This window comes from Podarcis cretensis (genome assembly GCF_951804945.1).
Source record: "Podarcis cretensis genome assembly, chromosome: 1".
Taxonomy (NCBI): domain Eukaryota; kingdom Metazoa; phylum Chordata; class Lepidosauria; order Squamata; family Lacertidae; genus Podarcis; species Podarcis cretensis.
This window is the reverse complement of record NC_137170.1, coordinates 57,950,585-58,221,852: the sequence shown is the minus strand read 5'-3', so window position 1 is coordinate 58,221,852 and position 271,268 is coordinate 57,950,585. Positions and strand designations below refer to the sequence as shown.

The 271,268-nt window shown below is 42.2% G+C and overlaps 2 protein-coding genes and 1 long non-coding RNA gene across 5 annotated transcripts in view; 2 read left to right on the top strand and 1 right to left on the bottom strand.

The window, feature by feature from the left end:
* Positions 1-76,049: 76,049 nt before the first annotated feature.
* LDLRAD3 (low density lipoprotein receptor class A domain containing 3) lies at positions 76,050-197,107 on the top strand. 3 transcript variants are annotated; one of them, XR_013832882.1, is made up of 7 exons: positions 76,050-76,179; positions 111,243-111,389; positions 135,924-136,049; positions 137,947-138,081; positions 192,621-192,966; positions 195,147-196,080; positions 196,114-197,107. XR_013832882.1 is itself a non-coding variant. In XM_079952391.1 (6 exons), exons 1-6 carry the CDS (start codon positions 76,146-76,148, stop codon positions 195,406-195,408), a joined length of 1,050 nt encoding a protein of 349 aa, XP_079808517.1. In that variant the 5' UTR covers positions 76,050-76,145; the 3' UTR covers positions 195,409-197,107. The 3 variants fall into 3 exon arrangements, 2 of the variants coding, with proteins under 2 accessions (XP_079808517.1, XP_079808518.1); XM_079952391.1 differs by having other exon boundaries at positions 195,147-197,107; XM_079952392.1 differs by lacking the exon at positions 111,243-111,389 and having other exon boundaries at positions 76,131-76,179; positions 195,147-197,107.
* Positions 197,108-248,108: 51,001 nt separating this feature from the next.
* On the bottom strand, positions 248,109-259,054 carry COMMD9 (COMM domain containing 9). The gene is made up of 6 exons (XM_079952799.1): positions 258,950-259,054; positions 257,015-257,140; positions 256,380-256,519; positions 255,614-255,648; positions 250,061-250,164; positions 248,109-249,043 (listed from the first exon to the last, which is right to left on the bottom strand). The coding sequence occupies exons 1-6, from the start codon at positions 259,013-259,015 to the stop codon at positions 248,903-248,905; spliced, it is 612 nt and encodes a 203-aa protein (XP_079808925.1). The 5' UTR covers positions 259,016-259,054; the 3' UTR covers positions 248,109-248,902.
* Positions 259,055-267,306: 8,252 nt separating this feature from the next.
* LOC307202834 overlaps positions 267,307-271,268 on the top strand; it is a 4,983-nt gene continuing 1,021 nt past the window's right edge. The window contains exon 1 of the long non-coding RNA XR_013833026.1: positions 267,307-267,573. This is a non-coding gene — a long non-coding RNA (uncharacterized lncRNA). The remainder of the gene's footprint in view (positions 267,574-271,268) is intronic.

The following is a 271,268-nucleotide window of genomic DNA, read 5'->3' as shown; positions in this document are numbered from 1 at the left end:
AGCCATGGGTGTAGTAGCCAAGGGGGGCAGGGAGGGGCAGCTGCCCCCCTAAATCAATAAAAATGAATAAAATTACATAGCTAAATGAGGTCCCCCCCCTAACAAAAGGCTTGCCCCCCCCCACAAAAATCCTGCCTACACCCATGCCCTCAGCCCCAGCTAGTGGACACCCAGTAAATATTATTTGTGTACAAAACATTTGTGTAATGATATTGGGAGGAGAGGGAGTGATCTAGCATCACATTCCTGGTCCTGTCTACTCAGAAGTAAGTCCTATTGAATTTACTGGGGCAGAACGTACTGCCAGATAAGCATGATTTGGATTGCAGTCCATACCTTCCAACATTTCCCCGATGAAAATAGGTACGTCCCATTCCATAACAATAATTTTACTATTTATATGCCACACATCTTACTGGGTTGCCCCAGCCACTCTGGGCAGCTTCCAACATATATAAAAATGTAATGAAACATTAAACGTTAAAAAAAACCTTCAGACAGCTCGGGGGCTGGATAACTCCATACCATCCAATGAAAATAGGGACATCCTAAGGAAAAGTGAGACATTCCAGGATCAAATCAGAACCCAGGATGGCTTCCCTAAATCAGGGATGTCCCTGGAAAATAGGAACACTTGGAGGGTCTGGCAGCCTATGAGAGACTGTGAAATAAAGAAATAAGATGTTTAAACATGCCGGGTGGCATTCAACTACTCCTCAAGGCAAAGCTATTAAACTTAATGGATTTAATAAGTCCTGTTTGTTCATTAACTTCAATAGGTCTACTCTGAGTAAAAGCTAGTTGACAAGCACCCACATTTTTTGTAACATTTAAAAAGCATTTTAAATGAAATTGCAAGGCTTACTTCAAGCGCTGTTAGTAGTTGTATAGCAACTATTAAGTATATAAGCAGCACCAAAAACATGTTAAAACTCTGGGCATGGAGTGGATTCAGATGAATCCCAAATCTTGAATCAAAGTGAGATTCTGGGTTTGCCTGAGGTGAAGCAGGATTTGCCTGAGGCACCCTGAACTGATGTGAAGGCCTCCCAAGCTCTTTCCAGCTGCATTGTGGGTGGACAGTGGGTACCCAATTTTTACTTTTAAATGGCCTGTCCATTGTCAATAGACACAGTGCTCTGAGTGTATGGCCTGAAAATGTTTCAGCTGACCTCCATGAATTGGAAAGTGAGACCAAGAGGCACCAAACTCAAACTGGGTACCAGGATGATATATTAGTGCATTTTACCGATACTTATACCTAATAAGCATGGGATTCCATTTTGTTTTTTACTGGATACCATGTATTACTTTGCAAATGAGCAAGAATCATTTTATTCGCCTTCAGACTTAATTTAACCTCAACTGGCTAAGGGACTTTATACATTTATCCTATACTGCAGCCAGATAATCATCTGGAAATTTTGCCTGTCCCTTTAGAAACGCCATGGTGCTAAGAAAGAACAGGGCTCTGCTGGGCCCACCATCCTCTACTACCTGCCTGGAGAATCAATCAGGTCTCTCCTTTCTCCTACAGCAGATAGGAGAATGGGAGAGCAGCAGTCTGATACACCCATTTTCATCCTCTCAAAGCTATTTAGGGAACAGGCACACCAGAACTTTACATAAGAAATATGCTGAGACAAAGGCTAGCAATCCTATTTCCACACATCAGGAGGGTGCATCCCTGTTCCTTTTTTAAATGCTACATGGAGCCAGTAATTTAGCAGAGAAATTCAACTGGCAAGACTTTTCCAAGTTTTGAAAATGATGCCTGCTGTGTAGCTTGAGAAGTCCAGTGGACCTGCTAGGAAAAACAACAACAACTTGGTACCCTTTTATGTAGTACAGTTGTACCTCGGGTTACAGACGCTTCAGGTTACAGACTTCGCTAACCCAGAAATATTACCTTGGGTTAAGAACTTTGCTTCAGGATGAGAACAGAAATTGTGCTTCGGCAGTATGGCGGAAGCGGGAGGCCCCATTAGCTAAAGTGGTACCTCAGGTTAAGAACAGTTTCAGGTTAAGAACGGAACTCCGGAACAAATTAAGTACTTAACCCGAGGTACCACTGTACTTGTATGTGACAAACCTAAGAAGTAAATCAATTATTGATTTAAACTGACAGTGGCAGAGCAGAATGCTGAACTAGGATCTGGAGAACTAGAGTCTGAGTCCCTGTTCAGCCCTGAAGCTCACTGGGTGATCTCAGTCTGGTCACTATTTCTCAGCCTAACCTACCACACAGGATTGCTGTGAAGATGAAAGTGGGAAGGGAGCTTCTGAGACAAAAAGTAGCACATGAACTGCAATTACACGTTGCTTTTGTGCCATTTCATTTTTTAAAAAATCACAGGATCACACCTGCCCACTGCAGAGGGTGAAATGGGGTAGGGGGTGGGTGGAGGATCATTGTTTTATTGCTCCTTAAAGACATGTTAGTTAATAATAGCTGAATTCTACATAAGGAGAGATTAGGCTCCCATCCCTTCTTAGTGCTTATTCCATTTTGTAGAAGAGCCACCCACAGAGCACTTATGGAAGAGAAACAAATCTGGGGAAAGCAAATGCAAAAGAGGCAGGGATATGCCGCCTGCCTCTCAAAGGAGGTTTAGATTCTCAGCTTCAGAAAACAACGGGCTTTTGTGTTTTTTGTTGTTTCTTGTTTTTCTTCCCTTACACTGCTAAATTGCCAGTGAATGTTATTTCATGCACGTATACACGTGTGTCCAAGCCTGCCCAGCTTATTTGTAGAGGAACTAAAAGATTTACAGTAGGAGGATGTGGTGTTGGTTACGTTGGTGAAAACTTGTAGCATAGAACTGGAAGAACTCTGAGGATGAGGTTTTGGGGGGATGGTTACAGCAAAGGGTGTGGCAAATGGCACTAACCAAGAAGGCACATTCAGGACAGCCCCCCCCCCCAGTACTCATGGGAAATCTGGGTGGGATGAGACAATAAGACAGACAGTATTTGGTCAAGAAGGAGAATGGTAGGGTGTGTGTGTGTTGATAGATAGACGATATAGATAGATAGATGATGATGATAGATAGATGATAGATAGATAGATAGATAGACAGACAGACAGACAGACAGACAGACAGACAGACAGATAGATAGATAGATAGATAGATAGATGATAGATAGATATAGATAGATGATAGATAGATAGATAGATGATAGATAGTTGGTTGGAGGTGGTGGCTGAACAGGGACTGGGAATGGGTTGACATTTAACTCATATTCATGTTTGTGCCACAATTTTCCAACACAAAAGGCAGCCCTGCTTCTGCATTTTGAACAATAACTGGGGATGTGCAGCAATAAAGCAAGTGGAACTTTTCCTAGCAGAGTGGTGGACAGGGAAGAAGTTACTAATGGAAAAAGCTTTATTTGCTTCATTTCTACAGGTTGAGCAGTTGTAAAATATGCAGGCACAAGGCAGCAATTAAGTGGGAGGACTAATTCCGCCCAATTCATATTTTGGGAACCAGTCTTTTGTCTAAACAGAAAGCCCAGAACTTGAATGTGATCCTTTGTTAGCGCTAGGATTAAAGGGGCTCTGCTGTAGATCACAGAAGGATCTTTCTTTTATATGAACATACAGAAATAGCTCAAAAGAGAATGATATAAAAAATACAACTGCCTCATAATTTGAACTTGATGAGAACCCGCACGTTAAATGAACCTGTTTCTAATCAATATTGTTTTGAACGCTGCTCATGTTAAATTCTTCAGAAAGCCTTAAATTGCCCGGTGAACTCTATGACCCACTTTTATGAATTTCATTTCTGTCCTTTCTTGGAACCTGTTTCATTTAACCGAAGAACCGCCGTTGTGAGGGCATGACCTTCTTCTAGCGCTCCCCAACATGCTCAGAAGAATGTTCTGTCACAGTCAGCTGCTCCTTCTTAAAGCAACAGTATCTAAGGACCGGGACACAAAGCCACCCCTTTCCTTTTTATGCAAGAACGGACATTAGCATTCAGCAGAAGCAATCCCATTTATGACTGTGTGCCCTGCAACAACCAATGATTGTCTAGCCCACTGGCACCATCTGTGCCATGTCACCTCTTCCAAGTTCTGGGTTCAGTAAATGGAACACATGCCTAACAATGGGATATGGCCTTGCTTATTAGCGTCACAAAGCTTGGCCTCCCCACCCCACACTCTGCCTTTGTTTTCCTCACCTTGGAGAGGCCCCAGTTTAACACGATCCTAAAATGCCTTGCTGGCAGGTGGCACTGTGGTCTAAAGCACAGAGCCTAGGGCTTGCTGATCAGAAGGTTGGCGGTTCGAATCCCCGCGACAGGGTGAGCTCCTGTTGCTCAGTCCCAGCTCCTGCCAACCTAGCAGTTTGAAAGCACGTCAAAGTGCAAGTAGATAAATAGGTACCGCTCCGGCAGGAAGCTAAACAGTGTTTCCGTGCGCTGCTCTGGTTCGCCAGAAGCGGCTTAGTCATGCTGGCCACATGACCCGGAAGCTGTCTGTGAACAAATGCCAGCTCCCTCAGCCTATAGAGCGAGATGAGCGCTGCAACCCCAGAGTCATCCACGACTGGACCTAATGGTCAGGGGGTACCTTTACCTTTACCTAAAATGCCTTGCTAAAGTATTGGATCAGCTATAGCTTTGTGGCCGACTGTGTAGTTTGCATCTACAAGAGCATAGGTATGACCCACCTCCTGCAACTCCAGTTAGAGGGTCTCAATTGGTAGGCCCAGGACAGTCATTCCCCTGAAACCATGAGGAGATGGATACAGGATCTACTACTGCATATCAGGACGGACATTGCAAAACCTGATAGGTGAAATGGGAGACAGAGCTCCTGAAGATGTAATAGTTGCATACAAGATTTCTCTCTTCTACACAACTCTTAAAGGTGAAGGAAGCCTTAATACCAGGTGTGGGGAAGTTTTGACTGCATGTTGCTAAACTACAGCTCCTATCAAAACCAGGAAGGTTGGCCAGTGCCTAGGGGAGTTGTAGTATATGAGGGGTAAATTATAGGTGGGGTCCCACGAGGCAAGACACAATGAGAACAGCAAGAACCTTTAATGAACTAACAGAACTGAACAATAGAGGCAAAGCAACTGCTTATATATACTTCTGAAGGCCTGGGCCACACCCACTCCCAATGTGATTGGCTCTCTAAACTTCCAAGCTTCAAATCATAATTCACAGTTTAAGGGCCAATGACAGAGGCCCAAATCCTGAAATGTTCTGTGATTGGATATCATGTATCAAATCAGAATACAGGGGCTCAGAATTCTTAGTCCAGACTCAAACTCAGGCAAACACAGGCCACTGAATACATAACAAGGGGGTTATTGTTTTGGTTTGTTACTATGTTACATCTTTTTGTGTTTTATATTCAGATGAAGGGTGGTATGGAAATTTAATAAATAGTAGTAGTAGTAGTAGTAGTAGTAGTAGTAATAGTTTAACAACATCTGGAGAGCCAAAAATTCTCCTTTATGCTGCTTTATGTCACCACTTTTTTAACTTCCCCAGTTCCAGCTGCTGGATTTACAGCACTCAAAAGTAAACCTTATTTATTCTGTAAACTGCATAGTTTATACAACCCTTGATGGGTTGCCATATAATTTAAAAAAAATGATAATGATGAGTCCAATTATATTCTATCTATGGGGTTTAACACCAGGTAAATGTGCAGCCTTACAGCCTTAATCAGTTCCTAGGCTTTCATTCCTTCTTCTCAGTCCATTCACTGGTCTGTTTTGCTCTAATTAAATGGGAGGGTGCCGGCCCTGATGCAGGTGGCTGAACTAAACTATCATCAGCTGTCTTCCAAACTTCTTGTTCTGCCACTAGAAATGAGACAGCGCTATGTCCCACAAGACTGTAAGAGTGAGGCCAAGAGGCTAAGATTTCCCTGAGAGCAAATCCCACTGAATTCAGTGGTACTTATCCAAACTTTGTCAAAAACTGGTGTATGCGTGTGGGACTTTGATTTCTTGCTGCTACAAGGATGCATTTTAATTGTTGCATTATAAGTGTTGCATTCTCAAATCCCTGCAGAGGCTAAAAAACATAAGATGCATTTTTTGTGTGCATGAGAGGCAGAGCATGCATGCAAATGTTTTCTCGACATAAAGGTAAAGGAACCCCTGACTGTTAGGTCCAGTCGTGGATGACTCTGGGGTCGCGCGCTCATCTCGCTCTATAGGCCGAGGGAGTCGGCATTTATCCGAAGACAGCTTCCGCGTCATGTGGCCAGCATGACTAAGCCACTTCTGGCAAACCAGAGCAGCACACGGAAACACCGTTTACCTTCCCTGCCAGAGTGGTACATATTAATCTACTTGCACTTTGAAGTGCTTTTGAACTGCTAGGTTGGCAGGAGCAGGGACTGAGCAATGGGAGCTCACCCTGTTGCGGGGATTTGAACCGCCAACCTTCTGATCAGCAAGCCCTAGGCTCTGTGGTTTAGACCACAGCACCACCCGCATCCCGACATAGTTGTTTTGAATTCTTCAAACCACCTGCTTCCTGAATAACTCAGCTGAAATTGGTGAGACTACTCTTGAGTTAGTGGTTTGCAAAAGAGAACTTAATTAGGGGGGCAGCATGGGTGGAAACCCACTGTGATGGAAGACATTTTTGGTCAGTTGAAGAAAGTTAACTGTTGTGGTGCAAAATGAGCAGGAGGGAGGGTCAAGCCACTGGAGAGGTCAGGAGGACAGTTTATCTCTGACAGCTAGCACTGCCTTTGGTGGAACTGGCCTTCTTTTTCCACCAGAGTTATAGAGCACTTTCAGATGAGCTCTTTATTGAGCATTTATCCTGATTTGTTTGCAGGGAGATGAGGCACAACTGGCTATTTAATGAACACTCATTCTGATTTACTTGCTGGAAGGTTAGATGGCGTTGCACCAAAGCAAGAGTTATCCCACACTTTTCAGGGTATTTTACTGTCTCTTTATCGCAAAAAGTTCTGTATTTTGGGGGGAGCAAGTTCATTGTTCAAGACCTCCCAATCCATTATAATTGTGCAACCTAGATTTGCCAGCATGTGGTTGAATCCCACCTGGCTATAGCAACCATTTGGGAGTGCCTGTTGTCATTAGTCATCAAACTTTGGGCTAAGAAGAGACTGCCCCGCACCCCATGGAGATTTAGTGTTCTTGCTACTGTCTCAGGTCACAATTACTTCAATTTTCCCAGGGCTGGCAGAGAAGCGGAATAAAGAGGGAGCGGCTCAGGGGTCAACCAAAGAGAAGAGAAGGATCCCCTGGGGAATAAACATTCAGCAGCTAATGAAGTGTGAATCCAAATGGAGGAAGGGGGGAGTGAATGGCAAGACATTCATGAACTGTAAGAGCTACACTTTAGAACATGATGGCCGCAGTCCATCTAGCTGAATGACTAACAAGGAGTGTGGCTTGATAAAGTGAGATAATCGATTGTGTGGGCTGAGGATTTTTGTGCTGTCTTCTGAATTCAATAGAGTGGGAGGGGGGTTGCAAATGCTTTGCTTTAGGGCTTCGCTCATGTATATCTGTCCTGTTTGTAGCATGGATGCTTGCGGATGTAAACGAGGATTGGACCTGAGAAGGAGGGGAAATGGAATCTCTCTTGAAATATTTTGTCTCTTAAGGGTAATAAGTCAAATGCTTTAAAATAACAAAATCGCACAGCTGAATCACACCGCTGCAAATGTCTTTGATCCAAGATTCAGGGATGGTAGTGGTAGTGATGATAGCTAGTTAGTAGTTGTTGTGCAACATTCTTTCTTTAAAAATAGAAATAATGATGATAATGTCGGGCTGAGCAATCTTAATCCCTAGTTGTGCTGGCTAGAGGGTGTTAGGATTTGGGTGAAGGTGCCTCCCCACTAGGGGATAAGAGTTCAGGTAGCAATGAGGGGACATGTCACTGCAGAGGCCCCTGTTGTCCATGAAAGGTTTTTCAGGTGTAGGTCTACAGAAGCTGGCATTAAGCCCTGAAACACGGCATACCAGGGGGTGAGGAGTAGGGGGGGAGTCAGGTAGAAGAGGCATTGGATTTACTGAACCCCAAAACCCTGCTTCTCTGAGAGGCTCAAAGACTAGGACCATTTCCTGGAGCTGACATAACTAATTGGGGGGGGTTAAAAATGTGGAGGGAAAGAATATGCATTATCCTCTTACCCTGGTAGGGATTGTATACCACTTCACTGCCTGTACCATTTCGGATTGTCCCGCAAATCAGACTGCAATGAAATGTGTTTTTTTGCAATGTCAAATGTCAAATGTGTTTTTTTATCTGGTTGCTTGAAGAACCAGTCTGGTCCCTTTCAATACTATTGTACTTTAAATGCCAGGCTATTTTATTGAAATCTGATCTAAGTATTGCATGTCACGATTAGCATTTGCAGACATTTTTCCTAATCAGTATTGATTAGGAAGCTTCATCTCGCAGTGTGAGCTTATGGATGTCTCCTTAGTATTACAGCCTTAGATTTGTATAATTGTAGATTTCCTTAGATCAATCAATATACATAATGTTAAATTATGATGGCGAGAAGGAAAGGCAGGTTTAGTTTCAATTCTTTCACCACAGCTGCAGATTTACTGGACAAGAATGCAAACTGACTAACAAGCTGCAATCCTGACCCCACCGACCTGGGAGTAAGCCCCAATGAATTTAGTGGGACTCAGTTCTGAGCAGACTTGGCTAGGACCTGCTTTTATTATTTTGTCAAAACAAGTTTTATTCTGCTTTTCAATAAAGTGTCTTCAAAGTGCCTTACAAGAAAATACTGCATTCATTTCAAATCCAAGTATAGCTGGAACCCCTTTCAGACATTCTGAAATAGTGTCAGATTAACAGTGGTGAACAGAGGAAGGAATTTGGGATTGCACATCCCAGATCTTCATGCATTGATCATTCCTTGAGGACAGAGCTTTTGTCATAGAGAAGCACATTACTTCAAGCTTTGGGTGGCAAAGTGGTCAATGAAACTGTCCTTGACTGCTGATATCTGAGAAAAATGAACTTGGCTTCTTGATATGAACCCCCCACCCCCAGCATATTATTTTACTGGGGGAAATGTGCTTTGACCTACTTATTTGTATACAGAATTCACCTGTTGGTTTTCTGTCTGCTAGGCAGCTGTTGAAGGCAGAGAAGCCTTTGCAAAAGGACGTGCTGGAAGCACATTGCAGCAAGATGAATTCTCCACACACTATTTTGATTTGTCACTACAATTCCTAACCATTCCAGCAGGGGCTGGTAGCTTCATTCTTTTGTGGGGGGAAAATACCCACCTTCATCCACACAGCAAAATATAGACACAGCTCTCTCACGGATTACAGTAGCTATTGATCAGATTCTCTCAGTGTAAATCCTGCATCTTATTTGACAACTTAGGTGTGCAACAATAACCAGACTGACTTTTGTCTGGAGAAAGAAGTAAATCAAGAGATTGATTTCCCCACCTCCTCTGGAAGGTTGCTCTGTAAGCAAAGCTCTCCTGCTATCCAGAAAGATATATTCCTTAGGCTAGACTAGTCATTGTAGACAAGTGACTCTCAACTGCATCTTAGAAAGCATTCATTTGCGCATATAGGGTGGTTCACAGACATTGAATCTAATAGAGCCATGAGGAAAAGGAGAAAATCTAACATAACAGGAAGGACATTTACCTGAAACCTCCATCCCTAATTTGCTCTCCATCCACATACTGTCAGTTTTAACATGAAGTCTCTCACCTGTACTCATAAAGGGTATATTCCTGAAAAGACTGTCTCACATGAGCATTTAGCCTGACTTGTTTGTGGAGAGATAAGATGGGTATTGGTTATTTAATGAGCATTCAGTCAGATTTATTTGTGGGATGATGTGTCAAGCGTTACCCTACACGTTCCAATGCATTTTCTTGTCACTTTCCTTATTGCAGAAAGTTTGATCTTTGCTGGTTTGTTTGTGAGAGCTCCAAATTGGCCTTAATTGCACAGCCTGGATTTGCTAGGATGTAACAGCCTGGAAACATCCTTAGTCTCAATCTTTCAATGGGTCAAGGCTGGCCCTACCACCAGGCAGGGTGAAGTAGCTGCCTGATGTCAGGTGTCATGAAATGGCAGTAGGTCATTAGCTGTTTAATACTGCCTCCCCCCTTTTTTTTACTGCGAGGGAGAGGTGCTTGTGAGATTGTCTATCTGGGGGAGTCTATGCCTCAGATGCCAAAATATTTTGGCCAACCTTGGATATTCTTCACCTTTGCTGTTCTGCCTCTGGCGGCAAGGTGTCACCAAAGATGCCAAAATATTTTGGCCAACCTTGGATATTCTTCACCTTTGCTGTTCTGCCTCTGGTGGCAAAGTGTCTTGAGCCAACCCTGGGCTTGATTTCAGTGACATGTTGCTGGGCCTCTCTCTAAAAATGCAGCCAAGTCCTGCTTAGTAATAAAAACTCAGTCCCTTCTCTCAAGGTCTTTTTGCCTCCATGGGAATAGTTTGAATGCTCCCGCACATAAAATATATCTATAATGCATTTAGATGCTAGAAAGGTTAAAACAGAGAAAAGCCTGAAATAGGACCCTTTCCTTCAATACAGTATCTTTCCACAGGGAGAAAATATTTTTATGTAGTGAAGCATTCAAAAATATATGACCTGCATTCTGAACTGGTACAGTCCTTCGTACATACAGATTGGCTCTCAAACACAGTGTTGAGAGTCAGTGGCGTAGCGTGGGTTGTCAGCACCCAGGGCAAGGCAAGTAATTTGCGCCCCCTAACCCTGGATTCGCGCCCCCTAACCCTATCCCTAACCCTAACCCCCAGATGTTGCACCCGGTGTGGCCGGCCCCCCCTGCACCCCCCACGCTACGCCACTGTTGAGAGTTCCTGCTGAATTGACTTTCAGTGATGCTTTGAGTACTGTGCTACCTCGGGTTAAGAACTTAATTCGTTCTGGAAGTCCGTTCTTAACCTGAAACTGTTCTTAACCTGAGGTACCACTTTAGCTAATGGGACCTCCCACTGCTGCCACGCGATTTCTGTTCTCATCCTGAAGCAAAGTTCTTAACCCGAGGTACTATTTCCAGGTTAGCGGAGTCTATAACCTGAAGCATCTGTAACCTGAAGTGTCTGTAACCCGAGGTATCACTGTACACATAACTTATAGTGGATCATGCCCTATGCTTGAGAGTCTTAATCTGTTTCTAGCAATTAATTTTATTTACTCTTTGTAAATTTACACCTGTGCTTCCGGTGAACCATTCATAGAGGTCATGATATAAATTGCATCCGCAGTATATAGATACGTGATAGACCTTACATCAAAATAATTAGGATACATAAAATTACAGAAAGCTAATTAGAAATGTCTGCCAGTGGCATCTAAATATCTGCAGGCCTGAGGATAATCAGACATCTTCTGACAAATTGTTACAAAGCCTCAAGGCCACTGTTTTTGGGAAACATTTATGCTGGAGTGTTATAAACCCATTGCAATGGGCCTATTTGGCTCATAAGCATTGGATTGTATATTAAAATATTTTACCTCACCTTCCTATCATTCCAGGCCCCTATAGAAGCAATCATTATTTTTTAGTTACCAATTATTTTATGGTTTTCTTGCTGGTTTCTAAAGGCATTGCTCTTTCAACAAGCTTTCTAATGTCTTTAACCAGTTGGTATCGGTTTCATTTGCACCAATTGTATGCATAGGCTGCTGTTTTAAACTAACCTTATAATAGTTTTTTTAAAACTGTTTTTATATATGTAACTGTTTTGATATATGTTGTTATATTGCAAATCACTTTCTTCTTCTTTGGTGATCACTCGTAGCCAAGTAAGATTGTCTTCCATGAATACAGTTTTAACAGTTGAGTCCGTAAATGACTGTGGAAGCCAATTCTGGATCCACACATCCTTCCACAGTGGGGACATAGGTTTCCGGGCAGGAGTTGATCATGGTGTGGATTTGCCAAACATGCCTTCCTCTTAGGACATTTCTCCCTTTCATCCTGAGTTTGAGCATCTTCAAAACCCATGACACCTTTGGTAAAAACTGTTCTCCAATTGGAGCACTCGCAGGCCAGTGTTTCCCAGTTGTCGATGTTTATACTACATTTTTAAAGATTTGCCTTGAGAGAGTCTTTGATCCTCTTTTGTTGACCACCAGCATTACGCTTACCATTTTAAAGTTCAGAATAGAGTAGTTGCTTTGGAAGACGATAATCAGGCATCCGAACAACATGACCAGTCCAATGAAGTTGATGTTGGAGAATCATTGCTTTGACACTGGTGATCTTTGCTTCTTCCAGTACATTGGCATTAGGATGCCTCATGCTAAGCGATTCAGAAATGAAATGAATAATAATAATAATGAATCATCCAGGAACAGAATATGTTTATAGATTAGTGAATATTTTGAATTTTGTAAGTGCTGAACATTCCTCTATTGATGGACCCTTCCGGAGTCCAGATAACATATTTTATAATGCATTCAGTGTGAATTGCTTGCACAAATCTTACACAGAGGCTAGGCTATGTTCTGTCTTTATTGAGCATTCATTCTGATTTGTTTATATTACGGTAACATAACAGTGACCATTCTTCCTGATTTGCTTGCAGGGCACTTACATGTCTTCCCATTAATCATTGTTCATCCCACATCTTTCCATGTTTTTCTGCACTTTCCTAACAACAAAAAGTTAATTTTCTTAAGAACAAAAACTGAAGGTGGGATTCTCCTAATGAGTCCTGTCAAAGGAAACCCAGCACAAGTGTGTTTTATTGCGCAATGGGGCTGTCATCCTGCGTGCCCCTAACATTGGCACAGTGTGTAGGGTTGTGGTTCCCAACATGGGGCACACACCCCACAGGGAGGCAATTTGAGTATTAAGGGGGGCTATTTGAGAATGACAGGGACGCGGGTGGCGCTGTGGGTAAAAGCCTCAGCGCCTAGGGCTTGCCGATCGAAAGGTCGGCGGTTCGAATCCCCGCGGCGGGGTGCGCTCCCGCTGCTCAGTCCCAGCGCCTGCCAACCTAGCAGTTCGAAAGCACCCCCGGGTGCAAGTAGATAAATAGGGACCACTTACTGGTGGGAAGGTAAACGGCGTTTCCGTGTGCTGCGCTGGCTCGCCAGATGCAGCTTTGTCACGCTGGCCACGTGACCCAGAAGTGTCTCCGGACAGCGCTGGCCCCCGGCCTCTTGAGTGAGATGGGCACACAACCCCAGAGTCTGTCAAGACTGGCCCGTACAGGCAGGGGTACCTTTACCTTTACCTTTTATTTGAGAATGAGTTATTAATCGTGAATGGCCTTTCAGGCTTCCTCCACGTGAATAGGAGTTCACTTTTTGAATAATAAGAATTATATGTCACGGGGGAGGGTGGCATCAGGATTTTAGAGATGCTTAGGTGGGGCATGGCCAAAAAAAGGTTGGGAACCACTGGTGTAGGGGGAGGAAAGTAGAGATTGTTCCATTTGGCAAGGTGAAATGCTGGCCCTGGCAGAACAATTACCTTAAGTGCACTTAATTCCTTAATTCCTTTCAGAGCATTTGCTTTCATTGTACAAACCCAAATTTGTGCTTGAACCCTCCCACAAGATTGTAACAGTCTGAAGGCACCCTTGTGTTAGTTTTAGTGCCACCATATCGAGACCAGAACACTTTTTTCTTTCCAAGCCAGATACTCTTCCGACTCTGCATTTATTTTGTCTTCTCAGTTTGGTTAATTAATGAGCTTTACAGCAGTCTAATTCCCAAAATCTTTTGTTGCTGAGATTTGTGACATCACAAGTCTGCAAGCTTTATCCTGCTGCCTAGGGAGGGGGAAGATAATCTATTTCTAGCATTCACCTTGCTCAAGTCCCAACTCTCGTTAAGCTCTGGCGCTGCCACAGCTCCCCATCGGTGGCTAGTGAGTTTTCTGCCAGGATTATGTTCTACGCAGTTGTATTCGCTTCGTTTCACTTCGCTTCACTACTACTGATAAAGCCAATGACCACAGGGAGATGAGAAATCAAGTGAGAATGGCTTTCCGCTTGTGAGCGTGACCTGAAGCTTTTGCCAAAACGTTGCTTGTCTCTGATAAGTTTCTGTATACCTTTGCATTTGAAGAGTTCGTTTCGCTTCCTGTCTGTGCCACTCTGTTTCCTTTCTGGAGAACCCTGCCTTAGGCAAAGCCTGATCAGATGCAATAAAAGTCAAGGTTCTATTAAGGTTACATACCTGTAGAAGAGGGAATTTCAGCAGGCGCAAGTTGTCATCCCATAGTATTGCAGGAGTGTTAAGAGCGGTGGACTTGTAATCTGGTGAACTGGGTTCGCGTCTCCGCTCCTCCACATGCAGCTGCTGGGTGACCTTGGGCTAGTCACACTTCTCTGAAGTCTCTCAGCCCCACTCACCTCACAGAGTGTTTGTTGTGGGGGAGGGAAAGGAGGTTGTTAGCCACTTTGAGACTCCTTAGGGTAGTGATAAAGCGGGATATCAAATCCAAACTCTTCTTCAGGTCTTCATGGCTGCCATGATGACCATGGGGCTGTCCCAACATGTCAGTGGCCCAACGCATGTGGCAGGCCACATTCTGGACCTTGTTTCTTCAACTGGGCAAAAAGAGGGTGATCCGGATGTGAGGAATATTGACACCAGTCCCTTGTCATCATGGGGAAGCAGCATCCTGCAGGGCTCTCCTGCCACTCACCTCCTCCTCCTTCTCACTGGTAGTGGTGGTAGTGGTGCAGCCATCGCTCTTCATCATTTGCTGTCTTGCTCACTGGCTCGCTCTCCCCTGCATGCAGCTGGCACGACAACAATCTAGTGCAAATACACAGAGAAAACAATAAATAATAAAAAGAACATCTGTAACCATGTACATGTCTGCTTATCTGTCCTTCTCTGAGTATATTTTTTTGTGAGGGGGTTTATGAGGCCCTGGAGTTTGCCCCCAAAGATCTAGACTTAGCTGCATTACTGCTTATCTCACTTCTTTGTTTTTTGTAAATTAGTCCGCTCTCACTACCAAACTATGGATTACATTCTGGCCTAATAAAAAGTATCCCCCCCACCCCCCGCTGCCAAGCTTCTACTCTGTTCTCTTTCCAAAGTATATCATGCTTCCATAGCATGCAGGCCTTGAATTTTCCTTTATTGGCTTGGGAGCATTGCTCGCAAGGAATTTCTCTCATCAGTTTGTAGGCATAGAGACCTGCTATTGATAGCAAGGAAGTGGAAACTACCATGTCTCTTCACTATTATGTGAACACCAATGACTAGGTTCATGTATTTGATCTTCAGTCTCATTGACCATGCTTTCTGCCTGCCATCATTGATATCCCCATCCAGCCTGACATGCAGTCTAGCAACAAAGCCTTTCCCTGTGCATATATTAGCTCCAGTTGATGATAATGCCAAAGGGTTGTCTTCCATCATTGCCTGCATGCAGCTTTCTGTGGCTGTCATATCTTATTCCTGCTGCAGGGCTGTTCCTTGCTCTTGTGCGAGGGCACTGGGGTTAGCTGAAGCCACAGTAGCTTAATGAAATGTAATCTTTTCTGACATCTGTAACATCTGCATCATGGCAAAGGAAAACGCACACCTCCATCGCTCAGATATGAAGGAGCCCAGATTGTGAAGGAGTCTGCTCCAGCCGGTTTAGAGACCAACAGGCTACAAAGTGAAAAAGTGTTTGTTATGCTGCTGAATTACCATGTATACAAATAATTAAATGCATAGGCTGCCCTTCCACCGGAGGACTCTCAAAGCAGCTGACAACCATCTAAAAATTATGAAGTTCAATCAGATAACAGAAATGAGCTAAATAAACAATTAAAACCCTTCACAATACAAATCACACACAAAGAGAACACCAGGAGTCACATTAAAAGAAAATAAAGAAAAGCAACAAAAATCCACTATCATAGCAGCAGAGCAATCAGGAACTGGATAGTTGTCCTAGATCAAAGTGTCCTTAGAATAATATATCCTTTGGCAAATTATTAAGTAGGCAGCCAAGCGACAGAGCATAAAGTGTAGGTGCCACAGCTGAGGGTGCTTCCAGACTGTCTTTCTTTTCAGCTGAGATTTGAGGACTCAGCTAGATTGGTAAAGAAAAAGCGTTGTATATGTGATACAACACTGTGACACCAGATGGCGCTGTGGAGTCCCACCTTTCCCTACCGAATTTCCCTGTATGGATCTACAATGCGTTTAATTGAATCGCTTCTTTAACGTGTCTAGATCCAGCCACAATCACATACCAGCAAATCCAACTGAACTGCTGCTTCTCTATGAACTCCATATCAACCACTCTATGCAGGGGGTTGGACTAGATCAGGGGTTGTCAACCTGGTCCCTACCGCCCACTAGTTGGCGTTTCAGGATTCTGGACTAGATGGTCCCTTCCAACTCTACAATTCTATGATACCTTCAGGCCCTGGACTGATTCTATCCACCTTGACTGGTCACTGGATCCTACTGGGCAGGAAGCAGTATATTAGGGCTTCCTGTTTCAGCAGAGTCTTGCTCTAGCAATGAGGTCCTCCTGAGCTTTGACGTCTTCTTGCATCCTTGCACATTCTTGCAGCTTACTCCTCTATTCTGCCTGCCAGTTCATTCTTCGATCCTGACTTACTCTTTGATATTGACCACTGGCTGGCCCTATGGTTCCTGCTGCCTGCCTGTGACCCAGTCCTCCACCTGCACTATGCTGATAATAATACTGATTTCACCTTCTGTGATTGCTGTTACAAGAATGGCCAAGATACTCCCTGAGCTCCTTGGTGGAAGGAAGATATAGAAATGTTAATGGATTGACAATGAAACACTCTGAATGCTCCAAAGCAGTATTGTTATAGGTTTTTTTGGGGGGGTAGCGCAGGTGGCACTGTGGTCTAAACCACAGAGCCTAGGGCTTGCCAATCAGAAGGTGGGCAGTTTGAATCCCCACGACGGGGTGAGCTCCCATTGTTCAGTCCCAGCTCCTGTCCACCTAGCAGTTCGAAAGCACGTCAAAGTGCAAGTAGATAAATAGGTACCACTCTGGTGGGAAGGTAAACGGCATTTCCGTGCACTGCTCTGGTTCACCAGAAGCGGCTTTGTCATGCTGGCCACATGACCCGAAAGCTGTCTGCAAACAAACGCCGGCTCCCTCGGCCTACAGTGCGAGATTAGCGCTGCAACCCCAGAGTCGTCCACGACTGGACCTAATGGTCAGCGGTACCTTTACATTTACCTAAAAGGTAAAGGTACCCCTGCCCGTACGGGCCAGTCTTGACAGACTCTAGGGTTGTGCGCTCATCTCACTCTATAGGCCAGGAGCCAGCGCTGTCCGCAGACACTTCCGGGTCACGTGGCCAGCGTGACGAAGCTGCTCTGGTGTGCCAGAGCCGCACACAGAAACGCCGTTTACCTTCCTGCTAGTAAGCGGTCCCTATTTATCTACTTGCACCCGAGGGTGCTTTCGAACTGCTAGGTTGGCAGGGGCTGGGACCGAGCAACGGGAGCGCACCCCGCCGCGGGGATTCGAACCGCCGACCATGCGATCGGCAAGTCCTAGGCGCTGAAGTTTTACCCACAGCGCCACCCGCGTCCCTTACATTTACCTAGACTCCCCCAAATTCCTGGGAAGCAGGAAATGGTTAGAATTCAACCAAGTCCCATGAGTGTTTGGATGTGTCAGGGATTCAGTTGCTGAGTATGGCTGAGTTGTGAAGCAAACAAAGTCAGGTGCCATTTGCAGAGACTCTGTACCAGGCAGCAGAGGGCTGGGTCCCCTTCTTCAGCTCTGTGTTAGTTAGCAGAGTTGCATTTAGGGTTGCCATTTGCCTGATGTGAACTGGGGGGGGGGAGGAGTCAGTTTGCAAGTGGCAGCAGGCTGCAGAAAGGGGGGTCAGAGCACCACGTTGGCTGACAGTTTGAATCCAGGACTGTGGCCATGGAAGAAACAGGACCCACCTGGAGTGTGTTATTGGAAGCGCCTCCATCATAGGCTCAGGTTGTATATATGTGTAAATAAACCATATATCACAAAGACACCACTGTCTCCTCTGTGCCTCATTTTTCCAAAAGGAAGCACAGACCCTGGTAAGTGCACCTGGAGCTCCCTGAAATCTCGCACTGCTATGGAGATCGGGGGTGGCATGTAACAATATAAATCCTAGGACTATGATGAGGGTGATTAATCGAGGCACTCAGGAAGCATAGTGGAAATTGGTTGCATTCTATTTTTTCCCCAAGAGTGGAAATATACGAGCCACGAGTTCTGAAAAGGAAGCAATCAAGGATGAGGAAGGAAACTGGCGAGCAAAGACGAGCTGTCGAATGTTTCACAAAGTGCTTATTCCATCACTTTTTACAGCCAGTACTGATAGGATATACAGCCTACAAGCAGATTTAACGCACAGAAAGCCATGCTTCTTGTAGGCATGCATGAAATAGATCAACCGGCCAGAGTAGTTTCCCTTCCCCACCCCAGTTCTCCTTGCCGAATCATCCTCATGTCTGTTCATTTGGAAATTGCCATGATCATCCACACTCATTCACTGTCTCCCATGACATGTGCGTAATCAGTTCCATAGCCTGTTCCCTTCCCTCATTCCATATTTATATTAATGTCACCTCACGTTCTTCCAGGCAAAAATTCAGCTTCTAAGCATTTTGGATGCCATATATTCTCCTCCAAGCTACCTGTATAGCATACAGGCTTTTTTCTGTCACCATGAAAAACAGCTTCGCAAAGGCCCATCAGCAGTCATAGTGCAATTCCTCTACTCCTTCCAATTTCTGTGTCCTATTTGCTCAGCCCGACATATTTATTACTAGTTTCAGTCTTGCATGATCAACCTATCTAATGTGCTGTGCAGTGCAAAGCAGTAGGGAGAACTCAATAAAGGCAAGTCAGGAGTGCCAAGCTATTCCTTGGGGCTTTAGAAGAGGGAAACACTGCAACCATGAGTTTGTTCCCCTGCACTATGCTAACAATATGCCTGCCGATATTTCTTGCTAAGGAGCAAGCCCAAGATTACTTGGCAGTGGATACTGAGAGATTTTCATTATTTACAATGGGAGATGGTTCCCTTAATACCTGCAGCCAAGTGTGTAAGCTCAAAGGGATGTGGGTTTTTTTCCTGAAGAAGGTGCCAATTTAAACAGAAGGAAAAGGATGTGAGACAGGGGACTTAACATCTCCTGGGACCAAGAAGAAAAGCATAAATTTTCACTTGTAGAATTTTGTACTAGCCCCAAATGCCAAGTGAGTCAAAACAGATATAGCATTGGGTGTTAGAACTTAAGTCTGCAATTCTAAACTTGAAACTAAGTTTCGCTGAAATCAGGCTAATGTGCGTAGAAACTGTGCTTTTTGTTCCATAAACACTACCTGAAGATTGGTACAATTGGAAGCTACTCTATGATGTGCTTTTGTTTATATTTTTAAATCTGTTTTCAGAACTGGTGAAAATGTAGAGCAGAGAGAACCCCCAGTGAGATGGAGTCAACTTTTGCCTGGGTTACCTTGATTTTGTCACATGTAGAATGTGGTTTGGCTTAGTTGCTCGAGTCCTTTGGCACTACAGCATATCTACATTGCCTCTTTTCTACGTTTGTTGAAAATTGCAGATTCTACATTGCACTGATCATGCAGGTTAATCTTTCAAGAGACTAATATATGAAGCATCCAGTCTTTATGCAAGGGACTGATCTAGGTGACTTTTAGATACACCAAACAATGGTTATGTATTTTCTTTTAACAAGGCACAAGACAAGACTATGACACAATTCATGCAGGAACAATTCAATTGGTGTGATCATGTTGATCATCCACAGATCCAGAAACAGGATGCTCTCTTTTGTTTACAGTGTGGGGATACAGAATCACAGATAAATGTTGACCATGTAAGAATTCCTTAACAACGAATCCATTGGCTGAAGGCATGAAACAATTTGTGTCCATTTCAAAGCATGGTCAAAACCAAGAATTTTTGGAAGTGATTTTCCTTGTAAGGATCATGGTTTGATCTCCTCTCCTTCTGCATTATTATATTTTATAATTATCCTTTAAATTAAAACCTGTACAGTGGGAAAAGAAGCAGGATAATCATGAGAACATATGAAAGGGTGTGAATGTTCCTTTTCAGTGCTCCAAAACTGATATGTAGTAACCACTGCTGCTGTCTCAGGCACAACAGAAAGAGATAGGGCAAAAGTAAGCCACTACGGTCTTCGCTCTCCTAACTAGTACAAACCAAAAACTTAGAGATAAGAGAAATCACAGGTGTCAACACATAATGGAATTGTTTTTGTTTTTTCCCCTTGGAAGGGTATGTGAACTCCATTGGGCAAATTCCAAGAACCACCAACGTTGTCCCTAGGCAGAAGCTGGGAGTGCTCCTAAAGAAATAGGAAAAGCAACCCCCTTAACCAAAGTGCTGTTGATACATGTTATCTCCCTGGATTTGTTATTGAGTGTTGCTGAGAAGCCCAGTGTCTCAGGGTAGCTGAACACTGGATCAGCTCTGCTTAAAGTCCTACCTTCAATTATCTCTAGACACTGACATATCATCTGGTCTCAACACTTGGTTAAAGTGGATTCCTCCTGTGGAAAAGAGGCCCTAAAATGTCCAGGAGATTAATAATACTGCTTAGCATTTATAGTGTGTGTTCTGAGTGTTCAAAGCATCTGACATGCATTATGCCATTTACCCTGACAATACCCAATTAGGGCAGGTCAGTATAGTTATCTCCATATTGCAGATGGGGAGCTGAAGCTGAACAAAAGTGTCATGCTCAAAACTACCTGAGGAGCTCAGTCCGATGGGCCCACTAATACCAGGCAGGTGCTTTGTGTAATGTTGCAATCCTATGCATCCTCATCCCCAACAGCAAAGCAGAAGGCACACACAACTCCCCCTACTTGATGGGCCTCAACCATACAGTTCCTGACTGGAAAAAATATCAAGAGCCACAACTTTTCCTTCCACAGTAGAGAGGCAGGAGTGGGAGATGCAATTCAGCAATGCAGGTAAGAACAGATGTGTAGATTGTTTGGATTTTGGCAAAGGCATTTTAAGAAACTGCCTAGGCAAACTTGCTTCCACCGCCAAGCGACAGCTGAGTCTTTGAAAGGCAGAAAAGATTTAATCAGTGAGTGATTGTCTATGGTCTTTACACAGTTGTGATTACTTTCCTTGAGAGCAGCACCTCTGAAATCCCTCTGGGTGATTATAATAATGCAGCCTTTAGTATTTGTGCTTCTTTTTGACTCTGATCCCATCAAAGGACCTCAGGCTGTGCCTTCCCCCCCAGCATCTGTTTACTTAGTACCTATGAAAACCATGACACTGTTTCCAATATCTTTTCTTGAGATCATTATTAGCTTTAGTAAGTCTTGTTCAAAATACACTCGTGCACTGTTATTTTACCAGTAAATGTCTTCAGGTCTGCTTGGATGAACTGATTAAAAAAAAAAATAAGCTGGTTTCCAACCCAGCTGCAAGGCTGAGACTACCTTGGTGTCCCTCACCACTTGGATGGGCTACACCAGGAGATGTTTCTTTTTGACCTTTCAGTGGGTTTCAGTACCAGCAGTATTATATCCCTTTGGGTCAATTAGCAGGACTGAGGCAGGGACATACTGTTTTGTGTTGGCTGAAGGACTGAGGCAGGGACATACTGTTTTGTGTTGGCTGAAGAGAAGGTCCCAGATGGTGGTGTTAGGAAGGTGCCCTGAGGATCATCTGGTCCAACCCCCTGCAAGGCTGGAATATGCAGCTGTCTCATACAGGGATCAAACCTGCAACCTTGGCATTATCAGCACTACACTCCAATCAACTGAGCTATCCATTGGATTAACTCGTTATTGCTTTCTGCTAGCTAACAGGTGAGTGCTGTAACCTTAGATCAGGTGACAAAGGTATTGGGTTGCAAATCTTCATTTTAAAGGGAGTTGCTTTTGAGTCTTTCATCTCAAACCCTGTGGAAGGAAGGAGGTCTAAATGACCCTCTCTGAGTGAGAGAGAAAACATCTCCAGGGAAAATGGATGCTGTGGGAAAGATAGACCTTTGCTTATCGGTCTAGTTAGATCATTTCATATTTTCTAAGGTGCTGAGCCTGTGCTGGACAGAACAAGATATTGTATGGATATTTTTGGATGTATCATTTGATGTGTCTGTTTTGTTTTGAAGAATTCTGCAAGTAAAAGTTTGAATAATATTTTTATGGATCTGGACAATGATTTCTTCCAAAAGGAGTCAGTTATTATGCTTCTAGTTGCTTCAAGCTGTGGAGTATTAGTATCTGCAATATTCTGCATGTAAAGGATGAGCTTCACCACTGAGCTGTGGTCCATCCTCTCAGGTATGAGCCTGCCTGAGAATGTCATTACATTAGTGAAGCTGTGCTTTATGGCCTGCTGAATTGTGGTGATGAGCACAAAAGACAGGCCTTTTCAGCTTTGGCACCCAGATTGTAGTTTCTCACTGAACCCAGCTACTGTATTTTACCTGACAGTTTTCAATGACTGCAAAGCTGAATATTTCATAAACAACAGATCTTGTATTCAAGTCAGTTGCTGGATTGGTAGTACAAAACAGTGAGCTAAAGCCTTTTAAGTTGAGATCTTTCCCAGTCTGCATCAGTATTGGAAATGTTTTAAATATGTTTTTATTGCTTGGACTTTGCCAATGTGGACTCATTTGGGTAGAAGGGTACTTCATATGAGAGGGGGGAGGGAGGTGTGGCTTGAGAAGACAACTCAATGGTAACCAGGCCTTCTCAAGCTTTGTTTCCGTTTTTGAAATGATCTCACTCACGATAACATCATAACGATTTCATTTACCTTCTTGAATGGACATTTGATTGTTTTTTGCCATCACTAAGATTTCAGCCATCTCCCTTTAATTCAAAGGCCTTTACTATTGCAGCATGTGGAGGTTATAAATCTTTCCATACTCCTCCTCAGGGAGGGGGCATAATGGGCACTCTAAAGACTCTGAGATGGCGGAAGCTAAGAAGAGTGAAGGGATGGCTCATCAAAGAGGCCCCTGGAGAAGTATTTGCCTTTGTCAGCTCTTGAAAGATGACCGGCTGTTAGATTAATCGTCCATAAAATATCATTTAGGCCATAGCGGTTTAGCTAAATATGTGGTCTTAAGAATTTCCTATGTTCCCCTTTTGGTTTTACCACAGATAAGAATAAAGAAGCCCAAGTTGGATATATCAGCTTTTTTATTCTGTATACTTTGAAGAGGAATATTCTGTCAAATATCCTGTCATACAATTTTACTGCATTTTATTATGAAAATCATAACCACAAACTGGCCCAATATTCACCATCTCACTTGACACACATTTACCCTAACAAGCAAGTGTGACTCTAGTTCATTTGAGTTAAGCTGCTATTGGAAAGTGACAGAAAAAGAGCAGTCCATGGTTGATGTCAAAACCAATGCTGCTTTGCTCGCTCCTTTACAGAAAGTCACTGCTGATCATTTCATAGCACTTGTGTGGATGGAAGATATGAGGAAAACATCACACCTGGATCAGTATGATGCAGATATACAGAGGAGGCCAAGACTCACTCCAAATAACATCTAGTGATCAGGAAAGCCACTAATTCTCACCAGCTGTTGCAAATGAACAGGGCGAGGTCTAGGCACTTTGTAGACTTGTTATGGTAACTGTTAATGAGGTAAATCTTTGCTGTCACTTCAGATTTACGCATGGGAAACTGAGCCTGATAAATAGAGCATAGAGCGCTTTCAGGTCTAACACTCTGTCTGAACAGATTGCGTATTCTATTTAGTGGATTTTATTTAAGAGATTGCATGGTATCTTCACAAGGTGGCACACAACATGGCCAATGACAAAAAACAAAAACACAATCTAGTAATGTCCGCAACATTAAGCAGCAATAACAATAGGACCACGTTAAAATTAGCAGTAGAAGATACAACAGTTAATAAAACACAAATGCAGACCGGAACCAGAAAGCCAACAAATAAGGGGCTATATGTATTTCCATGTGTACCAGCTGAAGTTTCCAAATGGCCTTCTATGGCAGTCCTGTGTAGAGCACATTAGAGTAATCTAACCAGGCCATAACTAAAGCATCCGTCACTAAGCAAAATGGGAGGCATGGGAACTGCAATTCAGCAACATCTGTACTCATAATGTACTTGTTAAAACCATAGGCTCATATACTAAGAGGAAAAAAGAAGCCAAATTCTCCAGTTCTTTGGACTTGATCTTATTGCTACCCAAGATACAGAAGTAGAAGCTGTTCCCACTTGCAATTGTAACAAAGATCCATATCCCCGCCTCCACAAAAAAATCTAAATGTGAAAAGCTTTATTGTCCTGAACTGCTACTAAATTGAGCTGACCTGCCTTGCCTATAATCAGACTGTAATATTGTGGTGGTTATGCAGTTAAACATTTGTCCAAGCCACAGCCCTGCCATCTGCTCCGTATAGAAGGTCACCCTGCGGCTCGCTCCCATTTCTCATCTCCTTTATTCCCGAAAACAGGGAAAGGCCTATTTGAACTATTGTTAATTAAACATTTATGATGAATGAGGAAAAGAACTTAAGGCCGTGGCGGCAGCATTTCTAATCTGCCCTTTTTCAAGGCAGAGACTCAGTGGTGAAAAGAGTAGGCTGTTCCTCCCTGAACACATAGTAGCCACAAGCAATATAGTACACATCTATGGGAAAGTTTGTAGCATTTCTCTGCTGGGGAGGGAATGGAAGTTTTATGGAGCTAAGCTAATGGACGGTTAGGAAGTAATGGATGGAAACTAGGTTTGCAGAACTACAAATACGTAAATGCTTTTGTGCTTTGTTTGTTTTAGTTCCTCATATTATCACATTCCTCATAGTTCCTCACCCACAGCAATCCTACTCAAGCATAAGGTTAATAATTGTTTGTTCTTTGTTTGTGTTGTGAAACAAAAAGTGTTGCTAAAAGGATGAAGAAAAATCTGTGCTACGAAGGAAATTTAACACAGCCCCTGAGCACACTAGGAGCTTGCTTTGGGTTAGCGTGCTGCTAAATTGCACTTGACTTGCTCCTCTTGCACTAAACCTCTGGGAATTGTGATCCTTATGGTGTGAAGAGGACTGGAAATTAGACCAATTTGTATGTGTACGTATAAGAGGAGCAAATTATTCTCTCTTTTTTGGCACTTTTTAGAAAGCATGCTCAAAGTAGCAGTTTTCATTTGGAAGACAAGTCGTTTTCCTCTTACTGCAAATAGCTGGTGCAAAGGGTTTTAACTTTGATCAGGGCTGTGTCAGCCACCTTCCCCTTATGCCATGGTCCTCATCTATCTTCATCTCCTCTTTCATACCAGCTCTGCCCCCCTCCCCCCACTCTTAAAGCACTTACTCCAGAGCTAAAGACATGAATGCCATCACACATAGTTTGACCATTCTTCCCACTGCAGATGCTTAACCAGACTTCACCTGTGTGTACTACAGTAAGGGAGCAGCAGGCATCCTTGGAGGAAACTGATAATCTAGGCCCATTCCAATCTTGGTTCACACCCAGATCCAGGACTGAATCTGCTTTGATTGCCCTGATGGATGGCCTCTATAAAGAGAGGGGTGGGGAGAATGTGGTCCTGTTGCTCTTACAAGATCTCTCATCAGCTTCTGATACCATTAACCATGGTGTCCTGGATCATCTAAAGGAGATGGATATCAGGGGCACTGTTCTGCAGTAGTTCTGGTCTGCAGTCCTCTGGGGGTGGTTTCAGAAGGCCACACTGGATGAGTGCTTCTCTGCCGCACAGGACACTATATTGCCTTTGTTGATATTTAACATCTACACGATGCTCAGAGCAATCATTAGGCCAGGCTTCCTCAACCTCGACCCTCCAGATGTTTTGAGACTACAATTCCCACCATCCCTGACCACTGGTCCTGCTAGCTAGGGATCATGGGAGTTGTAGGCCGAAAACATCTGGAGGGCCGAGGTTGACGAAGCCTGCATTAGGTGTTGGGAAGCAAAGTTTCATCAGTATGCTGGTGATACTCAACTCTAATTTCTCTTTAACATCTCAACTGGGAATGCCTGAGAAGGTGCACTGGTGGGATAGATGAGGGCTAATAAACTGAGTCTGAATCATCACAAGATAGAAGCTCTGTGGGTCACTGGTTTCTGTGTTCAGGAAGCTGCTAAGTTACCTGTCCTGGTAAGGAACTAGTGTATAGTTTGTTGGTACTCTGAATGCAGCTGTCACTGGAGATGCAGGTGTCCTCGGTGACTAGGAGTGCCTTTTCCAACTTTGGTTGGTAAGATGGCAACAGCCTTGCCTAGATCAACCACAGCTGTCCATGCACTGGTAACCTCATGGTTGGATTACTGCAATGCACTCTGTATGAGGCTACTCTTGGGGGTTGGTCTGGAGGCTGTAGTTGGTGCAGAATGTGGCTGCTAGGTTGCTTGTGGAGCAAACTGCCGCCAGCATATAACACTTTGCATACTCAGAAATGTGTGAAGAAGTAGGATCATGTCTGTTGGCCACAGACCCTGAAGCCAGCATAGCTATCTGTTCAGCTCCTCCACATGAGCAGGTACCTTGAGCAGCTCTAAAGTCTGAACTTAGTCATCTAAGGTCTTCTTCCTTGATGTATGCCAAAATCAAAGTCAAATCTATGTCTTTATCACATATTTGCATCCTGTCCTTGCTCCACCATGAACATAGGCTGGTTAGTAGGTTAAACTGAGATACTTCTATCCCAAGATAACCCAGAAAACTTCATGGTTGAGCAAGGACCTGAACCGGGATCTCTCAACTCCAACATGTTATCCATAACACCACAGTGGTCTCCTGACCAAGTGCTTTCAGCAGTGCCAAGCCTCCAGGAGGGTTCTGCATATTCCCTGTGGACATCATTCAGTATAACTTAGGAGGACCTTCTCTTTCAGCTCATCTCCAAAGCAATGTGAAAGCTTTGCCTGCCAGAGATGCCTGTCATCACAAATGAAACTCATCTCTTGGAAGTCCTCGGAGGGACGGCACTATTGAAAGTCTGACTGCTGTTCATATATTTAAAGTACATTCTCTAGCATGCTGTCCAAGGAAAAGAATCCGGTTACCAAGCAATGCGAACTGATGCCAAAAACCTGCCTTATAAAATTACCTGTGGAAAACTTTCTGTTCATGCTAAATACACGTACCAACTTGCCAATTCTCTACACAGCTGTGTCTCGTTTCCTGTTTGATGATGGCCAAAAAGAAAAGGAATTTGCCCAGTGTTTGTGTTTATAGTTAGAACTGCTCTGTATTCATTCCAGTGCATGTTCCGCTTCCCTTTACAGGTGTCCTGCAATTGGACAACCAGCAGAACACACAGGCTCCTTTTGACTTTAATTATGTTTACTAGCAGTTTGGTTATAGGAAGGCACACCTGCATCCTAGGCCTTGAACAATCCCTCTTCCTCGCATTGTTTAAAGGCAGTTCAAAGAGGCTTATCTATGGATGCTTTTGTCTCAAAGGAAATAGCATGAAGGCTTCACACATTTAAAGTTCAACTTCCTTGAGTTGCTTCCTGACCACTTATAAGTGAAGTGGAGAAGCGCAGAGTTTTAAAAGATGTCATCCCAGAGAGGCAGGAAGTTTCAGATGTGCTTTGTGCAGCAGAATGCAGATGCATCTCATTTGCTCAGGACTGAGAAAAAGCTGGACTTGACAAGTTGCATCCTATCCAGGGAACATTCACATGTCTTTAAGTCCCTAATGTGGTATGGGACTAAGCAGCCACAGCTTCTCCCACCCAGTAGTCTCATCCACCCTCTTTTCCAGGACTCCAGGTGTACTTGCCAGAGGTGGTAGGTGACAAAACTAGGAATGAAGGGAGTTAGAGAAGCCATGGTCTCCTAGACTGAGGCATCATTAGGAAATTTGAAGAAATATGAATGTCCTCTGTGTTGCTGCATGACTCGCACCCCTAGCTTCTCCTGCTGAAATTATTTGCATCTAGTGGTCATCCTAGCTGGGATTCTTGTTGTGAAAGTATCAGGAACTGATTACACTGGGCAGTCCAGTTGACTTAAGATGACATAGATGGCATGCCCTCTCAATGCTTTTCAAAATGAAAGAGAAATGAGATTTAGGACTCCAATCACAGCACCAAGGTCTTCCAGTGTTTTGCTGAATCCTGGGTAACAATATGAATAGCTGCCCCCCCACTGTTCTGTTCTGCAGACTATTTAGCCTTGAGTGCTAAGATTCATAATGTTGTATTGAGTTCCTGTTTACAATAGCATCCAGTACAATTGCCTTATCTCATCTGTGCTGTCTAAAGGACCTTACACATAACGCCCCCCATGCTCTCCACCTGTGAGCTATTAACCTGTTCAATAGTTTAAATATGCAGCCTATTTAGTCTTGAGTGCTAAGATTCATAATGTTGTATTCAGTTCCTATTTACAATAGCATCCAGTACAATTGCCCTATCTCATCTGTGCTTCCTAAAGGACCTAACGCCCCCATGTTCTCCACCTGTGAGCTATTAACCTGTTCGATAGTTTAAATATGCGCTGCATGAAGAAGTCCTGAATCTTCTAACATTCAGCTTCATTGGCTGTCAATGAGTTCTAGTGTTACGAGAGATGGAAAAAACCTGTTCTCTATCTACTTTCTCTATGCCATGCATCATTTTATAAACTTCTATCATGTCACCTCTACAGGTGCAGAAACTCTTTTATTCAAACTTTGGTTCCACTGCCCACATAGGCTGCCTTTTACGTCCTTTTGCAGAGGTTCATCAGCAAAGGTCCATCATCCTTTGCAATTGAGGATTTGGCCCATGTGTGCAAAAACTGCATGTGCACATCAAGTTTCATGCCAGGCTCTGAACTGGGTGGTGGTGTGGGGAAGTCTTTTGGTCTTGCAATGTAGCTTTGGGTGTGCTAAATAATGATACCTGTTAATAGAATGTCTACTTATTGTGTAGGTGGTTATTCAGTGTCCAGTTGAACAATCTCTGCTTCAACAAAAATATGCACTTGAGATGGATGTGTTCACAGACAGAAAGTACAGTGGTACCTTGGGTTACATACGCTTTGGGTTACAGATTCCGCTAACCCATAAATAGTACCTCGGGACTTTGCTTCAGGATGAGAACAGAAATTGTGCAGTTGCAGCACAGTGGCAGCAGGAGGCCCCATTAGCTAAAGTGGTGCTTCAGGTTAAGAACAGTTTCAGGTTAAGAACGGACCTCTGGAACGAATTAAGTACTTAACCTGAGGTACCACTGTAATGTCTGACATGGGAAATTGCCACTCAAAGTATCATTGGAAAGCATGTAGGGGACTTTTAATGAAATCCACAAAACCCACGCCCTTACTCCACCCAGTTTTAGGCAAATCATGCTACCCAATAAAGATTTTTAAAAACAGTCACTAAGATGGGCATCAAAAAAGGTACGGGAGCCAAGCCCCATCTAGGCCACTCTCTCCCCAAATCTGAAGTAATGAAGCAAATGATTCTTGGGGGCCTCTTATATTGATTTCTCCATGGACAGAATTCCTCTGCTAAGCCATCGCCACACTTGGGTGGCCTTAGGCAAACCACTTTCTCAACCGCAGTTTCGCTTTCTCTAATATGGGTCTTATAATAATCTATTTCATAATATTTTTGTAAGAAAGAACAGAATAAAGATTACAAATGAAGTAATAACATTCTGGTTCAAAGGCATCAACAGAGTTTGCTGCATGTCAGAGAGCTGCAAGGGACGCAGGTGGCGCTGTGGGTTAAAGCCTCAGCGCCTAGGGCTTGCCGATCGAAAGGTCGGCGGTTCGAATCCCTGCGGCGGGGTGCGCTCCCGCTGCTCAGTCCCAGCGCCTGCCAACCTAGCAGTTCGAAAGCACCTCTGGGTGCAAGTAGATAAATAGGGACCGCTTACCGGCGGGAAGGTAAACGGCGTTTCCGTGTGCGGCTCTGGCTCGCCAGAGCAGCGATGTCACGCTGGCCACGTGACCCGGAAGTGTCTCCGGACAGCGCTGGCCCCTGGCCTCTTAAGTGAGATGGGCGCACAACCCCAGAGTCTGTCAAGACTGGCCCGTACGGGCAGGGGTACCTTTACCTTTACCTTAGAGAGCTGCAAATGAGCACTAAGTGGTAGATGCCCTAACCCAAGTCTTGGATAGGGATTGGCAAATTCACTTCCCAGCAAAGATATTGGCATCTCCTTATTTATACAACCAGCAAAGACCAAAGACCAGCGCTGTGTTTTCTGGCTCAGTGATCAAATTGAAAGATAAGAAGGGTTCTTTGATCTCTGCTGAAAAGATTAATGTCAATGCAGGAGGATTAGTTCACTGCAGAGCTGGAGATTAAGTTTGCAAACTTTCCCATTACTGGCTCCCTACCAGGCGATCCCAACAGGCCACCAGAACCGTCCTTTGCCAAGACCCAATCTCCCATTCACCCATGGTTTCCTCTTTCACACTCGCCATATTAAAAGAATCCTCACACAACTGGATTTTCCAAAATTTTATTTTTATTTCAGACCCTCCAAGTGTCCATATTTTCCAATTTTCCAATTTCTGATTTAGAGAAGCTGTCTGGTTTCTGATTTGATCCCAGAATGTCCCGCTTTTCCTTAGGATGTCCCTATTTTCATTGGATAAATGTTGGAGGGCATGGAATTATCCAACCCCCCAAGCTGTCAGAAGGCAATTCTGTATAGGGAAGGGTTTTTTTTTAACGTTTAATGTTTTATTATGTTTTTATATATGTTGCAAGCTGCCCAGAGTGCTGGGAAAAACCAGTAAGATGTGTGGTGTATAAATAGTAAAATTATCATTATGGAATGGGACGTCCCTATCAGAAAAATGTTAGAGGATATGTTATTTTTTAAAGCAATTCCAGTGCATAGCATTTCAGTTTAACCATATGCTGCAAAGACCTATAAACATACCGAGGTAGATGTTTTTGATCATTATTGGTCTCCCTTTCTCCTTCTCCCCCTTTATCATGTCATCTCTGCTTTCTCACAGCCTAGCTCACAGATAGGCATATCTGCTCAGCCAAAACATTTCCCAAGGATAGTGGGGTGTTGCTGCTGCTGTTGTTTTTGCTTCAGAATAACTGCCCATTAGGTGTACTAAAGTGGGGCTACTCAGACCTCAAAAGAGTATTTGGCAAGCGAAATATGATTTGTGGTGATCACATGGGCTATTGCACAGTCTCCTATTTGAAGGGCGATCAGAAAGGTCAGTTCTCTGATGATTTAAAGATAAAGAACTGTAAAATAATAATAATAATAATAATAATAATAATAATAATAATAAGTTATTATTTATACCCCGCCCATCTGGCTGGGCCTCCCCAGCCACTCTGGGCGGCTTCCATAGAAACCAAAAATACACTAAAATATCACACGTTAAAAACTTCCCTGAACAGGGCTGCCTTAAGATGTCTTCTGAATGTCAGGTAGTTGTTTATCGCTTTGACATCTGCTGGAAGGGCGTTCCACAGGAGATAAGTTCTTTAAATAAGTGGACCATGACTTATTGCCTTCTTTCTCACACTTCTAGCTGCAATCCAGAGCCCACTTACCTGGGAGTAAGCTGTATTGAATTCAGTGACACTTACCTTTGAGTAGGCATGTTTAGGATTGCAGCCTCGTTAGGGAAATGTTTGCATTAATGGGTCAATTTATTGCCTTAGTAGCAACTCCTTTTCAGGGCTTCCTGTGGACCCACAGATCTTTCCACAAACCATATCAAAGGGAGCAAAAGAATACAAACAAAGAGGAAATCTTGGAAACAACCAGCTCTGAACCTTGGAAAGGTACCCCCAAAGCGGCCAACATTTGCAGTATAAGCAACTAGCAAGTGAGCCAGATGGAAAGCAAGAGAGATGTGACATTGACGAGGGTGCTGACAGGCTCTGAGTTCATGCAGTGTTCATTCATACCGTGGAGCACTCAAGCAGCTGCTATTCATACAGATAAGATATAGGCCTACCCATTTCATTTAGAAGCAGAGGTCTATATGGGCTTGCCTGCATTACCAATTTTCTATGCATCACTGCCACTCAGAAACATCTGTAATCCGTGTCCAATGTGCACCATCTGCATTAACAGAGCTTGCTCTATCAAGCAGAGTCACAGCCTAAAAGAGTAAATTCGCAAGATATAGCCCACAGGGCAGCAAGGACTTTGGAAAAGGGTAGTGAACAGCCTTGTCTCAGAATGAGCCCAGCCATGCTAGGAAAACCCATGTGGATATCAAAGATGTTTTTCCAATGCATGGAGCACTAATCATATGCTGAGAGCAATACAAACAAATGGCACATCAAACAGAAGCAAGTGAGCCCGCTGTGTAGCTAAGCTTTCTCTTGGGCCTTGTTCTCACAAACAACAGATGAGACAGTAAACCTCATTTAGGCTACCATGGACTCAGTGCAGTGCTACTCATATCATTGCATGATCCTCCATATGCATATATTAATAATAGGATCAAAGAACTGGAATGTACTTCACCTAGTGACCACCCTGATAGGTGGCCATCCGGCCTCTAACAGAGCAGAGTCTACCACTTTCTAAGGCAGCCCAATTTTATACCCTCAGAAAATTTTTCCCAGGCTGGATCTAGAGACATCAAAAAAACATTTCAGGAAAATGTGTTGTGGACCTCATAATGGGAAATCACATTGCTGAAAGACAGAACTCCATGGTGCCATCTGGTGTCACAGTGTTAAAGTGCAGTTAAATTGCTTTTTCTTTACTAATGTAGCTGAGTCCCTGATGTTTAGTCTTAGGTTGCATACACACTGTAAAGAAAGGACTGAGATGCTCACCATTTCCCTAAGCCAAGTCATCACATATCTGCTGTTAGGCATCTTCATGTGCAAGACAGCCTACCTGAGGAAGTGGAGAAAGAACCAAGGCATACACCATGAGCAGGAAAAGAGCTTTTAAAAAGCTGAGCTGCTTCTTGCAGCTCTTTCCCCTCCGAGCATCAGGGGATCCAGTTCCCTTTCCAGCATCAGGATTCCATGATAGGATTTCCCATGAAGTTGCCCAGTCTTGCTGATTCTTTGTGAATAAACGTGAATGACGAGAGTAATGAATAGACTAGGATTGGTTCAGTTTTAGAGCCACAGTGCTTGGGTTTATTTTGTACTCTGTTTGGACCTTCTCCCTGTTTTCCCCTTACCTACTAGTTTCTAATAGTTAGGCCTAATAGTTTCCTAATTTGACTGTTGAAGTGTGTATGTTGCCAACATCAGGGGTTTAGAATTCCCATGTGCCTGGACGCTTGGTATTCCATCTACTGGGAGTTTAGGACTGGAATTGTAAGTGACCATCACACTCTTCTGAGGTTTGGAAGAGACTCAGAGATAGTTTGGACTGCTGATACACTCTGAGTAAACCACAAAGGCACAGGCTGGACTGAGGAATGCTGGAGCACTGGCTCAGAACCTTTAAAAAAGTCATTGCTTTAGTTCATCACCAGTTCTTCCCATCTGTGTTAAAGGAGTACTGTAAGTGGGAGGGTGGCAGCAGCAACTACTGGAGAGGAAGATCCACTGGCAGTATTGCAGGGCTGTTGTGTTGCAGTTGGGCAGCAAAGGGGGTATGAGAGGCTTTCTTGGGAGTACCCCTCCCCTTTGTCACACACACTAAGAAGTTTGTTGCACAAAAGTGCCATTTTTCTCAATCTGGAAGCACCCAGGACTGCAATATGTCAAGGACCACCTCCTTCCATATGAAGGAAGTAGTGATCTTTGTATCTGCTCCCACAACATTGTTGGGCAGGTGTGGATTCCACGTTGACTGCCCGGACACAAACAGACAAACTGCAGGATAATACAGACTCAATCTGCAATGAGGTTTTGTTTTTGAAATGAAATCAGTTTCTCAAGTTTCTTTTCAGGGGCAAAAAAGATGTAGTAGATCTAGATTGTGTGTGGACCATGTAGGGGGAAAAACAAGTACTTTGTCGGCATTGATTCTAGAATAAACTGCTGTGTGTATGCAGCCTTAAGGCTGTTTCTTGTAATTTTAAGCTGTTGGTTCAGGTCCTATCTGAAGAGAACAAATGTTTCCTCCACGTAGGACACAAGCAATCTAGGTGAAAAGGTAATGCTATATCCCTTTATTCATAATTTTGTAAAGTGTCATTTAGATGGATGGTGATATATAAATAAAGGGCTAGGCAATCATGAGAGAAATGGTAACCCTATTGATTCCAGTGAAAGGATACTGGACCTTGCTTTGGCTAATCAAGGAGACTGACATGTGCTTGCTTTGAACCTGCATATAGTAATTGAACTTGTGTGCTGTTTCTCAGACTCAGTTCCTTGTTTAGCTAGTTTTATTAGCCTGTTTCGAAGCATGATTAATACTGACGTTCTGAGAAAGAAAATGCTCCATAGCGTATTTCCAGTTGTGTCGTACTGTACTTGAGCTAAAGGTAGAATTTTCCATTGATCAGAAATGAGGACCAGCTGGCAAAGAATTGACACTGAATGTAATTATCTCTCTCTTGTTGAGGTTACGGTATTAGTGATCGTCACATTGTCAGGCTTCACAAACAGAACAGTGGGTCTTGTAGATATGAGAAAGTACCATATTTTAGTTATTCTTCTTATCACCATGTAATTTTCTTCTTTCCTTACCCCCAAGTATTATACCAGCATAACGACTTTTTTTTAAAAAAAGAAGCTTGCTGACAAGCATTAAACACTACTTTTTAGTTTAAAAGTATAAAGAAATATGTTTGTGAGTATTTCTAAGCCATTTATTTCATAGCTACTGGCCATGGTTTCTGAAAAGGTTAATCATGTCAAGCCAACATAATGTCTTTCTTTGGTTAGGCTGCAATCCTAGAACTGTTGACCTGCGAGTAAACTCCATTGAACTAGGCATCAGACAGCATTTGCCTTTGATGTTCACCAAAGGCAAATGCAGAAATCGATGAGAATCATATCAAATGCACACACACAAAATTAGGGCTATGTAGCTAATGGGACTCACAGGTCGAGGCAAGGCCAATGCTACCATGAACAGATGGAGATGGTTGGCTCAGTTTTGGATGCTGGGAGATCAGCAATGGGAGCCTACCTTGGCTGTTGCTGCTGAGCTCAGTCATTTCCCTCTTCCCACCAGGCCTGTTTTACATCCCCTAAGCTGTCCTAACTGCTCTCAGTGCAGTGAAGGATGCTGTCTCATCACCAATGTTAAAGTACTAGTCAACTGTCAGTCTGGTAAGCTTTTGTAAGTGGGGTCATCCCACCAAGCATCAAAATGACTTGGGGATGGTGGCCCTAAGGACCTAGGCATACGAAGGATGGCAAATTCAATATGGGTGAAAATCAGTGTAGTGCTAAGCAGGGTATGCATGCAGGGAATGAGGTCCATTTGTGCAATGGGACTCCCTACCCCGTTCCTCAATGTACTCCTTATGAGCCCACTAAACCTGTTCTCAGGGTTTACACAATCCTCCAGGGCTCCATGTAGGGCAAGGGAAGGAGGAGAGGGAAAGATCCCTTGTATAAGCAGACCTTGTTCTGCACATGTAAAAAATTAGTTGAATCCTGTCCTGTTTTTCCTTTTATTTTGCTGCTGCATTGAAAAGGCTTAATTATTAGAAATTTGGGGTCCAAGGTGATGTAAATAGATGAAGATTTCCCCCCTACAGAAGTTCTTAACCCTAAGAGAAGATGGGCCAATGGAACAAGCTGCCTTTGGAAGCTTTCTGGTAGGTTCTTAACAATAATTTATCTGATGTTTGGAGAATCCTAGCTTGGAGAAAAATCTGAGCTCGATGGTCTTCTGTCTTCTTCCAACTTAAAAGTCTATGCTCAGCATGATGCAGCCAATCATCCCTCAAGGCAGGTGGCTCAATGACACAGAACTTTACGCTCCTTGCTCCTTCTTATTGTTATCTCTGCTTGTCCAGTTTTAAGTGCAGCTTCCCTTGTGTTTGTGTAGGCTGCATGATCCCTTGATTTTCACAAGCTCTTGGTTAGTATCTCAAGAGACATTCCCTGCAGTGTGAGATGAAGTGTGAGAGCCAGGAAAAAAATGTATGAGAATTTATTAATCAAGGAAGCATTGAGGCAAAGATTCTTTTTATTATTGCGCTCATAAAATGGATTACTTGCACTTTAATGAAACTTTACCATGATGGGGCCATGAGTTGGAGAAATGTGTTTAAAAATGACCTTATTAGCCATTTCTAAAATCCAGGCACAGTTTGGTAACCCTGACAATCCTGTATACACTGACCTGGATGCTTTTTATTCTGGGCTTTTGGCAGCCCCCTTCAACCAGAAAATCTGCTTTAGGTACTCTTCCTATACAATAAAATGGCAAGAGGGGGCTGCATATATGGATTTAAATTCTGAGCACTGAGTATTTGATCATAAGCTAAAAGTGAAGTAATACCTGGATTCTCCAGAGTTTATCTTTATTATGGTCAGAGTTTGGTAACTGGCTTTGACTGGTACTGGTACTAGCTTCCCCTCTTTCCTATATGTACTTTTAGAACAGTGTTGCAATAACTATAATGGGATGATGCCCACACATTCTTAATTTTCCCCCTATTGTAATGTCAATATGTTGGCTGGAGTTTCCCACTGTTTGCATGCAGAACAGAAGCATAGATGTGATTTAGGTCTTCAATATAGGGCTGCAACATTAAGCCTAGGAAAGGAGTCCTAACTAGTCTGCAATAAATAGTTGATTCTATGCTATTCTATGGATAGTGTGGAGATGTGTGTGTGTGTGTGTGTGTGTGAGAGAGAGAGAGAGAGAGAGAGAGAGAGAGAGACTGGGTTGCCTCAGCTCTTTGTTTTCTAAAGGGCAATTTACCTGCAGGAGAAGCAGGGTCTGAGACAACAGTTTGGAAGATTGTGTGCAATACACAGCAGGTAGAGAGAGAAAAAGAAGGCAGAGAGTTAGCTGAAGGTGAAGCAGCTGTGGCTGTGGGGGTTCCTCTCTGTGGGAATGAGATGCAAGATAGTGGATCTGCTGCCTTGCTGTTGTGCTCTGCTTGCATATTTATTTATTTCAAAGCACCAACTATTAAAAAAGAACTGTAACTCTCCCATCCAAAGAAATGAGACAATGTGGAGCTCCCCTGGAACATCTCACCAGTCAGGAGAATATGTAAACCAGGGGTGAGGAACCTGTGGTCCTCCAGACGTTGTTGGACTACAGTTTCCATCATCCCTGACCACTGGCCATGCTGGGTGGGACTGAGGGGAGTTGGAATCCAATGACATCTGGAGGGTCACAGGTTGTCGCTTCCCTGATATAAATTGTGTGTGTTTTTGTGCCTGCCCATTGCATCATCGTCATCATGTTGTGACCTTTGTTCCCTTATTTTCTTTTATATGGACTGGGGTGGTGGTGTACACATGCATTCAAGAAAGAAATGGTGTGAGGGTTATATCCTGCTCCAATAATGCTATACTGTATATCTGCATGAGTGGTAGCCAGGTGTTCCACTATTTCCCCTGACCACCACCATCCCGTTATAATCCACCAGAATCAGATTGATCCTCCTTTCTTTGGAGGCCAGAACCTGGCAGTAGCTCCCATCTTCTTGCCAGATCATCTTCTGCAACCGATTAGCAGTTTCCCTCCTCCGAGACTGGCCTGTTGTCAGCAGCCCATGCCTCTGTGCTTGGAGCAGGAGAATGAACTGCCACCTGGCAAGTTTGGCTCCTGCCGTTTCCTCCTCACAGTACTGTTCTATAAATCAACATATAATGAGTTAGCTAAAACAGACAAAGGATTTTGCTAGATTGAAAGGAGCACAGTAGGCCTGGAGAGGCTGGAGTAAGTGGAAACTCTTCTATAAATATCCTTATTATTCTGAATTTCTGCCTTGCCCTGTGATTTGTTTAACCTTTTCAAACAAAGGAATATGCAAATAATAAGCACACAGAGTGATCAGCTACTATGCGGTGTCTCCAGCTGTTCCCTAATACACAGAATCAGAATGGCTTGGATGCTCTGAATTAGAGGTACTTGTGTCTATTAGCCAGCTCAACAGGTCACACCATACTGGCTAAGCACCATCTCCCAGCTTGTTGGGCCTCTGCTCATTGCCCTTACCATTCTAGGCCAAGGTGATTGTGGCGGTGGTGGATGACCAGCTGGAGGTATGCCTGGAGGAAATTATCTAGACCCATTTCAGTTGGGTTTCAGGCCCAGTTTTAGCACTGAAGCAGGCTTGGTTGCCCTGATTGACTTCCTCTAATTGTAGAGGGACAGGGGGAGTGTGACCCTGTTGCTTCTTCTCCATCTCTCAGATAACTAGATAGAGATAATTAGAGCATGCACCACTCTGGTGAGACAGTCTGCAGGCAGGTAGGGTCTCAGCCTATGTACTAGATGGAGATGGTAAACAGCTGCCCTGGACACAGAATAAACCTGTGCCTCCATGGACAGCTGTGAGTCCAAAATGACTCCCAGGCTGCGCACCTGGTCCTTCAGGGGCACAGTCACCCAATTCAGGACCCCCCACACCTGCCCGCCCCCTGTCCCCCCAAAAGAGTACTTCTGTCTTGTCAGGATTCAACCTCAATCTGTTAGCCGTCATCCATCCTCCAACTGTCTCCAGGCACTCACACAACAACCCCTATAGAAAATTACAATTCAAATGCTGTGCAAAGGCAATATTCTAGCTGGCAATGGATTTACTATAGCAGAAACCAATTAAAATTGCTTCCAGATGCAAGGAGGCCAAGCTAAAAAATGACACTCTGCCCTCAGCAAGTAAATGGGCTGGGTAGCCACAGCACAGCCAGAAGCATCGCTTCAAGCCTTCTGGGCTTCCCTCTCTGCTAGGAAGAAAGGGCTGCAATAGATACAAAGGAGTTCTGAAAGGCAAATAATTACATTGGTTTTAGGACCTCATCAAATCAAAACAAACACCTCCACTCTCCCGTGGAGGAGTTGCTAGCAAAGACCTAGGATAAGGATCATTGTACTCCCAGTATAGTTTTAATAATACGAGGTTCTGGCAGTGAAGAGGACTGATCCTGTTGCCTAATGGAAGAGCAAATCTTGATCAATATCATACAATGTCATTGTAGTTTTGCTTCTTGTAGGTTGCACATTTCAAGAAACTTGAATGGCCAGCTCAAGGCCATAGCTTGTCTGAGAAATGCAGCACCTGTGAATTAAATCCAAAATGTCTGATCCATATACCATAGTTCTTCTGCCAGCACTCATACATATGCAGAGATGTGCACAAAGGTACATAAATAACACCACCTCAACCTTCTCCCTTACTCTTGCAGTCTCAGTCCTTGTGAAGTATTCCACAGGACAAGCATTTTTGATTCTCATGCTGAAGTGGAAAAAGAAAAGACTACATTCTACAGAAGGAGAAGGAGAAAGCAAGCAAACCATGGGTGCATGATATCAATGTATTAAAAGTGTATGTGCATTATGGATTGTATGTTGCTGTAGAAAGTGCTTGTCGCTGCCCAGGAATTCGTAGCATAGATAGTGCAACTTGAAAGTTTGGACCTATTACACCAAAAATTGGTCAAAGTCATGCCTAGGTCATGTTTCAGTCTTGAATCAAAATGGCATCTGGAATTCAAACATCAATGAAGATCCCCACACACCTCGTGAACCTTGATGCTGTGCTTGGCAACAATATACTTAGCGGCAGCCAAACCTATGCCAAAAAAGTCTCACCAAAGTCACATACTGGTCCACCATCTTGATTCAAAAAAAGGCATCAACCTCCAAGCAGTGATGACATCCACCAGTCCTACTTTGGGAACCTTCGTGCTGAGTTTGGTGCCGATATCTTGAGAGGCGGCTGACACTATATCAAAAAATGGGTGAAACCATGCCTAAGTGAGATTTTGGTCCACCAAGTGGATTCAAAATTGCAGCAGGTGTCCAAATGTTTATGACGAACACTGGCCCAAGCTCAGGAACCCACTGCCAAGTTTGGTGAAGAGATATATATATATATTAAGTATATTTATTGAATTTTCCAAAAATTAGTTTAAAAAACAAAAAGAAAGAAAAAACAGCAAAAATACAAAAAACACAAAATTAAAACAGATACAATTTCCAATACTTATTTCCATTAACTTGTTTCTCAGACGTCCTCTCACCTCCCCTTCTTGTATTCCAATTTAAATTTTTAATTCAACAAATCCTTATATTCAAAATTAGACATCAAATACTTAAACAACATTGCTCATTACACTTTTCCTAAAGTCGACCAAAATATCCCTTCCATGGCTTTCCCCAATTTCAAACAAATAACAGAACATAGTAAAAATAAAGCAAGTTATAGTTATATACCCTTTGGATTCCCAGACCCCACCCACCCCTTTCCCGGTTTCAGTCCCCAAAAAATGTTCATCAGTTCGATATCTTGTCTAGCCTGGAGATCTCACGTCCGAGGCTTTTAAATCTCTTTCAGCCCCTCTCTGCCGGCCTTTTTGATAGTCCTTAATGTTAAACCCCAGATTTCGAAAAGGCTTTGGCCCAACAGGGTTCATATTCTTCCCAGCCAGCCCTCCATACTTAAAACCTCTAGGGTACCCCAACATACTCCTGTCAAGTCCAAATGTCCCCAAGATCAAGTTTGTAATCCTTCGGTCTTCAGATCTCCACAAAAGGGGATCTCTTAATTTCAGGCTCACCAATTCAGGCCAGGCTTTCCACATCAGATTGTCATTCTCCTTTGTTGCCTTCATGTCAGGCCACCAGTTGCAGCTCTCATAACAGCTTTCATTTAACATCTGGGAAGTTACAACTCCTACTTCCTTGGCTTCAAAAACATCACATATCTCCTCTTCCATATTCTCATAACATTCAAGTTTGCCTAAATGTTCAAATATGTGAGCTTCCTGCTTCAAATCCTTATCAGCTCCAACAGCATTGTTTACTGTTGAGGCCAGAGTTGTGACACTTGTAGCCAAAACACGAATTTCCCCTTGTAATTTTCCCAAGAGAACAAATGTTCTTTCCAGTTCAGTCTGGATTTTCCCTTCTCCAGCCATTGTTGTAATGTCCAAAACCCCCTCTAGGGGGATTTTAGTTTGTTAGTATTTTTCAGCTCCAGTCCAAAAGCCAATTTATTTGTATCAGTTCTTCCTTATTCGCAACAAATTATAACAAATATAACCAGCAGGAACAACAGAAACAAAGTTCTCTTTTCCCCTCTGACAGCCAATTTGACAGCTGTCAAAGTCCTCAGTGCTTCATCAGCAGGCTCTCTCGCGGGACACTCCCGGGTCCAGGGGGGTGAAACTTGAGCTCCCACACTTTAATCTTATATCCTCCGGTAAAATTTCTTATAGTGTCAAACCATGAGGGTTGAAATCATTTAATAAAAAAAGAAGATCCTCTCGACCTTAGGTAATAAGTTCTTTGCTTTAAAATTATCTACATAGAGGGGGGGCGGACTTCCTTTTTAACCCTTCCCCGCTCGTTCCTGATTCAAAATAAATTTTTTCTTTAAATTCCAAATTCCATGTTACTCACGGGTTTTTAGTTTAAAGTCCAATTGTTCCAAGGAAAAAGTCAGTGCTCTCCGTCAATGGCGTGCGGCTTCGCTCTGCAGAAGGAGCAGTGGACTCACAGCACCGCGCCGCACCCCGTCTCCATTCAGAAGCCTTTAAAAAGGCTCCTTCGCGGTTTGGGGGGTGCAAATGGTGCCCGCCGAGTCACCAGGTTCACAGGCATCCACGCCTGTGATTTTTGAGGGTCCCCGCGTCGCCACCGCGGGCAAGACCCGATCCTGCGGAGCCGATTCCCTCCGGAGCTCGGAGGGAATCCGCCATTAAACGATGGCGCTAACCCGGAAGTCCTCTGGTGAAGATATTTCAAGAGGTGGATGAACCTATGGAGAACAGTCAAAAAGACAGACTGACAAACCACTTTTCCAAAATATATCGTAGACTTGTTTAGCATACTGATGAATCTCACCTCAGACAGATACACAAATTGTGTACGTATCATATATTTTACCTCTTTGCGATAAGGTATAGTGAAAGAACCTTTTCTTTTGCTTTCCTTAGCAGCATCACTTGTGAACACCTGCATAACAGCTACATAAAAAGAGAGTACAGTGTTCCCAAAACTTTTGTTGACTGGACTCCCCAAAAAGGCAACTTTTGTTTATAACCAAGGTATAAAGGCAGCTGTCAGAGAGGATATAGAGAAGACAGACCACGTGGGGCCTTCGGATCATCTGTTTTGTGTCCCATATCTTGAATCCTTTCAGTTCAGCTTGTCATGTGTTACAATATCACTTCTTGATACATTAAAAACTGAAGGTTCCTGGAAAGAAAAAAGAAAAGAAGTGAAGGCTCCAAATGAAATAATGAAACAGAAAAACAACAACGTAGACCTGGCCAGGGCTCCATTTCAACTATGCTCTGCAAAATACCCCCATCCCAAGGTAAGATACAACATACAAATGGAACTCAGCAGACATGCCCATGTGGAAAGGTTTCCTTAAAGACACAAAATCAGAAAACTGCCATGCTACAGTTCAGAGGTATCAGAAGTGGGTAACTGCTTTTCCAGAAAAAAACACACCATTGAAATATAGTGTTGAGAGTCTTCACAACCTAGCCTCCTGTCACTGGGAGTCATATATTCTACACCTGGATGAGCTGGATAAGATCTTTCTACTGGATGAGCTGGATAAGATCTTTCTACTGAAACCGGAGATCTCTCCAAGCACCTTAGTGAAGGGTTTACTGCTAAGTGTCTACTCCTCCCTTTTCGAAGAATGTGACTGGGTTGGGAGGAAGGAAAGCTTCTGTATTCAAACAATCAACACCTCTGGCAAGGCACCTTATCTGCTTAATCTCTTACAGCAGAGGGTAACTTGTTCTCAGGATTCACTCCTACGGGGTAAAAGCAGCTCCACCCATAAGCTGGCAGAAATTCATTGGTCGCATTCTCTGGCATGCTGAAGAAAACAGCTGCAAAACTCCAGCTGACATACTAAGCAGAAATAGTTTGTTTCTTGAGTGACATGTTATTACAGGACTCAGGGTGTTCTGAAGGGCCAGGAATATGAAGCCACGGGACTTGGAAGCAGTTGCAGTAAGTTATGGCATTTTGAATGGATATGTAATGTACTATTCAGTGCTTATGGTTTCTAGGGAGGACACTCAGGATATTAGCAACAGAGAAGGGGGACTTTTTGCATCTGTAACTGCAATTCTCTGCTTAAGGTCAAATGAAATAACAATAATTTCAGTGGAGTTTACCTTTGAGCAAGTATGATAAAGATCATATTCAGAATGAGGATGGAAGGATCTTCCAATTTTGGTTTTCTCCATTTCTCTTTTTTCCAGTCTTAAACCCAGTTCTCCACTTTTCTGTAGCAATTTCTGAGTTTTTGTTTTTTTAAAATGCCTCAGGATTCCGCCCCCCTTCTTCCTGCCTCCTCCACTTACAGTCTGTACTCCCTTTCTCCAAGCATCCTGTTTGTTACTCAGTTACAAGCCTCAACTCTCTTGATCCACCCCCACATGTACCATGTTCCCATTCCCAGTTCCTTCTCTATTTTTATAATCTTCATATTTACACTCCCTCTCTCTCTGTTTTGCCTTGCCTTCTAACCACCCCTTACTATATGGCTCAGGTGAGTCTGTGCACGAGGGAGAGCTCATATCCGGTAATTAAATATCCTGCCAGCAGGTGGAAAGAAGAAATAACTATGCTCACCACTTCCGTCAAACAGAAATTGAAAATACCCGAGTCCTCTAATTTGGAAGGTACACAGAGAGACAGATACACACTGAAAAGCTTCATTCAAGATCCATCTTGGATTTAGAGGGCTTTGATAACAGGTACGGGTGGCATTCGTACCTGTGGTACGAAAAGGTGAAAGTTCATAAAGGCTTTCTAAATCATATAATTAGAGGACCATTAATTCAAGTATGGGAAAGAAATAAGAACCTGCTGGAAGAGAAAACCCCATGGTGGATCTCACCAATAGATGTCTTAACTGTCAAAAAAACTAACATGGAGGGGGAAAAAGCTACCTATGAAGATCTTATCAATAAAATTGATCAGGGCATAAAACTCAAGCCCTATGAGGAGGTAAAGAATGTACTCACGGGGTGGCTGCAATACCATCAAGTGAATGATCTGTTAAAAGATGATAAAAAGAAACTGGGATTTGAAGATACAAAATCTAAATTTAATGTGGAAGTCATAGAAGGTAAAAACAAAACATTATCTAGGATGTATGACCTCTTACTGGATTGGTATACAAAAGACGAAGAGGTGAAGGAGGCCATGATAAAATGGGCCATAGATATTGGTTACAACATTGACTTTGTAAAGTGGCAAGAATTGTGGAATGTAAATATGAAATTCACGGCGTGTACGGCACTAAGGGAGAACCTCTGGAAGATGATTTATAGGTGGTATCTCACACCAGTGAAATTGGCTAAGATTTATAAACTGAAGATTAAGAAATGCTGGAAATGTGGAGAGGGGGATGGTGAGTTCTATCATATGTGGTGGACATGCAGTAAAGTAAAAGGCTTTTGGGAACTGATTTACAACGAACTTAAATAATTTTTTAAGTATACTTTTCCCAAAAAGCCTGAAGCTTTCCTGCTAGGAATAGTTGGCAAGGAAATCAAAAAAGAGGACAAAAATCTGTTTCTATATGCCACAATGGCTGCTAGAACTATGTTAGCCCAAAGTTGGAAAATGGAATTAATACCTACTATAAATGACTGGCAGATCAAGATGATAAATTATGCTGAACTAGCTAGAATAACAGGAAGACTAAGAGACCAGAAGTTTCATGAAAATTGGAACAAATATCTGACGTATATAAGAGATAAGTATGGGAACTTCGATGACTCTGGCAGGGTTGGAACAACTCTAACAGTGTTTGGCAAATATGTAAAGGAGATAAAACAAGTAACTTTAGAAATTATCTGATACTTACCAATGAAGTGAAGGGAAGTCCGAGGCTCGGCAGAGCCCAAAATAACTGTGTACTATATATATGATTCTTGTAACAGCTATGTTATATGCAACTTATGTAATCTAGACTGTATATATGTATAATCAATGGAAAACCAATAAAAATTTATATGGGGGAAAAAAGAAAAAAAAAGGAAAAAGAAAAGCTTCATTCAAGATCCTCAGATCTGCTCAGACGTTGCACACCTGACAACTTTGAAGATCCTGCATCTTAGCTTTGAAGATCCTGAAATTAGCAACTTAAGAATCCCCCCCTGTTAGGATGTGTGAGGGCAATGGGTTAAGGAGGGGGAAAGCAGGTGCAGTGAAAAGCTGGTGGAACACAGGGTTGTCTGGCAATTGTAGAAACCAGTAGCGCAAGGGGCTTGAGGCAAAAAGCAAGCACTTATTAGGCACCATAAGTCTATATCTAAGTTCAGCAAGGCTTTTGCGCTGATATTTGTACTAAGAACAAATTCACCAAGGCTCTCCCCATCCCTCCAGTTCTCTCCCTCCTGCTGCAAAGCACATTGCATTGCATCCACAGTCTCAGTCACTGATCAGAATCAAGTAACCCTGAATGCTAATGCCTGTATACTGATAATATATTCTGCATTTGGTGTTGCTGAGAAATGCTTGGCCGATGCAGGTATAAAAATAGACTCGCGAGCCTGGGGAAGAAATAATGAAGGCATCCATCAGGCCCGGCTTAAAGTCATAGGGAAAATATCAAAGTAGCACCACTATTGAAACAAGATTTCTTATTGTTTTGACTGGTGTGAAATACCACTGCAAAGCCCTCCTGGAAATCCAGATCCTTTGAGGGAAGCCCAGTCCTCAAAGTTTCGTGCTGTCTTCAAGCCAATGGAAATGAACAGGGCATGCCTGAAACCATCTGAGGATTGTAGCCTGCCTGTAGGAAGCTATGCTTTTTTAAAAAAAAGAAACTTCCATGGCAGCCTGATACTTTGAGAAGGCTTTGCCAATGCTCGCAGAAATCCCTCCGTTTTGCTTCTCCTGGGTGCGTGCTAAAGTCAAGGGCGTGTTCTGTGTTATTAATATCCTTCTTGTTATTTTCCAGGTGCCTTCCCTTGCAGCCTTCTGCTATTTGCCTTAGGGAAATACTTCAGCTTTAGCCCTGGAATCAGATCCATGTGGAAGTAGCTGCCAAATGCAAATCTCATCTGCTTTGGAAAGTTTCACCGACAGAGCTACCAATCGGTGAAGGTTTTCAAATCATATAAACTGCAGCAATTAAATGCGTTAATGAAGTGTGGCAGCCTCATTAGAGCGTCCCCTCTTCTTTGCGGAGTTCCTGGATGTAATGCACCCTCGGAAATATTTTGTTCATAGATTAGATTGATCCGATTTGCATCATATTGCCTGTGGCTCCTGGATGACTGTGAACTCTTAACCTGCACATAGGACTGTCATCTGGCTCAGGATAGGAAAAGCCAAAAATAGTGGCCTTCAAATTCATTAGCATCAGTGCCTTGTACAGCGGTACCTCTGGTTACAGATGCTTCAGGTTACAGACGCTTCAGGTTACAGACTCCACTAACCCAGTAATAGTACCTTGGGTCAAGAACTTTGCTTCAGGATGAGAACAGAAATCGGACTCCAGTGGCGTGGCAGCAGCAGGAGGACCCATTAGCTAAAGTGGTACCTCAGGTTAAGAACAGTTTCAGGTTAAGAACGGACCTCCAGAATGAATTAAGTTCTTAACCCGAGGTACCACTCCAATGTAGCATGATGTGACTCATCCCAACAATGCAAGGTTTTCTCCTTGCTTAATGGAACTTTCATCCCTCTCCTCTCCCCTGTGTGCCCCTAAATCAGTTCTGGAACACAGATTTGGGGAGTGTATGTGGGCGTGAGAAAAGGAGTTCATTGTGCGGATGGACACAATGATTGGATACTGCCCAGTATATCCAAAGCAAAACCCAGAATAGTTTGATGTGCAAGGATTGGATGAAACCCCTTTGGGACATTACAAGGACTTATCTGGATCTCAGAATGGATTGTTATGAATGAAATATATTATAAGGATCATTTCATGCACTAATCTTGACTCCTTACCTGAAATATCATACCCAACATGACGATTTCATAAGTGACTACAGTGACATACATTTGGTCAAGGTCATGAAACCCTGTTTAAATTCCCATGTGATGAGTCCACCCTCTCTCTACCAACTGAATAACATTCTGTGGAACTTAGATGTAGAAATAGTCAAGGAAATTGGCTATGAATAAATATACGTTAACAGTGCAATCCTATACATGTCTACTCAGAAGGAAGTCCCACTAAGTTCCCAGATTGCAGCTTAAATGGGGCATCGGCCCTGGCATCTGGATTCAGTGCCAAAGTCCAACAATGAAACATTATTTAACTGCTTGTTTTAAATAATTTACATCACTTTTTGTAGAATCTCTGACTGCACCTAAGGAGATCACACAGTACATTTTTTATATATTCACACAGAATGAAAGTTTATTTTACCAGTTCACAGCCATCAAAGCTGTCTCCAAGAGAAAAATTAGATAAAAACACAAAAAATACAAGCTCTAAGAAACATGCAAACCTATTTCTACAAACCCTAAAAGCATTTACAGATATGCAAATAATAGTCCATAAATGAGTAGTTCAAGTCAGGGCTTGTTGTTATAGTTCTACTTGCCCAAACATGTTTATTCTGCACATGATGGTTCTATGAACAAGGCTCAGCTGAATAGTGAGTGCAGAATGTTAGCATCATTAGAATCCTTTTTCTTAAAGTGAATCTCTCTCCGTTTTCAGCTGATCGCTTGCAAAGCCCATCCTTTTCTGTTTGCTTGCCAAGCTCTGCCAGTTAACTTGCCAGTGCCATTAAGAAATTTCAGAAAAATAAACACAGGCTTTGGAGCATGCAAGCTTAGGAGTGGGAACCTTTTTCAGCCCATAGGCCACATTACTTTGTGGACAACCTTCCAGGGGCCGCATGCTGGTGGTGCACAGAGCTGGAGGCAAAAGTGGGTGGGGCAGGAGATGGACTCCCAGTCATTCAAAAATCAGAGGTTTTTACAAACAAACAAACAAACAAACAAACACGCACACCTTTGCATCCAGGCAAAGAAAAATACATTACCATATTTTAAGGATGCTTTCTAGCCAGACCAAATCACTGAAGCAAGGAGCAGGGCTGGAAAGGGGTGTGGTCTGCAAAAGGGGTGTGGCCTAGGGAGAATCTCAAGGTTCAACTAGTGAGGCATTTGGCCCATGGGCCTGAGGTTCCCCATCCCTGTTCAAAAAACAACCCATCATCCTTAAACCTAAGGAATCTTATTGTCCAAAGGGATACAGTTAGCATATCTACAGGGCTACCTCAGTTGTACATTTCATTTTCATTTCTCCCTCATTTGGCACCATGAAGACTGAACTTTTATACAGCTATCACAGTCCAAGAAAGCACATCAAGCTGCAACTGCTATGTTTCCCACTTTTATCTCTGACTTTCCCGTTTATCTGTGCTGGCAATTATTTTTTATTCACAAATAGCACTTCATATAATATATGTCTAAGAAAGGTTCAAGATGCTCTGATACTGTCATCTGATGCTTGTTTCTTATTAAGTATATAGTAGTAAGATATTTCCTGACAGTAAATAGAGTGCTCTATTTATTTATTTTCCATAAAAGTAAGTGGCTTACATTGACTTCTCTCCTCTCCATCATTTATTTCTTAAACGGTGCCTATTGCTGTACCAGATGCCACACAAAATTAAGTGTTATGAGCCCACCTACAGGCTTACAATTTCATAAAGCACAATTCACAAAGAATGAAAACCAGGGAGGGGAGAGGGGAAGGCAAGAGAAGGGTTCCTCCAGACAGCCTGCTTATTGAACATACATCCTGATTTGTTTGCACAAAGCTTATGCAGAGGTTGGATTATGCTTGTTCTTTACCGACCATTTGTTCTGCTTTGTTTGTGGGGAGGCAACAACACTCACTCAGTCACTCAGTCATATATTCCACACTTTTAAGCACATTTCATCATCACTTGCTTAACCACAAAAGCTCCACTTTTTAAAAAGTGGGTTTGCTGCACCAGTGCAACAGATTCAGTTTAATCCAGTTTAATTGTGCAAAACTCTATTTCCAGTATGCAACTGAATCCCTTTCATGTATGAGGGATAGTCTGGAGGCAGCCTCTAGCATACTTTCTCATTGCTATTTCCAGCTTAACAATGACCATTCATCTTGCATTCATCCTGATTTCTTTGAACAGAATTTCTACATCTTCCGGTTGATCATTCATTCATCCCACACTTTTCAGTGCACTTCCGCAGCAATTTCCTAAGGAAAAGTCCATTTTAAAAAAAAATGGATTTGCTGCACCAGTGTGCTTTAAATATGCAAACTGAAATTTCTTATAGGTGCTTGAATCCCTCCCACAAAATTCTGGTGGTTTGTGGGTGGCCCAAGACTGATCACAATGAAAAAAGCAAAGTGGAGAGACATATTTTTGAAAGTGTCTTACATAAAGGAAGATGAGAAGCCAGCTGGATCAATGGTGCAGTGCTCTAGGAATATGGTGTGGTGGGAGGAAAATAAAGCTGAGACATCACACCAGAGACAGAAACTTGAGAAAGATGACGAGTATTTGAAGGATGACCTAGCCAAGAAGGATGGCGAAGAGAAAGCAGAATGAGTGCTAACAAAGCTTGGGGCATGATCTGCTCCAGATCGGAGTGGGCTCTGGGCAATGTGTCCTTCAGTGGGTACCTACCTCCATGCATGGTGAGCTTATCTGGCAATGCCAGCAGAGGTAGTCACCGTTTAAATTCCCCCAATGCCCTGGAGTGATGCTATCTCTGGGCAGCAATGGAAATTCTAATGATGCACTGCTTAGAGACTGGGCTAGGAAAGAATTAAGGTGGGTCCAGCAGGTGTCCAACAATGACATCTGCTGCTGCATGAGGTAACACAGATGAAATGTTTCAAAATCCAGCCCCAAGACCAGGAAGGCATTTAAAAATGGATAGTTGAGTTTGGTCCCAAGACCAGGAAGACATAATGAATCAAATATGTTTACAGTTAATTGAGTTGATTTATGGAAAAAAGAACTATCAGCATGGAGAGAACAGGAGGAAGACAAAATTTATTGTAATCTCAACTGCCTTCCAACTGCGGCTGTAAATCTCCTCCCACAGAAGACAATGGGAACCACTGAATTCCAGGAGAGAGAGGAGAAGAGAGTCTGGGGGAGAAGTGCTTAGCAGGTCCTGTTACAGGACACAATGGATCCTAAGATATCTGCCATACTTGATGTTTGGAGGACATGTGTGCCCTGTAACAATGACTTAATAAACTTCTAATCTGAAAAATCACTTCTGGGGTGTCCTGTCTCACAACAACAACAAACTGTGATTTTGCAAAAAGGCACACATATTTTATTGCCTTGCAGGAAGGCTACCTCCCTTTCAATTGTGTGCAAATGGGGCCATTTAGGCAACACCACTGAATTGCAGACTTAGGGGAAATCTAATGCAGCTACCCTCTATCAGATTGCCTTGCTGCAACAGAATCTGTATTCTATCTTCCAAACATTTTCTAGAACATATGCATAGTTTTGGAAAATAGCTGCATGGGTGACATTGACTGTGTTTTCTCCGTTATTATATGTGTTTCCAAATAAGGCAGGAAAACACACTCAGCAAAAAATGCCCTGAGAGAGGAGCTAAGATTTCCAGTGCTTTTTAGACCACTCCCATCCTAGTGTTCTGCGTCAAAAGTGTGGCCATGAAGTGGAACTGACACATTTCCCTGCAGCCACGGTATGCTGTGCCACATCCAACAGAGCCACTCGTGTCAGATTGATTCCTTGGTCACAGTTTTATCAAAAGTGAGATTTCAGAAGAGGGTGATGGCAAGTGGGAAACGCCACATTTTCCACGCTGTTGGCAAATTTGCACAGCTTTCAGAAGAGGCTGCATTAGCAGGAGGCCGGTAAGAGACAGAGAAAGGGACTGCTGTTCTCAGGGGTGTTTTCAGAAAGAGCAGGAAAGGGAATGTGCCTTGACGGGTGCACGGCTGTAATCTAATCCAAGCGGGAATTGTTTCCCATTGGCTCTGCACCAGCCAACATCATTAGGTCAGCCTTGAAATCAGATCCTGCCTACTGGTGACATTTTCCTTCAAGCCCTGAATGTGCATTGCCTCTAAAACTTCCTGTCTGGAGTCCAGCTCTTATGGGATTCTGTGTCCCATTTATCTTGACCCAGACACAGAGCAAAGGCTTTTATTGGCTACTTGCTGCAAAGCAGATCAGTAGTCATTTGGGGATGGAGCAAGTGAGTGTGAACCACAGCTCTTCTCCCTGCAGACACAAAATACCGTATTTTTTGCCCCATAGGATGCACCGCCCCATAGGACACACCTAGTTTTTTTTTTGGGGGGGGAAATAAAGAAAAAAATTATTCCCCCCCCCAGGCGCGGGGCTGGCGTGGGGGAAGCCCGAGCTTCCCCCGACCCCAGCCCCGAGAACAGCCTGCTATCCGCAAGCCTAGGGAGCCCGGTGGGAAGTCGCCCCAGTCTCCCCAGGCGTGCGGAGAGCTGCGCGCCCCAGGCTTCGGAATGCAGGCAGGTCTGTGCAACCCTTGGGAGACCGGTGCAACTTCGCACCGGGCTCCCGAGGGTTGTGCAGAGCTTCCTGAAGCCTGCATTCGCCCCATAGGACACACACACATTTCCCCTTCATTTTTGGAGGGGAAAAGTGTGTCCTATAGGGCGAAAAATACCGTATATAGCTAATATATTATCATGTTAATATTTGTGGGGGTTTTGTTTTGTTTTTATGCACCAGAAGAATGTCAGAAACTATAAGCAGAATCCTCAGATCCCCTTAATCCAGTCTAGGTATCCTGTATGTGCATAATCTCTAATGATGAGCAGCAGTAAGCCAAAGATCTTCCCTGGTGCAACTCCCATCCCTCCGACCCATACATGATGCCAGGGATGAACTGCAGCCATGATATCTGGCCCGTGGCCATGCAAGCTCATGCTGTGATCTTGTAAGCTTATTAACATGGCTACACCGGTTCACTACTTAGGTCGCAGGCAAGTCTCCCCAGAGTAAAACTGAATAACTGCCTAAGTCTGTCCCCCAAGACTTCATTAGTGTTTATTAATGTCTGTTCAATTGTGATGTGTCTAGTAACACCCACACTCTTTTATGTTAGGTAGGGAAACGTGGAAGTGCCTGCTTATTAGCAACGGATGCTTGATGTTAGACAAGAAATGTTTCCGCTGTTTCCGACATCTAGGGGGAAATGTCTCTGCAGTCTGGGAACACCACTTTCTATAGTAAATATGCAACATATGGGGGGGGGGGACAGGTAAGAGAATCTATGCATCACGCTGCTAGCTTCTTTCTATAATCAGTTTACACTGACTACGCTCAAAGTGAAGCCATGCAGTCTGAGGGTGGACGACAGGTAAGAGAATTCTCTCAACTTCTTTTGGTAACATGACGGGGATAGCTCAGTTGGTAGAGCATAGGACTCTTAATCTCAGGGTCGAGGGTTCAAGGCCCACATTGGGCAAAAAGATTCCTGCATTGAAGGGGGTTTTGACTAGAGGGCCTTTGTGGTCTCTTCCAACTCTACAATTCTATAATTCTAAGCAGCCTTTTGAGTTCCACAAGCTTTGTTAGGCCAAATGGAAACACCACTAGCTCTTCGTCAACATAATCGCCACCACTCCTTCTAATAATGAACTCGGGTAGAAAATGCAAACAGGACTGTAGCTTGACAAAGCTATTGAGAAACAAGAAGGGGGCATTTGTATAGCCAGGAGAAATCTGAGGTTTGCAAAAGTGCCTTTTAATTATGAAATGTGAGGAGACAACACTGCCCCTGCCCTGCCCTGCTCCAAAAATCCCAGTTTGATCTGATCATGTTCAGTACTCCTAGAATGTATACAGTCAGCTGGAAAAGAAAAAGAGAGCACAGGGAAATTGAGAGGGGAATGCTATGCTCGGAGGAAATGGCTGACAGAAACCCTGAACAGGAACACTCCTTTTAGGGGAGGGAAGCACTGCAACCCCCACCTCAACTACTCTAATTTAGCTTTGTAATGCTCTAGAGTGTGCACAGTGCTTAACATAGATAGCCTCACAACAGCCTTGTACAGACAGGATCAGGTCTGAGAGGCTTCTGTACTGGAGCGGTTGCTGCAGAAATCTTCCCAATCTTTCAGTGCAGAAGGCTCCTCTGTTTCTTTCTCCCTTCTCTTGGTCACCCAGCAACAATTAGGCCTCCCTGTCCAGCTCCCCTGTCCCTTCCTTTGCTCTCCAAGGGCCTCCTAAGGCCCATCTTGCTGCCTCCTTCGCTTCCCCCTCCCTTCTGCCAGTTTGGTCATTCTTGTGAACCATCCAGCAACATCTGAATAATGTGATATTGGGTCATCAGTCATGGTCACACCATTGCCTCCTCTTCAGGTGCACCTATCATGATCACGGGTGACCTGTCTGTGTGACACAGTGGGGCAAATACATAGCCATCTTCTCTTGGTATAATATCCAAGGGACTTTGGGGAAAATGGGAAATTAATGATCCATTAATTCTGAAATCCATATGTCAGAGCCAGTTCACGGTATAAGGACAGCTCTGCTGTCATTGTTTTCTGTTCTTGCACAAGTGCACACCTAAGTACAGAGAATATCCCAAGATAGTCATTGCTGATTCATTAATTTTTCATGCTCTTTTGCTAGGAAGGGCAGTCAGATATTAGACAGCATTAAAAAGCAGGACTTGAAGTGAGACTATAATAGCTAATCCTCAGCCAGAAACATTTGCTTCAGTTACAGTGACTTCAATAAATCTGCATCTGCTGAGGATCTGAAATTGGTTATGTGTGACAGTAAGCAACACAACCTCCAGTCCTTCAGACCTGCATAAGGTTTTCTCATCATAGAGATGTATTGATCTTCCATATGTAATTTATATGTCAAAAGTGCCAGTAATGGATCTTTTTGAAGCAATCTTCTATATTCACTAAAGGGACTATTTATTGATCTGGTCATTCATTTTATTGATTTTTCACCGAACCGCCAGATGATCCCCGGTGATCACTTGTCTTCATTACATTTGGGGTTTGGAGAAAAGTTTTTTCTAGTTTACTTGCTGTCCATTACGCTAATGGAAATTATTGATATGGTCCTATTGTCTAGGAAGTGAGTTTAGGCATTTACAGATGATATAATCATGTTGCATTTCTTTGTGTTTTCTGTTATGACTGTTCTGGGATAATTAGCAGTAAATATTAGTGTTTTGAGCAGAGATGGGAAATTAATGTAATTCATTCCAAAAGGAACTGAAAGTGCCTTTCAAACAAAACAATGCATGCCAAATGCTCTGTATTCCTGATTAGTTCCTATGAATAAGAAAAATAGTTAGGTAGTTTAATTTTAAAAAATCACCCCAGGAAGAATTATGCAAATCATTTGTCTTCTTCTCTAAATAGAGCTGCCAGGCCTACCCTGCAGACAGAACTGTGGCTCAGTTTGAGACATTTACTGAGCTGTGATGGAATCTTAGCACAACAGAGAAGCTGACGCATCCCCTCCTTCCACTGTGTACATAATTTCAAGTGTGGATGCTCAGCTACTGCAATTCTTCACCCACAAGAAGGAGGGGAACATCATGCAGTCTGAGTATAAGTGCAATTCTGGACTGCCATATGAAAGCAGGTGGCGCTGTGGATTAAAGCCTCAGCGCCTAGGGCTTGCCGATCGAAAGGTCGGTGGTTCAAATCCCTGCGGCGGGGTGCGCTCCCGCTGCTCGGTCCCAGCGCCTGCCAACCTAGCAGTTCGAAAGCACCTCAAAGTGCAAGTAGATAAATAGGGACCGCTTACCAGCAGGAAGGTAAACGGCGTTTCCGTGTGCGGCTCTGGCTCTGGCTCTGGCTCTGGCCAGAGCAGCGATGTCACGCTGGCCCCATGACCCGGAAGTGTCTCCGGACAGCGCTGGCCCCTGGCCTCTTAAGTGAGATGGGCGCACAACCCCAGAGTCTGTCAAGACTGGCCCGTACGGGCAGGGGTACCTTTACCTTTACCTTTTATATGAAAGCATATTCTGAGAATTTCACCAAATCATTCTAACATATGGGCAAAAACTTCTGAAAGGCCACTGAAGAAGATATGCTAGAAGCCACCTCTTTTGTGAAAGGGATTCAATTGCATACTCAAAATCATCTTGCAGGACTGATAATACCTTTGGGGAGAGGAGGGCAATTTTGATTGGGAGAATGGCATGGGAGGAAAGGGTTAAATGACCATTCAGAGCCACTGCTCACCCCTCAATGAAATTTAGCAGCAGAAAAAGCAAACCAAAATATGGTCTACCCCATATTATATTTAGCTTGGCCATAAGGAGTTATATGTTAGGATATGTATAAACAAAGAGCTCGTTCATTTCTGCAGCTTACTCTTGAGCAAACAACCCTCAGCCAGCAGATAAATGGATTGGCTACAGGAAGCCCATTCTTGAATTTAATGTGGTTTAACACTTCCACATCTATTTCACTTGATTCTTTGGAAATCTGAATTTGTCCACATTTAGCAGAATGTTCTGTTTCCAAAGAGAGATGTTATCACCCAGTGACAAACTCATTATGAATCAGCATTCAAACTTAAGGGGCTACAGCACTGGGGAGCTTTCTGCCACAGACAAGATACATTTACAGCACCAAATGAGCTTGACAAATTTATTTAACTGGATTCACAAAGCTCAAGTTAATTAAAAACCAGGTTGTTTTGCTCGGCAAGAGACATGCAACTAAGGGCATTTGAGCTTTAAGAAATGTAACAAGAGGAGCAGACCTACTGATCCCATCATGCACAGGTCTAGAACAAACACAGATTACAGCCAATTATTTTGTAAAACACAAGAGAGCAAAAATTTCTGTTCTGTTCCCTGAAATATTGACTCCATAGAAACTATCGCATCTCATTTAATTTTTTTCAGAAGGCAAAGATGACATTGCGTTTTCGATTATTTGTTGCATAGTGAACGTTCCAATTCTCCATGTCGAATGTTCCCATGACACACCCGCATACAAATAGGAAGATGTCAATAATAGGAAGCATTTATGACTCCTAAATAATACTTGCAAGCTTTTTTTTGTAAAATAAATAAATCCCAAAGTAATCTCTCAGAAATGTTAAATAAAGTATACAAAAGACAAATCAACGTTTAATAGGAAGTATGCTTTTAGCACAAGGAACATTAATTACAGCTAAATGGATTTTTTTAAAAGGTTGTGCAACAGAATATGTTGCTGTATTGGAGAAGGGCTGCATTGCAGCTCAGTGGCAGAACATCTCTTTGCATGCAAAAGTCCCAGGTCCAATCCCTAGCATCTCTAGGTAGCGCTGGCAACATCCCTTGCGCGAAACGCTGCAGAATCATTGCCATTCAATGGAGGCAATACTGAGCCAGAGGAACCAACCATCTGACTCAGTATGGCCCCATCTGCACTATATATTTAAAGTAGTATCATACCACCTTAACAGTCAAGGCTTCCCCCAAAGAACCCTGGGGAAGTTTAGTGTGTTAAGGTAGCTGAGAGTTGTTAGGAGAGATGCAGGTGTGTCGTGGGAAGACGAATTATTTGTTAAACCACTTTGGGCATTGTAGATATCTGTTGGGAATAGGGGTTTTCAGCACCCTAAAAAGCTACACTTCCCATAATTTTTTAAAAATTTTTTTTGAGGGGGGGAGTCATGACTCTAAAGTGTTCCACTACTGCTTTAAATGTGCCATGCAGGTGTGGCCTCCAAGGCAGCTTCCTGTGTTCCCTATGTTATGCTGTATAGCCTATGAAATTGAAAGGCTCTGCAAAACAGAGATGATTTGTCAAGTAGTGTGCTGTCCAATATTAGTCACCCAGTACACCCATTGAAATCAATATACTTCAGTATACTTCAGTGGGTCTGTGAGTATGACAGGTGGATATCACCCACTGGTAACTATAATGCAACTGGAATTATAAGCCTGTCAACTGATAAGTTACAACCCTGGTAGATGAAGGGAACGCAGTGGATGTAGCCTACCTTGATTTCAGCAAGGCATTTGACAAGGTGCCCCATGATATTCTTGTAAAGAAGCTGGTAAAATGCGGACTTGACTATGCTACCACTCAGTGGATTTGTAACTGGCTGACTGACCGAACCCAAAGGGTGCTCATCAATGGTTCCTCTTCATCCTGGAGAAGAGTGACTAGTGGGGTGCCACAGGGTTCTGTCTTGGGCCCGGTCTTATTCAACATCTTTATCAACAACTTGGATGATGGACTCAAGGGCATCCTGATCAAATTTGCAGATAACACCAAACTGGGAGGGGTGGCTAACACCCCAGAGGACAGGATCACATTTCAAAACGACCTTGACAGATTAGAGAACTGGGCCAAAACAAACAAGATGAATTTTAACAGGGAGAAATGTAAAGTACTGCACTTGGGCAAAAAAAATGAGAGGCACAAATACAAGATGGGTGACACCTGGCTTGAGAGCAGTACATGTGAAAAGGATCTAGGAGTCTTGGTTGACCACAAACTTGACATGAGCCAACAGTGTGACGCGGCAGCTAAAAAAGCCAATGCAATTCTGGGCTGCATCAATAGGAGTATTGCTTCTAGATCAAGGGAAGTAATAGTGCCACTGTATTCTGCTCTGGTCAGACCTCACCTGGAGTACTGTGTCCAGTTCTGGGCACCACAGTTCAAGAGGGACACTGACAAACTGGAACGTGTCCAGAGGAGGGCAACCAAAATGGTCAAAGGCCTGGAAACGATGCCTTATGAGGAACGGCTAAGGGAGCTGGGCATGTTTAGCCTGGAGAAGAGGAGGTTAAGGGGTGATATGATAGCCATGTTCAAATATATAAAAGGATGTCACATAGAGGAGGGAGAAAGGTTGTTTTCTGCTGCTCCAGAGAAGCGGACACGGAGCAATGGATCCAAACTACAGGAAAGAAGATTCCACCTAAACATTAGGAAGAACTTCCTGACAGTAAGAGCTGTTCGACAGTGGAATTTGCTGCCAAGGAGTGTGGTCGAGTCTCCTTCTTTGGAGGTCTTTAAGCAGAGGCTAGACAACCATATGTCAGGAGTGCTCTGATGGTGTTTCCTGCTTGGCAGGGGGGCTCGATGGCCCTTGTGGTCTCTTCCAACTCTATGATTCTAAGTATTTATTCAATATATTTTATTTATATACAGTGGTACCTCTCGATACGCACACCTCTGGTTGCGTATCCTTCAAGATGTGAATTTGGCAAACCCGAAAGTATTTTTCTGGGTCTTGCCCCGCGCGCATGCGTAGAAGCGGTTGTGAATTCCTTGGGATCCGACCAGAGCTCCGGAACAGATTCCGTGTGCAACCGCAGATACCACTGTATTCAGTTTCTATACCGCCCGTCATCCAAGGATCACTGGGTGGTAAATACATAACTTAGTTAACAAACAAAAACAATACTCCAGTTTAAAATGTCATAGATTGTTTGATTAACCAAAGGCCTGGAAGAAGGGATATGTAAGGAAAGCACTTGTCAAGCTCCTTGGGGAGACCATTCCACAAGCAGGGAGCCACCACAGAAAAGGCCCATTCTTGTGTTGCCACCTTCTCATGGAAGAGGAACACCAACAAGGGCCTCAGAGGATGATTGTAGAGTCCTGGTCAATTCATATGCTGAGAGACAGCACTATTTAAGTAGTATTAAATTCAAATATACTTGTAAACAGGGCAACAATAAGTTTACTTAGCATTATTCTATATTTTGGAAATGGTGTTGGCCTAGTAACCTTAATAGGAAAATTGAATCAATACTGGTATTACTGTATTATTCTAATATAATAAAAATGCCCCTTAATTTTTAAAAGAAAGTTCTCAAGGCTGTTTTCAGAGTAACCAGGCTCCCACCGTTAAATTATAAGGACATTTGGGATTGGAGATCATGTAGTCACTTATTATGAATATGAAGCTATACAGCAGTGATTTGACACTGAAGGACCTGAAGTGTCTCTGGAAAAAATCTTCCTTCTCTTAACCTCCCCAGATACCTCCACAGTGAAAGAAGGGCATCAGTCATGCAGACTGCATAACTCGCTTGGTCAAGTTTCTCCACTCATATGTCACAGGACAGGGGATCAACATGACCTCAAGCCCCTATAGTATGGACTCCAAGAGAAAGATGTTTTGCCTGAGTAGACTGTACATTTGCCACAACTGGAGGGGAGAACAGAAAAAAGTACGGCATGTGGTCTCAGCTTCTTGATAACTTTTTGTTTTGTTTTTCCTGATAATTCCGTTTCTAGACCCCCAAAGCCTTGAAGAGAGTCAGTTCAGATTTCAATACTAGGCAAGGTGCTAGAACAGGTTTCATAGCAGTTAGTTAAGCATATTGATAACAATGCAGTTATTGGAAGAAGCAGCATGTATTTGTCAACAATAAATCCTGCCAGGCTAACCTTTTTGAATTGGGTTACTAACTTAGTTGATTATGGGAATGCTGTGGACATAATTAATTTTTTTAAAGCATTTGACAAGTCGGATAGATTCACAGCTGATTGGAAACTCATTAAACTGCAGGGAGGTTACAAATGGGGCATGGGCATGGGCGGGAGGGGGCAGCTGCCCCTCCCAAAATCAAGTAAAGAAATAATAATAACTAACTGACCAATTGTGTTGCAGATTACTCAGTTCTGGCCCCCACCCAACATAAAGCCTGCCCCCCTTAAAATAAATCCTGGCTACACCCATGAAATGGGATGCCACAGGATGTTGTTCTGGGTCTGGTACCCTTCAACATTTTTTGCAATAACAGATGAAGGGGTGGAGTAAATCCTTATCAAATCTGTGGATGACTCAAAACTGAGAGATAAAGCTAGCACTGCGGAAGACAAAATAATCTTGACAGAATGAAAAATCAGACTGAACATACCACAACGAAATTAAGCAGAGACAAGTACAAAATTCTGCATTTGGAGGAAGGGGGAATCAAATGTAAAGATATAGGATGGGGGATACTGGCTTGGCAGCACTACATTTGAACATTATATTGGAGTCAAGCAGAACATGAGCTAGTGGTGTGAGATAACTACCAGAGAGGTTAATATGATGGTTGGTTACATTAATAACACTATAGTTTCCAAGACATAAGAAGTAGTAGTTGCATTTTATGCTAGTGTGATCTCAACTGGAGGAATATGTCCTGTTCTGGGAGACATATTCTAAGAAAGATGTAGGCAAATTGGAATAGGTTTAGGGAAGGCAGTGAAGATGGCTGGCAGGCTGAAAAAGAAGTCCTAATAAGGAATTGGCCCTATTTAACTGGAGAAGACTGAGAGGAGACATGACAGCACTCTTCAGTGACTTAAAAAGCAACTTAAGTTGCTCGTCATTTTTTGGGGGGTGGGGGAACTGTGTGTAGTAAAGGTATGGAGTACAATGGAAGGAAATTTTGGTCAAGAAATTCTGGCTGCAGCTCAGTGGCAGAACACACGACTTGCACATGGACGCTCCTAGGTTCAATCCTCCATATATCCAGGTTGGGCTGGGAATGACTTGTACCTGAAACCCTAGACAGTGACTGCCAATCAGTGAAGGCGACACTGGGCTATATGGACCAATAGCCTGACTCAGTATAAGGTAGTTTCTTATGTTCCTAATGTGTATCTTAACATGAGAAATGTCTCTCCCTGCCTGGGATTTGGGATGTAGGAAGCAGAAATGCTGGCTTCGCCTTTCAATCCTCTCATGAGTCCGCAGAAACCCATACCTTTGGACCCCTGCTTGGAAAGGTAGCTGAGCTCTTTTTCCTTTTCTCTTTTTTCAGCTTTTAGGATAAATTGCTATATAGCTGGGAACACAGAAAAGCTTTCAGCTTGTTTGGATTCATGAGGAAAACTAGATGGTAAATCAAAGTAGAGCTGAACAGTAGTTAAAACTGATGTTGCTAGTGTTGCATGTCACAATTACTGCTTGTAATAGGCAAAAATATTGAGGTAAAATGACAATTTAAGTAGAGTGAAGTTAAAAGTTAATCCCAATATAACATATCGTGATCTTTGCACTGAACAACTAATAGATATTCCATTGTGAGGTTTAATAGTGCATGTCCATATTCTGTTTTGTTTTTCATGTAAGCTGTAGCATTTGCTTGCATATAATGTTTGTTGTATTCTCATTCACCCAATATTCGTTTATGTATAATGTGATTTTCTTATAATAGTCTCTGTGGATTATGCTTATACCTTTCATACACTGAAATGCATTCACTGGTCTTTTGCTGATGCATTTTAAATATAGTTCCCAGAATCTCTTTCTCCAGCCTCTGGTCCTGTTTTGCCACTACCCTCTCACCCATTGGGAAGGGGTGGGGTAAGTTCAGGACCTTAATTTCAACACAGAACAGAGCAAAGGTTCACTGCTGACTCGGAGCATGGAAAGAGGTCTAAGGAGTTTGTGGGGGAGGGGGTTATTTGTTTGTGGGGGGTTGTTCTTGTTTTTTTATTATGTATTTTGTGTTTTTATATTGCATTTTTATGTTGTGAAACACCCTGAGATCTACTGTAGACAAATTTAATAAATAATAATATTAATAATGAACCTAAATTACAGGAGAGCAGGCTTGATTGAACATTAGGAGACATTTCTAGTAAGAACAGTTTAACAATTAAATTGGGTAGGGAGAGCACTTTTCCTTCACAAGAGGCCTTCAAGCAGATATTGGATACTGTAGTTGTCTATTGGGGATGTTGAAGCTCTGGTTTTCCTGCAGGAAATCAAGCAGGAAGCTGGATTACGTGACCTACGTACAAGGCCCCTCCAGCTAACTGGGCCTCTTAATCTCAAACCCTCTTAATCTCTAACCCCAACCCAGCAGTTTTTCCGAAGAAAATCACCTACAGGCCATAACATAAAGGCCTCACAACTGTACTTGTATCATAGTCACCTTTGCAAACATCTATTTGGGCCAAACTAGACATGACATTTTAAGGTTATGCTTAAAATTCTACAAGGCAGGCTTAAGCAGTATGTGGACCGAGAACTCCCAGAAGTGCAAGCTGGATTTCGAAGGGGCAGAGGAACCAGAGAACAAATTGCAAACATGTGCTGGATTATGGAGAAAGCTAGAGAGTTCCAGAAAGACATCTACTTCTGCTTCATTGACTATGCAAAAGCCTTTGACTGTGTTGACCACAGCAAACTATGACAAGTTCTTAAAGAAATGGGAGTGCCCGATCACCTCATCTGTCTCCTGAGAAATCTCTGTGTGGGACAAGAAGCTACAGTTAGAACTGGATATGGAACAACTGATTGGTTCAAAATTGGGAAAGGAGTACGGCAAGGCTGTATATTGTCTCCCTGGTTATTTAACTTATATGCAGAATTCATCATGCGAAAGGCTGGACTGGATGAATCCCAAGCCGGAATTAAGATCGCCGGAAGAAATATCAACAACCTCAGATATGCAGATGACACAACCTTGATGGCAGAAAGTGAGGAGGAATTAAAGAACCTTTTAATGAGGGTGAAAGAGGAGAGTGCAAAATATGGTCTGAAGCTCAACATCAAAAAAACAAAGATCATGGCCACTGGTCCCATCAGCTCCTGGCAAATAGAAGGGGAAGAAATGGAGGCAGTGAGAGATTTTACTTTTTTGGGCTCCATGATCACTGCAGATGGTGACAGCAGTCACAAAATTAAAAGATGCCTGCTTCTTGGGAGAAAGGCGATGGCAAACCTAGACAGCATCTTAAAAAGCAGAGACATCACCTTGCCAACAAAGGTCCATATAGTTAAAGCCATGGTTTTCCCAGTAGTGATGTATGGAAGTGAGAGCTGGACTATCAAGAAGGCTGATCGCCGAAGAATTGATGCTTTTGAATTATGGTGCTGGAGGAGACTCTTGAGAGTCCCATGGACTGCAAGAAGATCAAACGTATCCATTCTGAAGGAAATCAGCCCTGAGTGCTCACTGGAAGGACAGATCGTGAAGCTGAGGCTCCAATACTTTGGCCACCTCATGAGAAGAGAAGACTCCCTGGAAAAGACCCTGATCTTGGGAAAGATGGAGGGCACAAGGAGAAGGGGATGACAGAGGATGAGATGGTTGGACAGTGTTCTCGAAGCTACAAACATGAGTTTGACCAAACTGCAGGAGGCAGTGGAAGACAGAAGTGCCTGGCGTGCTCTGGTCCATGGGGTCACGAAGAGTCGGACACGACTAAACGACTAAACAACAACAACAAGACATGACATTAATTAGCTTCAACTGAAAGCTTTCCTCAAAATGCATATATAGTCGTACCTTGGAAGTCAAATGGAATCCGTTCTGGAAGTCCGTTCAACTTCCAAAACGTTCGAAAACCAAATCATGGCTTCTGATTGGCTGCAGGAAGCTCCTGCAGGCATCTGGAAGCTGCGGAAGCCCCGCCGGACGTTCAGCTTCCAAAAATAGTTTGCAAACTGGAACAGTCACTTCCGCGTTTGCGGTGATCGGGAGCCAAAACGTTCGAGAACTAAGCTGTTTGAAAACCGAGGTACGACTGTAGTAGTTTGGGGGTGGATATTTCTTCTTCAGGAATGTGATAGGGAGAGGAAAAAGTCAATCTTCCTGCTTCTCATGGCACAGACTTTCCCACAGGTACTATTTACATAACAAAAAAGTGCATGTTAATTGCATTAACACAATTCACCCATGTCTAGCTTGGCCTCTTTGTCACAATATATTACATCTAGGTGTAGATGTAAAATTTTCTAGTACACTTTTGAAATGCAATGTACAAAATGGCACTTAATGGCATGTAAATGGTGGGAATTAATACTTCCTTAGCCCACATAATTTCCACTGGCTCGCCTTCATGCGGAATATTGGATGACTAATGAAGACCTTTGTCTAGGTCACTGCACTGCGCAATTGCCATTTGGGGCTAAATTTTTCCAGAGTCTTTGGAACAGCTCCTAGCTGGAAGCAGAGTTAAAAGATCAAAACATTAGAAAGCCATAATGAAGATGAATTTTAACTGGTAAATGGATATGTGCTCATATGGTAAGAGGCATGGCTGGTATGATAAATGCTAATGAAGAAGTCCATTTTATAAATTTTTCTAGAAGCCACATTTATCATCTCGGTGTGATATAATTAAAAGAAAAGGATTGTTTGTGATTTTGAATCTATCAAAATCCTGCAACTAAGCATGGTGACTAATTCAAAGACTTACCAAAGCGGCAGCCAGTCATTTATGAAATGCTGCAGTATATTATTATAAGGTTTTGTCCATAATTAACACGACCTCAAATTTTTATACTCATCAATCTGATGCAAGAGGTATGACAACCAAACACATTCCCACTCTCATTTTTTCAGCCTATGCACACTGCCCCACAGGGGCCTAGGACTTGTCTGTCCATTCCTAACAGCAAGGGCTGGCACTGACTGGCTGGGCTCCCTTGCCCGCTTGCTTGCTTACTCTGAGGCCACATCAGCTCCTGGCAACCAGCACCCCCTGGCCAGCCCCAGAGGCAGCATTTGCCTGTGGAGCTTGTAGCCAGAGCTGTTGCAACAAACAGCTGTGTAAGCCTTTGGGAGGCAGAGATGCAAGGGGACACCAGAGGAGGGAGGGAAGGATAGAGGGACGGAGGACAGTGTCACCTGTGGCATCCCTGACCATCATTCAAGACACCTCAGGGTGCCACGACACAGTGGTTGAAAACCACTGGCTTAGGTTACACAGTTGTGATTTCTAAATCTATGAGCTTGATAACAATACATACATTGTTATGGGTTTGCAAGGAGTGAAGATCCCCTAAAATTCCAGAGTATTGGGATTTCTGCATAATTTCTGAAATTAGAAAATGTGGGATTTGATCAATGGATTTAGCAAGGCCTTAAAAAAAAAGTCAAGCCAGTTTCCTCAGTTGCTTCGCTTAGAGAGGTGCTTTCAAATAAAGTGATAGCAGAATCAGTACCCTGAAAAAGGGTAAGACATTCAGGGTCAGACAAGAGGTGGATGAAATTCCTCCCCCAGCTGTGCATTAGTTACCCAAAGACAATTGCAGATTTGGGAGGGAGAGGTTGCCAGGGTAACAGGGAGTATAATGTCACCACAGGGGAAAAAGTGGCCTTTTGAGAAACAGGTTTGGAGAAAGGCAAAGTCCATGCACACTGGCTCTGTATTCCCTCCATGACAAGCCCATGTTGTAAATATGTGTAAAATAAACCATATTTTTAAAGACAATACTTTCCACTGTGCCTCATTTTAAAGGAACACAAACGCTGGTTAAGCACCAAGACCCCTGGAATTTTGCTACCGCTCGGCAGAGACTGTAGTGACCAGTAACACTATTAATAACACAATCAATGAAGGTGGCAGATCAGCAAAGCTCTTTCCACTGGAGTGCTGGAACAACATGATGCCAGCTTAATACGGTCAAAGGTTGCTGACTGGTATGGAATAATCCATCATTTAGTGAAGACATACTCTGGTTCTCATTCAGCAACAATTAAAGACCAGGCTGTTAGATTCACACACAATGCAAACCTAATACCACGTACTTGGAAATATAGGAAGCCCTTTGCATTAGACACGCTAGCAAGCAAGCTCTTGAAGCTGAACAGCTGGCTGGATTGCATTATATAACAATGTATCTTACTGATTTGGGTTTTTTAATCATTTAAATATCATTTCTAATGAAGGGTGGGATATCAATCTTAGACTTTATTTGCACAATCCACCTGTAAGTTCTTTTAAGCAAGACTCCACCCTACTGAGGCTTTTGCCTTAATATTGTATTTCAGCAAACCTTGGGGTTCCCCCAACCCTGATAATACTTCCCAGTTGTGCACAGATGGTGTTGCTTTGACTTCATAAGGATCCACACTTGCTATTAGTAATGGTTTGCTATTAGTAATATCACATAGGACAATAATGTCCTATGTGTTTCTTTGTGGCTGATTAGCTGCTCTCCCTGTGCAAAGGTCAGAGGGGACAGGGTTTCTGTTGAGGCAGGTGATTAGCTGTGGGAGGAGTTTATCAGAGCTTGCAGGGCAGTGGCGCGCGCCTAGCGGCGTGTGCAGTTTGATCCATCTTTTAGATTTAGGGGAGCTAGTCTGAAACGTTTGTTGGGGGAGACCTAGGTTTTTTTGGGGGGGAGTTATTTGTCCTGTCTTCACGCTTTTTATGATGACCGCCGTAGCCACCCCCAACGACACGTTCTCAAGATGGAGAGTGAGGGAACAGCTGCAGTCACCTGCGGTTCCTGCGCAATGTTTGTCATCTTGCCAAAGGTTGTAGGCAGCTTTACCTGCAGCAATTGCATGTTGATTGCCCTCTTAGAAGACAAAGTCCAGCAACTGGAGGAACGTGTAGCTATGCTCCAAAGAATTAGAGAGCTGGAGCTCTTCTTGGAAGCAACAGAGCACACCGTCTCCACCAAGGAGGAGACAGGGGACTCCCCTGAGAAGGAGGCTAGTTCACCAACACAGGAGCCAGATATATGGAGAAACGTGACTCAAAGAAGTAGGAGGCCCAGGGTTCGCTCTGATTGTTTAGAAATACACAATCGCTTTGAGGTCCTCTCCCCTAGCATGGAAGACGAAGAGCAGACTCCATTTGAGGATCTCTCCCTCATTACAGTCGATCAGGTATATGAAGACGAGCAGCAAAGTCAGTCCTCAGGGAATGTGCAGGCGACCTTGGAACGGACAGCTCACGGAAGAACCCCGACCAAACCTAAGAGGAGGCGTGTAGTGGTGATAGGGGATTCCCTACTAAGGGGAACAGAAGCAGTGATCTGTGGGCCTGACAAGATGTCTCGGGAAGTGTGCTGTCTCCCCGGGGCTAAGATCCAAGATGTAACTGAACGACTGCAAGGAATCATAAAACCCACTGACAAATACCCCTTCCTCTTGGTTCATGTGGGAACCAATGACACTGCAAGCAATAGCCTCCAGAAGATCAAAAGAGACTACGAGGCTCTGGGCAGGAAATTGAAGCAATTAAATGCACAAATTGTCATCTCATCTGTCCTCCCAGTTGAACGACGTGGCCCAGGGAGAGAGGGAAAAATAGTGGAAGTGAACAGCTGGCTTCGCAAATGGTGTAAACAGGAACGGTTTGGATTCTTAGATCACGGACTGCAGTTTCTTGAAGATGGACTTCTGGCAAGTGATGGGCTGCATCTCACAACGGTTGGGAGGAATGTTTTTGCCAAAAATCTCAGAAACCTCATCAGGAGGGCTTTAAACTGACTAATGTGGGGGAGGGAGACAGTGCTCCTGAAGGTAAGAGTCTATCAATTGATGAAGATGATCATCCAAATGTCATAGACCAAATGGAGCAAACAGCACACAGACCTAGTGGTGGGAGGAAAAAATCCTTAAATAAGAGACACGGGAGAATGATTAATGGACTTCAATGTCTGTACACTAATGCACAAAGCATGGGAAATAAACAAGATGAGCTTGAGCTCTTGGTACAGCAAACTAAATATGACATAATAGGCATCACTGAAACCTGGTGGGATAAGTCCCACGACTGGAATGTAATAATGGAGGGATACAATCTATTTCAGAGAAACAGACCAGACAAGAAAGGAGGAGGAGTGGCGTTATATGTCAGGGATGTGTATACCTGTGAAGAGATCCAAGATTTAGAACCTCAAAGCCAATGTGAGAGCATTTGGGTCAAAATTAAGGGAGAGAAGAATAACAGTGACCTCATTGTGGGAGTTTACTATAGATCCCCAAGCCAAACGGAGGACATAGATGATGCCTTCCTGGAACAGATGGCCAAGCATGCAAAAGGAAGGGAGATAGTAGTAATGGGGGACTTCAATTACCCGGATATTTGTTGGATGTCAAACTCAGCCAAGAGCATAAGGACAAACAGATTCCTCACTGGCCTTGCAGACAACTTCATTGTCCAGAAAGTGGGAGAAGCAACAAGAGGAACAGCCATTTTAGATCTGGTCCTAACCAATGTTGATGACCTGGTTAGTGGGGTAGAAGTGGAAGGATCATTAGGCGCGAGTGATCATGCTCTTCTGAAGTTTACTATACAGCGGAAAGGAGCAGCCAAGCATACTAGGACTAAAAGGAAAGGGAGTTCATGATGGCTGGGAGTTTGTTAAGAGGGAGATAGTAAAAGCACAACTTCAGGCAATACCAATGAGATGGAAACGTGGAAGGTGCCTAAAGAAGCCAGGGTGGCTATCTAAAGAACTTTTAACTGAGTTAAGATTAAAAAAGGATGTGTACAAAAAATGGAAAAGGGGGGAAACCACCAAAGAGGAATTCAAACAAATCGCCAGCACGTGTAGACACAAAGTCAGAAAAGCTAAAGCACAGAATGAACTCAGGCTTGCTAGAGAGGTTAAAAGCAACAAAAAAGGCTTTTATGGGTATGTTCGTAGCAAAAGGAAGAAGAAAGAAACAGTGGGGTCACTCAGAGGAGAAGATGGTGAAATGCAAACAGGGGACACAGAAAGGGCTGAACTCCTCAATGCCTTCTTTGCCTCAGTCTTCTCCGATAAAGAAAACAATGCCCGACCTGAAGAATTTGGAGCAAATGATTCAGCAGAGGAAACACAGCCCAGAATAACTAAGGAGATAGTACAAGAATACTTGGCTAGTTTAGATGTATTCAAGTCTCCAGGGCCAGATGAACTGCATCCAAGAGTATTAAAAGAACTGGCAGATGTGATCTCAGAACCACTGGCAGTCATCTTCTAGAATTCCTGGAGAACAGGCGAAGTCCTGGCAGACTGGAGGAGGGCAAATGTTGTCCCTATTTTCAAAAAGGGGAAAAGAGAGGACCCAAATAATTACCGCCCAGTCAGTCTGACATCAATACCAGGGAAGATTCTGGAGCAGATCATTAAGCAAACAGTCTGTGAGCACCTAGAAAGGAATGCTGTGATCACCAATAGTCAGCATGGATTTCTGAAAAATAAGTCATGTCAGACTAACCTGATCTCATTTTTTGACAGAATTACAAGCCTGGTAGATGAAGGGAATGCAGCGGATGTAGCCTACCTTGATCTCAGCAAGGCATTTGACAAGGTGCCCCATGATATTCTTGTAAAGAAGCTGGTAAAATGCGGACTTGACTATGTTACCACTCAGTGGATTTGTAACTGGCTGACTGACCGAACCCAAAGGGTGCTCATCAATGGTTCCTCTTCATCCTGGAGAAGAGTGACTAGTGGAGTGCCACAGGGTTCTGTCTTGGGCCCGGTCTTATTCAACATCTTTATCAACAACTTGGATGATGGACTCAAGGGCATCCTGATCAAATTTGCAGATAACACCAAACTGGGAGGGGTGGCTACCACCCCAGAGGACAGGATCACACTTCAAAACGACCTTGACAGATTAGAGAACTGGGCCAAAACAAACAAGATGAATTTTAACAGGGAGAAATGTAAAGTATTGCACTTGGGCAAAAAAATGAGAGGCACAAATACAAGATGGGTGACACCTGGCTTGAGAGCAGTACATGTGAAAAGGATCTAGGAGTCTTGGTTGACCACAAACTTGACATGAGCCAACAGTGTGACGCGGCAGCTAAAAAAGCCAATGCAATTCTGGGCTGCATCAATAGGAGTATAGCATCTAGATCAAGGGAAGTAATAGTGCCACTGTATTCTGCTCTGGTCAGACCTCACCTGGAGTACTGTGTCCAGTTCTGGGCACCACAGTTCAAGAAGGACACTGACAAACTGGAACGTGTCCAGAGGAGGGTAACCAAAATGGTCAAAGGCCTGGAAACGATGCCTTATGAGGAACGGCTAAGGGAGCTGAGCATGCTTAGCTTGGAGAAGAGGAGGTTATGGGGTGATATGATAGCCATGTTCAAATATATAAAAGGATGTCACATAGAGGAGGGAGAAAGGTTGTTTTCTGCTGCTCCAGAGAAGCGGACACGGAGCAATGGATCCAAACTACAGGAAAGAAGATTCCACCTAAACATTAGGAAGAACTTCCTGACAGTAAGAGCTGTTCGACAGTGGAATTTGCTGCCAAGGAGTGTGGTGGAGTCTCCTTCTTTGGAGGTCTTTAAGCAGAGGCTTGACAACCATATGTCAGGAGTGCTCTGATGGTGTTTCCTGCTTGGCAGGGGGTTGGACTCGATGGCCCTTGTGGTCTCTTCCAACTCTATGATTCTATGATTCTATTCTAGGTCCACCATAATTAACTTGAATGCATTGGATGGTAACCAAATCTCTTGCTTGTGGCAGGCTACCCTCTCAGCAATCATCTGCATCTTCTCTCCATCTCTTACTAACGGAGGTAAAAATTGACATCCTTCTTTCATACCCCATATACACTCAGTTTTGATAGTGTTCATCCTCTCTCCACCAAACATCCCTTCCAGCCCTTAAGATCAGGGGTCAGCAACCTTTTTCAGCCGTGGGCCGGTCCACCGTCACTCAGACCATGTGGTGGGCCGGACTATACAGTGGTACCTCGGGTTACAGACGCTTCAGGTTACAGATTCCGCTAACCCAAAAATAGTACCTCAGGTTAAGAACTTTGCTTCAGGATGAGAACAGAAATCATGCAGCGGCAGCAGGAGGCCCCATTAGCTAAAGTGGTACCTCCAGTTAAGAACAGTTTCAGATTAAGAACTGACCTCCGGAATGAATTAAGTTCTTAACCCGAGGTACCACTGTATTTTGAAGGGGGGGGGATGAACAAATTCCTATGCCCCACAAATAACCCACAAATTTTAAATAAAAGCACACATTCCAGTCATGTAAAAACATGCTGATTCTCAGGCTCTCTGTGGGCCGGAATGAGAAGGCAATTGGGCCGCATCTGGCCTCTGGGCCTTAGGTTGCCTATCACTGCTTAAGATATTTGAAGATGGCTATCCTATTTCCTCTCAGTTTCCTTTTTTCTAGGCTAAGCAAACCCAACTCCTTCAAGCGCTCCTTGTAAGGTTTAGTTTCTAGGCCCTTGATCATCATGGTTGCCCTCTGCACATGTTCCAGCTTGTCAACATCCTTCATTGTTCTCATATTAATGCATGGGGCGGGGGCACATTGGAGTCTGTGTGATTACATGAGTGCATTTATGTATTTTAGAACTGGAATGAAATCCATATATTTTATCTTAATTCTTTTTTTAAAAAAAATCAAGTTTAACCCAGGAATAAGTGTCCACAAACATTTAAAGCTAGGATTCTCATGTGAAAAAACTCAGAAAGAGGATGTCACTAGTCCATTACAGCAGTGGGTTTATGCAAACACTTAAGCTTGAGTTCTACAAGGGGACCTAGCCTCAGAAAAGCCTCTCTGGTGAATCAGGGGACCCTTCTAAAGGGCATGAGATGAGCCAGAGTGGGCTTCTGGAGAAAGTAGGAGTTGCTTCAAACAAAATGGAGTCAGCCACATTCTCTGCACGAAGCAGAATTTCGTCAGTTCCCTCCCCTTCTCCCCTGAATCCCATCCCTGACTCATCAGAAGGGCTTTTTATGAGGAAAGAGGCTGGAAGAAGGAGGGAATGGGAAAGTGTCCTTGTGTGACCTTCCTTTCCCCCCACAGTTGTTATAATCAATTATTGATGTCTTTGAGCCTTAGAGATGCTCATTTCAACTCTTGTACATTATAGCATGTTTGACAAAGAGGAAAATGGCATATGGTTACCATGTTTTGAACTGCTATGCATTGTCTTTAAAATCTATCAGAAAATTGAATGGAAGGGGCCCTTTCAGGTATCTTGTACTACAGCCCTACCTCTCTCAAAAACGCACTCTCAGCCCATGGCAGATAAACTTCAAACCTGGCAAGAGATGCCCCTCTTTGGTGCAAAAGTGCTAGCACGTGCACAACACAGCTATTGTGTTTTAATCACATCTAATAGTATCAAATGTAGCTTCAAAATAAGCAACTTATAAATTCAGGGTTAGTATTACTTCATCGGATGATGGGAAAGGAGCTATGTTTTGAGATGGGAGGTTCAATGGAAAATATATTTCATTATAGTAAAGGGAACCCAATGGGAGTATGAAATACACAGGCATACAATTTAAAAACAACCCCATAGCTAGGTTTTATTTTTCTTTCACTAAAGCTTACACAGCATTCTGTATTTATGTTGTGTCTAAGCTTTAAAAATTAAGATAAGAATTAAGAACAATTCCAAAAGTGTTCTTTTTGCTCTCTCCCAATGACAGTCTTATCAAGATGTTCAAACTACAGTGTTATTCTGCCTGAAGAGAAGATTTGAAACAAACTTATTGTCCCACAGAGCTCATAGTCCTAGTGGCTAGAATATCTTCTTTATTTTTGGCACTAATTCCTGCAGCGAATAGCCATTTTCAGCTCCAGAAATTAACTGCAAGCACTTGGAATTTAATGACTGATGGGCAAAGCTTCACTCAATCTGTAACAACAACAACAAAATGCTAGGTATTAAAATAATAATGAAAAACATTCATCCCTCCAAATTATATGAAATCCTCATCAATAAATCTCTAGAACCCAGGCTTCTCAGTTGGCTATATTAAAAATGAATTACACGAACTCAGCTTGTACCCAGCAGTATTTTTCTGCAGATTAGTTGGTGACAGTTTTAAAAACCAGTTGGCAGCTTTAGGCTATTACATAAAGAATTGAGTTCTTGGCTGAAATAAAGTTACTCAGTAGTTTCATGATCCTGTTAAATGTATTCTGAGGTCTTTTCTGGGAATAATGCTGTGTACATATGACAGCTTTGCAAAGGCTTGAGGGCGGTATGATAGAGCTACTGCGGGTCATGGTTAAAAGCCTCAAGGTGGGACAGAAAAGCAGATACCTGTTAAACCTATTTAACTGTGACAGAAAAATAAACATCTGTAACGCAATCATAGTTATGCCTTTTTAATTTTTTTATTTCTTCATGTGTATGTTTTTTTTCTTTATCTGTGTGCAAATAAAGTTTCTCAAATACATTACATACCCTAAAAGACTATCAATTCACTCCTATACTCAGAAGTCCAAATTAGTGTCTTCAATCCATATGTATGGGAAGCAGCCTATTTTACATATTTATTATTTATTTAGTTAAAACACTTTTATTCCATTTTTAAAGCTGAAGGCAACCTACCTAAAGCTATCAGATTATCTCCCATCCATCCCCAGACCTGCTTAGCTTCGGCAAGGTTGTTAAACTTGTATCACATGTCTTTGGGCTATACCATGTTAAAAGATATTTGGTTTGTGCATTATAGAGATCAGTGGAAAATTACATAAGTGAGTGAGTGAGTTTGGTCCACCAGATGTTATCAATTTCATTTGCACTTCTGCAGAAAGACAAGAGAAATGGTTTAACTATAAATATTAGTACAGTGGTACCTCTGGTTACGAACTTAATTCGGTCCGGAGGTCTGTTCTGAACCTGAAACTGTTCTTAACCTGAGGTACCACTTTAGCTAATGGGGCCTCCCGCTGCTGCGCAATTTCTGTTCTCATCCTGAGGTAAAGTTCTTAACCTGAGGTACTACTTCCGGGTTAGCAGAGTCTGTAACCCGAAGTGTTTGTAACCCGAGGTGTTTGTAACCTGAGGTACCACTGTACAGGTTTGATGTAAGACTGGTTTGAGACTGCTATCAAACAGGTTTGATGTGAGACTGCTGATTAGAATGTTACAAATGCAGTATCTGAACAAACACTAATTGCCTCTTAATAATAAATGCTAGCTGGCATTTTGAATTTCTTATATTCCAAAATTATCTGTATTTCCCCTGAATTACAAAAAAAGGGAAAATTTTATGAAAGAAGCGTTGACACTGCTGGGCACATGTACCAGTCTTTCGGAGCCAAAGCCCTGCTCAGTGAGCCTTAAATCTTTAATTATTACTGATTAAAGAAAAAATATATACATGAAACCTAATGAAACTTGGGATGTATCGGGTGTATCAGGATTTGGTTCCTAAACATTTGGTCCATATGCCCACACATAAGCTGTGAAAATGCACTGCACATATTTCCTTAACCATGAACCTTGGGGAATCTGACTACTTTAGACAGACTGTAAATTCACCAAGAGAATTCTGATTGATTAGTTATGATGAAAAACTCCATTACTGGCAGTCAACAAGAGATTCCAGGAAGATAAATGTGAGATCAACAGATGAAGAATGAGAGCAGATATGCTTTTTGACACAGAAGAAAACAAGAGAGATTGGCTGAACTGTGAAAAGGAACAGGAGTGTAGGTTTCATAGGCTCCCATCTCATTCCTGCTTTCAAATGTGCAAAGATACAAAAGCTGGAAAACAAGCATATGATGTGTTTACTCAGAAGTAAGTATGCTGGGGCCTACTAAATATGTGTGCATTATGGGATGGAAACCTCAGTAGCTTGGCTGACTGTTTACATAATTGCAAACCGGATTATGTACTGCTCCAGGGCTTCCTTAAATTGTAATAATAACAAACCACAGAAAGTAGCAATTGACCAACCTACATTGGTGTACAGGAGTTCTATGGAGTTACAGTCACTCATGAATGGAAACTTGAAGTAACAAAATAAATAAGAAAAGAGTTCAGCACTGTGCTTGTATGCTCCTTCTCTCCCTGACTCCTTCTCAATAATTCAGCACTTTTTCCTGTCCTGACAAAATCAGGTCACCGGGTATCCTTATGAATGAATAATGCATATTTACACAACTAGCCCTGTGTCGGATATCCTGAACAGTCAGGAAACAACAAAAGTAATTCAGTCACAAGAAGCCATACTTTCCATGCTCTCCTGCAAGCATGTTTGTGTGCAGAAGGTATAGCAGGATCATTCTTTTGGCCCACTGTGCGAGAAGCGAGTCAACACCACAATAAATATAGACTATGCTTCAGGAATAACTTCCTGATGGTGCAAGCTGCTTGACAGTGGAACTGACTACCTCAGAAGGTGGTGGATTCTTCTTCCTTAGAAGTTTGTAAGCAGAGGTTGGATGGCCACGTATCAAGAGCAAAGCAGAAGGTTTGAACCACCTGCTGATGAAGAAAACCAGGGGTTGCCCATTCCCCTTCCCCAGCATCTTGAGACACAATTCTCTTTTATTTTGCAGTTCATTTTGAATGCTCTCAGCTTTTTTTTGGCATGCTACCCTCTTTTGCACTGGCCCATTTGGAATTTTGGGAAAGTGTGGGGTGTCCCAGTCCCAAAATAGTTGCAGCAGGGGTGCATGGCTTAACACAACATGACTGCCACCTTTAAAAGAGCAGAAAAGGAGATGGAGCCACATCGGTGAGAAAAAGGGTACTTATATCTGCCACCACTGCACTCACTCACCCACAGGAAGCAGCTCTTTGCATCTTTTCTCTGCTGGGCACAAAATGGAGGGTGAATGTCCATTCCTGGCATCTAATAATATGTGTGCATGTTTAAGGATGTGTGCAATGTAGGAGAGGTCAGTCCAATCCAATGGAAACTGAGAAGGAAGAGCAAGCAGCCTATTGTGCACTCTGGATTTTTCAGGGGCTATTTTGTGAGTTGCATAGGAAGTACTGCATAGGAGACGCCCAGACAAAATGACCTTTGAGATCCCTTTGGTGGCTAGGTAGGTGAACCAGAAGGCAACAGCATTTTGCCTTCCCTAGAGTTCATTTAGTCTTAGGGTTAGCTGGACTTATTCTTAAGTTCCACTGACTTGAGTGACAAGCTACGCCTGAACACATTTACCTCCAAGCAAGCTAAGCCTCCACACGTTTTGCTCAGAGGACAAGCCCCTGAGTCCGGCGGGTGTTACTCCAAAGTAAGCCTGTCCACGGAGACGCGAGGAGGGGAAGCGGAGCGAGCTCGGGGCCCCTTCTCAAACTGGAGTCCTGCTCGGAGCCGGGCAGACGGCGCTCGGGAAACAGGGGCGCCGCGGGGCAGGGCAGGGCGCGGCGGCGGCGGCGGCCGCCTGGGCTCAGGGACGCCGCGAGGGCGGTGCAATGGCACCAAGTAGCCTCGCCACCCTGCGCTCCAGAGGCTGCGCGCGAACGGGAGAGCGAGAGAGCGAGCGCGTAGACGGCAGGCAGGCTGGCTGGCTGGTTGGGCGTGAGGGTCCGGCTGCTGGGGAAGGAGGGAGCCTCCCCCTGGCCCTCCTCCCGCTTCCCTCTCCCCGCCCGCACAGCCGCCTGGGCCTGGGCCGGGCTTGGGCCGAGAGGCGGAGGCGCTCGGCAGAGCCTTAAAACTTTCCGGAGCGGCCGTGGCGCTTGGGGGCAATGTGGCTGCTGTGGCTGCTCCTGGGCTCGGCGGGTGAGTCGGCGCCGGGCGCGCACCCACAGGAAGCGGGGAATGGGGGGCGGGAAAGAGCTGGCTGGGGGAAGGGGAGGCGAGCGCGCCGTGGGGACGGACCTGCAGGAACCCCGGAGGGCAGCGGCGCCTCACGCCCCCCTCGCGTTCCTATGTCCCCCTCAGGCTGAGGGTGGCGGAGGAGGCGCGGGCTTTGCGAGGGTCCAGGACCCCTCGGTGTGGACTTGGACAGGGGGGAGAACCGCCTCACACAAAGCACAACACGCGCAGCCATTCAGGATTACCTGAGTATTCTCGGACAACGCTGCTTGCTTGCGATAGCCCCAGATGGGGATAAGTACTACGATACCAGCTTTTTGGTCTTGTTTGGGGTGCGTGAGTGGCAGAGTTGCTTATTCCTCTCTTCCTCCCCCCAAACTCTTCACCTCAGCTGGAGAGGCAGGCTGGTGACTGGCAGCTCCAGCTCTCCGCTCTGTTCCTTTTAAGTACTGTAGTTTGTTGATAATTTCTGTAGTGTTTTACAAAGTGCCTTACCACGCCTGTCTCTTCTCACAGTTCAGTTTGTATGTTATGATTATTTTTTAAAAAACCTATCAGTCCTGTGTTAGGGAAAGGAGAGCTTCTTGAAGGAATATACAACAACATTGTAAAATATTCCACACCCCCACCCCCACCCAGAGCATTCATAGTACGGTGGTACCACTACTTACGGACATGATCCGTTCTGGGGTGCCATCTGCACCCCGAAACGTCCGTAAGTAGAGCGCCACTTCTGCATGTGCGCATGATGCAATAGCGTGCTCCTGCGCATGCGCAAAGCACACAGAATGCTTCTGCGCGTGCGTGACAAAACCCGGACGTATACACTTACAGGTTTGTCGTGTTCGCAGCCCGAAAATCCTCAACCTGAACCTAACACAACTAGAGGTATGACTGTGTTCAGAAAGTTCCTTCCCCTGCCCCATTTGCTTCATTTGCTTAGAACAGCCACATAAGGGGTTAAATGTGACCTTAGTGACTTCTGGTGTTGGGGTTCTTCACATCTAGGTGTGGTGCAAAGTGTCATGGAGGTCCTGGGGTAAACCTTCATTGTATTTCATAAAAATACACATGGAACCACAGGGCCCTTCTGTCCCAAAGGAGCGTCAGGTTTTGGTTGGTGTTTGTGTTGACATTCTCCTTCTTCTTGGAGTTTTGGCTGCAACCTTCTTTTCTGTAGAGATACACTACTGTGTCTTGAAAGGCCCAAGTAGTATCATCAGTCTGACTTTTGATGAGTTTTGTTTGGGGTACATCCATCCAGATCCTCTTCCTTTCTAAGGGAGTTTGGCAGGAGTTAGAAAGGTGATACGCAGCAGCATAACTCTAGAAAAAGAAGTATAGTTGAGGAGAGAGGAACCAGACATCTCTGTGATACCACATGTTTGGAAGGGTCCAGAGGTCTTCTGCTCCAGCCCCCTGCTGCAAGGCAGGAACTCTTCCTATCCTCTAATTCACCCAAGAAATCCACACCAAAGAGTGATGAGAATAAGTGCTAAACAGAGGCCCTTGATACCTGAAAATATGAACTATGTACTGTATTAAGTCTTCAAAACCTGGATCAATGCATCTTTGCATCTCCACTTCTAGCACTTCTAACACAGACATTTTGCTACCATTTTCACTAAATCTAGTAAACAGAAATGGCATTTGAACTGGTGTTCAATTCAACCTGAAAGACATTTTGAATTGCTTCTTTGAAAGTATTTATGCTGTCAGAAAGTTCATTTTGTTTTGAGTTGGGCTCCATAAACTCTGCAACTACACATAAAATGTGCCCACAGTGGGAACTGGGAGAATTCTATCAAAACTAAGCAAAGTTGGTGGTGCTAGACATAAAACTCTCCTCTTTTTTTTTTCCTTTCTTTTCCCCTGACTGCACAACACATCATTCCATCTTGGATTTTCCATTCTCATCTAAGCTGAGTGATTTATCTGCTGTCTATTTGTATTTAATAATAACCATGTGTAAATAGTTATACTTTGCTGCAGTAGATGTTGGCAGAAGATGCTGTGGGTGTACAAAGGATTTTGCTGTAGCAACTTTGCGATTTTAAAAAGTGTTTGCAAAGCTCATATACAGTTCTTTATGAGCTTCCCCATATAATATTAGGAGTGCTTTATCTCCAGATGCATTGATGTCACATTAAGTTGCATTCTTTGCTTTCAGTGTCATACAGTAGTTTTACCATTGCAAGCAGCATCACCACCTGTTGCTGTACAAGCAAAAATGACACACATTTATTAACCCATTTTTTTACCATTTAAATATTTCATATTTGAAAATTGTTGTTCTTTGACTCGTGTAATTACAGTGTTCTGCTGGATAAGTTCAGCAAACAGAAAAGTAGCACTGGGAGGACTGTGCCATTTGCTACATCATGTTTGTAGGAGTACTGAGAATTTCACAGCTGTCTTGTATTTTCCCAGGGGCATCACCTGGGCTTTATTCACTGGAAGCATTTGTACACATCAATAGAATTTGGCTTTGGTCAGTCTTGTGGTCTTCTAATCTCCAAGTTGTCTCACTCTTACAGCCTTGTGTTAACTTGAGCCTTGGGGTCAGTTTACATATTATGGCTGCCACTGTTGTCATATTGGAAATACATTTCTGTGCAGCAGCTTGCTATGCTGTTGGGTGATTTTTAAAATGTCATTTGAGAGCTCTCCCCCCCCCCCCCGCAAAAAGTTTAGTGCTTGGGAGGGGGATAATACATTCTGTGTGGAGAGTTGTTGTGTACATAACTCTCATGACATGGTCAGGCCAATGGAAGTTATACAGTGGGTGGCCACAATGTGCAAAGAGTCAGGTCCTGCATAACTCTCCAGGGACCCTTTAACTCAGGGTTGCCTTACTTTTACACACTTGTTTATTGTGGCCTTGTATGCAGTGGCGTAGCATGGGGGGTGCAGGGGGGCCAGCCGCACCGGGCGCAACATTTGGGGGGGCGCGCTCGCACCTCTCTGCCCCTACCTGGCTCACTCACTCTCTCTCACTGCAGTGCTGGCTGTGCGAATCCGATCCGAGCTGCCAGGTCGCCGCCCACTGTGGAGGGGGAGGGTGCCAGGCGTGCGTTGCATTGCGGAGCAGAGAGAGAGCGAGGGAGGGAGGGACTATCTGGGGGAGGGACAGTGCAGCGGCCGCCCAGCGCAGCGCTGAGCGCGGGAGAGAACCACACCCGACCAGCCCAGGCAGCAGCAAGAAGAAGCTGGCAGCGGCGGCAGGTTAGGGGTTAGGGGCGCAAATTACTTGCCTTGCCCCGGGTTAGGGGGTGCAAATTACTTGCCTTGCCCCGGGTGCTGACAACCCACGCTACGCCGCTGCTTATATGTAAGTCCACAGAACTTGCTAGTCTGCTGGCAGAGGAGTGTTGGAGAGCTCTGACCCTTGTGCAGCAGACCACTGCCTTTTTGTCCTGGGAGCAAAGGAGGAATGGAGTGTTTTGCTCACCTGCATGTAGTTCCTTGCACTCACTTGGTATGCAATTCATCAGTTGCTAGGAATTGCAAGTGAAGATCGAGCGCTGTTGCACTTATGTTCTGCTTGCAGACTTCTCGTAGGTTGGCTGTTGTAAGAACGGGATTCTAGACTAGATGGACCCTTTGGTCTGACCAGCTGAGCTCTTCTTATATACCAAGTTAGTGCTTCAACACAGGACTTGTAGTGTTGAAGATATTCTGGAGAAGGCTAGTGTATTTCTGGTTTGCTGTTGTTATGAATAGAAAACCTGCAACATAATAACAAATGATATCCCTACCATTTCAGGAACAAGTGTTTATTGAAATGGTGGTTGTTATTTAAGAGCCTGTTATTAACAGATGTATGTGGACACTAGCAAGTGTTACTTATTATCTTTGAGATAGCAAGATTTTCAAAGTTTAGTTGCACACCTCTAGATTGTTATGGTTTTGCATCCTTTCAGTATATAGTCTAAACATCACACAGGAAAGCTCTGACAGGTAAGAGAACTGAGATCTCCCATGTTGGTAAAATTATTTTTCCAAAAGATTAGCAGGAATATATAATTGGCTAGATAATGATAATGATAATGCTTTGATGTTCATTAATGTAATTGATTAATACTTAATTGACCCTCACTGGAAAACAAAAACATTATTGGGTAATAAATCAGAATGTCAGGATAAAAAATAATAATGAAATGTACAAATACAAGTTGCCATATTGCTAATGAAGGACAGAACACTTTTTACAATAGTGGGCACTTGTTTGTCAAAATCTGAATACAGGCTGAGGGTTCTTTTTGCATCTTTGATGTAGGTATGAATTTATTGTGTGTATGATACCTGTAGGCATTGTGACAAAGTGTCTGTGTAAAATATTTTTAAGAACCTAAAACCTTGCTTTGTGTAGCTGTGCCTGTTGCTCCATGGCTCCTTGATGGTTAAGTGGTGGAAAAGAGAGAGAAGGACCACCACCACCCCTTGATCAAATTTAGTTTTCCCCAAAAACTGTCAGCAACAGAAGTTTCTTTGAGGGGGAAAAACACATAGTTGGGATCTTTAGGAACTTATATCAGACATTTGGTCCCATGGTTCTCTTTAACTCCTAAAAATGAAGCAAACAACCATGAAACGTATGCTGTTATAAACATTTGGATTTCACACACTACAGATAGCTTTCTTTGGCTGCATTGAGATGAATACCCACTGTGATCACAAGTTCCTTCCTCTTCAGTTCCCTCTGATAAACAGGACTTTATTCATTGCTTTCTTTCTTTTTGCCATTATGTCTGTACTATGGTTTGAACAACCCCTCCTAACCAGGATTGCTAACTGTGGCTATTAAGTTCTGCAAAACAAAATCTCAAATACTAGTTTCCAAGATCCAGATCTTATTCACTTCAGTATTCTGAAAAGTATAAAGTAATCAGGATTGTAAATGCAGAACACAAAGATGAATGAGAGAAATTAACATTGGGGTGGGGGGTGGGGACAAGGCTTTCCAGTTTCCCTGCATACATATCAGTACAATCACTGTAAGAGAATAAAATATACAAATTTACCTTGGAGTTAAAATCTATTTAATATGGGTAACTTCCAAAACTAATTCTTGAATTATTATGATACATGTAGTTTAACTTGAAATGTAATATCAGCTTCTGCTTTATTTTTCTAGCTCTACTTTATTACTAAAGGGTGATTTTGTTTTCAATACTAGTCTTCGTTTAACAAATGAAAACAGCTTTCTTTGTTTTTATACATTATGTAGTACAGTAGGAAGTTTTTGACCCAAACTGATTACAGATAAGCAAGGAAACACCCAATTAATTCTACCCACTCCCCAAATCTCCTTCAAGAAGAAGCCTGTGCTTGGTGAATGGGAACCATACCACTGAATGTTGAGAAGTGTACGTTCATTTGTGAAGGCCTTTTATTTGTGTTTGATCATTGCATAAGGTAGTTGCATATAGTTCTCAAATGGAGGATACATAAACATAAGAATAAAATATGATGTTTGAACTCATTTGTGTCATGTAATAAAATACTGAGTACTTTATTTGAATATCATAATAAAATCAGGAGATAAGTTAAAACAAGGGAATAAACACCTAATTCAAAATAGCTTCCAATTTCTCATCTACAGGTGAAACTTGAAAAATTAGAATATCGTGGAAAAGTTCATTTATTTCAGTAATTCAATTTAAAAGGTGAAACTAATATATGAGATAAACTCATGACATGCAAAGTGAGATATGTCAAGCCCTTATTTGTTATAATTGTGATGATAATGGTGTACAGCTGATGAAAACCCTAAATTAACAATCTCAGAAAATTAGAATACCAAATGAAATCAGCAAAACAAGGATTGCAAATAGAGCAATATTGGACCTCTGAGAAGTAGAAGCATGAATATGTACTCAGTACTTGGTTTGGGCCCCTTTTGCATCAATTACTGCCTCAATTCAGAAGAGCTGAAGGCTGCTATTGAAGCATCCTGGTCTTCCATAACACCTCAGCAGTGCCACATTATTAATTTGGGGTTTTCATCAGCTGTATGCCATGATCATCACAGTTATAACAAAAGCTTGACATATCTCGCTTTGCATGTCATGAGTCTATCTCATATATTAGTTTCACCTTTTAAGTTGAATTACTGAACTTTTCCACGATATTCTAATTTTTTTAGTTTCACCTGTAATCAGGCAAATCTTAGGACTATGGAAACATATTTAGGCCACAGCTTAGTAGTTTAAGTGTCTTTCCTAATGAAGAAACCAGGCATATATTATGATTAATAATATGTCATCAACATAGCGTATCCTTAGTAGGTTTATACCTTCCTGGTACTACAACTATTGTTGCTGAGTTTGTCAGAATACAGCCAGAGACTTAATTCAAAAACACATGCAAACAAATCAGCAGTGTTGCAAAGCATTGCCTATTCAAGGGCTCTTCAAAAGACAAGTGGAGATTTGCCTGGAGAAAAAATGCAATGTTATTGCACTGTTAAAAGTTTTGCAGGCATTCCACCTGGCTTCCTGCTGTTTTCCACATAGGAACGCTTATGTTGAAATTGTGCTGTTTTTTTCTTGTTTCCCTTTACTAATGAAGCAAAACTAGCCAATGTTTGTGCTTCTCACTACATTCAGGGCAACAAGAGTTGTATCCTGCTCAGAAACAATGCAGGATTCTAAACTTGTTTGTCGCTAGACTAGATTATAACTTCACTGTGTTATGGAACAGCGTTGTATCAACAATATGTGATGGAAGGGGAAGTAATGTGATATTGCTGCTGTTGCTTATGAATGAGCTAGTGAAAAATGAGTAGCACCTCTACTTCGTTTTCATAATGTAAGAACACAGGAGTTGTTGTTGTTGTTTAGTCGTTTAGTCGTGTCCGACTCTTCGTGACCCCATGGACCAGAGAACGCCAGGCACTCCTGTCCTCCACTGCCCCCCGCAGCTTGGTCAGACTCATGCTGGTAACCTCGAAAACACTATCCAACCATCTCGTCCTCTGTCGCCCCCTTCTCCTTGTGCCCTCCATCTTTCCCAACATCAGGGTCTTCTCCAGGGAGTCTTCTCTTCTCATGAGGTGGCCAAAGTACTGGAGCCTCAGCTTCACAATCTGTCCTTCCAGTGAGCACTCAGGGCTGATTTCCTTCAGAATGGAGAGGTTTGATCTTCTTGCAGTCCATGGGACTCTCAAGAGTCTCCTCCAGCACCATAATTCAAAAGCATCAATTCTTCGGCGATCAGCCTTCTTTATGGTCCAGCTCTCACTTCCATACATCACTACTGGGAAAACCATAGCTTTAACTATACGGACCTTTGTTGGCAAGGTGATGTCTCTACTTCTCAAGATGCTGTCTAGGCCTGTCATTGCCCTTCATCTACTACTCCTGTGATCTTTTTTTTTTCCAAAGACAACAGGCATATAAAAGAACACAGGAGTAGTAGATGAATAAACGTGCTGCTAAGCAAGTTGGCAGTGACTGTTTCTTTGAATAACATGACAATGTAGGTGTGCACTATGTCAAATGTAAACCAGTATTTTTTGGAAACGTGCTTTGATTTATATGCACAGATAGGAAAGATTAGTACTTTCCATTGTAGGTACTGCATTGGACACCTAAACAGCCACTGGTGAAGTTTCTCTATACATCAACATTTGCAATAGGTATAAAAGATTTGGGAAGGTTGGACTTTTTCAAGTTACTAATATGTACTGGGCACCAAATGGATCCTTACGTAGGGCAGACAGCTGCATGTGTTGGACTCAAATAGCCAGTAGTCACGTTTTCCTGATTCTCATGGGAATTGCTGGTTACCTACATAGACTGGCTAAGAAGTTTTGATGCATAAGACAAAAACTCTTAATGGTGGTTAGAAATATAATTACAGGCACCTCCCACCCCCTTATGCACATTCTACTTGCGCATGGCCACTTTTACACAGGCCGCCACGAAATAAATAAATAGATAAATCACTTTACAATATTTCAATTTTGCATGCAGGTGCCTGGAATGTAACCCCTGTGTAAGTCAGGGGGTATCTGTATAATATATTAAATAACTTTCAGCTTGCTGCCGTTATGATAGCATAGAATTTGATCCCAAATTTGGTCTACCTGCCTACCAGTAGAAACTGCTCTGACCTAACCTCTTAGGTGCTTGTTGCAAGAGAAGTTAGGTGCAGGAGAAGTTCAGTGACAAAGCTGTGTAAAGCAAGCTTTCTAATTCTGCCTATGCAAACATTTTAGTTCTGAGACTTCCCCGGCCAGCCTGCAGCTCTCAGACAGTGACTGAAGTGTAGCAACTTACAAACACAGGGCTGCCATGAACTTTTATGTACACTGACATGTAGGATAGATAGTCACATATTTTGTAGGGTTATTATGTCTTTTGTAGTACTTAAGCATAGCAAAATCTGTGCCTAGGTAAAATGTAGAATGTATGTTTCAATGTTAAAAATGGCATTTTAACAGTTGCAGGAAAGGCTTTGCTTCATGCCAAGTGAAATGAATTTTGCAGGCCCCTGGTTTGTCATCATTCAGGTCTCCTGTTTCAGTGGTATTCTCTTTTCAGTGAGTGAGTGGTTTGTTAATAGGCACTTTGAGCAGTGTGTTAAAAGTTAGATTTGACAGCAATTTCAGTTCAGGCAGAGAGACCGTCAGCTTCTGTGTATCAAAAGTTTAGAGTTACTTAAAAAAGAAGAAAATTAAAAAGAGGATGTTTGTCTTGGCAACAGGGTATGATGAAATATATTTCTACCGAAATATATTTTAATGTATTGAAACAGGAGACATGATTTTAAAATAGTTCACCAGTGCTGTACCTCCAGACCGCCTACTGACATTTAACTTAAATAGACCATGGGAAACTTTACAGGCTAGCATCATTTGTCATTAATAGCAGTTGGATGGGCTATCTCTTTTACTGCTGAGAAAAGTCTTGTGCTTTTCTCCTTCCTCTAGCTAACAAGCCCTTGACTGTGAAGTACTGTTTTTAATTGACTCTGAAGGGAACATGCTATATTGAGGGAGATTTTGAGGCATATGTTTCTGGTCAGTGAACACCCAGCAAAGTAATGTCGTGGAGTTCTTCTGAGATTGTATCACTTCATATAACTACTGCGCATGACAGTTTTTCCAGTGCAGTTTTCCCATAAGAAAATTCCTGTTTAGTTGTCAATTGGAAAGAAACATTTGTTACAGACAACTCTTTCATAACACTAGCTTTTGATGTCCGGGGCATTCAAAAAGCACAAACCTCTTCCTCCATTATTCTTGTGGTCTGAAAAGGTTCTGTCCCAGAAGAAATCTTCACAATGAGATTTGTTTCGAATGTATAGATTCTTAGTCTTTTTAAATCTGGAAAATTGAGTTTAGGGAGTGCATTACCTATTCATCAGTTTTGCATGATTTGCAGATGCTGAAGTCTTCAGGCAATTGCAAGCAATAGGAATTGTAGGTGAAATCTAATATTGTATGAATGCTTCGCCCCAGCCCCCCAGCTTCTGTGGGCGCACAGAGGCTGTAGTGAGGAAGAGTAGAAGGGGAAGTCCTATTCTGTGGGTAGAAGTTTGTTCTGCAAGCAGGTGGACACAACTGGATATTGCCCTTTGCAAGTACTTATGAAAAGCAATTCTTTGGCTACTAAACCTAGAGTGTTAGCTTCCATATATGCTGTCATTTCTGGAGGTTTTGCTGAAGTCAGTGGTAGTCAAGAAAAAGTGATTAGCATTTCAAATGTTCTTCCCTTGGCACAGGTGGAAATGGTGATAACTGGCCTTTTAAAAAAGAGCTTTTGCTACCATAGACTTATAGCTGGCACATCTAGTCATTCCTTCTTGTTAATTTGCTTCTTTATGAATACACTTTATTTGAGCTTTTTTTATTAGCGAAAGGCATCTATACAAATTATGGTGAAACACATAATCTAATCAGAATGAGTTTCTAGAAGATTCCTAATAGGACTTTTGAATACTTGCCAAGAGAGTTTTTAGGCTTTCTAGTAAATTTCTTAAATGGACTCGCTGGCCTGTTGGTTGTTTGAGAGCCCTCAGGTTAATATCAGGGCACTTGCTTTCCAATTTCTAAAAATCATCAGTGTAGAGATGTCTGGTTCAGTGGATATTATTATGTAATTAGCAGAGTCAAACTATATGTGAAAACTGAAGCAGCAGCTTTGATCAGTCTGACAGTATGGTGAGTGCAAACTGAGGTTGAGCGGAGGTGTTGCTTGCCCATATAATTTATTAATTGTTTCCTTGGCTGCCGTCCTTCGTGTATTCTCTGGAGGAATGTTGCTTTTAGTCAGCACACTGATTTGTATAACTTCTAAACCAACTTAATTTTATTGTGTGTAGCACTTAAGCTGCATCTCTTAGTTGCTTTTTGAGGCAGGGAAAATTAGGGATTTATTTATTTCAGGATTTGTATGATGCTTTTCAGGGCAAATTCTCCCAACAGTGTTGAGCAGTATACATAACACACGTATACGTGGCCTTACCTATTTAAACATGATATTCCATGCCATGGTGCTTATCAAGGCTGACTGCATGATTTAGGGGCCCTGGGGCACATGTAATAGCAACAGGTGAGTTGGCATCCAATGCCATCTAAAACCATCAGTACCTCTAACACTCAATACCTGAAGTCAAGTCTGCCAATTCTTTACCATTTGAGTGAACAACTGCTCTGGTTCTTACTTGACTTACTTTATACTGGCCATTTGGAACTTTTCACTTCTGCCCAGATCATTTTGAGTCAGGACCCTTCCCAGGGCCGGGATACGTAGCAGCAGCAACAGGAGTGTAGGGTTGATACACATTAAAGGTAAAGGTAAAGGGACCCCTGACAGTTAAGTCTAGTCGTGAACGACTCTGGGGTTGCGGTGCTCATCTCGCTTTACAGGCCGAGGGAGCTGGAGTTTGTCCACTCTGCAGACAGTTTTTCCAGGTCATGTGGCCAGCATGACTAAGCCGCTTCTGGCAAAACCAGAGCAGCGCATGGAAACGCCGTTTACCTTCCCGCCGGAGCAGTACCTATTAATCTACTTGCGCTTTTTGGGGTGCTTTTGAACTGCTGGGTTGGCAGGAGCTGGGACTGAGCAACGGGAGCTCACCCCGTCCACCACCGACCTTTTGATTGGCAAGCCCAAGGCTCAGTGGTTTAGACCACAGCGCCACCTGTGTCCCTTGATACACATTGAGATCATGTTACTGTTGTTATTTAATTAACGCTATTACCAACCCTCCCCTTCATGGATCACTGCCTTGCCGTGGCGAAGGGGCTTGAAGAACTCAGAGAAGCTATGAACTATGCCGAGCAGGGCACCCAAGATGAACAGGTCATAGTGGAGAGTTTTGACCAAACGTGATCCACCTGGAGGAGGAACCAGCAAGCCACTCCAGTATCCCTGCCAAGAAAACTCCATGGACAAAGACAACAGGCATATAAAAGTTATGACGCTGGAAGATGAGCCCCTCAGGTCGGAAGGCGTCCAACATGCTACTGGGGAAGAGCGGAGGGCAAGTACAAGTAGATCCAGAGCTGATGAAGCGGCTGGGCCAAAGCCGAAAGGACGCTCAGTTGCGGATATGCCTGGAAGCGAAAGGAAAGTCCAATGCTGTAAAGAAAAATATTGCATAGGAACCTGGAATGTAAGAACCATGAACATGGGTAAGTTGGAGGTGGTCAAAAATGAGATGGCAAGAATAAATATTGACATCCTGGGCATCAGTGAACTAAAATGGACGGGAATGGGTGAATTCAGTTCGGATGACCATCATATCTACTACTGTGGGCAAGAAACCCATAAAAGAAATGGAGTGGCCCTCATAGTCAACAAAAGAGTGGCAAAAGCTGTACTGGGATGCAATCTCAAAAATGATAGAATGATCTCGATACGAATCCAAGGCAGACCTTTTAACATCACAGTAATCCAAGTTTATGCACCAACTACTGGTGCTGAAGAAACTGAAATTGACCAATTCTATGAAGACTTACAACACCTTATAGAAGTGACACCAAAGAAGGATGTTCTTCTCATTATAGGGGATTGGAATGCTAAAGTAGGGAGTCAAGAGATAAAAGGAACAACTGGCAAGTTTGGCCTTGGAGATCAAAACGAAGCAGGGCAAAGGCTAATAGAGTTCTGTCAAGAGAACAAGCTGGTCATCACAAACACGCTTTTCCAACAACACAAGAGACGACTCTACACATGGACATCACCAGATGGGCAGCATCGAAATCAGATTGATTATATTCTCTGCAGCCAAAGATGGAGAAGCTCTATACAGTCAGCAAAAACAAGACCTGGAGCTGACTGTGGCTCAGATCATCAGCTTCTTATAGCAAAATTCAAGCTTAAACTGAAGAAAGTAGGAAAAACCAATGGGCCGGTAAGATACAATCTAAGCCAAATCCCTTATGAATACACAGTGGAAGTGAGCAACAGGTTTAAGGATTTAGATTTGGTGGACAGAGTGCCTGAAGAACTATGGATGGAGGCTCGTAACATTATACAGGAGGCAGCAACGAAAACCATCCCAATGAAAAGGAAATGCAAGAAAGCAAAGTGGCTGTCCAATGAGGCCTTACAAATAGCGGGGGAGAGAAGGCAAGCAAAATGCAAGGGAGATCGTGAAACGTACAGGAAATTGAATGCAGATTTCCAAAGAATAGCAAGGAGAGACAAGAAGACCTTCTTAAACAAGCAATGCAAAGAAATAGAGGAAAGCAATAGAATGGGAAGAACCAGAGATCTGTTCAAGAAAATTGGAGATATGAAAGGAACATTTCGTACAAAGATTTCCATAATAAAGGACAAAAGTGGAAAGGACCTAACAGAAGCAGAAGACATCAAGAAGAGGTGGCAAGAATACACAGAGGAATTATACCAGAAAGAAACGGATGTCTCATATACCCCAGGTAGTGTGGTTGCTGACCTTGAGCCAGACATCCTGGAGAGTGAAGTCAAATGGGCCTTAGAAAGCACTGCAAATAACAAGGCCAGTGGAAGTGATGGTATTCCAGCTGAAGTATTTAAAATTTTAAAAGATGATGCTGTTAAGGTGCTACACTCAATATGCCAGCAAGTTTGGAAAACTCAGCAGTGGCCAGAAGATTGGAGAAGATCAGTCTACATCCCAATCCCAAAGAAGGGCAGTGCCAAAGAATGCTCCAACTATCGCACAATTGCACTAATTTCTCACGCTAGCAAGGTTATGCTTAAAATTCTACAAGGAAGGCTCAAGCAGTATGTGGACCGAGAACTCCCAGAAGTGCAAGCTGGATTTAGAAGAGGCAGAGGAACCAGAGACCAAATTGCAAACATGCGCTGGATTATGGAGAAAGCTAGAGAGTTCCAGAAAGACATTTACTTCTGCTTCATTGACTATGCAAAAGCCTTTGACTGTGTCGACCACGGCAAACTATGGCAAGTTCTTAAAGAAATGGGAGTGCCCGATCACCTCATCTATCTCCTGAGAAATCTCTATGTGGGACAAGAAGCTACAGTTAGAACTGGATATGGAACAACTGACTGGTTCAAAATTGGGAAAGGAGTACGACAAGGCTGCATTTTGTCTCCCTGCTTATTTAACTTATATGCAGAATTCATCATGCGAAAGGCTGGGCTGGATGAATCCCTAGCCGGAATTAAGATTGCCGGAAGAAATATCAACAACCTCAGATATGCAGATGACACAACCTTGATGGCAGAAAGTGAGGAGGAATTAAAGAACCTTTTATTGAGGGTGAAAGAGGAGAGTGCAAAATATGGTCTGAAGCTCAACATCAAAAAAACGAAGATCATGGCTACTGGTCCCATCACCTCCTGGCAAATAGAAGGGGAAGAAATGGAGGCAGTGAGAGATTTTACTCTCTTGGGCTCCATGATCACTGCAGATGGTGACAGCAGCCACGAAATTAAAAGACGCCTGCTTCTTGGGAGAAGGGCAATGACAGGCCTAGACAGCATCTTGAGAAGTAGAGACATCACCTTGCCAACAAAGGTCCGTATAGTTAAAGCTGTGGTTTTCCCAGTAGTGATGTATGGAAGTGAGAGCTGGACTATCAAGAAGGCTGATCGCCGAAGAATTGATGCTTTTGAATTATGGTGCTGGAGGAGACTCTTGAGAGTCCCATGGACTGCAAGAAGATCAAACCTCTCCATTCTGAAGGAAATCAGCCCTGAGTGCTCACTCGAAGGACAGATTGTGAAGCTGAGGCTCCAGTACTTTGGCCACCTCATGAGAAGAGAAGACTCCCTGGAGAAGACCCTGATGTTGGGAAAGATGGGGGGCACAAGGAGAAGGGGGCGACAGAGGACGAGATGGTTGGATAGTGTTTTCGAGGTTACCAGCATGAGTCTGACCAAGCTGCGGGGGGCAGTGGAGGACAGGAGTGCCTGGCGTTCTCTGGTCCATGGGGTCACGAAGAGTCGGACACGACTAAACGACTAAACAACAACAACAACAACATTACCAACCCTTCACCAAGGTGGTCCCAGGGCAGTTGAAGAAATTTAAAACTCAGAGTTTAAAACAGCTAAAACAAATTACAGCCACAGGAATAGGGTTGGTCATGAACCCACCCCCTCCTCTGCTGTAACTGTATCAGTTTTAAAGAATAAAATATAGGAGCATAAATGAATATAGAATACAGTAGGGGTGGGAGTGACACATGTTTTTATGGATTCTTTTGTTGATTTCATTCTCATATGTTTTATACTGCCTTGATATGTTTTTATGAAAGTGTGAATTTTAAATGCATAAATAAAAAAATACTTCCCACCCACATTGCATTTTGTATTAGCATAGCCAGAATGTGGTAATTTTTGTCTACCACAATTTTCTTATGACTGCAGAAAGAGCCCTTTAATGCCAGATTTGCACAGTTACATATGTCATAACTGCAACTTGATTTGTGAAATTGTTATAATGGAAACAGTCTTGTCCTGCAGGCACAATGCCTGATAAATTTTGTCTCTGCTGCCAAGTGAAGTGTAAGGCTTATCATTGGATTACTTCCACTTTTAATAGGCCATATGACTTAGAATTATAGAGTTGTCGAGTTGGAAGTGACCACGTGGCTCATCCAGTACAATCCACTGCAATCCCATGACCCTGGGATTAAGAGTCTCATGCTCTACCAAGTGAGCAAGGCTAATAATAATAATAATAATAATAATAATAATAAGAAGAGTATTATTATTGCCACTCTGGGCAGCTTCCAGCAAAATACAAAAACATAATAAAACCTCAAACATTAAAAACTTCCCAATACAGGGCAGCCTTCAGGTGTCTTCTAAAAGTTGTGTAGTTATTTATCTCCTTGCCATCTGATGAGAGGGCGTTCCACAGGGAGGGTGCCGCTGCCAAGAATGCCCTCTGCCTGGTTCCCTGTAACTTCACTTCTTGCAGTGAGGGAGCTGTCAGAAGACCCTTGGAGGTGGACCTCGGTGTCTGGGCTGAATGATGGGGATGGAGACTCTCCTTCAGGTATACTGGGCTGAGGCTGTCTAGGGCTTTAAATGTCAGTACAGTGGTACCTCGGGTTACAGACGCTTCAGGTTACATACGCTTCAGGTTACAGACTCCGCTAACCCAGAAATAGTACCTCGGGTTAAGAACTTTGCTTCAGGATAAGAACAAAAATCGTGCTCCAGTGGCGCGGCAGCAGCAGGAGGCCCCATTAGCTAAAGTGGTGCTTCAGGTTAAGAACGAACCTCCGGAACAAATTAAGTACTTAACCTGGGGTACCACTGTACCAACACTTTGAACTGTGCTCGGAAACATACCGGGAGCCAAAGAAGATTCTTTAGCACTGGTGTTAAATGGTCCTGGCCGCCATTCCCAGTCACCAGTCTAGCTGCCGCATTCTGGATTATTGTCACTCCTTTGGTGAACAAGTGGTACCAGGGATTACTCCTAAAACAGCTAAGGGGGAACCAGCTAAGAAACTGAGGTTAAAAGCATGGCTTTGTACATTGAAAGCAGATGACAACTTTCTGAAATCCAGTCAAGGTTCTTCAGACAGCTTGAAAAAAGTGCCACAAACTGTGATTATTTCTAAATCTCTGACCATGTACACCCATTTTCTTCAATGAAAAAGTGCACTGAATGTACCAGACTTTCTCTTTTTAAAAGAAAATAAGGACGTTATCTGGTCCACAGCTCTGGGTTAACAGATCATTCTTAAGAGAGTGATCAAATTAAAACAGTAACCTACAGCATCTTTGCAAATTCAGATTTTGGAAGCAGTCACACCCACTTAACAATAATGTGATGGGTGACTCAAGAGCATTAGGTGTGCAACCAGAAGCTATTGTGACTTCCAGAATATGATTGCTTGGAGAAGTAAGCAAAGTGAACTCATTCCAGACCTGGGCGTTTACCTGTAAAACATATGTTTCCCAGGATTAAGGCAAGAATATGTGACTGACTTGTGCTTGCAAAACTCCATAGATCTAATTGAATGCACAAAGAAAACTTGGGGGCAAAATAATTAAAATGCTTCCAATGTTACATTAGTCTTTAGTGTAGTTGCTGCAAAATGATTGACAAAATAGATTTTGGCAAGGAAATTGGTGCTGGCTTCTCTCTTGGCACATGCTGGGTCTCTACATCTACTAGGGTAATGTATGGGTGGAGTACTGTGAAATGACACACAGCAATATCCTACAGTCAAAGAAATTAGAGATGGAACATGTCTGGTTTATCTTGTTAATTTCCTTCCACAAAGAAAAATTCTTTGTGCATTGTGCAATGCAGATTATTAGGGCTGGCAGCTTTCAATGTCTACCATAGTATCTTTTAATCTTTCTTTATTTAAATGAAGGTGCAGCTTTGTTTGTGGAAAGTAAAATAATAAAAAAAGGTGACTTAACATGAATAGCTCCCAGCCACTACTGAATGCACATGTCATATATTTTTATTGTTTGCTGTGCATTTGAACCTGGAGTCTAGCCCCAGCTCTCACCCTAACCTTTAGGGAAAAGGAGTGGGTGGGATGTTTGTAGCAGACATTTCTTAAGCTGAAATGACTTAAACTAAATATATTAATAAATCCATTTGAAATAAAACGTGCGCTTGAAAACAGTTACATTTTATTTTCAAACATCCCTTATAGCCTTATAAATGGGTTTATACAGTGGACTCTGGTTTGTATGGTCACTAAGTGCTTATATTCATGGACAGGAAGGAGCCTGATCAAATCCTCAGCCTTGCATGCTGCCCTCGCCCCCAAAGTGTTTTGAAACAAACTTGGATTAGTTTAACAAGCCAGTTTTATAACCCATGGCTTGAAGCTGACTTGCTTAAAAATTTAGTAGCTTGTTTTAAACCACAGTCTTTTACTCCTACCTGGCAACTAGGATTCTGTGAAGGCAAAAGAAAACACTAGTGTAGTCCTTCTCCCAGCCACAAGGGAGGAGAGAGAGGCTTTGCTTAGGTTCCATTTATCCTGTGCACTAAGTTCTAAACTGTAGTTTAATATTATCCGTGAAACAACATATTTCCATCAGTTTTACCGGAGTATTAACATTGCCCATTTGTGTCTCTTATCCATTAGCACTGTGTCCCTTTTCGCATATAAGGAGCTCAGTTGGCATCTTGTTTTTTAAGAATGAAATGGAGAAAGAGAAAAGCCCAGTAACCAAAGGATGCCATTGCTGTGTTGCATGTTAAAAGCTGTGTCTCTTGGAATGACATGCCCAAGTATTGGACATAGGCTATCGCAGAATCATTCCCCTCTGCTGACTGTTTCTTCTGGAGAACTTTGAAGCTTGTGTTTGGGAGAAGGATATATCAGGAAGGAAGGGGAAATTACCATTAGCTACTGTTTTTAAGCCCCTTCTGAATGTGAAGGCATTCTTCTTCAAAAGATTTGCTCGTTGAAATGCTTGTTTATGTACTTGGTCACACCAGCACAACTTCATTATCAACAAAGAAGTCATACCAACTTGAAAGTGGTGTAACTAACAGGGATTCTGGTCTGAAAAAGACCTCAAATAATTGCTTGCTTAATTTCTATTCCACTCATTGGAATGGCAGAGCTTTCATGTTGCTCTCTGTTTTCACTCTTTTGTTGTGCAATGTTTATTTAGATAGGGTGTTGCTTGATTTTTATCTCCCCAGTGCAGAACTATTTACACCAAGTTTTTAAAAAGTGCTTGAACATGATTCATAGCTGTTAGCAAAGGGTTTTTGCTGGCAGGGTGTCGCTCATAAAGATGTGTCTTAGAGGTTGGCAGTGTAACCTGGATCATGTTGTCAGTGTGAAACCTCTTCATTTGCTTAGTCTGGACTTACTTATTTGTTCAGCTTTAACACTGCTCTGTTACACAGTGTTTTCTTGAGCAGTTCCCAAAAGATTTTTAAAAACAACAATACAGTCAACAACGTGAAATTTACAATAACAATCAACAAATAAATATGACAAGGATTAAAACAACTCTCCAGTTGAAAAGCCAATTCTCTCATTGAAAAGCCAACTCAGTTAACAGTTTAAAAGTTAAAGTGATGGTGCATTTCATAAATGCTGCATTGCTATGGAGAAGGCTCTTAAAAGTCACATGCTGTATTTTAGTCATCAAGCCAATTTATGATAGCATATCTTGGGACAAATCTGGGAGGAAAGGGGACATTACTTCAGATAATTGTGACCTGGGTTTTGTAGAACTTTTAAGGACCAAAACCAGGATTTTGAATCTAACCTACAAATAGGCGGGTAGATTATTTAGGGCTTGTGTTAATGTAAGCTCTGTGAATGACTAGTTAAAATCCTGGCACTCAGTTCTGGACCAGTTGTAGTTTCCAGATCGTCTTGAAAATCAGCCCCATGTATAGTTGATGACAGTAATCCAATGCTGAGCTTGCCAAGGAATGGATTAAGGAGACCTGATCTTGATGAAGGAGAAGACAGCTATAAGACTGTCAAAGCTGGAAGAGGGTGTGCTTGCCTATACAGCTGCCAGCTAGGAATATAGAGGCATGGCTGTGTAAAGGAGAACACTCAAGGTTGTAAATCACCTTCAGGAAACCAGATTGAAATGGATGCAGAAGTGGGTATGAAACCAGATTGACATGAAGCCTGAAACCGGATTGAAACTGATAAGTATTCAAAAGAATCCACCACCTCTAAGTTGCTTGCTCAAAGGGTATATAAAGACCTGTCATCAACTCTGTAGATCTAAACAGTCCAGGAAAGAGTGCTTTAGGAATGGGCATGTTACAACTTCCTTAAGAGGTGCAGGAAGTCCTCACCTCACTGTGGTGGTAATAACACTAATGGCATTGGCCCACCTCGTTGATAAGGAAGAACATAAGTAAGAGCTGTTCTACAGTGGAATTTGCTGCCAAGGAGTGTGGTGGAGTCTCCTTCTTTGGAGGTCTTTAAGCAGAGGCTTGACAACCATATGTCAGGAGTGCTCTGATGGTGTTTCCTGCTTGGCAGGGGGTTGGACTCGATGGCCCTTGTGGTCTCTTCCAACGCTATGATTCTATGATTCTATGATTCTATGAACATATATTCTGAGCACAAGTGGCTAGTTGAACCATTCCAAGAAGACCACCTGTATCCTTAAGTTTACAGTACTGTATCTCCAAGCCATCCAAACAAAAGCAATGAGATAGAACCAGGGATGGCTCCTGTACAGAGGCATCACCTGAGATCTAGCTAACAGGTGAGAATCCTGTGGACAACAGGGAGCCCAGCCTGGATCAAATGTGAAGGATTGTATCAGTATGGTATTTGGCAAGTATCTCATTGGAATACAAATCATCAGCCTAATCATAAGAGAGTCCAGTATTACTTAAGCAATGTATGGATGGCATGGGACTCCAGTACCAATAAGGTACTCTTTGCTGCTATATAAGCTTTGGAGGCCTTCAACTCCCTTCTCATAACTCTTAAGGAAAAGGTTTTTTCAGCAGTGGGTTGTTTGTATAATGTTCTACTATTCTTGAGCTCCCTTCAGGAACAAGCAAAGACTTTTTTTTAAAAAAAAGTTATCACAGGCCATTTAGCATCTTTAAATATATTTAGCACCCTAAAAGAAACATCTTTATGCAGTTCTGCATAGTCAGATTATCAAGGATTGTTTTTCATTATGTCCAGCAAGTGGCTAAAATGTGAAGCTAGTAGCAGTATGCTGTGTAAGCCTCTTTATTGCTACTAATGTTTTAAACTGAAAATTTAATTATTTTTAATATATCTTGCTCTTCTATATGTATCTAGAGTGGTGATTTGAACTCTTCTCATTATTCTCAGGATTTCTCTGTAATAGGCTTCATAAAGAAACCATTTTGTTTATTCACAGCCATGCAGAATCCAGAACCCATAATCGTTGGTGATAATGGGACATTGGTGTGTTCCTCAACTGTAAGGCTCCTCTATGCTTCTTTAAAGGAGGTACTATTCAGCTGAATATTCTAGCAATAACATTCTTCAATATTCAAGAGCCTTTGGGATGCTTTTCTGCCTAAGAACAATGCACAGCATTTTATTCTGGTGTTGCTTTTCTGTCATCTATATGCTGTACCTACATTTTATGAGGTGTTAATCAGGAAGATGGCAACATGAATGGTTAATGCAGTGAGACGTTCTTTTGCTGCATGTTTAACTTCCTGAGTCAGGAATACCTATGTAGATTATTCAAGTGATGAGCATATAACTCTGCCTCCACTGTATGTTATAGAGTATATTGCATTTGAACAGAGGGAAATTAATTGCTTATAAGAGGTTAGGAAGATGGTGGGAAAACCTATAACCATTTATCAAGTTCTGCAGCGTTAGTGAGCTTTATAAATCTAAGTTACACAAATTATATTTATTCTTTAAGCTTCACCCATTCATCATGTTCCTTTTTAAAAACAAGTCTCTCATCCATACAAATGCTCTGTAGTTTCAAGCAGTGTTATTCACTGTAGGGCCCTCCCGGTATTTGCTTCTGCTTTATTTAAATGGAAGCCTATGCTGCCAACATAATGGACAACAGCAACGTTCAGTCCTTAGGAAAAATACTCCAGTTACATGACCATTAATAGCTAAATGATTAATGCAGTGTGTCTTGCAGAGGAAGCTTCTTGACTGCTGGGTATCCTCTTACATTTGGCACGTTAATAGCTGGGAGCAGAGGAACTAGGTGAGAAGCCTTCTAATATGAGCAGGTCTCTGATTCTGAGCTGAGCACAAAGATTGCTGTTTCTGTATAGACATATTTCTATAAAATTATGCTTTCTGATGACAGAACTTGTATTTTGGAACAAGTGGGATAGATGTGGATATAGAAATGGAACATTATGTTCCTCAGTATCTGTCATTGGTCCTGTGCAGAAGTTAATGAAACTTGGATTAGGTAAGAGACACTTTGGAAAATGGGAACTGCTGCCATTTCAGATAATGTGACACTGTGATGAGGACCAACAACTTCTTCCTTGTGAATCCTAAACAATGCTGCATATTTCCCCTTGCTTTAACAATTAGTGAAACCATCCTGTTTAGCTGATGTGACAGTGTGTCACAGAGCATTAGCATTTACAGAGATGAGATCCTCACCCTTTAGGAAGTTACCCTAGAGGCATAGGAAAGAGAAAAATTATCTGCCTTGATAGATGGTTTTCATTCAGACATAAAGGCCCAGTTTGGATGTAATGAATAAGCAATGTTTTTTCATTTTGTTCACGAGCCTCAGGCTTGTGCATTCTCCTTAGATGTGGTGACAAAGGGTGGGATTCCCCTATTGAGTCCTGTTAGCAGAAGCCCAGTGCAAAGACTTCCCACTTGTGCAGTGGGGCTCCCCCCCCCCCTTGCAACTTGTGTTTCCCAGGATTGGCGTGTGTGTGTGTGTGTGTGTCTGTGGAACAGCATGCTTGGGAGGAGAGGCAGGATTGTTCTGTCTGGCAATTTGAAATGCTTGCCCCAGTGAACAATTGCCATAGCGTGTCAATGAATTCCCTCCAATGCATTTGAAAGCAGTTGTTTCCTATTTTATTTAACCACAGTTTCATGTTAAGTCTGAAGCCTAAACTGTAATTGATATTTAGTGTGGTTTACAGAAGCATGCCAGCTTCATATATAACTGGTTGAAGTTTGCTTGTTTCTGTAATTGAGGGTTGCGTTAACCCTTTTCTGGCTGAGGGCCACATTGACCTATGGTTAACCCTTCAGAGGTTGCACATCAATGTGAGTGTGGGCAGTTTCTTTTTTTAAAAAAGATGAAGGTGAGGGGGGAGCTTAGGTGTCACAAAAACGTTTTGGCATCTGCAGGAGTGGTTAGTAAACTAAAAAAACCACACCTTTTAAAAAAACTTTAAAAAATGGCAACAAGATTGCCATAAAAAACCTTTCAGTAAGGTACCTATTGTTCATTTAGCTATAGATATAGCTATTTTAAAACTGAAAAATTGGCTGACGCTCAAGGATTACTGAAATGTATGTGCTTTGAAGCCTCAAAGTATATGTTAAGGATAAGCAATATGTTAAGGGGTTTAACAATAAGGAGCAGAGTGTTTTGGAAACTGAAGTACGGTACCAATTTTTTTTATTGTAAACACGAACTTAAACATGTATTAACAATTTCTGCTAAAAATGTGATATTAACAATATGTTACCCATGTGAATTGCATATTAGTTCATGCTTAACAAAATAATAAATAAAAAGTCTTGTCGACCCCCCTACCCAGTGGCAACTAGACATTCTGTTTTGGTGCCCACAACCCAGGTCCCAGAAGCCATTTGGCTCCAAGTTTTTCTATTCCAGTCTCTAACACTGGGGGGGGGGGGAGCCTCTGGCGGAGGAAGGGGGTGCAGTGGTTGCGGTGGGTGCGGTTCGCCCCAGATATCATCCCTGGGGGGGGGTTTGACATCGCCGCCCCCCCCCAGGGACACTAGCCCCATTCCAGGTGCATGTGTGCCGCTCTGGGTGCCAGAGCAGCTAGCTCCACCTCTGGGGGGAGCTGCCCCTCTGGCTACGCCCATGTCCTGTGCCGGGTCTACACTTACACAGTCTTGGAGTATTGCATGCTGTATATATGCCATGGAGAGCTTTTCCTGAGTCTTTGTAAAGAAGCTGCAATTCATCATTGCTCTGCTTTGCAGCTTCAATCTTTCCCTTCTGCACTTCATTCCATTATTTCCTGCCTGTTCATTGCATTGCAAGATACAGCTATCAGTTAAAATGATGTAATTTGAAGCTTGCTTTGTTTATTGCAAGCCATTATATTACTTTCCTACCAATCGCAAGGTTGTCTTAATATATTATATACTTTACTTGCATTTTGTTGTGGCTATTTTTGTCGGCAGGAATTTGTCACTTGTGCCATACAATAAGATTAGCCCTTACTCTTCCCTTACTTGGCCATTGGAAAATACAGCACATGACAGTGCACATTTATTTCCTATCTGCATTTGCTGAATATACGTCCTGTTGTAATAGAGATATATATTTTCTTTCAGCAAGGGTTTCTGTTGTGATGAATAAGTAGAGTAGATAAGGTGAAATTAAACTCCCGTGAGAAGAATGGGGCTGACTTCAATATAATGCCTGCTGTGCATCTTCATAACAGTTTGTATCCCATTGACAAAATGCAATGCCATTCATTTGTGTTATTGATTTGCTTACAGAAAGCAGCTGAAATGTAATACATGCAGGAAATAACTGGAATCGCATTATATTTTGTACATATTCTTAAAATTTATTGCTGAATAGAGCATATTAAGAAGCTGAGACGGTGTCCTGTTTTTCAGAGGGTAACTATGAAAGCTATTATTTCTAGGTATCTGGTAATGATTTCAACTATTATGCTATTTAAGAGTAAATAAAATAACTATTCTTATTCATTTTAAACTGCTTTCGTTTCACTTAAAAGTTGAATATATTGACAGACCAGTAGCCACAATTGGGAGAGCTTAGTTAGACACTAATTAGTTTCTGCACACTCAATAGGACTTTGTGATGTACTTGGGCATGAGGGATATATGCAGAGTTCATTACATAGTTCTCAGAATATGCCAAATGTCTTCATGCCTGTCTCAAGAATTAGAGACAAAATTGCCTCCTTCTGAAGATGTGTCTGTCATGAATCTCTCATTACCCTAGAGCGGAGATGCATCTTCCCCCTCCCTTCTTAAAATAGTTCATGAATCTGAGAGTAATGGATATTCTCTTGTTCAGAAGGACTGCCTTCAGTTGAGGCACCTTGTCTAGATTTCTAATTTATTCATACCAGGCTGCAGCATTCCTTTCTTACTATATAATAAAATTATATGGCTGTTGTCATGTTGCAGTTTGTGTGGCTGCTGATAGATCATGTGAACTGCAGTGTGATGACAGAACAGTTGGCAGGTGAATGAGCTGGCAGCCCAGGCAAGCAGCAGAGGAATGGTCAAGACAGGCCAGGGCAGCTCCCCAGCACCTGTCCTGCTCTGCTGCCACTGTGCACCTCACACTGACACTGCCATTTTGGCCTCTGTGGTACAGGAGGCCAAGGAGTAGGGAAATGGCAGTGGAGCAGGACAGTTGCTGAGGAGCTGCTTTGCCTTGCCTGTTCCTCTGTGGCTTGCCTGGGCCAGAGTTTGGCCGAGCTGTAAGAGGAGGGGAATGCAATTCAGGAGAGTAAGTGGCTGTGTTTGGTGAGGGAGCAAGGAGGAGTTAAACAGAGGTGGACAGAGGCTGGTAGGTGCTGGGCAGACCTTGCAAGACTTCCTATGCTCCCACTATTGCTGCCTGCTGGAAAGTGGGGAGCGGAACCAATTCTTCATCCCACTCTGCTGCTGTTGCTACTATGGGACACTGGAGAAAAAGGCCTGCATTCTCTGCCTCCCCCCAAGCAGCAGGAGCCGAAGGAGATAAAGAAACTTTGACAAAACTAAGGGGAGGACCACAGGTGGAGTGTGTAGGCAGCGTTGGCGATCAGTGTGATCAATGTGCTTTATTTTATACAAAAATAGTTTATAAAATATATCAACAAAAAGAGAAAGTGGACTTTACAAATGGAAAAAACAGAACCAAGACATTTTTATAGTTCCCTAACTGTATTCACTCTCATTCAAATCCCCACATGCAAACAGTTGTATCCATTCCTCAATTCCTATCTCTCCCGAGCGTCACGATGCATGGACTTTTCTTTTTCTGCGTGAGATGAAATGACAGGTGTGTGAACAGGCTTCTTTCTCCAACTTCCTCTTGAGTCCATACAAATACAGTGGTACCTCGGGTTAAGAACTTAATTCGTTCCGGCGGTCCGTTCTTAACCTGAAGCACCACTTTAGCTAATGGGGCCTCCTGCTGTCGTTGCGCCGCTGCTGCACAATTTCTGTTCTCATCCTGAAGCAAAGTTCTTAACCTGAGGTAATATCTCTGGGCTGGTGGAGTCTGTAACCTGAAGCGTATATAACCCGAGGTACCACTGTAACAGAAGCTGTTAACAAAAATCAAGGAAGCACAGAACAGTCTCTGACCTATGGGCTATGTTGGCGAGTTTGGTTATTTGATTACTAGCAAGTCCAAATTATTTATCAGAGTAGAATTTGCAGGATTTAACTGCTATAATAATAATAATAATAATAATAATAATAATAATATTTATACCCCGCCCATCTGACTGGGTTTCTCGTCACTCTGGGCAGCTTACAGCACATCTAAAAACATAATAAAAACATCAAGCATTAAAAACCTCCCTATACATGTGGAACTTTTTAAGAACCTCTTTGATAACTGCTGCTGCTGAACCTTTTGTCTGTATAGGAAATTGACAGATTAGTTTGTTTCTTGTTTTAATTACTGATAAACTTCGCTAAGTACATTTTATCCAGTCCAGAGAAGAGGAAGACTGTTACAAGTGTAAGATACTCCAAAATCTCTGCACACCACCTTGGACAGACTTAGTTTATGTGCACCCCGAAAAGGGTGGATAAAAGTAAAAAGATTGTTTTTAAAAAGGGTTTGTTGTTTGTTTTTTAAAAAGGATGATTTGGGTTTTTTTCTTCCAAACTCCACTACAGTATAGTGTAAAGCAACAGTTCTGAAGCAAAAAAGCATATTGGCTTTATTTTTAGGTAATCAATGTGTGTCTTGAAGGAAGATCTTTAAGATTGCCTAGGAGGACTGACTCTTCTGAGATGGCACCTGCCAGCACCAGTTTTTAGTACACACAGTATATCAAAAGTAAATAAAACATCTGCTTCCCAGTTATTCAGGATCTCTTATTATATAAAATATGCTAAACTATTTTGATAGCAGAACTGATTTATTAATTTATTTTCTTTGTAAAATTAAGGTGTTTTACACATAACATGAAACCATGGTTTGTTAAACCATGACGGCAGTGAACTTTTGAAGCTGAGTCCTGAGCATGTGGGAATCAAAAGCCAATTACCACCTCTAAACCATGATTTGTCTACCATATTTCTGGAAGCTCAAAGTATGGTGTGGGCTCTCAGCTGTGGTTAGCACAAACCATGGTTTGCATTATGTCGACCCCAGCTGGAATCATGGAGGGGAGATAACTACTGAAGTAAAGTTTTATAAATGGAACACTGGGATTCAACCCTGATGACAATCCATGTTTCAGATTTCTCCTTTTACTCCATAATTCCATTGCACAGGGAGACTTCACCCTTCCTCTCCTGTGTTTAGGAAAATTATTGCTTGGCATTTCAGCTGAACATGCAAATTATTGTCTGCACTTACTCTGCAAATCAGGATTAAACTCTAGTTTCTAATTGGGGTTTGCAGGAGAGTGTAAACCATAATTTGTTAATTCAGATGAAACATAAATTAGTGGTGTACCTTAAACCAGGCTATTTACATCTGACACTAAATCATTTCAGTGGCCTTGTTTGACATAACACTAAACTATTATTACAGAAGCAGCTCAGCAAGTCTTGGGCTCACGACCTCCCCTGCCTCCCAAAATGATTGCAGTTTAGAATTATGTCTCAACTAGACAAACTGGTTAACTTTAGCCATGGTTTACTAAACAGGTCTGCTTTAGTTTTTTTAATCAAAAATTTAATACCTCACTAATTAGGTACCGTAAATAAATACAAACTAGAAATAACAATTTTGTGTCATTCCAAAAACAAACTGACAGTAATTTTGTGGCATTATAAAAATAGCAGCAGCAGCAGCAGCAGCAGCAGCAGCAACAACAACAACAACAACAACAACAACAACAACAACAACAACAACAGCAGCAGCAGCAGCAGCAGCAGCAGCAGCAGCAGCAAACTAACAGCCTTATTACTTGAGCCTTGGTGGGCAAAAGTTCACATTCTAACAGTTTTTCTTGAACAAGCGAGCCTATAGATTTGATCACTTGAAGTACAATCCATTTTATTTGTGTAGTCTTCTAGTTAACGCTTAACACCTGTCACATTATAGCTATGGGGTTTGGTTTCCACCCAGTTCGATTTTAAGTAATTCTTCTATCTCCCAGTAAAATTGATGATTTTACTCTGGCTTCTTGAGGGTATCAGTATGCAAGAAGACACAATGCTTTCACAAAATCACAGCTGCAGCTTTTGGATTGTGTACATAACATCATAAATAAGTTGCATTATTTTATCTGTTCAGCTTTGTTTTCTTATTGTTCTTTCAGCTAATTAGTGCCAATAAAAACTGCATTTACACAGCAAAATGTGAATGCTTTAAAACAGGAATTAAAAGCAGGGGTAGAATATTAATAAGGATCTGAGTTGGTAAAAGCTTTTCTGAGTGTTTCTGGGAGTAGCTGAATGTCTTTCAGGATTCAATTTGCAATTTTGGACTCTTAATGGTTCATTCTCTAGTTAAGAATCTTATAATGCATCTTACATTTATCATGGGGATACGTATTTTTAAAAGAAAATGTACCTCTTTTCTTATTGGAATCATTTATCAGTTATGGGACAAATGTGCTTTGAGCACTGTGCTTCACAACTTCTATGCACTTACTTTTTATGGGTTTATGGCTTCAGATTGCAGCCCTGCAACAATTTCAGCTCAGCAGTGCTTAACCAGTTTTAAACTTCCATTTCAATTTGAAGAAGCATTTGCTTAACACAAAATGGAGAGTGGGATGTGTATGTGCATGCATAGATGAAAATATACCTAGCTAATAGGACTTACCTGATATAATAATAATAATAATAATAATAATAATAATAATAATAATAATAATAATTTATTATTTGTACCCCGCCCATCTGGCTGGGTTTCCATCATCATCTGTATATGAATATTGATTTGAGTCTTCTCATATTTGTGGTTATGAAGCCAAAACTGGGGGACGCCGGTGGCGCTGTGGATTAAACCACAGAGACAGGGCTTGGCGATCAGAAGGTCAGTGGTTCGAATCCCTGTGATGGGGTGAGCTCCTGTTGCTTGGTCTCTGCTCCTGCCAACCTAGCAGTTTGAAAGCACATCAGAGTGCAAGTAGATAAATAGGTACTGCTCTGGCAGGAAGGTAAACGTGCACCACTCTGGTTCACCAGAAGTGGCTTAGTCATGCTGGCCACATGACCCGGAAGCTGTACGCCAGCTCCCTCAACCAATAAATGAGATGAGCGCTGCAACCCCAGAGTCGGTCACAACTGGACCTACTGGTCAGAGGTCCCTTTACCTTTATCTTCCTTACAGATAGCTCAGAGTAGCATCTCATAGGACATCCAGTTGCCTCTGTAACTTGCTCTAACCACCAGCAGTGGTTATAGTGTCATATAGGACCTGAGAGATCTAGTCCCCACTTGACCTCATGGGGTGACCTTGGGCCAGTCACAGTCTGTCAACCTAACTTACCATACAGGGTTGTTCCAAGGATAAAATGGGGTGGGGAGAAAACTATGTACACCACATTGAGCTCCTTAGAGGATTGGTGGGATATAAAAAGAAATTAATTAAATAAAAAGAAATAAGATCCACATTTGGTACCTCCACTGCTGGAGCTATGCTTCTGAATTCTAGTTGCTGGAAACCACGGGAGGGGGAAATACTTGTGGGCTGTCCATAGGCACCTGGTTGACAGGCTATATGGGCCACTGGCCTGATCTGGTGGGTGTTTCATGTGTTAGTTAAGTGCACTTCATTGTGAAAGTGTAGGTATTCAAAACCTTTTGGTTTTGAAACTCCTAAGAGATTGAGAAGCTTTTAGGATTTACTATTCCCCCTCCCCTCCCCTTTGCACTCTCTTGTGGTGTCTGAGCTGTGTGTTCCTTCCTGTTTGTGTAAATGCTGCTCACAGGCTCTCTCACAGGTTGCCAATAAAAATGTTAGCAGTTGTGTTTGCTAACAGAACAATTAGCCACAGATAGACTTAACAGGAAAAGTAAACTGCTGCATAGACTGAGAACATGTTTTCTTAGCCATGCTAGACGTTTTCATATGAAAAGTTAGACAATTGAATGTCTTTATGTTGGTTCTTGCCACCTGCATGCTTGCATGTAAAGGTAAAGGTAAAGGTACCCCTGCCCGTACGGGCCAGTCTTGACAGACTCTGGGGTTGTGCGCCCATCTCACTTAAGAGGCCAGGGGCCAGCGCTGTCCGGAGACACTTCCGGGTCACGTGGCCAGCGTGACATCGCTGCTCTGGCGAGCCAGAGCCGCACACGGAAACGCCGTTTACCTTCCCACTGGTAAGCGGTCCCTATTTATCTACTTGCACCCGGAGGTGCTTTCGAACTGCTAGGTTGGCAGGCGCTGGGACCGAGCAGCGGGAGCGCACCCCGCCGCAGGGATTCGAACCGCGACCTTTCGATCGGCAAGTCCTAGGAGCTGAGGCTTTAACCCACAGCGCCACCTGCGTCCCTGGGCATGCTTGCATACATATGCTGAAATATTTAGTGATGGCCATTAGCTTAAATGGCTTTAAAACAGGGTTCATGGAGTATACGTCTACTAAAAGCTGTTAATCAAAAGCTATATGGAAATTTCAGAGAGAACTAGTGGGTGAGGGATGAAACCTTCAAGCTGTGCCTCTGAGCTTCCCAGTGCAATTTAATTATCCTCTGTGGGAAATAAGATTTTGGACTAGATACCTGATTCAGCAGGTCTGATCTTGTGTAAGAGCACTTATAAAGAAAAGGTTAAATTTGAATCTAGGACCAAACCAAGTTAGTGAATAATGGGGTATCGATTTTAGTAGTTTCCATCTCTTACCATCTCATTCATAGCAAGGGACATGGAACAGTGTTTCTTCTGAGGCACGGTGCCAGATATAATGCGAGTAGCCTCCTAACTGCTGTGCAGTCCTGCACTCCCACCCTATGCAATTTTAAACCTCTATCTTTCCTTTGGTGTCTCTGCACCAATGGCTTTTAAAGTTGTTGAGGTTTCAGGTTTTTTTGTTTCTCATTTTCTTAGATAAAGCTGATGTGAAGTCCATTGCATGAATACAATTAATGTATATGTTTTTGTGATGTGAATAGCAGCCCCACAGAATCTTTAGCCTCTAGGTTATGGGGGGCTGGGCAAAGAAGTTTAAACTCTTTCTTACTTTACTGTGGCATAACAAAAATAGGTTTCTCTGAATCTGCTGTTTGCAATCAAGAGAAGCTTCTCTGCAAAATGCCTGCCCTTTGCACTATAGCACGCATAGCAAGGATTTATGTAGAAGTGTCTTCCAGATCGTTAGGCCCCAGCATTACTTAGCAATTAAGTCCTCCAAAGGGCACAAGTGAAGTTGCCAGTTTGCATGCTAGAGAATAAGTTTTACTTTTAATTCTCTTGTTGCCAGTGAAGTGGGATAGAGTGTAATATGTTCAGCTGTATAGGTTGTCTAATGCTGTTCACTTGTGTTAATATGAATGCAGGCTAAAAATATGGCCACTGCCCAAGCACTGAAGTGATGTAGCCCAAACATCCTCACCCTCATTCTTATTGTATTATTAATGCTATGGTGTCAGCTACCCATAATGCTTGCTATGCAGATATTTTATTTCTCTGGTGTTTAGTCAGAAATGTTCTTTTAGAGAGGAGGAGAGAGAGGCAGGGCAGACAAGTGACTTCCCTACCTATGGGTGTCCTCTCTGAAGCCTTACTAATGCGTCTCCTGGGGCATATCTGTGTTGACGGCAGAGTTGGGCTGTCTATTTAGCCCCTCCTCTGCCATCGGACCTTTTCCTCGAATGCTGTGTGTTACGTACAGTTGTCTGCAGATAAATTCAAATGTGCAGAGAATACGTGCTCACATAAATATTTTCTCTGCAGGTAATCACACACAACTCATGAGTGTGGTGGAAATACCTGAGGTGGGGCTAAAAGAGTGGCCCTGCTTCACTGCCAATACAATGCCTGACACAAGTAAATCATGAATAAAAAGTTGAGGGAGCAGTCATGAATATGTAGTATATTTCTCCCCTAGAGTTACTTGCTTGGCTTTGTCATAAATTTTTATCTGGATAACATGAAGCCCTTCTATTCTATAAAATGTTTTCTTTAATGCTCATTAGTGTTGGAAACACTCTTTTTAGGCAACCACATGGAGCTAGTTTCTTACATAAGCAAGAAACCATGACTTGTCTATCTGTTTTGGCTTGGGTTGGACTTTATATTGATTTGATGCCACCCACAGCTTCCATACTAACTTTATTTCCCAACTGGCACATGTTCCTTGTTTTCTCTCAGCCATTAAAGAGAGCTTGTGAGCTTCGTATTTATTTTTGTCTCTGCCCAAGCAGAAGCAACAGCTGCTGTGGAGACACTTAAAACCCGAGGCTGGGGATTTCACCAACAATCTCCAACTGCGAAGCCTAGCCATGTCATGTTTGGTGGGATTAAACCAGGCACAGTCAGTTTTGGGATGAATTATTCTTATTTCTTTATTGGAATTTTTTATAAAGGAGATGCTATTGAAGCATGATGGTAGAGCACATTCAGAATGCATCTACGTAATTTGGTACAAAGAATCTCTGGGGCATGCAACCATCCCTGAGGTAAAATACGACAAGCATTTAGCACTTTCATAGAATCATAAAGTGATAGAATTGTAGAATTGGGAGGGACCTCAAGAGTCATCTAGTCCAACCTCCTACAATACAGGAATCTCAGCTAAAGCATCCATGACAGATGGCCATCCAACCTCTGTTTAATAACCTCCATGGAAGGAGAGTCTACAACCTCCTGAGGGAGAATGTTCCACTGTTGAACAGCTCTAGCTGTCAGAAAGTTTTTCCTGATGTTTAGTTGGAACCTCTATAGGGACGCAGGTGGCGCTGTGGGTTAAAGCCTCAGCGCCTAGGGCTTGCCGATCGAAAGGTCGGCGGTTCGAATCCCTGCGGCGGGGTGCGCTCCCGCTGCTCGGTCCCAGCGCCTGCCAACCTAGCAGTTCGAAAGCACCTCCGGGTGCAAGTAGATAAATAGGGACCGCTTACCAGCGGGAAGGTAAACGGCGTTTCCGTGTGCGGCTCTGGCTCGCCAGAGCAGCAATGTCACGCTGGCCACGTGACCCGGAAGTGTCTCCGGACAGCGCTGGCCCCTGGCCTCTTAAGTGAGATGGGCGCACAACCCCAGAGTCTGTCAAGACTGGCCCGTACGGGCAGGGGTACCTTTACCTTTACCTTTAGTTGGAACCTCTTTCTTGTGACTTCTCCTACTCTCCAGATCAGGAGAAAACAAGCTTATTAACTCTTCCATGTGACAGCCCTTAAGATATTTGAAGATGGCTATCTCCTCTCAAGTGTCCTCTTTTCTAGGCTAAACATACCCAGCTCCTTCAACTGTTCCTCATAAGGCTTCATTTCCAGACCCTTGATCATCTTGGTTGCCCTCCTCTGCACATGTTCCAGCTTGTCAACATCATTCTTAAATGCTGGTGCCCAGAATTGGACACAGTATTCCAGGTGTAGTCTGACTAAAGCAGAATAGAGTGGTACTATTACTATAGTACTAACACTATACTTCTGATGATGCAGCCTAAACTATTGTTAGCTTTTTTGCTGCTCCATCACACTGTTGACTCATGTTAAGCTTGTGTTCCACCAAGTCCCCAGATCCTTTTCACATGTACTGCTAGTAAGCCAAGGGTCCCCCATCCTATATTTGTGCATCTGGTTCATCGTGCCTAAGTGCAGAACCTTACATTTGTCCCTATTGAAATTCATTTTATTAGCTTGTGCTAATAAATTCTGTGGCATTGCCTACCCCTACATTTTGTTGTCATCTGCAAATTTGATAAGCATCCTCTCATTTTCTTCATCCAAGTTGTTTATAAAGACATTTTAAGATGCAATGTTTGAACTTTTAATGATCAAAATGACAAAGGCAAAAGTAACATTGATTACAGTTTCTGGTCAGCACTGTGTTGCCTTTCATCTGATATGGAATGAAATCAGTACTGAAACAGTTAAGATTTATATCAGAATTTGGAAAGTCTCAACTTTTTTCTTAAGGAAAGACACGTTATTAAAAATATCTTTGTTTCCCACTATTATGATTCTGAACTCTCTGAAGTTCTGCATTAAAAAAAATTACATGAGATTTTCCAGCTAACTACTTCATAAAAATTAAGGTTTAAGAAAAGCATTATACAATTTATTCAGCATTGAAAACCATGGGGGAACGGGACCCCAGAGCTCAATATGTCTACTTAGATACAGTCAGCTATCATAGTGTGCATACTGTTTACTGCAGCATTGTGGGGACCAAACACTTGCAGTTGTGCCAAAATAATTTTGTACTTTTCAGCCATAATGATAAGATGGAAAATGGTGTTATTACTATGTAAAGCAAATGGTACATGAAAGCAGCTTGAAGTATTGGGAGGAGATGTTAAAATGTGTAGACATTAAAGATGTTGCTGAATTTCTTAAATGACGTTGCCCAATCCTTGATTTACCCTTTCATCTTAAGAGATCTTTTTGTATTATTTGTGTATTCCATGGTATGTGAACTGCTTAAGAAATCAAAGGGTCAGCTATTGTTGCCTGAGTAAACATGCTATTTCTGTACTACTCTGCATGTTTTATGCTGGTATTCAAAGTATTAAAACATATATGTCGCCATGAAATCAACAACTATAAACTAGAAATCTTTTTTTCAGAACTTGCTTCAAAGTTAACACTGAGTCCCATCTGAAACTGATGACAATGGTTCACTTTGAGATAGGAAACGGCATACCTTAGTGAGAAAGACTTACTTTCTTTCCAATATAACAATCCTCTATGCTCATTAGCATGCATTTTGACTGACAGCAGTCTTGAGGGTTTCATTTAGTAATATCTTTAGGCCAAGTCACTTGAGAGTTGCTTAACTAGAGATATTGGGGATTGGGCCTGGGAAATCACATATAAATAAAGATCCAAGTTTATTTATGCAACTATTCCTCCAATAATTCTTAGTTAACCAGGGTTAAAATAAAATGTCTTTGTCAAATACGGTACACACAGGTTACAAAATTTGGCAAATTCCATCAGCGTGGATTAATCAATTTTTACTATTATCAGAATTTCAAACTGGAATTTAGAACTTTAGAAATAAACTAATTGTATGAATTGGAAAAAAATGGTCCCTCTTTTGTACCACCCACTTCTTCTGCATGAATAGTGGGGAGTGGAATAAGATATTGGGCAGGTGTGGTGGAAAAGCTCTAGTCTGCAGTTCCAGTCATAAAATGGATCGGAGAGGGTACTTTGTAGACTGTGTAATCCTATACATATCTACTCAGTAGTAAATCCCATTGACTTCAGTTGGTATGTATGTATGTATGTATGTATGTATGTATAGAACTGCATCCTTAATAACTGTAGCTTCTCCCAATGCAAATAAATCTTAGCCTATGAGATCTTTTCATATTAATGTGAATGAATAGTGATTCCCTTTCCTTTGAATATATATAAAAACTCAGTTATTCAGCTATTCTATCTCTAGCCCTAATCATGGATGGCTCCCTTGTAAGGCAGAGACCAAAACTAAGGCCAAACATGGTATTCTTTAAGGCAGGCACTGCTGTGCCATTCATGGAAGGGCCTTTGATTCAGTGGGTGCCTCTACTAATGGAAAAGGGGAGCCAGCAGTATTGCTTTAGATGTGAAAGCAGTTTCTGCATATGTAAACACTGTGCATTTTATCTTCTTGTTGCAGAAGGCCAACAGTTGCCTTGGAATAACTTCACAAATGAATGTAATATTCCTGGAAACTTCATGTGCAGTAATGGACGTTGCATCCCAGGAGCCTGGCAATGTGATGGGCTGCCAGACTGCTTTGACAAAAGTGATGAGAAGGAATGCCGTGAGTGTCCTCTACTTGATTGCTACCTTTCATATTTTGAATAGCAAGACTCAGCCATGTAAAAATCAAATGCATTTCAGGGATTAGTATTCAACCTGTGTTACCATATTTCTTATTGGTTTGTCTAACTGAAGTGACTGTTCACTTCTTGCATGGTGGCAGTACAATTTATTGTAGGTTCACCAAGACAATATCTTTCTGAAGGGCACTGCAAATTTCATTGCTGGGCTGGCAATTAAATCTGCGTTTGCTCTATCCAAATTTGTCATGAGCAGATGCAGTCTGTTTGAATATTTTCTTGTGGCTTGAATTTGCCCCATGTTTCAGTTTAACCCGCATAAGTTCTAAAATTCTGGAACAGGTTTACCATATTTTTCAGTTTGCATCTCCCCCTCCTGCTCACTTTCCTGGTTAGTGATGCGCAAAAGCAGATGAGCTTGCTGAGTGCAGTACCTGCAAAAAGTGAACTGGATGAAATAGTGTAATCACATGATTTCACAACAAAAACAGAAGAAATGTGGATCAGTACTTCCCTGTAAACAACATATAGTAATTCAAAATCTCCAAATGCAGAGAGCAATTCATTTATACAGAATTTCACAATCATACATAAATAGTCTGGTAAGTATTAGCAAAGTTGTGCATGCGACTTTCAGTCGTAATGCTTGCGTATGTGAACATCATTGTTCCTATAAATTCTGTGTATTGTTCTCCACAAGACTGCAATCCTCAGAATGTTCTCAACCCCCTCTTACGCCAAAGGACGGGGCTTAGAGCCACTCCTAGTCTCTGCTCTGAGGACCTAAGTTTATGACTCTTATCATTGGGTCCAAGTGAGAACAGCCTTCATTTCCACACTGCCTTCTTAGAAACACAGTAACAATTTTCACAATTTTTCTGTGTTCTTTCTTTCTTTCTGTTCTGTCTTTGGTTTGTCTTCCACAGAGACTATAAAAAGCATAGGAAAGAAATCTATTTGGTGAATATTCAAAACTTGATTGACTTCTTTCTACTTTGATTGGGTCATTTCTGTTTGTTTCAATTGAAAACATTTTAGTTGCAACCTCACTTCACCTCAGAACAGGAAGAGAGGTTAAAATAATCATAATACTTCAGGGAGGAATTCAATGTTGCACTAAAATGATCGTTCTGTCAGGGCAGCTGACAGAACTTCAGCTTGAACTTAGAATGCCTTTTCTGCTTTTTATTTGTCAAATAAATGCATGTGGTCTTTGGTTAAATTTTTGCAAAATGAAACTAAGACCCAGCAAGCACCATGTGTCTTGCAAACACATTTTCTAAGTTCTATATTGGCTGTTTAGGCAAAAACATTCCATGGCACCAAAACCACTACTGTGAGGTAATGTTTGTTGCCTAAAGTTGTGTGGCCCTGATCGCCTGACAACAAAGAATTAACATTAGCAACAAAGAGTGGATTGGATTTCCTTTTTGGCTTACAATTGTATCTTAAATTAGGTGTTCTGGGATTGTCATTATGGGACCTGGGATAATAATCTCTGGCCAAGTTTAGGTGTAATTCAACATTCTTTCCATCCACTGTATTCAAGACCAAATCTTATCCTTAAACCCAGTGGAATACATCTCTCTGTGTGTGTGTGTGTGTGTACTCAAAAAGAGTACTCAAATAAAAAAAAAGAGTTTAAAAAAAGAGTACTCAAATATATTTTTATTTTCCTTTTCATATAATTTTGTTTATCTCTTCTTTGCATGTTACCTACTGCCTTGAAAATAAGCAATTAATGAAGTGTTTCTGAACAGACTTCTTTTTTGCTTATGAATAAGTCAGTAATAGTCTGCCAGTGACCATAGACTCAATTCACAATATTCTTTTGTCACTGAGAATAAACTGGATCCACAAGGTTTTGGTAGTAATTAATATAGTATCTGCCAGTAAAATTTAAATAGCTGCAAAACCTCAGTTCATAAAATTCCTTTCGTCAGTTGGATTGGGTTAATGTCTTGGGATTTGTCAATTGATGTTTTTGCAGAACTATGACCCCCCCCCCCTTTTCTAGTTGTGTTAGATTATTAAAATATATTAGCTTGGCCATTTTTCTTTCACCCAAGCACAGATAATCATCCTTTTTTTGTTTTGTTTTTCCTTACCTTTGTCTGCTAACTTAACTGATCTCATGAATAAATTTAAAAATAATCCAAAGGAAAAGGAATCTGGGAAGCAGGTGATTCATTTCCTGTTATGCCCTATAGTTGACAGGTGAGGTGCATGTAAACAGAAGAGACTGTGGTGATAGATTTTCAGTTTTAAATAACTCTGGAGGGCTGCAGACTTTCATTTTAATTTATTTTATATCCTGACTTTCTCATTACAAAATGATGGCGTAACTTGCCTTACAAAATGGAGAAAAATGGCAAGAGCTCTAGCACTGAGTAAATAAAATCAATGGGAAGAAATCAATCCACTGTTAACATGCCAGAAAGCACAGAAAATTCAAGATGTAAAACTAGTGTTGTGAAATTAAAAGAACGTTTAAGGTGTGTGCTCCAAGTGGGAAGAGCATAGCATACTTAGGGTGCTGCACGATAGCCCTGCTTTGTAACTCACAGGATTTTATTTATCGAGTAGGGTGACTGGATCAGACTTTCGTGTGTAGATTGGCTGGAGGAAGATTTAGATAGCAAAAGGCACTGCTTCCATTATGTTGGGTCCCACTGTGTATGGATTTAAAGGTAATAATAACCAGCATCTTAAATTGTGCCTCAAAGCTAATTGGCAGCCAGTGTGATCAACTGCACTTGAGTCTTTTGCGCTTGACAACTTGCTCCCCACTCAGGAAGACTGGGGAGCATCATCTGTAGTTCTGAGCAGTCTCTAAGGCTAGCCCCTCGCAGAGTTTTAGAGAAACTAACCCTCACACTTACAAATTATACATGATGGTTGCAAGGTCTCCATTTAACAATAAGGGTAGAATTGGCATATAAAATACAGAGAACATAAAATGGCCATGCTTCCATATTCTGTTTGCACTACCAGAGGCAGTATGCCTTGGAGCAACAGTTGCTAAGAATCACAAGTGGGGAAGAGTGGTGTTGCACTCAGGTCCTGCTTGTGGGCTTCCCAATGGTCACCTGTTTGGTCACTGTGAGACCAGGTGGGCTTTTGGCTTGATCCAGCAGGCCCTACTTAAGCCCTGCAAGACATCTCCTATGATGTAGAACAGCATGACTTTCTAGGACTATAAAGAGAAGGGAAATTTAGAGCAAGCTTAAGGCAGACTTCCCCTTCTCACATCAAATAAGACGGGTGGTCCAGTAGCATTTGATTGTAGCTTGTACAGATTCTGAGAGTGCAGTCGTGTTTATGATAGGAGTCGCTACAATGTCCTACTCATTTGTTGCTAAAATCGTGCCCTTTAGGAAAGAATTTTTCCAAAATGCATTGGGCCTGGAATACAGTTCATTTTCAGCACCTGAACTATTTGCTGTCTCACTGACCACCCCCCCCCCCACCAAATCCCACAGTTTATCCTAAACCCAGATGATCAGATAGGATCTTGGCCTTTGTCTGCAATCTGAGTACAGAGGATTAAGAAAATCCTCTTGAACAATTGAGGCTTAATGCCTAATGCATAATGTACTGTCATCTTGCTCAAAAGCTGAACTTTTGAGACTGACATATATATAGAGAGGGGGGGGTAGTAGTGGCACCCTCAGTTCCTGAAGACTGACATTAACACCAAGAAACTGGGCACATCTATCTCAGCATGATTTAACTAGGCAGTATTGGCAAGGGTCAGGTGCACACACAGAGGTTGAATTGATCTAAGTAATAGGACCAACTGATCTTCACTGCTGGTCTACACTCTGCAATGAAACTGAGTACAGTCGTACCTTGGATCCCGAACGCCTTGCTACTCAAATGTTTTGGCTCTCAAACTGTTCCAGTTTGTGAACGTTTTCTGGAACTCGAACGTCAGATGTGCCTTCCACACCTTCCGATTGAGTTCAGGAAGCTCCTGCAGCCAATTGGAAGCTGTGACTTGGTTGTCCAATGTTTTTGGATGTTGACTTGCGGAAGAGATTCTGTTCGACAACCAAGGTACGACTGTATTCAGTTCATAAGTTTATTGTTTTAGCCAAAGGCCATGACAAACTTGTAGCAACAGTATAAATAAAATAATACATATATCCATAATATGAGCCACCATCCATGATACAAAGAGAGAGAAGTTACCAGAGAAACCAACAAACACAAATCCAACTTGTTTATGAAACTGAGTAGGTTTTGCAACATTATATTTGAAACACTGTGGGATTCCCCTCCCCCCAAAAGAAACATTAAGTTCTGTAATTAAAAATGTAACTAAGTGTATGACAGATCAATGTTACCTTTTACAGAGAGCTACTAAAATGTATCTTTTCCAATTGCAATAATTGGGGCACTTCTTTCTGTACTTGTTCAACTTTTTCCCCAGCACTCCAGGGTGTATTCACATGTATCTCTTTAAGGCACTGCTAAATCCAATCTGGTATTAGCTCTTTATTAACCGGCTTAATTAAGTTAAGCTGATTCCCCACAATCTTTTGTCCCTTATGTCATTGACTGCTGGGAAGCTGCCCCTGGAAAAGCAGTGTGTAGTCCCCATTCCAAAAGGGGTAACTTAACCATGGATTTCTGTCTTGTATGTCTGGACGAAGTGGTCCTTATAGTACAGCTACAGTGATTATAAATTTGCCTCTAGACAATTTGTTGTGTTGGTTATTATAGACTTAAACACCTCTTCTGATGAAAACTGCTGTGAATGTAACCAATAGAATTTTAGCATTTGAATAAAACGGGTGAGGAGCCTGTGACCCTCCAGATGAAATGCTACAGTTCTATTGAAGAATATCTGGGCCTGACCTGCAGAGCGGTGGGAAATCAGCTTGAGGCCTCAGCAACCTGGAAGAGCAGTGGTATACAGGTCTAACAAAATAACTATATTTAGAATTATGTATACAGTTCTGTAGAGTTGGAAGAAGTTCAGAAATGATCCAGGGATTGGAGCTTCTCCCCTATGAGGAAAGGTTGTAACGTCTGGGACTTATTAGTTTAGAGAAAAGGCAGGTAAAAGGTGATTAGATGTTAGAAGTGTAATAAATTGTCCATCACATGGAGAAAGGGGATAGAGAATCCTCCCCCCCTTCCTCATAACTCTAGAACTTGTAGACATCCAATGAAACTGAATGTTGGAAGATTCAGGAAAGACAATAGAAAGTACTTGTTTCTATTGCACTATGTTACACGTTGCACTATGTTACACCGTAGTTTACACTATGGAACTCACTCCTGCAGGAGGCAGTGATGCCCACCAACTTGGATGGCTTCAAAAGAGGATGAGATATGTTCATGGCAGGAGGGATAATGCTACCAGTGCCTACTAGCTGCAAGGGTTATCCTCTGCCTCCATGATTTGAGGCAGTATGTTTCTGAATATCAGTTGCGGGAAACTATAGGCGGTAAGAGTGCTGTTGTACTGAGGTTCTGCTTTTGTACCACTAATTGCATCTGTTTGGTTACTGTGAGACCATAGGGCTAATCCAGGAGGCCCTTCTTGTGTATAAGTTACATTAACTGTACTCTTCTAAGGCATGACACTTCTGAAGTCTTTGGGAGTATCAGGTTTATGGCAGAAAATGTTTGTCTGGGTCACAGAATCCTTACAACACCTATCCCCAAATCACATTATTTTACACTAGAAATACGAGTCCAGAAGCTATCATTCCTTGGTTCACAATTTGCAATTAGCAGAATTGGAATAGTAGAATGGAAGGAGTGGGCCAACATTACAAAACTAAATTACTAAGTCCAAAAAGCTGAGTAAAATGGACAGTTAGTCAGTGGCCTGATTTATACATCACACTAAGCCAAATCATAGCTTGGTACAAGCAGGTGGGTTAGGGAGACGGGATTGCAGCTGCTTTGCTTAGGTAAGTCATGGCTTGACTTAGCTTATTGTCCAAACTCAGACTTGTGATTTCACTTTTTCCAAACTCACCACAAGCTGTAAACATAGTTTGCCCTGCATTTATGGCTGGTGGTTTGTACAGGACAGCTAAACTGTGAGCCTGAGTTTGGATGACACACAAGCCATGCAGTACAGCACAGCAGCAGAACAACTGGGATGGAGCACTTTACATAATTGTGCCAAGCCATGATTTAGCTTAGTGTGCTGTGCAAACCAGGCCAATGTATGGCAAATCCTCATTAAGTGCTCCTGGGTGTGCCACTTCAGTAATCCGCTGTACAACCCTTCATTTCTCATTGTTCCAATGTAGGTTAGTTTGACATCTACTGTGTGCACCTCTTGAAATAGAGAACCTCTTAAATTCCTTTAAAATAGCTGTTGAGGTGGCTGCTACAAACCAACACAGTTGTGAAAAGTGTGTATTCCTGGTGATTGGTTTTGCATCTTATGAAAGCTGCTTGTAGCAGGCGGAAAAGTATTGACCCTAGGTGGGTTTCTTCAATAGAAGCCAAGATTACTCCTGACACATGCAAAATCCCAAACAAAAGCCAGGATAAATTGAAGGAGCTGGAGGAGACTGTTAACTCTCTTGTTTCTGAAGTCAGTTCTGGTCCCAAGCACATTGGCCAGGCATTAGTCTGCTTGTTCATGCTGCATCTGTCAGTCTGCAGTGAGAGGGCACCGAGGAGAAGAGGACCAGTCTCCAGGTCTGACTGCTGATCACATGCACAAAAATAAGAAAGTATGAAAAGAAGTGTTAGGGAAACTAAGGTAAACCTGAGGGAGAGGATTATATTGTGAAATATATTTTGTTTCTCATTTTGCTAACAGTATCTCTGGAACAGCTGGGAGGTGTTTTCCCAGAGTCCCAAGCACACATCACATCGGTGTTTAATTGTGAATCTTGTCTTCAGCTTCACTGGGAGTAGGATCCTGATCATGCTGCCATATTTAATTTCCCTTTGTGTTCTGTGTTTCATTCTTTACTCCCCCCACCCTTTCTTCATCAAATATAATCTTCTTTCTGTCTAAAATAATCTAATAATATGTGAGCATTGAAAGTGGCTTTTGTCAGCTAATGAGCAACAGCTACTTAGAGAGTTGGTAGGTTGCTGCCTTTGTCAGCTAACGAGCAGCAGATGGTGCATTTTCAAAGTATGGCACATCATCCTAGCTTACTGCCTGACACGATAGGAGCCAAAATTAAAGCTGTACCAAATATCCAGACATTTCTGATTATAACCCCCCCCTCCACCACCACCTTGGGGGAGAAGAAACTTTTTTCTGCCAGTGCTGTGTGCTTTCAGAAATGTGTCTGTAAACCAACAGTGACACCCAGTGACCAGCCACGTTTATCTTTGCTATGCATGACCATTGCATTTAAAGGTTAGAATAGCTAAGCAGAAATGGACTGAATACTAATTTGGTGCTTAATTTTGTGGTGCTTTTAGTGTAAGAAGGAAGGAATTTGTGAATGCCTTCACTGCAATCTGTTCTTGGAATATGAAAATAGAGCAGACTTTATGGCATTGTAAGCGGTTTCTTAAATATTCAGATTAAAATGAATAGTTGCTGATTCACAGTGCACCTGAAGACTGCTTTGTGGGAGGGGTGGGTGGCATGTGCACAATCTGTTGCTCTCAGATTCCAAGGTCTTCAGCCTGGACTACACATCCCTACTCTACTGTTGCTTCCTTCGGTCATGTGGTGATTCACCTATGGCAGCTTTGGGGAACTGGATCCTTCCAGCAGACTGGATCCTCATCGCTACACATCTTACCATTCACCAAGTCTGACAGGTAGGGCAGCCTACCTGTCAATCACCTGACATCACAGTGATGACCTGTGGTTCGAAATCAAACCATGCTGGCAAATATGGGGGTGCAGTGCTTCCCAAGAGCCAACTGGTTTTTGGTGCTTGGGAACAGTGGCACAAGAGGCTTTGCAGGCACAGCCGATCAGCCTGCAAAGCACCACCTTCTGTCCAAGCACCACCTTTACCTATCCCATTTCTGGCATCATATATGACTGTGATTTGTCTAAAATGGCCCAGCGGGCAAATGGAGAAACCTGGCAGGCCTAATTAGGCCCATAGACCAGAGGATCCTCACCCCTGACCTTTGAGGTTGCTACTCTGAAGGAACAAAAGGAGGCCTTGGCAAGCCACATGTAGTTTGTGTTTTGTTGTTGCTGCCTTAGGGGACACACTGAAAAAACCCAGAAAACGGTCCTATTAGAATACTCCCCATTAATAAGTTACACCAATGATCCATCTAGCCCAGTGCATCAAGGCAGTGCTGGGGCCTTTTATCCACACTACACTAAACTTAATGCACATATGAGGTTCTAGTTTAAGAAACTGAGGTTCAGACCTCCAAGAGAACATCCGGGAAATACTGCCTGTTTCAAATGTAGGGCTACCTAGACAGGCAAAGACAAATGGGACAATTTCATATATCACAGGTCTACCAATGACTAATAGCTACATGTTTAGAGGCATCATACCTGTAAAAATCAGTTGCTAGGGGATAAATAATGGAGGGAGGCTATTGCTCTCAAGTTATTTGGTGATCCTGTCTGTCTGGCTATGGAATCCAGAATCTCATTTTTGTTTCTCTGATTTAGCAGGGTTCTTCTTACCTTAGCCTTGTCTAGCTTTATCTGCCCTGTCAGTGGTTCACCATTGTCTACAGTGGGGGTGTTTCTCAGCCCTGTGAACTGAGATTCCATAACTGCAAGCTATGAACCACAAAGCTGGAATCACTCGCTACTTCCTGTTCAAAGAGCACCATTAGAGCTGATTACCATTTATTTCAAAGTGTTCAATAAAACCACATACTTTCAGGTCTCTACACTTAGCACTTGAAAATTTGCTTCTTCTAAAAATGTTGGATAAATGTTCTCAAGAAGTAGGAAGAGAACTCTACTGAGTATAAAATTGCTTGCAGATTGTAATGGTTCTAGGGGTTACTTGTGCGTAAGTTGCCGCCACTCTTGGCTTGGTTGCCTGTTTGAACCCTTTCTGTCTGGACAGCCCTTCACTTCGTGGCTGTCTCAGTCGCTGGCAGAATCCGTCAGTGGGTGTTTTTTGAATCTCTTCCAGCAAAGAAGTTATTTGATGCCAAGTCTCCTCCTACTCTCCCTGCGCGGAAGTCTTCTGCGCAGAGAGGGAGTGGGCAGCGGAGTACCTGTGCTCTCCCCGCTGGTTTCTGGCGAAGAGTCTTGGAGCCTCTTCTCCGAATCCCCCATCTGCCCCCCTTCTCCACTGGTGTTACGCTGATTTCCTTCCCCAGCAGATGGGCTGCCTCTATCCCTACTGGGACCCTCTCCGGCATCCCTCTGGAGCCTTCCCTCCGCCTCTAGCTCTGATGGCAGTTCCCTGACACAGATCAACCAGGGTTTTTTTATCTAGCTCTCATGCCGTGACAATTAATAGTTTGGTTGAGCAAATTCCCATAGAAAGTGATCCTTTTACTGACTTTCAAGTGCCCTCTGAGTTTATACTATAATGCTTTCTTCACCTTTTGATTGAAGAACCGCCAACCAGGCAACATCATCTAATGCTCTCATTGTCACTGTATACATTTCTAACAGGTTTTGCTGCCTAACAAATTCACAGAGAAAGAACATAAAGAAAATTGTACTAATTATATACACAATGTTAACTGGAGAAGATGAATACAGTATTAAAGGTTTAGTCTGCAGCCAGGAGTTTTGATTGTTGTACTGTTAAAAGTACATCAATACCAATTTTAGTTCCAAATTCTGAATTCAAACAGAATAATTTATTCTTGAACTATTGATATAACTTTTTAAAGGGCACATTTACTGAAAAGGCCACAAGTGAGTAGCATTTAAATATATTTCATATTACAAAAACTTGCAACTGCTTTTTTAAAAACATTAAAGGAGATATGAAAGCACTTAAAATTAATAAATTCTGCCACTTCTTGTTAAAAGGAAATCCTGTTTTAAGCCTCAGTCCCTGTTACTGTAACAGACCAGAACCCAAACAGCTTCAATGATGTAAGCCTCATCTCCATATCCTGTACAAATGTTGACCTTGTAAAGAAGCAACTGCTATGGAATGAAAACCAACTAGCCGTAAGTAAAGTCTGGAGAAGCCCTTGTCATCTTTGCTGTCTGGACTTCTGATTTTAGAAGGAATTATTGCCCTGGGGAAACGGCTAAGATCAGTAAGTTTCAGCTCTCATGATCAAAGTCTCTTTCCAAACACACACCATTTTTTATGCAAGCTGAATGTTCCCTTCTCTTCAGTGTACCTTCAGGACCTTTTTAAAACAGGAAGGGGAACATCAGTAGAGCTTGCTACCCCAAAGGAAGTGCCTTCTGCTGTCCTCCTGCCCATTTTCGCTGGACTGGATATCCCAGTATTGCCTTGAACTGACACTTTAAGGAGGATTCTGAATAAGCTGAACATGTAGGGACACAGTCTAAATGGATTCAGTCTTCATCAAGCCAGGGACTATTAAGGCATAAAGCTTCCAATAATGAAAATGTTTTTGAAATCAGCTGCATCATTAGAAACTTAAGGGCCGGAGCTTACATTCTACGAAGGATGACAGTAAGCTTTTGGTATCCTATTAAATATCGCCTATTGTTGGTTCCTTAAATGCTACTGTTAGAAAAGTCCCCCCACCCACCAAACTAACTAAACTGCACCTTAGTCATTCTCTGCTACTCAGGACTACACTGTGCCGTCCCACAAAGGTTGTTGAATTCCTTAACTGGGACATGGTACTTTTGTCAATCTCCTTTCTCTATAAAGCTAGTAGTAGTAAATCAGTTTACATAGAATCACAGAATTGTAGAGTTTGGAAGAGACCACAAGGGTCATCTAGTCCAACCCCCCCCCCATACAGGAATCTTTTGCCGAACGTGTGACTTGAACCCACAACCCTGAGATTAAGAGTCACATGCTCTACTGGCTGAGCTATCCCAGCTGCGTATCTCAGGCAATATTTGGCTTAAACCACCTCTTTAAAAAGAAACACTGAATACTATTAAACAACCACACTAGAAGAGAGTGAAACTGCAAAGCGCTTTCTCTGATAGCTACTTATGATCTTGTTTGCAATTATTATGGCTGATTTTGCTTGGAATTATCCACACAGGAGTCAGAGGCTAATTAATCAATTTAATGTACAGAAACTCATGAAGGGCATTAAAGTAGCTCAGTCTACTCTTCTAGAAATACTAACCTTGAGCGCTCATTTACAGGTCTAGGTATTTTGTTAGGCAGAATAAGGATTTCACTTGCTAAGAAATGTGGCTTCTGTTGCAGTAGCAACATGTGAAAACACTGGGGATTGTCTAAAGCTGAGCCTTCCCTAAACAATTCAGCAGTAGCCTGGGAGTCAAAGATCAGCCAAATAACATCTGCAAAGAATGTTGTGGCCTTTTTATAGAGCAACAGAAGTTTGGCTACAATCTGCACACTTACATGGAAGGAAGCTTCATTGAAGCAGTGGGATTTACTTCTGAGTAAGCATGCCGTGGCTCATGCTGTTTTTATTATCCTTCTCTCTCTGAGCACCACATGAACACTCCCAATGTTGATGGCTGGAAAGGGTTAGGATGCAGCACTGGTGAGTTTCCCTTGGCCTCCACTGAATGCCATCACTAGGTGAGTAGAGGAGGTAGTGTTCCCAGGATGGAAGCCTTTGCCTGGTTGGACAGAAAGCTGCCACCAGAAGTAAGTTTAAAAATGGGATGTTTCCTAGGCAGGCTGTGGATTTGATGGATCCTGAGGCACCTAAAAAAAGAACACAGGCTGATGCCATCCGGCAGGATTTAGACAGCGGCTGCTGATCTCCTGTGCCAACCAACCCTTCTTGTCATTTTCCACTTGTCATAACTCTGTGCACAGTACATTGCCTGCAACACTCTACATTGTGTTACCTTGTTTAAGATGGAAACTGTCTGCCATCTGCTCAACTTTAATAAGAACGATGTGCAGTTATAGCAGAAATGGCCATTTGCCAAAGCAAATTAGCAGCATTGGTCCAAGCAGAAGATGCTCTATTGTCACTTAATGGGATGGTCTATTAGAAGCTGGAGTGCATGGATTTCGTATTGGAATGCCAAGATTTAGAATGAGTTCTTACTGTAGAAAGAATAAATGGATGAGATTCACTTGTAATAAAGATCTGGAGAAATCACTGTAGTTCTGTTGGTTAGAGCTTGGGGCTGATAATTCCATGGTTGCAGTCCCCATATGGGACAGCTGCATATTCCTGCATTGTAGGGGGTTGAACTCTATAATTCTGTGATGGGTCACTACAGCAAGTTAGGCATGTCATGCTGCTGCAAAGATCCTGCATTCAGCACATTGTGGTGTTTTTATGATTGATAGGTTTGGTTTCTATGAATCCTTTCCTTTCCAGGCCAATGTAAGGATCTAGTTGTTTTAAAGCATTGTACAACATACGAATCTGCGACAAAAATGAAATTGTGCTTTATATTGTTATATGTTGAGCCTGAAAGCTTTGAGACTGCTATTCACATTTTTTATTTGTTCTGTGCTTGTTTGGTTCAGTGGTGTTGAGGAAATATGAAACCCATTTATGATCTGAACTGGGGAGAGAAAAGCAATGCCAAGTGTTAATAAAGAAATTAATAGCGTGAGAAGATATTAAGCCCCAAATGTGTCTTCAGGAAACAACAGCAATGATAAACTGGCTGCAACAACACCATGTAGATGATCCTGCAGGTGTCTGCAATCATGCTGGTTTGCATATGTTATGAAATCAAATATGACAATGTTTGGCTCTGTAAAATATTTTCTGTAATAGAGAATGTAATGATGGAAAGTGCATTGAATTTTTTCCAGGGGGCTTAGATCCACATAAAGTGCTTGCTCTAAGCAGAATTGCTAAAAATGGCTAAAGTGTTTTCTGCCAGGATTTGATCAGCTTCCTTGGTTACAGACAGTGATAGTGGAGGAGAAATGCAGAGGACCTTTTCAGAGCAGGAGTGACAGTGTCATCTGCTGGAGAGTAGTGAAAATAGATGGACCCTTCTTCATTTGGCATGTGAACAAGGTGATAATGAGTCTTTCAAGTTGGTTTGTGACAGATTGGCATAGAGGAAGTCGGAAGATGATGAAGATAAGGAGAGGCTAGATACTACTTTCCTTTCCTTTGATGGAGTTCCTGTACTTCAGTTTATATGATAATAGTCCTTTGCTGATTAAAAGCAAACCTTTAGGTTTAGGTTGTATTGCAGCTGGCTGAACATCATTTGCTATAGCCCATTGTGTTTTACAAATTGATCCTATGCAGAGGTAAGTACCCTTGAGCACTGCCTGCATTTTTGTGGTCTTCCTCAGGGTGTAGCTATGGGAAATGTCCTGATGAGCTCTGGTGTTATCACTGATGACAGCTTTCTTTCTTCAAGCCTTTCTTCCTTCTCTTTTTTCTCTTTCTGAAGACAGTTTATCCAAACAGTAAATTCATTTCAGTGGAAGAACTGTAGGGAGATGATTGAAGAAGCTGCTGAGGAGATTTTTCTTTTTTAAAAAAATTGGAGTCTCCTTGCTAGATGGTGCAGAGTGTAAAACGGAATATCTTAAGAGTGCAGTGTTTATGACTGCCAAGAACTTTCTGGGGCCAGTAGATTATTGCACAAAACTGTGTCTCTTTCTGTCTTTATTTTGTGCTCCTCTACTGGATCTACTGGACCAAGGAATAAAATACAAAGTTTGTATTGTAGAAAAGTCCAAAATGAAGACAGGGAGAAACAGTTTTGAGAAATAATGAGCCAGATGTTGTTGTTGATGCTGATGATGCTGATGCTGATGTTGATCATGGGGGTGCATGTTTACCAATTAACCAATTTTATTGACTTACTAAATACCATTAGCAATATAATTCTGGGAATTATTTTCTCAGCGAAGTATACTTTGAAGAACTAACTCCTATTTCAGACAGTTGCCTCCTCCTCATGTCTCCTCATGTCTCAGTACAGGATATAAAGACTTAGGAATGATTTTTTACAATAATTTTAATATTCAGTCCTCCAAATGTTGATATCTTTGCACACTATGGGGCAGGTTCAGATGTCTTATTTCCAAAATGTGTCAAGACTGTGACTATTTGCTTTCTTCTCCATCTCTCCCCCTAAAGGTTTGGCAGGCAGCGTCAAGTGTAAACACATAGCAATGATCTCTAAAGATCTCTTTGCCACCTGGTTGTGACTCAAATATTTATTATTGTGTGTTGAATAGCTAGCTAGAAAGTTTACTCCTGTCAAATTCCACTTGCATAGTCTGTGGCACAATATACTGGGAGTATTTTATAAATAATCATCAATTTAGAACAATGACATCCCTCTGAGATACATAAATACAACCCCTATTTTTAGATAAGTGGCACCAAGACAGGCTTGAATGACTTGCCAGCAAAAGGAACAGAACTCCATGAGCAGTGTTTCCCACTACTACCTGACAAGCATTGGACAAGCATTTATTCTCATAAGTACTATAGCAATCTTTTGGAAGCAGATTGTTTTCTACTGCATATAGATGAGTACATGAATAAGTCAGCATAATGGAACTAATGCAGAATTTGTCTTCCAGCATGTAATGTTGTTGTTCAGACAAACTTTAGGAAACAGTCAACAAAAATAGATCAAAAGTTTTACTTGTATAGAATCATAGAATTGTAGAGTTGGTAGGGACCTTGAGGGATCCCAACTAAAGCATCCATGCTCAGCCTCCAGTAAATTATGTCAATACCCAAACACTCCTATGTTTAGAATTTATTGGAGGATACGCATGTAAGTAGATGCTGCACATTTTAAAGCTGTTTTGGTCTTCCTGTTTTTTGTTGTAGTGTGTACACTTGGTTATTTCATTACACTTAAATCTCTGCCAACAGGGAAACTTTCAGTTTTCAATTCCATTTCTCCCTCTAATCTATTCTTTGTCTTCGGGAAGTTATGACATTGGTTATAACAACAGACAAAAATTAAAAGATGAAAAACGAAACTATAGCATAGGCACATTGGATGAGTAGTTAAAATAACATAGCCCAAGTAAAGATTAGCAACTTTATTAGATCATCCAGTACCATATTTGCCCTAGGCTTGTGAAAATGATGCCTTGAAAATGATGGTTCCAATCTATATGTCATAAATGAATGCCAATTCATTTTATATGATATGATATTTTTTATAAGTGTCTGGACATCCTAGTCCTTGCTAGACTCTCAAATTATGTGTGATTTTTCTCCATTATTGCTATATTCCAGAGTAAGTGGTACCAAGTATTCAGTGTAAGATTTGGGACTGTTTTCCATTGAGTTGCAATTACTATTCGTGTTGCCAAGATCAACCAATTATTTTGACAATATATATACATTGACATAATAAAAAATACTCAGTAACATTGATTTTGGACAGCAAACAATAGTTTCCTTAGTAATATTTTACATTTCTGTCAAAATTAAATTCCAGATTGCATCAACTGACATTGCATCAACTGCATCAACTGACATTCCCACCATAAATGATAATATGTACCAAGTTCATTGCAACCCCTCCCATCAGTTAGGTGACACGGAAGAAAACATTTTTGGCATTTGCCAAGGAGTGCGATACCATCTGTGTAATAATTTTAAGGAGTTGTCCCTCAGAAAACTGGAAACAGATTTTAAGGGTCGTGATTCCCAAATTTTATTGCAGTCCTTGGGAAGAATTTGCGTGCCAATATCGAGTTCCCACATCTTTTTAAGGGTTTCTATAGGGAGTTATGACATTGTTGGCGCTATCCAGAGGGTGTGAAAGTTGGTATTCAAGAACAAGGAATACTAGTTGCCTCTTCTGTCAAACTGTGGAGCTGTCATACATTTAGCCCCAGTCATATCCAGTGGTGTGATTACTGTATCCATGTAAATGCAAAGGAAAGTAGCCTTGCCAAGAGTAACCACAGTTCTACCTATGTGAAAATTGGTGAAAAATGTGCTTCCTTGTTGGAGAAGACATGAACATAGCTTCCAAAATGTTGTTTCTCCACCACACCCAACATTTGAGGGTGGGGAATGGGGAACCTAAGGAACTCTGCAAAAACTAGTTTCCAGAAGGGTATCCAGTTAGTTTGTTGTTGAGAAAACAGCAGAATATTGTGGTACCTTGAAGACTAACAGCTTTTTTATGGCATAAGCTTTTATGGAACAATAGGGGAACACACTGTGCTTGGTATCTATACTTGAACAACAACAACAAAAACAAAACATTCCAAAATCTCCAGATAGCAATTTATCAGGGAATTCAAATCTGTCAGCTCTCAAATGGTTATTGTGGACTTAAAAATAAATAAATAAATCACAATACAAAAGTTAATTAGGTTACCAATGCCCCCCGAAATATGGCAAATACCAACTCTTATGGTGTTCTGGCATTTGAGGGCTTATTTGCATGCCCAGGCCTTTAGAGCAGACTTTGACAACTTGGTGCCCCCCAGATGTTTTGGAGTACAATGCAAAGTACCCTTGAAAACTGCACAGCTATTTAGAAGCTGTTGGTGAAAATCTGCAAGCTCCAAAGGGACTTGGGTAAGATAAGCTGCTGTGTGGATTATCTGACTCCAGTCCCGCCCATGTGAGATGTCTCCGTGTGTATGAGGTCAATAACCTACCTTCCATGACACAGAATGGACGAGTTCTCAGCTAGCATACAGAGAGCTCCCCAGCTGTTGCTTATGTTACACATGCCATCAAGCTGAAATTTTTGAGAGTTAATAGAAGTCTGTTTTTAGAAGACTTGAGTGGATTGAAGCAGATGTGGAGCTTAGGGCTAAACTAGACATGACACGCAATTGCTTGCATCCTTCTCCTAACTTCTTATTTTGTTTAACCAAAAGCAGCCTCAGGAGGCTGTGAGTTTGAGCAGGAAAAAAATGACAAAACTGAACGAGCGGCTTAACCCTTTCCTTTTGGTAGTTTTCCTGCTCAAAATCTCCACAACTGCTCTTTCCCCATGCAGAAAAATATATCCGTATTTTTTTCACCATGTTTCTTGCATCTTTTTGGGGGTTTTTTATTTTTTTGTAGGGGGTAGAGGGCATCAGGAGAAGGTTAATGTTAGTGGAGAAACAGGACATGTGGGGTGGTGGTGATGAAAATGAGAATGAAAAGTGTTAAGCAGCCATTTTCCTGCTTGAAGTTGCAGCCTCATGAGGCTACAGAAAAAATAAAAAAAAGGGAAAAAAAGAATTCAGGAGAAAGATATGATCACATGTCACACTTAGCTGAGACTTTACTGTCCTATTCCCAGTTCATTTTAGCCTTGTTTGGATGTTTCCTCTCACATGATTTGCAATTTACAATCATGTGAGGGAAAGAATGGCGCAATGCCTGCTTGTCCATTCATTGGGCTAGGGCAGGGGTCGGCAAGGTTTTCCTTGCCTGGGCCACTTCACTCCCACGGAGATCGCTCCTTGGGCCAGATCGCATCTGCACAGATGCAGTTTTCGGCATCTGCACAGACACGATTTTCGGCTCAATGGAAGCGAGTTCCCACTCCGCAATGTGCCAGTTTAGCGCAACGAGCAGGGACTCGCCAAGTGAGTGGCTCGAGGGCCGTTTAAATGACACCCGTGGGCCACAGGTTGCTGACCCCTGGGCTAGGGGATCTCTGTAGAGGAGAGCAGGGGGTGAGGGTAGGACTAGCCTCTCAGCCTTCCCATTGTTTATCCTGTATAGGGCTTTCAAATTGCTTGTTTTAGAGTACTGTTTCCCTGTCCTATTGCTGTGCGTGGATTGAAAATGCTTATCTTAAAAATTATTGCAAAATTGAGGAGTGTTAGATGTCAGGGAATAAGAAATAGAGAATTGCAGCTGTAACTAATAAGTCAAAGAAAAAGGAATGTAATGAAAGTGAATTAAATAATTAATTATTGGAGAATTGCTAAAAAAAAATGTTAAAAATAAGGATGCAGTAAAAGGGAGGTATGGGGAAGTCGGAGAAATAAGGGGTATGAAAACAGGATTATGAAATTATACATGTTTATATGTTTTTGTTTGTGTATGTGAGTGTGCTGTTTGTTTTTGTTTGTGTTGGAAAACCAATAAAAATTATTAAAAAAAAAAAAAGAAAATGCTTTGCTTCTGGGAATTGATAGATGATGTAACACAGTGGTTTTCAGCCAGTGTGCCGTGGCCCCCTGGGATGCTTTGAGTGATGGTCAGGACAACAGTGGCCTTTGTCCCTTTTTCTTTCCCTCCCTTTTATGATGCCCTCTCACGTCTCTGCCTCCCAAAGGCTTTCATAGGTGTTTATTGCAGCAGCCCTGGCTACAAGCTCTGCAGGTGAATGCTGCTTCTGGGAGGAATCTCTGAGGCGTGGGGGGGGGGCAGATCAGGGATGGCAGCAGCAGCTGCCCGGAGGACTCCAAAGGAGAGGGGAAAGGAGACTGAGGGAACACTCCATAAGGGAGCATGTTCGAAAAAGGGTGAGAGGCTGCCAGCTCTGCAGGCCAGGGGTGACACAACTGGGCTCCTCTAATGTAACAAATTAAATCTGGGGATACTAAAGGAATTCTTTTCTTGGGAAGGTTCTGAAAATGCGTTTGTTGAAATTGTGTGAGCATTTACAAGGCTCCTTCCCATCTCTACTGACCCAAGTCATCTTTTGCTTTAGATAGTTGGCTAAAAGAGTGTTCACCCCTTAGCCTCACTGTGAGAAATACAAGCTACCACTACTACTGTGGGCTTTTGATATTCTCTGAATAAATGAGCATATGGGAAATTATGTGCACACACCCCCTTGTAGTTGTGCTGCTGTGCCACATTACAAGGTGCTTTTAAGCTAGTAGCTCCATCAAAGCTGTCTGAGGCACCTGATGAATCAAGTCACATGGTGCTGATTTTATGGGAATTCTTCAATATCTGAAGAGTGCCTCTGCTTCAGCAGTACTGCTGGAGTTTGTTGTGGGCAGCCTGGCAGAGAGGGGTTAAGGATGAGTCACTGACAATGAAGCATTGCAGTTCTGTTCACAGGACAATGAGCCTGTGCACCAAGTGGTTGCTTCTGCATGAAAGGGGACCAAGGTTGTAATAGGCCAAATTCATCATCAATTATTATCTGACTGAGACTAATGCTCCTGATACAGCTTCTTCCTGATATTAACCCAGGGATCTCCTGAGGCAACATTCTTGTGTGACACAGTTCTGATAACTTTAATACATAGTAGTTTACTCTTAGTGGTGATTTGTCACACTAACAGACAATGGTTAGGAGAATTGCTTTAGTAGTTGACATAGTTTGGTGGGAAATATTTGGACATCTAATTTCAAAGTATGTGTTACTGGCCCTAAGAGCTAGCAAAAATGACATATTACCCTTCTGGTTTTTCCAGAAATGTCTGTCCAAGTAGAAGAATAATACTCTATAATTGTCTGTGTACTTCATATTACATCTCTATGTTTCTGCTGCACACTTTTTAAAAAGTTTGTTGCTGGAAAAATCATAAAACAGATTAATCTTTAGAGAGAAGGAAAGTTGTTTTTTTATATGCCCTGAAACATAGTAATATGTTCCACTGCTAACCAAGGCAACAGTGTAGTGTTTGCCTTTTCTGTATTGGAACAACAACTACTTAGTTATAACAGACTGCGTTTTATGGAGAAATTTTACCCCCAGGTGGAAGATGACTTGCACAACGGATCATAAAATAAACTGCAAGTGGAAAAGGTCATTGCATCATTAGATCGTGTTTAAAATGGCATGGTCATTTTTGTCTTAAAACAGAAAAGGTGTTATGAAAATAGGGGTGTTTTGTTAGTGATGGTGGCTTTTATGATCCATGACGGATTCAAGTGCTGCTGCTCTGGTTTTGGCATAGCACTCAAGGATCTGCTGTAACCATTGCTGGATTGAAGTCTTTCCTCTTTTCTTTCTCTAACATTTCCCTTCCATGGGTCTGAGGCAGCTTTCTGAGGCACCTGCTTAATGTTGTTTAGTCGTTTAGTCGTGTCCGACTCTTCGTGACCCCATGGACCAGAGAATGCCAGGCACTTCTGTCTTCCACTGCCTCCCGCAGTTTGGTCAAAACCTGCTTAATATACATATGCTAACAAACCCAGTCATGTGCCATGGATGGTGCTTTCCTTGCTTTTTGCTTTTCCCTCTGTCTCCTTTCCTTGTCCTGATGCCATTTGTTCTGATGCTGTAGTGGGCTTGTGTTAGTCATAGAATCCTGACTTCTGTGACTGTCACTGATGTAGATGTTCAGGGATCACAGAAGGACTGCTCTGTCATATTTCAGGCACCTGAGTCTTTAGAGCAGGGATGGAGAATCTGGCTCTCCAGAGGCTGTTGGCCTATAGTCCCCATCACTCCTAATAATTGGCCATGCTGTCTGAGATTGACGGGCATTGGGAGTCCAATAACATTTAGAGCATATTATAACTCAAATTCAGATCCATCAAATGACACCACGTGGCTGGTTATTGGTTGAGTGTACTCAGAACCACTTTACAGAAAGGGACCAGTGAAATCTGTTGCTTATATTAGGGTCACAAATGTGCAGTTAGCCATGTTACGATGTTATCTTCTACAAGGCTATTCCTGTAGGAGGAGTTTTGTCCTATTAGAGTCAACCAAGGCAACCTTACCATTGGATAACACTAGCTATGTGCTTGAGACAAGAGGTCATAGAATAGTTCCTTAGGTTTAGAGTAGTCTATACTGCTCTTATACCTACCCCACTCAACATTGTTTGTACAAGGAATTCTGCTGCTTTAGGAATGGTAGGGATTGAAGGCAGGATGGATGTTGTAGAGCAGGCGTTGCCAACCTTTTTGGAGCAGTGGGCACATTTCGATTGTTGAGAAAGTGGTGTGGGCACCAGTCACAAAATGTGGCTGCCATTGGGACAAGGCATAACACAACATGACTGCTGTAGGCATGTCCTAGCATAAAATTAGAGAGAGTACAGTCATTGCTTCTCCCTTCAGGCTCCCTGGACAACTATATTCTTGCTGTGTAAAGTCATCTATCTCCTGCAGATCCTGTATGTGGAGATCACACAATACTGGCCCTCCTCCCCATGATGCTATTGCTATCGAATTACAGGGAGCACTCCCCAATACTGGGGAAAATATCCACACTCAGGCTTTCTTATGCATACCACACACATACATACCATAGATACACATCTGTGCATCTCTCTCATGCACACTTACAGCATACTTGAGTGTAACCCCCCCTCCCAAGTACATTCAGAAAAATTCCTCTGTGGGTGAATGAAGTACCTGGCATAAAAAAGCCCTACCCCCTCTAAACCCCCCAAACTGGGGGGGGGGGGGAGGGAGGAGAGCAATCTAGTACATGTGAACACTATGGTGGTAATCTCTGCTGTAGACCTTCTAGCCAAGGTTGCGTGCTTGAATGCTACCCACATCAGAACTGCTTATACATGAAACATGGACCTATTAAGGAGTGGAATGTTGTATGAATATGGCCTCAGAGTTCTTCATTGGGTAGTCAGGCTGCTCTAAGAACACTGATTTATTTAAAACCCTGGAGACAGTAGGATTCAGTGTTTGCAGTTTCCAAAAACTCAATGTAAAAAGACCATTCACTCTAAAGGATATATCAGCTTGTTGCTTCCCACAAGGATATTGAATGAGGTAGCAGAACTCAGTGTAACCACACATTCTTGTTCATAGTTCAGTTTAATTTAAAATTTGGAAGAGAATTCACTATTTATACAGTATTTCTGTTTAAGAATTTTCCACTGCCAGAATTGGTATGTCATAGCAGTAACTCACAGATAATTTATTTCCCCGTCTCTTCAAAACGATGGCCTCCTATTTCTGAGTTGTCCTTGGTTCCTGCCCAGAAAAATATGGTAGTTGGTGTGCAAGTGACATTTAGTTGATATGTCTCATTTTCTGCTCTACAAGCCCAGCTAAGGACTAATGCATCTGCAAAGGGTGTGTGCCATAAAGGAATTGCATTACTTTGTTTTTGAAAGATAGTAAATCAGTTTAAGAGTTACTGTGGCTGCTTCTTAATAAAAATCCTTTATACATTATTACCTGCCAGCAGGAAAAGCCTTCAGTTCAATGGCAGTCACTTTAGCTCTGAAAAGGATATTTGTCCAAATGGTTGCTCAGCAAGCTCGGCTTTTGTCTTCTCCATAGCTTCTCTCTTTTTTCCCCTTGACCCTTCCTCCATTTCTCCCTTATTGATCTTCATAAACTGAGTATTCACACATTCATGTTCATCACTGAGTGACTGCTGATTCATTTTGCACTGGTGAATTTACCGTCTCAGATGAAACACCATAGACAGGACATATGCCAAATATAGTGGTTTTTCAAGAGAAGTATCACATATATGCTGCAGATCATTGACTGATATATGCAAATGTGAATCATCTCATTCCTCATTGGCAAAAACCTGGCTGTGTTCAGTTAAGCAAAACACAGGAAAGTCATCATGTTTGCTTTGGCTACGTGCATGTGCAGGTGGTACCCATACTTTGGTCTTGTTCTGTCTCTTTGATTGCATTTAGCACGTAGACCTACCGTATATGGCGTATATAGTATTTTCAGTACATATGCAGTACAGAGAATTTCTTGCAACATTAAGACTGCTTCATCCAGCTGTACCTACAAGTCTCACCTTTAATTCTTCTGCATAGACTTATATAGTTGTGAGAGCTGGAGACAGAGTCTGTGGGCATAATTCTCTTTCTACATACTGATTATCTCCTGTTTAAGTCAGCTGAATAGAGCTTATGTTGCATGAAATTCTATATACTGCATATTCACTGATAATGCTAGTTAAGTAATATTACAGGGATTCTAAAGCATGATATCACACACATGGGGGTGGGGGCTGGCTCATTTTAGGCAGCCCTTGAAAACCTTTTTGTCTGGCTCACTTTTATCCAGGTTGGTATTTTATGTGTTTTATGTGCTGCTGCTGTTACTATGTGTTTGGATGCATTTTAATTGTATTTTTATATTATTTATATTATTGTTTGCTTAAAGTTGTAATCCATTTTGAGAGGGATTTTTACTGGGAAGATGGGTTACAAATGCATTAAGTACATGAATCATATAATTAAGTCTCTTTCAGAAAAGTGGGTTCTTTTTCATGTGACCCAGGAAAGAAACCTCTTTGCTGTAGAATAAACCCATCTCTCAGTTCACTGCTAATGGATTACCTATGAAAATGTACTATTGTAATCTATCTCCTCGGTTTGTTTTAGCCAGTTCTGAATCCATTAAATAACTACACTTAAGGTTTCTAAATGATATGCTTTTGGGTGACTTTCTAGCTGTGATTTTGGAATAGAAGAGGAAAGTGTCAAAGAGGCCAGAAGGTGTGCAGAACAGATCTTGATGAGGTGGTTTGAGAAATTTTCTTGATGAGCTTGAAAGGCTGTGGAAAAATAAAATGTGGTACAAAGGTTACCACTTTGTCTCTCAAATAATACATTTTTGGAAGGAGGATGTCTTGTTCGTGATTTTTCATTAGTGTGCCTTGTTCAATGAACAGTGTAGTTGTGATTGCTGTGTGATGCTCTGCTGCTCCCAGTTCTTTCTGTTTCCCCCCCAAATCATGTTCTTATGCAGTGATTTCTGCAGCAGCTAGTCCAGGGTTGGGAAATTCTGTTCCTTCAGGTATTGTTGACCAGTCAGTATAGCCAGTGGTCAGGGATGATGGGAGCTGGTCCAGCAACATCTGGAGGGACATAAGTTTGCTTTGCTTTACAGAGTCAAGGGTCTTTTTTGAAGTCTTTTTTTCATTAATATATAGCAAACAGTTTCATATCTGTTGAATTGAAATCTTAAGTTCCAGGGCCTACAATTTAAGTTCCCACTTCCTGCTGGCCTTGCCTTTTAGGCAAGGCATTTCAAATCTCCATCTCTCCCAAACCAGCTCATCCATCCCAAGGGAGAGACAGGTGGGCACAGGGCATCTTCAAGCAGGTACACCCAATGCTTTCAGGCCTGTTCTAGACAGAAAAGATAGGCTCGCCTGTTTGGCTCTGAATGGCCAAGTCTCTTTAAACACTTTGATTATGCATCTGCCAAATAATCCCCAGCCTTGCTCCAAACTATGGAACTACAGAGTTGGGAAAATGGCAAAAATTCCTGTGCAACTGCTGTGAAGTTTCAGAGTCTGGCTGATTGTCATACTTGTCAGAAAACAGTGGTCAGAATGATTAAATCCTGGTGCCAATTCAAACACTGGGAAGTCTTGTGGGTTAAAACTGGTTAGGAAATTTAAGGAAGCTTGAAATAACTAGAACACCAATACAGTAGTGGCCTAGCCCTATGCTTTTTAAGCCCTATGGCTTAAAACACACACACACACACACACCTGTGTATCACTAGCCAAGCAAGCGGAAGTGACTATTGCGCTTTGACATTAATTAAAATTGACTCTGGCTTTGACATTAATTCTGTTACTAAACAGAAACATCCTTACTGGAAGAAGTCTGAGACCCTTGTGACCAGTTCTGACAGAGGCACCACCCATACTTTCTCATTTTCTCCTCCTACAGCAAAAGCCAAATCTAAGTGTGGCTCCACCTTCTTCCCCTGCGCAAGTGGAATTCACTGTATCATTGGCCGCTTCCGATGCAATGGTTTTGCGGACTGTCCTGATGGCAGCGATGAAGAAAACTGCAGTAAGTATCTTTCTACCTGTGGGCAGAAGGTTTCCCTTTTTTCATAAATAAAGTAATTAAATATATTTTATTAATACCTGAAGCCCAAATTCAGCACCACAATCCTTGCTGCTATTTACAAGTATCTGCATTTGGCTTTGTTAGTGGCAGAACCCATCAGAGGCAAACTGATTTTATAAATGGAAAACCCTCTCTAAAATAACATAAGCCCCAACACCTCTGGAGAATCCTGGAGTTTATGTAGATGAGTAGCTTATCTCTATTGCAGCTTTGCTTTTACAATCCATGGTTGTATTCCAAGTTTACAAGGCACTTCTCTTTGTAGCTGATCTCTTTTAAATGTTAAGGTCACAATAGGGCAGCTCGTGAACAGGTGGAGTTCAGAATGATAATTCATACCATTTAAGTTACCTGTAAGGAACATTTCTTTTATAAAATAAGATTATTCGTTATTTTACAAAAGAAATGCCACAGTGTATAAAAGTGCATGTTGTTGGAAGTGGGTTGCTTTTTTTTTAAAGCCTCATTTATCTTTGCCACATAGGGGTCTTAATGACTGTCATTCTGTGCAATTCCATATTGCTATATTTCATTCTCTCCCCCCCCCCATCTATCTCTGTTAACATTTCTTTCCACTGCATCTTCTGAGATGTCCCCTGAGTCATGTTGTTCCTTGACCTTGTCAACTAAAAAACAATGTATGTTTCTGTTTAGCCTTACAGAGGCAGCACAAATATGAAATACATTTTCCTCACGCCCGTTGTTGTTGTTGTTGTTGTTGTTGTTGTTGTTGTTGTTGTTAATATTCTTATTCTTATTATTTTGCTTTATATACCACCCTTTATCTAAAGATCCCAGGGGAGTGTGCAACATTAAGAGCATAATTTATGCAGCATAATAAAATATAATAACAGTCCCCCCACGCATACACATTTAAGAAGCCATAGTTTATTTAGTGGCTGAAGGCCTGGGTAAAGAAGAATGTTGTTGGCTGGCATCTCAAGACATTTAATGATGGCACCATTTTATATCATCATACAGTCTTTCTGCAGCTGCGGTTGGTAGAACTGTTGCCACTGTATGATGCATGCATGTATGTATGTATGATACATTTTATGTACTGGTGAAGCGAGATTTTGGGTTGGTTGAAAAGAAAGCTGTTTGCCTGTCTGTTTATATATTTCTCCTCCCATTCTGTTTTTCCTCAATTGTTTTCTTTTAAATATTTGTTCTCTTGAGCCTCAGTCTCTGTCCTGTTTGCCATTTTGTTCTAGCTTTTGCTACGGCCTGCTGCTCACATTGCCATACATCAGGAAAGTGCAGACAATATAAAAAATTGACATAGTGAAAATACAAGAGGCGGAGACAGGCATAAAGAGAGAGAAAGATGTGATTGTTTCAGATGCACATATTAAGATTAAGTTGCTGGATTGGTTTCAGTAGAACAAAGCTTTCTGTTCTGTGGAGCTCTGTGTTTCTTGAAAAGTGCCTTTCCCTAAGGAGCAAACACTGAATGTATTGAAGTGTTGTCCTATGGAAACAGACAGGTTAACATTTGACTCGTGTATAGTGGGAGCTCTGTTGTCGAACGCAATCAGTTCTGGAAGACTGTTCGACTTCCAAAACGTTTGGCAACCGAGGCGCAAAGGACAGTCAGCAAAGTCACTGGAGAAAAAAGAAAAACACGCAGCAGAAGCCGTTCGACTTTTGAGGCATGTTCGAAAATGGAAGCAAGTACTTCCGGGTTTTCGGTGTTCAAAAACCAAAACATTCGGCTTCCAAGATGCTTGAAAATTGAGGTACCACTGTACTGTATGGGATTTCCCTTGGAAATCCCTTGCCTATTTGGGTGAAGTCTCAAGTTTAAAGCAAAATGTTGTTCCTTTTGTTTTTACAGCAGCGAATCCCTTGATATGCTCTACTGACCGATTCCACTGCAGGAACGGTTTGTGCATTGATAAAAGCTTTATGTGTGACAATCAGGATAACTGCCATGACAACAGTGATGAGGATAGCTGTGGAAACCCTTCTGGTAAGTAGAATATGATTTTCACAGCCAGGTACTGAATTCTCTCAACCTCATTCTTAATTAACATTATTGCTTTCTTTGCCTGTGTTGAAACATTTTATTATTTATTATATTATTATTATATAAATTATATTTAGGGAGTTCTGGACAAACGTGTCTATCATTTTCTGATTTTTTTTTCCAGAGCAAGCCTCAACTTTTTTTGTCAAAATAATATGCTATTTATCTCCCGTAGTGTCTTCTCTGTGAATGTCACAAATTCTTGTAAGTACTGCATGGTGTGTAGCAGACATGTTGCCAGTTCCATAACCGTGAAAATCATTTCAGATCAAATCCTGACCAGGAAGTTTCTTGGCTTGAGCAAGAGCTTTGGGAACTGTACACAAGGTGTCACAGTCAACAGTGGCTTGTTGGTCCTTAGGGCGTCAAAAAACAACATGCCCAAATGCCCCTGGAAGTTCAAAAGAAGCAAGGCATTAAGACAACAGCATTCACCTATTTATCACCAGTGTTTGGTATTTGGGGGGGGGGGGGTTGTTGACCAGTGCCTAACCTTCAGAAAGCAACATCTAAGAGTCTGTCATACCCAGGTGTTGTGGAAGTGCAGTACAACTCTAAAATCAATGCCTAACCCTCAGAAAACCATGTCTACAACCTTTTGCAGGCAAGTGGCACATATGAAAGAAGGAGAGGAATTGGGTAGAACTGTCTTCAATATTTTTTTTTTTTTTTTATAATAATTTTTATTAATTTTCCACACATGTAATAAAGAACAATGTAAAACAGTATAACTTCATGCTCATCGGTTCATACCCTTCTTTCTTTGACTTCCCCATACCTCCCCATCCCTGCATCCTTGTTTAATAATTCTTTAGCAACCCTTAAGTCCATTGTCTTAGTTCCCTTTCGTAAAAAAATTCTTAAGTTTTTTTTTTTGTTTACTGCTGCAATTCTTTACTTCTTACCCCCTGACATCCTAACATTCCTCAATTTTGCAATTATTTTTAAGATATATTTTGAAATTCTTCCAGTCTTCTTCCACTGTCTCTTTCCCCTGGTCCCGGATTCTGCCCGTCATCTCGGCCAGTCCCATAAAGTCAATCACCTTTGTTTGCCATTCTTCCAGAGTAGGTAGTTCTTGCGTCTTCCAATACTTTGCCAGTAGAATTCTTGCTGCTGTAGTGGCATACATAAAGAAAGTCCTATCCTTCCTTAACACCACTTGGCCCACCATGCCCAAGAGGAAAGCCTCTGGTTTCTTAGGAAAAGTCCACTTAAGGACCTTCTTAATTTCATTATAGATCATTTCCCAGAAAGCTTTAACCTTTGGGCAGGTCCACCAAAGGTGGTAGAAAGTGCCTTCAGTCTCATTACATTTCCAACACTTATTATTAGGCAAATGATAAATTTTTGCAAGCTTGACTGGGGTCATGTACCACCGGTAGATCATTTTCATAATATTTTCTTTTAAGGCATTACATGCAGTAAATTTAATACCGGTGGTCCATAACTGTTCCCAGTCAGCAAACATAATATCATGACCGATATCTTGTGCCCATTTAATCATGGCTGATTTCACCGTTTCATCCTGTGTATTCCATTTTAACAGCAAGTTATACATTTTTGATAAGTTCTTAGTATTGGGTTCCAACAATTCTGTTTCTAATTTTGACTTCTCTTTCTGAAATCCTATTTTCCTGTCCTGTTTAAACGTCTCATTTATCTGATGGTAATGCAACCAATCTCGAACCTTAGGCTTTAGTTTCTCATAACTCTGAAGTTTCACCCTTTCACCATCGTATTCTAAAATCTCATGATATTTTGGCCATTTAGAATCCATATTAAGCTTTTTTACTTCCCTAGCTTCCATTGGTGACACCCACCTAGGGGTTTTACTTTCCAACAAATCTTTGTATCTAATCCAAACGTTATACAATGCTTTCCTTACAATATGGTTTTTAAAGCTTTTATACACCTTTACCTTGTCATACCATAAGTATGCATGCCAACCAAAACTATTGTCATATCCTTCCAGATCCAAGATGTCAGTGTTCTCAAGAAGTAGCCAGTGTTTCAACCAGCAGAAAACTGCTGATTCATAATAAAGTCTTAAGTCCGGCAGGGCAAACCCCCCTCTATCCTTTGCGTCAGTTAAAATCTTAAATTTAATTCTGGGCTTAAATTTAATTCTGGGCTTTTCTTCAATATTTTTTAAAGGACGCAGGTGGTGCTGTGGGTTAAAGCCTCAGCGCCTAGGACTTGCCGATCGAAAGGTCGGCGGTTCGAATCCCTGCGGCGGGGTGCGCTCCCGCTGCTCGGTCCCAGCGCCTGCCAACCTAGCAGTTCGAAAGCACCTCCAGGTGCAAGTAGATAAATAGGGACCACTTACCAGTGGGAAGGTAAACGGCGTTTCCGTGTGCGGCTCTGGCTCGCCAGAGCAGCGATATCACGCTGGCCACATGACCCGGAAGTGTCTCCGGACAGCGCTGGCCCCTGGCCTCTTAAGTGAGATGGGCGCACAACCCCAGAGTCTGTCAAGACTGGCCCGTACGGGCAGGGGTACCTTTACCTTTACCTTTTTAAAACCCATGTGTTAGCAACACAGGTGTTGTGGAGGTGTGTACTGTCTTTAATATAACTCTAAAACCAATATTGATTAAGAAGTGTGAAACTGAATAAAACAAACTGTTCCATATTAGTGCTGCCAGATTCCCAATTCTGAGGATTTTCTGTCACTTTGTGTAGGTTTCTAAATGTGACTCAAAGCAACAAAACATGTACAGACAAATTTAAAAGGGAAACAAACAGGTGTGTTTTAAAGATGCTTTATAATGCCATGTGCTATCCATGTGAATTCTAATATATACTTGCAGAATTTCTGAGACCCCGTGAAGAGAAAATTTTTAACAGTGGCAATTTATTCACAGAAAATAACTTTTTCAACTTCTCTGGGGTTTTTTGGCTCAGTTTCACCATCTACAAAATGAAGTTGTTCACCCTCTCTTTACTGTTCAGGGGTCTCAGATGGAATACATTGCAGTATACTTTTCTAAAGTCCCAGTCAAATATACTGCAGAGAATCACAAAAGCTTTGTGGTTATGTTTGTTTTTTATTAAGGTAGTTCATTACTTCAAAGCCATATATGGTCTCTTTCAAGCCTACGCCTCCTGTGTTTGTATATGTATTGCTATCTTAAGTTGTATGCTCAAATGGAAGTCCGTAGGTTTGCACTATAAATCTTTTCTTTTTCTTTACCTTATTTAAAATGAAGCAATTGCGTGTTCGCATTATCCATTCAAGTATTTCATTAAATTTAACAGTAATTCTATAGCCACTTCATTTTTTGTTTCTCAAATGTCTCTCCCCCCCCCCCATTTGTGTGTGTGTGTGTTCTGGAAATAGTGTGTAAATAAAGTCCACTGCAAAATCTGCTGCTGCATCAATCCCAAGTTTCCTAGTGGACTTCTGTGCCCTCTCACATGCTTGTTAAAAGCTCTTCTTTCTTTTAACCCGTTTGGCTACTGTGAACTCATTTTCCTTTTATTGCTGTGCTTATTGGTTCCTTAACTGACTCTGAATGATGCTTGCAAAGTGCCAAAGCATGGTAATATCCCCACAATGCTGTTATTAGTTTAATGATAGCATTGTTGCCCAATTACAGGCTGGGTGGTCTGCAAGCCTCATTAATTGTTAGTTCGAGTATTCTATTACCAGGCATTGAAGACAATCGCCTTCTGATTAGCATTTTGTCTGCACTCAAACCATTTCCAAGGAAAGAAGAAAAACCTGACTATTAACCCCACTTGGATCTGCTGAGACTGCAGTCTGGCCTTCAGTGACTACCTTCTTTTAGCCATTTTCCAGTTGCTTAAGGCAGGCGGGATAAGTGATCCATTAAAAGATGCAAGTTTAGTGTTTGTGATTACGCTCAAGTCAGCGGTTCTCTAGTCTCATGCTAACAGAAAGATTGCAGGATCCGATAATGGTTATTGCAGAGCCCTCAACCAATTTGCATGTTACCCATTCAGGCAAGTCCTTCAGCATTTGATTTTCAACACAATCCATATCTCTTCTATTTCTCACATCTTTCCCAATACTAAAAGTAGGTGCCAAACTTATTAAACTTTTCCTGAACACATACTTTCATTTTTGCTTGATAGCGTTAAGAGGAGATAAAACATGAAATTAAATTTCAGAAGTCAGACACATTTCCTTCTATCTTAATACTTATGGAGTATCCCAGCCCAAAGTCTTGTGTTTTCTGTTGAAGATGCTTATGGTCTGATATTGTCCTTTCTTAAGGGCCATCCATCAAGATCTCATCTCTACATTATTTTATTTATAAAAGTATTTCTATAACTCCAACTTGCATAAAATGCCTTCTATATAGATGTATCCTTTATGTGTATCTAAGGCATGTGTGGGTTAAGTCTTTTAAAGCTTCATGGTTTTGTATTATTTCCATGATTTGAAACCAGAGCATTTTAAACCTCTAGTAGCTGCTATATTTTATGTTGGCTTTGGTCTCTAAGAGCAGGCACACACTGTGATATTATTTGATTTTGTAGGGCATGAATAATGGTTTCTGGGTTAAGACTATTCAAGGTATGAGTATGCAGCCTTCTCATCAGAAGGAGACGGTGGGAATCATTTCTAGCTGACACTGTGGATTTACTTAAAGGAGTTTGCCAAGGGAACCAAAACCCTCCCAACAAATCTGGGAGCCTTTTCATATATTTTTCATCTGCATGAGCAATCTGATCTTCCCTGATAATGTGCTTATGTGGGCAGACCATATGCATGACCTCCACCTTCATCCAGTCTCTGACCGCTCTTGACACCACAGGATTGGTGCCAAAGGTTTTGATGGTGTCAAAGTATTACCAAGGTGAAACAAAGTGCAAAGAAACAAGACCGGGATGATTCTTTGAAGAATAATGGACTGTGTACTTTGGAGAACATTTTGACATCTTACTTTCTCTTTAGTTTTTCTCAACCAAGAGCAAAGTCAAGCAAGAAGTAATTACTTAGTACATTCCAGGATTAAAAGTACAACTTATTGAAGATAGACACTTCCTATTAGTTCACCCAGTGCAATACTAGTTTCCTCTTCGGCTCCTAAGAGGTTCAATCCAGAAACTCGACAGTTTACTGAGAAGAAAATGAACCAGGATCAGAACCCTGCTGTGCGGTGGATTCTAGAAATGCCTGCCAAATGGTGCAGGCACATCCTGATTTGCAATGAAATACTCCAGTGTCTTATTTCTAAAATGGAAATGGCTTCTAGCGCACTCTGCCTCACGTTGAGCCTGTAACCAGTCCTTTACACACAGCAGATTGAAATATCCTTAAGCTCACATGGCTGCAATATTGCTTAGACTTCCTGATTCCTTACAGCCCAATTCTGGCTGTGCTAAGTTTCCTTTTATTGAGTCTGTCTTTGGCTTGTTATTTATGTAGGCTGTAAACTGAAGCTTAACGTGCAATTACTGTACATCAGCTTAGTCCAAATGCAAACTACATCTGGAGCTTAATAGTTAAAGGCAGACTAAATAAAAAGCAAGAAAATTCTTGAGAACAGATACAAATGAAATGACACCAAAAGCTTAATTAAAGCAAGCCTGTGCTTGTGCATATTTTAGTAGCCGCAAATAGCTTGCTTATAGCATCTGGTGCTCAGAAGTAGCTTCCAGAAAGTTTAATCAGCTGGATATAACTTTTCCTGATAAGTTATTCTCTTGCCTATTCCACTCATTTTTTCCACAGTAAAATGTACTTCAGTAGTCTTTAAAAGAATAAGTGATTTTATCATTTTAGGGGACATCTTTTACAAGATACAAAGCAGATGCCCATGATGAGCTAGTAATTGAATACCATTGTGCAACTATCTTGCACTTGGAATTGTTTTATTTTTTTACAAAAAATGTCAATTACGCATTCAGTTTTGCAATCTTGCTTGATTTAGAAAGGTGAATAGTTCTGTGTTAATTGGAAAAAAGTGTTTGCTGAAAGCAGGGAAATTTTGATTTGATGGCTCACTTTTCTTGGATAATTATTTATGTGGTGTAGCACAAATAATTCCATGCACACTTTTTGTAACCTTTCCTCTCCCCTCGAAAGAATTCATCTCCACAATGCTGAATTTACTTACTTACTCCTTTCCAGTTCATTATTTCCATAAAAGATCAAAATTGAGCTCATTAAGTGGGGCACCCCCACCCCCAGTTCCTTATTTGTAATTGTAATCTGAGTTCATCATATACAAACACTGTGCAAAAAATATGGTTTTGATTGGAGAAAGTTATTGTGGATCTCAAACATGTGTTTATGATATGGGTTAGATTAAAGCTTATTTTGTATTCTTAGTTCCTTAGTAACTGAACTGCTCTGTTTCAGACTTTTGTGTTATCCAGGAACTGAGAACCAGCAGCTAATTTCTGCATCATTTCTCTCCTAGGTTTTGTAATTATCTGCTCTATCAAGAGAGTAAAGGGAAAGGTTGATTTGTGTCTGGAGATGAATGCTTGCCCCCTAACAGGGTTTGCCACATGTGTTGGTTGCCCACCTGTGTACCCCTGACAGCCTCAATTTGTCTTGGGATAAGATTGTTGTAGCAGGATTAAATAACTGCTGGGGCTTCTATTATTGATATCCCCACATCTATATATGTATGGCTTGGTTCTCTGCAGCCTCTTCTCTCAAGCCCTTGGAATTTTAAACAAAGTTGGATGGAGTGCCTTAAGGGGCATTATGGATTGAAATTTCTCCCGAATGATGTCACCTACGCTACACAAATACTCTGGGAATGGGATTTTCTGAAGGCCTGCTACACGTAGGCTAGTTTTCAGCAAGCCTTTTTTCTGCCAAAACTCACTGGAAGTCAGTACCAGCACCTCTCAGGTGAGCTCCATTGCCATTCTAAGAGAACGAGGGTGATCATGGTGAGTTCCGGCACCTCTTTTTCTAGAAAAAAAGCTTTCAGGCTTTCAGGCTAGAAAAAAGTTTTCAGGCTTGAGCCAACAGTGAATCGTGAACACCTGACCTAAGGTTGTCAAGTCTAGCTCTTGCTTTTAGGAAGTTACTACAGGGAGGCCTGCCATGCCATTCACACTCCTCCTTATCCCAGTGGGTCACAATGAGTCAAGTAGTGCTCTTCAACTCCTCCTTTAAAATCCTCATTTCAGACGTGCTTGAACACCTTGGCAGCAAGGTGACCTGCTACTGCTAAATAGAAATCAGTTTCAACTTCTTTGACTTGGCACACCCTTGCTGTGCAGGAGCTGGGTTTGATACCATGCAATTTGCTGGATCCTTCTGCTCGCCACCAGGTTTGTTAAACCATTTAGAGTCTTACTGTCGATGGAAACATCAAACTGGTCTTCTGGCAATTATCAGTAGTCTTTATTACTTTGTTTTACACTGAAAATAATCTGTTCAGATCTTCCCTTATGCATTCATTGAAATGTGTAATACGTACATTTTATTTAAATTTGATTCAGCTTTCTTCACTTACAACAGTTTTTCAATAACTTTTTAAAGTAAGGCTACCAAATCTAGGTTGTTCTTCAGAAGACAAAGCAGCTTTGAGCCTGAATCCAGGTGCAGTTGGCAAAGAGCCATACCACAAAGCTGACCACTGTAGTTATCTGGGTACATTTCACAGAGAACAAAACTGAGTGGGCTACTGTGCTTCCTATAAGTGAACCCTGTAGAATAGCAGTCAGGGAACAGAAAGCTTCCAGAGCAGCTGCCTGCAAGGTACTTATGATCTCATAAGGGGTTGTCAGTTCAGACTTTTCATTGCACTAGATTTCACACCAAATAAAACCTAAGTGGATTTTAATATATGCAATATATTAAACTGATTTGTGCTAATGTAATTCTGGTCATTGTGTGCCGATGGGAATGAGTAATTGTTGGCATCCGGCATAAAATAGTACTATCTCTCCCCCTCCTTTCTGGTTTAGAAACTTGCCTTAAATATAGGAAGTAATATGAATCTACTACTTGCATATTATGGTTTTCCCCCTTAGGGAGCTTGGGATCTTTATTCTGTGATACGACTTTGAGAAAGATAGGAATTCAAATAGTTCCTCCTTTTATCGTTTGCTTTCCCCCATTTAGTTTGGTTAATTGGTAAATCAATTAAAAACCTCTTGATATATTAAAGTACCTCTGATTAATTAGGAAATGGGCTTTTAAAAACAGTTCATACAAGTATGTCGGGGGGAAATGCAAATGTCCCACACCATTTTCTCTTTCACGCAGGAGGAAATGCCTCTTTTAGTATGTTTACCTGATGCATTGCATGAATGCATAATATAAAAACATGTAAAATATGTTTTACTTCAGAACTATTTTATTAACATGCATACTTATGAGATATACTCAATTTATTATTCATTCATTAATCCCACACAGGGTGCAGCCCTGCGCCCACTGGTCTTCAGATGAAGTAGACTCTGCTAGCACAACCACAAATGGAGAACTGCCAACTTCTGCCAGAAACGTACTCATGGAAATGACACAAAGCACTGCAGAAAAGCTTTGACAGTGGAGTGAAGTAATGGGTGGCATTGGAGAGGAACACATCCATAGGCCCCCTGATTGCACAAACATACCCACAAAAGGAGCAAGAAGCTAGGTCTGGATAGACCTGGCATAAGTAATTCTCCTCCCCGTGATTCCAGTAGGAGGTTACAGGGTAAAATGTAGGTTACTCCTCCTGCCACACTTTCCCTCTGATTCTCCCTTCTGAGCTGGGGATTACTTGCAATTGCAGACATTCTGCAGCTCTAGTTACAGGGATTTCCCCACCCCTTCCAGTGGAAAATACAACTACAGGAATATAGGATAAAATGATTCTTAAGGAGCTGGAGTTTCCTCCCAGATTAAAAGTGCACAACACAATGGCCAATACAGTGGTACCTCAGGTTACAAACACCTTGGGTTACAAACACTTTGGGTTACAGACTCTGCGTACAAACACTTCGGCTTACAGACTCATCCTGAGGTAAGAACTTTACCTCAGGATGAGAACAGAAATTGTGCGGTGGCGGCAGTGGGAGGCCCCATTAGATAAAGTGGTACCTCAGGTTAAGAATGGACCTCCGGAATTAATTAAGTTCATAACCATAGGTACCACTGTACTAACAACGTTTTGCATTGCTTAGTGTTACGTCTGAACCCAGACAAAATTGGTTAGTCTTACCTATCGTTGCAAGCAGCCAACTTTAAACAATGATTTATGAAGCTGACATGTTTAATGAAGCACATTCAGACATGTGGATGTTGATGTATTTTAATCTTTTTTTTTGTTTACTGTTAATTTTAATTAGCTATTAGATGTTTTAAGTAGTTGTTTTTAATCATTTTAAACCAATAATTCAGATATCCTTTGGAAACTGCTTAAAGGTTTTATTCTAATCAAGTGGAATATACAGTTTGTTCAATAAAAATAATCCAAGATTAACCAGTTTTTTAGGGTTCAGATGTGGACTTTGCACCATTAGAGGTAGGGTTGATATCAGCCCTACCTCTAATTGTACAAAGTCCACATCTGGATCATAAAAAATGGTTAATCTTGGTTTATTTTTATCTTTATTGAACAAACTGTATATTCCACTTAGTCCTTAGTTTTGCTTTGTGATAGGCAGCAGTTGCCCCATTTCTCCCAGGCAGTGTCAACATCCATGTTACACCTACTAGTATATTTTGTTAAGACATCTTCCTTTGGTATAGGAGCATTCACACTTTTTAGTAAGAGATTGCTATAAGTTGAACGCTCCAACTCTCACATGCCAATAGAAGTTTGCATATTAGGTTGCCTAACCTAACGTCTCAGAATGCAACACACATGTCACCATTTAACAAAGATGTAGAATGGACTTGATTATGGGAACCCTTGCTGGAATTTTCTTGATATTCTGGTCTGTTAGATGACACCTATGAGAACTGCAGTCTGTGTTAGTGCAGTCTCTTGGTTAACAAATGCACATCACACCACAGGTTTCCCTTTGGAAGAGAGCTGGTTCTCGGCAGGAGAGAATCCAGTAATAGAAGCTATGAAGCCATAGAGTTTTTCTACTTACTCCCAGTCATTTATCAAACCAACAGTCACACTGAAGCTATGAACACAAAAGGGTAAAGGTGGGGGTTCTTTGCTTTATTGCTTGTTCTATTCCTTACCCTTCTCCATCACTTCTAAGCAACAGGAGATGAAAGCTTGATGCATGGTGATTAATGTTCCATCTCCTGCCTATTTGGTGACCTCAGTAAGGTGTTTTCTGTCAAAGGCCGGTGGCATGTAGAATGCTTAAATATTCCCGAGACTGTATGATCATCTCTGTGTGAACCAATCAACCAGATTTGTTCCCTTCCAATGTCAGGCAAGAGCAGTCAAAAACCTTAATGGTTGTCTGAATGGCTCTAATGCACCAGAAATATTATGTGGTAGCTATTTCAGTAAGTTAGCTGTCGGAAGGTTGCTTAGAAGAGTTGTGGCCACATAGTGTATCACAGATTGGGGCTGGGTGTCTCCTTTCAGTCATGGGCAGAACAGGCACTCTTCTGTCTTAAAAAAGACCCTGAAGAAACTCACCTATCTTTCTTTGTCAGGAAGAAGAATATGGTCCACTGGTGCACTAAATGCTTACAGCTATTCAGTACATTCTCCTGCCACAGTGTCCAGTCTCTCCTGAAGTAAAGAGGGATTAAATGTCCTCTTGCCATGTGATATACATTGGCGAGGATGGGTGCTTGCTGTACTGTAATTCCTGCTGCTGTCAAAGCAGCCTGTGTGCTGGATCACTGCATAATACTGCTCATATTTTCAACATATGTTCTGAAGTCTTGATGAAGCGCCATAGATGTATAAATTTCTGTTTGAAGATCAGTTGTTCGCCATCTGACCTGCACAGTGGGAATGAAATACTGAGCTGTTCCACTTGCTTTCATCATGACTCATGCTTAATGAGTATAATTGAGAAGGAAGTAGACTGGGTTAAAAATAAAAACAAAATGAACAGTGGAATAAAAGAGACATTTGCAACTCAGTTCTGACAGTGTCATGGCCTTTGCTTGGAGCTTCGAGAGCTTGGAATCGGAGGAGGAGGATGAGCCAGCTGAGTGAAAGGCCGCTGGGTTGCTGGCTAGGAACATGGATCAGGCTTCCAACATTGGGCTTGAGGCCCCTGAGCCTGGATCTGGTAGGCAAGATTCTTCAGAAGCAGCATCCATTGAAACAGAGCCATGACATTCAGGAATCCCCTTTCCCTGAGCCCCAAAGGCAGTGTGCCTCCTGACTATCATATCTATCCAGTGATGCTAGGAGGATGCCCGGTGGGGGGTCAGAGAGAGAAGTGCCAATCTGCAGGCCAGGGGGTTGGCCCTTTAAGAAATGACATCCTTCAAGCAAGTGGGCAGTGTTTAGGGAGGGTAAACTGGAGGTAGGTCTCAGGTCTCTTCAGTCTGTCTTCAAGTTGTTTACTAAGAACTTTCCATGGTGCTACAGCCACTGGCTTGTCATGCCTTGTGAGTTCCAATCAGCAGTCAGATCAGGACTGCCAAGATTAAGGGCTCATAATTATGGCTTGGCATGATGTCTGAATTGACAAACCATGGTTTGTATTTGGCTAGCAACCCAGAAACTGGAACCATTCTTTTGCAGATGTGATGTGATGCTCAAATTGACAAACTATAGCTAAGGCTAGAGCATCATTTCTCAAATGTGGGTCACCAAATTCTGTTTGACTACAGCTCCCATCATCCTTCGTAGTCCAACAACATCTGGTGACCCAAGGTTGAGAAAAAATGGGCTAGAGGAGCAAGAGAATTGCTAACCGATATCATCTGGTTGTGTATGCAGGTCAGATGACCCTTAGAATCAATCCTCTAGCCCAACTGTGGTTAGGCTTTCATTTCTCTCTGCCATGATTTCCTCTTTTCTGGGTTTAACATGTGAACTTGAATGTTTTTGCTTTGATTTACTGAACGTGTCACAGGTAATTCTGCTGATGGTTCTCAGTATGCAATTAAGACAGAGGAAGTCATTTCCTGAACAGTTTTGGCATAAAGGGCATGTTTGGCAGCAACATATTCCTGTATGACTCCATTTTGAACAGAATATTATGGGAAGGGGAGGGAATTTTGAGAAAAGACTAAAAGCATTTATTCTTGGGTTTGACTTGATAGCTTGAGCAGGTTACTGAATTTAACAGCCGAGTTATAGAGTATGCTTTTAAATTTTCCACCCTTGTGTGCTTTTGCTGGAACTGGATCCCAGTCCAACTCAGGATGTGGCTGAAGACTCTTTACAGACAGCGAAGGGTTAGGATCATCAGGCTTCAGATTCCTTGTGTGGCATTTATGGATTTCCCCTGTGAACATGTACTAGGATTGTGTTTGCTGGTCCCACTGCTGATGTTTGTGGATCCTGCATGTTTATACTTCCTATGCTCAGTCTCTGTTCTGCAAAAACATAGGGTACAGATCAGGCATAGGATGTCTATATACATTCAGAGGTGCTTGCGGAATGTGAACATATGGTGGTTTAGGGTAGCAAAACTGGGAGGTATAGTCCCTTAGCTGAACAGCTCATATACATCTGAATAGGGTGACTGTATTCTCAGGGCTGTTGCTGGAGGCTGGATACCTTGCAATCTGGCATCTATACAGGTGTATTTTCCTCTGTCGCCAAAATTGTTCACTACTGTGTTTTGCTCCGTGTCTTGTTTCTGGGAAAAGATGTAACCAGATACCTTCAGCAATGCCAGACAGCTTGTAATCCTATTAATATGTTTCCTGTTCCACTCTGGTCGTCTTTGTTTGAAAAATATCATACAAGAGAGTGAACATGAGCTTGGAAATACCTGGTTCAAATCTCACTGTGTGGTTTTCGGCTAATCACTACTTTTCAGCCTCAGTCCCCCACCCCCCAAATCTGTTATTTGGAGGTAGTTATGTTGGCCTGCTTACCTTGCAAAGTTTTTATAAAGATTGCTAATGTAGTGTATGAGAAGAGCCTCTCCTAATTTTTGTGAGGATCAGCAGTAGTCTCTAATTATTATTATTTTTTTCAAGTGTAGCACGTCACTTAACCAGGCAGCTGCTGTTCCTACTTAGTAGGTAAAGATGGCTGCAGCACATGAAACTCGGAGTCGCTGTGGCATCTGCTGAGCCCTGGGCTGCTGATCTTTCCTCCAAAAGCACTGCTTCCAGCGACGTAAACCTGCCCTGCAAGCTGTTCCAATCTCACCCCTTCTCCAGGCAGAGGAGGATTACAAAAATACACCTGCTTCCCTTCTGAGGAGGAGGATACTGTGTGAATTGGTCCTTATTCTAGCCAGTAAATATTTATCAGTGATACAACTCTGTAAATGACCTATTCAATGAACTAACTCAAGGATGGGAGATCTGTGGCTCCTTCCCAGCTATTGTTGGACTTCATGTCCCATCAGTTAGCATGGCCAGTGGTCAGGGGTGATGGGAGTTGTAGCCCAACAACAAATGGGTGGGTATGTCACAGGTCCTCCCCCAAAACCTAACTATATGCAATACTTTGCCATACCATTAACACAAGCATACGCGCAAATAGCAGGGGTGCAATCTCTGTAATTCTGATTGTTTAGCTGACATTTCCAGCCCATTCTCAAACACAGTCAAGTGAAAACACGTTTTCAGGATTCAGGGGAAAGTATTAGCCTGAGGGAGGCTTGCTGCTCTTGGCATATTAGCCGTCTCTACTTTGGGGGGTGGGTTACAGTGCTATGTATTTTGTAGTGGGTGCTTATGCCTGGAGTTCTAGTTTCTAAAATAAAGTCTGACTTCTTGTTGTTGTTTAGTCGTTTAGTCGTGTTCAACTCTTCATGACCCCATGGACCAGAGCATGTCAGGCACTCCTGTCTTCCATTGCCTCCCGCAGTTTGGTCAAACTCATGCTGGTAGCTTCAAGAACACTGTCCAGCCATCTCATTCTCTGTCGTCACCTTCTCCTTGTGCCCTCCATCTTTCCCAAGATCAGGGTCTTTTCCAGGGAGTCTTCTGTTCTCATGAGGTGGTCAAAGTATTGGAGCCTCAGCTTCACGATCTGTCCTTCCAGTGAGCACTCAGGGCTGATTTCCTGCAGAATGGATAGGTTTGATCTTCTTGCAGTCCATGGGACTCTCAAAAGTCTCCTACAGCACCATAATTCAAAAGCATCAATTCTTCAGTGATCAACCTTCTTTATGGTCCAGCTCTCACTTCCATACATCACTACTGGGAGAGTTTCGACCAAACGTGATCCACCTGGAGCAGGAACCAGCAAGCCACTCCAGTATCCCTGCCAAGAAATCTCCACGGACAAAGACAACAGGCATATAAAAGTCTGGCTATGGTCCCCTAAAACTTCATTCACCCCATGAGTGTGGTTAAATTTAGCCAATCATTAGCAAATGGACAGAGAGACTGTTTTATAATATATGTGGCTGCACTTTTCATCTTATTTCCTAAGGTGCAAAGCATATATGCCATGCACATTTAATTTGTGCCTCACTGTCAGATAAGTGCTGAACTTCTGCTGTGCATTGGAGCATCACTAAATTGTACGTTAGAGATAGTTGCCTGTACTAATTGTTGCCCGGGGGCTTATTGATCGATATTGCTTTATATATGTTGGCAGTAAAGTCCAAACCTATTTAAAATGATATATGCGTTGTTAGTTGTTGAAAATTATTGTTAATTAAGGGTCACTGAGGGTATATACATATTTAATATGCTCCTTTCATACTGCAGCACAGACGTCTTAAAATGTCCTAAGTTAACATTAAGGCAAACCAGCCAAATTTAAGGACTATGAATTGCTGTTGGTTTTAGTGAAACAAAATCAAGCACATATGGCTTAAACGGGCTCTAAATAGACATAGTTTTCAATTTAGCTTGTAGTTACTGCTTAACTTTTGGTCTTCCTTTATTAGTGTAAACCTGTTTTGTTCCATTTTTATTTCACCATGACAACCAAAGAGACACTAGTTAGAGAGGCTTGTCAGCATTCTCCAGGTCCAATTGGTCAGCTGTTTCTCAGCAATGCAAAAACAGGGAGTCGGTGAGCCTTACTAAACTAGTGCTATTCATATTTTGTTTTCCATTTTGATGACAAGTTTCAATCACTCCATTCATTCTTGCACAGAGAATCCTTTCTGGATTTTGTTTCTCCCTCTCTTCCCCAGTTTCTATAAAAGCAAGCTCAACAAATATGTAGCAGGAGCTTATGCTTGCTGTCCTTTAAATCATTCAGTTCTTTGAATATATTCACAGTGCACTATTATTTAAACCTCTCACTATGCAAAGGGCTAGCATTCACCAGTGAACTTAGTTATACATTTGTGATTGCTGACCCTTTGTATAGTGGGAGGTTGAAATAATAAGGATGGGAACTGAAAATACTCCATCTTGTGGCAAATACAAAGGCTTGTTATCTCTCTGAATGAAATTATAACTCTTTTTCCCTGTGCACATTCTGAAGCATCATTTTGCAAATGGGTTTCTTAAGAGAGAGAAAATACCGTTTCCCTTTCAAAATATTTGATAGCTATTTAAATATCCATACAAGCCTCTCAAAAAAGTTGAGACAGAGGCAGTTTTGTCAACTCTTTGAACTCTGCTCTATTACCAATTGCTATTGCCTTGGAATCTGGTTTGATTCATCAAGCAAATATGTAGCAAGTAAATTATTTTAGTCCTGAAGAAGACAGTTTTAATGCTCTTCATTCATTTTTGTTTTATTCATTCATATATTCTCTCTTCAGTATAAAGGAGACTCATTTGGTATAGATTTTATTTGTGCAGTCTCTTCCAGTTTTTCTGAGTAGCACTGTTGGTAGTGAAAGGACGCCAGTAGTCTTCCTAAATTAGTACTTTTTGTCACAACAGCATTTCTGCCAGATTGAACATCTGCTCCTGAACATCTATTCTTTTCCACCTTACAGCACCTTAATGGTGGATATGTGCATGTGCGTGTGTGAGAGAGAAATGGTTTGTGTGACAGTTTATGCTTCCACCCCACCAGATTGAAAATTGATACCAACTGCCACTGAATCCACACACAGATAAAATTACTCTCAGACCATGCATGCAGTACTTCTAACATGGCTAACCTAGGATGCAAAGGTCTTTCCTCAGTACCGTTTCACTCTGCACCTGTGTTGGTTAAATTTGTATTCTGAGACTAAGTCTTGAAGCCTTAACTTAAATGGTCACATGTAAGAGCATTCCCTCCCATATTGCCAAGGCTCCTGGGAAACTAAGTCTGGAATTTTGAAGAAACTTTATTATGGTAAGAAAGCACCAGAGAGCACAGAGTCCTGGAGTTCCTGCATTATCTTGCTCCAGCTTAGTATAGCTGGTGCTAGTGAATTTTCCATGGAGATTTGCCACACTTTTCTTCCCCTTTCCTCCTGCAACTCACTCAAGGATGGCTGGAGAAAAGCCAGCAAAATTATTTCTTGCTGAGACTTTAAGGCTCCCCAGAGCCACTAGGTCTGTGGAAAAGTGATCTTTGCCTAACAGCAAAACTGTGTAAAATGCTTTTTAGGCCAGTTCCCTTAGCAGTCAACTGATGCTTCTTTCTGTTTCATCACTTATTTCCTTGCACGTTTGGTCTTTTATGCATATGTTAACACCTCTCTGTATTCTGCTTTTTCCTCCTTGGCCTGTCTAGAATCCCATTCTTAAAGAAACTATATCTGTGATAGGAAATATGTAGAACAGGCAAACCTAAATTATTTCAGTTTGTGTACTTGTGACATGTGTGTGTAAGTGAGTTGATGGACAAAGAGTTGTAGGAGTGAGGCACCTGGGTGCTATTTAGTTCTAGAGTCCTGGAGGAGGGAAAGAAGGGTTTGCAGACTGAAGATTTCATGCACCTCTTGCTTTCTGACCTGTTTAATTTTCTAGTAGGTCTGCTTTTAGACCTTCATCGTTTGTAGGCTTTATGTAGAAACCTTATAAATGTCATCCTATTCGGTGAAATGTTATCAGAATCATGAGAGATACATTGTTGCTGGAAGCTTAAATGCAGCTGCAGCTTTGCAAAATTCTAAGGTTTTCAGTTCAGGTTAAATTTGTCAACATTGCCAAACTTAATTAGAATAGGAAACTGAAAGCATAACATGCATTTAAAATGTATAGATTTTTTTAAAAAAAATACTGTTTAGTGAAAATGTTGCATATCTAAGAACATGTTTCTTTTCATGCATGCAGTATTCTCATTAAAATACCATCTAGTAGTTTCCATTCTTAAAAGCAAATTCACTTATTCACTCATTTATTCATCTCTTCATCTCTCATTCATGCACAAGTAGGTTTAACCAGTCTTGAAGAACATCCCTCTCACTCTCCTATTCATTGAAAAGCTTTTCATTTTCCCTCTTAAGGGGGAGTATCTAGAAATAGCTGTGTCTCGTTAGGTGGCCTTCATTTACTGAATGATGGAGGGAGGTCTCTAGTCAATTGGAGGAATATTTTAATGGTTGAAGAGTTCAGAAAGGGCAGATTAATGGATGGATTGGTTTGTTCTTCGTGCTGTTCAGCTCCTTTCTGTGTTTCCCTTTAATTAGGAATGTATTCCTGGTCATTTGCAATGTTCTATCAGCCTGAAGAATAGATTCTGATCATCAAAACAAACTCCACTGATGTAACCAGTCACTTATATAAATCACCTATGAGCTTAGACTAATGTTCGCAATGAGAGAGAAAAAGGTATTATGAGGGAACGAAGTGGGGGTTTCCCTATACTATGAGAATGGTCCCTTTATTTTTTTATACATTTCTTAGGAGCAACATTATATGTCTTTGCTTATATACTAATTGTAGAAGCTTCCAAGCCAAAATCAATTAAATAAACAGTGCTTAGCATTAAAAGGGCATAGGTATAGGAGGCGTATATGAAAGGTGATAGGACAGGGAGACTTATTTAGGTAGAATTGTCCATGAATATAAACCCTATGGAAAGAACAAGGAAAGGTGTATTGGAGGTGGTACTTTTTTTGTATTTTAAAAATGGCATAAAATCCAACAAGCTGGAAAGAAGAAATAAAGTCCTTCAAATAATCACTGTAGATGAAATACAAACTAATTTAATACTGGAATCAAACTCTTCTCCCGTCTCCTGAACTGACCAAAGGTCTGAGGATGAACTTGGACTGGAGAAATAAATAACAGAGAACCATGCAAAGGATATTGTAACAGTGTACGATTTTAACTATCCTCTGCATCCACTGGGTAAATGTACATTCAAATTGTGACACACACACACACACACCACATTTCTAAATGTGATAAATAAATGTACCATACAGCCAGCTAGTCATGGAACTGACTAGATGAAATGCAGCCCTTGACTATAACCAAGTAGCACCCAGGATCTATTGCTCAACACAAATGTTACTGAGATACTTGGGTATATGTTAAAAATAAATGGGGCAGCAGTCATATTTAACTACAAAAGAGGGAGCTTTTCAAAGATGAGAAGATTAGTTAAAAGAAACTTGAAATGAAGAGTCAAGAGGGGAAAATGTCTTCAGGATGCTTGGTGGTTAGCATAAAAACACAAGAATAGAAGCTAATATATATATATATATATATATATATATATATATATATATATATATTCCCTGTTTTTAGGAACATTACAGTGGTTCATGGTGTAGTTAAGGATTCACAAAAGATTCCTTTTAAGAAGTGGTCCTACTCAAATGAATATTATTATTATTATTATTATTATTATTATTATTATTATTATAATACCATGCCCATCTGGCTGGGTTTAGGCAGCTCCCAACGGAATATTAAAATATACAATAAAACATCAAACATGTTGCAGCCCAAATTCTGGCGAAATTACCCAAGTGCCGTCACCAATTTAGCCAATCTAATTTGGCTATTTGTTACCATCGGTGCAGTAAGTAGCATTGCCCACGTTGTTCCCCAGCCCCATTGCTATTCTCCGGTCCAAAATGAATGGGCACATTTTGATGACACCAAATTATTCATAAAACATGACCCGTCTGTTCAGTTTCACCCCAATTAACCTAATTTTTAATTGAAAATGAATCTCTTCAAAAAGATTTTTGCAATTCTTAAATGGTAAGAGGTCCTGAAAGATCATATTGTCAGAATGTCTTAACTTTGCTTTGTAAATGGCCTGTTTGAATTCCTTTATACTGTTGTGTTTCAACCCAATATTGACAGACCTCCGAAGGAGAAAACCTATGTTACAATGTTATATGAAGATCAAATCTATTTGTAAATGCATTTAGAACATGCTGCCAATTTCGATATGCCGGGGTGTATACCTGTGATACAATGCATACCCTTTCTTCATATATATGTGAATGTGGGACATGTCTTACAGCAATGTGTCAAACATGCACTAAGTAGAAAGGTTCATGATTAACTTGTACCTTCCCTCCCTTCTGTTTGGTGAGGAAAAAGCAACCAATAGAATAAATATTCATGAGTGTCATAACCCCACATTTATATCTTAGATTCAAATTTTAGTGAATACAAGAAAATATGGAATGTGCCTCTCATTTATTTCTGCTTCTTTGTATTTTCATACAGTTTTAGTCTTTCTCCCCTACCCAACAACAAAACTTAATGTACGCTTCTTTAGATAGAGAAACACAAAACTGGTTTAGTGTTGGCTGAAAACTGTTATTTTCTCCCTAACCTTATCCATTAAGCCTCTGTACAGGGCATGAAGTTGTTAGTTTAATGAAAGCTTCCAGCTGAGTATTAATTTTGCAGATTCTTCGTCTAATAACAGTGCTTGTTGTCTTGAAAAAAGTCTGGTTGTAGCCTTAAGATAATTCATCTGGATTCCTTTCTTTCTGTTTTTTAAGCCAGAGTCACATAAGACCACTGAAGCGCACTGATTCAGCACTGACTTCTCATGTCAAACTCATTAAATATAGCTTCATCATAACAGAATACTAAGCAGTCAGTGTTGTAATAAGAATATTCCCTTACATAAAAAGTATTTTCTGACCTAAGGGCTCAGCATGGATGATGGTATGTCAAACCAGAACAAGATGCAACCCCTTTGTCAGTTTTCAACCTTGTTTTCACTTTGTTATGAGCATACAAGTTGGTAATGGAAAGTGGCTGCTATGGAAGTTACTTTCCGTGTGACTGGAAATGGATATACAGTCTTTCCTTGGTTTTTGAATGCCTTGTGAGTTTAATGTTTTGGCTCCTGAATGCCGCAAACCCAGAAGTGAGTGTTCTGGTTTGTGAACGTTCTTTTGGAGCCAAACATCCAACATGGCTTCCGCAGCTTCTGATTGAGTGCAGGAAGCTCCTGCAGCCAATCTGAAGCTGCACCTTGGTTTTTGAATGTTTTTGGGAGTCGAACGGACTTCCGGAACGGAACCAAGGTACGACTGTACATTAGTGTGGCAGTCTGTACAGAGACAATGCTGAATGTGCACACACACATTAAAACAATGTTTCCTTGCTTCCAAATGTTGCATTTCTCAGATCAGGTACATCCACATTTATTTAAATGAATACAGATCAATCAACTAAAAACCCCCCAAACCATTTCTCAGATCATAATCAGTCTCATATTCATACCTCCTTTCTTAACATGCTCTGCTCCATGTGGATTAAATTTGGGGACCAACAATGCAAACCAGTAGTTACTGTAGACCTTACTGTTCCTCTCCAGCAAAAAGAGGACACCTCCTAAATTCCCAAAAGTAAGTTAGATTTCATGATGCATGTCTTTGGTGCATGTCTTTTGCCTCTTGGGAAGAGCAAACTGAAGAAAAGATGTGCGCCTTTTTAATACCAGCCAGTGAGCTTCCATTTCCTCTCTGTGTGTATATATCTATTTTCTGAGCTAGCCAGTCCCATGATAGTTAGTTAGATCTTTAATAATTGTCTCCCTTGAGACAATTTTCCCCAGAGATAAATCTATAGATGTTTAGTCAGCAGCCTGTACATCAAATGGCAGAGTTTCTATAGCACACAGGTTTAATTGATCTGGATTCAGTCGGTAGCTGACTAGTTCAATGCATCATGTGCATTGAGAAAATTTGCTGACTTGTAATTTCCCCCCAATATTATTAATGAACCAAAGAACACACTGCCCAATTTTTAGGGGTTTTAAAGGCTTTTTTGTGGCTTTGTGGTAAATAGTGTTACTGGTTTAAACATATTTACCCTGTTCATATATGTTCTGTTGGGAGTAATATGCATAATCTCTAGGGAATTGGGAGCTTATGAGGTCACACCTGGCCATCTCAGGATTGCCTGCTTAGTCACAAAGCTTCCAGCCCCAGTTCTTCCTTGGCATCTTATTCTTTGCCCAAACCATAGCCCTGTCCCCAGCTAGTGGGTGGAGGAGCATGGAGGGGAGATGAAGAGCTATGCTAGGGTACATCTAAGTGGGTGTGGGGTTAATATACTACACACACAGGCATTGGCAACAGTTCTTTTTTTTTTTTTAAACTTATCTGATTTCTGTGGAAATAGTAAACTTACAATGAAAAATAAACTTCTTTATAAGCGCCTGGCCATTATGGTAAACAGCCAGCAAATGTAAAGAATGAAAATCACAATTGAATAATCATTTCAAGAGCTTGTTAAATAGATTTGTTATTTGAACTGAAGCAACATAAATACAACTTTGTGAACGAAGAAAACCTGATTTGTTAACTGTGGTTTTTTTTTGCCCTCTGCATCACATAGATATTAATCCCTGTCTTCTGTGCAGTGTTTCTGAACATCTAATATTTCCATGGATCTGATTGTTGACAGCATGTTTATACAGACGGTTCCTTTGATGCCATAGGGGCGTGGTAAATGTAAAAGGAACAATGAAGGTATCATTCCTATAATTTCAAGCTTGAAAGAAAAGCTGTAATGATAGGAAACAGACAGGGAAGGGCAATAAAAAGCTATTGGGGCTGGAAGCAATCTGCTGGTGCTCTTCTCTTGAAGGAAATATGAACAATGCCAGTGGCAAACGCTATTTGTTATTGCACTATTGATATTAACAGTTCCTAAACTGCAGAAGTTATTAAAATTTAGAGAGCAAGAACAAGAAAAAACCACACCACATATGTTGTGCCTATTCCATACACAACAGCAGCTGAAATGGGGCTTCAATGGGTCTGAAATCCTAGAAAAGAAATGGACTCAGGGAGTGGGAAGGGAAGATACAAAAGATACTCCCAATGTGGATTCCAGAAGTGCCACAGATCCCAGAAGGCCATGCTGGCACATCCACCAGCCTCTCATTGCTTCCTGGCATGGAGATGTGCTGCTGAGACTCTGGCTGAGGAGAGATGGTCCTGCATTTTTACCATAGTTTCCACTCTCATTTTGTCAAGCCAAGCGATATGAAAATCTTGTTTGAAGCATGGTATGAAACTCTCGCATGCTGGGTCAGTTGCTTTAATACAGTTCTTGGGCATTGCACTTTCTACCTGGCTGTCATTTCTCCCTTGCATAGTGGGGCCAGCAAGGCAAGGTTTCTAGCAGAGAAGCAGTAAGTAGAACAAGGCCGCTTAACCCTTCCCTTCCCTCATTTTCCTCTGTGCCTCTCTGCAGGGTGGGTTCCATTTCCATCATATGCACAGGCCTGGAGCTCAAGGTGGGTAGAAAGTGTGGAGGGAAGAACCGGAGGAGGAAGGTGGTGGGCAAGAGAAGGGTCCGTTGGTCTCCTTCCTGCTGCCAGTCACTGCTGTGCAAAGGCAGAGCATGCAGCCCTGACTTTGATTTCCATGGAATGTATACTTGCATTGGACCTCTGGTCCTCTTGACATCATGAATTAAAATTAAGTAGCTACTGTGCTGACAAATATAACAAAACCTATATCTATTTACCGAGGAACTGAGTATCATTGAAGATATTTCTGAGTTAGCATACACAGGATTCCTCAGCAACTTTTGTTTATTTAGACTCCAGTACTCAGATGGTTGTTTTTAGATGTGCAGCATCACATCTTTCCCAATTTTGCCTACTGATCCCAATGTCCCTTTGGTGAAAACGTTAAATTGAGACAAAGGTAGAGGCTTGAAATACTTGTCAGGCAAAGGTGGTGAACCTCAGGCTTGGGAGCCAAATGTAGCACACCAAGCCTCTCTATCCAACACTTAGGACTATCCCTAAGCCACGCCACATCCCCTCTCCAGTGGTGCACCTTTTTCTAGTGCTTTTGGCTGACTGCAATGTGTTCTTTTGTGGGAATAATGCTTGCTTGGATAAAAGGTGGAAACATGAGGTGACTGAATGGTGGTGTGGGTGTCGAAACTTCTGTGTTTTGCATGTCTGGAATCTACAAAGGTAAGAGTCACTTCCAGTGCTGTTTTTCTGGAAAAAGAGGCACCAGAACTCACCATGAATACCTCTCTTTTTCTCTTATAATGGCAATGGAATCCACCTAAGAGGTGCCGGAGCTGACTTCTGGCAAATGCCAGCTAAAAAAAGCACTGGTCACTTCTATTGCTCTACCTACTTTTGTCACTTGTTCCTGCTCACCGCTAGCATACAGGCAGCCCACAGAATGTTCTCCACAATGGCTGTTTCTTGCTTAATTTTTTTCCTCTTTCTAAAATTCCTTGCCTGGTTGTCACTGTCAGAATTCAGGGCCGGTTAGAGGTATGTGCCTATCTCTCCAGGCACCGGCTGAATTCTTTTGACCTCCCTCCGGCGACTCCCGGCAGGAAATACACACGAGGTCCGTTCCGGCGATTTTCCTCAGGCTGTGAGAAAAACACACCAATTGCTTCTCCTCCTTCTCCTCCCTGCATATCCCCAGGGAGGGGAATCAGACTCAGACAGAAATGTATCTACATTGCGTTTATTCCTGTCTTTCACTTCAGTACAGAGAAAACATGTCCGCTCTCTTCAACAAACAGAGAGAAACTCCAAACTCCACCCATGTACATCCTGTACAGGTCATATTACACACACACTGAGCTAACATCCGGTGCTCAGTACAGAATGGACTGCCCCTTTGTTTCCATGGCAACAGTCACATACATCCTGTCTGGCTTTGCAGCCACAAGCAGCTGACTTAGCTGCTGGAGCCTTTGCTTGCTGCAGCATTGCTGCTTTAGAATAACATACTCCCCCTAAAGCATCAATGCGTGCTGCGAGCAAAGCGTCATCCAGAGAAGAAAACAAACAGTTGTTATACTTATAACACTCCCCTGTTGTTTCAGTTCCACCCTTGGAACTACCCGCCACTGGTTTTACCAATGTACCTCTCTGGTTGTGTGACTTCCAAGGAATGAGTGCTTCTGCATTACCTTGGTTAGCAACTCTCTGTTGTGCCTTTGTCTCTGACTCAGACACAGCTTCAATTTGACCTTGGTCGTTTACAACAGCAACACATGCAATAGCTTGGTTGGCAAACTCTTCTGAATACCTCTTGGGTGGTACACCCTTCGTTGCTCTCTCAGACCTACGTAAGAGGTGCTGCTCTCCCTTGCTTTCTGGTTCAGCCTCTGAACTCTTTGAAGAACCAGTACTAAGCTTAATCAGTGGTTCATCCTCCTCTTCTGAGGGTCTAGTCATTATGTGAGATTTCCTCTCAATGACTGTGACAACTGAGCTGTCTGAGCTATCGCTGTCATCATCAGTACTACTGAACTCAATAAGATCAAACTCATCAACATCATCATCAGAATCATCATCATCACCTGTGGGAAATGTGTGAACAATCACTCTCTCCTGTTCAGGAGCACTCTCTAGAAATTTTGTGAGAACCACCTTACCAGATTCAGACAAAATTACTCTGTAGAGACCCTTTTCATAACCCACAAAAATGCCTCTGGTTATTCTTTACTCCACCTGGAGCTTCTGTTCTCACATGAGACCCGAAAACCTTGAAATGGGCAACAGAAGGTTTTCTGTGGAACAGTTTCTCAAAAGGAGAACATCCCAATTCTTTTGAAACCTTTCTCAACCACGTGTAACAAAATGACATTAGCGACTCAGCCCAGTACTCATGTGGCAGATGTGAACTAAGCAATTGCGCTTCCATTCCCTTTTGCAATTCTTTGTTCACCCTAACACAAACACATCTGTTCCAAGCTTCTTTGGAAGCTGCAATTTTGTGTCTTATCCCTTTCTTCTTCAGGAACCTCTGGAAATCCTGTAAGAGAAAAATTGGCTTCTCATCTGTGCAAAGACAATCTATGTCAGCATCATGCATAGTTTTAACTTTGTCACAAAACTCTTTAAACCTTTCTAAGGCTTCTTTCGGTCTCTCCAAAAGATAAATCCAGACAAAACCTGTAAAAGAATCAACACATATTAGGTAATACTTTGCATTGCCTCTAGATGGTGCTAAAGGACCAATCACATCAGCATACACCCGCTGAAATGCCTTGTCGACCCTCGAGGTGACCTGCTTGGCGTTCTTTTCAGCTACACCTGCAAAAGAAATCATGTTAGAATCACAAGAATTACATTCCATGTAATCACTTTGATCAAAAGTCAACAAATACAGTCCATCTTTCTCTTTGGCAGAAAGATACAACTCTCCATCTTTGTAGATCTCGCAGTTCTCATCATCATAGGACAGTTTTAGTCCCTTCTTGGCGATCTGCGAAACGCTGAGCAGATTGTACTTTAACTCTGGAACCAAATAAACATCGTTTATAGTCAAGTTCAGACTTTTAAGATACACAGTCCCAATTCCGGTGGCTTCCAGCTCTCGACCGTTGGCTTGTTGTACAACGAAGCTTTGCTTCTTAAACGACGAAAACAAATCCCTGCGATGGGTCATGTGAACCGTCGCTCCCGTGTCTAAAACGAAGGAATTCCCCACTTGTGGTGTGGCTTTTAGGGACATCAAAGCCTTTGCAGGCTTCGCCTGTGACTTGGCATGACTTCTGCCTGACGCCTCAGACTTCGTGGAGCTTCCCTTGGCTCCTTTGTTCTGACGTGGCTTCCTGCAGTTCCGCTGAAGATGCCCAGTCTGTCCACAATTGTGGCATCGGACAACGTTCAAAGCTACAGCGTCTCCTCCAGTAGCTACAGCAGTGGGGGTGTTAGAACTCCGTTCTTCCCTCCCCCTATCCTTGACTTCCAGGGCAGCAAGTCTGTCATGTTCGTTCAGGACCACGGCAAAGACCCTGTCCGACGTTAGATCTTGCGCTGGGAGGGACCCCAGCTGACTGGCAACCGTTTTGTAAGTCCGATTCAGGCTGTTGATCACCATGAAGCAAAACACTTCCTCCTGCAGACGGAAATTGCGTTCTACCATCTGCTGACGCAGAAATTTCATTTCCGTCAGGTGCGCTTGAACATCTCCATCAGGCGCAAGCCTCAGGTTAGTCAGCTTTTCAAAATACAGCAACGCTGAAGAACCTGCATCTCTCTGATGTGTCCTTCTCAGCGTGTCCCAAACATCTTTCGCGTGCGGTAAATCTTGTATATGAATAAGCTGAGAGTCTGACACGCACAGAATTATAGCAGTTCTGGCCTTCACATCCTGTGACTCCCAAGGACGCGTTGGTGCTGCAGGGATGGGGTTCTCAATCACCCCAAACAGTCTCTGATTCTGCAGCAAGGCCTTCATCTTAATAGACCAAGATGCATAATTGTCACTGGTCAAGAGGGGTGGAGAAGGCAGGCTTCCCTTCTTGACATCCATTTTGAGTCCTTGCATTGACTCTCAAACACAAGCCTCTAAAATCCAATAGCTGGCTTGTTTACACTCTGTGCACCTGGCAGCTATAACACTGGCTGCTTGGAAAGTCCCTTTCCAACAGTTCCTTTGTAAGGGCCTAGTCAAAACACGAGCTGTTTTTTTTTTTACTCTGGGCACAGCCTGACTTCCAGCCCTTATCTTGAAACTGGCCTGCGTTGCTAAGCAACCACATTCCTTTCCTTGGACAGGAAAAACCACAGGAATGTTTGGAATGCAGACTCTTCTCTCTCGGAGCTGTTTTTCCCAAACGTTGCTCCCATGAAGCAGAGAATTAATCAATCTGCATTCACACTTTTAAGCCCGAAAATCTCATACCTGGGCTCCGTAGCTTGGCTTTCAGCTTCTTCTGGTCAGCTTCTGGCTGCAGAGAATCAGCCTCCATCTCAGGCTCCTATTTCTGCAGAGTTCCATGGATCGTAGAAACCATCAACTGCTACCACTGTCAGAATTCAGGGCCGGTTAGAGGTATGTGCCTATCTCTCCAGGCACCGGCTGAATTCTTTTGACCTCCCTCCGGCGACTCCCGGCAGGAAATACACACGAGGTCCGTTCCGGCGATTTTCCTCAGGCTGTGAGAAAAACACACCAATTGCTTCTCCTCCTTCTCCTCCCTGCATATCCCCAGGGAGGGGAATCAGACTCAGACAGAAATGTATCTACATTGCGTTTATTCCTGTCTTTCACTTCAGTACAGAGAAAACATGTCCGCTCTCTTCAACAAACAGAGAGAAACTCCAAACTCCACCCATGTACATCCTGTACAGGTCATATGACACACACACTGAGCTAACATCCGGTGCTCAGTACAGAATGGACTGCCCCTTTGTTTCCATGGCAACAGTCACATACATCCTGTCTGGCTTTGCAGCCACAAGCAGCTGACTTAGCTGCTGGAGCCTTTGCTTGCTGCAGCATTGCTGCTTTAGAATAACAGTCACAGCAAAAGAAGAAGAAAAAAGTGATAGTAGCGGAAGATTTTGCTCTTTTGCCATTTTGTTATGCCTTCTGGCATGGGATGCAGGTAATTGGTGTAGGAATTGGTCCAGCTGCCTGTACGCTGTTGGAGATTTTCTTCTCCCCTCACTCTCACCTGGTGATGTTCCCAAGTGGCCAGCCTTCTGTCAGACAGTTGTGTTCTTCAGTCCCTCTGGCACAAGAGAAAAAGGAAAATGAGGCTGGAAATCTAACTTGAGATTTCTGTGGCTTTTCCTCTCTGTTCAAACAAATGGGTTTGGTCTAAAAAATGCATCTGTCAGAACTAAAATAGTGTATCGGTAAGCATGCTGTTATCATCCGTTGGGATTTGAAGGAATGTGCCCTTTTGAATATGAATGAAAGTTTACATAATCCTCAGAGACTGCTGTATAGCAGAAGACTCCTAGTCTTTTAGTAAGTGGGTGGTGGTGGGGAGAAGTGTTCACAAAAATAGCTTAAGTATATCCTATTTTTGCTGCTCCTATTTCTGTCACAATCAACAAACATTTCTGCATAGCATCAGCTGTTCCTTTTCAGTCTGCTTAACTCAGATTAACTCTTTTCTACTTCAGGTATAGCTAAACTAAAAGGCCGAACCAGATTAGAAATACTTTCTTTGGGTTGTATCTAATAGTGACTTCACTTTAACAGAAATGTTTCTGCTTAAATGAGTCAGGGCACCCAATTTTTGTCAGTCCCCCCACCCCATAAATTCTTTCTTCCTGTATTGTCAGGCACTGCTATTTTGATATGAGTTGTTTCTTGCGATTTTTATTTTATGAGTTTAATTTATTACATTTTTTGGTAACTTGCACTGGGACCATTTGTTGGCAGTCTGTAAATACCAATAAACAAATGATGGTTGTGTTTCGGGCCGGGGGTGGGTGGTTCTGCAAAAATCAGGTGCACTGATGTGCATGAATGGAAATTCTATGATTGATTTAGGTAATTTATAACTCTTCATTAAAATCAATACCAGAGCGCAGTACAGCATACAAATATAAGTAATACATAGTAAAAGTAAGCACTTGAAAAAACTACTCTTCTAATAATTATTACTGGTAATTATAATGGGGGAAAATATTTCATTTTACTTTCCTTTGGTTTTATTTTCTTGATCCTTTTCTGGCATTCCAGTGGTCAAAGGTGCTCAGATATTCATATGCAAATGAGCTGGTAGGGCAGTTACAATGTTATTTATTGTGGTCATTTTGACTGTCTCTGAACCAAATGTAGCTGCAGGGAAATGGTACTTTTCCCACTTCAAACATAGGCTTAAGATAACAGGCAATTATTTTAATTGTGCACCATGTGTCTTTTTCTTCTTGCATATCAAAACACTATTCCTGTGAGTCTGTATATATATGAGTAGTAGCATCATGATATTTTATGGCTGACTACCTACATAAAAATTATTAACCTAGTTAGAATTAATTTCTATAGCACCCTTTAAATGAGTCAAAATGTTCTTAATTATTCATCCTCTTAACATCGTAATGAGGTAAGAAACTGTTTTCATTGGACTGCTGAGCTGCAGCCACAGCCAGTGACTTGCCCAAGGTCTTCCAAATACTCAGGGCAAAAGTGGACTGTGGACTTGTTTCATGCAGGTTTGAATTTATCAGGTGGAATTCAATGCCACACTACAGCGAACGTCCCTTCTACACGAGCATTGCAGCTTGCCAGATGGAATGATCCTCTCTTCTCACCCTGCACACTGTTATGATGGTTCTTTTAACACACACATCCCGAGCTGGTTTCAGGGGACATGATGGGAGCAGAGAAGGAAAAATTTCATAGTGCAAGCAGAAACACTCCATATGGGAGTGGAGGGTACATGCCTACTCTCCTAAGCCCTACATCAGGGGTCAGCAAACTTTTTCAGCAGGGGGCCAGTCCACTGTTCCTCAGATCTAGTCAGGGGCCAGACTATATTTTGAAGGGAAAAAATGAATGAATTCCTATGCCCCACAAATAACCCAGAGATGCATTTTAAATAGAAGGACACATTCTACTCATGTAAAAGCACGCTGATTCCACCCTTGAGCCAGATTTAGAAGGCGATTGAGCCGAATCTGGCCCCAGGGCCATAGTTTGCCTACCCATGCCCTACATGTTTGCTAGGGCAAGAAATAAATTTCCTATGTCACAAAAGGTTGCATAAAGTGTGGTATTGGGATTTTCTCCTCTCCTAAGGAGAGAAGGTGAGGTAGATTGGGTGCAAGAGGGAGAATATGACAGCAGTGAAAGAGATGGTTTTAATGCATTATTATTCAAGCTTATTCAAATATGAGTTAGGAAATGAGCAGCAGGCTATAGCAAAGCTCCCCCATATTGAAAGTACCAAATTCTGATTATGAAAGGAATTCAATCCAGTAACAAGCCATCCAGGGTACTTCCAGAATGGGACTTAATTTTCTAACAGATAGTTGACATACTGCAAATGGGTTGTTGGCAACAGATGGGAACAGGTAAAAAACAATAAAAAATATTTGATTTCCCTGTGAAATAGCAAATCCAGATTAAATTGGGGGGGAGTGGTATTTTGATACCAATAAAATCATGTGGATGTTGCAAAAGTTCTTCATGCATGAGTAGTACAAATCCTACAAAGAATACCTACCTGGACGCATCTCAAACCATATGTGTGGAGAAACACCCATTCCTGCCTTTGGTAATGTAGCTGGATCTCTCTCTGAAAATTCGTTTATATCTTGCATAAAACCAATCTTAAAAACCACAAAAAACCTGTTGAAATTAAAATAGCTTTGTTTTTCAAAAGACCTCACTGCTAACCAAATTTGAATTTAATACAAAATCCATTTAGTCTGCAGCATTCTTCAAAAGACAGTTTGCGCTTCAGATGTCACTGCTTCATACATTTTCATTCATTTCCTGCAAGCTATGTAAAGGTGCAGTTCCCCTTTTGCCTTTCTATATTTGCATGTATTTTCAATTGACAAGAGTATGAGTCGTGAATGTTGCTGAATGTTAATGCCAAAAATATAATGTATTCATTGTTTTATTTCTCCGCTGTAAGTAAACAAAGATAAATAGAAGTCAACTGCATTTCCACCTTTTGCATTACGTTCTGTACTTTTGTAGGAAAAACTTGAATAGCCAGATTCTAGAAACAGGCTTCCATGAAAGAAAGTCCCACAGAGAGATAATTCTATTTTGCAAGCCCAAGTTAAGCATGGCATCCTGAATAACAACTTGCATTTCAGGCCTTTGGGAGCAGACGGGCCCAAGAAAGCATTTATGCACTACTAATTGCTGCTATTTGAGTAGAAAGTCACCAACTAAAAGTGAGAGAAAAGCAAAGTAAACTCAGATACAGAGAAAGGGGTGTGTGTACAGTTCTGAGATTGCACATCCTGAATCTGCAAAGTCCATTCTACTGGCCACCAGTGACCAGACATGAGATAATTGGCTAGCTTAGGTCCTGGCACTACATGGCCTACTCAGTGGTTTCTTCCATCACGTTAGACATCTTGGATAGGCCACACAATTTTGTTTCTGCACTTTCATTTTATACATCTTTGGGTGGACGTTTTCGATAGTCTGTTATATGGATATTGTCTTGTATGCTCTGCATAGCTTTCTGCATATCTGAATTTTTATCAAGCTGATAGATACAGCAGACTCTGCAGCTTGAAATGAAAACTCATACCTCATGAGGTAATTGGGAAACTTAAGGGAATAAACAAACTTTTAAGAGAGGAAACAATAGCATTTGGATATATTTTCCTTAGACCAGGACCATGAATGGAATTCCTTTTTTTTAAAAAAAAAACCCAAATAATAATATGTGAGAAAACTGTCTGGGAAAGATACAGGAAGTATTGGTATGTTTAAATACCAGATATCTTCTCTAGCCATTTGGCAATTTTCTGCAGCCACTACATTTTCTATAGATAGAAATAATTTCTTAACGCTATAAATTCCAGTAGTATCAGCTAGCAGTGGTAGAAAATAAGGTCTTGAATGAGAAAGAATTGATGGGGCTTCTTTCATACATCAGACTGTTTGGTGGGATGGATTTGGCGTAGTGTGATTTGTAGTTTTTTAAAAATGATTTACGCAAATCATTATTTTTGAAATTTCTTTTTAGTATTGGTTTTAGAATATAGTGTGTATCTATTTTGAATACTTGTGAATTGAAGGTATTCCATTTCCCTTTTGAAATCTAATAGATGTATCTATTGAAAGATGGAAAGAAGTTGGTAATTATCAGCCTTAACCTTACAAAATTTATTGTATTAGTGCAATTTTGTATCTTCCTTTCAAGCAAATGACTAGTCAAGCAGAAAAATCGCAATGGGGTCAGGAAAATTACCTTGAAGTATATAACTTCCTCAGCTGAAAAGGCCAAGCGGAAAGAACAGAGACTGGAAAAATTATTGAGTTTTATAGTAGTCTCTGAACAATAAACCACCAATCCATTTCCACACTCATGCACAATGATTGTGCTTTTAAAATAATTATGATTAGCTATCTGAAAGCTTTGCCGTGCTGAAGTCAACCAATGTTGATGAAACATAGCAAGCGCTAGGAGGCAGGCTCAGAGTAGAATAAGGAATCTTTTCCCCCTGTCTTTGTAGAAAGAAAAATTGCTATTTAAATGTTTTGGAAATTTCAACTGGTATGAATATTGTGGGCTGATTATTAACCAGAAGAGGCTGCAGAAAACATATGCCAGCCTTCTGAAAGTCTTATGGGCTTCCATTTTGTTTCCAGTTGTACTTCAAAGTGCTGGTCTCAATCCACTTGACACAAGCCTATGGTACTTAAAGGGAAAGGCTTCTTCTGCAACAGTTCCTCCCCCTTTGCTGACAATATCAGCTGAAAGACCTGGTTCAAGTGCCATAATCTAGTGAGGCTGAAATATGGTGATAAGAAATGGAGCCTTTTTGGTGGCAGGACCCCTGCTGATCCTCTCTCTGCCCAAAGTGGCCCACCAAGAAACCTCTCTTCTTGTTTTTAGACAGCTTGCAAAAATATTTCTGTTTCAGAAGGCTTTTAATTGTCTACGCTGAATTGCTTGGTTAAAATTTTATTTACGAATTCTACTATATTTATGTAGGCCGCTGAATAAATAATGCATATTCCCTTGGCAGCTTACAGAAAGTTAAAATAATAAAATACAATGCAGAAGCAAAACCATTGAAATGTATTAAAAATAGCTCTAGCATTAGAAGAGTGTTGTGTTAAAACAGTATAAACAGTGTGAGAATTATTTTCTCCAGCAGAGCAGTGGTTCCCAACTTTTTTGGTATGGCGATCCTCAAGTCCATTTTTTGGTGAGGGTATGGCAGTGCATCATTTTATTGTCACATGAATTTTGGCCCTTAGGTCTTTAGCAGCCATCGGTATCCTGACTTTTAACTACGTTTGCCCATTTCTAACCATTAGCCTCCCCTTTTATCATTACATGCCAGATCCCTTCCCCTCTTCCAGTGTGGCTGCAAGGAAGTGAGCATTGCAAAGTGTGGTTAGTCTTAACTATGGTTTCCTAAAATGATCCAACATCAAGCCTTACTTAATGTTTCAATAAACCATAGTTAAGATAAATGAGTTGGTCTGAGTTGAGACAGAATGCTAAACTGCGGCTAACTGAAAAATGGATGTTAAGATTCTGATCTGACAGCTGCCCCAAGGGAGGAGAAGCAAGGTTGCATGATCCTGGGATGCATCTCACAGAACAATAAGGCATAATTTATTGTTAGTGAATGCAATCACTGATGATTCAGGAGAAGTGAAAACTAGAAAACAAGGAAGTAGATCCAAGGGGAATGAAATTTTGAAATAAGCTGAGAGAAAGAAAAAACCTACTGAGAATGCATGTAGGCTTGTTCTTTTTGTTTTGTGGCACAGCTCGTATTTGAGCAGATTTTGCGTTCATTTGTCATGTTTGCCTTCTCTCCCCTTAACAAGCCTTGCCTCTCCTGATCTGGTCTGGAGCAAAATGGACAGTCTCTTTCCATCTAGAATAGATGTGCTTTGACTTGCTCAGCCAGCCAGCTTCTGCAGGCACATCTGTCAGGCTCAGGTTTTCCCTTGCATCATTCCTTCAGTTGAAAATGATTTTACAAAGAACAGGCTACAAGGTCAGAATCAGACAGTGACTGAGTTTAAAACAACAACAACAACTTTCATGTGGACTTGAAAATAAAACTATAGAACATCAGCATATGTTGCGGAAAATGCCTGAAGCTCTTTATCAAATAGTGTTCAATGAAGTAGAGTTTCCAGGTGCTAAAAAAATGAAGGGGAGAAGAATAGGGGAATTAATTGCAACAGTGAAAAGAAATAGTAAAAACCTAGTGGATCAGTATAACATGGATCACATGGAATAGGTGGCTGAGAATTTATTTCATTTTTCTATATGGAAGAACTTTGATGCAGAGGTTGGACTAGGAACCACATGCTTGGCAGGAACACTTTTGAATAGAAGAGATTCTGATGCCAAAGAGCTCCTTACTATGATGCTGAGTTACAAGCAAAGGATATATGCAAATATAATAATGGATTGATGGGATTGACTGTATTCTAACAGGCCTTTTCTGAAAAGACCTCACCCATATTTTTGTGTGTACCTTAATTTCCTTGCATTCAGACTACAATAGAACTGCTTGACAGATCAAGGGAAACTGCATTTGTTTTTATTTGAACAAGCTATATTAATGAAAATGCCTCCCGGTGGGATAGCAGTTTCCTATAAGCAGCACATATTTCATTAGCTTTTTTAAAAAACAACAAGTAGGATCATAAACTTAAAATTGCTTTAGCCTGAAAGCTTTCACAGTTTAATAGGTACAGTATAACCCAACAGCAGAACAATAAACATGGGTGCAAACCTTTGAGCAGTTCAGAATGTGTGTGTCCTTTAACATAATTGTGTGTATGCGTGTATTTAAATAGCAGAGCAACATGTTGACAACAGACAAAGATTATAAGAGGTAAGTTAAATTCATTCTAAGTTGTGCTATCGTAAAAGGGTTATAGTGATCATGATCAATGGTGATGCAGTAGTACTTGATATGAAAAAAAAATGATATAAGTATTTTTGGAAGGTTTCACAGTTCTCACCTGTCAATCATGAGAGTAAGAAATGGTTATGTGGAAATATCAAGCCCAAGACCTGAGGCACTGGATGTATTTTTAACTACATGTTATATTACTTCGGGGTTTGTTTCTTGTGCATTTTTTTAAAAATCCTTATAGTAATAGGTAGCTTCTTGATGAGGTTTGTGTACATTACACTTTCCGTTGAATCCTGTGCAGGAGTGATTGCCAGATACAAAAAGCATTTATAGAAGCATTACTCCAGGAAATGGAGGTGGGGGGGGGGAGGTGTTGGAGGAGACTTGAAACCATTTCATTCCCTACATGGAGAATAATAAGTTGCTTTGTAATATCACAATATAAAGAAAACATGAAGCTTTTCACCAATCCACAAAACCACATTTCATTTCATTTTTAATGTGTTCACCACATTTTTAGTTTACTGTACCCAAGGCAGTTTAAATCCCTAGTAATGACAAAGTATTCACCAAAAATCACATTGCCATCCTATAACATCTTAGCAAAAGGCAATAGCGTAGAGCATGACCAGACCACACCGTGGTATAAATATTTCCAGTGGGGTGGCAATGTTGGTCTCTTGCAGTGAGACTAACAGATATCCAACATTATGCAGCGTCAATCCATTGAAATCACTGGACTTAAGTAATCTAAGCCTGTTGATTTCAGTGAATCTGCTACTTCAGTATGCCGTTGGCTTATATTGACTGTGCAGATTAAAATCAGCTATAGAACAAAACCAGCAAATTATATGATACATGAGATGAGCCAACGACTAACCAACTGATTAACAGTGGTGGTAAAATGCTGTTTGATGATACTGTTTGATGATACCTTCAGCATTAGGCTACAGGTTGTTACTAAAAGAACATGTATTCCAGGTAGTGGGTCTAAAAACACAAAGCACAGCCTCATAATAACACAGAATTACTAAAATGGGAAACATAACATAAAACACAACTGTAAAGGGGACAGTATTAAAATAACAAGCCCGAAGAACCTTCAGCCAAATGCCTTTTTGAACAGCCTTGCTTTCTTCCTCCAAATATAGAGTTGGTTTTATGTTTTGGTTTAGAAACTGATATTGTTTAATATGAGCCAGAGGCATATGGTTTAGCAGTGGGGCTATCCGGGGCTATCCGGTGTATATTTAACCCTCACTTTAAAATCATTTATAGTTTTAACTGCCCATTTTATCAGGCTATATAGTTCATGAAAAGGCTTTATGTTAATTCCATTAAGTGGAGAGAGAAGAAGAAAAAGTATAAATTGCGAAGGAAGACAGGAAGCTATCAGATTTCAGGCAGGAAGATTAATTTCCAAAAGGAATTTTCTCAGCTTGCATACCATGTTAAGAGACGTCTAGAAAAAATCTTCTCTGCTGCTGAACATCTCAGAGATGGAATATCTCAATTTTTCAGATAGTGGGTTGGGAAAAATGAGAAAGGTGGGGGGAGACCATTTTTAAAAAACTATTTTCACCAATAGGTGCAAATACATCATAGTCATTCTAACTGAGATAAACATCCAGTCAGGATACCAAGGAAGAGAATCAGGAACACTAAATAGCGGCCTAAAAAGAAAGGCATAAAACTACCCTTTTATAATCAAATATGGTAACTTGAACTTATATTCTGGTATTAAATGGCAATAAAGCAGCACCCAACATTAACCTGTTTAAATGGAGCTGTTTGGGGGTGCTGAAATGTTCCTACCCACCACCTTCATGTATACACTTTTGGGTGTGCCTGCTCATTGCTTATTCATTCCCCATTGGTTCACCACTGCTAATGAAACATAGGAAGCTGCCTTATATTGAGTCGGCCCATTGGCCTATCTAGTTTAGCAATGTCTTCACTGATTGGCAGCAGCTCTCTAGGATTCCAGGCAGAGTTCTCTTCCAGCCGTCACTAGAGATGCTGGGAATTGAACCTGGGACACTGTTCATGCAAAGCAGATGCTCTACCACTGAGCTACAGCCATCTATCCATTGATACAGCAAATTGGTAGCAATATTCCTACACTATCTAGCGAATCTGATTTGGCTATGTGACTTCTTTCTGAATGGTCAGAGACTCACATATATCTTCACATTGCTACTTGATTAAAAAAAAAAATCACAGTGGAAGGTGTATTATGTCACTATCATACCTTTTCACGAAAAGCCACACACTCCACTGAGCCTCACTTACTCAATTCAGTAATGGCTTCTTCCCACATTACTGTCAGGGGATCTCTCTCTCTCTCTCTCTCTCTCTCTCTCTCTCTCTGCAGTACCTTCTTTATGTTAGAATGAAGCTTAAGTCATTATATGGCAGGAGTGTCTGAGGCAACAGGAATTATTGGAGTAGTAGAAGGCAAGAACCAGATGAGCTGGGGGTTATTTTAGCTCACTTTGATCTACCATAGGACAAAGTTTCCCAGGTTTTCCAGTCTTCCCGGTCTGAATTAGGCAAGTAAGGGAAACATAGTTTTTCTAAGCATCTCCCCTTCGTTTGGCCTGATGCTCTTGGAAAAGCAGTATTCAGGTGATTGCTTTCTAGTTCATAACAATAATGTATAAGGGCAAATGGTGTGGGTATGTACCGTCCAAATCACGGGTAGGCAAACTAAGGCCCGGGGGCTGGATCTGGCCCAATCGCCTTCTAAACCTGGCCCGTGGATGGTCTGGGAATCAGCGTGCTTTTACATGAGTAGAATGTGTCCTTTTATTTAAAATGCATCTCTGGGTTATTTGTGGGGCTTAGGAATTTGTTCATTATAGATAGATAGATATAGATGGATAGATAGATGATAGATAGATAGATAGATAGATAGATAGATAGATAGATGATAGATAGTCCGGCCCCCTACAAGATCCAAGGGACAGTGGACCGTCCCCCTGCTGAAAAAGTTTGCTGACCCCTGGTCCAAGTTGTACTTGAATCACCCCAAGTGTGTGATAAGCTTATGGTAGAGAAAGCCATAGATGAGACTTTCCCAACCTTGTCCCTACAGGTGTTTGGGAATCCAACTCTCATCAACCCCAGGCAGTATGGCCAGTGATTATAGTTGTAGTCCAAACACAACCGGAGAGCACCAGTTTGGGAAAGACAGCCAGAGATTATCCTAATGAAATGATTTGCTTCATGGAAGAAAAGTTAAGTTGTTGTTAATAAGTATTGTACAAGGAGCTCCCTGTATAGCGCCTGGGAAAGCAGAGAGAGCCAGTTGGATTCATAGATAAATGGTTGACCCTTCAACTTAGTCAACACAATTCAAAACCTTTCTGCTGTGCACTTATTGCAGGGTATTGTGTGAGTTTCTAATGCAACTGCAGCTTAAAAATAAAATCTGCAGAGTTGTGAGGGTTAAAGCTAAAATTGCAAAGCACTTTGTGAATGAAAAGCAACACTGTTGTAGTCATAATAGTTGCTGCTTACCTGTGTGTAACAGAGTTGGGGGGGAGGATGAGTGGCATATTCAGATCATTTCTGATGCCTTTTCCTTCTGGGTCAAGTCAGGATGCTGAATTGTGAAAGCAAGCAAGCATTCTGTAGTTCGAATTCTGTAGAGCTCATCCTTGACTCTTGTTCTGTAAGGCATGATTTTCACTCCACAGGAACCTGATTTATGGGCAAAAGTCCCCATAGGAGCAACTAGATAAAAGCTGTTGACAATGAAAAACTATTATGTATTCTGGTCTTTGTTTTTTGTCTAGACAGTGTAACACCCCAGGATAGTTCTAAAAATACAGTGACAGGTGGTTATTCTTTCTGAGGGTAAGCAGGGGTGAGGAAGGAAAGAGTGCAACTGGTGTTTTTTTCATATGTTTTCCTGCAACTACTTCTGGCTGAATAGAGCCCACAGCCACATTTGAATGAGTGAGCAAGCAGAGCTTATATCACTGGAAAGATTACAACATTTCTCTGGTTATGCCCAAAGTCTAGATAAGAAGGGGTTATCCAAAGCACTCTGTCAGCTCTACTCAGATGGCCCATGCAGATGTGGAACCATCGAGAGCAATTGTAATTGACCCTGCACTTGATTGTTTTTCCCCCTGACAATGGAGATTGAGACCATTTGCCAGGACTCCCAGCTGGAGTAACAACCTGAACTTTGTCTCCAAGGAAGAAAGTCCAGTCGGATTTGTCACTGGCGTTGGAGACAGATGTCAGGACCCTTGCCCTATGTAGCAGCCTGGGTTGCAACTCTTGACTCAGAGGCTCCAATCTATCATTCCAGCATTGTGACTAGACCTAAGCTGCAGCCTGAGGATCAAAGGCTATTGAGGTCAGGACCTATGGAGTCCATCCCTATGGAGCCAGCCCCCACTGAGAAACTGCCCCTCTCCGTACCAGTGACTCATATCCTCATGTCAACTTACTAATGTACCTGCAGGCCTTGTCAGTGTGGAGAGTGCTAGGCTCCAAATCAGATGTCTGCCCCCTTTTAAGGCTTCCCATTCCCCCAGAAAAGGGGTAGAACCAGGAAGAGGTGCTCTGGTCCTGGATGTATGAAACCTATCACTCTCACAGAATTTAAAAGAGCAAGTTGTTCACTGAGACCTACACTTGCTGCTCCCTCTCCCAGTGCCCTGTGGGCCTCTTGTCAAAACAAGAACTGGACCTATCAAACAGGCTAACAAAGCTTTGTTTAGGGCCTGCGATTTTTGCAGTATGATGCTGATGTAGTCTATAAGTTGCAAGTTCCCTGGTAACAGTTAAAGTAGCCCTTCTTAGCAGCCTGGCTTGGTTCCCATGATTTTCAATTTTTGACAATTTTGAAGAAGAAAAGTTTCTTCAGTGGTCCACCAACCTGCCCCCCGCAGCCTCCCCCCGAGCAATTTTAAAGTGGTGTGAAGGAGGACAAAGTTGGATAACTGCTGGCATAAATGTTTGAGTTAACATAATCTTATGAAGACTTGAACTCCAAAACTGCTGAAGAAAAATAATGACTCAAAGGTAGCACAAAATACTTGAATAGGGGTATATAGAAGCTGCCCACTGTGATGTCCCAAACATCAAGTCAGCAGCAGATTTGAGAAGCCCCTGAATCAGTTGCCCTTTGCCCTCTACCCCAGTAAACGTAGCAAGCAATGGAAACCACGAGGGGGAGCTGACATTTCTTTTTCAAAACACTTTCACTACGATAGTTAGCTGATGGCACTCAGGCTAGTAATGCGAAACAAGGCTCCAGTGAGGCTGCATCACCTGCCATCTAAATTTCACCATAATGCCTCTGGGCCCTGCTACTCTAGGCTCAGAGCATTCTGGGAAGATGAAGATGGTGGGTGACTTCATCCCTGCCTGGTGCTTGACTTTTACAAAAGAAAAAGAGATGCCAGCAACCAGTGTCAGCTCCAGTAGACTTCCTGAGGCCCATGGAGCCTGGCATTTGCACCATTGTGCCAAGTGCCGCAGCTGAGCCTGCCAAGCACACACAGATTTTCATTACCATATGTTATGAATTGTTTGAGCAAATAAGGAGCCCCAGAGATGTCTTTGGTTTCTGTCAGTTCTGTGTGCTTGGAAACGAAAAGGCTTGGGTCCTAATTCACACTCACAAAATGGGGCATTCCCTCTGTGGTCCCCATGGCTCATGCAAGTTTGGAGACCCTTGTGAATGGTGTGGGATAGAGCGAGGGATGCAAATTGGGGAGTTGCAAGAACCCCCACTCCCACACTTGCATAAAGAGAAGAGCAACTTAGGATTCAAGCCATGTAATCTTAAAAGAGCCGATTCACAGAAGAATTTTATGGGTGGCTCTGTGCTGTGAATATGTACCTCATTTTATATTTATAACTATTCCCAAGCTGTTCTTGCTAATGTATCTATTTGCATTGCATTTAGAAACTTTATTTAAGACAAGGAATCAGTGTTTGCTTGGTACATTAAGAATCCCATTTGTTTCTCCTGTCATGGCATTCTGTTTGGGCGACCACTCTTGTCATTAAAGGACTTGAAACATGTTTGTAGCTGGACTTTATGGTACTCAGGGATACTAATGGCATTGGAGGTGTGTTCCCAACCAAATGATTTTACTGCATCAGGTTTGTTTTATGTGGCTTGCCAGCGCAGGTCAGTGTCAGTATGGCTCTTGCTGATGAAAAAACCAAAACAACTAAAAACCTATCTTTCATTGCTGGTGAAGGAGTATGCAGCCTTGTACTGTTAAAACGGAAACCATCGCAGGAGGTGTTGAAATTTTGGGAGGTTGGATAGTTACAATGGAATGGCGGGGTGCATATTTTTATTCTTATTTATTCTTATTACTTTGTTAAAATATTATTATTTTTAAAGAAGTATGCAGCCTTCTGAACTTCATGCACCATGCATGCATTTTAAACATCTGCCAAACCTGATAAAATCTTCCTCCATCTTACAAACCATTCAGTGGTGATGGTACAGCTTCCTTATCTTTCCTTTTGTAAACTCCAAAGGCTAAAAATACAACCAAAAGCCAAAGATCCTGACAATGGTTTTCCTTTTGAGTTGCAGCCTCTCGCACCACATCCTATACTTCCCCAGAGGGAAGAACAAGGTAGTTTCAAGCCATGTCAGCCAAGCAGTAGAGCGCTATAGGAATTTCAACAAGAGGGCCAGCGACAGCATGACTTACAAACACTATTTTATGGAGAGCACTATGTTGAAGTTTACAACAAAGCACGTGTCTTATTATTGCAAGTAATTAGAGAGTATGTTGGTGTTCACTGTTTTCTGGTGTAAACCGTTGTGTATGACTTGGGCAGGGGAGGGGGCACCAAATTTCAAATAAGCATGAAAGGACAAAGTGCAAAATTAACTAACTTGCAATTAATTTCACTAGTAATTATGCAAAAAATTCCAGGCATGTGTAGAAGACAAGGAGTATGGCATAATTAGTTGTGGGATTTTTTTTTCCTACTGTAATTACAGTGATGAATATGCATGAGGCAGTTTGGGAAGGCAAGCACAGCAAGCAATTGTATTTAATTAAACTTTTAGCTGCCTTAGCTATAGAAGCTGCTTTTTTGTTTTAATCCCCTCAAAACTATTAGAAAATTTCCAGGAAAATAAGCTGTATGCCAGGATATGGAAATGACATTTCATGTTCCATTTTTCACAAGCAGAGTTCCTTGGAGCCATATATCATTGCCTGTGCCCTTGGTAGCTATTGTACTTTTATACACTCATTTCTTGATGATTTTAATGTAAAGCTCTCTCAAAATCAGGTAAACTTAACGTTTGTGGCATTTAAAAACAAAAGTGTCAACCTGTTTGTGCATGTGAAATGCAGCTTTGAGCAAAGAGTCTTCTGATACCAACAGTGCAGCATTAAAAGATATGCTAGCGTGGTTGGCCAGTTGTCCTACACCAGAAGGAACCCTTAATTATATTTTTTAAAAATCAGTCTGTGGAAACTTTATCCAAAGTCCTCTGTGATTTATATATCAGGAAAGTGCTGGTGAGCCTAGTTGCAGAGATGTAAGTAATGAAATTGCTCAAATCTTAATGGATTGGGGATACGTATTCCCTGCCTCTCTTTTCTTTCTATCCAGATCTGAAGTTCAGCTCAAAAGTTGTTGTGTGTACATTTAAGTCAGGAAAAACAGACTTCTGGAGCAAGAGGGTGTCAGTCAATAGGTAGTACTTACTACTACAGTGTCACCAGTTTATATTCCCAACTCTGCATAATTATACCATTGCAGTGATGGGTTTGTATGCTCTTGGAGTGCTTCAAGAAATCTGTGTTAAAGAACCTTGCAAATGACTTATTCCAGTACACGCTATTATAGATTTGTGTGTGGTGAAGATAGGGGCACATGCTCTCTTATGCTTGCCCATTATGACTATTATGCTCTAGCTGGGAGGGATTGATGGGGTGGGTCCAGGAAGTGGTTAATGCCTCACATAGGAAGCAAAAGTGGGAGGTGCATTGCCACCTGAAGAAGATTTTCCTGGACCCTGATGTTTCATATAATATCTGCAGCTCAGTTAGGAATATCTCTTTTCTGGACAAGGTAATAGACAACTTGGTGGCTGGTCAGTAAGCAAATTATCTAGAACCATTTCAGTCTGACATAGTATTGACTTGTTCTTACTGCTCAGGAAGAGCTCCGTTCGATCAGACCAAAGGCCCATCTAGTCCAGCATTCCATTTTCATAGTGACCAACCAGATACCAGTGGAAAGCCAGAAAGCAGGACATGAGTATAACAGCACTTGTCTTCTCCAGCAACTGGTATTCAGAGGCATACTGACTCCAATACTGGAGCTAGTACACAGTCATCATGACTAATAGCCATTGATAGCCATGTTCTGCACAAATTTGTCTAACCTCCTTGTAAATGCATCTGAGTTGTTGACTATCCTTACATCCTGGGTCAATGTAAGTATGTGCTCTGTGAAGAGGTGCTTCTTTTTTTTCTCCTCTGAATCTCACATCATTCAGCTACTTTGGATGGGTTTCCTGACTCTAGAGCATAGGTGACCATATTTTAAGGGCAGCACTAGGAGACGTGCTCAATCAATGACTACTCCAAGCCAGGAAACTAGTGCATACTGAGATTGCATCATAGTGAAAGGTTAGTGGCTAATTGTGGGGCAGAAACTTGCATTGATCAATCTGTCAATCTCATTAATTAAATTCTGCAATCTTAATAAAATTGTAATATTTCTGTACAGTTCTTGATATTTCCCCTTTAATTGCTCATGCACTGATTGCACATTCATCTTTGCAGCATCATACCCATTTTTTCTTCAGATAAAATGCCTCAAACTGGACACTGTACTATAAATGTGGTATTACAAGGTTTCATAAAAGAGAGAACATGTTTTTCTTAGGCTTTAATAATACACCATAGTTACGAGGCAGAATCCTATTAAGTTTCTTGGTATTAATTCTACACACTGAACCTGAACCAAGAATGTGCCAGAGTGAAGGTTTTCTCCTCTTGTGTGTTAATAATTCCTAACCTTTTAAACTGGATTTAGCAGTGAATTCGAAACATAAGTAGGCTGAAAACGTATACTTTAGAGTGCTCTCCACCAATTATTCCTACTAGGCAATTTTCTCTTGTTTAAATACGACTTGAATGAATCTCCTCCCCAAGTTACCACTGGAATGGTCAGAGAGCATGCCACAACACTTATCAATAGGTTTGCACCTGTTCTATGTAAGATTTACTATCATGTTGAATATATTAGTCATACTGCTTTTTAATATAATGCTTTTCTCCATATTCTTGATTAGGCCCATATAAATTGTGACCCACAAAGCCAAACGCAGCCCATTAACGGCTCAATAAATCATGACTGATATAACCCCATTATATTTAGTGTTCAGAATGGGTGGGTGACAGGTTGTTCAGATCTTTTGTAGTTTTGAATCTGTTCCTATTAACAATACAACAGAAGTCTTGCCATACTGAATCAAAGTTCCATCCACTCTGTCAAGCATTTTGTCTTCAATGGTATCCAGTTAATTTCATGGCCAAAAGGGAAACCCATTTCCCTGCAAGTGGACAAGCTTGATATGGTCACTTCAATCATGCATGTGCTGTCAAGAATAATTTTTTAAATGGGGGTGGGGGTGGGGAGGAGGAAAAATTAAAAAAAGAAACTTCCTGCCAAGTGAAGCAGTTTTCTCCTTTTTGTAATTAAAGCAATCTTTTGCTTAATTTATTTCTGCAAAAACTCGCTGAAGTGAGACTGAATCTTTATGCAATGTGTACATCAAATGGGGAATAAGGCGCTTGGATAGAGTCCCAGGGATTGTAATATCTTGATTTACTGCCAGACATGCTTCACTGAATCAATCTACAAAAGAAATCCAAGTTAACTTTGCACATCGTTTCAAATGGCAAGTATTTTTATGTGCTTGTGATTTGCTTGTAAAGTTTTAGAATTTATAGAACTGCCAATTGTGTATAAGTGGTCTAATGAAATCACCTCTGGGATGAGATAATACTTATGTCAAGTACTTGGTGTATTGTATTCCTTTACCGTTTAAATGGAAGACATTCTGAACTTGACCTAACACTGGGTCCTCTTTCTTGTGACAAGATGGATAGAAACATGAGTCCTTTTTCTAATATGTCATTTGTGTGTTTAACTAGCAAAATGAGAATCTATTAGAGAAAATTGTCTTTGCTATCAGTATATAATTAATTATACTCGAACACACACATATCGGTGGCATGTTAATGGCCTTGCTACTCTGCCAGTAGCCAGAAATTCTCAATGCATTCATGCTGATAGAGGAATATTTGGAGTATCTACTTTTGCATTTGTCAGTGGGATGTGACAGCTTTGCAGGTGCTTGGGTGAATTTGCTAATCTATCTAGTAGCATCCATTCAGAAAGCGGGGGATGACTTATGCTTGAATGGAATTACCTATCTTCCATGAATTCCATGTATGATTAATAAATGGAAATGGATCTGCTGTTGACTGGGTTAGGCCAAGCTTAGCCACCTACCTCTTTCCCATAACAAAGAATGAGCAAGTTTCTCTTCGAGAAAGTATTGATCAGATGGCACAGGTTGCTGGCAGGGTTCGAAAGTGATTGATTTGTTGCATGCACTAGTCGGAATGGAGGCAGATTGCAGCACTTATAGATGGTGGCAACACCTAGAAGGATTCTAAACCAAGTCATTGGCTTGAAAGCATTTCTAATACTTAGCCAGCTACTGCTACAGTACTGTTTCAATCTGTTTGCAGATATTAATAATAATAAAAGACACATGGAAGAAATGCTTTTAAATTGTACACATATTCCCTAAAACATACTTGTTGTCAGCATCACCCTTGAGCCAGTGCCACCAACTGGACTCACACACTTCAGCCCTGACTGGGCCAGGCGAGCTGGGTAGCACTTCCAGAGACCACCTTCTGCACAGGAACAGGTCAAAGTGCTATGGACTCACAACTCAGAGCTGTGAGCACCAGATTCACTTCCACAAGACAGTCGTCGCACAGCAGAGTATAGCAGAGCATAAACAACTCGGAGAGCAGCTCTGTAGAATATCTTATTTATTCTATCTACAACTATAATACACTACTATGTACAGAGCTAAGTGAGGTCTAAACGAAATTGCTGAACTGCACTTAGCAGCAACCTTATCTATACACACGATCTCTCTCTAACACTCAGTCTGTCTCTCTCTCTTTGATGTGAGGCTGGAGCAGAATAAGTAGAGAGCAGAAACCGCCCCCTCCTCTCTGGAGAATCAGCAGAGAACATCAGCAGATTCTTGGATATGGGAGGGGTGAAATCTCACTTGTATGGATTTCCCTCCTAACTTGTATGAATTTCTCTCCTTGAGTTTGTGCTTTTGTATTCTTTTCTATGCGTTTCGCCCTAAAATACAGATCTGTATACGCTTTCTCCCACAAAATAGGTATTTTTGTAAATATTTTTCAAATGACACACATTCAGAGAAGCAGGCAGTCCACTGATAACTGCATTCTGATCCATGTATAAGTCCAGGAACTTCACATTTAGGTTGGGTTGCTTTTCATTGTAGACCAACAAAATTCTCCTTCCTGCCTACTTCTGATACTAGAAAAAAGAGAAATGTTTAATAAAAACAAGGGAAGTATACTTGTTACCAACCACTTAAATCAATCAGTGAGAGTCACAACATCACCAATGCTTGCAACAAATTCAAACGGAAGAAGTACACTCAGTAGTTAGCCAATCCATTTCCATAGAGGCACAACAAAGCACAGTTTGAATTCTCTTCTGTCTGCTTTATGGCTTTTTATTTTGTATTACCATCAATACTTTCTATGGATTTGAAATATTTTTTTTCTGCTTCCCCTCTCCTCTTTTCTTTTTCTAGGAGAAATATTGATAATGTGGCTACACCAATATTAATTAGGGCATTACTGATATGTATTGGTTTGCATTTCCTTGTGTTTGAAATAATCTATAAATACAGAATAGTGTACATGGGAACACTATGTGAGGAATAAAACTTGCCTGCATGGAGAAGGAAATGCATAACCATTTGTTTCTGCTTCGTGAACATGGAACCTCAGCTGTGCTTCAGGTTATCTTTAAACTTTTAAAGCTCCATTGTGGCCAAAGTAATATTTGCTACTCCCTGAGATTATCTGGAGGATTTAGGGCTAGTCAGCGTTGCCCATATTGCTTTTCTGTCCCCTGGTTATTGTTTAAGATGTTTGATGAACTTCCTCCCTTGACTAGTGATATTACCTATTAGCATATACCTGAAGTTGGCAAACAGTTTTGACTTCACAACCTGTATATTGGGATATAATTCATGAGTTTGTGAATGGCAGGGTGGGTGCAACTTCTTGGGTAAAGGAGTTGCTGCTTTAGGTTAACTGTAGAATCTCCCCTTTTGGATGGTACCTGAACTGGAAAGGGACATGGGCAAGGATGCAGTGTGGGCTACTTCCAGCCTTGCAGCATTGGGAAGTGAGTCTTTGTACAACTCTTGTTTGTGGGAGCTATGTAGATAATAAATAGTATACTAATGATTAGATGTTGGAGATAATGTCTGAACATGCTCTGCATGACCTAACAGGCCTTTTTCTTTCAGCTTTGTGGATTGATTTTTCTGCCTTGGTCAAAGGGTCCTGCATATTCTAAATCTTCTGGACACTATCTTTCAGAGAACTAAACCATATGGACTGCTTATCTGACAGCATCTCTTCTCTTGAGCATTTCTTTAGAGCAACTGTGTGTTCATTAAAATAATATGGCGGAGTACATAGATGTTGTGCTAGCAGTTTTTCAGACTGCCACTTCCTGAAAATAAAGTCTTTGAATGACTGCACTACATTTAAAAGTGGATTAAAATACACTTTACAGTATATCTAAATCACGCTTAAGCTAGCAGTATTTCTTGCCAACTGCAGCTGACTCTGCAGGCTCATTAAACCCTTGGATTATAACGGAATCTTATTATCGCCCTGCTTTCCCTCCCATGCAAACCAATAGCCTGTAGTATTAATGCAGTATCTTGCTATAAGTTAATTTGCTGTTTCTAGATAATACCAAATATGTTTTCTCTGTGTCCACTCAGTATGCTTAATGTTGGTACCAGAACTTGAAGTGACATGCTTCCTGTTGTAGCCCAAGAATCAAACTGCATACTAGCTTGGAAAATGTGTATTTCCAAATGTGTGTTTCTTGAAGCGACACAGAGCTCAAGGTTGAGAATAGCATTTGTAGGGCTATGCAACAGGCAGGAATTGGGGGTACTCAGCCTTCCTATGCTCACTGATTATCTTCATTGCCATCTTCTTTCAAGCCAGGCTTGGATCTTGACTTGGCGGAGAGGGCTGGGCTACAGGTGGCCAGAGTAGGCATTTGGAGAATTGGTGGGCAGGAAACAGCTAAGCACCCCCCCCTACTGCCCACTGAATTTCTCCTAAAGATGTTCTCCTCGCCCCTATATGAAACATGTATGAGGTTAGAAACTGTGCTCGCCTTATAAGGTGTGTTTGCATCCCAGATTAAATCTGGAAAACCCCTGCAGGTTGGTAACTGTCAGGGTTCCTCACTGAGGAACACTTGCTTTGCAAATGAAATTGTACCAGTGGGTTGCAGTTGATTAATAAAGAGTGTTCATTGAACTTGAAAGAACCAGGTGCAAAACCTGGCAGCCATGACATTCTCTGGGTAGCCTACATAGAGAGCAGTTTGCACCATGTTGAGCTGACATCATCCTTTTGCAGCAGATGCATACATCTGGGTTGGCAAGCAAGCAAGCAAGGGTGACCTTTTTGCTGCAAGTATCAGGGTCTGGTATAGTTGTGTGAATGTCCCAGAGGCACTGTGCTGTCCTAGCCTACCTTTTAAGGTGAAAAATCATTTAAGCTTTGTAACGTGTTTTGTACACCATGGACAGCACTTGATATTATCAAACCCATCCCTTTTTATAGCTCTTAAGATTAATTTTAGAACTTAGTATTCATGTGTTCTCAGCTTATTTTCTCACTTTGCTGATTATGTCCTTTTCAGTCCTTTCTTTTCCCCACATTGAAACTGGGACAGGAGAGGTGCTCTGGATAATTATCCAGCATTGTAAGAAATAAAAAGGAGAGAAGGTGAGAGGTGAAATTCTGGGTCTTCTGTCTGATGAGTCAGTGTGCAGTCGTCCTGCAGTGCTAAGCAATAGCTGAAATGAACTATGCAGCCACCAGCACTGTTCTTGTGTAGTGTCGCAAGTTTTGTAAAGAAAAGTTCTGTGTGCTAAGGACTAAATTAACGGTTGGCAATAGATTGTGAAAAGTATTCCTTTGACTCTGAAAACCTCACACTATATATAGCTTGGTCTTACAGATCCCATTTTCACTTCTACCTACTTGTTAATTGCTGTGATAAAATTTAATTGCTGTGGCTTAGTTCAAAGTGGGCAGAATTAATTTGGTTTTGAAGGTTATCATGCTTCATACAGAATTCTGTACGCTGGTTTTGGCAGTTGTGCCCCAAAAGGCAGTTTATAAATCACTTAGTAAAATAAAAATAAAAGCAATTAGATAAATTTATAAGACAAATTTATGGAAGATAGATCTCTTAGTAGCCACTAGCTATGATAGCAACATGTTTTGTTTTGTCTTATTTATTTAAAATATGTCCCTATTGCCTTCTGCCAAAACTGGTCCCAGAGCAGTTTACTTGTGTAAAATGGAAAAGAGGATTCATCTCCAACGTTTAGACAGCAGAGAGTCTTGTTCCAAACTCTGTCAGTAGACACCTTCACTGTAGATCCCTTTCATGCGTGTGCTGTGACCTTTCACTTTGAGGTCAAGCGCTCCCAGCCCCTCACTGAAGGATGCAGCTCAAGTGCTATAAAAGCATGTTGCCCAGCACAGAGGCAGGTTCTCTCTTCCTTCTCGCAGGTGGATGACTGAAGAACTACTTTCAAAGACAGAACAGCTTAGCCAGACTGATGAATCTGTTTAGCAGCCATTCCCAAGATATTTGTCCAGCCTGTCTACTATCACTGGGATGAACTGATTTGGACTCACTTTTTCTGAGCAGTTACGATGGTGGCCAGCACCTTATGGGGGTTACAGATCTTCATGTACAAATGTAGTTTGCACCTGAATACCAGATAATGGAAACAATTAACAGGGCAACCCATACTGGCAACCTTTCAGAGGCAACCAGCTATAGACGCTGCTGTACCTAATGAAGTTTTATGTGTGGCTGCCACTGTTCAGGTACATAAAGGAGAAAGAATCTAAGTGCATGCATAGCTAGACTTACTTTCTGCTGGAATGCCTTGGATAACAAGAGTAGCAAATTACTATATGTATAGTAAGCACTTGTATAATATTACAGAAAACTAAGGTGCACACATCATTCACATGGTTGGAAGAGGGGCTCAATGCCTTTTACTTATTTTCCAGCATGCCAAGAGGTGGAAGCCACTCTAGATAATGCATCTCCATGTCAATGGCTATGCTGTCACTGCTACTAATGCAAAAAAGGAAGATAGGGGATCCTACATTTACCCATCAGCTCTTAAGCAGCACTGCTTCTGAGAGGGGGATTGAGCATCTGTATCAGCAGTGAAGTGCACAGAGACAAGTAAGCATGTTGGCTCCTTCCTAAGGGGTTTTTTGAAGTCAGGTTCACTTCTTCAAAATTCCACACTTCGTGGCAATAGGGAGACACCCTGAGAGTCTCTTTCATTTCCTCTGCCAATCACTTTGCCCAGTGGCAAGAAGATTCTGACTAGGGACCTGAAGGTGAAATTAGGGCTAGTGTGATTATTTGCAATTACCAAGGTGGGGCAAACAAAATTAGCTCCCTGTCCCTCACTCAGCTTGTAATGTCTGGGGGTCTCATACAGTGCATTTTGCTGCACATACTCCAGTACTCCTTTCATGGAAAAGATGTGTCCAGTGGTGCTTTAAACGTTATCAGATGTGCAGGGCCCACAGCACTGTGTCAGAACCTCATTTTCTACAAGTTGTATCAAGGACCACAGGGACTTCCAGAAGAGAAAGGGAACAGATCCGCCATACAACCAAGCACATTATTAAAATAATAAGCTGAGCTTTGCAACAGGAGGCTGAGCAAGGCACCCTCTCAAATACCCTTCTTGGATATCTGTTGCCTGCCCTAATCAGTACCTGCAACTTGTACATTCAAGACTCACAAAGAGCTTGTTTCCACCTAATTCTGATAATAAGATGAATGCAGTGCATGGAGCCTTTGGTTTATGTTTGAAGTTATTTTCACAGAGTTATTCAAACTGGACCTGGGGTGGGATTTTGAGCAGAAGCTGCCTATACCCTAACCCCCACTCACACACACCTGTCCTGAAAGCTTTCCCCTTAGAACATACACACACACACTTTACATGGTCTTACTGGATTATGAGGCAGCACAGAATTAAGGACTATCGGGCAGCACAGAGCTCTTATCCAGCAGCTCTGAGTTCTGTACAAGCAGGGTGTGCTAACCAGCAGGCTTGGTGATTTTGCAGCTGCCACATTTTTATTATTATTTTAATCTGCTGGAATTTAAATGTGATGTCAAAGTGGTATCTTTTGTTGGGAGATGGGCAGTTACTTGTATTCATTAAAGCTGCAGATGCCTGCTCCGATTATGTATTTCAAAAGCTTTTAGCCCTGATGAAGTGTGAAACAGCTCGGCTGAGGAGAGACAAAGTAATGGCCTCTCCATTTCCCAGTGTCTTAAGAGGCCTAATACAATTGGTCCTAGACCTTTTTTAATAATTTTAAGATGGTGTAATTTGTTCATGGATAATAAAATGGTCCTTTGAGTACACCCTGTAATGTTTTTCATTACCATCCCTCTGTTCAGCCATAACTATTTGGGCCTTTTATATATACTTTTATCCTCAAAGCTTCTAGTCTGCACACTCAGCATGTTTTCTGCTAATGAGGTTTAATAGGCGAAAGTGGCATTGATGAACTATCTCTACCTAGTGCTGTTAAAATACATAGATCCTGCTAAGAAAACCAGAGAAGAATGGAAGCCGCATGAATCTGAGTTAATTCAGCTTGTCCACTCTCTCCGTTGTTATGAAACAGAACAAACAGTATTCTAAATCTCCCTGTGTCATCATACCTGGCTCTTCACAGAGAAATGTTCCCTTTGCATTACCAGGAAACTTAATTCAGTAGCTTCATCTGTGATGCCTAAGTATTTGCTGAAAGTTATTAGAGCAGAACTAAAAAGCCATAAATTTCTCTAAAATTGTAAACTGAATATCCGGACAAAATGCTGCCTTATTTCCACCCCTCTGTCATAATGTGTTATGAGAAATCGAGCTTCCAGCCTTATTTCCACCTCCCTGCCATAATGAGTGAGAACAGTCTGGTTTCCAGGTGTGGATCTGACCTCCCCAGGGTTGCAAAAGGGTGGTGCAAATTGGGGAGGGCTGTATTTAGTACCTGGGACAGGTGTGAGTACAAGAAGTGTTCCACCAGTTCTCCATTTTTCACCTCAACTCCTGGTACAGTGAACATCACCAATTTTTCTTCTAACTGTTGTCCTAAGATATTTAGCTTTATTGTAATAATTTTACTCCCCACTACTTTTTAAATCTTCAACCCTGTGAAAGAAGCTGAGTTGAGATATGGTGATTTTCCAAAATCTTCCAGTGTGTTTCATAGTGGAAGGAGGATTCGATCCCACCTATTCCTGATACATATAACATTCAGTGCGCTGGTTTTCTTATGCACAGTATACACACTGCCTGTCGTATCATCACTCATAGCTGTCTGTTCTGACAGTGCCAGTCATTGCTGAACATCAAACTCAACCAGCGAGTGATCTGCCCTATCCTACTTGTTAGTGCTTATCTATCCTAGGCATGGGAGCATTCGAGCTCCAGCAGCAAAGTAGCTATGGCACTCTCTTCTGCTTCCTTGGATCACAGCATCCAGGTAGAATTCATGCACCTCTGCTTGCCATCGTATTGGGTCAAGCTGGTTGCTGCAAAAGATGTCTACTTAATAGTGTGGGCAAGTGCATGACTTAATTCCTTTTGCAAAATAGTAACTGATTTGCTGCTTTTTCTCAAATACTGTACTCGAGTTACAGGGATTCAGCTGTTTCCATACCCCTGTTTCTAGAGATGTATATATGATGTAGTGGCTAGACTGGACAGAACTTGGAAGTAATGCTAGTTTGCTGGAAATAAGTAACAATGCAGCACCCTAAAGATAGCAGCACTTGTGAATTCATCCCCCACCCTTACAGGGCTTTAGTTGTGCAGCATTAGATGGCAGTCTAAAACCCTGTTCCATTTTATCTTTCCCCTTTTCCTCTTCAAATTTAGCAGGTGGTGGTGGGAGTATAAGCAATAAGCCCGGAGGCAGCAATAGCAGAAACTGAGTTCTGCTGCAATGAGTGGTTGCCTCACATTGGTGCTTCTTTATTTTAATTTGCTTCAAGTTAAAAGAGGAGAATGTCACAATCAGGTAATCCTGAGTTCCTTAGGAAGGTTTTGACACAATATGCAGCAGGTTAAAAAACAACAACCAGTAATGAAATGCCACAGGGCCATTAGTGGCTCTTATTTCACATTTTTTCAAACAGACACACAAGGGAGCAGTGTGACTTACTGTATGTGTTCCCTAACCGTATTGTCTCATTTCTTTCTTAGCTAGCAAGGCAAGCACTATTTGAATAAATGTTTGGCTTTAAATAATTGAATACATTTAAAATCTGCTATCTTTCTTGACTGGGAATTTTTTGAAGTTGCCCTGGAATGTGCAGACTGCGTTTAACAATGTAAGGAGTTGCTGTTTTGAAATTTAAAACAGAGAGGGAGTGCAAATGTTGGCTTTAGGATATTTGGGCAAAGAGCTTTGTGTTGAATTCCAAGAAACCATTTTCATTCTTTACAAAACCATAGAAACGTTTGATGTTTAATACCAGCTGATATGTTAATCATTGGTATCATGTGGCCTGTTGCTTACCAGCATCAAAAAGGGCTTTAACAAAATAAATAGGTAGTCCGATTCTCCTATTGCCGCAACACAATATTGTGCTAAGCAAAAGGTTCATTTAATATTTTATGGTTTCATTTTCTTTAAGAGGTGTTTGGTTTTGCTAAGAAACAATTAATGTTGTGTATCTTCTTTATGTTTGTTTCAGATTTGCAATGAAACTGTTTGTTTTGAGAAAGATAAGAGAGATGGCACAGCATGGTCAAAATCAATGGCTAACAGAATTGTAAATAGTCGCACACCTGATTGCCTGTAGCACAGAAAATTCACCTCCAGGCAATTAGGCTGGAAAGCTATACAAAAGTTTTCTCTTCTTTCTGCACACAGATAAGCGGGGGGTGGGGGGGTGGAGAGTGGACAGCTGGTAATTTTTGTGGGCTTGTCAGTTGGATTAGCATTGCACTGGGGTTTTAGGCAAGACGTATTCTGTTTTAAGCCTTACCACATGGAAGCAGGACGTGACTTTTTCCATTCAGCTGTTTACTAAAAAGTTAAATCATAAGTGCTGATACAAGGCTAAATAAATCTTCTTGTCTTTCCTGTTGACTTTTCTTTCCCTCCACAGCCATGGAGCACATCTGCACAAAGCAGAAACATCTGAGGCAGGCAAAAGGAAATGTGCAATTTCAGTCAGCTGAAATGTGCAATTTCAGTCACCCCATTTTGGGTGCATATGTTCTTGATAAGCTCATTTTCCACACTTCCTCAAGGAGGAGGAAAACTTGGTGGGAAGCCAGCCAGCGCTACATTACCAGAGAATATAGCTAGGGAACAGAAGTGCTGCTTCTCTTCCACAGGGACTAATTTTCTCTTTCTCCTTTCCTCTCCCTTGCAGAAGCTGGCAGCGACCAGAATTATGTGACCTCAGAGCCTCAGCTGATCTTCTATCCCAGCATCACCTATGCAGTCATTGGAAGCTCTGCCATTTTTGTGCTGGTAGTGGCCCTCCTCGCCTTGGTTTTGCACCACCAACGAAAGCGCAACAACCTCATGACGCTTCCTGTACATCGACTGCAGCACCCTGTCCTCCTCTCCCGGCTGGTTGTCCTCGACCACCCACACCAGTGCAGTGTCACCTACAATGTCAACAACGGGGTCCAGTACATGTCCAACCAGGCCTACCACAGGCCACCAGACCTGGACTCCCCACCATCCTATTCAGAAGCTGTCCTAGACCAAAGGTATGTGCACTAAGCATGCATCCCAGCACTAGTCCAGTATAGAATAGTTGCCGCTTGTAAACTCTGTGGCACCATCACTTCTGTGTATCACAGGCATAGGGAACATAGGGTGTTGGTGAACTAGAACTCCCATCTTTCAGGAGCTGCAGTTCAGCAACATCTGGAGAGCCAAAGTTCCTCACAGCTGGCGTATAGTGCTATTTCTACAAACAATACTTCACTTTTATAGACTACAATGAGAAAGACTGTTTTCTCATAATAGTGGAGTTGTGCATTGTTGTTGTTTTAACCAAGAAAGTCATAGGCACTTTTGATGGAAATGGGGAGTGCAGAACTTTCAAAGCACTAAGTATTTTTTAAAATGTGCATAATGGCAGGCCATTGTTGCCAGAGGTTGCTGGGTGGGAGGCAGACTCCACATTTTCTTCCTGTTTGCCATTTTTTCCTTTAAGGGGCTACACAAGCACTTTTGCACTCAAATGGTACAGTATGGGAGTGTTCAACCTTTAAAGAATAAATAATTCAAAACAAAATTAAACTTTCAAAAGGTTGCGCACAAGGAAGGGGGCAGGGAATTGTCATTCACCATTAATGGCATCGCTAAGTGCCATGAGGTTCTTGAAACCTTCTTCTGAAGCGCACTCACAGTCGCAATTCCCACATGTGGGGGAGGAAATTGCATTTCCCCGACACAAATGCTTAGGTTTGTGCCTTAGGAGAATGCATCATGTCTGTATGGAAGTGCTACCTTGAGAGAAGACATCTGGAGCCTCTGAAAGAGATAGTACACAAAGCTCATTTATTGTGCAAGGAAGGAAAAAAAGAAAGAAAACTCACTTTGTAAAAGACTTTGCCTGTAGGATTCTTTGTTCATAGTTAATTGTGTTGACTAACAGTTAATTAGTGACTTCATGTATTTATTTTGAAATTTGCCTTGGATTTCCCAGATTTTAAAATGTAGCTCTTGAAACTTGCTGGCATGCCGGCTGCATCATCAGACGCTGATCCAATAAAAACATTATCTGCCCACAGTCTGTTGTGGGAGATATGTGGCTACAACAGTGCTTTGTAGGAATAGGAAGCCAATTCGTTCATTTCTTGGCTTTACTACCATGGCCGTCATGGCTTCAGTAGAGATTGTGGTGATTGGTGGCAGCAGGCAGCAGCTTTGTAATGTTGATAGATTTCCAGCATGCCTTGAACTTAGGCCAGCAGTCCAGTTCTTCTTCATTGCTGTCCTGGGGCTAGGAAGAATGGCCGGAATCATGTAGAATGAAATGTTCTGTAGCCCAATATCAGCTTGGGCATTTCATTTACCATTTTCATATAGGGGGATGGGGAACGGGAGAATGAAGGTCCTAAATATTCCTTGCCACATATATGCCAAGCATTATTCATGTTGGATTGCTTACGAAACTACATTTATATAGGACTTGCTATCCTCTCTTGTTATGCTACAGAGTAAGTAAGCACAGCACGCACTCTCTCTCTCTCCCCCCCCCCATTGGACAGATGATACTTAACAGCACTTTGAATGCTGATTCAGCCATCTGTCTTGCACCCCATTTTTCTGGCAGCTGGTCCACTTTTTAAAAACATATTAAAATGTATTCATTTAAACTTTTAATTTTTCATTTTACAAAATAAAATTTTAATATTTGCAAAATCATTCCATGGATGGGACAGATTAAAGTCTTAATGTCACAGGAGTCAGTCAATCTGTGCTGTGCATATCCAGAACCAAGTTTTCCTGCATGGAAAACAATTTGTATATAAACAAATACACATCTGGCTTGACAACTAAGTTAATATATGTATGTAGCTAGGTATCCTTTCTCCAGTACATATAAGGTTAGTGTGCTTGGTATACAGTGGTACCTTGGTTCTCAAACTTAATCCATTCCAGAAGTACATTTGACTTCCAAAATGTTCAGAAACCAAGGCATGGCTTCTGATTGGTTCAGGCACCCTGGAAACAATAGCCGACAGCCACATCAGACATTTGGCTTCTGAAAAACATTTGAAAACCGGAACACTTACTTCCGAGTTTTCAGTGTTTGGGAACCAAGGCGTTTGAGTACCAAGGCGTTTGAGAACCGAGGTACCACTGTAGCAACAATCAGATACTTCATGTTCTCTTTTTATCTTTAGTAATTTGCCGTCTCATTTATACCTTGCAGCAGACCACCGTGGTTTGATCTTCCTCCACCTCCTTATTCCTCAGAATCAGAATCCCAGAGTCACATAGAACTCCCTCCATATCGCTCTCGGACTGGGAGTGTGGCGAGCACAGATGCTACAGGGGCAAGAAGTCCAGGGACTGTGGACAGTAGTCGAACGAGAAGCACCGCTGCCAGTGTGGACTCTCGCGGCGCACCATGTGAAATTACAGCTGAGCAGAGTGACTCTCTGATCAATTCAGATTCTGTCAGAGTGCTGTAAACAGTAAGGTTCTTATGGATCGACTGCTTGGGCTTGGACTGGACCTAAGAAGTCCAGGGTCACTTGGACTTCTTCTACACAACGACTGCAGTGTATTAGGAGATTCTCTAGCGCATTCCACACTGAAAGAAACTGGGGCTTTGCAAACACTGTTAACAGCTTTGCCTCATGGGAATGTGAATGACACCAGTGGCCTCGGCCACATTAGTCTCCAATGTTTTGTTTTGAGCTTGTGGGAACAGTTCTGGAATTTCAGTTCAGATTTAACTTTGACTTTCTGCAACACATCATGCTTTTAAGGTATTTCAAGGGTATTGACTATGTGCATGTGTTGGAATATAATATAATATATGCACATGTGCCTAGATCTATACCTACATTTCAAAACATCTCTATGTGTTTTTTCTTTATTTTTTTAAAAATGTGCATTTATGTCTTGTAAGTATGTATGTAATATACAAAACTTGCATTATGCAAGTATTGATCTGTGTTGCTGGGGGCTACTGGAATCACCACAAGGGGGCGGGGAGGGGAATCCAAGCCTGAAGAGGAAACAGAACTTCTATAAGAGCCCAACATACCTACGCTACATCCAGTTTGACTTGCTTACTTTGTGCTGGAATACGGAACCCAATTTTGAGGTCAGCTTTATGTCCATGTTTTGATGGTTAGGTGTCAAAATAGCCAGTCTGCAGACTCATCTAGTAGTCGCAGAGTACTTTATGTCAGCCTTTTCCCCAGTGCTTAAGACTCTTAAGAAATTTCTCTTTCAGGGTTTTGTAGCGATAATAACTGTGTCTTGGGATTTCAGCTTCCTATCCAGAGTGGGAATGGCTTGACTAGGCGTAAGCAAACTCGGCCCTCCAGATGTTTTGGGACTACAACTTCCATTATCCCCAGCTAACAGGACCAGTGGTCAGGGATGATGGAAGTTGTAGTCCCAAAATATCTGGAGTGCCGAGTTTGCCTGTGCCTGGGCTTGACCATTTGGAGGTTCCTTTTGAGTCCCCTGTTCTGATAGATATATGAATGTCTGTCCTCCTCTCAAGATTTTAGGGTGTTTCAGGCTACATGTGTGCCAAAATTAATCTTTCTGGTTGCAGTTAGAGGCATGCTTTATTTCCCATTTTTAAGAGAGTGAAGTGACATTTTCCTCTCTCTTTTACCCCCTTTCCCTTTTTTATCATTTGAAGTGCCTTGGAATACGCAGGTACCAAATTTCAGAGCTGTAGCTCATCAGGAAATAACTTTGATACTCTATGAATTACAACTGTTTTGATACAGGGAAAAAAGAAATCACATTCACTCTTTGGTGTTTGCTGGATGAAATTATGATTCACACTCTATACAGCAAGCTTCATTTGCTACATTCGCACCAGCATTTTCAGGCATAAACACAAAGTGGAGGGCATGTTAGCTCTTTTCTTTGCCTGCTTGCAAACATTCAACTGTCCTGTACAGCACATACTGCTGCAAACACCGGCGTACACATAACACTCACATTGCTGCATGGTGTGACTCAGTCTTTAAAATGATCAGTACTTGGGCATCATTCAGCCCCTGAAATCAAGATACTGTGTTTATAGGCTTTAATTGGCTGCAGTGTCTCATTTTTTACCCAATGCATTTCTTTAGGCTGTACATTTGTGTTGAAATATTTAGTTTTGGACTTCTAAAATAAATACTTTTTAAAATTGTATCTTTGCATCCCTCTCTCCCCCCACAGCTCAAAATAAGAAAGGATATTCCCCTCCTTGGGAAACAAAAAAAAGGAAAAGAAAGAATAAGCCGGGATAGCTCAGTTGGTTAGAGTGTGGTGCTGATAACGCCAAGGTTGCAGGTTTGATCCCTGTATGCGACAGCTGTATATTCCTGCCTTGCAGGGGGTTGGACTAGATCCCTCCAGATGTTTTTGGCCTACAACTCCCATGATCCCAAGCTAGCAGGACCAGTGGCCAGGGATGATGGGAATTGTATTCCTCAAAACATCTGAAGGGCCGAGGTTGAGGAAGCCTGGACTAGATGATCCTCAGGGTCTCTTTCAACTCTACCATATTATGATTCTAGGTATAAATAGGGCAGTATAGGAGTATAGTGTGCTTTTCCAGCTCACTGCAAGGAACAGCTTGGTAACAGGACAAATACACTAGCATGTCTCGGAACCATGCACATTTGGTAGATGTTAAAATTTCCTTCAAAGGCAGCCTTATTTTCATATTCATATATCTTAAAATTATGCCCTCTATTGTGGTAACACTAAACCCCTGAAGGGGCTATAACTTTTGAAGAGTGTTGAGAATTTGAATGTTTCATAACTGAATTTAACACAAAATGAGGTTTTAAACCTAATGCATAAATAGTACATTTCCCCCTTACAGTGCATTAGCTAAGATTCTTCCTAAAGTGTTGCAGTTATTTACATAAGCCAGGATCCAAAGAGCTACTTTAGCACCTAAGGGCTTGGGCATTCCTTGTATAGTTTTCTTTTATTTTCTTACTGTCTGCTATTCATTCTCACATATTTGTCCCTTCAGCTTGACATGGCATAGGAGCAGCTCTTTAAAAAACACAAGCCTGAAGCCTCCATGACCACGAGGAACTTCAGATCCCAGTCAATAGTATTTGCCTAATACAGGGAAAGGGAACCTTTGACCCAGCAGATTTTTTTATTTTTTTTGCTGACTGGGTCTGATGGCACTTGGACTCCAACAACATTTGAAAGGGTGCAGGTTCCACATCCCTAGTCTAATACATGGTCATTTCTATCAGTGGAACAGTGTATATTCCAGGAATAAAATTTCACATTCTGGTGGTTATATTCCAAATAGGGATGCAATCCAGCAAAACATGGGTGAGCAGACTTAAGGTGTGCAGGATCTACTTTTCATTTTACTAAAACTCCCAAGATCCACGCATTGGAGTCAGGCACAAAAGACTTACACTCAGTGCAATTTTTCTAGAAAAAGAGGTGCCAGCACTCACCCCTTCTTCTCTTACAATGGCAATGGCATTCACCTGAGAGGTGTCGGAACTGAGTTGCAGCAAGTTCCAGCTGAAAAAAGCCCTGCTTACACATTGAATTAAAGAACATGGTGCTCCTGAGCACCTGCTGAGCCCAGGGACTTATTTTGAGTCCCAGAACTGAGCTGATGAGTTCACAGACCTTCCCCCCTTCACACAAAAATCCATTCCTGGTTATACCCCCATATCCCTCATTTCAGCAGTCTTAATTTAATGGTGTGGAAGAGTTTTCTTGGCAATCAATCAATAGATACTGATCTACCTTCTGCCCACCTCTGATGTATATAATTGAAATGTATTTTGGTTCCCAGGAATGAAAATGGAGTATTTATTCATGTTATTTTATTTAACAGTGCTTATATACCTCTTGATTGTAAGTCGATCCTCTAAGTGGTTTACAAGAAATAATCTCCAAACGAATAGTTCAAAACTTCACCAAAACTTTACCCTACAAGAAGCTTAATATTGGGCAGCAAAAATTAAAATGGCAATCAAGTTGCAGCTTCTGATTTTTAGCTGCGTATTGCTTTTATTGCCTGTTACTAAAATATTGAGTTTGTCTCAAATCTGCGGAATTGCCCTCATTATTTTAAAGATGAAACTGCTGCATGAGCAAGTCAGGCTTTGTCACTGAACGGACACCCACTGTTTTGCCGTGGCTTTAGCTTAATTAAATGAGATGACAAACATATCTGAGCTGTACAGCTTCAAAATACAGGGGGAGCACACAAAACTCAATGCTCCCCCCCCCAAAGAACATATTGTACATAGAAAAAATATATAATGGAAGCTACAGCCCTTCTCTCTTACGTTTAGGTTCCTTATGTGCACCCTCTGTATGTGTCCATTTGTATGGACTTTTTTAAAATCTGAAAGGGACTTAAGTTTCATACAGCGGAAATAGGAAGCAGATTATTGATCAGTTCTGGGAAACTTGATGTGCAGACAGCCTTGTGCTATTTTCACTGTCAGATCATAGAGATTCGTGTTTATAAAAATGTTTCATTGCTAGCCATTGGCTGTATTAGTTTTACATTAACTTTAAATTGTGATTTTCACAGGCTTTATAGAATTGTCTGTACATCACTTTGGGAGCAGTTGCTAAAAAGTGCCCTAGAAATCTTGCAAATAAAACAGATCTGGTACAGACATACCCTGAGGCAGCTGAGCCTCCACTATCAGCCTCTGCATCTTACTCCTTGCCTCTTGAGAAGGTGCTTTCTCCATTATGCTCTCCCTGGTTACAAATTAAACTCTTTATATGATCATAGAGAGATATTGGCCGTGATTCGGCAGGTCTTGTAAGTTATATTCTTAGCAGAAACTCTGCATTTAGAGGGTTTCTTCGGTGTTCTGTTTCTTCTTTGTTGTAGTGGTCCTGAGAAACATTAAACTGCTTTTGAATACGTCTCCAGTTTTTCCCTCATTTTTTAAAGATCTGAAGTTTGTGGGCAGAAGAGGGTATTATGATATATATATCTAAAACCCATAGCATATCTTCAGATACTGCTGCAGGCTGTGGCCAGCATATCATACATTTTAAAGGTTCTCCCAACTTTGGCTTAGACTTAGACTTTGGTAGTCTCAGAAGTAGGAAGCGGGTGGCGCTGTGGATTAAACCACAGAGCCTAGGACTTGCTGATCAGAAGGTCAGTGGTTCGAATCCCCGCAACGGGGTGAGTTCCAATTGCTCGGTTCCTGCTCCTGCCAAACTAGCAGTTCGAAAGCACACAGTGCAAGTAGATAAATAGGTACCACTCTGGCGGGAAGGTAAACGGCGTTTCCGTGTGCTGCTCTGGTTCGCCAGAAGAGGCTTAGTCATGCTGGCCACATGACCTGGTAGCTGTACACCGGCTCCCTTGGCCAATAAAGCGAGATGAGTGCCACAACTCCAGAGTCGTCTGTGACTGGACCTAATGGTCAGGGGCCCTTTACCTTTTCCTAGCCTCAGAAGTGCCCAGCTCAGTAATGGAAATTCATTTCATTCTTTTGACTTTGAAGAATGTAGTCTAACAAAACAAAATCCAGGTCCCTTACGCCTTGCTTGAGAAGGTGCCGTAGCAGCAGTGTGATTGAGAAGGTGGGATGTTTATCCAGTTAAAAAGAGCATTGCATCTTTTCAACTGGAATTACAGCATTAAACCTGTATGAAGTCTCTAAATTCAATTTGTACCCTGAACTTTTAAAAACTGAATTGTATCTAAGTATATAATGCCGTTGCATTCAGGGTGCAGCTGGGCATAAAAGAGATGGCTGTGGACAGAGGTAACTTCCTTCCTTAGCCGAAACCACCACACAGCACCCTTCAGAAACTATAGTTCCCAGGATTCGGGGGGGTGCTTAAAAATGTGTGGTGTGTGCACAGTCTTGAGCAGGGGTCAGCAACCTTTTTCAGCTGTGGGCCGGTCCACCATCCCTCAGAGCATGTGGTGGGCCGGACTATATTTTTTTGGGGGAAATGAACAAATTCCTATGCCCCATAAATAACCCAGAGATGCATTTTAAATAAAAGCACATATTCTACTCATGTAAAAACACCAGGCAGGCCCCACAAATAACCCAGAGATGCATTTTAAATAAAAGGACACATTCTACTCATGTAAAAACACCCTATTCCCGGACCATCCGCGGGCGAGATTGAGAAGGCGATTGGGCCGCATCAGGCCCATGGGCCTTAGGTTGCCTACCCCTGGTCTTGAGTCTCTTCTATTGCCTTTCCACAAGAGTCCTGGTATTTAAAGGAAGCAGCACACTAGGAAACATCCACTCTCAAATGTAACATTCAACGTGTACTGCAAGCTGCCAGCTACACAGTTTTGGTTCAGGCCTCCTTTTCAAGGAATGCAAATTCAGGGTGCATTCAGTCCTCCCTACAAAACTCATATTGCAGCCCAGAGTTTCACTAGCTACGTTTGATTGGTGTCTTGGCAGCTTAAGTGAAAATGCTGAGAATTTTATCCCCTGAACCCTTTTATTTTCCATTCTCTCCATCCCATGGAGACCGCCCCCCCTCCCATTTAAATCGGCTTGGTTTTCTTTTTCACTTTGCTCTCCCAGTTTTATATAAGAAACAAAGTAGGAAGTTGGAGATTTAAAACCCATGCCTGGCTAATGTTACCTGCCAAAAACTGGAAATGTTTCAAATTATAGTCTGGTTTGTTGTCACTTTTGTCAGCTCATTATATAGCTTGGACCATTTTTGCAATATTGGAAGGTCAGCAGCAGCAGCTTGGCTGAGTTCTGATGTATACTTTGTACATTTAACATGTTCTTTTGGGGTTGTTATTGTTCAGCATCATTAAATCTCTTAAAAATGTTGATCTTTCTTAAAGCTGTTTGTGAGTGGGGAAATGAAATTAATCTAAGTTAGCTGCAAAATGCAGAGAAGTCACCTTCATTTTGCTTTCCAGTTTTCTGAGTCTCACGTTATTGTCACAAAGGCAGCCTGAAGCCGCGTGTTCTTTTGCCTTTATTAGCTCTCAGCCTTGCCCCCTGATGGCCCCTGTCAGATGCAGGACTTCATTATGTGCAACGAAACTCCTTTAATTGTCTCTTTCATCATACGCTGTACATAAGGGCAAGAAATGTTTTTAATCAAAACTTCTGCAGTGAAATAATTTGGGGAGGAAACATCTTGATGGAAAGGAAAGTTCAGAAATAATAAGGCTTTTGTTGTTTGCTTGATTGCACAGTAATGGCTCCGAGTTCCAGTTTTGCTGACTTGTCTGCAAATGCTCCTCTCTTTTTTTTCTTTCTCCTGGTGAGTTATAACTTAGCAGAAGCTAAAATTCGCTGGCGTGTTTGGAGCTTTTAAACCTGGTCTGAAATTGAGGCATCTAATCATAAGCTTGCATTTTTATTAAAGCTTATATGTTTAATCAGGAATTGTATTTTAAAAATGAGTTCAAATTCATAAATGTTTCATGCCAGGCAGAAGACCAGCTGCCTAAAGAACCTTGGCAGAATGTTTTTCTCCTAGACAAAGGGGCCCCCTGATTTATAGTAGAAAACAATTCTCAAAGTCGTAAAAAGGGAATTACAGGCTGACAGCCAAGGTTACACTGACCCTACAAATTAAGGGTGGATAAATAGTAAAATGAGCCATATCTTCTTCCTAAGGTTAAAAAGGTCAAGAGCAGTGAAAAAGCAACTGGTCTGGCTGGCAGAAACAGAGCATTTTTGGGAAGTCTTTTCTAAAGCTGTTTCTTTCTTAAACTAAGATCCTTTTAAGATTTCTTTTCCTTTTAAAAGGTTATTTATGTATTAAATATATTAGCTTAAATATAATTATGCAAAGGATTTAAGAAATGCTAGATTCTTATTTCATATAGTTGTAAGAGTTGTAACTATCCTGAAATTAAGTCAGCCACCAGCCCCCCCCCTTGTCAGACAGGAGACGCCATCGAGCACTCCTGATATATGGTTGTCAGGCCTTTTGTTTAGAAACCTTCAAATGAAGGAGATCTCTCAATGTTGATGTGAACTCAAAATCCTTGACGTATGTTTAAGATAAAAATTCAAGATTAATCATCTGTTTTGGAAGGCAATAGGGCAAGGAGGGCAAGAGGTGAGCTGGTAATTAAGATTCCTTGTTGAGACACATGTAAGATATATTACTACTTATTTGTCATTTATAGATAGAAGAATATATAGCTTTTTGATTTCCATAAAAGGGCAAGAAGGAAATGGGTGTATCTTTTGTGATTGGTTCTAGCAGACAGCCAATAGGAATTTCAACCAGGCTGATTGGACAGAGGCAGCCACAGGAGGAGCAAGGGGGCTGGATTAAGGAAATATAAGTGCTGGCCAGAATGGCAAGAGGCCAGGCCAGAGCTTGGTAACCATATACCACTGTGCCTCATATTTATTTGTCTGACAAATAAATTATTATTTTAATTTCTCTATTGCTGCGTTGAATATTTCATTCCAGCTAAGCGTTAACCACAAGCAGGGTGCTACAAAATACCATTTTCCAGTGTTGCTTTACATTTGCAGGTAGCAGAAGGGAAAGGGGACATTTCAGCAATTTTGAGGGGTGGGGACTGCCACCAAGCTTCTGAAACGATGCAACATCGTGATGTAAAAAACATCCAGCTTAATGGGGCGTGGTGGATGGCACCACACTGCGAGATGGAGTTTTAGCACCACAAGAACACATGCAAAAAACAACACCCTTCCCATCACTCCTAAGCTAAGCCTTGAAAATCTCAAGCAGTCTTCCTGGTCCCCTAGAAGCTTACCAAAATGGTGCTTGACCCCTCTAGCCCCACAACCTGTTCTCACAGCAACCAACCAGGTGCCTTTGAGAAACTAGCAAGCAGGATTTGAGCACGCCTCCTGCAGTTTTCAGCCACTGGTATTCAGAAGCATTTCTGTCTCCAACCTGTGGAGGTAGAGCATAGCCACCGTAGGTAGTAGCTGCAAAAGTCAGGTAGCATTTTTATTTTATTTTTTTGTCTCGGGTGATCTATTCACATAAGAACATGGGAAATCGCCTTAGACCATCGGTCCATTTAGCTCTGAATTGTCTACACTGGCTGACTACAATACTTCCCTGATTTGTGCAAATTTCCTCCAATTTTGACAACTCATGGAGAAGTGGGAAAATAAGTACAGTGGTACCTCGGGTTACGAACGCTTCAGGTTACAGACACCTGTACCTTGGGTACAGAAATAGTACCTCGGGTTAAGAACTTTGCTTCAGGATGAGAACAGAAATCGCGTGGTGGCAGCATGGCGGCAGGAGGAGGCCTCATTAGCTTAAGTGGTACCTCAGGTTAAGAATGGTTTCAGGTTAAGAACGGACCTCCAGAACGAATTAAGTTCTTAACCCGAGGTACCACTGTATGCAGAAATGTTTTCAAACATGAGCTACAGAGTTCAGCATCATTTCTCTCCCTCATCCCAGGTTAGGATGCCTCGGATTTCTGGACCTAGGTAACATGTTCCCTTCTTCTTTCCTCGGCAACCTGCCTAATGGCAGAGCTGGTCCTGGTTGGCCAGAAACCAGTTCCTGAAGCTAGCTATGTGATGTGAAATGGCAGGGGGTGGAGAGATGATCCCCCTGTGATCTCTGGTAATATACCTGGCTGGCTTTTTTGCAATATAGCTTGGAGTATTGCAGACATCTCTCTTTTCATGGAGAAACTATTTGATGCTATACCATCAACTAGGGTTCCTAATACTGCTGAATATATAACTGTTTGACCTGTGCTGATAACATAATAAAATGGGAGAGTGCCAGACGTTTGGGTGAGTCTCACTTGATGATTCAGTTTTGACATTTGCAAATTATATAGTTCACTTTTGCTTTTTAAGTTGCGATGGTTACATTCCATGTGATAAGCTCAGCATTGTATACCGATGAGCTATTCAAATTACGTCTAGAAAGCTGCTCCCAATCAATATAATATTTCAGGCTAGATTACCTGTCATTCAAAAGTGCCGAAAGTCCCACGAGCTTTGATGTGCTGGATTCTCTGGAAAGATGGTTTATTGATTGCCAGTAAATCAAGGGAATGCTTTCGCAGGGAAAATTTAAAGCCCTTTATTAAATATCGCTTTTAAAATCAAAGGCGAGGATTATTTTATTTTTAAATTGCATACGCTTATTCATCAACAATACCAGAGGAAGTAATAATCCATTTAACAACAGAACACAGACCAAGGTACAGTTATATACTGGTAGCTTTACCAAAGTGCCCCAAAGAGACTTGAATGGTCCACTTTTAAGAAAGGGGGGGGGGGAGCACTGTGGCATTTGTGTCACTTGAGTGATGTTAGAATGCATGAAGACAGATTGCATACTGTCAGGGGCTCAGGAGCAGAGGCACAGGGAAGAGAGGAGATGGAGAGCGAAGGGGAAGAATCCGAGGGGAGCGTAGGAGAAGAGGACAGTGGACCGAGGGATTCCATGAGCCTCTCCAGCGAATCGGAAGATTCACAGAAGGGGGCGCCAGTGGCCAGGGGTAGGGGGTTCCCAAGGGGAACGCCCCAGGAGCAAGGGGGCAGCAGGGACTCCCAGAGCAGTAGTTGGAAATCAGGACCAGCTTCCCCACCAGAGCAGAGTGGGGGGGAAAGAGTCCCAAGGATCGGGGCCAGTGCATTCCCCACCAGGGAGAGAAGATAAGGCAGGGCTGACCACACCTCCATCGGAGAGTCAGACAACGGAGGGGAGGTTAGATTCGGCCAGTATCCCGGAAGAGGGAAGCAGTGACAGAAGTAGTGTAACGGTCAGGAGGAAGGTCACTGGGTTGGCGCGAGAGGCAAGTTCAAATGTACAGGAGCGCGGGACAGCAGAGAATGAGGATTGGGAACCGGGTCCTAAAGCCCGCCGGAGGCAGGGGGAGGAGTTAAGCGACTCAGCGTCAGAAGAGTCCAGAAAGGGGGATGCCCCAGCGGGCAGGAGGACCCAGAGGAGGAGAAAGCAGCGAAAAAGGTGGAGCAGGGCTAGGATCTTAAACTGGTGTCAGAGGGGAGGAGATTCAGACGGGACTTCGCCGGTCTAGGGTTTAAGACGTAGAGCTGCGCGCTCCGGCTTTGAAATGGAAACTGAACCTCAATAAAGACTTTTGTACATAACGACAGCCTCGCGTTGGTCCTCTGTGAGCTGGGACCTAGGGGCAGCTCTGACACATACTTTCCCCTTTAACCTTTTTATTCATTCAAACAGAGCTGGGAGAGACTTCCTTCCAGAAACCCTGGAGAACGACTGCCACTCAAAGTGGACAACACTGAGGTGGATGGACCAATGGTCTGGCAGTATAAGGCAGCTTCCTATTTTTCTAAACTAAATTCTAAATCACGTAGATTTTTTTGTATACTTTTTAAAATTCTGCTTTCTCCTTTCGTTAAGGCTAGATCTTTGTTTTGGTTTTGTTTAATGTTTAAGGTGTCGTCTTTTTAGCCCCATGTGAAGAGCCTCACAATGCTCTTTGTGTTTCAGTGGTATCATCCAAATTTGGTGGCAAGTGTTCAGATAGTATTTCATTGTCTGAGAGTTTATGCAATCAGTAATATTTTTACTTGGTTGTGACACTTATATCAAGCAGGGAGGTTGCATATTACATATTCCCCCTGGAATCAAGATTAAGGGCCACCTTCCGAACGATAATCTTGGTCATTTAATTGTCCTTTTTACCCATTGTTGTCTCTCTTTTTTTGTATATATTGCTTGTTTTATGTTGCTATGGCCGTTGGCTAATGCGAAAAAAGTTTATCTTATCTATCGAGTTCCCCCTGGAAACAAACTCCCTGGACTTCAAACAAACAAAACAAAACAAACAAACAAACAAACAAACCTGTCAGGGGGAAATGTCAAACCCAGCCTTCTCTGATGTATTTTTCCAGTGCACATAAGTTTGAATCCAGACTTGGGAAGTCACTTACTAAGCAGTGCACCTCTTGGCTGGAAAAGCCAGTCAGAGTTATCGGGAAGAGACTTTGGGGCCAGGGTTGGTGGGGCTGTTGAGGATCCATCTGCAGCCTGGTAGGGACTACCGTATTTTTTGTTCCATAGGGCGCACCGGACTATAGGGCATCGGACTATAGGGCACACCTAGTTTTTAGGGGGGGGGAAATAAAGGGGGGAAAATATTTTTTCCCCCAGCCCCAAAGAGCAACGAAGCCAAGACAGAGAGCGGGATCCATCCCGCTGGCTGTCTTGGCTTCCTCTTTAGCCGTGCACAACCTCCCCAGCTGGGTGAGGCTGCATGCAGCTTTAGCCCGAGCTTCCCCCGACCCCAGCCCCCAGAACAGGTCCGGGAGCGGCGGCAAGGTTGCGTGCAGCCTTGCTGCCGCTCCCAAAGCTTATGGGGGTGGGGGCGCACTCCGAAGGCTTGCGGATAGCTGCCTGAAGCCCGGGGAGTGCAGTGGGAGTTGGCGCTGCACTCCCTGGCTTCAGGCTTCAGGCTGCTATCCGCAAGCCTTCGGAGTGTGGCGGGAACTCCTCCTGCGCTCCGAAGGCTTGCGGATAGCTGCCTGAAGCCTGGAGAGTGAGAGGGGTCGGTGCGCACCGACCCCTCTCGCCCTCCAGGCTTCAGCAAAAGCAACGCGAAGCCTCCAGAGCACAGTGGGAGCGCTCCCTATGCGCTTTGGAGGCTTCCCGTTGCTATCGCTGAAGCCAAGGAGACTGCATTCGCTACATAGGACGCACACACATTTCCCCTTCATTTTTGGAGGGGGAAAAGTGCGTCCTATAGAGCGAAAAATACAATAGTTTGGCTATTTAGCAGGCAGGGCAGCTTGGAACAGAGGGAACTGATGCAGACATAAATCTCAACCTCAGTCATATAGGGCTATTTGACTATTTCATACAACTTGAAAGTAAAAGCAGAGAAGATGGTCCAATGCCAAATGTATTCAGTGAACCACATGCAGCAATCTTAGGCTGCCTATGGCTACTGATGCCACTGTGGCTTCCTTTATATATTTGGTCTAAGTGAATACTGTAGTTACAAGTGCAATCCAGAGCATGTTCTTCTTCAAGAGACTTCTTTGTCATGCCTGAGTGCTAATTCATTAAGCTAAATAGTGCCAATAGCGGTAGCCATTGGCATTTTTTCTGCAAGGATCCAGTTAGAGAGTTGCATCCAATGGGTAGATTGCGTAGAGAGCTCCAGTGTTAGCGCCATCCTCCTTTTATGATCCATTCCATGACACTCAAGCATTGCAGGGAAGCTGCAGCCATATTGTGCTGATAAACATCTGGCTCTGATTCTTAGAGAAGTCAGTATGGGAAGTGTAAAGAGGTTTAATGCCATTGATCTCAGGATTGCACAGCACAGTGTTAAAGTCATTGGCCAAATGATGCTGAATACTCACAGGGCCCAATGCTTGTGGTCATCTCAGTACAGTAAATACGACATCCCAAAGCTCTCTTGGGCATCACCTAAAAGGCACCTAGAAAGGAAAACCATTAAAATCCAATTGTAGTTCTACAATGTGAAAATCACTTCAGAATAACTTTTAACTTTCAATGGCTTGGAAAGAGTAACTGCTTTAAACTAGTGGCCTTAAGGTTGATAAAGCTCCATATCCCATTTGCTGGCCATAGCAGAAGTTCTTACTGTGACCTGCAAATCCTCTGTATTTAAGTGTGACCAATCGTTCAGCAGCAAAAGTATGGCCATCAGTTTGTCAACTCAATAACAAGATGTCTTGCCCTCATTTCAACTAAGACAAATTATTATTGTTTAACAAAGCAAATAACCTTCATTTTAATCACAGGTGCCACCTACCACCTTGAATACATTGGCCTTGCAATAATAGTAATGTGAACAATCCATCAGGACCTTCTCCTGCAAGGAACTTTTTGAAATGGACATAAGCAGCCAAGCACAAAAATGGTTTCTATTGCACTCACATTCATTTCAATATAGCTTGCGTATCAGAAATTCCTAATGGGTTGTACGCCAGATGTGTCTTTGCTTTAAAAAAAAGAAAAGAAACCTCTCTAAAACCTAAAAATATTTCTCACAGGTGCCCGTGATAGCTTGAAGTTAATCTAGGGCTGTACTACCCCCTCCTATTATTGCTCTATGACCAGACTTTCTGGAAACAGGAGGTATATACACAGTAGTTTACTAGCTTCTGACAGACCTAGAGTCTACGATTCATCCTTCAAGTTCCCCTTTCAGATGGCTAGGTCTTAAACAAGCTCTCTGGAATCCACAAGTGCAGTTAATTTCCATTATCATAAACAGGGAAATAAAAGAGCCTTAGAATCATCTCTTTCGGTAGCACAAGAAATCTCAAAATCAGGAACAGCAGGAGTCCATTTGGAGTTGGCTTCATCAATCTCACCTATATTTTGGTTATTGGGTGTTGGGCTGCATACACACCATCCACCTGAAGCATATTTAAAACACATCCACCAGAGAATTGTGGGAACTGAAGTTTGTTAGGGCTGCTAGGAATTATAGCTCTGTGAGGCACTACTGTTCCCACAATTCTTTGGGGGAAGCCATGTACTTTAAATGTGACCTTTTTTTTGTCAGCAGAGGCCAATCAAGGGAAGAATCAAATTACTATTGTTCAAGAATAGTCTCTAAGCTCTTTTTTCTGTCCCCAAATTGCTGTATCTCTCTTAAGTCAGTCAGAAAAAGCAGACTTTTCATTGTTAAGTGTCCACTGACAGCATCTGCATCAACACAAAAGACAGACCCACAGCATCAAAGGAGTTTGATGGAAGCAAGAAGTCGCTCCACTGGCCCTGAAAGCTTGTCTGGAATCGATACAGCCTGCATTGATCCTTCGCCTTATAAGACGATATCTGAAGCTTGCGAGAAGAAAGTTGTTAAGGTTGCTTAATTGATATTAATGTAGCGTCTCAGTGGTGTTGGACTAACCACATGCAGATGCCTGTGAGATTTTCACAGACTGTGGACTAATTATATGTGTCTCCTGTTGTCGCCAAGCTGTTGATATCCAATCTTCTAAATGTTAGCACAACACTGCTAATAAACAAAGGACACATCTGACATGTTTGTCATCAGCTTGTTCTTCAAATACCTGAAAGGCTGTCACAAAGATATAGGACCAAGAGTGTAGGAAGCAGCATTCTACTGAATCAGATAATTGGTCCATCTAATTCGGTGCTGTCTGCACCAATTGGCAGCAACTCTTCTGGATTCCAACGAAGGGATATTTCCTAGTACTTCCTGGAGACACCAGGGATTGAACCAGGGACCTTCTGAATGCAAAGTAGAGATTCTTCCATTGAGCTATGGTCATCTAATGGGCTTAAGATACAGGTGGGTGGGTTTCTATTGAACCTTAGGAGCAATTTTTGGATGGTAAGAGCGGTTCAACCATTACTTAGGGGGGTGTTGGAGGCCTTCAGGCAGAGGCTAGACATCCATTGCTTGGGCATTCTCTAGCTCTGGATTTCCTACATTGAGCAGGGGGTTGGAGCAGATGGCAGTCAAGACCCCTTCCAACTCTACACTAGTGGCCAAAATTGTGGAAACCTTTTGGAAAAATGTATTTCTGAGGTTTGATGGCTCATAATACCACTTTTTTGGAGTAATACCATAAAATTATATATCAATGAAAAAAATAATAATAAAGAATGCAATGCAATTATCTGTACAATGGTACCTCATGTTGCAAACCGTCCCCCTTACGAATTCTTCTGGTTATGCGCTCCACTAACCCAGAAGTAGATGCCCCTTCTTGTGAACTTTGCCCTGGGATGTGAGAGGAAATCGCGCTCCGACGGTGTGGCAGCAGTAGGAGGCACCATTAGGGAAAGCGTGCCTCATGTTACAGGCAGTTTCCAGTTATGAACGGACCTCTGGAGCGGATTCAGTTTGCAACCGGAGGTACCACTGTATTATAGCCAAATAACCAGAAAAAGGAAGCACAACTTCCTTAGGTTGCTTTCCTTCATTTGAATGTAGCCAATGAGTATGAGTGTTTAGAGAGCCAATCAGGTGTTATGAGCCATCAAACCTCAGCAATACACTTTTTCCAAAAGGTTTCCACAATTTTGGCCACTAGTGTATGATTCTAAGTTCAGCCTATGACCAGCCATTAGTTGCACTCTTAACATTGCTCTGCATCCCATAAGTTATCGAAAAGTTGTCACTACATGTTTTCTATTGCTTGACAATTCCAGGGTGTTCCTTACCACACCCCATGTGTTTCTTGCCACACTTCCCACTTCTATCCCTAATAGGGATAGTTATTTTTGGTCTACCATATGTGGTCTTTTGTGGAACTCTCCTGACAGCTTTAACCATTTATTCGAAAGCAGAACAATTCTTGGCCCCAAACCTTTAAAATAATTTCTGAACATGGATCTAAGTTCCGTGCCAGGGAAGAACCTCACAGTCCTTTGCTATGGATTTGCAGTTATGTCTAGAGGCGAATATAACAACAGGGCTTCCTCATGGCCATCTGCTTAGTTTATGAACAATAGCTCAGTCCTTCTGAATGCTCAGCCAATCCAGACCCAATCAGGATAAGAGTCGTGACTCCAAAACCGAAGAGAAAAGCTTGCAGAGCTTTGCTTCCTGTTTCACCAAAGACATAAATTTACTCAGTGCTAAACTTCACCAGACCCATAAAAATTTGATGGGTCACAGAGAATCCAAACTTTATTTTGAAGGCCAAAAGAGATGGAAAACATACCACTCTCAACACCATCCAATCCCACATGATTTGTTGGCTGGCTGATCTCTTTCTTTAAAAATTCCCATAATAATTCCACTTACGACTCTGAATGGAATTTCCAGTTAACAAAGGTCTTTGTGCGGATGATCCATGCAGACCAAGGCCAACTGAATTACTGTAATGCTGAGCCCATTTAATTCTCAGAAATAGTGGCTCCAGTATAGCTTTCAGCTAAGCAGAACCCTTTACATGGGAACATAGGAAGCTGCCTTATAATGAGTCAGGTAGACAAACCAGAGGAAGAAGCCCTTCAACAACATAAGCAAAATAACCAAGTCAAGAAACAAAAAACACCCCCTCCAAGTAATAAAATAATAATAAGACATATGTTCATAATTGTTGTTGATACATCTCTTTCTTTGTGGTCAACAATCCAAGCAATATACATTACTATGCATCCTTTTGTGTCTGTTAAAACTGTGGGGTTTTGGTATATATACTTTGACATAACTTTGTTAGTGTATCTGGAGACATTTCTCTTGAATTCTCAGGTGGGTGCTATTGTGGACCACCTTCCTGAAGATGATGGTGCTGCTTTGTTTACAAAAACCACAGCCTCAGCGAGATCAAAATAGCAATGCATGCGCAGCAGCAGCAGAAGCTGGAAGGAGCACTCCAGCTGCCTCATGATACAGAGAAGCAATGGTCAAGGCTTGCTTGTCCACAAGGGCACCTGTGCAACGCAGGCCAGACTGACACTGGGGCACAGGCCTGGAGGCCGGAAGATGAAGGTGGCGGTAGCTGGATGCTGCCATGGCCATGCGCAACATGGGGGATCTGTGCTGCATGGTAGCGTCCACCAAGTATAGCTGCTTCACACAGTGAGTCGCCTGCAAAGAAACGAGGGTATAAAACAGCAGGATTTCAAGTTGCAGCCTTGAAGAGTATGTACTGTAAACACTTTGCTCCCCATTAATGAGAGAAGGTGCTGGGGCGGCAATCTGAATCTCCCTATAAGATGATGTACCCCAGCATCTTGTCACATGGTTTTAGTTTCAAGATGGTGGTGGTGTCAGCATCTGAGTTGGTGACTGAGGCGATGAGTTCTGGCACTTTTTTTCTAGGAAAAAAAGCACTGATTATAAATATGTGCCAGTAAGAGACCCATGTGCCAGTCCAGTGAAAATGCAAAAAATAAAAATAAAAAAAATATGCATAACTAAATCTCAGCAAGTCTGAACTATGAATATGAATCATTAAGGTTCATATTCTAGGGTTGCCATAGGTCTGGAATTTCCTGGACATAGCAGGAAGCACTGTCCGGGTTGCAAATGCATGGGAAAATCTGAATGTAATGAGAAAAATCACATAAATTTTGCCAAGAGCTTAACAACTTTTGTGTCTGGGTTTTCACTTTTGAAATATGGCAACCCTATCATATTCATATCAATGAAATGAATATCGTATATAAAAAATACCATGCATCTGTAGAGTTAATGTACAAACCTAAAGCAGAACTACAGTTAATGTTGCTGGGCAGTAGTACTTAGTAGACTGAACCTGGGATCTTTTGCCTGCAAAGTAGATTCTCCACCTCTAAGCTGCAGCTCTTTCCGTTTCCAGTACGCTTGAATACCCCTGTCGTTCACATATGCTGAAACTGGCTTGTACTTGAGCCCTTGTGTGATTCAAATTATATTAATTACTATCCAAATACAGGCAATTCTTCTGTATCATATGTTAAAACATTCTTTAGTACGTTGCTGAACAGAAATCTCACTTATATTCGCAAGAAACCCATGCCAGGGAAAATGGAATCTGTGCCAAAGCCACCCGTCATAAATGATCACGTATATTCACTCTGACATCTAAACACATTTTCCTGAAAGCAGTGATGGCATTAAAGTTCAAACATCTCTGACTGGCGGTGCACATTTACTTAGCTTGCAATCTGCAAATATCGTTCAAAGCTAGCGCCCCTTCCCCTGAAAGGAGTCTCCTGCTCACATTTTAAACTGAGGATATTTTAAGGTTCTGTGACTTGAAATTCCTCCAACAGGGACAAGGTGGTAAGTGCTTTGATAGCAGTTGATACAGTCTGTTCGTTGCTGAAACTGACTTGAACTTTAAACAAATGGGCATATCATTTACGGAAGAGCACCATGGCTACTACTCACTCAGGTCCAGAACAAAGCATGTCGCATGTAAATGGGGCCTTTACGAAAGCTAATCAAGTTAATTCAATTGTTGCAGAGGTAAAAACCTTTGACAATTGGGGGATAAAAACTTGCCTTGGGGACAACAGGCCAACCACTGCCCTGCTGACCTGTGCAATGTCCACTTGTACCTTGCATGCATACCAGGGCAACAAACAGCCTGCCCTGATGGGCTTCACACAACATTCCCCCGAGCTCTAGCATGAGGACAATTGCAATTGAGGTTCACAGCTGATGGTCCCATTTTGTTTCAAGCATCATTGTTTCAACATAAAGGCCAGTTAGTTCATGAGTATTCAACAACTGATTAAAGCAGTACTTCCCAAAGTGGCCGATACTGCTCCTTGGGAGGTGCTGGAATGATCCAGGCAGGCAGTAGTAGCCTTGGGTGCAATTAAAGGGTGTTGAATAAAAATATGGGCACAGTGGAAGCATAAAGAAAGAAGAAAAATTTGAAAAACCATTTGTACATATTTTATCTGCTGTGTAATGACGCCTACCACCAAGTTGGGCACTGTTACAGGATGGCAACAATGCCTCCCCTGGATCTGGTGGTTGAGCTGAAGGCGAGGGGTTTTCCTGGGCTTGGGTGAACCCAGGCCCAGGAAGTATATTTCAGCTTTACTATGTTCTAGGACCACTTCATCAAACTCAGCCCTCCAGATGTTTTTTGGCCTACAACTCCCATGATCCCTAGCCAGCAGGACCAGTGGTCAGAGATGATGGGAATTGTAGTCTCAAAACATGTGGAGGGCCGAGTTTGAGGAAGCCTGTTATAGGACATAGATAGAAATATACATACACAAAAGAACACATATCTATCACTGCATCTTTCAGTTTGTTTGCTTAAAGTGGGGGGCACAGAGTAAAAAAAAATTCTGAAAAGGGGGCAGCATGCCAAATTAGTTTGGGAACATTAAGTGGTGACTTTCACAGATCTTACAACATCATGGATAAACTTCTCATCAATAGGATGCGGGTGGCACTGTTGTCTAAACCACTGAGCCTCTTGGGCTTGCCAATCAGAAGGTCACGGTTCGAATACCCGCGATGGGGTGAACTCCCGTTGCTGTGTCCCAGCTTCTGCCAACCTAGCAGTTCGAAAGCATGCCAGTGCAAGTAGGTAAATAGGTGGCAGGAAGGTAAATGTTATTTCCGTGAGCTTTGGCTTCCATCAGTGTTCTGTTGCACCAGAAGCAGTTTAGTCATGCTGGCCACATGACTCGGAAAGCTGTCTGTGGACAAATGCTGGCTCCCTTGGCCTGAAAGCAAGATGAGCACCGCAACCCCTTAGTTGCCTTTGACTGGACTTAACCGTCCAGGGGTCCTTTACCTTTAGACTTCTCATCACTTTATTGTCCATGTTTTTGTTTATTTGTTTGTTAAAGGTAAAGGGACCCCTGACCGTTAGGTCCAGTCGTGACCGACTCTGGGGTTGCGGTGCTCATCTTGCTTTATTGGCCAAGGGAGCCAGCGTACAGCTTTCAGGTCATGTGGCCAACATGACTAAGCCACTTCTGGTGAACCAGAGCAGCGCACGGAAACGTCGTTTACATTCCTGCCGGAGCGGTACCTATTTATCTACTTGCACTTTTACGTGCTTTCGACCTGCTAGGCTGGCAGGAGCAGGGACCAAGCAACGGGAGCTCACCCCATGGCGGGGATTCGAACCGCCGACCTTCTGATCAGCAAGTCCTAGGCTCTGTGGTTTAACCCACAGTGCCAACCACGTTTGTTTGTTACCTATGCTAAAACATCTGCATTGGCTGCGCATTTGCTATCAGACCAGGTTCAAGGTTCTTGTGTCAATACACAAAGCCCTGAAGAACTTGGGTCCAGGACCATCTGAACCCTTATATCCCACCCCAATCACTGAGATCACCTGAAGCAGCGCTATTAGCTGTTCCCCGTGCTGCAGAGGCCCAACTAGTTTCAACCAGAAGTCAGGAATTGGATTGTGTTGGTCCTATGCTGTCCAGCAGAGATTTGGCAGGGATCTTCGCTTTTGACCTTCAGGCTTCTCTTGAATACCCTTTCGTGCCAACAGACCTATGTGTCTGTTTTATTTTTATTGACTGATCAATTGATTAGCCAGTTGCTTGAATGATTATTCATATTGTTTTTAATGGTATTTTATGTTTTACACCACCCTGATACATGATGATACAGTGGTATAGAAATACTGTAATAAATAAAAGAAATAACTGTTTGTTAATTGCGCAATAACTTGAGTTCTGTATCTGGCATACAACCAAATCCTTTAAAAACATTTAAAACACTAAATCCATAATGGCAATATACATTTTAAAAAATAACACAGAACACCTCGTGTTTGCCTGAAAATGACTTCAGGAATTCTCTTTGATGATATATTTGGGGTTCGGGAATTAAAGAATCATCCCTGCTACCTCTATATTAGCAGAGCATCAAACGCAAGATGACTAGAAGTGTGTGTTGTGGGGGGGGGGGGAGCAGAGAAAGTGGATTGAAATTATTTTCAGATCTTTTCCCCCTCCTTCCTTTGAAAATTCAGGTGAAGTTAATTAGATGGAATAGTAGCAGCTTCTGATCTGCAGCAGCTTCTCTTTCATCTTACCTCTCCATTAAAAATAAATGTATTCTCATTTCTAGTTTGAAGAAAGAGAAAAGGGAAGGGAGGAGCGAGGGAATGAGGGAGCGAGGGGGGTAACCTGGGCGCCCAGGTCCTGAAGTTCCCCAGATTCATTAAACTTTTCTGGTAAAATCTTGAGGGCACTGGGAACTGCAAGTAACAAATTAATGAGAATTTAGGAACTAATGATCCATTGTGAGGATGGTCAGTGGAAGGAATGCTGCACAATCTCAAAGAAATTGTAAAATATTAATACGCTTCGTAATTTCATTAACATCCTAAATGTGTTCGGCTTAAAACGTTGGGAGCAGCAAGGATGTGGAGATATGATAGGTGTTTCCCTTAATCACGTCTGACAATCTTAGTCAGTCAAGACTCCACATTAACCCTACAGCTCATTAATCACATTTAAGGCACCCCCATTCATCATGATTAAGAATACCCTGTTGCTATCCTAATGGATATTAAAATATTAATAAAGTCGAGTTGGACAAGGATCGTAGGCTACCTTTTTAGATTGTATGTGCCTTGGGACAGAGACCTGTCTTCCTGTCACACTGTAAAGCACCATGCATACTGATAGCACTTATATGAATAAATGCAGGCCCCTCCTTTATTTCCAGGGAATGGACCATGAAACATTTCCGGTGCAGGAAATTTAACAAAATTAACTGGGCCTTTTGGATCAGAGATTTGTAAGGTGGTCACCTCCTGGTTCTCAATTTATACTACCGCCCTGCAGAGTCTGAATAGGGCAGGTAGGATATATTTTAAGGGTGCACACGAGCCCAAAGATTCATCTTGTACATGTATCTAAAAATTCTGATCTGTTTCTTAGCCACTCTCTTTGTTCTCTCTTCAGTCTGTGCTCTGGGTTCCAAGCCACTCTATATAAAAGCTGTGGGTGCCCCATTCACTATACTGGGGAACCAACTGGCTAGAACTCCCCCCCCCCCTTTTGACCAAATTGGTTAAAATTTGGTGCTAACCTGCTCCAATTAAGTGTACCAAATTTTAAGTACATAGATACATGCAAGGGGTTTTAAGCAAGGGTTCAGATCACCCCCAGGATAGGGGATACCCAAATTCAGTGTTGCAGAGAAGTGAGATGGGTGCTTGATTGATGCCAACATGATATGGACCAAGCCATTTTCATTCAGATACAAGCAGCTTCTAATTTGCAAGCCCCAAGCTGAGGAGGAAGAAGCTGACAGCTAATGGCACCCCCTGGACTGGTTGTATGTATGAAGACAATCAGATGGGGTCACCTGAGGGAGACTGAGGTTGGTGAGGAAGAGTTTCTTTTGCCATAATGATCAGCCTCCACTGCCAGGAAGGCCCCTCTTACCCTAAGAGTTAGTAGTAGACTGTGGGCTCTCCATCCCATTTTAGGGAATGACAACCACTCCACTGACCTGCATAGGGTAAGGCATAGGTAAAGGTAAAGGGACCCCTGACCATTTTAGGTCCAGTCGTGACCGACTCTGGGGTTGCAGCGCTCATCTCACTGGCCAAGGGAGCTGGCGTACAGCTTCCGGGTCATGTGGCCAGCATGACTAAGCCACTTCTGGCGAACCAGAGCAGTGCGCGGAAACGCCATTTACCTTACCGTTGGAGCGGTACCTATTTATCTACTTGCACTTTGACATGCTTTCGAACTGCTAGGTTGGCAGGAGCTGGGACTGAGCAACGGGAGCTCACCCCGTCATGGGATTCAAACCGCCGACCTTCTGATCGGCAAGTCCTATGCAAAAAAACCAAGCAGATTTTACTCTCTCTCCATCCAAATCACTATGCTTGGAGTGCACTAGAAAATAATTCACTAGGATTAAAAACTACCGGTAGGTCTTTCTGTCAAAATGAAGAATGATCCTTGAGCTCTGGACATTTCTCCTTTCAGCTTGCTTTCCTTTCTTTGTGGGGGGTGTCAGTAGTGCAATGTTTTGAGAAACAAAGTCACAGAACCACTCAGAAGCTTAGGGAGGCATGATCCAGCTCAGAAATGTGAGAACCACCCTATAAAATTGTTGTTGGTATTTTGTTTTTTTGTTTTTTAAAAAGAAATGTGAAAACCTTCCCCGAATCACCCCACCTTGCCTTGTAATTTGAGGTACACATAGCCAATGCACACCTCCTAATATATGTTTAAGTGGCTCATTTCCTATAGTGGATCAACCAGTTGGCTGCAGGATGGGAAGAGTCCTTGACATTTGCATGCTGTGCTAATTGCAAAGGGATGGATCACTTTATTAATTTTTTTATTGGCAAAATTAACAAGGAGAAACGTGAAGTAAAATGAAAGGAGAGAAAGGAGAAACAGAAACAGAAAAAAGTAAGATACAACTAATACAGTACTATTAACAACAGTAGACTACCATCAGTTCACATTGCAGACATGATGCCCATCAGTGCACAAATCTTAAACAGAAAAGTTCATATAAGCCCCCCAGATGTCCAATAGGTATCCGCATGAAATTGATGCCTATATGAAATACGTTTCAATGTCGCCAGGGCAGTGAAGCCCCCAGACCATGGCACAATAGACATTGGGTGTTTATCCTTCCAGGCTCAAAGTCTAAGTCTCTTAGCTACCATAAGGACTCACAAAATCCACTTTTGTTGTCAATCTGTTAATCCCCATGCTACAGGAGGGAACACATTTTCCCAGCAATGAAATGTTGTTACTGAGCCCTGAGAAAATATGATTTCCTAAAAAAACCCACCGTATTTACTAGCTGAAGGAAATTACATTTGAGTCCTCATTCAAGTATAAGAGAAAGGGCACACTCTTGCGAGGTAGAACAGAATGAGAGAGGTTTGCTTCTGAATTCCATTGCTGCTGCCACCATGTTGACTCTTCTGAACCTGAAACCAAATATGTGGAGAAGGGGGTAAACCTGTTAGCAGGTTGCCTTTAATCCTCCTTAAAAGCATGCAGCATGGACAACCGATTAGGCAAATGAGAGAGTCAGATCCTGAATGAACAAAGTACCGAGTTACCTCTAAAATTCAAATTCCAGTCTTTTATGAATCAGTTCAAAACGGAGAGAATGAAAGAAAGAACAGTTTGCATTGAAAACAAAATGAAGAACGGTATCTAAACTGATATATTCTCCAAGGAAGATTCAGTAACTTTCAAGCAGAATATCTTTCATGGATGTTCATCCAGGAAACAGACGCAAGGAAACATCTGAAATATATTGGTGTTATGTATGCAGGCAGCAAGGAAACATCTGAAATATATTGGTGTTATGTATGCAGGCATCGTATGCATGCAATGCAGGCCTAGGCCTTCAGGCCTCCTGGCGCTCAGGAGCTTCATCTGCATAACAAAAGACAGAGAGGATTCTAAAACCCTCCAATGACATTGTTAGTAGCTGGCAGGCTGCCAATCCCTGCTGAGATAGGACCAGTGTTGCAATTCGCTAATACAGTGGTACCTCGGTTACAGACGCTTCAGGTTACAGACGCTTCAGGTTACAGACTCTGCTAACCCAGAAATATTACCTTGGGTTAAGAACTTTGCTTCAGGATGAGAACAGAAATCGCGCAGCAGTGGTGCGGCGGCAGCGGGAGGCCCTATTAGCTAAAGTGGTGCTTCAGGTTAAGAACAGTTTCAGGTTAAGAACGAACCTCCAGAACGAATTAAGTTCTTAACCCGAGGTACCACTGTATTGTTTGTTTGTTTGCCTGGGCCAGCTTAAGGTATATATACTGTGCCAAGTGTCCCTCTTTGACAGTCTTGTTCTTTTGTTCCTGGTATTCCAATAAATCCTTTTGGAACTCAGTCTTGGGTCCTGCCTGAACCCACCTACACTTCAATTACGTTCAAGGGAGAAAAGATATTCAATCAAAATGCAGTAAAAGAATATGTGTGGTGTCTGCCCTTTTATGGAAGTGGGTACTTAGTCCTTGTCATTCACAAGGTTTAGGGGAGGAGAAGTGTAAATTGGGTTCCTGTTAGACAGGAGGAAAATAAGCCTCTCGATTTTCCTCTTGAATGAGCCAAAATATTAGGGGAATTGTTGGAATCATCCAAATATATTGATAGATGAAGGGTTTTGTCCTCCTTCGTTCATTTTAAGCTGGACAAAAGCTGTGTACACAACGGAATATTCATGTACACAAATCTATTTTCCCCCTTTCATTCATATGTCAGCACTTTCAGCTGAACTTGGTCTCAATGTTTCCCATCCACATTATTAGGTGGTATTTGAGAGAGTGTATTTGCCCTTTTGTTGTTGTCCCCTCAGTTGGTACTTTCTTGCTCTCCCTGAGTTCCAGAAACGTGAAGTTCGTTGTAAACCTGCTCACTGGTATTTGCTTACCTGTGCACAAGTGCAATCTTTTTATTAATTTTTGAGGTAGTAGTTTTCAAGTATATCTGACTTGCACAAAACAGTGGGCTAAAAACCAAAAATGTGCCTGTGTTGCGCCTGGTCCCACCAGCCGCCTGCTGAGGAGTGCACCACCCATAGAAGTTAGGATTGTGGTGATATATAGCATCCAGCGAGATGTCACCAAACAAGTAGAAAACAACAACAAACCCTCACAATGTGCTTCAGCATGTTCACAGTTGGTTTACATGCAGTTTTACATGCCTCTTACCATATTACCTGCTGATTAGGAAAATCCAAATTAAATGGGGGAGAAATGCAGGCTGCCACTTGGACAATGACAATGTCTTGCAGACGTAAAACAAAGCATGCAAGTGTGGGATGCATCAAAACTGTGGTTTGTGTACAATCACAGGAAGGGTTTTATATTTCACCCAGAGAGGCAGAACTTGAGAGTTGATACATTAATGGTTCCTCTTGCCCTAGTGTCCTATTTTGCCAATATCATTCAAGATATTGTTAAGTTGACCTTCCGAGTGGCGGCCGTCAGCTCTCATTTTGTCTTGCTCTGCAACATTCTGTTTTAGTGTTCCTATCTGGACAATTTGTACACCATCCACTTCCTAAATAATCTGATTTGAGCCTGTCCTTTCTTGCAATTTTACTGGGCCTCTGATTCGATTTTGGCTCCTCCGCAGCACTGGCAGCCTCTAGATCTGCAGGTGAACGCAAGAACTTCTCTTCCGGGCCTTCTCTTTACTTTTCCAAAATTCGTGTTGAAGCACCTCACTGCCGAATTAGGCTTCGGGAGGCAGAGCTGTGAACGGAAGGCACTTTTCCTTCCAGTTCAGCAAGAAACAGCTCTCGGAGCCCTTCTTAGATCTCGGGTTGCTGCCGCGTCTCGTGGATATCTGGCATTCTGTGGCGAAGGCATGAGAAATCTCTGCCTTCCACCTCCCTGCTCAGCAGTAGCACTGCGGGTGAAAAATGTGCACTTTTCATGCCTGCTTACCCGCTGCCTTTGTGCATTCTCAAGATAAGCTGCATCTGCCAGCGGCTGCTCGTTAATCACATCCACAGCCAGCCTGTGGACTAAAGCAGGCCTGAAGCGGGCCTACCTTTCTGTTTCCTGGCATCTGGGCACCACCAAGGGGTCCGGGCAGGCAAGTGTGGCTGGCTAAATGGCAGATGTGGAAGGGACAGGGGGGAGGAGGCAGAGAGGAGGAATAATCTTGGCTACTTTTGTACCCTGAAAGCCCATTTCAACTGGAGTTTCTCAAGCGGAGAATACAGATAAATAAACCCACCTAGGTTTTAGCCCAGTTACTTTGACAACAGCTCTTTGAAATGCACCAAGTGTTCCCTTGCTTTATTTATTTCTTTTCTTTTCTCCCGGACTACAAGCAAGCCAGTGTTTTCCAATTAAAGCAGGAAGCAAAGGGAAAGGGATTGGGGGAATCGCAAGAAAGGCCTTCTGGCACATCTTTCTCTAACAAAAGACAAATCGCACCTCCTTTTTTAATGTTCTGATTGGATATATTAGTTTCAAAGCATTAATAAGCATTTTTATTTTGAGTGCTCTTTTGAACAGGCTGCCAGCTAAGCACAACAGCGGAGAGAGCTCGAAGATGCGGGTGGATTGGAACAGATCCTGTCAGTTCATGGACCCAGATACTGTGAAAAAAATCCCCAATTGATTCCCACAGTGGACAGCTTGCTCATGGCCCCAAACTTGGGTGTAGAAAGTGATTGGAGAGGAACACAGAGCTGTTGCTGTTTAATATGTCAGCATGGACCCGTTTTGTCTCATTTCTTTCCCCACCATCCTCTTTCTCCAAAATTGATTTCTTCCAAGCTTTCAGGGCCTGGTAGCAGAGCGTTGGCTCTGACACTCTGAGGGAATTCAAAGTGTTATGCAAACATTTAGGATGGAATTAAGACTCTAAATCCCTGTGAAATGGAGATGGTTGACTTCGCCACTTTAGATAAAAATGCAGTGTTTGCACAGCCTGTTGGAGAGATGAGATGTTTTATCCTGGGCGGTGTTGGCTTTGAATTAAGTGTGCTTATGTTGCGATAATCGGGTACTGCAGAAAGTTCAGGTGCCAACAGTGCTGGGCAAAAGACAATGTGTAGTTACAAGCAGTGGGCAGTAAGTCACAGCACAGGAGGAGGATAGTGGGAGATGGGACATATTTACAACGGTCATCATTCAGACACGTGGTTATGCTTCCATTGTGAGAATCACAATCTGAAAATGACAGAAAGGTGAGGTGGGTTAAAGGGATGGAGGCAAAGAAATGAGACAGAAAAGGAAACAATCTAGCATGCACAAAATTCCCTCAGGCAAAGGCCTCTCACTTCTCCTAGCTCCTCTGTCTCCTTGCCTTCAGGGAGCCTTGGCTAGCTTGTGCCCACCAGGGGCCAGACAGAGATGGGGGGCACATTTGCCTCCTGCACTTGAAGTGCCCCAGATGAACACTGAAAGGTTGTTGTTGGACAGTGAGGTCCAGCGCCGAGGGCCTTCTGGCAGTTCCCTACCTGCGAGAAGTGAAGTTACAGGGAACCAGGCAGAGGGCCTTCTCAGTAGTGGCATCCGCCCTGTGGAACGCCTTCCCTCAGATATCAAGGAAATAAACTACTATCTGACTTTTAGAAGACATCTGAAGGCAGCCCTGTTTAGGGAAGTTTTTAATGTTTGATGTTTTGTCGCTTTTTATATATTCTGTTCGGAGCCATCCAGAGTGGCTGGGCAAACCCAACCAGATGGGCGGGCTATAAATAATAAATTGTTGTTGTTGTTGCAAACAGCTTCATGACCGAAAGCACTAGACATGCTGGCCAAAAACATATATAAGCCTTCACTGTCATATGGTGATAATAATTCTAGAGGAATTAAAGAAACCATGAGGAATTAAAGAAACAGTAAGTGGCAAAGAAGCAAACTTGCCTGAGGTAACGAAGCATCTTATGACAGTGAAGGTGCTGAGGTATAATTATATTGCACCTTTTTTACTTCCGTACGAACTGCCTGCATTAACCTTTTCTGCAGAAAGCAGCACTGCCTCTTTTTTTCTTTTTTGGCTGCAAATCTTTATCCAGTTCCTTTCACCAGGACCAAAGCTGACTTTGACAAAGGAGAGATCTTCTGACCCTGCGTAATAATAGAAAAACTGGATATCATCCTATTGCAAAATTAGATCTTTGCCCTCAATCCCCTTCAGGTTTGAGGATGTCTCTGTCAGCAGAAGTTATATGAAATGTTATTGCTCTTTTCCCTCCGCAGAATAGACATCTCTCCCCCCCCCTTCTCCGTGATGTTTCCTAAGCAACGGGGAAACGGCTCAGATTCAAGCTAGGAAACCAATAAGGAAAGCGGTCAAGTCAATGAGGCTTAAGCTATTGTCAGACCAGATTTTTAAGCCGATGAGCAAATTTAAAAAAAGAAAGATAATTTGGTCCCCAAATCAGCAGCCCTTCGTCATTATTAAGAACACATCACATGGCTTATTGCACCAGCTGTCCTAAATACTGATGCTGCCCCAATTTGTTTCCTTTCTGCTGGTTTTTCACATTGCATTGTAGACGCTGCAGCCAAAGACTGGAAGTGGTGGGAACTACAGCTAGCTTTGCTGGGGTTGCAAACCTTGCTAGAACTCCAGGCAATTAGAGTGCCAAGAGACTGTGATCGAGAAGGTGAAAGGGAGTGGGGAAGAAGGGAATCAGCCAAAAGAGGAGAAAGGGAGAGAGGGAGGTGGGTGGAAGCGACAGAGTTTTTTCTCCAGGGTGACTGAATTCCTGTTAGGATTTTTGAAACAGTGCTCGGATTACAGGGGTGCCAGGGGGTCTCCCTTAGGTGCTGCTCTTTGAAAGCTACAAGAAAGGTGTGATTTGGGTGGGGTCAGGGAGTGGGGCTTCTGGATTTCATCGCATCTGCCCCAGGCTCTGCTCAGGCCTTGGTGCACATGGGACCAAGCACTCCCCACCTCCCCCAGGGAAAAGTGTTGCACCATCTCTGGAGAAGGAAACAACTTAAAGACACGTTGCAGATTTCCCCCCAAAATAGACCAGAGGCCATTGTACTTCATCCAGCAGAGCTTTACTGCTACTGAAGGCAAATGAGCATAATGGTCACAAATCCAATATATTCAGGACTGGCACAGTCCTTAAAAATCCAGTTGCAGCACTTACAATAAAATTTACAGTGAATTATAATAAAACTTAAACTTAACACTAAACATACAGAACAAGACAAAGAGATAGAAGAGAAAGTAAGTGAATCCCAGGCTTCTCTTAGACTGATTTTTATTAGCATGACCTTGACAGAAAAATAACAGAACCAGTGGCAGAGCGTCAAGCTCCAGCGGGGGGCGGGGGCGGAGAGCAGGTGGGGGCGTGGCTGATGTCTCAGGGGCGTGGTGCGCCGCCTGCAGGGGCGTGGCACCCAGAAGGGGGGGCAGCTGTGATGGCACCCCACCGGGATCGTGCTGCCAGGGGCGGTACGCTCCCCCTGCACCCCTGTTCCTCCGCCAGTGAACAGAACCAGTTTAAACCAAATGTACTCAGCTTCCCAGAAGAAATAACCCAAACAAGAACCTTCTGCCTGTTTCTTTCATATAGAAAGAAAACTTTCCAGAACCCTCTTTAACTAAGCAGAACAGGAAAGATATCTACACATCAGATCAATACTTTCTGTACTGAGAAATGCAAACTGACAAAAAGAACTGGTGCAGTCATAGGAAAATTGGAAGCTGCTTTATATCAAGTCAGACCACAGGGCCCCCTAGCTCAGCATTATCTGCTGGCATCTGACTTCCACAGGCCTGCCCAGAGATGCCAGGGATTGAACCTGCGGACTTCTGCATGCAAAGTAGATGCTCTACCACTGAACTATTGCTTGGTTTGTTTTCTTCTATTGTTGTAAACCCCTGTGATATTTTTTTAAAAACAATACAGCAGTATATGAATATTTTTATAAATAAAAAATAAAAAGCTAAGGTCCTTCATACTGTTTGGATTAATTTTTGAATTTATTCTTTGGAAAGGGGTAAGTTCACTCCATCCAATGTGGTGCTTATTTTGGGGGGGGAAATCATCAAATTGCATTGATTGATTGACTATTTAATTTCTCTTCCACTTAACATATTAAAAATACCTCTAAGCAGCGTACAAAACACTGAAGCAACAGCAAACAACTTAAATAAAATGTTAGAAAAAATACAGCGTTAAATATAAAAATGTTATATCACTACAAAGTTATTAATATCTATAAAAATAAATATCAATTTATTTTCCTTCTGATGCACCCTCCCTCTCAGCCTCCAGGGTCTAAACAAACTCTCAGCTCACCCACAAAAGTCTCACACCTGGAAACAGCGGACATCACTCTAGACTTGCATTTTATGGGCACAAAGAAGATGGTACTTCCTCAGGCTTCCCACAGTTGTGTCCCATTCAAACAGTTCCAGGTGCAACAGGTTTGTTGAGTTTCCCAGGGGATCCAAAGGACGAGGAAAGGTCTCCCCTCTACTCCCACCTCTTTCTTCACCCTCTGTCCTCTCCTCCTCCTCCTCCAGGGGCATACATCCATGTTGCAGTTCCTCCTGACCGGGATTTCCCTCAAGCTGCAAGGGCCATCAAAATGAAGGCATGATGCACTCTCAAGAGCTCTGTGTGAGAGCAGGGCTCTTAGTGCTCCCGTGTCAGGTTCGATTACAGCTTCTCTAGATGTGAAAGCTTAAAATACCCTCTTGAACAGCGGCACAGGCCCTTGGGGCAGGGAGAGATGTTTGGGAGATGGGCTTCTTAACTGCCACGGGTAAAGACTTTCCCACTCATGTAAGACAGACTGGCAGAAGATGGAATGCACTTTGTTGTTAATGTCAAACACAAAAAGTGTCCTCTGAGAGATTAAAGGAAAGACAAATAGATTTGTTGATACCTATTACAGGAGAGCTGCTGGATGTGGAAATATGTAAGCTCTCCCATCTCTGCCCAGCTCTTTTCGTTCTACTTCACATCCTGCTTAAATTGGGGCTCTGTGAACTAAACGGCAAGTGTCTCAAACTCTTGGCAACTGATCCAACAATGTACTTTTCACCCTCTTGGGTGGTGTATGTGCCCATACATTTATTGAAAGCATTTCATCCTAGTCTTCAGTCAAAAAAGGCCCCCAGAGCAGTTTACTGAGTGCCATTGATAGGACAGTCCCTGCCCTCAGGTTTAAAATCTAAAAGACACGACAAAAAGGAAAAGGGACTGGGAGCTGGGCAGGGGGGAGGAAACTCAGGCACTGTTTCTTAGTTACAAGGACTGTGGTCTAAACCCCTTGGGCTTGCCAATCAGAAGCTCAGCGGTTTGAATTCCTGTGGCGGGGTGAGCTCCTGTTGCTCTGTCCCAGTTCCTGCCAACTTAGCAGTTCGAAAGCATGCCAGTGCAAGTAGATAAATAGGTGCTGCTGCAGCAGGAAGGTAAACGGTGTTTCCATGCACTCTGGTTTCCGTCACAGTGTTCCGTTGTGCCAGAAGCGGTTTAGTCATGCTGGCAACATGAACCGGAAAGCTGTCTGTGGACAAATGCTGGCTCCCTTGGCCTGAAAGTGAGATGAGCGCCACAACTCCATAGTTGCCTTTGACCGGACTTAACTGTCCAGGGGTCATTTACCTTTACCATTTTTACCTCTTAGTTAGAGTTCTTGTAATGACCAACTGGAATTTAAAAGTTTCAATAAAAGAAGGAACAAAAGGTTGCTGGCCTTAGTAGCTCAGTGCTAGAAACAAATCTAGAGACCAGTCGTCACCTATAATTTATCAGGCATGTGGCAGCCATTTCCTCTATGTTATCTGCCTAAAGCCTACGTCATGGGTAGGCAAACTAAGGCCCGCAGGCTGGATCAGGTCCAATTGCCTTCTGGATCTGGCCCGCGGACGGACCGGGAATTGCCATGTGGCTCACCAGTGCGCACGTTCTTTCCCTCTCCCTCATCTCAGGAGGACTGAGAACAGGGCTAGATTTGGGCTTCAAGGCAGACAGAAATTCAACAGAGACCCGGCGGGCAGAAATACAACAAGAGGTGCATTGCAGGGAAAGTGTTTCCTGATGGATTTCTGCCTGTTTGGGATACTGGAACTCTGCCAGAAACAAATCAATAGTGATCACTCATAGGTAGAAAGGATTTTGATAGAGCAGAATAAGCTGGCTGGGACGAGAGTCCACTGAAACTGCTCTGTCCTGTCCTGAGGACAGAAAAGGGAAAGCAAATGGAAATAAATTATCCTGGCCTTATTCTCAAGGTGCTTTGGAGCATAGCAGATTGGTATTAAAGGTAAAGGTACCCCTGCCCATACGGGCCAGTCTTGACAGACTCTGGGGTTGTGCGCCCATCTCACTTAAGAGGCCAGGGGCCAGCGCTGTCCGGAGACACTTCCGGGTCACGTGGCCAGCGTGACATCGCTGCTCTGGCCAGAGCCAGAGCCGCACACGGAAACGCCGTTTACCTTCCCGCTGGTAAGCGGTCCCTATTTATCTACTTGCACCCGGAGGTGCTTTCGAACTGCTAGGTTGGCAGGCGCTGGGACCGAGCAGCGGGAGCGCACCCCGCCGCAGGGATTCGAACCGCCGACCTTTCGATCGGCAAGCCCTAGGCGCTGAGGCTTTAACCCACAGCGCCACCTGCGTCCCTCAGATTGGTATTAAAGTTCACTATATTTATAAGTGTGTGTGTGTGTGTGTGTGTGTGTGTGTGTGTGTGTGGAGGAAGGGACTAGGCAAAGTGGGGTAAACATTATTTTGCTCAGTCCTATCTGGAAAACTCTTCAGAGAAGTAAGCAGGTTTTTTGGCACTGAATTTTGTTAATGCCTCACTTTTAATGCCTCTGAGCTCTCAGGATAGATCTTCAGTAGATTATGTTGCCTGGCATGGTTTAGACTGGAGTGAGGCAAGAGTGATTAGTTGGGAGTTGGGCCAAGGTTTAAGCACTAACTGGGACTATACTGTGAAAGCACATTACTTGCTCAGCTTCTGTTGAAGAAGACAACCCACCCTGTCCCACAGACCATCCCAGAGCGCTCTTGGTCCTATGAAAAATATACTCATTTTCCCCCTCCTTATCATACAACACAATCTGTAAAGCAATCAGTTTAGCACATGTGTATTTAGTTTGTATAAGTTAGTTTACGTCATGAGAAACTTTCCAAAAAATTGCAGTGCGGTAAGGACTGGTGAAACGGAAGAACATTGAAAGCTGGGCAGGGGGGGGGGGAGAGATTGTAGTGGTAATGGAGGAGTCAGGAACTAAACTGCCAGCAGAAGACTCAGTTGAACATTTTTTCCTGACATACTAGTTTTCTTTGAGCAGGGAGGTGTGTGTTTATGTGTATATTGTCTCCTCATCTATTAATTGCTTGCCAGGAAATATGTTGCACATTTTCATATATACTGTATAAACAATTGTAATGATTAAAAAACTAAAAACACTTTGATGTGTAAAGTCAGCCTCACATTGACTGACATAATGTAAATCATCTTTAATGCTTATCAGCTATTTATTTACATAATCTGCACTAAGAAAAGGGGGAGAAAGGCTTTTATTAATCCAGTCTTATATCATCAACATTTAACAATATTCTTGCCCCCCTCTTCTCCTGCTTCTCTTCTTCCATCTTTTCTTCTACTACAGCAGCTGTATTTTCTTCAGTCTTTCACTTCACCTTATTCTGTGTTATTTATACTAAGTAACTTCCTTCCATAATAAAAAAGATTGTTTAAAGGAGAAGTGCCATCATCATTGAACTGAGGGAGGGAGGGATTTACCACAGTTGTGCCAAATGCTACAAAATACACCTTAGGTCAGGCCTGGGGAACCTTAGGTCCTTCAGGTGCTTTTGGACTCTAATTCCACCAGCTCCCTCCATCTTGGCCAATGGTTAGGGATGACGGGAGTTGGGAGTCTAGCGCCATTTGGAGGCCCAAATGTTGCCCAGCGCTGCCTAGGCAAAAGCTGCCTTTCCTGCTAGGTAGCCTTGAGAACTCCATCATTTCCCCACATCTTACTGTCTCTTCCCTCCTTCCCCTTCTCAGCCACTAACCGAAATAAAAACTGTGGTCATCGGAGCATTATTGATGGTGTCACTCGCTTCGCAGCAGTGCCTGCCAGGTGATGGAGAAAACACCAGCCTGTCCGCAGAAATGTCATGTAGACACATAAAGCCGGGATTAACATCAAAGGGCTCCAGTGCAAGGCTCCTGGTGGCAGGCCCGCCCTTCAAAGCATTCTTCAAACCGGCTGAAAATGTGCTAACAAGGCATGAAAAAGGCCCCACTGAGACAAAAGGAAAACACCAAGCCCGGGAAGATGAGCTGGATTATTTTCAAAGGCAGGCGCACTGGTCTGAGGACTGAGCGATAAAGCCGCCATAGCACCTCAGCCTGCGAACTTGTCAGGTTTCTATTCCTGAGCCAGACTGGCACTGGGCTGAATACAGGGAAAGCAGTCAAAGTACTGTATGGATGACTTGGGATGCAGCACATTGCTCTGGGATACAGTAAAAAGAAACAATTTTCCGCAGCAGAAGCCCCGCAGAGCCCTGCCGCTGGGAAGGCTGCTTTCTTATTACAAAGAACATGGGCAGGTGCATTCATTCATTCATTCATTCATTCATTCATTTGTTGAAATGGAATCGATGTTCTATACTTCTCTCTCAGGTGAGGATGGTCTAACTCATTGCTGAAAACCACTCCAAGGCATTTTAACAAGGCTAGTAATAATTCAGCGGTTGACCCCAAAGAAAACCACAGCAGTTGTTGTTACTACTACTACTACTACTACTATTATTATTATTAATAATAATAATAATAATAATAATAATACATACATGCATGCATGCATGCATGCATACATACCCTGCCCATCTGACTGGGTTCCCCAGCCACTCTGGGCGGCTCCCAACAGAATATATAAAAAAGCGACAAAACATCAAACATTAAAAACTTCCCTGAACAAGGCTGCCTTCAGATGTCTTCCAAAAGTCAGATAGTTGTTTATTTCCTTGACATCTGATTGGAGCACATTCCGCAGGATGGGTGCCACTACCAAGAAGGCCCTCTGCCTGGCTCCCTGTAACCTCAACTTCTTGCAGTGAGGGAACCACCAGAAGGCCCTCGGCGCTGGACCTCAGTGTCAAGGCTGAATGATGTGGGTGGATACACTCCTTCAGGTATACTGGGGTTAGTATCCTCCCTCAAAATACCTATGTGAAAAGACATGCTTTCAGTTGCCACGTAAAAGCCATGAGGGAACTTTATCTCCAAAGAAGGGACCACCATAATCTTTGTGCTTGGATTTCTTCTGCAAAATATGGGGTCTGAAGCCCCCCTCCCCCAGTCCCTTGTCTTCTACCTTGTTCTCAGTTCAAGCAGTCTCCTCACTGCTCTCTCCACTGTTGGCCTTGATCCCTGCCTCAGGTTAACCTCTTGGCATTTTGATTTGCTTTGGCTTCTAGGACACTGGCTTTAATTTCTGGCCTCCTGCCTTTCTGACCTATCTCTGGCCCTTGACCTTAACTGGCTTCCTTTCTCGGCTCCTAATTCCCGAGGCCTTTCAACTCTGGCTAGCCTCAGCAACCTTTCACTGATGATCCCTGACAAATTGCTTTTTCACGCCAAGATTTGGCTGTTAGGTAATCTCTGCTTTATTTCTCCACAAACACTACCATTACGCAGGCTTGCCCGATGTCTCCTCATAAAATGGATTTGGATGTGCCTCTGCATTCCGTTGAAATCTCGCTGCACTTGGGTCAGGAGACCTTCAGTGGCGCGATGGCGTTCTTAATGGGACAGTGTAGAAACTGCCCCCTAAGTCTACCCATATGGAGTGAGCATTGCACATAAGAATAAAATCTGGAGAACAGGGTAGCCCAGCTGTAAAAACAAAACTTTGTGCTAGTTAATCCTGCTCCAGCCTTGATCCATTTAGTAATGCCAAAAATTCCTTTCTGCTCATGCAGACACATTTGGAATAGCTAAGAAATATGCAGAGAAATCGCCCCCATCCCTCTTCACTTTCATTTTGCCCCCTTAACGGGTCTATAAAAAAGAATGTTAAGAGCACTGAGCTTGCGTGCCATCTGAGGAGTCACATTCTTTTTATCAATGAGGAGTCCCTGGTGCCGGCCGTCACCAGATGCGAAGCATGCTGAAAACTTACGGAGGACAGCTATGCATTCTCAGAAATTGCTGTGTTCTTTCAGGTGTTATGAAGGCCACAAATGTAAGAGACAGCCTGTGATCCTGTGTGCTGCAGGCATGAAGGCAGGCAATATAGAGATGGTAGTTCTCCAGAGTCTTGGAGACACTGTGGTTGAGTATCATTCCCTATGGCAGGGGTCTGCAACCCGCGGCTCCGGAGCCACATGTGGCTCTTTTACACCTTTGCTGCGGCTCCGGGGCGGATACTAGCGAGGGGAGGAGGCGCATTGTGCACCCCAACACTCCCCACTGTGGCGGGCGCTGTACTGGCTGTGACGTCGCATGGGGGCGGTGCGTGCGTTAGTCACGCACCATCCTGACGTCACCTTCCCTCCCGCCCGCCCGCTACATTGTAAGGGGCATGTACGCTGGTCACTCTTTTGAAGGGGAGTGAAGAACACACACACAAAAAAAAAGGTAACTTGTTAATTTAACATTTATTTCTATGAGGAGGAGTAATTCTGAGGGGTCAAAAGTCCAGGAAAGATTTTTGCAAAAGTCCAGGAAAGATTCGGAATACCATAGTTTAAAACTACTGTTAGAGGACAAGAATCCCAAGACTACATTAAATGTAGCTAAATTCTGTGCGTCTGCAATCAATCGCAGGAAGCAAGTGGTATCCCATAATGTTCAGACCCCTAAATGTTAATTACAGGGGGCACGCGAACAATTAATTTTAATTGTTGTATTTAGAGCCCTGTTATATTGTTCCTAGTATTTCTGATATTTTTTATGATCTGTGTTATTGTGTGTGTTGATGCTGGTCTGTGACCGTATTAATAAATTCAATTCAATTCAATTCTGAGGGGTCAAACAAAGAAATAATAAAAAGTGACAAAAAAGTTATTTTTATAATGAGCTTAAGAAGCACTGGCATAAAACCATAGAGTTGTAAGGGATCCCAAGGATCATCTAGTCCAACCCCTGCAATGCAGGAATATGCAGCTGCCTCATACGGGGATCAAACTTGCAACCTTGGTGTTATCAGCATCACACTCTAACCAGCTGTGTTTCACCCCAGGCCCCTAATATCGGAAGTGCTCACGCGGACTGACCTTCGCCCCTAGCTGATACAGTAATTGGGAAGCAAGGAAGAAAAATTCACCAGTGGGGCAGCCTCTCTTGCTAAGTAGCAGTTGGCACATGTAACAGGATCCTCTAATCATTCACTACAGAAGGTTTTTACATCTGACACCATTGTCTTTTTCCCAGCTACAGGCGACTAATTTGTCAAGGCTGTATGCAGCGGCTTTCAGGAAAAAATATGCTTAAACTAGTACAAAGCATAACTTGCCCTATTTCCCCTGTGAGGCACGCAAGGAGTAATATTGCATCCATTAGATAAAAAGGGAAATTGAGGACTCCCTCCAAGGATCACACAGCCAGGAGTGATGTTGGGAGTCTGAGTCACAGTTCAGTGGGAGGAAACAGAGGGTAATATCTGTGGTCACCCCATTGTCCTTTCCCTCCCTCCAGCATCCCTGTGTTTATCACAGAGGGGCAGTTATCTGCATGCTCAGTTAAGATACAGCTTGCGATTTGGATTTTTCCTCCAAGCTGCCTTGCCCAAGAACTGTGACTGATCGGATTTCCTTACCTGAAAGTCAAATTGTCTTTCAGGCACTGGTAAACTTTGTGGCTTCTTAGATGATTTCAGCAGAGAGGCGTAATGAGCTTATGAAATTGTTTCCTGCACTCGCCAGTCAGATACAGCCGGGTTCATTGTCTCCATAGTAAAAATTCATTAATTAAGGTGCCCTTTTGGTACTGATGAAATAATAAAAGCAGCAACGCCTTACAAGCAAAGTTCAGCCATCCCTGTAGACAAGCATGGAAACTAAGTGCATGTTATATGATTCGTTTTTGCCTTGTGTTTCCAATTCATTTCCCCCACCCAGTGTCAGTCTTTTGGATGGGACTCCCCACAGTTCTAATGGCAGGGAAAAGGAAGATCAATGGGCTAAAAATGGTAGGGAGAAATGCTGTTCTTTCCAGACATCTTCCTAGTCTCTTTTGTAGCCTGAAAATAGGGATAAGCCTGATAAGCAGGGGTACTTTGGGGCTAAAATCCAGAGGCAACTGTATACAGTTGGTTTAAGAACAGCTTAGTTTATGAACAACTTGGATTAAGAATGCTGCAAACCCGGATGTAAGTGTTTTGGTTTGTGAACTTTGCCTTGGAATAAGAACATGTTTTGCTTCCTGTTGAGTGTGTTCCCTTTGTAAACTGAGTCCCCCACTGCTATGGGAAAGCACGCCTTGGTTTAAGAACACTTTGGTTTAAGAATGGACTTCTGGAACAGATTAAGTTTGTAAACCAAGGTACCACTGTACACTGTTCCATCTAATACACGTGAACTGTATTAGGCTACTATTCTAAACACATTTACTGGAGATCAAGCCCACTGAAATTGGAGGGACTTGTTGCTGAGCGTACAGGTAAAGGGTTGCAATGTTGTGAAAGATAACATTTGCCTCACCATTCCTAAGAAGACATGAGTGGCAACATTTTCAGTACTTCCTGTCCATTGATTCTTAAATTATTTTGTGCTGGAAAAGTCAGTGTGGGTTAACTTACATCTTCCTGACAGTCTTCACACTTGATCATTATTTTTCTCACCACTCGTGTGGCAAACAAACCTTGAAAGTTCAGTTACTGGCTGGGACTCAGTGGTAGAGCACATGAGGTGGTATCCAAGTAACATGTTCCATTAGTGCAAGACTTTGCAGCCCTCTCCTCTCCCCACACCTCCCCAAATCTGCTCCAGAGAGTTGGGAAAACCTCTGGAACAGATATAGAGGGTGCACAAGGTGGGGGTGAAGCCACAAGCGGAAATCGCTGTGCTGATGGGAATGTGAATTGGAATAAAACCCATGTTTTGCACGGAGAAGGTCCCCGCTTCCGTCCCATGCATGTCTTAGTAGGAAAGCTGCTGCCAGTCATTAAAAAGCAGTGGGCTGGGGCTGATGGGAATTGTAGTCCAAAACACAAAGAGTGCACCAGGATGCAGAAGGATGGTGTACACTGAGCTGGAAAGACCAAGGGCAGCTTCCAATATCCCCCAAGTTCCCTAAGCGAAAAGTGCCTTGCTGCTTCAGCATCTCTGCTATTCCCTCATATCACCAGTTGATAGCCTTGTTTTCTGAAACAAGGGAAGCAATTTGTGTGGAATTATGCACTCCCTAATAATCCTCCCATGCCCTTCCTAAGTATAGCTAAGCTTGGTTATGAGCAACAAATGAAAGCCTTTCCTCCTTTGGGAATCTGGCATCCTCTTCCATTAGATACAACCCAATCTGGCATGCTGACCCATTGTGAAAAACAAGGTCATGGGAAAACCCACGAGTGAAAACCTGTGTCGATGAATGCTCATATTACTGCTGTTCTACATGGGAACACTTTCAGTGTTTGATGTTTGCCATCTGTGCCCAGTAAAAAAACACAAAAACACAAACCTATCCTAAGAAACAGATGGCTGTGCACATCCCAGCCCTCCCTCCCTCCAACTGCTCCGAATGAAGAGATATGTGTTGATTTAAAATGCATTCATCAATTTTAACATCCTTAGCTCTGTGGACTTCAGCATGAGGTGATCTATTATTGATCTGTTACTGCGTCTGTTCGAATGAAGCACGCGTTCTCCCAGGTGATGTCCTAGCAAGATTTTTTAATGCTTGCCCGTGCAAACTGGGAGACACTGGCCTGCGAGCCCTCCACGAGAACAGCCTTTACCAAAGGTGTCATGGGTTTAGAAGACACTCGAACTCAGGATGAAAGGGAGAAACATGCTAAGAGGAAGGCACATTTGGCAAACCCTCACCGTGATCAACTCCTGCCCAGAAACCTATGTTCCCACTGTGGAAGGATGTGTGGGTCCAGAATTGGCCTCCATAGCCACTTACGGACTCACTGTTAAGACCATGTTCATGGAAGACAATCTTACTCAGCAACGTGTGATCACCACAGAAGAAGATATTGAAACAGCAGAGTTTAACAGTGACCATTGTACTAATGCCTCCAAGCACAACCAGTATCCCCACCACTACCATTAAGCAGAAGAAACACCCAGGCACATGGTTCAAATATGTTAGTTAGCACAAGGATGCTATTGCACAAGAAAGCTTGTCCTGCAGTAATTGTCCCCACCCCCATTTTATTGAAGTTGCCCCACTCCAAGAAGTCTAGGGTAGGGTAAAAAAAAATATGAAACTACTACATAAAAGCTCTAATTGAAGTTGCCTAAGAAAGGATAAACAAAAGACCATTGTTAATGCCTTCAGCATAATGGCCAAGAGAATGCAATTCTCAACACAGATTGTTGCTGCTAATATTTAATGCACCATCTATGTACATGTTGTTTTATGGAGTAAACAGTTAAGTCTCGTCAAATTTGACTATGGGGTGCGGCGCTTTTCTCCGCTTTCATGCTGAGGCAGCTGGCATTTGTCCACAGGCAGCTTTCTGGGTCATGTGGCAAGCATGACTAAACTGCTTCTGGTGCAATGGGACACCGTGATGAGTGCCAGAGTGCACAGAAACACAGTTTACCTTCCCGCCTCAGTGGTACCTATTTATCTACTTGCGCTGGCATGCTTTCAAACTGCTAGGTTGGCAGGAGCTGGGACAGAACAATGGGAGCTCACCCCGTTGCGGGGATTCGAACCGCCAACCTTCCAACTGGCACGCCCCAATGGCTCAGTGGTTTAGACCACAGCGCCACCCGCTCCATTAAGTGAAGAGTTTGCAACCTAAATTTCAACAGTGGCAGTATAATCCCATGCAGGTCTACTCAGATGCAAGCCATGCTAAGTTCAACAGGACTTACTCCTAAGAAAGTGTGCATGTGATTATAATGTGCAGGAAGAAAAGGATGGAGAGGAAATGGATGAACTAAGGACAAATGAACACATGTCCTCAGTAGGACTAGCACTCAATAGGTAAAGGTAAAGGTAAAGGTACCCCTGCCCGTACGGGCCAGTCTTGACAGACTCTGGGGTTGTGCGCCCATCTCACTTAAGAGGCCAGGGGCCAGCGCTGTCCGGAGACACTTCCGGGTCACGTGGCCAGCGTGACATCGCTGCTCTGGCCAGAGCTAGAGCCAGAGCCAGAGCCGCACACGGAAACGCCGTTTACCTTCCCGCTGGTAAGCGGTCCCTATTTATCTACTTGCACCCGGAGGTGCTTTCAAACTGCTAGGTTGGCAGGCGCTGGGACCGAGCAGCGGGAGCGCACCCCGCCGCAGGGATTCGAACCGCCGACCTTTCAATCGGCAAGTCCTAGGCGCTGAGGCTTTAACCCACAGCGCCACCTGCGTCCCAGCACTCAATAGTTCTAGTCAAATAATTGTATGAGGGTTAATCAAATCAGCATAGATGTGCATATGAATCTTTCTCTGATTGATACACATATATCAGTAAGTACCTGATCAGTAGTGTTCCTTTTCGTAAAAGAGAAGTAGAAAGTGTCCCTTCAAAGATGCCCCTATGCAATTTTTATAGCTGTAAGTCAAGAGTAGCCAAAGTTTGCTTTCCAGATGGGGTGAGACTAGAATTCACATCACCTCTGACTGTTGGACATGCTGGCTGGGGATTTATTTATTTCATAAAATTTATACACTGCTTGATTGTAAAAAACCCTCAAAACGGCTTGCAAAAAGATGAAACCGAGAAAAAAATTCCAGCTATACTTTAAAACATACAAAATTTAAAAGACAGTGATACCTTGGTTTACGAACTTAATCCATTCCAGAAGTCTGCTCTTAAATCGAGGCGCGCTTTCCCCAATGAGGCCTCCCGCCGCCAGTGTCCTTCCACCATTCGGATTCCATTCTTAGACTCAGGTAAAGTTCGCATAACAGGACACTACTTCTGGTTTTGTGGAGTTCTTAAACCGAATAGTTTGTAAACAGGGCTGTTCTTAAACCGAGGTACCATTGTACTAAAACAGATTAAAATTACCTCAACTTTCTAAGCATCTTGTCTAAACAAGAATGTTTTTAGCAGGTGCTGAAATGAGTACAGTGAAGGATCCTGCTTGATCTCAATAGGCAGGGAGTTCCAAAGTTTGAGATGCTGCCACGCTAAACGATCAAGTTTTAACAAATGATGAGAGATCGAACCTAACAACATACGGAGGGAACCATGATGGCTACTTGTGCCACAGAGAATTGAATTTAAAATACGGTAATGAACCCTGTAAAACACTGTAGTATTATCATTATTTTCTTTTTTAAAAAAATCAGCTGCTAGGGTGGCACCTTTTGAATTGCTAAAAAGGTGTTTAATCATTTAATCATAGTGTACGGAAGTGATTGGCATATCAGGCCAGGAGTTGGGAGACCCAGGTTCAAATCTGTACACAGACTGGTTGACCTTAGGCCTGTCTCTAACCTTCAGCCTAATCAACCTTCCTGCTGGATGGTGCTTTTGATCACTTTCCCATTTTGTTAAAAAACCTCACTTGAGGGCTCTGGTTCTTCTTCTTCTTTTTTAATTATGCAGTTTGTTTCCTGAATCTTATTTGCATAGCTGAGTTATCACCCTTAAATTACAAGAAGAACCAGTGGCAGATTCTACTTAACAACCCCTAATGGATGCCATTATAATTCTGTTGCTAGTTGTTGGCACTGAACTTCCACTGTCTCATCAGCATAAAGGGACACTGTCAGCCTGAAAAACAAATTGCATAGAAAATGAACTTGCCACTGCTGCTATTACAAGCCTTCCCTGAAAGAGATGATGAGGGAGAAGAGGATAAAGATTCCTCTTCTTCCAAGGAAGGAAGCAAAAATAAACTAGAAAAGCTATGCAGGCCGGCAGCTGCATTAAAGAGAGAAATGAAAGAAGGGGTGAGTTTTTGCTCCTTTTGAGGAAAAGATCGGGACAAATAAATCTTCCTTTATTTAAAGTGCTTTGAAGGGTGTCTTTCTGCATGGTTGAGCACTGGGGTGGCAAACTGGAGGTGCTGGGGCCAGAAAGTTATTTATTTGTTTGTAATTTTATAGGACAGATTTCCAACCATACACCTTAAAGGCATAATAAAGCAAAACGAAAGACAATCCACCATATGTAGTCACCACACCTCATCAATGGGTCTGAACTCACCAGAGTGGTGCATGCTCTAGTTACCACCAGCTTGGACTACTGCAACACGCTCTACGTGGGGCTACCTTTGAAGGCGACCTGGAAACTACAATTAATCCAGACTGGTAACTGGGAGTGGCCACTGAGACCATATAACAATGAAAGACCTACATTGGCTCCCAGTATGTTTTGGAGCATAATTCAAAATTCTGCTGCTGACTTTTAAAGCCCTAAACGGCCTCAGCCCGGTATACCTGAAGGAGCGTCTCCACCCCCAATGTTCAGCCTGGACACTGAGGTCCTCCTCCAAGGGTCTTCTGGCAGTTCCCTCCCTGGAAGAAGAGAGGTTACAGGGAACCAGGCAGAGGGCCTTCTCAGTGGTGACGCCCGCCCTGTGGAACATCCTCCCATCAGATGTCAAGGAAATAAACAACTATCTGACTTCTAGAAGACATCTGAAGGCAGGGAAGTTTAGGGAAGTTTTTAATCACTGGTGTTTTATTATGTTTTTAAAATTCTGTTGGGAGCTGCCCAGAGTGGCTGGGGAGACCCAGCCAGATGGGTGGGGTATAAATAAATTATTATTACTCAGATACAGCTCTCAGTAACCAGGCCCTTTAGAGGTCCTAATCACTTAAAAGATTTTGAAATGAAGCAAAACCTACAGTAAGATGGAAAATATAATGTTTATTTTTCTACATTTGTGTAAATAGTGTTTATTTTTGTTGGTCTATATGGTCCATAGTAAGTACAACAATAGAAAATATCTGTGCTGTCCTCCTTCCCTTGATGCCCTAAGCATGTGCTTATTTTGCTTAATTGTTAATCCAGCCCCATCAGAGATTCTTAGGGTGAAGCAGACAGTGGCAAAACAAGAACTAGACTTTCCAGTGGTGGCTCCCTATTTATGGAATGCTCTCTCTGCTGTCTGGTTTGGGATGCCAGGAGAAAATATATGTCTCAGCATTTGACCATTAATTTGGAGGGTGTTGAAATACGTTTCTTTGCCTGTCTGTGGTGCTCATCGTGAAGTGGGGTGGGTAGCATTTGTCCTTTCAATAAATGTTGAGAAGCATATTGGGGTATTCTGTTTTATGATTGTTTTTATACGTGGCTCACAAAGTCTTATGTTATGTGTTTCTTTATGTTTTGTAAGTCACTCCGGGACACTTTTGTGTGTCAAAAGTGATGAATAAATATAGTAAATAAAAACAATAGAAATGGTTGTTGAGAAATGGAAGACCTGACACCCTGCAACAAAACCACCCCCATTGTTAGAGATGGAAAATGATTTGTGCTCTTCTGTATTTATGCTAGTTTCAGTTTTAAAACTATATATTATGTGCTCAGTAATAAACTTTTTAAAATGACTGTTGCTAAACAGGACCATCCTCACAGTGTCTGCATTGAGATGGGGCATAAATAGGAAGATGTGCACTTGATCTGTCTCCTTTTCCTTTCAAAAGAACATTGAAAGTGTGTGCTCCCACACCTACTGCAAACGCTTTCCGCATCTCAGGTGAAAGGCCTTTTTCTTAAGCAGTAAATAAGTTCTGTTTTCCTCCTTCTTTCACAATTCAAAAGATGGAGAGGCACTTGGTAGGGGAAGTGCTTTGCTGCAAAAGGATTCCAGTTCAGTCCCAAAATCTTTAGGTAGGGCTGGGAAACACACTTGCCAAACTCCATACAGCCATTGCCAGTGAGTGTTGACAAAACAGGATTAGGAAGATGCTTGGCTTAGTTCTGTGTAGGGGAGCTTCCTATATCCTCACTTCACCCTACAGACACACTTTCAACTCTGCTGCTTCCATGAGATTATGCAGTTAAAATCAAGAGTCCAGGGGTGCCATCTTCTGGGGAAAACACGTAAGGCACAAAGGGGCTTTGCAAAACTGCTATGGCCTCTTTCATTCCCATCCTCCACTATCCAGTTCACTCATTCTCTCCTGGAAGATTTTGAGTAAGATACAGTTGAAGCGCAGGGTGAGATCAGAAGCATAGATCAGCCAAATTTGTGGGCCGACTCTGACACTGATCCATAACATTCAGAAACAAATTGCCTATTTGTAAATGGGAACACCGAACATTTTCACAGAAGTACTATCTTACTTGATGGCTCAGCAGAAGAATATGAGAAATGCCTCCTTCCAAACATATTTCATTGGAGGAGAAGATCAGGCAACAGGAAAGTACCCTCTAAGAGGGCATTAAGGTCATTGGGTGGTTTGAACTCATCCTGACTTTGGGCCAAAATTAGATGGGCACAAGAGATCTGTGATTAAGAACACGGGGAAAGGCCTTGTGGGTCTGGCCAAAGATGCATCTTGTCTAGCATCCTGCACAAAGGCTAAATAAACAGCTGACTCTAGGTAAGTAAAAAACGGCACATGAAGGGAATAGCTCTCCCATTGTTTTACTCCTCCAACAACTGATACCTTTTTGTTTTCACCTTATGCTGCAAACATCAGTGGGAAGTGCAGGGGGAGGGCAGCTTCAAATGGGAAAACACCCTTCCCCACAACACCACAGTCCCAAGCCATTCCAACAGCTTCTCCTGCGGCAGCTGCTACTCACATCTTAGAGCATGCAGGAAATCCTAACCACAGACTGCCCACATTAACATCTAGTTGCACCTGTTGTCGTCCTTTCTTCATTTTGCATCTCACTCCCCAATGAGACTCACCAAAGTCTCATTGACTGAACACTGGAGCAGTGAGGGGACCTTTGTATGTGGGAAGATATGACGCTGCCTTATACCAAATCAGACCACTGGTCCATCTAGCTCAGTATTCTATATGCTGATTGGGTTTCAGAGATCCTACCCAACGCACCCTGCAACATTGGAGGGAGGCTCTTTTGCATGCAGGAGGTATTCTACTACCTCACCAGGAAAGCTGGTGGCAGAGGCAGCGCAATCTGATCCATGTTCACTCAGACACAATCTGTGCTCAGTGGGCCTTACTCCCTTGTAACCACATTTAGGACTGCAGCCTTAAATGCTTCATTCCTGTTCATTTCAATGGGAAACTTTTAAGCAAATGCCTATAACAATTAAGCAAATTTCCTATAAAGGGACTTTAAAACATTGGCCTCTGAATTGCTGGATTAAAAAAATACATAAATAGCTGTGCATGTTTGCTATATTTGCATTTCTTAAAAAGTAGTGATTGCTCCCAGGTCAGTCCATGTCATCACACCTGTACACCTACCTGGATGACAACTCTTGCACTCTCTGGCAGCTGCTGCACAAACAGTTCTTTAAGAGCTTCTAGAGCTGATAATTTGAAGGCCGTAAGAAAAACACTTGAGCCAACACAATGCTGCATGAACACAAGGCAGCACTATGAAACCAACACACACGTTTTGAGCAGAAAAAAGTGGTATGTCAAGACAGCAGCAATGGACACTTCTTGTTGCAATTTATCTCAGGCCTCAGCAAACATAATGGCTGAGAGGGGGAAAGAACGCTTTTCTTAAAAAGAATGAAAAACAGCCTCAAACAGCTGCACTCATTAACACAGGAGCATTCAAGAGAACTTTGCCTCCTCAAAAATGCCCCTCAGCTGCTTATTTCCCAAGAGGGAAAAAGCAGTGTTTGGGGTAGAGTTGGGGACAGAAAAAGAAACCAATCAAAGCAGAAATGATTATGTGCCACCTTTCTCTTCCCCCCACCCCCTGCCAGCCAATACCTCCATGTAAGATGACAGCCTCTCAAGTTGCCATCTCATTAAAGCCAAGTCCAAACTTCATCACACACATGCAGCTTGCTCCTCATAATATTATTGGCTGGTGTGCATGCATGCATACGAAGATGGCTTAAGCACAGCGCAGTGCCATAAACGTTTCATGCATGGAGCTTCCTTTTCCAAGATCTTAAGAAGTGCCAGCAACCTCTTAAAGAAATGAGCAGACGTCAGCCAACTGTTCTGCAGTGGGAGGAGGGAGGCACAGACAAGGGGGCTCTATCAGTTCCATAACTATTTGCAAGCATGGCATCACTATGATCTCGTTTGTGAGGTGCTGCACAGGAACACATCACAGAGCACTCTGAACACACTATGGAGTTCCCTTGAAAAGGAGTCTAGTGCGGAGACAGCATTATTATCAATTTGTGATGGGGTGGAAGATTCGCAGGCTATGAAGGACTTGCTCACAAATTTATTGACAGCTGCACGAATCATTATAGCTAGAAAGTGGAAGATGCAAGCAGAATATTGAATGGAAGAATGGTATAAAGAGGTGTGGGAAATAGCTATTAATGATAAATTAACATGTGCCATTAAGGTAAGACAGGGAATATGCAGGAGAAATGATTTTGAGGAGACATGGAAGGGGTTTGCAAAATTTGTACTATTAAAACAGAAAGGGGTCAAACCATCACAAGAGGTGTTGAAATTTTGGGAGATTGGATAGTTACAATGGAATGGTCTCGGTGGTAGGGTGCACATTTTTATTCTTATTTATTTATGATTATTACTTGTAAAAAAAAAAGTATTAATGGGGTCACTTTTCCCCATGCTTGCTTGCTTATTTATTTATTGTTTTATTTTATGGAGATTATTATTGTAAAAGTAAATAAGAATAGGAAAAAAGAAAAGGAACAAAAGAAAGGAGTCTAAATAAATAGGAGTGCAGAGCCATCAAACAAAGGGAGGGATATCCATGGGGTATCAGCAGAGGAACAGAAGGCACTAAGAGGGACTTGGAAGAGACAGAAGCCCCTTACAGATGCTCTCTTCTCCTCACTGGAACATCTGTTGGCAGGTATTTGGCGGAAAACTATACCCTGGAGCAAACTGCCATGGGCATGCCAAGGAAGAGTGCAGAGCTCCCTTCCTGAGTGCATGTCTCCTGGGTTAGGCTGGCGCTGTACATATGAAGAGTCCTTCTGCATCTGGCCCAAGGCTCACCTAGTCCAGCATCCTGTTCTCAGTGGCCAACCGTGTAAAGTTCACAAACGGCACCCAAGTGCAACAACCCTCTCCCAACCTGTGGGACCCAGCAACTGTAGCCTTCCAAGGCACGTAACTTTTCTGATCTGCGCTTCCCAATTCTGCCTCTGCGATGCTGCTGCTGATTTACAGGAACAGAGGCTCTGATAAAGCACTTTGCAGCTCCTGCAGTTTGGCTTCCCCCATTTGTACGGCGGGCTTAATAGTTGTTGAATGGATTCATAAAGATCAGGCAGGCTTTCTTCCAGGTAGACATTTGTTTGATAATACCAGGAACATCATAGACATTTTGGAACTTTTGCAAACTAATATTAACACAAAAGCAGTGTTAATTTTTATTGATGCGGAGAAGGCCTTTGACAACATCTCTTGGAGGTTTATGAAGAAAAACTTGGAAGGGATGGGAGTGGGATGGGGGTTTGAAAATGGAATAGAGGCAATTTATTCAGAGCAAAAAGCTAAATTGATAGTTAACAATGTGGTGACAGAAGAGTTTAAAATTGAAAAAGGAACACGACAAGGTTGCCCCTTATCCCCTCTGTTATTTATTTCAGTCCTGGAGGTGCTTTTGAACATGATTAGGGGGACCGGTTGGTGCAAGGAATACAGGTCGGAGTGAAACAGTATAAATTGAAAGCTTTTGCAGATGACTTGGTAATAACATTACAGGAGCCAGAATCTAGTACGAAAAGAGTTTTGGAATTGATATATGAGTTTGGTCGGGTAGCGGGATTCAAATTGAATAAGCAAAAAACTAAGGTTTTGGTAAAAAATCTGACATCTTCGGAAGCAGAAAGGTTTCAGAAAGAAACAGAGTTAAATGTGGTTAAAAAAGTGAAGTACCTAGGGGTAAATTTGACTGCTAAAAATTTGAATTTATTTAAAGATAATTATGAAAAATGTTGGTCAGAAATTAAAAAGGATTTAGAAATTTGGTCAAGATTGAATCTTTCCTTGCTGGGTCGAATTGCAGCTATAAAGATGAATGTATTGCCAAAGATGTTGTTTTTGTTTCAGACTCTACAGATTGTGGACAGAGTGGAATGTTTTGGAAAATGGCAGAAAGATATCTCTAGGTTTGTCTGGCAGGGCAAAAAGCCCCAAATAAAATTTAAAATATTGACTGATGCAAAGGAAAGAGGGGGGTTTGCCCTGCCGGATTTAAAGTTATATTATGAAGCTGCAGCTTTCTGCTGGATGAAAGATTGGTTATTGCTTGAAAACACTGATGTCCTAGATCTGGAAGGGTTTAACAATGCTTTTGGTTGGCATGCATACTTGTGGTACGACAAGGTAAAGATTCATAAAATGTTCAAAAACCATATTGTCAGAAAAGCAATATTTATTGTTTGGACAAAATATAAAGACTTATTAGAAAGTAAGACCCCGAGATGGTTATCACCAATGGAGGCTAAGGCCCGGAAGAGACTCAATATGGAGGCCGGTTGGCCGAAATATTGGGAATTAATAGAAAAAATTGGAGACAAATGGAGGTTGCAGAGCTTGGAGAAATTAAAGAATAAGGTGCAAGATTGGTTACACTATGCCCAAATTCAAAAGGTTTTTAAATTGGGCAAAAAGATAGGATTCCAGGAGGAGAAGTCGAAATTAGAGACAGAACTGTTGGAACCAAAGACCAAGGTATTGTCGAGAATGTATAACTTGCTGCTTAAATGGAATACACAGGATGAGACTGTTAAATCAGCCATGATAAAATGGGCTCAGGATAAAGGGTATAACATTATGTTTGAGGACTGGGAAAGGTTATGGACCACCGGAATAAAATTCACGGCGTGTAATGCCTTGAAGGAGAATATTATGAAAATGATATATAGGTGGTACATGACCCCAGTCAAGCTTGCAAAAATGTATCACCTGTCCGATAATAAATGTTGGAAATGTAGAGAGGCTGAGGGGACATTCTTTCACCTCTGGTGGACGTGCCCTAAAGTGAAAGCCTTCTGGGAAATGATCTATAATGAACTAAAAAAGGTATTTAAATATACCTTTGTTAAGAAACCGGAGGCCTTCCTTTTGGGCATTGTCGGCCAGAAAGTGTTAAAGAAGGACAGAAGCTTTTTTATGTACGTGACAACAGCAGCAAGAATACTCATTGCAAAGTACTGGAAGACACAAGACTTGCCCACACTGGAAGAGTGGCAGACGCAATTGATAGACTATATGGAACTGGCTGAAATGACTGGCAGAATCCGAGACTTGGGAGAAGAAACAATGGAAGAGGACTGGAAGAAGTTTAAGGATTATCTACAAAAACATTATAAGTTGTATGAATGTTAAGTATTTGCACGATTTAGAAAATACCAGCTCCAGCGAATAGGCTTTGTAAAATAGAAAATTAAGTTATGAGTAAGAAAAGGTCAAAATTTAGGGCAATATTTTGTTTAATTTTAAAGTATGAGCAATTGGTAAAAATTATTTTAAATTTAGAAGTATAATATTTGGAAAGTACAAAATAAGGTATGAAATAAGGTAATAATTTGCTGACATTCTGATTATAAATAATGCAGGGTAAGGAGATGCGAGGAAGTCCAGTTGGTTATATTTTTGTATGTGTTTTTTTTATGTATTTTGAAAATTTAATAAAATATTTATAAAAAAAAAAAAATAGTCGTTGAATGGATGCCATATAAACACAATGTATTAGTGCGATTAACCGCCTCTAAAATTGCCATAGGATACAGATAGCATGGGAAGCAGAGAGAGCCCTGCTTGGGAAGGAGCCGAGCCTGCCAGCCTGACGGTGGGTATCTGCACTGTGGCTGCTGGAAAGCAGCGAGCCCATCGGCAGCTGAATTATTAAACCTTAATCAAGTTACATTGAGTGGGCGACAGCTATTCAATAACGCTCGAGCAATTCCAGCCACACAAGGCTTTGCAGAAAATAAATCAGCCAGCCATTTTATGTACAAAACTGTCCACAAAGAGGGAAGGATGCAGGGAAAACTGTGTAATTAATAGCACAGAATTAACATAAAAAGGTATAGGTAAAGGTACCCCTGCCCGTACGGGCCAGTCTTGCCAGACTCTAGGGTTGTGCACTCTATAGGCCGGGAGCCAGCACTGTCCTCAGACATTTCCGGGTCACGTGGCCAGCGTGACAAGCTGCATCTGGCGAGCCAGCGCAGCACACAGAACGCTGTTTACCTTCTCGCTATAAAGTGGTACCTATTTATCTACTTGCACAGGTTGGCAGGCGCTGGGACCGAACGACGGGAGCGCACCCCGCCGCGGGGATTCGAACCGCCGACCATGCGATCGGCAAGTCCTAGGCGCTGAGGTTTTACCCACAGCGCCACCCGTGTCCCTAGAATTAACATACTGAATGCCAAAATAAAAAAATGAATGAATGTATTTCAGGTGAAGGAAACAAAACTTCATGTCTTTGTTTAAAGGAGTGGAGACAAGACACTTGCTTGCTTTTAGGCCAAGGGTGCAGAAACTTTTTTTGGCACAAGCGCCACATTTCCTCATGAGTAACTTTCTGGGGACCAAGCTCCAACAGTGGGTGGGGCCAGAGACAAAAGTGGGTGGAGCAATGGTTGTGGCTCTTCCTTTTAAATTATTATTGTTTATTTATTAAGTTTATATACTGCCCTTCATCCAAAGATTTCAGGGCAGCTCACAAGATAAAAATACAGGATAAAGGCAGTAAGCTACATTCCAGTCATTCAAAAGCCAGTTGTCTACATGCATGTGCAGACGTGTGTGCACACTGCCCTTTCCATTCTCTGTCACATCAAGCAAGAAAGATGTGAGGATACCTTTGAGTTGGGCAAAAAGCAACCAGCAAAAGCTGCAATAGACTCCCTCAGGAGGTGGTGGACTCTCCTTCCTTGGAGGTTTTTATGTTCTACAACTCTATGATTACCTAGCTCAATGCTGTTCAAGTAGCAGTAAAGGGGTGGTTAAAGGGTCGGTTAAACAGCTTACAGAAGAAAGAAAAGGAGATCTAGGTATACCATGAACTTTAAAGATGTAACCCATGGGTTGAAAGGGAAAGAAAAAATAAGAATAAGAAATCCACAACAGCACACTTCAAAGTACCAAAGGAAAATGCTAAACTTAATCACCAGAAGAAAAACAAGGAAAAGGCCCTGGTTTGTTGGTTTGTTTTATTTAAAGCAAACATAAATCCATCTAGCACAATAGTTGTATTTTAAATGAAACGCTTAATAAATGTGTGCAGTGATTTTGTTGCTACAGGAACCAGTTGCCATTAGCAACCTTTCTCAGTACATCCAAGTCTATCACAGAGCCTCCTGTTAATGCCAACACGAAGTGACAAAACTTTCTCTCGTCCATCATCAGATTGGTGCTACTTGCTACTGAATTCATTCCAGCAGTTTAAACTTGGAACTGAAAAGTTCACACACAAGGTATTTCTGCAGCACGAGAGAACGCACTGCAGCCTGGATGGTCAGTTTCAAAAGCTGTGCCTCAGTGAGGAGGAAAAGACCAACATCCCACACTTCTCAGCAAACACCTTTCAAGAGTGCGCTGAGGCTGTAAGCCAGCCTATTAGCCATGTTCATGCTTCTTAGTCCCCCATTTCAGAGGCAGAAGACACAGTCCGCTTCATCGGCTGCTCTTCGTTCCTGCTACAAGCTGAGTTATGGGCCTCTCTAGGAATATGTACAAGAGGAGGTCCTGATTGTCATTATGAGCTTATGTCAAGGCATCGGAGCAAGAAAGTGTTGAAGTCTTTGCTTCTGAAGGGGAAAAAACCCCATGCCATTTCATTGAAAAGTAAAAAAATAACAATGATGTTTGGTTATGAGGAGGAAGAGAAACCCAAAGATTGGCTGTTGGTAAAATGTCACAGCCAGGTTGGCAAGACAGGAGAGTTATCTTCCACATGCGAAAAGCTGTTGGAATCCTTTAGCCAGAAGGCTTTATTTATTTGCAACAGCAGAAAGCTGGTCCCGTATCCTTCCCAGGCCATCTAACATAGTGTCCAGTGTTTGCTTATTCAACTCTACTGTCAATGCTGAGGTTGTGAAGTCATTCCCGCACAAGGCAGCATCTTCCTGAATCTGAAAAAGAAAAAATATCCCAGAGCTTGAAATCACCATCAAAACCACCTTCTTGGTTTAATCCCAGCCCTCCTTCTCTTCTGGCAGATTAATATTTCTACTGACAGAGAATAGGGATATTTCCCTATCCTTAAGGAACACAAAATGCCTTTTCCAATGTGCAGCTTCTACCAAACTCTACCAGGAAGGATGTTTCGGTGGACAAGCCATAAATTCTAAAGCAGGGCTATTCAACAAGATGTCCTCTCCAGTATTGTTGGACTGCAACTCCCACCAGACCTGACCACTAGGCTCTGCTGGCAAGGGCTAATGGGAGTTGGATTCCTACAGCATCTGCAGGGCTTGGCTACATCTGCTTTATCTTTTTAACATTCTTGAATTCCAGTTTATCTACTCACCTTTCAAAAAAAGGAGTCACAGAAGTCCTAACCAGAGACCAACCTGATGCTTTCCCTCTTCTGGGTTAGCTGACTCATCATACCTTCCAGCTATGTCTGAATGCAGCTTTGCTGCTCTTGCATAAAACAAGGTATGCACAAAAAGCTGGTACTGAACAATCACTGAACAATCACCACTCCATCAATTAAGACTCTATCAAGACAGTGGGCTGGAGCCACACTAAGCAAGCTACACTTAGTATGGATCTAGCCCACTTAGTGTGGATCCAACCTAGTTTATGGGATTTTCACCACTGAAATAAATGGGACTTTACACTTAAGTCTTGGTGATATAGTGTGACCTGGTAATAGCCTGAGTAAGCCATTGTACAAGTAGAGCTTTAGAAGCTGTGGGAAACTGTCTAGAGGCCAGGGGTGAAAAAACAGTCACAGGCAATCATGTGTCATCACAGATGCTCACAATTTGCAACTCTCCTCTCATTGTGCTGTGGCTTTTCAGTGGTTTCACAACCCCAAACAAGCTGTAAAGCTAAGATAATTTCTCAGCCTCTGGTACACTGCTGATAGGTGGGACTGTGTAGAGCATGGTGGGTCATGAATGGCTCTCAAGAAACAATACCTTCAGCTGCAGCAGGCAGGTAGGGACAGCCATTCTGCTGATACTGTCCGAGGAGGTCTTGATATCTACCCTCCAGTCCAGATCCACAAGCCGGGGCAGGGAAACTGGAATTAAAATGGAATGAATGAACACACAGACCTTTGAATTGTAATTATCAGGATACTGAACTCATGGACCGCACTCCAAGAGGTCATTTCAGAGCTATTCAGGGGATATCTCTGTGAGCAAATTATAAAAAAACCCTGGAAGGGTTCACATGCTAATGGTAAAACTGTAGCTTTTATATAAAACTTCATCCTCATGTAAGGTTGGGAAGAAGTGCGGCTCATCAGTAGAGTTTATGCATGTCAAGGGGGACCAGAGTTCAGAGTCAGAACACCCCAGGCGGATATGGCTCAAAGGGTCACAGGACCAAGTCAGACCATTGGTTTTGTCAAGCCCAGTTTTAATAATAATAATAATAATTTTTATTTATACCCCGCCCTCCCCAGCCAAGGCCCCCAGCTCAGGTCGGCTTACAAGCAATAATAAAAACAAGTTGAATGATTACAACTGAAAAACAAAATTAAAATACAACATTAAAATATTGAAACATTAAAATATTAAAATGTAACCTCATCGCAGTTTTGTCATAGTGGGTCCCCAGAGTTTCAGGCAGGGGTCTCTCCCAGGCCTATCTAGAAGATGCTGGGGACCTTTTGCAAGCAAAGCATGTGCTTTATCTCAAGAAGTGTTAAATTTTTGGAAAGTTGGATAATTATGATAAATAATGGTCTCAGGGGTGAAAAAAGTCTGTGCTCTGTCAGTTGGCTTTGGCGTCTTCCTAATCAGATGGCAGGTGATGTGGGTGACCTCTACCCAAGACCCTGTTTCATCCTGGCATTTGGAGAATTTAAAATATGTTTCCAGCATTGTTTGCTGTGTATGTTCTGGCTCTGAAAAGAATATATTGGCTCTTGATCCTGCCAAGATAGACAAGCCATAAATAAGAATCAAGCTGGCTAAAAAAGAGCCCCATTTCCCTTGAGAATGCTAAAGGTCAGACAAGGCTTCTCTTCAAGAAGAGACAAGAAGGGTCTGGCTCAGCCTGTTAAAATGACAACAGCAGCAGCAGCAGCAACAACAACAGAGCATGAACTCTCCACTTTAGTCCCCAGAGCTGTGAAGAGAATTCGGACTAGGCAAGGTGTCCCCAAGTTTGCCATGTGGTTGCCTGTATGTTGTTACTGGAAGAGGAAGGGAAGGAGCACCAGAAAAGATGAAGGAGGACCCTGTTGCCTGCCACAGAGCAATGGGGTAATCATTCTCTGTTTCGGCAACGCTTCAAAGTCATACTTAGATTTCTTAACCACTAAGACTGTTTTTAGTTGTTGTTTTTTTACATTGTTAAATAAAGTTTATTTAAATCTCATTTCCAGGTAATACTGAAGTGCATGTTCGAGAGCTCCAACACAATGCGATTAAGAAATCCAGCCCCAAGGTTATCCATCCAATGTAAATTTAGCACTGATTACATGTGCATACTCACTACTATTAGTCATCTCTGATTCTATGAAAACAATACTCCCATTTTCTTGATCGAACCTTTTTAGGGTCTGAAGCAATAGTTAACCATGCATCATGGATCTATAATGGCAAATTGTCACTTGGTCCTTTGTTTTGTTGTATTGCAAAATATTCTGATGATTCAATGAATTTATTTATTTTTTTAAAAAAAAATGACGCACAACATTTCAAGCCCATTTTCATATCTGTAAGAGCCAGAAATTTTGTTGTTGTTTTTAATATATAAAAAAAATCAGTTTGCAGGGTGCCAAATTCCATATCCTTAACCTTAATTCTGCACTTGAATAGAACAGAATTAAAAGAATGTCAGTGAACATTTGAAAAATTGACGAGCACAATTATGACAGTGATCTCATTTTTTTAAAAAAGAGTCTTCACAGCTATTTACTAAGTCCCACTGCATTCAGCAGGGTTTACTCCCAAATAAGTGTATACAGGATTGTAGACTCAGTCCTCCATCCAATCTGGCCGAACTGACTAGGAGTTACCTTCGTGCATTTTTTAAACATCTCTTTCCATCATTCCCCTTCCCTCTGACAAGCTTCCACTTCGAGAGGCGCTGTGGGTAGGCACTCAACAGCCACAAATAAATCAGGTTCTGAAAACCAACCAATGGAAAGAACATGACTGCAATTCTGGTGTATGCTAACAAAAGGATGCCCTTATACTGCAGGGGATATCAGCCCCTGGGTGCCCTAGGGACACTTCTACTTGACTGATGACTCCCGGAGCAAAACCTTGACTTTATTTCTAACTGAGCTGCAGAAAGCAGCAATCGTGCAAATGTTTAGGAAGCAAGAAATCCCAAATATTCTGCAGATTGCAATCCTAAACAAACTTATTAGGGAGCCAACTCTCATTGAATTCAGTGGGAATTGCTTCCAAACAAGCATACTTGGAATTGAAGCTTGCTTAATTTATCTAGCAAGTCATTTGAAAAGCTGCTTTTTAATTTAACGCCACAGCTGAAAACCAGCTAAAGATTTTTAACATGGCCTTTATTAAATAACCACCACCAAATCCTAATTTCACTACATTTAGGGTTTCCATCTTTATTTTATTGTATTCACATTTCTTTTGCTGCTCAGTAACACTTGCTGAAATCTCTTGCTGAGAATGTCAGTTGGAACCAAAATGGGAAGAGAACAGAAAGCTTCTGTCCCAGAGAATCTTAGAATTATAGAGTTGGAAAGAGCTATGATTACATATTGCCAGCAAAACTGGTAGCTGCTAATAGACTTAAGCTTCATAAATCTGTCTTAACTCCTTTAAAAGTCAACAAGGAGTATTGTGTATCTGTGATATGAAGAAGCATTTTCTCTTGTTTATTCGGAATCTCCTGTCCAATCAGTTTCATTGAACGACCCAAAGTTCCAGTAGCACAATAAACAGAGAAGGGAAAAAAACCCTTTTCTATCTTTTTTCTCCATACAATGCATAAAGCATTTCAGTGGTGGAACAACTGCTGTACATACAGAAGGTTTCTCGTTCAATCCCCATCATCTCCAAGTAGCTCTAGAAATGTCTCCTGCCTGAAACCCTGAAAAGCCACTGCCCGTTAGTGTGGACAATGCTGAGCTAAGTTGACCAATGGTCTTACTCGGTATAACGCAGCTTTATATGCTTCTCTTATCTATTGTGTGAGAACAGACTCAAATAAGTTTGTTCAGGTTCTCTGCACACCTTTTACTCCTTTATCCAATGGTGCGGCAGCCAACCTAGCTGGTATCCTGTTGAAATATTTTTTTATTGTTGGCTTTTTGTTTTTAAAAATACACTCTGCAAATTCTTCTTTTTTCCCCTTACCTTGCTGGCAAAACAAACATAAGTTGACAACGGATGTTCATTTTTGTTCTCTTTATTTGGATAAGACTCCTATTGTCCATATATTTCCCCATCCTATCTTTTAAAAAACTCTTTAGACTACCATGAACCTTGAAGGCATTATATGAACAACAATAATAGATTCCTTGCACAAAAAAGCATCACTTACAATAGTCCACTTCTCTCTCTCTCTCTCTGTCGTCTCGTGAAAAAAAAAAAAAAAAAGCCAACACAGCTCTAGGACAAGGTGGGAGAGGAATTTATCTAAAACAGTGTTTGAAAAGAAGTCAACCTTGTATTGGCATAAGATACCATTTGTTTTTCCCCTACCAGAATGAGATACCAGTCCTCTCGTCCAACATCACAAAGACACCATATGTGCGAGCTGGAAGAGCCAGAGGCAACATAGAGAGGATGCTCAAAAATTAATTCCTTCCACAGCCAAAGGATAAACTTTGTACTGGATAATTGCTAACAAGGCTGCTACATTTTATGGTGAACCAAGACCAAGATTCCCACGCCCTACTATTAACTCCGCTGGTAAGTAAGCACTTAACTGAACAAACAAACAAACAAACAAACAAGCAATCACATTTTGCTTTCCTGTTTACTCTTTCTTCCACTTCCTCTGTTTCCTCTGTTGATTTTTGAATTGTAAGCTTCATGGGACAGGGGCCAATCCTCTCATAACATGCACACTGATGGCACAGTTTAGTTGCTGAGGTGTTCATTACACACCTTTTACTAATGAATAGCATGTAGATCCTTGTAACTCATTCATACAGCACAAACTTTCTGTATAGAAGGTTGCTAGTCAAAAGTTAGATAAGTAGCAGAGATAAAAAAGATGGTTTCATACAGAGAACATATGAGGAAAGAAGCTGCCACTACTGACACTACATAAGTGTGGTAATGATGGTTATATTATTATTTTTGTTATTATTATTACCCTTCACTCAAAGATCACAGGGCAGTTCACAACATGAAAACATATAATACAAAACAAAACAAAAACAAACCAATAATCCCCCTATGGCAAACACATTTAAATGTCCACAGAATCCTTAATCAGCCAAAGGCCTGGTTATAGAAAAACATTTTTGCCCAGCACCTAAAGATACATAATGAGGGTGCCAGGTGAGTCTCCCTAGGGAGAGAACTACACAAATGGGGAGCCACCAATGAAAAGACCCATTCTCGTATTGCCACCCTCCAGATTTCTCACAGAAGAGGCATATTAAGAAGGACCTCAGATTATGACTCCAGGGTCTGGGTTGGTTCATTTGAGGGTGGGGGAGATGGTCCTTGAGGTACTGCAGTCCCAAGCTGCTTAAGGCTTTAGAGGTCAAAACTAGCACTTTTGGCCTGGAAGCTAACTGGCAGCCAGTGAAGTCGGGCCAGGGTCAGTATAATATGCTCAAAGAGTATTGCCCCAGTGAGCAACCTGGCTGCCAAGTTCTGTACCAGCTGAAGTTTCTGAACCATCTTCAGAGGCAACCCTCAGCATACAGTGTTGGAGTATCTAACCTAGAAGTTACCAGAGCATAGACAAGAGAAGTTAGGCTATCCCAAAGAGGGGCACAGCTGGGCCACCAGAAGAAGCAGAGTTTGGATTTGATATCCCGCTTTATCACTACCCGAAGGAGTCTCAAAGCGGCTAACATTCTCCTTTCCCTTCCTCCCCCACAACAAACACTCTGTGAGTTGAGTGGGGCTGAGAGACTTCAGAGAAGTGTGACTAGCCTAAGGTCACTCAGCAGGTGCATGTGGAGGAGCGGAGACACGAACCCGGTTCACCAGATTACGAGTCTACCGCTCTTAACCACTACACCATGCTGGCTAATGGAAACTAATGGAAGGCACTCCACATGACTGAGGCCACCTGAGCCTCAAGCCACAGGAAAGGACCCAGAAGTACCCCCAAGCTACATACCCGCTGCTTCCCAGGGAGTGTAACCCTATTAAGAGCAGGCAGCCGCCCATCGATCCAGTCTAGGGAACTGCCCACTAACATTGCCTCAGTCTTATCTGGATTGAGCTTCAGTTTGGTGCCTCTCATCCAGTCCATTCCCAAATCAAGACAGCCTAATAAATACCCCCAATAAATGCAAGGGTAACCATTTCAGAAATGAGAACTGCTCCTCCACAAAGTCCCTTACTTACTTTGACTGGCTTGTGCTTCATTTCTCCAGGAAGAGCTGAAAAGAGCAGAGAAAACACAAATATGCACCATTTGTCTTTGAAACACAGAGTAGCAGCAGGGACTGAAGGTGGATTCAGGAAAGCTATTTTGCCACATGAAGTACCATTTTGCAGTCATCAAGTCTGAAGGAGTCTGAGGTTTCAGCCCCACCAGTTTTAACAAACCAAACTTTTGACAAATTCCAATATGCAATGGACTCTATGGAGGGCATTGGATCTGATTTAGAGTGCAATCAGATCCATGTCTACTCAGAAGTCGTATAGAATTCCAATGGGGCGAACTCCCAGGTACGTGGGGCTACGGCTCCAGCCTTATTCCACCATTCAGGGAGTGCAAAAGTCACTTCCCATTGAAAGGGACAGGTCACCGCTGCCTGCCTTTAATCCCAACACATAGTGACCATTTAATTGGGAATCTGGTGTTACCACACACCCAATGACCAGCTAGAAAGCAGGGACAACTGGATAATAGTGTGAAGCCTGACTAACCTACCAGTCCACTGTCGTTGGGGGGGGGGGGTTTGTCCAACACCACAAACCTGACGGGAAGGGCTGCAGCTCAGTGTCACAGCACACCTTTTGCATGCCAAAAGTCCCAGGTGTGATCCCAGGTATATCCAGGAAGGGCTGAGACTCCTCCCTGAAACCCTGCTTGTCAGTGGAGACAATGCTGAGCTATATGGACCAGTGGTCTAATTCTATGGAAAACGACTTCAATGACACTTACACATTTTCCAGAATTATCTTGGTCAAGAGGTTTTTAAGATTCTGGTGAAATCCTTCTGGAAAGAGGGCGAGAATTTCTTCTGGTGACGTCAGGCCATGATAGACTGTGTGTCTTGTAAGATTGTGCAAAGATCGGATCAGCTGCAAGAGGAACCAGACAGATCTTTCAGGTACAATGTCAACAAAACGTGGCAATCTCTCTCTCGCCTTCAACCCAGCACCAACACACTATATCATATATATGCACTCTGCTGCTTGATTCCCATCAATCCAGTTCACCATTTGGCCTCTGCCCTTTAATCCTGAACCCTGATCTCTCCTTGCCCCCTGAGCTAGAGGCTCTCTTCTTCCTGTTCTGAGCTCTTGCTGCTCAATCTTTACACCTAACCAGCCCCTCCCTCCTCAGGATGATGATGATAATAATAATAATAATAATAATAATTTATACCCCGCTGATCTGGCTGGGTTTCCCCAGCCACTCTGGGCGGCTACCAACAGAATATTATTATTATTAATAATAAAAAAGCGATAAAACATCTGTCAAAAAAGCCAACTTGACTTAATAGTGCAACACATGTCTATTCAGTGGGACTTACTCCCAGATAATCATGCACAGGGTTACAGCCTAAATCTTACCTGACTTGCTTCATTTGGTGTAACCGAGAGACTGGAACACGTGTTCTCGATCAGTTTGTCAGAACCACCTGCAGAGCTAGAAAAGCACTCCTGGCATAACTGCCGAACTACATCCTTCGATGAAGCCTGGCAAAGAGAAATGAACAGTGAGCCTTTTCAAAACACAGGATATGGTGCAGCTCAAATTTATCTTTGCACAAACTAATGAAAACTAGCTCTCATCAGCTGCCATTAGCCATGTAAGCTAAACTGGATCCCATCTACAGAGGTTATAATACCTCTTAATATCATAAACCAAGGGTGGGGGTGGGGAAATAGGAAAGGCCATCAATGTCATGTCCAGTTAAGGTTATCTATCCTCATTTCCTTTTCAGGGATGGCTCACTGATAACTAGCGATTTAGCTGTGCAACCTTATTTTATAAGTATTTATAAACTGTGTTTTCATATATTCTGGAGGTGCAATGCAATGGGACTTAATGAACGCAACTGTGAATGTAGGATTGTGAATGTAAAAAGAGCCCTGCTGGATCAGGTCAAAGGCCTATTTAGTTCAGCATGCTGTTCCCACAGTAGCCAACCTTCAAGCAGGACCAGAGTGCGAAAGCACTGTCCTCACTTGTTACTCCAAGCAACTGGCATACATTGGCATACAGCCTCTAACAAGGGTGGCAGAATGTAGGACTATCAACAGCTACTAGCCATGACGGCTCTCTTCCATGAATTTCTGTAATCTTCTTTTAAAGCCGTCAAAGTTGATGGCTGTTACTACATTTTGCGGGAGCCTGAAGGAAAATGTTAAATTTCCAACATTCAGTGTCATTGGATAGCCCTAAACAATCCAAAGGATATTACCATTTTTTGGAGGGGGGGGGTATTTAACCTTACATGTCAGCATCAATGAAAAATCCCACCCATGTAGTCTATAAAATGTGACACAATGTTTCTAGGCATGCATCCGGGTTGATTTTCAAACGGAAGAATGAGCCCATTGAAAACACGATTCTACTAACTAACAGGTTCTTTGAAAGAAGGGAGAAAACACAGTGATACCTCTGGTTACGTACTTAATTCGTTCCGGAGGTCCGTTCTTAACCTGAAACTGTTCTTAACCTGAAGCACCACTTTAGCTAATGGGGACTCCCACTGCTGCTGCTGCGCCACTGCGCAATTTCTGTTCCCATCCTGAAGCAAAGTTCTTAACCTGAGGTACTATTTCTGGGTTAGCGGAGTCTGTAACCTGAAGCGTATGTAACCCGAGGTACCGCTGTAACAGTGACTTCAGCGAACTTCAATCTGATCAGAGCTCCAATTCTGACTCCACCATGATCTCATTTGAAGAGCTTTCTTTTCTTTTCTTTTTTATTTATAATTTTCAATTTTATACATTTCAATAATTTTGTAATCATTTTAACATTTTGAAACTTGACTTCCTTCCCCCTCTTTTTGCGGTTCCTTAAATTTATTTTTACATTTTCTGCATATTCCAAATCAACTTAACTTACTCCTTTATTCATCTATACTCTTATAAAACTGCAGATTATTATAGCAATCCTGCCAATGTTCTTATCTGTTCACAGTTTATTTGTAAATATTCAATAAACCATTTCCATACTTTTATAAAGTTTGTTATCTTGATTTCTCATTTTTGTACCCATTCTTCATTCGCTGGGACTTCTTCAATCATTTGAAGGGCTTTCGACAAATCTCTTTTTAGCCACCGTCCCTGTCCGACCTAACTGCCAGGGTTATTGTAAAGATACATTAAAAAATGTGCAGCACTTTGGACGTTAGCAGTGCCATCATGGTCGAATGATATAAATAACTGATTTTCAATATCACCCGTTCACCCCCACAACGTGCTTTAAAAATTATCAGAGCTGAGAGATCTTGCAGGAAAAAACAACTGCCCGCAAATAAAGAAATATGCACCTACTTTCAGCAAGATCTGAAGCGCCGCGAAATCCTCTTCGCCCACTGCAGCCATACTTCCTTCTCTCATGTGACCTGATGCCACACAACATCGGAAGAAGAGAGGGTGATTGTAGTCACGTGGCTGATTGTTAGACTGCTTTGCATTGTGGGAGCTGTAGTCCCTCTGTAAGCCTGACGGAGGAGGAAGCTTGTTAGGCTGCTATGGGGAAAGTATCTGTTTGGCAACGGAAGTCGTGAAGCCGTCTTCCCTGGCGCAGCTGGTTCGTTTTTCCTTAACCTGCGCAAGAGAAGCTGTGTGACGCTGCGTAAATTTTACAGGGCTGATGAATGGCGAGATACTTAGTCTGATTGTTAAAATTCGGGTTGCACCAATAGATGCCTGCTTCGCAAGATGCAAATCAAACCAGTTTGATTTAAAACCTTGACCGAGGAGAAAACCTAAGACGCGCGCGCGCGTATTTATATGGAGACCGCGTATCTCCAGAAAACAAAGGGACTATTAAAGAAGGAAGAAATGTGGAGTTAAATTCTCTCATAGAAACAGGAGGATATGCTTCTGCGGTGTAGTATCACCGATTCATCAAGTTCAGTATTGGCTTGGCATGATTTCTCTCCGGGATTCCAAAGCAAGGAAACCACATCTGGAGATGCTAAGGATTGAATCTTTTGCATGCAAAACATTCTACAATGTTGCAATCCTTCTCAGGCACTAGAAAATGATAACATGCCCATCACTACTAACTTTCTTTTAGGTGGGCCCTCATTTGAGCTCCAGGTTGCCATTACCGTATTTTTCGCTCTATAACATGCACCCGACCATAACACGCACGTAGTTTTTAGAGGAGGAAAATCAGTAGGCATGCCACCCGTAGGCATTCCCTCCATAACACGCACAGACATTTCCCCTTACTTTCTAGGAGGAAAAAAGTGAGTGTTATGGTGCAAAAAATATGGTATTTTGTGGGAGGGATTCAGCGGCATCCTGACAGAACAGGCTTGCACAATTGAAGTCAAATTCTGTGCTCTTCTTCAGCAAAGTCGCGTAAAGAACATAGTGACTTTTTGTAGTAAAAAGTGATGGGGAAATGCACTAGAGTTGGAAGGGGCTCCAACCCCCTGCAAAGCGGGAATATGCAGCTGTCCCATACAGGGTTCAAACCTGCAACCTGGGCGTTATAAGCATCATACTCTAACCAACTGAGCTATCCAGGTTAGAAATTGTATAACTTCAGCGGAAACAAATTGGGATGAACCCTCAATAAGCAGGTTGTCTGGAGGCAACCCAATAATTTGTTTTCTAATTTGTTGTGGGTTTAAAAAACAAGTAGCATGCCAGTCATATTTTGCCGGTGCCCTCATGGCTGCAACATAGTCAATAAATCAACACATGTACAATACAGCATATGGTATACCCCCACCTCCAGTGTTTTAGTCCATAATTCTGCTGTCACAGCCTACTTTTTCACTCTGCAGCTCTCACTCCCAAGTACCGGTAAGTGCTCATGGGTTTAGGACAGTTTTCCTAGAATGGCTTCACATGAGTGGGAGAGGGGTGCCATTTGAGCTGTGAATTCTGTTTTCATTGCAAAGGGCTTTCAGAACAAGGGAAGGGGCCTTAGCTCAGTGGTAGAACACCTGCTTTGCATGCAGAAGGTCCCAAGTTCAACCCCTGGCATCTCAAGGTAGTTCTGGGAATGTCCCCTGTAGGAAACTAGAACAGGAGCTGGTTAATGTGGACAATACAGGCCTAGATGATAGACCAAGGATGATCTGACATCATATAAGGCAGTTTCTAGTATTCCTGTTCCAGTAGCTGGATGTCTGAGTCCTTACTGACATGTGACATCAGAAGCAGAACCTGCTTGCCCTCCCTTAGCTACATTGGGCATTGTGCTGTCTTCAGACATTCCAAGGGAAGTTAGAACAAAGATTCAGAATAAATGCTTCCTGAGCATATTCTCTGTATACCTCAAATTACTGCCCGTCTCCCACCCATATTGAAGATCAGGGAGGAGCCCACACTTAGACTGGCACCTCCAGCTGGGACTGGGAAATGCCCTGTGCAGAAACCCTGGAGATCTTCTGCCAGTGTTGACAGTACCAAGCTAAATGAACCAATGGACTGCCAGTATAAGGCAGCAGCGTATGTTCATCTTCCTATGTGATCAAGCCCCTGTTGGCTCATATTAGACTTTTATAGGCTAGTGCTGTTCAAACAGAGCAACAATGGAATCCAGCTGTGCCCCATGTGAACTACGCATGTGCCCAGAAACCTCTGCCATGTGCCAGATGTATCCTGCAAAATGTACCCTATAGTGGGATATCTGAAAGCTACTGTTCTAGGTCCTAGAGGCTAGTGAGTAAATCTTCCCATGCAAGCCTAGGGGTAAATATAACAGCAAAGAATCTGAGTCTATTTAAGGATAACTATGAAAAATGCTGGTTGGAAATTAAGAGAGACTTGGATAGCTGGACAAAATTGAAGCTTTCCTTGTTAGGCCGAATTGCTGCTGTTAAGATGAATGTATTCCCAAGAATGTTGTTTTTGTTTCAAACATTGCAGATTGTGGACAAGACAGAGTGTTTCCAGAAGTGGCAGAGAGATATTTCTAAATTTGTCTGGCAGGGCAAAAAGCCCAGAATTAAGTTTAAGATACTAACTGACGCAAAAGAAAGAGGGGCCTTTGCCCTGCCAGACTTAAAGCTGTATTATGAAGCCGCAGCTTTCTGCTGGCTAAAAGACTGGCTACTTCTTGAAGACACTGATGTACTGGATCTGGAAGGTTTTAACAATGCTTTTGGTTGGCATGCATACTTATGGTATGACAAGGTTAAGATAAATAGGGTCTTCAAGAACCATATTGTCAGGAAAGCAGTATTTAATGTCTGGACAAAATACAAAGACTTATTGGAAAATAAAACTCCGAGGTGGCTTTCACCTCTGGAAGCTAAGGCCCGAAAAAGACCCAATATGGAGGCCAAATGGCCAAAATATTGGGAAATATTAGAAAAAGATGGAGACAATTGGAAATTGCAGAGTTTGGAGAAAATGAAGGATAAAGTGTGAGACTGGTTACATTACGCTCAGATTAAAGAAGTCTTTAAAAATGATAAAAAGGTAGGGTTCCAGGTGGAGAAATCGAAGTTGGAAACAGAATTGCTAGAGCCAAAGACTAAGGTATTGTCAAGAATGTATAACTTGCTGTTAAAATGGAATACACAAGATGAAATGGTTAAATCGGTTATGATAAAGTGGGCTCAGGACATTGGGTATAATATTATGTTTGAGGACTGGGAAAGGTTGTGGACCACCGGGTTGAACTTCACTGCATGTAATGCTCTGAAGGAAAATGTAATGAAAATGATATACAGGTGGTACATGACCCCAGTTAAACTTGCCAAAATATACCATTTGTCTGATAATAAATGTTGGAAATGTAAAGAACATGAAGGAACATTCTTTCACCTCTGGTGGACCTGCCCTAAAGTGAAGGCCTTCTGGGAAATGATATATAATGAGCTGAAGAAGGTATTTAGGTATACCTTTACTAAGAAACCAGAGGCCTTCCTTCTGGGTATTGTCGGCCAGAAGGTGTTAAAGAAGGACCGAACATTTTTTATGTATGCAACAACGGCAGCAAGGATACTCATCACTAAGAATTGGAAAACTCAAGATCTACCCACACTGGAAGAGTGGCAGATGCAGCTGATAGACTATATGCAACTGGCCGAGATGACTGGCAGGATCCGAGACCTGGGAGAAGAGAGGGTTGAGGAGGACTGGGGGAAATTTAAGACTTATTTACAGAAATACTGTAATTTGGTTGAATGCTAAGAAGGATGCTAGATCATAAATAATTGCCTACCATCGAATTAGATTTGATTTTGATGATAAGTGAGAAATAAGGAAAATATAAATTTATTTTGGAGAATTGTTAGATTTTATCTAAATGAGCAGTGATAAATATTGTAAACAAGTGGGTAATTTGCTTGGAAAAAACCTTCTGTAACGATGTAAGTGGGAGCGGGAGATGAGAGGGAGTCCAAAGAAGAGACGAAACTATGTTATGATATAAGTAACTTTTATTTATGCATTTGTATTCAAAAATCTTAATAAATATGAAATTTAAAAAAAATAAATAAATCTTCCCATGCAAGAAAAGTTCAGATCCCATTTCTGTGAACAAGATCTTCTTCTGCCCTATTTAATTCATCTCTCTCCCACCCACAGTGCCTTATATATTACATATTCCAAAGGCTTCTTTATTTGTGCGTATCTTTCAAACTGCTGGCAACACAGGTTTCATTTGCATTTTTCTCCTGAAATAAATCAAAGATTGCATCTAACCAAACACACAAAAGTTGTTTGCAGTGCATTGGAAATGCAAGACTTTCCTAAGGGATGTGCTCCTGTTTGCAGAAGTCCTGGGTTCAATTTCAACTTTCTCTAGATCAGTTACAAGTGTAGAAGAAATGCCGAAGAAAGTATAATTTCTCTTCTGTTTTATTTTTTTTAAAGAGCAGTAAGAAGAGAGATTCATGAGGGAGCTGTTTGAGAGTATCATTTTACCATCTGCAGCCTCTTGAAATTAATTAAGATTGATCAGCTGTGAGGAGGGACCACTTATATGGATTCCTTTGAAACATTAAAGAGACTTTAAGGAGACTGTGTAGTAGAAAGCATTATCTGCAATGTGAAAGAAAAAGGGCAGACATTTTCTGTGCAGCTTTTCACACATAGAATTGCTATGTAGATGGTTAACAGATTTCTGGATGTGCAGGCACCTTGAGTTCTCAATCAAAAGTGCATGTGCAGAGTGCATCTTTCTATACCTTGGGCATATGTAATATTGATTTGCACAGTCTGAAGTTGTGGGTTATTTCCTGACTCTGAATTGTTCTGTCTGGAATAACCATGGTTAAATTCTTTGATTGTCCTGTGTGGTGTACTTCTAATGGTTGCTCTTTCATTAGAGTTCAAAATTATTTTGCTTGTGGGGGGTGGGGGTATATGATAGCAACCCTGACACTTTTCCTTTTAAAAGGATTAAGCAGTTTTGAAGTGAATTTGCACACAGACAAGGGCTAACCATAGTTTTGGCAGCTGTGGGCTTGGTGGATGCCAGGAGAACTGGCTTTATATATAGCATTCTACTTCTTTTAAATAGATTTAGAGTTAACCAAACAGCATAAAAGTGTGTTGTGTAATATTGGGCTGCATTCAGTCAACCTAAATCCTACTCAGAGCAGAGCCGTTGAAATTAAAGCACTTAAGTTAGCCATGTCCATTAATTTCAATAGGTTTACTCAAAGGAGGACTAATGTTGAATACCACTCATTGTGTCTGTAATTATCTGCACATCTAGCAAATGCTTTTCTCAACTCTGCTTAAACAGGTACTTTGGTTAAAAAAGCGAAAATTCTGGTGGCAGTGCTGGACACTTTTATTATGTGGTTGATCTTGTCTCAGCTGCATTATATCCCATGCCCCCCTGCTATTTTTCTAGAAAAAGAGGTGCCGGAATTCACCATGAACACATCCTTTGTTCTCTTATAACTGCAATGGTGCCCACCTGATAAGTGCTGGAACTGAGTCCTGGTGAGTTCCAGTGGAAAAAAGCCACACACACACAACTCACACACTCATACACACATACTATCCTGAATAACTTTTAAGGACAATGACTGAGACTGCTTCCACACTCAGATACTTGGCTTGTTCAACAAGGATGTTTTGCTGCCACCATTATCACTTTTAATGTGCCACTATTGCTATTTTCAGTGTTTCCCCTAAGGCATCGGTGTTGCTTATTAGTACTAAACAAGCCACCACAAATATTTCCAAACTGAAGGGTCATACAAATAGGACTAGTTAACAGCATGGCTAGAATGCCTATTGCAGAGAAGAATATTTTTGTATTTAGTATCATAGTATGATGTGCATCATTTAGACTCATTGATCAAGGTTGTGTCATTCCCAGGGATGCTTGCTTATTGATTGCAAAAACTGGCTGACGTCTTTTTCAAGATCTTGGGCTCCCTCCGGTTCCCCACTCTCACTCCATTCATCTCTTTGAACTGTATTCTCTTTGCAGTGATTACTGCAGCTCATTGCCTGATGTCCATTCATAGGAAATGCATTACCTTTTATCTTGATCGGATCACACAGTCCTTGGGCTATTATCTAATTGCATGCTCTCACTCTGAAGGCTCTCACCCATCTTTCGGATATTATCTCCCTTCCTTTATGGGTGGGATTTAGAGGCAGCTCGACCCTCCTATAAGGGACAGCAAGGCAGCAGCTGCCTGAGATGGCAGATTTTGGATGTCATGAAAGATAGCTGATGGTTTTGCCCTATGGGGCACAACCTACAGGGAAGTCCCTACCAAAATGAAGAGCACTTGTGATTTGCATAGTCTCCATGCATTCCAATGTTGCTTTGCATAGGAGAACTTCCTATTGGACTGTATAAACCAACCTCTCATGGACCATCCTTTAAAAATAATTATTACTGGAAATTTGTAGCTAAAGATTTGGGTAGATAGTTAAAATCAATATCTCAGTCCTGGAACCTGGATTTTAGGCTGCAAAAACCTTGAAAATGGGCATTCTGGGAATGTGGTAGAGGTACAGTCACTTTTATGTTCAATCTTAGCTTTGCTTATCTCTACGAGGCACACACTGGAGAGTCAGGATCGCCAAAGGCAGGACGGCACATTTCTGGATCATGATTGGTTTGGGGAGGAATGTTTGTGTTCTCACAAGTGGTTCCAATGCTACTTTCACAGATCCCCAGCTAGATGATGAAAATTGAGAGTAGATATAATATCTGGCATATAATAATATCAGAACCAAGGTGGTTCTTTGGTCATCCCATATTAGGCCAACCATTTTTTTTAAAAAAATTGCTTTCCTAAGAGGAGGCTGAAAAAGGAGTGGCCTTTGCTGTTTCAAATGGTGACAATGTAACCTGTGATTCTAGGAGCACTCAATTCCCTTACACTGTTATTGTGAGCAGATGTAACATTCCATAAGAACTACCAGATGCCAAAATTTGGCAGGACTTCAAGCCCTTTATTTTTGTGCAGTAGGGATCTGATCCACTTAATGTCATCATGAAGAAGAGATACTCTAAAAGTTAATGGCTCTCATCTAGTACAAGGACTGGCTTTCCTCAACTGTGTTAAATTCTCTGCAATAGTACCTTTCAGTTTAGGACCAGCCATGTTCTTGTGGCTTTCCAAAACACAAGATGTCCAGAGATGAAAAGGCAATTTACATTCGTTTTCAGCAATCCGGTTTCCAGTGAACCTGCCCATGTCACGAGATCATCTCCAAATCTAAGTATGGGTCCTTGGGGGACAATTTCACAAAGCAAAGATGAAAAGGCAACATTATCATTTTACAAAAAAGGGAATCTCATCGTTCTCAGTGAGTTTATTTCCAACTAAACATGTCCATGGGTTGGGTAGCAATTGCAGTGAACTTGCAGTGGGCAAATCCCCATATTTGAGCATGGTCCACTCACCCAGCTTCACATTATTGGCCTGTTTTTGTGCATGATAAATTTAGTGAAATAAGCTAATGGTTGATTAGGAGTTTATTACCTCATGTGAGGAAGTTTCAGCTGAACTGATCATTCTAACAGGCTCCATATAACTAGGCATCATTGAAAGGAAAGATAAACCCATCTGAACTTTGTAGGTGAGGATGATACTGAATTTTTTTTTTTGTACTATCCATGAAATGTAATGTAAGGTTTCTCTGTCCTTTAACTGATTAACATTTGGAAAATTTAGAAGAGAGGTGGCAATGATGGTAATTTCCAGTGGCTTCCAGATGAAAAGCCTTGATGAAAGTTTTTGTAGCTCACTTTCACTTTAAATATGATAATAGTTTGTGTCAGACAGGTAAAAGAAAAGAGAAAACTGCTCTCAATATGGACATGCACCTCTTGGTTTAAGACCAAGACAAATATCATGTAGAAGCAGCTGGAAGGAATTTCCTTTGCTTGACCATGCTACGTCTAAGCTACCAGATCACCTAAAGGAAAGTCAAGACAACTCTTGATATTATTTTGTCCCCTAAAGGACTTGAGACAACCGTCCAACCTCTCTGGTACCAACATGCAGCACAAACTATTCCTGTAAGGATTTAAGCTAATCGGGAGCTCCATATTGGTGCTGGTTTATAAAGTGTCTAATTATAGTTGTAAAACATCACCACTGATAACATAATTCAAAGCCAGAGCTGCTTCTAGGAATGCCCCCTCATTTGAGGAAACTGAAAACAGGAACCTTCCAAAGGGCATTTTACATGTTTAATAGCACTTTCTCCTCTTTTTATGCTCTCAGAAACCCTGTGAAGCAGACTAGGCTGAGAGACAGTGCATTCAAACAATGCCTCCCACACGTTCAATGAAAGTGTGATGCGGAAAGCCCCTGCCAACCACACATTGACACTGATGCTCCCGTTGATTGTGCTCTTGCTTGCACTCTGTTGCAGCCATGCATTCAGTGGTCTGGGGAAAAGGGTCATCTTATCACCACTGAGGGAAAGATCCCAGGAGAGAGAGGGAGAGAGATAGAGATGACAGAAAATGGCTTCAGAATCCTGATGACTTGGTTTGTTTCAATATCCTTTTATTGTGATTTTATTCATTTATTCAATTTTATTTGTACGCCACCTTAAAGGTGGAATATACATAAATAAACATGTGCCTGGCCAATCAGGAGTCCCAGTTGGGTGGAAGAATCTGACAGCCTCCTTATCTCTAGTGCTCAATTTGTGAGCAGTGATAGCATTCCTACTACATGCTTATGTGTTCATTGCATGTGTGCACTCCTTTTTGGGGGGCTGGGGGTAAAAATAAGGTGCTGATACTCATATACATAAAAGTGTGGTGGGTGCCAACACAAACCAGGTCTCCCCAGTTCACATCCGATTTCTCAACCGCTACCTAACACTGGCTCCCTGTTGTTGCATTAATGAAATTACCATATTTTTTGCTCTATAAGACTCACTTTTTCCCTCCTAAAAAGTAAGGGGAAATGTGTGTGCGTCTTATGGAGCGAATGCAGGCTGCACAGCTATCCCAGAAGCCAGAACAGCAAGAGGGATTGCTGCTTTCACTGTGCAGCGATCCCTCTTGCTGTTCTGGCTTCTGAGATTCAGAATATTTTTTTTCTTGTTTTCCTCCTCCAAAAACTAGGTGCGTCTTGTGGTCTGGTGCGTCTTATAGAGTGAAAAATACGGTAACTGTTTTACTTGCTTTTTGATACATATATTCTCTACTCTTGTTAAATCCAACTGGCCAAATCCTTTAGAAACTTTAATTAATACCCAGAACCCTTGTAATATCATGATTCTTTATAGAAGGGTAAGACACCGTCAGGTCGATTAAGCACCCAATTGAGCCTGAGTTGGGGAAAATTGGTGTAGCGGTCTCTGATCAATGGAAACACTTCAGTTTAATAAAAGGTGAATGAAAGCAGGTTTCTGTTTGCCTTGGAACATTTGTTGTTGTTGTTATTGCAGCCCTTTGCAATTGGCAAATTAGGGAACTGAGCCAAGCTCTGAGAAGGAGGAAGGCAAAAATCGACTTGAAACTGAGGCAATTTTTAAACTTCCTCCCATGGAAAACAGAAACAACAGAAGTGAACAACATGAAGAAAAGAATGTGATGGATGCTTGCTTTGAAAAAAAGTTTTAAGAGTGCAATTTGAAGGTTAAGGGTGATGGGGCACAGCTGAAGGTGTTTTAACTGCTCATCTAATGCCCTGCTAGGCTGCCTGGCTGCTGCAACAGAAGTGACGTTCGACGTGCATTCTTCTGACCCTCAGTCCATTTTGCAGTTGCTTTTTTTGTTTTTAATTACTCCTGGTGGAAACAATAGAATGGAAAGAAGAAGGGGAGATGTAAACCAGTCCCTGAGCCAAGTTCTTGAACGGTTCGCAACATGCCCCCCCTTTTTTTACTTAACTAATGTCAGTGTCGTATGGGACGCAGGTGGCGCTGTGGGTTAAAGCCTCAGCGCCTAGGGCTTGCCGATCGAAAGGTCGGCGGTTCGAATCCCTGCGGCGGGGTGCGCTCCCGCTGCTCGGTCCCAGCGCCTGCCAATCTAGCAGTTCGAAAGCACCTCCGGGTGCAAGTAGATAAATAGGGACCGCTTACCAGCGGGAAGGTAAACGGCGTTTCCGTGTGCGGCTCTGGCTCTGGCTCTGGCTCTGGCCAGAGCAGCGATGTCACGCTGGCCACGTGACCCGGAAGTGTCTCCGGACAGCGCTGGCCCCTGGCCTCTTAAGTGAGATGGGCGCACAACCCCAGAGTCTGTCAAGACTGGCCCGTACGGGCAGGGGTACCTTTACCTTTAATGTCAGTGTCACGGCCATGGTATGTGTGACAGTAGCTCACTTTCCTCAAAATCACTTACGATCCTAGCAATGCAGAAAGAGCACTCCCAAACTTTGGCTGTCAGTACTACAAATGTCTTCAGAACAGATTTCAGAGGAAGACAGCGCTAGGGAAAGGAATAAAACCTCAGAAAGTAACATGGCTATAGATTACTTTAAGCCCATCCAAATTAGCATTCAATGAAGTTAGCTCTAGTTCACAAAGAGCCCATAACTGAATTTGTACATCTTTAAGGTGCCACAAGACCTTGTCATTTATATTTCTTATACTGTGACTCACTGTCATTCCAAACGCATGGTTGGAATTGCCAAGCAGTGCAGGGGATAAGGAGTCGGACAAGAATTGGAGATACCTGGGTTCAAATCCGTATCCTTTATTTTAATTATTTATTGATTTAACGTATTTCCATCCCACCCTTCCATTTAAGCAAGAGAAACACCACCACCATCACTTAGGGTGACTTGAAACCAGTTTTGAAAACAATTGCAAACATCTCAACAAGAATTTAAATGCTAAAAGATGGCACAGCAGATGAGCACAACCTGGGCTAGTTCTATTTACAAAATATCAGAAATACTTTCAGTTTGGCCTGCCAAAAGAGGAAGGTCCTCATCTGGCAACAGAAAACCATCAGAGAGGAAGCAAGACAACCACCCCAGGCTGGCTATTTAGGGGTGGGAATCAACCACATACCAGCAAACTCAGGTTGCACAATGACAGTTGAGTGATTTTTGTGCAATATAGCCATTTCCCCGCAAAGCCAGACACTTTGTGATTGGGAAAGTGATGGGGAAACATACTGGAAAGTGTGGGAGGACAATGGTAAGACACAGCATTGTCTAACATCCCCATAAATTGGAAAATACGCTCAATAAATAGCCTAACCTTCCTGCAACTTGTGTGCAAAGAAATCAGGAGCAATGCTCAATAAACAGGTTGTCTTGAAGCAACCACTGAGTAAGATGGTCCAACCCGCTAGGTGTTGCCACAGAGAAGGCTCACTGCTGTATCCCTGCCAAAATTACCTTGGATACCAGCAGGATTGTGAGTAGAGTCTCTCTAGTACAGGTGTAGGGAACCTTTGACCCTCCAGATGTTGATGAATGACAACACCCATCACACCTGACGATGCTAGGGCTGATGGGAATTGTAGTTTAGCAACATTTGGAGGGCCAAAGGTTCCCCAGTCCTGTTTTTGTGGATCTTAAAGAGCAGGCAGGCAACCAAAGACAGCCATTTATGTGTCCTGTTCCTAATCTGTGTTTTAGAGCATCATATAGCCATGAAGTTTGCTTGGCGCTCTTGGGTCCTTCATAATCTCTCTGTTTACCCTTTCTTGCTGTGAATATAAAATAGAATTGAGTCGAGAAATGTGCGTGTTGCTCTGAGCCCCTTGAGAAAGGGCAGGCGGAAATGTAAAATATTTTTTCGGAGGTAATATAATTTCAAAAGTTATTCCACCACATTACTCACTGTGTGCTTGTATAAACTTTTTAAAAAACAGTAAAAACAACAAGAACAAGGTTTTGCATCCAGGCAATTTAAACATAATCAGAGGGTCTGTTTGCTCTAACCAATATATATTATGTAAATTAAGAGGGTGGGGGAAAGGTATAATTACATTTATTTAATAATAATTCTGCTACCATAATTTGCATGTTCTAGGCTTCTGGCTACATGCACAAATCAGAAACAAATATAATAATCAGTACATGGAAACAGAAACAAAGCTGTACTAGAGTCGGGAATTAGGCTATGTGAATGAAACACAGCATTTAAAATTCCATTCTCATTACGTTTGTCTTTTGAAGGCATTCCTCTTCTTGTGACTTACCAAACCTCTTGATTTGTTAACTTCATTGCTTCCAGTCTTTGCCACGAGGTGTCACTGGTTTGCCCACCCAGG

Excerpts from the sequence above, each read along its gene's own strand:
- LDLRAD3 (XM_079952391.1), top strand. The coding sequence starts at position 76,146 with ATGTGGCTGCTGTGGCTGCTCCTGGGCTCGGCGG. Across the intron at positions 136,050-137,946 it reads CAGCGATGAAGAAAACTGCA|CAGCGAATCCCTTGATATGC; the intron begins GTAAGTATCTTT and ends TTGTTTTTACAG. Across the intron at positions 192,967-195,146 it reads GAAGCTGTCCTAGACCAAAG|CAGACCACCGTGGTTTGATC; the intron begins GTATGTGCACTA and ends TATACCTTGCAG.
- COMMD9 (XM_079952799.1), bottom strand. The coding sequence starts at position 259,015 with ATGAGAGAAGGAAGTATGGCTGCAGTGGGCGAAGAGGATTTCGCGGCG. Across the intron at positions 256,520-257,014 it reads CACCAAATGAAGCAAGTCAG|CTGATCCGATCTTTGCACAA; the intron begins GTAAGATTTAGG and ends TTCCTCTTGCAG. Across the intron at positions 255,649-256,379 it reads AAGATAATTCTGGAAAATGT|CTCTTCCTGGAGAAATGAAG; the intron begins GTAAGTGTCATT and ends TGCTCTTTTCAG.